This window comes from Mauremys mutica, chromosome 9 (assembly GCF_020497125.1).
Source record: "Mauremys mutica isolate MM-2020 ecotype Southern chromosome 9, ASM2049712v1, whole genome shotgun sequence".
Lineage (NCBI taxonomy): Eukaryota > Metazoa > Chordata > Testudines > Geoemydidae > Mauremys > Mauremys mutica.
Window position 1 is genome coordinate 60040283 of NC_059080.1, and position 241014 is coordinate 60281296.

A 241014-nucleotide genomic window follows, 5' to 3' on the forward strand; every position below is an offset into this window, starting at 1 on the left:
CTATTCTTCTACACCCTCTCCACCATTCTCAATGGTGCGAACCTTACGCTCCCCAAGTTTGCTTGTGTGCTCCTATTGTTTTTGCTCGCCGTGACTTACTGCGGGGGATTGCTCACAGCTGCTGCCATGGTACTGGATATATTCTTGGCCATTTTGTTTCCTTTGCGCTACGTTGCCATTTTGCCTTCTTCACGAACGAAAAAACTGATCGTGCTCATATGGCTCTCGTCTGGTGTTTTCCCAGGGATCATCTACTTGGTGCTGATGGTGACTCAAAAGCCCGCACCATGTCCCATGAACACATGCTCTGTGCCAATAATACTGGTCATGACTCTACATGGAGATGATGCTGTGAAGCTCTGTTATATGCTTTCAGTTGCTGCCCTCTTTCTCTGCTTGGCTTTAATACATGGTTGTTATATTATCCTGTATCTTAAAACACGACAATCAGGCATATGGGAAAGTGTTTTCTCTAGAGCTAGCGTGACATTCTTGATGCATCACACTATATTATTCTTTTACTTTTCTCCACTTCTGGCCCTTGTGGTGGAAACACTACTTTACATCAATGCTGTCATTGGACTACAGACAGGAATATGGATGTCTCTAACAATCTGCAATGTCCTCATGGTTCTGCCGAAAGCTTTGTTGCCTTATCTGTATGGGCTTCGATATAGGGAGATATCATCCTCTCTGAAACTCATTTTCAGAATGAAGCGCCTTAGGCTTGTGTCACCTATTGTATCACCATAAAGTGAGACAGAATGTACCTACAGTACAGTAAGCTCAAAGGGGCTGTGTTTGCCCTGTCGCAATAGGTAAGCATGTCACCAGCTACCTAGATCTTTATTTGCAGGTGTCAAAGGCATTGCTGTGGCTGGGGTAGGCCTACTGTCTCCTCACTACCAGAAGGTTGCACATCTTGACTCCTACGTCATACCATGGGACCATACTCAGTGCACTGCCTGTAGAACTAGAGCTTGCTCCATTGCTGGAAGTGGCGTTCTTTGGAGGAGACATTAAACTGAGGTCATTTCTGCCCATCTGTAGTGGGGGAGGGGTCAAAGTTAAAAATAAAGAGCCAATGACACAAAGACCAATGGCTAACCTTGGCTGCCTTGGCCAACATTGCCCCTCAATAAAGTGAGTGCCCAAGTGTGTGGCTGAGAGAACATTTACACTGCAACATAAGCCCATGCTTGAGCCCAGGGTCAAGCCTAACCCCCCTTGCATGTAAACTGCAATTGCTCTAACCCAGGGCTCAGGGGGTTCCGAGCTCGAGTCAAGCTGGGATCCAGGGTCTGAGCCCTATTGTTTTGCAGTGTAGACACAGCCCCACTAGACTCGGGTCCTCAGAATCACCCACATGTATCCCATATATCCATGGGACAACTTCCTTAGTTCTCTCTATACCATAAATCTGCACTGCACTCTATTGAAAATGGAAGTCACCCCTACTGGGCAAATGGCAGCAGCTCAGGTCAATGTTAACCCATTCTCTTCTGATCACCAATCTGCAAACACACTATCACAGGGAGCCTCCTGGTTTGCAATGGGTTTGGCGGGCTGTTCAAACTTCCTGCAACATGCAGGGCAGGCATAAAGTTTTCCCACAGTGCACCATGGTCCTAGAGCTAAAGCAGCCACATTTTGGGCAGTGGAGTGCAGGTGCTAGGGGTCTCTGGGATATGGCTGCTTTGACTCGGGTCTGCACACTGCGGCGTGGACACCAGAGCCCTAGGTTCGACCATGGGTTAGGAAAGTCTTAACATATGATTGAAATATGATGTAGACGCTCAAGCGTAGGGCTCCCTAATACAGGTCAGCTGACTCAAGTCCTGCTAAACATGGGCTTCCATTGCAGTGTAGACATACCCTGTGCTGTTGCTGTATGCATAATGACAATTGCATTCACCCCCAGAGGAGTTACTGCAAGACTGGCATCCTTTTGACTGGTTTTTAAAGCACATTAAAACACTTTGGGTATGATAAATGCTCTATTCAGTGGCATCCTGTGCTACTTCTCGTATGTCAATGCATTATCAGTCAAATGGATTAAGTCTGACAATGTAAAAAACAATGGTTTTTCATCAAATGTCAGTTAGAAGTGGAATAGTCCTGGATCAGCATCTAGCAGACAGTAATCAATGTGCAATGATGTTCTACGATAGCCAGTCTGTCTTTTCATTCTTTTCTCATCAGAAAAGTGCACAGGTGGCTAACTACTGGATAAAATAAATGGATGGTATTTCAGATCTTAAGGGAAGCCAGTTCCTCTTAAGCAGACGAGCACTGGAGGGCAGTGTGGGGAAGCTCTGTTTATCGGACTCTGGGAAAAGCTTCCAGTATTTCAAAAGATTATATTGGTTGAGCTTTTAAAACTGTATGCACACCACAATTTTTTGATTGGCTTTTAAAACACTGTGCCTTGATTACACTCTGTGTGTTACTTGTCTCTCTGTCAGTATACAGATTCTCCACTTTCTGTAGTTCTGTAGCCCTAATGCAGTGGCTCTCAAACTATTGTACTGGTGACCCTTTTCACATAGCAAGCCTCTGAGTGAGACCCCCCCACTTATAAATTAAAAACACTTGCTTATATATTTAACACCATTATCAATGCTGGAGGCAAAGCAGGGTTGGGGTGGAGGCTGACAGCTCATGACCCCCCATGTAATAACCTTGTGAGCCCCGGAGGGGTCCCGACCCCCAGTTTGAGAACCTCTGCCCTAATGCAAAGAGAGTGCAGAGTAGCAGCATTTTACAGCCAGAGATTCCAGCTGCTAGGAGCAGCAGCAGCAGCCCAAGCAGGGACCTCTGGACCTTCAGAGAACTTTCTATAGTTTTGACTGGATTTCCTCTGCCCTGTGCAGATTACCTATTTGCTCCAACCTTCTACCTTTCCCAGCCCCCTCCTTGACAGTCTCTTCACTTGAGACCTGTCCCTTCTACCCTGTCCTCCCATTCCCTTTTCTTTCCATTTAGTTGAGTCTCTTCTAAGTAAACTCACACCAAACAAACAATGTTTACCATCACATTGTTCATTCTACTTGTGCGTTTTAGCCCTTCCCTCACCTTGTGTCTGGCGTCTGTTTGATTGTAAGTTCTTCAGACAGGAGTCATCTACTACTCTGTGTTTGTAGGGTGCTTAGCACCATGCAGTCCCATTCTTAGTACCTAAGGGCTAACCACTGGAAAAAACATAACTAATAAAAATAATATGTACTTTGCACTCACTTGACGTGGCTGTAAAGGACTACACCAAGAGTGAGGCAGTGGAAAATCCGATCCAAAGTATTTTGAAGTGAATAAACTATATGATATAGTAGAGTTGCCGTTATTGGTGGCTGCATGCTTCTCTGGGTATCTTGTCCAAAACTGACCTTTAAAATCACAAGTACTGTTCCACTGCATATATCTGTTTTTATAAGTTCTTCAATAAAAAAGTGCCTATCAGATGCTCTCTGCTGTATGCTTTTATTTTTCCTTAGTTATAGATCTCATAGGCCAGAGGTAGGCAACGTATGGCACACGTGCCAAAGGCGGCATGCGAACTGATTTTCAGTGGCACTCACGCTGCCCAGGTCCTGGCCACCGGTCCGGGGGGCTCTGCATTTTAATTTAATTTTAAATGAAGCTTCTTAAACATTTAAAAAACCTAATTTACTTTATATACAACAATAGTTTAGTTACATATTATAGACTTAAAGAAAGAGACCTTCTAAAACGTTAAAATGTGTTACCGGCACGAGAAACATTAAATCAGAGTGAATAAATGAAGACTTGGCACACCACGTCTGAAAGGTTGCCGACCCCTGCCATAGACATTTATTGTACTAACCAAATTTGTAGAAAGACCGTCATTTAAATACGGAACCAAGTTATTCAATCATGTGAGCAGTAAGGGTGGAACAAATATTTCAGATCAGAATTTCCTGAACACTAAATAGTAACAGAATCCAGGAGAGTCCCTAGTAAGAGGGTGGTATGTACAGGTTTTACTATGTATCCATGGAAAAGTGTTTTTCTCTCTAGCTAGACATTGCTTTGCTCCAAGGTTGTCTGGCTTTTTATAGGGGATTTTTATAGTGGTCTATTAGTGTCCCATGGGAGAAATTTAACTTTTTCATTGGGTTCCCTTAGGTTTTGCTGTACATTATAGAGAGGCTTGCCAGGCTTTGATTCTTGTGATTCTGACGGATAACATCAGTGTTTATTTTTGAGCATTTTTAATGGGTTTCAATATTCAGAGTTGTGGGAAATTGGTGAGGGAGGATGTCAGACAATTATTTATTGACAGTAGACATTGAGATTCAAAAATTTAAAGCTTTATAGCAATTAAAACACAAATTGTCAACATCTCATGTCAAAATATACTAAGTTCTCAGGCAGCATTTTTCTTTCTTTGACTATCTGTAAATTGTGATTATCAAAGGAAATATTCTTTCACCTCTTCGTGTGTGTGTGTGTGTGTGTGTGTGTGTGTGTGTCAGGGGCGGCTCTAGGAATTGTGCCGCCCCAAGCAGGGCGGCACGCTGCAGGGGGCACTCTGGCGGTCGCCGGTCCCGCAGCTCTGGTGGACCTCCTGCAGACGTGCCTGCGGAGGGTCCGCTGGTCCCGCGGCTCTGGTGGACCTTCCACAGGCACGGCTGCGGATGCTCCACCGATGGGACCAGCGGACCCTCCACAGGCGTGCCTGCGGGAGGTCCACTGGAGCCGCCTGCCGCCCTCCCGCGGCACACCGCCCCAAGCGCGCGCTTGGCGTGCTGGGGTCTGGAGCTGGCCCTGGTGTGTTTACAGTGAAATCAACATTCATGGACATCTACCAGTAAAAATCTAATCCTTCCATGCCTAATGATAAATAAAGAACAGGCCTTTTAAATAAAAATCTCACCAACCAACCTCCCCCTCCCCCCCCCCGAAAAAAACCTTGGAAATAGGTTTTGCATGGTTGGTCCATGTTCCAGACTGGTATGGGCAGGATCAGTTTTACCGGGTTTTATTCCTGGCTTTGCCAGAGATGTAACATGTGATTCTGCACTGCCCTGCACCATGTGCAATCATTTGCACCAGTAGAAAGTGGGTGTAAAATGCTACCAAATCACTGTGAGCTGGTGTAAATGAGGTGGGAGAAAAGAATCAGGCCCTTCCTAGGCATGGAATTTTGGGCAAATAACTGCATTTCTCTGATCAATCTCCTGTCTGGAAAATGAGGAAATCTCTATCGACCATACAAATGCTGGGAGACCTCATTCATGCCATGATTGTAAAGAGCTTTGAGCTCTTCAGATTGAAAATATAAGCTTTGCCTTCTGAGATTCCCAAACAACCTACTCCTTCTGTGAGGAGCTAGGCTCTCCCCTGGTAAACAAGCCACACCAGGCTGGTGAGGCTGAGTGTGCCAGGGGCCTAGATTCCTGGAGGACCAGCTGGCAGAAGATGGCAGTGGTGATGGGGCCAAGTTAAGAGCAGATGAAGACCCTTCACACTAAGTATTGAACTCTGTTTCTTAGCTCCTTTGTTTTACTGTGCAAGTGTTGGTGGAGGTGACTTTGAAATGGGGCCACTTCTGATCCAATTGAAGTCAAAGGAGCTAGGACTGGGCCCAATTTATGTTAGCTGAAGAGTGCTTTATATGATTTTTTTTCTACCATGGAGATGGCTCTACCACTCAGTGTCCCTACTGTCATAAGATTATAAAAGGAAGCCAGTCATCCACCCGTTTCACACTAGTCAATTCAAATAATTTGTTATATCTGGATGCAATTCACATAACATTACTGTGCTTTTCAGTAATAAAGCCAAAGTTTCCAGGACACCTAAAACAATACATCTGAATATTTTTAATTGAGAGGTTTTTCTTCCTAAATTTATAATGCAGTTGACTATTGTCTATTGTGACAGGATCAGGCCAGATGGCTACTGGAGAGTGATAAAAGGCAAATATATTAGCCTCAGATTAAGCATGTCCCTTTTCCCTGGGTAAGGTAACAGGGGCAGTTCCAGAACAATCAGGAACTTGCTAGAACCAATTAAGGCAGGCAGGCTAATTAGGACATCTGGAGCCAATTAAGAAGCTGCTAGAATCCATTAAGACAGGCTAATCAGGGCACCTAGTTTTAAAAGGACCTCACAGCAGTCAGTGAGGGGCATGCAAGGAGCTAGGAGCAAGAGACATGCAAGAAGCTGAGGGTACGTCTACACTACGGGACTATTCCGAATTTGCATAAACCGGTTTTGTAAAACAGATTTTATAAAATCGAGTGCGCGCGGCCACACTAAACACATTAAATCGGTGGTGTGCGTCCATGGTCCGAGGCTAGAGTCGATTTCTGGAGCGTTGCACTGTGGGTAGCTATCCCGTAGCTATCCCATAGTTCCCGCAGCCTCCCCTGCCTCCCCCGCCCCTTGGCATTTCCGGGTTGAGATCCCAGTGCCTGATGGGGCAAAAATCATTGTCGCGTGTGGTTCTGGGTACAGCCTCACCCCTCCCTCCCTGAGCAGCAGACAACCGTTTCGCGCCTTTTTTTGCTTGGTGAACTGTGCAGACGCCATAGCACAGCAAGCATGGACCCTGCTCAGCTCCATACCGCAATCGTGAATGTTTTAAACACCTCGCGCACTCTCGTGCAGTCTATGGTGAACCAGGACCTTCAATCCGAGGCGAGGAGGAGGCGGATACGGCAGCGCGGCGATGACAGTGATGAGGACATGGACACAGAATTCTCTCAAACCACGGGCCCCTGCGCTTTGGAGATCCTGATGGTAATGGGGCAGATTCTATCCATTGAATGCCGATTTTGGGCCCGGGAAACAAGCACTGACTGGTGGGACCGCATTGTGTTGCAGGTGTGGGACGATTCCCAGTGGCTGCGAAACTTTCGCATGCATAAGGGCACTTTCATGGAACTTTGTGACTTGCTTGCCCCTGCCCTGAAACGCCATAATACCAAGATGAGAGCAGCCCTCACAGTAGAGAAGCGAGTGGCGATAGCCCTGTGGAAGCTTGCAACGCCAAACAGCTACCGGTCAGTCGGGAATCAATTTGGAATTGGAAAATCTACAGTGGGGGCTGCTGTGATGCAAGTAGCCAAAGCAATCACTAAGCTGCTGCTACGAAAGGTTGTGACTCTGGGAAATGTGCAGGCCATAGTGGATGGCTTTGCTGCACTGGGATTCCCTAACTGTGGGGGGGCGATAGATGGAACCCATATCCCTATCTTGGCACCGGAGCACCAGGGCACCCAGTACGTAAACCGCAAGGGGTACTTTTCAATGGTGCTGCAAGCACTGGTAGATCACAAGGGACGTTTCACAAACATCCACGTGGGATGGCCAGGGAGGGTTCATGACGCTCGCGTCTTCAGAAGCACTATTCTGTTTAAACGGCTGCAGCAAGGGAATTACTTCCCAGACCAGAAAATAACAGTTGGGGATGTTGAAATGCCTGTCGTTATCCTGGGGGACCCAGCCTACCCCTTGATGCCATGGCTCATGAAGCCATACACAGGCAGCCTGGACAGTGGTCAGGATCTGTTCAATTACAGGCTGAGCAAGTGCAGAATGGTGGTGGAATGTGCATTTGGCCGTTTAAAGGCGCGCTGGCGGACATTACTGACTCGCTCAGACCTCAGCCAAACCAATGTCCCCTATGTTATTACTGCTTGCTGTATTCTCCACAATCTCTGTGAGAGTAAGGGGGAGACCTTTATGGCAAATCACCTGGCCGCTGATTACGCGCAGCCAGACACCAGGGAGATTAGAAGAGCACACCAGGAAGCGGTGCGCATCAGAGAAGCTTTGAAAACGAGCTTCATCAATGGCCAGGGTACAGTGTGACTGCTGTGTTGGTTGATGAACACCCAACCCCCTTGATTGACTCAGTCCCTGTAAGCAACTCCCCCACCCCCTTCGAGTACAGCTTACTTATGCAAATAAAGTCACTCTCATTTAAAAAGCATGAATTCTTTATTGATTCATTATAAAAAGCGGGAGAGAAGTAAGGGTGTGGTTTGGGAGGAGGATAGGAGGGATGGAGAAGGCCATTAAAAAAAATTCACAGTAACGACATCCTTCTGGTTGGGCTGTCCACGGGGGTGGAGTGGGCGGGTGCACGGAGCCTCCCCCCACGCGTTCTTACACGTCTGGGTGAGGAGGATGTGGAACATGGTGAGGGTTGAGGGTGGTTATACAGAGGCTGCAGCGGCACTCTGTGATCCTGCTGCCGTTCCTGAAGCTCCACAAGACGCCGGAGCATGTCAGTTTGATCACGCAGCAGCCCCAGAGTTGCATCCCGCCACCGCTGATCTTCCTGCCGCCACCGCTGATTTTCCTGCCGGTCTTCCTGCCGCCACCTCTCATCTCGGTTGTCCCTCCTGTCCTCACGTTCATCCCTGTCCTCACGTTCACTGGCCTCTTTCCTGTAATTTGAAACCACGTCCTTCCACTCATTCAGATGAGCTCTTTCATTGCGTGTAACTTCCATAATATCCGAGAACATCTCATCTCGCGTCTTCTTTTTCCTCCGCCTTATCTGTGCTAGCCTTTGGGATGGAGGAGGGATGGTTGAAAAATTTGCAGCTGCATGAGGGAGATAAATATTTAGAAAGATACATTTTACAGAACAATGGTTATACTCTTTCACAGTGAACAGCAGTATTCACCTAGCACATGTGATTTCCCTACAAGGTCGCATTTTTCATCTTAATAGTGAGTGCCTGCAGCTCTGGAGTTACAGATCTCACAGACACAGGTCCAGGCATCAGAATTCAGCTTGCATGCAGCCATGGTAAGCCACTGTCTTTCGGCTTCTGTAGTGATTTACCCCTCCCCACCAACGCATGGCTAATACCACGCTAGCTCCCTGCTAATCAACAACCTTCCCACCCACCCCCCCCCCCACCCACTGCGTGTCTGGTACCTTGGGGAAGATCGCCGGTGACCAAACACAGAAAAGATCATCGGCATTTCACTCCTCCCCTCCCCCCGCTTCGCTACGTGCAGGAAAGTTTTTTTTTTAAGCTGATGCAGTCCACGAACCCAGTAGAAAAATGGCCACCCCCCTTACTTAAATTCCTGATTTTTAACCAGGTTATCCTGAACGATATCACTTTGCTGAGGATAACAGAACAAGATAAAGAACGGATGCTTCTTGAATGCCAGCAGTCACCGGGACCATACGCTGCTATGCTTTGCCACGCAATGATACCTGATTACTTGCTACATGCATGGTGTGGTAAAGTGTCCTACCATGGTGGGCGGAACAAGGCTGCCTTGCCCAGAAACCTTCTGCAAAGGCTTCTGGAGTACCTACAGGAGCGCTTCATCGAGATGTCCCTGGAGGATTTCCTCTCAATCCCCGGACATGTTAACAAACTTTTCTAAGTAACTATACTGTCTGTGAATGCATCCCAAGTCCTCAGGGCAAATCAATCATTAAAAAAGGCTTGCTTAAAAAACAATGTTTGCTATTTGCAAAGGTACACTCACCAGAGCTCCCTTCCATGGCGTCATTGTCTGGGATAGTGGCTTGTGAGGGCTGGGAGGACGGTAATTCCGTCAGGGTGATAAAAAGCTCCTGGCTGCTGGGGCTCACGGAGTGCTGTGTGCTCTCTGCTAGGTCTTCCTCCTCTTCTTCATCTTCATCTTCCCCGTCTGCATAATCCTCAGCCATGGCAGAGATTACAACCCCCACCTCGGAATCCACGATCAGGGGTGGGGTACTTGTGGCGCAGCCCCCTAAAATTGCATGCAGCTCAGCATAGAAGCGGCATGTTTTTCGACCTGCCCCGGACCTTCCGTTTGCTTCTTTGGTTTTCTGGTAGGCTTGTCTGAGCTCCTTAACTTTCACTCTGCACTGCACTGAGTCCCTGCTGTGGCGTTTATCCGTCATAGCCTTAGAAATTCTTTCAAATACTTTTTCATTTCGTCTTTTGGAACGCAGTTCTGTTAGCACTGAATCCTCTCCCCAGATAGCGATCAGATCCAGTACCTCCCGTGCAGTCCATGCTGGGGCTCTTTTACGATTCTCAGGAGACTGCATTGTTAACTGTGCTGATGAGCTGTGCGTGGTCACCTGTGCTGATGAGATCTCCACGCTGGGGAAGCAGGAAATGAATTTCAAAAGTTCGCGGGGCTTTTCCTGTCTACCTGGCCAGTGCATCCGAGTTCAGAATGCTGTCCAGAGCGGTCACTGGTGCACTGTGGGATACCGCCCGGAGGCCAATACCGTCAATCAGCAGCCACACTAACTCTAATCCGATATGGTAATACCAATACTAGCATTACTCCTCTCGTTACGGAGGAGTACAGAAACCAGTTTAAAGAGCCATTAAAATCGATATAAGGTGCCTCCTAGTGTGGACGGTTGTGGCGTTAAATCGGTTTTATGCTCCTAAAACCGATTTAAACGCCTAGTGTAGACCAGGCTTGAGAGTGAGTAGGCGTACTGCTGGAGGACTGAGAAGTACAAGTATTATCAGGAGGACTGGTGGTGAGGACAAAGAAGGTGTTGGAAGGGGGCCATGGGGAAGTAGCCCAGGGAGTTGTAGCTGTCGCGCAACTGTACCAGGAGGTACTCTAGACAGCTGCAATTAACAGGGGCCTGGGCTGGAACCAGGGTAGAGGACAGGCCCAGGTTCCCCCCCCAACTCCTTATTTGATATAAGAGGAGTTGATCTGGACTGTGGGTCCCACCAGAGGGGAAGGTCCCTGGCCTATCCCCTGACCCATTAGATGGGCCAGCAGAGACTGTGGGGGATTGTTCTCCTCCTTTCCCCCATGCTGGCCAGTGATGAGGTTAGCCAAGTGAACGGCAGGTTTGTGCCACTAACAAAAGGAGCCAAACTGAGGACTGCCACGAACCTCTGAGGTGAGAAAATCTGCCAAAAAGCGCAGAACCCACCAAGGCAGAGGAGGAACTTAGTCACGCTATATATAATGTGGAGATTCTAAATGAGGTCAGATTTGAATTCCTAGAGTTCATCTTGTGTCATCCATTACTTGAAAAATAATCCAATTAGTATTTAGAGAAGTATCTCAAATTTTAGATCAGTTTCAATGTCATGCAGTGTTAATAATAGCCTTATAGGTAAACAAGCATACAGTATTTTAAAAAAATACACTTGTTAAAATTTTGCTAATTGCTCCATTAAACTAATTAAACTCCTGCAGGTTTGATAATTTATATTAAATGTCTGTTCTTTGAATGGCTAACTCCATCTGTTGTCTAATTTCTGAAGGGAGGTTTAATATAACACACCCATCTGTATTAACATAGAAACAGATTACATACACTATCTAACTCCATAGTTGCTGCTCACAAAATAAAACTCTCTAGGTTTTTAAATTAGAAAGAAGTTAGATTTTTCAGCTAAGGTTACTACCTGTGTTCATCAGCGTAACATACAAATGGACAAATATTACTTTAAGGGCCTGCTTCTACTGAGATTGCAAGCTCCTTGGGGCATTTATACAGCTCCTGGCACAACAGGGTCCTGCTCCAGGACTAGCGTTTCTAGGTGCTGTGATACTACTACTACTACTAATAAAATCAAAACAAAAATCTCAATGACTTCAGTGGGAGCAGAACTGAGCCCTAAAATTGCACCACTGCTGAAAGAAGATGTGCATCTGAATGAAAGGGTTACTTACTGCATCACTTCAAAACATCCTTTCAAGGCAATAACAAAAATATGGTCCATTAGTGGGAAGGAGAAAAGTAAATAGCCAGCTCATCCTCTAATCCTTTGTAAAATAGTTTAGTTTCCCCGGCGACATTAAGAATCAAACTGCAGCACATGGAGGGTAAATCATTTTTAGTGGATCCATTTCAGTAAGCCTTGCATATGTGCATTCATAATGTTCTGTTGACACACACAGAGCTAAGCTAATAGCAAACTCATAAACCAAATCGTGGCAGGGGCTACATTAATACAGGGATGTTTCCCCATGGCAACCTGTCTGTCATTGTACCAGTGAAGAATTAAAGAATCATTAACTAAACAGGCTGCAGCTTGCTAAAAATAGGGTTTTGTGGGGTTTGTTTTGTTTTTGTCTGCTAAACAGAGTGAGAAATGGATTAGTGTCTTGGGATTTGTCTGGAAGCTTCTTTCTATACAACTGATTTATTCAACAATTAAATGTTGCTGTTGCTAGCAGAATGGCATAGTGTGAGCTACAGAGACACGTCACAGCTTCTGAACTGAGGGGTGCCATGGAAGGAGACCCATAAAGGAGCACAGACTGGTGTCTGTTGTTGCAGGTCTCAGCCTCATGTGATGACATGTAGTTGCATCATCTTGTGGTGAAGGGATGCAACACACTGAAGAGAATGGGAACATCTAATCTATCTTTTATAGCAGGACGATCAGTGCAGAGTATAAATGGCCCAGAGAGTGTATCTGAAAGGAACTCAAGTTCCTAAGCAGCAGATCAGCTGCCAGTCAAGCAACATGAGTGCGGGTGGGCGACTGGATGTGGCTGTACATCATTCCTAGCCTGGTTCTATAAACTCCAGCATTTAGCCTTGAGCAGGATGAGAGGATCTTTATTGAAGTCAAAAGAAATGAAAATGGGATCTGGGTAGGGTGAGGGCTACCTGGGAAAGTATAATGCCCAGTGTGGTTTCCTGCACTGTAGCAGATTTTATGAGCTTTACTATATGAACAGTTTTAATTTTTGGTCTCCCCCTTGGAGGGGAGGATGAGCCAAGGAGCAGCTGGGGAGCTCCCAGCTGGGGTCCATATCACTTGTCAGATGCTCATGCTGCTCCACCTACAGGAAGACTCCAGCTTATCCTGCCTCTTCCCACGTCAGGTCCCCCAGCCTAGTGAGTCTTCCCCTAACCAGCTAAGATGTTTGGAGGAGTTGAGCTACCCCTAGCCCAGACAGGATTGGCGGGAAGCTCTCTCTGCACTTAGCAGAGGACTGGGAGCAGTAATGGAAAAGTCACCCTTAGATGGGGACTTCCCACACATTGAACCACTTACTCCTATAAAAATACCCTTTGCCTAGGGGAAGGAGCAATAGGCTGGGGCCAGGAATCCTAATCACGCCTTGTTCAACAAGCAGCATTAAGAATCCTCTGTACTTCACAGCCTGTGTTATCGAGCAAGGCCTCATGCACCTGCCTTCAGAGTGAGGGAAGTATCATTCACAGTCTCTTGCTGCAGGGATAAGTGAGGACTACAGAAGTCCTGCAAGGTCACTTCTGGCATAGCTGGGAATGGAGCCCAGCTCCAATAGGGGAGACCCATGTCTTAGCCACAGCCTACACTAAGGTAAGGCCAAGTCCGTGCGCTTGGCTGTGGTGTCGCCAAGCTGGCTGAAGAACAGGCAGCCCCCCGGCCGATGGGCTCCTGGGCCATATGGGTGAGGGGGTTGAGAGGGTTTACCATATGCAGCTTGGTGCTGCTGCCTCTTCCCTGCAGAGAGCACCGTACCTGGCAGAGGAGATAGGAACAGTGGGAGGAAGGAGAGAAGAGGGAAGAGAGCTCCCATGGACGCTGGAGAAAGAAAGGGACCAGAGGAAGTAGGGATGAGGGGGAAGAGATTGGAATAGAAAAGGAGGAAGAAAGCATTAAGGGTGAAAATACTGGGGGAGTGTTGGGATTGCAGAAGGGGACTCTTTAGGGGAGGAGGGGGATTTTAGGAAGAAAATAAATATTGCTAACAGACTTTGAGGGGAAATACTGTAGTGAACTGGCCTGTGTGTGCTTGTGCGTGCTGCTGCCTTCCCTGGGGCCAGGTTGTGCTGCTCACACCAGAAGAGTCTGTGTCTCCTTTAGCTCCGGGGCTGAGGCCTGCCTCTTTGGAGCAAGAGGATCCCCTGCTGTGATTGCGAGGTTCCAAGCAAGCATTCAGCACAGTGACGTCTCTGCATCCTAGGCAGCTACAGGTTTGCCAGACAAACAGGGGCAGAAATAAACCAAAGGGCACCGTAGTGTGTAGGGGGGGAAGGGGGAGTAGACAGGGAGAGAAGACGTTTGAATCCGGAGGATGGTGGCTACTGGTGTAGTTGCTAATATAGTATTTCACAAAATGTTTGCTTTGTTCCGTGTTTTGTGTCTTTTGATTTAATTGTGATTTGGCTGTTTCCAGCAGGGGAAAAACAATCTGAAAATGTTCCCAGCCTTTGGCCAGGAGCCAACCCAGCCCTGACCCCTTCCATAGCTGTTTTTGTTTCTGAAGAACTGGCCAGTATGCTGTGACCCAGAGATTCTGGCCCACCTTCCGTGCTGCCTGTTGCCTTTTGTGTACATGATCTCTCAATCTCCTGGAAATCGCATCCAGATCCCTAGAATTGTTTTCCTTCTCAACAGATTGTTCTGTTCCTTTGCATTCCAGGAAATAAAAACCCAAAAGGAAGCAAAAGCCTGGTGTAACGCTGCCACCTACTGGGGAAAATGGAGATGGAAACAGCTCAGAGACATAATCCAAATGTACGGGGGTGGGGGACTACAGTGGAGGGAACGATCCACTTTGGAGCAGCCAGAATCCCAATGTTAACATGTTGCAAATATTTGCCCATTCATTTAGAAGTTAAAGTCATACCTATGAGTGCAATCGTAGGGGAAGCCAGGAGTTGAGGAGATGGTTCCTGTCCCCTAGCTTCCAGCCAGTTGGGAAGGGGAACAATGCCACTGTCCCTGCCAGCAGGGTCTGCCCCCTCTCAATGTCTCTCCAGCTAAGTCCCACTGCCTACCCCTTCTACTCCCCCTGCTCTGCGACCTGCAAGGAGAAAGGAAGCATTCACTCAGCCCGGCTGGTGCATTTCTTTCTCTTCCTGCTTAGGTGATGCTGTGAGCAAACAGCACTAGTGGCATTTGGGAGGCAGAGTGTGGGAAGACCAGGACATTTGCAAGGGGAAGAAACAGAGCACTCAGAACAAAGTTGGGGGTGATTTTGCAAGAGAGGACAACAGAATGGAAGGTAAACAAAGACAAGGGGGAATTGTTTTGCATTCAATGATATTAACATAACTTTTTATCTGGGTATATAATCTTGCTTCCTCCCCATGCAGTGCTCCATCCCTAAAACAGACTGTCCTTTGGGGCCTGCAACTCTTGATGCTGTGCAGTATATTTAAATAGAAAAAACAGGGATAATGCCCCCAAACGGAATTAAACACAGCCAGCCTGCCTGGCCAGTAACCTCTGGATCAAAAACAATAGCCCATGAAAAGCAACCAACCTCCCGTTGAATGCCATCAGCGTTCAGTGTCCTTGGAGAAATGATGGGCCTAGAAAGGTAAGCCCTGAAGTTTAATAAATCTAAACTCTGTTGAGGGGGTGAGTGAATTACCGATATAATCTTTCTGCCAGGTGGGGTGGGGCAGCGAGGGCCAGGTTCAATATCTAGGGGTTTCTCTTAACCTTACAAGATATTACTGTCTTGAGCCCCCAGCCAGAAATCTGGGAAAACTAAGCACCATCCCTGGGCACCTCAAACAGGCAATATTTCCCTACTCACCAGCAATGAGTCTGTGTATAAAAAAAAACTTTTATTAAAAGGAGAGGGAACACAGCATCAATTTGGGAAAACATCCTGACAATGATTCAAAAGTATGCAAACAATAAGTAAACACCTGCCCCACAGTAGCTTGGGCAGTGGTCTTTTGTCTCAGTTTCCCACTTTGCAGTGTGAAAGTCTGACGGACGAACATCCCCTTAACATGCCACTCCCCTTTCCCTTCACTGCACCACAATCCCAGTGGGTTGTCCGAGGTCAGCGAAGTCCCAGAATTCAGGAGTGCCATCATGGGGGTTCACCACCCACCCCTGAAAGCAGGAGGTGAGCAATGCCTCTGCCAATGCCCACCACTGTCACTGTCGTCTCTGCAGCTTCTGCCTTAGTGGTAATGCTATACTCTGGGGTTCTACCGCTGAGCCCAGTTCTTAGTGATTTCAGCTCTTAGTGAAGAGTGGAGAAACTCACTGCTGCTTCATCTGCTACATCCTCTGCATTGTCTTTTATCACAACACTCACTGCACCAAGTCTAAGGTTCAACCCCCTAGACCAGCTTATTAGTGACTTCAGCTCTAGCAATCACTGAACAGAAACAAGGATTTAGATTGAATCTGATCAACTCTGTCTTTAAACACTGGCAGGGGAGGATCAAATGGTACCTTGCACTCTTTAAACACAGTCCATACCACCAGGTAGAAATACCTGTCCTGTCCTGTGTCCTTCTACCTGATGGGATCATTGTTGTTACTGTTATCCTTGCAAGGTTTGTTTATTAGTTGTCATTCTGGGTGGTTTGTGGTCAGTTTTTTTATGTACTTTCTAATTTTGTAGGTGGGGTTTTTTTGTTTGTTTTTTAGCTAGAAGAGTAAACAAATCCAGAGGCAAAATACATTGTTGTGGCTTTTATTGGAAAATAGTTACAATGAACTTACAATGGAATCAAATTAGAATTTGTCCATATGTAGAGGTGAGAGAATTAGGATCTGTTCATTCTGTCTTTGGTATCTCAGCTGGGATTGTCAGCCAGGGATGTCAGCTGGATTGGATTTCTTGGGTGATGTGAAATGAAAGGATGATACTTTTTTTAAAATGACATCCTTTGGCTACATGTAACGTGCCATCTGTCGAAAAGAAGTGTAATTTAAGAGGAAGCCACATGAGTTTTGCTAGTGATGCAACTCTTCCATTCCATACACAACTTCTCCTTTTCTTTGGGTGATGCTGCAAGTCCAGTAGTCTGAAAATAATAGTAATAAATAATATAGCAACATCAGGCCAGGGGTGGGCTGAAATTTGGCATGACTATCCTACCTGCAGTAGGATAAGAGGCAGACACACACCTACCAATCATGTTTCCTTGTATGACTGTAGGTTCTGTAAATCAAGAGTAAACTCCAGATTATCCCATTATTTTTTGGGTGGGGAAGGAATTAAGATAATTTAAGGCATGTCCTGTACAGAGAAAATGAGAATTCCTCCTGATTTCAAGGAGGCCAAGCACATGTACAGCTATTTCCTGAAAGGACCCTAGTAGCAATGGTTCCACCCAACACTCTTACATTTAAAATTATCTTTTCAATGCAGTCTACTTGGCCATTGTCTCCTTAGGGGAACTGAGGTATTTGGATATCATCCGTGGTTCTCTTTTTCTCTCCCAGAGTCACACGGAAACCGCTCCAGGCACTATCCTGCGGATGTGTGTGTAGGACTTCCTGAGGGTGACGCTGCCATGATGGGATACCCCACGAGGTAGAACACACTCCTCTGTTAACCTCTGGATCTCGGGGTCCCAGCACAGCACCGTGGCGATGACTTCGTTCTTCTCATCCCGGCCCCCTGTGATGAACAACTTGTTGTTGCAAGGGGAAATCCCACAACTTGCTCTCTCATGAGTGAACTGAGTCACTAGGCACCACGTGTCTTGAAGTGGGCTGTACGAGTACAGTGCTTTCATTGCTCCGCCTGCAACAGGAACAGAAATTGGTTTGCTCCTGCCATTCATTCCTCTAGTTCAGGGGTAGGCAACCTATGGCACGCGTGCCGAAAGTGGCACGCATGCTTATTTTCAGTGGCACTCACACTGCCCAGGTCCTGGCCACCGGTCGGGGGGGCTCTGCATTTTAATTTATTTTTAAATTAAGCTTCCTAAACATTTTGAAACCTTATTTGCTTTATATACAACAATAGTTTAGTTATATATTATAGACTTACAGAAAGAGACTTTCTAAAAACATTGCAATGTATGATTGGCACGCAAAACCTTAAATCAGAGTGAATAAATGAAGACTCGGCACACCACTTCTGAAAGGTTGCCAATCCCTGCTCTAGTTCCTAGCCAAATAAGACATTTCAACAGGGTTTCATCACTGACACTTATCAGAACACTTTACCCCCAAGGTAAAGTCAAAACAAGACTGCTCTGAAAGACCTACAAAGGGCCACTTATTTTTCATATCTCTATCAATTTTAAGGGACCATTGCGATCATCCAGTCTGACCTGCATAACACAGGCCAGTGAGAGAATCTATCATGTCCCTAGGAAAGTTGTACTAATGGTTAATTACCCTCGCAATGTAAAATAAATAAATAAAATAAAATTGTCTTATTTCTAGTCAGAATTACTCTAACTTCAGCTTCCAACCACCTGGATCTTGTTACACCTTTTTCTGCTAAATTAACAAGCTGTGTACTATCAGAAATCTCTTCCTTCTTGTAGGTATTTGATAGACAATGATCAAGTCACCTCTTAACCTTCTCTGGAAGAAACTAAACAGATTGAGCTGCACTCGACTGTCAATGTAAGGCAGGTTTTCCAGACCTCTAATCATTCCTGTAGCTCTTTTCTGAACCCTTTCTCATTTTTCAACCTCTTTTTGAAAGGATTCTGACATCTAATCTCCACGTATCCAAGGCAGGCCCATGAGCCCTATTTCCTCTCAAGACAATGGTACCATTACATTTAAAAGGCACTGGTGTTCCTGCCTTGCTGTTTTCAGTAATGGTGCACTTTCTCCAGAACTGCTGTATTTAGAAGCGGTAGGCAGACCTGAAAAGCTTGGTTTTATTGTCCTGCAATGTCCTGAACCCTTCATGTAGGGAAAGGGGTGGGAGAGATATTTATAAACAGTTCTATTGTACGACAACATGATTTCAGTTGTGACAAAATAAGCCTAACAGACAATGTGCCTCCCAAACCCTCTGTGTTGGGCTGATGTCTGTCCCAAATGAAAACTGTACTGGGTTTCTGATTTAATTGGTGCTGTGGAAGGTTAGTTGGGGAGCGTTGTAAGTGGAAATATTCTGACTTGCTGCTTTTCTTATTTAGCCAATCTTCCACAAAAGCTAGGGAGGGCAGGGGGGTTGATCTGTCACGTGGTTTTTCACTTCAGAGCCTGTGGTACTTTGGGGACTTTCTGTGATGTAATTAGCATGCTATAACAGGTTGAACAATTGGTTTGTGGGCAAGATCCTACACTACTTGTTGGTGTTGAATTTTAACTCAGAGGCACAAGGAGACCTGTCTCTCTCTCACCCAGAGAGGGTGAATTGCATACCAGTCCATAGGGGCAGCCCAAGGCTCTATATTCACCTCTGAAATCCTACTTAAGGCTACAAAATAGGGCTGCAGTGATGCCGCAGGCCTTGTGCTAGGCCTCTGCATGGGGCGAATTTCACCCTGAATCAGTAGCACTCTGCCCTGCATACCCATGCTAGGAGAGGTAGCTGGAGTCTGCGCAGAAAAGCAATCACATTATTTTTTTTTAAATATCCCTCTTTCCTACCCTCCTGCTTCTCTGTGTTCCACTGATGGTTCCCCCATCCTCTACCGGCTTTGCTCCAAAGGGGGCATCTCTGCCATGAACTAGATGCAGCAGCACTTCCTCATCACATGCAGTGGCACTGTTGGCACAGGAGACTGGTCAGTGCTCTGCAGTAACCCCTCTTCCTATAGATATGCCTAGATGTCTGCATACTGAAGTCTTTGGCTGCTAGTGAAGTTGCAATATGAGTTTGCAGTGTTCCCACTGACATTTAAGGACCATATACAGTTTAGCTGATCCTCTTTCAACTTACATTGCAAATCTGCTAATTAACGTAATCAGCCCTGAATGTAATCTTGTGATGGGAGCTGGAGCACTGGGTCCTCCTGGCTCTGATCCCATTGAAGTCCATAGCAAAATTCACAACCCAACATGCACCTCCTGTGCAATACATTTCCCATAATGTCTGCATCTATATTGAACTGTAGACTAGAGTAGGCATGACAGTGTCTGAGTGTTCTGGGTTCCCATCCCTCACCTAGAATCTTTAAAGAAGAGCACAGGGTAATGATCGTTTCATTATGCTTCTCTGTAGGGTTCCGGGAATTAGTCAAAAATAAGCTGCACTCAGTCTAGAGAAGAAAGAACGTCACTGCTTTACCTACCCACAACATAGATGTGGTCACGGAAACTCACAGCATTGATGCATTTTGCTTCAACTGGCATGGGTGATTTCAAGCTCCAGTTGTTCGTAGCTGGGTCATAACATTGCGTTTTGTCCGTAGCCAGTTTTCCATTGGGTCCTCCTCCAATCACATAGAGCTTCTTCTTGTAGCTGGCTGCGGCAAAGGAGCTCACGTTGACCATGAGGGGAGCTGCCTGTGTCACCATTGAAAAAACAAATCATTAACAACCCACTGAATAGTCATTTGGATTTCATGTCACATAGACTGGTGATTTCTTTTCTTTTGAATGTAAATAGTCATGCATTGCTCTGTATTCTCTTGGAAGAGCCTGCCATTCATTGGTGTTCCTAGAAGAACATAAGAACATAAGAAAGGCCGTACCGGGTCAGACCAAAGGTCCATCTAGCCCAGTATCTGTCTACCGACAGTGGCGAATGCCAGGTGCCCCTGAGGGAGTGAACCTAAAAGGCAACGATCAAGTGATCTCTCTCCTGCCATCCATCTCCATCCTCTGACGAACAGAGGCTAGGGACACCATTCTTACCCATCCTGGCTAATAGCCATTTATGGACTTAGCCACCATGAATTTATCCAGTCCCCTTTTAAACATTGTTATAGTCCTAGCCTTCACAACCTCCTCAGGTAAGGAGTTCCACAAGTTGACTGTGCGCTGCGTGAAGAAGAACTTCCTTTTATTTGTTTTAAACCTGCTGCCTATTAATTTCATTTGGTGACCCCTAGTTCTTGTATTATGGGAATAAGTAAATAACTTTTCCTTATCCACTTTCTCAACATCACTCATGATTTTATATACCTCTATCATGTCCCCCCTTAGTCTCCTCTTTTCCAAACTGAAGAGTCCTAGCCTCTTTAATCTTTCCTCATATGGGACCCTCTCCAAACCCCTAATCATTTTAGTTGCTCTTTTCTGAACCTTTTCTAGTGCTAGAATATCTTTTTTGAGGTGAGGAGACCACATCTGTACACAGTATTCGAAATGTGGGCGTACCATGGATTTATATAATGGCAATAATATATTCTCAGTCTTATTCTCTATCCCCTTTTTAATGATTCCTAACATCCTGTTTGCTTTTTTGACCGCCTCTGCACACTGCGTGGACATCTTCAGAGAACTATCCACGATAACTCCAAGATCTTTTTCCTGACTCGTTGTAGCTAAATTAGCCCCCATCATGTTGTATGTATAGTTGGGGTTATTTTTTCCAATGTGCATTACTTTACATTTATCCACATTAAATTTCATTTGCCATTTTGTTGCCCAATCACTTAGTTTTGTGAGATCTTTTTGAAGTTCTTCACAATCTGCTTTGGTCTTAACTATCTTGAGTAGTTTAGTATCATCTGCAAACTTTGCCACCTCACTGCTTACCCCTTTCTCCAGATCATTTATGAATAAATTGAAGCTGCCATGCATTCCCCCTGAGAGGAACTCACACCACTGAGCTGCGTGTCTGTACTGCTGTTAGAGAGAAGACGGGCAACAGGGAGCTTGAAGTGCCGCTGGAGACCTGTAGTGCCGCCCTGTCAGTAAAAGTGCCGCCAGGAAAGTAAAAATTAAAAAGACGCCAAGAAATTGAAAAGGCGCCGCTTGTGCTCTGTGGGAGAGCAGCTGCTTCCCCGCTCCCCTCCTAGCTACGCTACTGGCTCCAACTAGGGCACTCCCTGGAAGCCTGACCTTTGGGCCACTAGCTCTGGCTGGGGTCCTGATTGGGTCTGAAACATTCCATTCCTTCCCAGTGTATTAAGAAGCTAACAACTTTAAAACAATATCACCATGGGGAGTGGAATTGCAGTGCCAAGACCAGGGCCGGCTCCAGGCACCAGCATAGCAAGCAGGTGCCTGGGGCAGCCAATGAAGAGAAGGGCGGCACATGTGGCCATTCGGCGGCAATTGGGCGGCGGAGCCGTCACTGCCTGTCGGAGCGAAGGACCTGCTGCCGCATTGCCGCTGTAGAAGAAAGGGCAGTAGAGCTGCTGCCGATCGTGAACGCAGCTTTTTTTTTTTTTTTTTTTTTTGCTGCTTGGGGTGGCAACAACACTAGAGCCGGCCCTGGCCAAGACCTTGTGTGTTAGCAGGAGTGGAGCGGGAGCAAACAGAATGGGAGGGGTGTCCTGATGAGCACATGCTTTGCCTAAAATCTAAGGCAAAAGAGAGAGGTCTGATTTTAGGCCCGTCAGCCTTGATGGTGTCCCTTTTGCAAAGGGTATACTTTGTTCAGATATGAAAAGTTAGGGTGCCAAAGTCAATAACGTGCAGCTTCAGCATTTGGGATTGCATTGCAGTGGTGCGTGGACATGCTGCCCCATTGTGGTGGGGAGGGAGCAGAGGAGCATGGCTAAGCAGCTGGAGATGCACTGATCTGGCACATCCCTACTGTAGCGGCTGGGCCCATCCTCAGTCCAATTTATTTCCTGGGATGTATCAGCATCCAGTTCCTGCTGTAGATACAGTCTCTGAAAGGGGAACCCCTGAGACAGGGCAATAGTGGACACATCACCTGTCCTCCCCCTGGGGAGTTGTGGCCCATGCTGACTTGGAGAGGTGCAGTTTGTAAAAGGAGCCCTATAGGTGCATCTCCAGTTACATAATGTACCATGTGCAATGGCAGGAGAATTTCCTCTGCTCGCCTGAATAGAAATACTGTAGCTGTCTGCGTGGATTATTGTGCTCTTGTTTTAAACTGACATCGCTAAACATTTTCCTTTTAAACCTGTTAGAAAATGAGTGAACTCCACAGGTACCCTAGCTAGAGGGACTATTCAGTTGGTGCAGTATGTGTAAGGTAATTGTTTTCAGAGGTTGAAACTGTTGCATCCTCCATCCATCTCCTCAGTGCAGTGTCATACTAGCCCCATGCACTGGGAATGGAAAGTGGGTGGCTGGAGAAGAGCTTAGCTGCATGGGGAAGCAGCAGGGGAACATACTTCCGGAGAGCAGAGCTCCTCATGTCAGACTGTGATGATGATGCAATGCAGGCATGGGCAGCACATGAACTGCCAGCTAGGGAAGGCTAGTCCCCAGCCCCACCTCTTCCATCCCCAGCCCTGCCAGAGCCCTGCCAGAGCCCAGCCTCCCTACCACGGCTGCCAGCCTCTGCCCCAGGCTAGCACCCTCCCAGCTCTGGAGCGCCAGGAGGGCAGGTGGCACGGCCCCGGCCCTCCTGGCTGCACAGCCCCAGCCTGAGCCGGGGCCACCGCATAGGGAGAGCTGCAGAGGAGGGTCTGGGGGCAAGTGTGAGTGGGGCCATGCCTGGCTGTTTGGGGAGGCACAGCCTCCCCCAGCCTATGATACTCACCGCCCATGGATGCAGGCTACTGTGGTACAAGGTAACTGCTTTGATTTCATCAAGCTTGAATTTGTCATGCTGAGTTCAGTTTAGCCTGTGGGCTTCAAGCCATTAGCCCAGCCTTACCCTCAGCTCTCTTTGACCTAGAGTGGAGCATCAGCAGTTTCAGGAGGCCAGCTATCACATGAAATAACCTGATTGCCTGTGTTTTCATTGCGCAAAAGAGCCAGGTTACACAACTGGCCAGTTCCCAATTTGTGTGGGAAGTGGTTGGGTGTGATTTACTGGGCCTGTCAATTCACCTCCTCAAATATAGTAATGGTATGAACAGCAAAACCTGAGCACGCACAGCTTTCCTTAAATAGAAAACATTTTTCTTTCATCCCTTAAGGAGTAGCATGAAAGAAGAAAAGTAGAACAAGTGACCATTTCTGAGGATAAATGGAATTGACATTTACAGCAGTTTCTTTTTCAAGGAAGTTTAACATCTGTTCTGGCCCTTTGAGATACAGGCCTAAAATACAACCCCACCCTACCAACTACCCACAATCAGGTGCAACCACTACTTTTAGGGCAGTGTACATTTACATAAGTGAAGTGGTCACTCTATCTAAGGGGACCTCTTGAAAGCTCTCATCCCGCAGATCCTCTACTTCAGTGTGGGCTTGGTCAGAGCCGCTTGGGCTGCACAACATGTTCTGTGTTGAAAGGCCCAGCACAAATTTGCTTTTCCTTTTGTCTTCTGAGTGCTTTGGCTTTACCCTGGGTTATAGATACCCTCATCTTTATCATCCTGGAAATTTTAGACCTGTCCCATTATCCATCTTTGCTTTCCTAAGTAGCCACAGATCTGACTCCCTTTCTAGTCAGCTGAACCCACTGGCCCTCCTTGTCTCTTTGGACTCTTACCACCATCTCAGTGTTTAACCAAACCTCCATGCTGTCCATCCTGTGTGGGTGCAAAAATGAGGGGCAGGGAGTATAGGAGCATGTAAGGAGCCTTCCGCCACCTTTGCATCTCTCTGCAAGGGTCAGGCACAAGCCCATAGATGAGCAAAGGCTCTGACCCTGACTCAAAAGAGGGCTTGGTGCCCACTCAGCAGATGTGGGCTGCTGTAGGGGATGCACATCCGGCATTCGTTGAAAGGGTGGCAGAGCTGCGGCTACAATGTGTGCTCCCTGTGGAGCCCAAAAGGAATTCTAAATGAGTCGGCCAGAATTCCTCTGGGTGGCTCCCGCTACAATGCAGTGTGCTCCTTTCCCCTCTCCAGCACAAGCCATGGCTTTAACACAATCAGGTCCTTTACATTTGTAAAGAGCTCTGAGATTCTCAGATGAAAGCAGCATGATAATGCAAAGCAGTAGTAATTTTCCACATAGTCAAATACTGAGGTCCCTAGCAAGTCATACATAAAAACAACTGAATACCTTGCAGCTTCTGGTCTCTATCTCAAACTTACACTGCATAGTGCAGCTGTAATGCACCTTCCTGCTATTGGTTTCCTGGGTCTGCATTTCACCACTGCCAGCAACTCCTCCTTGTTCCAATGTCTCCTTAGTTGACCCATATAATATTTATCCTCTGAGATTATTTCTAATCCCCAAGCCTGTTTTACACTTGTGTTGAAATGCATGAGATGCTGGTCTGCATGTACCTGTCTAGAGCTAACCAATTAGTAGTTTCCTTTACACCTGCTTGGTGTCTTCCACAGACTTAGAGCTAATTCTGCCATCTTGATGCCTTCTGAGCATTATTTTATTCTGGGAGTAATCCCATTGACTTCAAGGAAATGATTGTAGAATAAGAAACTGTTCAGCAGGAGTCAGGATGGCAGAACTGATTCTTCCTTTGATTCTCCTTCCCTTGAAGTCTGCATTTTCAACTTGAATGCACAACTAATAGATTGATGTGTGTGTATATACTAGAATTTAGCTCATTTATTTTGAGGTACAATAAATACCTAACAAAATTCCCTGATTTCAATTTGTTTCATTAGAGTTGCATGAAACAGAAGAGTTTGGCTGTATTTTACCTCTGACCAGCAGTTATGGAAAGGATCGTATGTTTCTACGCTGTTGATTCTCTGTACGCCATCAAAACCTCCAACCACGAACACTTTGCCACCTAGCACAGCCATTTTGTGCCTCCATCGCCCGATGTTTAAATATTCAATTTGGATCCATTTGTTGATGGAGGAATTGTATTTCCAGACATCATGTTGTGTTTCTTTCCCACCTGCAAGGTACACAGTACATGTAAATGACATAATTGGCAGGACCTGAATTTGCTCAGAACCTCTAGTATGTTCTATTTGTCATACGAGAAACAAAAACCATTTGTTCATGGCATTTCCTCTGGAATCACATCTCCAGCACAATAGTACTTGCTTTAGAGGAAGACAACTTGCATGCTTGAAGCTCATCTAGTTAAATTTGCATTGCTATACTTTGGAGAGGGCAGAGAAATTCCTGGGGGTTATTTTACAATCCATCTCTTTCCCAGACATGAATCACTATTCATGCTTCAGCTGTCCTACCACTTTTTGCATTTGTAACTTTAATATACAATCAGTGGCCTATTGCTTGTAATGATGTGCAGATGAATCTCAGGAATGAGACCTGTTGCTGATTGTAGAATGTTAGACATAGAGTTTAAAGCCAGAAGGGACCACCAGATTACCTAGTCTGGCCTCCTGTATATTGCAGGCCACCAAGACCCCCCAGCACCCACACACTAAATCCAACTCAAGTGAACCCACAGGAGACTAGACTATTATGTGCCACAGGCATAGAACAGGGACCAATATGCACCCTCAGTGGCAGGAAATTTATTACGTGAGCCATAGCCAGATAATCCTGGCAAGTGGCCCACACCAACACATTGCAGAGGAAGGCAAAAAACCCACAACGTCATTGCCAATCTGACCTGGAGGAAATTCCCTTCCCCACCCTAAATATGGCAATCAGTTAGACCCTGAGCATGTGAGCAAGAACCAGCCAGCCAAGCACCTGAGAGAGAGAATGGTTGGTACCAGCTCAGAAACCTGGCCCTCACCGTCCTATGTCCCATCTCCAGCCATGGCCATCACTGATGCTTCAGAGGAAGGAGATTGAGGGGGGGAAGCATAATAAATGGGAAGATGGTAGGGGGCCTTCCTGGCTACTTTCAAGGGGCCAGCTGAAACCTTGAAGCATGAGCTTTAGGAGCATAAGACATAAACCAGAAGCAAGCTCCCGCCCCAACCTCTGAAGCAACTCTGTCATACAATTGCATTCATAACTGTCTCCAGCTTTCTTAAAACTAATTAAGTTGTTTACCCCTACAACTCCCACTTGGAGGCTGCTCCAGAACCTCACCCCTGTGACGGTTAGAAAACTTCCTCTAATTTTTACCCGGAATTTGTTGATATCAAGTTTATGTCCATTTGCTCTTGTGCCAACACTTTCTTTTGGCTTAAATAACTCTTCACTTTCCCTGCTATTTACCCCCTTAACGTATTTATAGAGAACAATCATATCCCCTTGTTTTTGTTGAGAATTGGTGAATAAACAAACACGATATCAATTAAAAAATTAAGGCTGTGTATCACATAGTCCTTCAGCCACTTGAGAATCCCCCTGGGCCGGGAAGGTCCTGCTGGGGAAGGGTAAACCAGCTTTGCACTGGTGGAGCTGCTATTACATAGGGACGATCTAGCCAGCTGGTCCACTGACTTCCAAAGCACAAACACGGCACCTGATCCTGTACTCCTGTCCCATGAAACTCTCCCACTGAAGTCTGCCCGGGAGTTTTTTCAGAGTGAAAAATTCAGCATTGGGTCCATTGTTTCTTGAACGTGAATGGGGCCTGGCTGTGATCTCATTTCTCTTCATCTGACTCTGGGGCCGGCTATGCTGCAAAAAAAATAACTAACCTGCAGCAGCGAGCCCCAGAGCTCAGGCCAAGTAACTCGGACTTGCATTTCAGGACTACAGATAGGAGTGTAGACGTAGCCCAGGCTCTGAAACCTGGCAAGAGGGGAGGGTCTCAGAGCCCAGGCTTCAGCAGTATTAGGCATAGATTGATTTCAGTGAAATTGCTCCTTATTTACATCAGGAGATCAGAATCAGGCCCAACAGTTTAATCCCCAGAATAGGTTTGCAAATGAGTCTCACTCATTCAAAAACTTTGCAGCGTTTTTGTCAGTACGTTAGTTTCTGTGTCATTTTTATTCATAACCGGAATATGAACAGAACTAGTTGAGTGTGAAACCCACTGCACAGTCTGAGAAGCTTCACTGCATAACCTACAGTCCAGCTACGCAAATCACTTCACCAGTTACTATATTGCAAGGAGGATTCATATTCCATTACAGAATGGTCTGCACTCATTTGTATGCTGTACCACAGCCAGATCACTGCAAACTGATGGAGCTCATCTCTGGGCCAAATAACAGATTGAATAGGAGATAATTAGCATGCTAGTAAGATTCATTGGTAATGCCTTTGTGTCTATGAATTTTTCACATATATATGTTGTTTTATTTGCACTCAAACAGGTGAAGTGTATGAATGCAGAATGTCAGCATTCTTATCTGCAGTAACGTTTAGAGACAGCAGGTGTTCCAACCACATATTGTCGCAACCTTCCCATTTACATTACAGTGTGTTCTCTCCTGCATTAGACAATAGCCCTGACAGGAATCTGAACTAAACCATGCTTTTGAATTCTGTCTACATCATGGGGGAGGGTGAGATTTTTGAGAGAACTGGAGGTATTTAAACGCCTTGTCCTAAGCTTTATAGGAAGTTGAGCATTAATATTCTCTCTTCATTAAGAGCAGTAACTGCAGTAAATGAGGAGACTGAGACTTCCAACAGTACCCTGAGGGAAACCAGCAGGTAGAGGGATGAGGACGCAGAGATACTGAAGGAGTGGATAGCAAGGTAGAAAAGAACCACGTCATAGAGCCCAAGAGAAGGAAGAAAATAGAGAAGTAGAAAGTGATAAACAGTGTCAGAGACAGCAGGCTAATCAGGAAGAAAAAGCATAGATAAGTGCCCCCCTTTGATTTAGCTAGGAGAAAACAATTAATAACCTTGGCCAGTGCAGCTTTGTTGGAGTGGAAAGAGTGAAAAGCAGATTGGAGGGGACCAAGGAGGTGAAGAGATCAAGGAAGTGAGTAGATGAAGGGGAGGAGGGATGCTAGTTAGAGTGCCAGGCTGATCAAAGTAAGCAGTTCTTACAAAGCAGGGCATGTATAGGCATGTCTAGAGGCAGAGCAGCTAAAGGGGATAGAAAGAATGGGAGAAGCAGCCACAGACGACAGGATGCAGAAGGCCTGGGGCTAAGGAGACTGCGAGATTAAAGGCAGGCAGTAATGAGCTCTCGGAGTACGACAGGTGCATAGGATTGGGGGGGGGGTGTTTGTTAAACATTCCCAGTTGGAATGTTGGCTTTGATGCCCCCGCTAAGGACTACTGAACAAAGGGAGAAGCTCTGAAGAAATAAAAAGCAGAATGTAATGGTAGGATGAAAATTGAACTTCCTTTCCTTAAACTAATGGGGAGTGAAGGAGAATGAATCCTGGCCCCAGAACAAGGAGATTTAATAAAGACTAAGTTGGAGCGAGCTTGTTAAAATCCATGTAGTCCTAAACACAGACTGCAGTGGGAGATATTTTAGACCAGCTTCATCTTCTAGGCAGAATGTTCCCATTTGACTCCCCCACCTTCCCCGTCCCCCTGTTCTACTTCACTCATTTTTTAAGTAAAGGTTGTGTTTGGGAAAGGTGCCTGATTGAGAACTCTGCAGAATGATGTCTCCTACCCACAGCACCAGGACATTGGCTGGGCAAGCTTCCCTGAATAGCCCCACCCTTCATCCCACATTGGGAAAACCTGTAGCCTCCATTCACTCTGTAACCTCTCCGCTTGGACTGGCAACTAGGTCGTGGCAGTTGCGAAGGTGGCTTTGAACCAGTGGGCACCTTTCCTCTAGGAAACGGAATGAAATCACCAAATTCATTTCCAATAGGTCATCAAAACAGTTGTCAGCTGGTAATGAGTCACTACCAATCTGACCTGCCTTTGAACTTGTGAGTTTGAAATAAAAGGTTCTGTATTCCATTGCCAATCCCCTAAGCAAGCCAGCATCTTCCTTGTCTTCATATGGGTTTGTATGGAGCTGGTATTTATAGAAGTTAAATTTCTCTTCTGAATCCATTCAAACTGTGATCCACAATCGCACATTCACACTGCTGCCTTGTCCAAGGACTCTTGGGCTTCACGGTGGTAATGGCGATTAACTTTGCTTTCAGTAAATGGTTGTTTTTTATAGTCCCACCTTCTGCACTATTGAAGTGCTCCTGAAAATAGGATTTTCAATGCCAAGTAACACAATTACCATTACTGTTTGCAAATTATCGACTGTTGCTTATTCGTGCAGAACTCCTATTGAAAAAGCTTTGTGGTAGCTACAGAAAAGCTTTGTGGTAGCTACTGTTGATTGTATGCTGCATATGCAGCTGTAAGAGGCCTTTCTGTAACTATCATTCCTGACACTTTGGTGTGCCAACACTGGGCATGCACATCAATCCATGCAAATATAGTTGTGCATTTGTTTGAAAACTGAACCCATGTTAATATTCTAAGAGGCTCAGCACTGCTGCTACTCAACCCAGTGCTTCTCAGGAGTCTGTCCCTCAACCATGGCAAAGGCAATGGCTGAAATGCTCTAACACTAGCTGTTTCTGTCAATTTACAAAGCATAGTATATGTTCTACATCAGTGGTTCTCAACCAGGGGCACATGTACCCCTGGGGGTATGCAGTGGTCTTCCAGGGGCTACATCAACTCATCCAGATATTTGTCTAATTTTACAACAGGCTACATAAAAAGCACTAGCGAAGTCAGTACAAACTAAAATTTCATACAGACAATGACTTGTTAATACTGCTCTGTATACTATACACTAAAATGTAAGTACAATGTTTATATTCCAATTGATTTTTTTATACCAATATGGTAACAATGAGAAAGTCAGCAATTTTTCAGTAACAGTGTGGCTGTGACACTTTTGTATTTGTACATCTGATTTTGTAAGCAAGTAGTTTTTAAGTGAAGTGAAATTTGGGGTACACAAGACAAATCAGCCTCCTGAAAGGGGTACAGTCGTCTGGACATGTTGAGAGCTGCTGGTCTTCATAAAAGCTGTACCTATTTCCCCTGCCTTGTTTATGAGACTCCTGTGTTCTCTTCTCTTGCTCCTTACCTGATATGTAGACTTCATTTTTTAGCGTAATACATGCAAACTCCACCCATTTTTTATTCTCGCTCTCCGTTTCCTGTTCTGTGATTGGTAATTTGGCCACCTCCAAACGGCTCCGCCTCAAAGGATCCAGGCAAGTTACTTCGGCAACAAATTTTTCATCTTTTGTGCAACCACCTATGATCATAAACACTTCAGACTGGAACTCATGCATCCGGGGCTTGGTTCTTTCTGAAATAATCTAGACACAAGAAATATAGAATGAATACTCAGGATGTGTCTCGTGTGGTTAAAAACAGCATTATACCCTATTGTGTGAGTAGCTCCCTAATTTACCTCCCATTGGTTCAGTTCTTTGACCAAGTTTTGCCTATAGTACATTGGAAAGAATCTCCTCTCACACGATATTAATCAGCCCCAGGAGAACAGCTGTCTACCCATAGGTGCTGATTCCGAGGGTGCTCTGGAGCAACCATGGAAAAAAATAGTGGGTGCCCAGCACCCACCAGCCATAGCTGTTTGGCAACCCGCCTATCAGCTGTTCAGGGACTGGCAGGATTTGCGGGGAGAGGGCAGGAAGAGGCGGAGTGAGGGTGTAGACTTAGGGGAGGGGACAGAGTGGGGGCAGGAAGTGGTGGAGAGAAGGTGGGGCCTGGAGTGGGGGCAGGGCATCAGGGCAGAGCAGGGGTGGAGCACCCACCGGAAAAAATGAAAGTCAGTGCCTGTCTTAGGATGTTATATGGCCCCTATCACTGTGGTATTTGAGCACCTCCCAGTCTTTAATGTATCTATTCTCTCAACACTTCTGTGAGGTAGGGGTGTACTACTATCCTTAATTTACAGGTGGAGAACTGAGGCACAGAAAGACCAAATGACTTGCCCACGGTCACACAGGAAGTATGCTCCCAAGTCCTAGGCTAGAGCTCTGACCACTCAACCACTCTGCTTCTCTACAAATCTAAAATTCTGTGTTGCAGTCGCAGAGTGAGACTGGTTTTAGCAAACTGTTTCTATGTTGACAATAAAAGTGTCAAAGTCCTGTGCTGTTCCTAGGAGAATATTTACAAGGGGAATTAGTCACGATTCTAAGTGCAGAGGTGTTACTGATAAGCTGCGTCTCACTGAAGTGCAGGTGGCATGACATCCTTTGCTCCTAGTAGATACACCATTAGTCATATTGGAATGAATGCAGTGGAAATTTCAAGGAAAGCTTTTTATAGCATACAGGAATTTACCATTTATTTGAAATTTCTGCCCTGTCAAGCAGCATTAGCTGTTTTTCTTGGACTTTTAAAACTAACTTATGGTGTGTTTCTATTAACTGGCATAAATGATCTAAATTAAAAAGCAGGGTCATGCAGATGTAAAATTCCTTTCTGTGTTTGCTCAGTATAACTTACTAAACTGTCAGCAAGTCTCAGAGCTCTGCAGATGCCTCATAATCCCTATTTTAACCCCTCTGCCAGCTTCGCAGTCCTTTGTCTCAGCCATCAGCATTGGACACACATTCTGCCCCTTCAGCATCCAGGGAAATACCTGTTGTGTGATGGGTGGCACTCTCTTTGCACAACCCCACTGGCCCAACTGCACTGCCATCAACCGCTGGTTCAGACAACCAAGCACTGGGACTGAAGACTGAACCCAGATCTCTAGCAAGGCAGTACAAGGCACTGCCACTGGGTCACCTGCTGGCTGGCCTAAATTGCTAAGCACATTTGGAGTCAGGGCTTGCCTGTGTTTTGTGATGCCCTATGCAGGCTCCTCGCCAGGGAGCCTATCTAGCCCCTTCCCCTCCAATGACAGGGTTCCACCATTATGTATGCAGACCTCAGACATCCTGCTGCCCTCTCCTGGCACTCCTCAGGCTGTGGGGAAGCACAAGCACATGGTCTCTCATTCTCAGCTGTGAAATTTTGACATCTGATGACCCTCTTTTGTAGGCCAGGAACTAGGACTGAAGCATAACTTTCCATGTGGGAAAGGGATCAATTAGGGAATTCCATTTCCACCTTTGCCTGTTACACCTGGGCTGAGTTGGGCTGGAACAGGGTATGGGACTGCGGATTGCAGGTTAGGCACACGCGTATGTCACAGAGTCCTGTACTAATGAATAGGCTATACAGACTAATGTTCAGGATTCTGTCCCTGAGATCAAACCTGTGTTTTTCACAGCAAGTTTTTCCTTTCCTAAAAGGTTCCCTGGTAACTAATAAAGGCAGACACTGCACCTTCTCACACCCACACTGAAATTCTTGAATGCCTTTGTCTAGCTGGCCCTATGCATGGAACCAGGATCAGTTCAGAGCAAATTTGAATAGCGGCCCTGCACTTGAGCCTTTTTTGTACTATAAAGACAGCTAGCACTGCTTGAGCAGATGTGCTACACGCTCTGATCAGCAGAAGGGTATACAGCACACACATGTACAGCAGCAGGTTTTTTAAAAGTTACCAGAATCATTACTTGATTCATATGGCCCCCATCCCAAGTATACAGGCAGAGTACAGCACGCTATGAATGGGAATCACGTCACCCAACACTAAACAAAGCCATCTTTGAGGTGGAGCACATGAGTCAGACTACATCCATAACATCACACAACCGTTATTTAGGAGGGGATGTGAAGAATAACATACTCAAGAGGTGCTGTCTGGATGGAGGATATGAGTGAAGGCCTGAGCAGACGGTCATACACATCTCAAGAACACGGGATGCTTTAACAAACCCAGCTCATATGTATCTCCAGTCAGGCTGTTCCTCCTCTCTTATATTGTAATAGCTCCTACATTCTAAGGCCAGAGGGGAGCATTATTATCATCCAGTATGACCTGCTGCATAACCCAGACCAGATCATTTCACCCAGGAATTCCTGCATCAAAGCCATAACAATTTTATTGACAATTGAACCTTTGGGCTCAACAGTACAACTGCAAAGTGAGTATATTTTAGAAGGGAAAGTAGACATAGATAACTGTTTATGCAGGTATGGTACTGCTTACCCTAAGTGACCCACTGGAATGCTTAGCAGTATTTGATGTTATAGATGATTTTAAATAAGAAAGTAATGTCCAAAGTACTACCTTTGATTTGCCTTTTTACTAGGGAACACATCAAGGAATATTGATTAACCTTAGTTTGATATTAGACAGAATTGCGTGCGAGGGGTTCTCTCTCTCCTTTCAGAGATTCATGAACATTTTCTTAAATGCTTTTATGTTAAAATAAGCTGTCTGGAAACCTCTCAGATTTCACAGTTAAATCTCCAGGGTAACTGATCATGATTATCTTATTTTTCAGAAGTACTAATTTGTGAACCTATCTTGTAAATATCTTTTTTCACCTCCAAAATTCATGCTGAGTTCTGTGTCTGTCAATCTGAAATATTCCTTAATTAGAATTGGTTCAGCCCCCCCCCCCACCCCCTGTTTACTAAGTATTTTCATTTGTTACTTACCTCATTGCCTGACAGATGGTACATTCTTGCTTCTTGAAGCAGAGGGAAGACATCAGGACACTGTCTAATGAGTTGATCGGCTTCAACTGTCTCTACAAAATACCAAGGGTCCAGAAGGGGTAGTCGGACGTTCTCAAGAACGTAGGGTAGGAGAGGAAACCGTTCAGATTCTTTGTATCTAACCCAGTTCATAACAGTCTCAAAAACCTGTGCCTCGTCGGTGACATAGAGGTCATCGCTCTTTAGCGTGTTGTAGAGAACGTCAGCGGGGATCTCCAGAAATTCCTCACAGTGCAGCACTTGAGCGAAGTTCTGGATAATGTAGCTCTGAACTTGCTGCTTCAGCTTCTCCAGAGAATGAGTGTCGGCCAGCCTCAGAATCCCAACACAGTTTTCCGGATGGAGGGCTTCAGTGAGGAAACTGGCACAAGCATCCACCATCCGCAGAAACTACAGACACAAGGAGCATGTAAGGTACTGTACAGTTGTTATATATTTGTATTGTGGTAGCGTGGGGGAGCCCCAGTTAAGGGCCAGGCCCCACTTGTGATAGACATTGGACAAACACAAAACAAAGAGAGATTCTTGCCCTCAAAAGCTTGCAACCTGAGTATAAAACACTAGATAATATACAGTTACAGACAGACTGATGAGCACAAGGAAAGAATGAGACAATACAGTATGACAAGCAGTGATCTCAGGCAACGCACCAGCAGCCTAACCAATGCCCAGTTTTTTTGTAGGCATCATAACAAAAGAGACTTTTAAGGAGGATAATCAAAGGTAGCAAATATGGCCCTTGGTACCACAGAATTTGGGCACCTAATAGTCATGAGTGGAGTTTATTCCCACAACACTTTTGTGATGTAGGAAAGTATTTATCCATATTGTGGATGGGGAACTGAAGCACAGAGTACATTAAGTGATTTGCCCAAGGTCACACAGGGAGTCTGTGGCTCACCCAGGAATTAAACCTGAGTCTCATGAGTGCCAGTCCAGGGCCCTATCCATTAGATCATCCTTCCTGCCCTTATCATTGTTTATTTACTTGGTGAATATGCTTGGTGAGCGGCTAATGATTTAAATCAGGCGCAGACAACACAGCTTGGACCTATGAGATACAAAAATGGATGCTTTAGAGACTAGTGTTCTGAAGTACTGAGTGCGGACAACTCCAGTTAAAGCTGGTGGAAACTGCTGGTGCTCACCACCTCTGAAAATCCAGGCCCATGTGAGTTTGGAGGGAGATTTGAATGGACAGAAGGTGGTCAATTGGCTCACAGGGAGAGGGAGAGAATTCCAGGCATTGTTAGTGGCATAGGAGAAGGATATAAATAGGGCCTCTGAGTCATGGGGGGGAGAGAGATGGAACTCCTGTGAGAGTAACACATCCCCTGCTGATCCAGTTCTATCACTTTTGTGGTGGTTTGGTGATGAGGCCATCAAATTAAACATCTCTTGGGACTACAGACCATATCTAGGTGGAGGAAGCCATACAGTATTTGGACTTTATTTGACAGTGTTTCATGAGGCATTAAAAAAGTCTGCAGTGGGACAGATTCTGATCTCAGTTACGCCCATGGAGTACATAAAAACATAAGAATGGCCATACTGGGTCAGACCAAAGGTCCATCTAGCCCAGTATCCTGTCTTCTGACAGTGGCAAATGCCAGGTGCCCCAGAAGAATGAACAGAAAAGGTAATCATCAAGTGATCCATGTCCTGTCACCCATTCCCAGCTTCTGGCAAACAGGCGAGGGACACCATCCTGCCCATCCTGGCTAATACCCATTGATGGACCAATCCTCCATGAATGTATCTAGTTCTTTTTTGAACCCCTATTATAGTCTTGGCCTTTACAATATCCTCTGGCAAAGAGTTCCATAGGTTAACTGTGCGTTGTGTGAAGAAATACTTCCTTTTATTTGCTTTAAACCTGCTGCCTATTAATTTCATTTGGTAACCCCTAGTTCTTCTGTTATGAGGAGTAAATAACACTTCCTTATTTACCACCATTATTCAGAAACTGCTGTTTGTTTTACAGCAGTGCTTTCATATGGGCTTCCTCTCCTACCTGGCTTCAGCTCTGTTTTAACCATGCAAGAATCATTGTAATTTAAAGGGACACTGTCAAATTGAAGAGTTTTAAATTGATTAATTAAAAATAAATTCCTGTTTCCAAGAGAGCGCCCTTTAAATAATATGCCCTGATTTTTTTTTTTAATTTTAAAAAATGTGTCGGGGTTTCTCTGCTTCCTTGCTGATGTTCTGAAGGGACTTTTCAGGGAGGGAAAAATAGATGGGGCCAAAGAACAACACTAGCAGATGTTCCTCAGGTCCCCACCTTCCCCAGCACACTTGTGCCTGCCTGATTAACAGCAGCGCCACCATCACTGAGGGCATGTCTATACCTAAAACGCTACAGCGGCACAGCTGCAGCATTTCAGTGTAGAAACCACAGTGACGGGAGGGGATCTCCCATTGTTGTAGTGAATCCACCTCCCTGAGAGGTGGTAACTACTACGTTGACAGAAGAATTCTTCCATCAACCTAGCGCTGTCTACACCGGGGGTTAGGCTGCATCTCTCAGGGGTGTGGATTTTTCAGTGTACATTTTCAGTGTAGACCAGCTCTGAGTTCCTTCTAGGATCTTCACAGTCTTTGGGAGTGGAAACATTTGTCTTGCGCTGCCCCACCCCCAAACTCCTGTTGCTCCCTTTGCAGGAGGCTTGGGAAAGAAAAGCATGTCTCCTCAGCCTCCCCTCCCACCAAAAAATTGTAATTGCGTCCTGGCCCCATCCAAGAATAAAGAGGGCTCCCTGATCCACCCTGTCTCCATTGCTGTCCAGCCACAAGCAGAGGTCTGGGAAGTAAAGAAGGGGGTTCTCCCAGTCACCACCTTCCCTGACTCCTGTTGCTCCTCGCAGGGGTCCCAAGAAAAGGAGTCACCTTCCTGATCCTAAGCTCAGAAATGGTAGCAGCTCTGCTCCTTCTTACTGGTAAAACCTCCACTTGGGCTGTGTTTACACTAGACTTCTGTGAGAAATTCCCCACCATTCCTGCCACCAGTTCCTCTCTGCCAGTTGGAGAGTTAGTGCAGTTGAGTCTCCCAGGGCTGCAGGCATTTCAGTGGCTACCAACACCCTGCTTACATTAGTACTCCCACCATTGCTGCCTTTGCAGGGAAACTTTTGTCCAATAATCTTAGTCGTGGGGAGGTCTTGCTAGGTCCATGGAAGAGCAAGCTTGTGAGCTCCCCCAGCACTGTGCAAGGGAGCTCCCTTTTCAGGCCAGAGTGAGCATGATGTCATCTTGCTGGTGGATGAGACGGGAAGCAAGACTAAACATCAGCAAAACAGTGACCTTGACTTACAAAATAGGCTGTCAAATGCACAGAGTAGATGCCCTGAGGAAAACACTAACCTCTTAGTGTTGTCATTGCAACAGATTTAAAAAACATCAGACAGAAATACAATTTTCTTCTTGACATTGTCCCTTTAAATCAAAAGAATGATTCCAGAAATAAAGCATCAGAATTGCTATGATGGATGCATTTTGACTTTTGCTAATTACCATTACATTAGGGCCCCAATCCTGTAATCCCCATATCCACTGACTACAATGTGAGCAAGATTAGTCTCCGGGTGATTAGCTCAACAAATGGACAACCCTTTCTGAGCACAAGTGATTGCAAGTAACCCCTCATGCTTTGCTTTTTCTTGCATTGCTGATTTAAAAGGGGAGTAGCTCCCTGGTATTTAACATTTTTCTAGTAAGAATGAAGTGCAGAAAAGACAAATAAAAGGAGATGTTATGAATAATTAAAAGTAGTATCCTCATTTTTTTTTCTATTTAATGGCAATGATTGGCCATTTTAACTTTATTGTTCTCCATTGTAGGGAGCGTTGTATAACTGTAATTGAAGGAGAAAGAGAAGTGAAACACAGTAAACCCACAATTAAATGCAATTATATTTAGATTTATTTAAGTAATCAGGGTAGAATTTCTGGGCAGACCTGTATCCTGTTGACATATGTAGACTGTTTACTAAAGTTGAAAAATGACAGGCATTGGTCACAGATATCTGGTTCCTGTTTTGCATTTACATGTGGTCAAGAGATTAGAGAAACGCAACTGACTAATGAACAGGGCTACATTAAAAATCAAAATACTGTGGTTGTTGCTACAGCTTTTGTTCTAAAAATGTCAGCAGTCTGCTGTGCCACCACTCTAGAGCTCTGTAGCTTCAATGTTACCTTGTCTGTCCCAGTGCTATTGAATTTCTCCATTGGGCTATCACTGTCTATTAATACTAATACTTTCCTCTTATAGTAGTGCTTTCCTCCGAAGATCTCAAAGCACTTTGCAAATACTAATTAATCCTCACAGCCTCCCCCGCTTTCTGCCTCCCATAAGGCAGATAAGTATTATCCCCATTTTATAGATGGGAGAAAACGATGTACAAAGAGGATAAGTGACTTGCCCAAGATTACTCATCAAGTCACCCATACAGCTGGGAAAGAACCTAGAACTCCTGACTCCACAGCCTGTGGGCTAACCACTGAACTATGCTCAGTCTATTTATACGTAGCCTATTAAGTGTAACGTACATATGCTCACAAGTGCACAGAAGTGATGTCAATAGGATGGTCTATATTTTGGTCCTAAAAGGCTCATGAGTGGGTGGAGAGCACTGTTAAGTATACTGTGTGGTTGCATCCATTGACAGAAAGTTGCAGAAGTGTGTGGTGCATATGGGGAAAGCAAATCACACATACGGAATGGAGAAAACTATAAATCTTCAACAGGTCAAAATTATTTGAAGCAGGATTGCCCCCTCCCCATTGCTCCGAACCATGCCATCTGGATTTTGCACCTTCACTTAAGCCTTAATTTTAAAAAAAATCCCACAAAACATCGATTTCCACTTTCTTGGGGACACTGTAGTTCCCCAAGGCTGAGTGGACACCTAGGGTAGTGAGGATGAGGACCACCCTCAGCCACCTCTGCCCTCGGTGACAAGGTTGTTTTCTTTGCTTCTGCACAGCAGCAGCTTCTCTGGCAGCTCCCTGACCACCTCTTAGCTGTTCTGTTGGGAGCAGAAAGGACACCTGCTCTCAGCCCTTCTAACAGAGAGGTGTGATGCATGCTGGGTACAGTGAGGGTGGGAAGAGGCTGGCAGGGGCCCTAAGATCAGTGCTCAATGAGATTGGGTGACAAGGAGCTTTCTATCACAGCATAGAGGGGCAGCTGAGGCTCTGACAGCAACATGCAGATAAAACCACCAGCTGCTCATAGTCCTATAGGTTGCGGTGAGATAAGGGGTAGGGCCTGAGACAGACTTGGAGAGCGAAGAGGTTGTTGCGGGGGCTTGGACCACACCAAAAGAGAGACAAAAAAGTGGCATGTTGTGCAACACATTGTGTTAACCCTCATAAAGAACTGGAGTATTCTCCAGTAATGGTCCAGAACCCATCAGTGTGCAGTAGTGCTACAGCAGGTTTGCAGGATGTAGTAGAATTTCTTATAAAGGCCAGTGCCAGGACCGATACTATCAGTTAAACATTCTAGTTGGGAACTGAGGGTACTACAGTGTTATCCATTCTCAGGATTTTACCACGAGTCTCAGGATATTTGGTGTTTTACTTAAAGCCCCAGCGGATGTAGTCAGGTGACTACATCCAAACCTCGATTTTCAACTTTCATTAAAAAAAAAGTGTCTTGCCCTCGAGGTTTCAGAGTAAAGCCTGAAAACTGATCCTGACAGAGCAAAAAAAAAGAAGAAAAATAGCCCAGCATTTTAAAAAAAAAATGTTCTGATTTTGTAATGCTGGGGGTTTGCAATACTGGAATGCTGAAAACATTCATGGGCCATTCCACTCAGGCCATGGGGTTGGAGGGAAGAGAGAGAGGGACGAGAAGTAAAATTGCCTTTTATTAAAATTAAATTACTTTTTGCTGTGTGGAGGTATTTTCCTAACAAGCACACCTCTCCAGAGTACTGTAAATATCAGCTTCTATTATTCTAAAGTAATTGGTTAATCTCAGTGCACAGAGCTTTATATTTGTGAGATTCATAGATTTTAAGGACAGAAGGGACCATTATGATCATTCTAGACTGACCTGCTGAATAATGTAGCCCATTTATAGATCCGCCTGCATTATGATTAGAATGTAGTCCCACTAAGGGTATAATACCATGAGCTTTCAGGCAGCACATGTCTGAAGCTCTTTGGGACAGGGTCTGTCTTTTTGTTCTGTATTTGTACAGCGCCCAGCACAATAGGGTCCTGGTCTATAGCTGGGGCTCCTAGATGTGACCATGTTACAAATTAATATGAAGCTGAAGATCTCTAATGGGTATGACAAATTAAAGAAGCATGTAGCAATTTGATCATGTGTGCTGAATTGTATCCTCCTGGCAGCAATGACTGAAACAATGTGTTTCCATTAGTCCATGTGCTGAAGGTGCTTTTTCACTAACCTGAAAAAGGCTGGCGGCTTCTAAGACTTTCTGTACATTTTGCTTTGTGATCAGCACCTGGCTTGTATAAGTGTAGTCCAACAGCATCTGCATGGTTTTTGCATCAACTCCTTGAATTATGATTTTTTCTTCATACTTCTCTTTTAAATCATTGCAGAACATGGCCCTGAAACAAGAGCTGTACATTGGTTACCCAAGAAGGACTACGCATTCTGAAAAAATATAGCTACCAGGTTTGAACCTACCAGCATCAATATGCTCTATCAGTGCAGGACCCTTCTGATTGCTTTGTATTTACACAATTAATATTGTAGCAAAATTACAAAGAAAATTCTTTGTCAATTACTTCCATACCATTGTAGTGCTAGATTTTAAAATATATATTTTCATGGTTATTATACAATGGAGCCCAGTTCAGAGACTATCTGATGATAAAAGCATAGAGCTGCTAAAGGGTCACACTGTCTATTCTGTAAAATGTAAAACATACAGTCTGCAGAAATAGACTGAAGCTTTTTTTAAATAGACACTTGATTCAGGAGTAAACTTCTTAAAATAATGGCCTGCAGTGCATCAGAAGGTGAAATGAAATAGACAGAATAGATCTGTTAAATCATAATGGTAATAATGATGATAATACTTTATCTACATTTACCAAAACACTTCACAAACATCAAGGGCTAAATTGTGCCTGGTCCAGGAGGAGAGGACACAAGGAACTTCATCATTTTCCATCCCTGGGAGAGGGACAGGCATCGAGTTAAAGGGCTGGGGGATGGAGGTGGGCCCATGGAACTAAGGAGACAGGTTTATCATTGGGCCAGTGAACTGGCCTCTGCACTAGAGGTGAGGACTCAATGGGCAGCAGGTGTCAGGTGGGAGCCCCATTGATAGCTGCTGTAATCAGCCTCACTCTCCAGCACTAAACCCCAGTCTCATTCACAACCTCTGCCTCGCTCTAACTTCCCATCATATAGTTCCAAACACATATACTCTTACCTCTCAGGAGGCAAATCCCAATCATGGAGTTTGTTGTGGAGTTGAAAAGTCTGTGTGTTGGGATATAAGGGTATGTGGGTGGTAATGAATCTGAATTGTGGTTGGCTTGGTTGTTGTTATTGCCTTAAATGGCAGTTTCCTTAGGTCGTTGATGTTGTTTTTGAAGGGAAAGACACTTGCACAATCTTAATCCTAACAGAGTATTGTGTGAGGGATATAAACCACAGAATTACCTAAGAGCCATCTAGATGCACTTTGCTTCCTCATCGCTGTTTGATGATCATGCACATTTATCTTCCTTTAATTTTTTTATCCATCTTTTATTTTTGATCCTCTCTTCCAGCAGTTTTCTTCTGTAAGGTGAATTTACTACTGGTGAATAGTTTCTCACTCCCATGTAATTCTGGTTTATGGACTTTAAATACCTGCTGATCATCTTGATCTTGGTCTCTGAGTTCAGATATCACTTAGAGGCCATGTGCCAGATTCCAAAGAAGATGCAATCACAACAATAAGATTAGAAGTACCTAACTCTGCTTTCGACTAGAGCCAAAGGAAAACATGTGTGAGTCTCAAATGTAATTCTATCTGCTGTTAACCCTGAATGCCAAATCTTTCTAGATTAGTGAGGACTACATATGGTCAGGGCCGGCTCCAGGGGTTTTGCCACCCCAAGCAGCCAAAAAAAAAGCCGCGATTGCGATCTGCGGCAATTCAGTGGGAGGTCCTTCGCTCCCAGCGGGAGTGAGGGACACTCTGCCAAATTGCCCCCAAATACCTGAAAGTGCTGCCCTGCTCCAGAGTGGCTGTCCCAAGCACCTGCTTGATGAGCTGGTGCCTGGAGCTGGCCCTGCATATGGTGCAATGTTAGGAGGACAGTGTGTCATGAGAAGTGAATAATTGTCTTGAGGGCCAAAGTCTTCATGGCCTGAAAAGGTGTGTGTTTCCGGGGGCATAACAAACATAGATTAGCTATCGCTCTGTAAAACCCTAGTGGATGCAAGGCACTGTAGTTTTTACCTCAAAATACTTAGGTGAAGTGAGCCACAGGCAGGGCCTATGCTGTTGACCTCTCCTAGCTACACTGCAGTAAAAGCGACCTGCACCTTGTCTCCACTGGGATTTTACAGCAAGGTAGCCAACCCACGTTAGTTATCCTGCTGTGTATGGTAGGGAAGACACAGCCTTTGAGCAGAAGGCTTGGGCAGATATGATATTTTAAGGAATGGCCACATTCTCATTTTCACTGCACTGACATCACAGCTATTTAGCATTTTTCTGTTCACTGATTTCTACTATGCCAATCTTTCTCCCATTAAAGTAAATGGCAAAACAGCCATTAACAAGCACAGGAGCAGGAATTAGGCCCTCATTACATCTATATTTTTCACTCTGTCTTGCCATAGTGGGGTGCTGCACTCTGATGAGACTAAATCTGGGGTGCTGCAGGCAGGCAGGCATTTGAGAACAAAAGCAGCCGGCATACACTCCAGAGAGAGGAGTTCTGTACAAAAAGGTAAAGAATTAAAGGGCACATACTGCAAGTGTGGGTGGTGGAAATGCTTCTCATGTGAGTGAGAAACTGTCTGTTGTCCTAGGATGCAGCTGTTCTGTGCCCTCAGTCCTTTATCTCATAGATCTGTGACTGCGGTCTTGTGGTAAGTGGGCTCTGATGGTCAGGGGAGGCACAGCTCTGATCTCACGTACATCATCATTGTGAAACTGGAGTAACTCAGTGGAGTTACAGGGGCTTTCCACTCCCATAGGTGAGTTCAGGACCTTGCTTTTGGATTCTTGCCCCAGCTGTGACACTGTCTCACTGATCTTAGACAAGTTGCTGAACCTTTCTGTACCTGTCCTCTAATCTTTAAAATGGGGGTGGTAATACTTCCCTCATCTGCCTCATGAGGGAGGTGGGCAGGAGACTTGTTCACTGTGTGTGATGTGTGCTGAGACCCTGAGCTGAAAGGCACTGGGCAACACCACATCACTCCTCCCTGAAGGTTATGGGGAGAGTGGGGGAGGAAGGGATGTAACAAAAAGGAGTCCTGGCCTTTCCTATAGCACCCCTACTGTGGCCAGTCTCTTCCCACTTGACTGACAGATGGGAGATATATCCTCAGGCAACTCTGCCTCCCCAACACTTGCAGGGTCAATTGTACCCCCAGGGCAGTAACTTCCACTGGGCCTGGGTAGAGATGAGGAGAAGTTCAGGATCTGTAGATAGTTTGAGCTTCCTGTCTGCTTTGGAGGTTCCAGCTGCGGAGCTCCTGCTCCTCACCCCCTTCCATGCCATTGTCTTCAGGCTCTTCAGGATGGGTCAGGATGGTGCAGAACTCCCCTTTGCGGGATTGAAGGGCTAACATATACCTCAGGATTTGCCTCATAATTACGTGGGGGGATGATTGTAGGTATTTATACATCTGTGTGCATGCATAGATATTGCAGATGTACACATGCAGGAGAAGTGGAGCTTTCATTGGTTGAGCACATGGTTTAAAGTGTGAATGCCTGGATTCTAATCCCCACCATGACCCTGATTTTCTGTATCCTTGGAGAAGTCACTTAATCCAAAATTTTCAGAAGTGGCCACTAAGGAGGGATGCTTCTCTTTTCAGGTGCCCAACCCAGTGAGCCACCAGAGGCCTGACTTTCAGAGGTGCTGAGCCCCGCTCAGAAATAAATGGAGCTTTAGGACTAGGGACATGCCGTGACAGCAACAGTAAGGCATGCAGCAACTCACTTGCATGCCTGAGGCTGTCCAAAATGGCATCTTCCATGCGGCGTGACTTCACATGAATACGGCGCATGCTAGTTCATGTGATGCAGAGGATGCCATTTTGTTCTACAAAGTTGTGTCTTCTATGGGGGCCAGACAGAAGCATCCTGCAGGCCACCCGTGAGACAATGCACTCCTGGTTGGGAATGCAGGGCATACTTGGCAGACATGGATGGCACGCCACTGCTTCGGACTCAGATTTTCAAAAATGGGTGTCTAAAGTAAGGCTTCCAAGTCCAAATTTAGATACCCAGGAAATGGGAGCTGCAGTGTGCCCAGCAATTTTGAATATCAAGCCACTTAGGTGCCTAAATTTGGACTTACAAGTGTAAGATTAAGCACCCATGTTTGAAAACCTTGCCAAATTTTGGGCTTCCCCAACTACAGGGTGCTTCTGAAAATGCTGACCTTAACCTCTGTGGACCTGTTTCTTCACTGCCATGTGCAAATCAGGTGTAAAATGCTGCTCTTCTGATTTGGTGCCCTCTTTGCATCATTAACTTTGCGCAGCAGAAGTGAAGAATTAAGGCATGTTTCAGGATACAGGACTCCATAAGAAGCATTATGTTATGTCTGCTCTTCAATAATAACTGAGGAAGGACTAAAGGTTGATACCTCTGCCTGGCCTCTGCTCAACCCCTGTTTAAAGTGTGAATTTACTATTAATTATTTATATTATGTTAGCACCCAAAATGTGCTAGGCCCTGTACAGACCTAAAGACCCCAATTCAGCATGACAAATCAGTGAAATCCCAGCACAGGAATAATTCTTGAATCTATTTGCTCTCTGCAGACATGCAGCATCCAATGAACCCTTGTGAGATACATCAACAAGGTCTCATAGGCTTTTAGTTTCTTGGGGTATTTGTCATTGCTGTTAACATGACAGCACCCAGCCAGTATCCACCCTCTTTTTATTGAGTCATCTTTGTGACATGTCCCAAAGGGCTGAGGAGGCATCATAGACCCAAGGGGCATTTCATCCTCCCAAAGTCCTCTGCCAACAGCAGGTGACTGGCTGACAGCAATCAGCTGTGTGCTATGCTGACAGCCACTCGTGTTGCACTGGGGCTCACTCTGGCTGGAGGGACCTGTAATCCCCCGATAACACATAATACTTTTTTAACAGTTAACCATTTTCTCAGTTACATTATTTTAATTCATATTTTAATTGTTTGTTTCTCTTCCCTTTTCCATATGGCACTACTTTGAGAAACACTGGGGCACTGCTTTTAGCTGCATGAGTTTCACATGTAAATATTATTTTGTATTATCTTTAGTATCAGATGCCTAAAATAGCACTTCTCTTGTGATCTCTGTGAGTAAAATTTACTAACCTCCATGAAACTGGCACTTCCTACTCATATCACAAATGATCACAGATTTGTTTGCCTCCAGTTTCCATTGTAGTCAGTCAAGAGGCCATCTCAACAGTTTAAAAAAAAAAAAAAAAGTTCCCAGCCATGCAAATGTAAAGGTCTAAATGATGATGGAAAATGTGTGATAACCAATACTGTGTTTCTCCACAAGTCTCAATTTTGTTCCTTCCAGTGAGTAGCATAAAGTGGGCAGTTCTCTGTGGTTTTAAAAGAACTGAAGGTGGAGTCTTTGGGTCTTTTAAAAATTCTTCCACACAGGGGGTTCCCATCTCTCAACTGATTTTACAATAATCCTGGGAAAGACAGGAAATAGGATACGCATCCTCTTTCCTTCTCAGCAGGTTTACAGAATGTGTGCTCTACCTCATAGTAGTGGGGGGGGGGACAACTTCCAGAAATGAAGTCACACTAAAATAAAACTATCCCATGATTGCAGTGACTCTTCCTCTTTGCCTGATACACAGATGCATTCAATGAGGGGTAATCAACAACAATGCTCAGAATATTTGGCTAAGATTTTATTCTTCCATTGCTTCACCCGCCAACTGTTTTCCTTCCGTTTGTCTGTCTCAAGTAGACGTGACAAATGTTGATACATAAAAATCCAGTGTTTGACACTGTTGCTTTCCTAATTTAAACTATCAAAGGAGGTAAAGGAGTTAGGGGTCCAAAACCCACTGAAAGTCAGTAGGAGCTGGGCACCCAACGTTAGGCTCCTTAGAAATTCCCAGACTAAATGTACTGAGTGAAAAAGGCTTTTGTTTTTAAAACTGCCTTACCTGAAATAATTGCTTGCTGCAGCAAGGACCACACGGTGGCAAGAGAATTCCATCCTGTCCACACACAGGATGACGTCTGTGAGAGAGTTTTCCAGCCTGAGGTTCTCCAGGCCATTCTGAAGCACCATAGAGAGCCCAGTGTCATCAAACTTAACCTTGTCACCGCTTGAGACTTCCACAAGTTCCCCCATCTTCCTGGAGCACTCATTGTCCAAAGAGACCAGAGGTTCTTCAGAACTTTTCTCTACCATGTCCCCCATGTTTAAACAAGCACAGTGTCATTCCGTTGGGGCTTCTCTCTAAAAGAGTTCCTAAGCTTCAGATGAGTTACACTGCCGAAGTTAAGCGGATTTCCTGTCCAGGGCTCTCCGCTTATCTACAGCTGTCACACACACATAACAGGAAGCCTTGTACTTTCTCATCCTGTTAACACAAACAAAGGCTGGGGGGGGGTGTCTGTGAATTTCAGGCAGCATCAACATGCTTAGAAAAGACTTAAGATGCTTCTGAATGTGAGAAGATTACAGGTGACTGGGAAGACCTCTCTCCCATCCTGAAACTGGCCCTTTATTATTATTATCCAGATCTACTTATCCAAAATGAAAGGTGCAATTTATGGATACCAGGTCCCATCCACAGGCAGTGAGTGCTGCCAGTGTGAAACTTCTGTTGTCAGACATTAATTCTCACTTTTACAATTATACAGTTTATCATTTTAAATGCTAATACCTGAGCTGCCATTTATAACGTGTTTACTTTATACTCACATATTCAAAAATACCAACTGATGGGTACTGCTGCCCCTCGTTAGGTAATAGATGCTGCACATCAGCAATATTTCATTTTTAGTTTCTATGTGAAGAAGTATTTGAATAAACAAGAGCTATATGGGGCTAGATCCTCAGTCGATGTAAATTGGCATCGCTCTCTCAAAGTCAATGGACAGTGTCAAATAGCCCATATCTGATGATCTTTAAGGTAAATTGTGTCTTATCTCTTTTTTTTCCCTTCAGCTATCTGAAAATGGGGGCTGAGGGGGAGAACTGCAGTTGTAGGGGTAAGGAACTCTCTGAGAGAGAGCTATGGTAGATTATCTTAAATGGCTGCACTTAGGATGGATTTTTAAACTATATCTAGAGTGTCTAAAGCAGTAGTCCCCACACTTTGCAGGGTCGCGCCCCCTCTTGCCCCTGTCCACGCCCCCCCCAAACCAGGACTGGAAGCGGGGCTGCTGCTCCGGGGGGAGGGCATGGACAGGGGTAAGGAGGCTGAGGTTGGGGCCTCAGCTGGGAGTGGGTCTGGGCCTGGAAACAGAGCCGTGGCCCAGGCTGGAGCCGGGGCTAGGTGCGGGGCCAGGTACAGGGCCATGGCCTGACCAGTCGGGGGCTGTGGCTGGGGGCAGGCCGGGCACTGGGCTGGGAGCCAGGGCTGCAGCTGGGGGCAGAGCTGGGAGCGGAGTGGAGCTGTGTGGTGCTCCCTCCTCAACCCCTGGATAGGTGCTTTTTTTTAGCATTTTTATCAATCTAAATAAATCAATGGAACTGGGCTGACTGAAGAGCTGGCCATAAAACACAAGAAAATCTCAATAAAGGGTTACCCAGTGTTTTTTCACTTTGGAAATTCCTCACTTTATATTTTGCTGTTATGAAGCTGTGGGGGTGGTCCATGGAATAGCTGATTAGTTTCTTTGTGATACAACTTTTAAATTGTTATTCAGCTGTCCTCCTTCACTATAGACTCATACCCTTGGATAAGAGACACTTAACTCAAATCTCTGCATAATGATGATAAATCTACAAAAGGAAGTAAAGAAAAGAATTGGAACTTGAGACTTGTAGATTCTATTCCCGACCCTACCACTAACATGCCATTAGATCTTGAGCAAGTTAGTTAACCTGTCTGTGCCTCAGTTTCTCCATCTGTAACCTGGGTATAATACCTAGCTATTGAGGCTTAATATTTTGTAAAGTACTTGGAGAGCTCACACACACACATTGTTGTTTCATTGTGTTCCCTCATCTGCCTTACTGTACACACCTATTGTCTCCTGGCTTATACCCAGATTGCAAGCTCCTTGGGGCAGGGACCGTCTTTTGGTTCTGTGTTAGTACAGCAACTAGCACAAGGGGGTCTTGGTCCATGACTGGGGTTCACACTTGCTACGGTAATACCAATAACTGTATATATAGATACACACACAGAGTGTTGTTATTTCACAATAAATAGCACTATTGGTTTCAAACCATCATTCATTAAAGGACTGCCAAAGAACTGCCCCTCAACCCCTCCAAAAGGAAGTATTCACACTACACTATCTTCTAGGTACATAGACACCCAAAGTATTTTTTCCTTTTCAGATTCACACGGGAGATAATACAGTGGCAGCTTTACTGGGGGTCCATAGGTACAATTGCACCCACAGAAATCAGGCCCGGTTTAACCAATGTGCAGAGGGTGCACTTCTATGGGGCTCCCATCCCAGGCTTGGCCGAGCTGCCTCTCCATTATGACGGACGGCTGGCTGGGCCAAATTTGAGTAAGTGGTGTTTTGGCCCTGTGCACCAGACACAACACCTGGAGTGAGGAGCTAGGTCCAGCCCCACAGGACAGGAGGCATAGCTGTGGAGTGAATGCAGGGCAAGTTCAGTCTCCAGCACCTCTCCTTCCCCGGGGCCTCCCCTCCCGACTGGGCTGGGATTAGGGATGCTGTGTCACGGCGTAGGCTACTGCTGCATGTGGTTGGTTCCCCCTCGGCAAGGCAAGAAAGTGGAGACGTGCACCCACTGAATTGGGAGGCTAAATCCGCCCCTAGGACAATGCAGGAATGATAGATACTTGGATGCATTTTGAGCATGGAACTAGTTGAGCATTAAATCACTACATCCTAGAGTCCCAGTCTTAGTCAAGCTGTCAGGCAACTGATGGAGCAGATTAATACATTCAGTGTGTCTTCTTGCTTTAGCATATCAGGGACACCAGAGAAGCCCAGAAGTCCAGCCAAGAGGGAACAAGAACCAAATAAGTAAAGTTGGCTGAATTGTTTCATTTACAGTATTTTTTGATTGAAAAAAAGACTTTTTTCCAAAACTGAAAACTTTTCTGAAAAGCTTTGTTGTTGGGAGTTTTTTGTTTTTTGTTTTTTTTAACTTTTTAAATTCTTTTGTCAAAACCAAAATATTTTAGAATTTGAAATTTTGAATTTTGAAATTTCTAATTTTTGAAATTGTAGTGTTTTGTTTTTTCACCTTCCTCCTCCTTGTTTCCTTTTTTTTTTTTTCTGTCACTGAATGCAATAGGATGAATGCTGTCTAGGGGTTTTTCTACTTCCTTTTCTCTTTTGCCACAGTAGCTTTTCCAAAGTGGAGGCAGGTTTGAAAAGTTACCCCGTACCAGAGTTAGTTTCCTTTTTCCAGATGCTCTTTTGAAGAGTCATCATCATTTAATACATTCTCTGATTCAGTAAATACACCAGAAGTTCACTAATTTCCTCTATCAATAGGAGAGTCTCATTGAGAATTATTTTATTTTGAGCTACCAAGTAAAAGACAAACTCTCTTCCTCCCTCTGTAGTACCTGACAGCAACATGGGTGTGGCTTCCCCTCAGGAGAGGAGAGGATTATGGGGTGCACACCAGGAGCTGAACTGTATGTAACTCTGTGCCCCACAGGGCACAAGGGGTTTGGGGCAGGATAGGAGCAAGCTGAGGAAGAAAAGAGTCAGAAGACTCACTGCTACACAGATCCCCTCTGAGCTCTTCACTTGTCCTTCTATCCAAAGTCTGTGCTAAGGTCAAAGATAGAGTTGGTTGGGAAAGGGAAAACCTTCCCGTTTTGCCACTGAATACAATAAAGTGAGCGATATCCAGGATTTTTTGGTTGTTTTTTATTTCTTCCATTTTTCCTTCTCCTACTTAAGCTTTTCCAAAGTTGAGGAAGTGTCACAAACAGTAGCAAACTTAGAAAATGAAAAACCCAACCCTCTACATAATTCATTGTATTGGTGCCAGGAAGGGGGAGAATTAAAATGGGAAAGTTTTTTGAAATTTTTTGGAGAAAAAAATGAGTAGTTTTGAACCCTGCAAAATGGAAACTATTTCAAAAATGTTTGGATTTTTTCCCCCCACTTTTTTGTCCAGTTCTAAAGAGAAGTTCTGAAGATGCTTAGACATTAGAATCCCTAATGGGAAGAACTTTAAGAATGTCATTTCTCTTTGGAGGCCTTCATGAACAAGGAGATGAAGACTGGTAAGGGTAACACATTGAGAAACCTACTTTGTTTGTAAGACTTCTGCTATTAAAAATCTGCTTTTTAAACATTCTGAGCTTTTAATTGAAACTGAACTGCATTGCTTTGATTGCCTGACCTGCACTCTGTCCACCTATCCATCTCTGCCAGAGTTACCACTAAAATTCCAAACCTCTGAGCCTTTTTAAACAGACTCTAAAGAGATGTTTTGTTCTTTCCTCTCCAATGTGGAATAGATTCCCCCCAAAATTACTGCTCTGAGATGCAGGAAAGGCAATATTAGGCCTTAGACTTTCACAGGTTTAAGATCCAAGGACTAGGAACAGAGTGAAAGATTTTGAAAGCTAGCTGGAGGATTTAGCCACAAAATCTAATTGAAACTAATGGGAGCTGGGTGGCTAAATCCTGTCATTGGCTTTGAAAAATCTTAAATAGGAACTTTATAGCCATGGGGAACTGGAAAATCCTCCATTTCAATGGGATATGACACTTGTTTCTAGCCTTGATAAGCACACCTTGAATCTGTGACAATGTTATTTACAGAAATGGCATTTTAGAGCATTTTTAGGTTTCCAAAACACATTAGTTGTTTTTCTCTCTCCTGCCAACAAGGTCTGTAGAATTGGACCCCTGGTATTAAAGGAGCCTGACTTTAGAAATGGAGAGAAATGAACAATAGTGCTGAGACAGGGCTAGACTTTGGGTGGCCCTTGTGCAGGCTGCAAGGGTGGAGAGAAAAGATGCCAGAAATCTCCCTCCTCTTCTCCCCTATCTGCTGCATTCATTATCTGTCATTTCTGCATAATTCTACTCATTCTTTATTTGCTCCTTCATGATCTCAGAGCAGAAATGCAGCTGTTGGTGTTGCTACTTCTTGTAGCTATGAATTCCTCTCCTCTTAGGCCCCATCCGTGTCACTAATACGCAGTATTGCCAGCTCCACGTGTTCAAAAATCATGAGTCAGTCCCATAAAAATCATGTTTAAAAATCATGATATTTTAACCATAATAAATGTTAGATTCTTTTTATTTCCCTTTAGGATTCCCATTGTCATGCTTTTCGCTATACCATGAGGGCTAGAAACTTTATTTTCTTTTAAAATGAAAGCTGAGATTCTCATGTAAGCACCTGAGCCCAGGAGCTGGAGCTTTAAGAAAAAAAACAAACATTGCAAGACTTGTAGTTAAATTGCCAGGATGAGCAACAGTGAATACAACCTTTGGGTTAGGGTCCCATTAACACTACAAAATAAAACCATGCCATAGCTATGTCAGTGGAGAACAGTGATGTTACTAGCTCACCAACCATTATGGGTGACACAGGGAAGGCCCTAGCAGCTTCGTTGAATGTTGAATTGCACTAACTTTGATTGGTATCTCCATACCATTCTTATCTCTGTCTGTGCCATTGCCAACATGTGTGCTGTATCTTAACGGTTACAAATCTTATCTTTTCTACCAAGCAGCTCTCCTCTATTTCCTCATCACAGTAAGAGTCTGCCTTTATAGAAGTGCTTAATAGTGCCAGAATCCCTTGGTCCATGAGGAAAGACTCACACCAAATTAAGTGATTGGTTGTTCATGCTTTGTCATTACTTGCATGGGCACTAGTATCATCAGGCAGTAATACAGAGCTGAGGGGCAAATGCTGTATTTTCAGATGACTGTAGATTAACGAACAAAATAATCAAAGAACCATTTTTAAGATATCTGAAGCCATCCAGATACTTGGTTTTGCTTTGATCTCTTTAAAGCAGGCTGGTTATTAATGGTTTAACAGACCACCAGTAATTTTAATGAATGAGACCCTGTTATGTGATCCCAGACTACTACAGTGATATATTCCTTAATCCTGCCCATTCTTTCTGTGCTTACTTTCTAGTAATGGCTTCCAAAAAGAGCTGTCCTTTTTTGCCTTCATAACTTGCTCTGGCTGCAGTCCTTCTTTTCTCATGAATTAACTAATTGCCATTTAAATGAACCTGTTAATTTGGTGGAAACTGAGATGATCCAGTCAGTACTGGAGAACTGCTGAGTTCCTTGCCTGTGTTTTCGGTAGGTTTGACCCAACATTCACTAACTGAAAATAGGAAGTCTCCATTTTAACCAGGGGGAAACTGATGCGATTTTTGTAGGGGAATTGTTTTTTAAAATTACACCTGAAACCTGTGGACCTAGTTTTATACAAACTACTAGTAAATTGGCTTGTCTGAGTCATCTTGGTGTCCTTTCAGAGTTTACTCTTTCTAGCCTGGAGTCGCTGTCCATTTTATGACCCAATCCTTGAGCCTTATATTGAGATAGTATCTGCACCATTCCTCTGGTCATTGTCTGAAGTTGTCAGGCAATTGTGCTTTTGTTGGTGTGGGCCCTAACTCGCTCTGCCTCAAATTGCACTTCATTTTGGCCCCTCCTCCTCACTTTTGAAAAGGACACAATCTTTTTTAAAACATATAAATTAGCATTGCCAGCCCTACCTATATTCCCTTTCTTTCCCATCTGTTTGTTTATGCTTGTATTTTAAGAGGTTCTTATTGCACGGTGTTTTATTCAGTTGTATGGCACTCAGAGCACTTTGGGTGAGGAGAAATGCTGCTATAGAAATAAAATATATTGTTTTCACATTTAAAGAAGCAGAAGAGCATTATTAATTGCTTTACTTGTAGCACATAGCTCCCAGAAGCCACATTCAGAACCAGGACCATTGTGTTGAGTTCTGTACAGTCAAAGTCTTTTACTCAGTGTTTGAAGAGTTTACCATCTATGAGAAGATGCAACAAAGTGGATGGAAAGAACATGGGTATGCAGAGGTAGATCAGGGAAACAGTAATAAGAAACGTAGGCCAAATATATGATAGCAGATGTCCCTACCTACCAGCCTTCACCACAGAGTGGTCTGTCCCTTCTCCTGAGAGGAGGAGGTTCTTTTCTCTATTCCTTTGACTTGCTACAGATTCTTGAGGAGGAGACATAGATTCTCCCCTTCCCTGGGTCTTTTAGGGCACTGGGTCTTTAAAAGAGAAGGAGCAGCAGTGCAGTCCCCATCCCCTGTGATATGAGAGGCTAATTGTGTGGGCCTTCTACTTGCAAACAGGAAGAGAAATGAGACCCTTAAAGTGAGGGCTACTTTTTAAAAAAGAGTGCAGCCATGTTTTGTTTTAAACTAGTCCTCAACATAAAGTTGGCTCTTCAAACAATTTCTGCACTATGTGAGTCACAAACAGGCTCTCTCTTTAACATCAGGCTCCCTCCTGCTTTAATTTATTTAAATACATAAATAACAAGCTGTCCCGGACACTTGTAGGGTTGCCAGCTCTCCAGGATTGTCTTGAAGGGTCCAGGAATTAAAGATTAATCTTTAATTAAAGATTATGTTATGTGATGAAACCTCCAGGAATCCATCCAACCAAAACTGGCAACCCTAGATGCTGGTCTAGTGCCAGCTGCCATGGCATCTATTTGGATGTGAAAGCAGCTGTTTCTCTCCCAGTTGCTGGAGCATGGCCACTTATGTGTGAATAGTTCTTCCTCCAAATAAATGACATCTCTGATCTCTGTAAGTGGACAGGAAGAGTTCATAGGATCATAGAATATCAGGGTTGGAAGGGGACCTCAGGAGGTCATCTAGTCCAACTCCCTGCTCAGAGCAGGACCAATCCCCAACTAAATCATCCCAGCCAGGGCTTTGTCAAGCCTGACCTTAAAAACCTTGAGGCCACACTGAGGAAAAAAGAGGACTGTTGTCCTCAAGAATGATTTGATTTTGTATTCCTTGTGCACCTCAAACTTTCATTGAAGTCTGGTTCTGGCCCCAAGAGTGAAATGTCAGAAAGACAGCTCCAATAAGGAAAGTAAGTACAGCTTTGCCACCTGTTTAGTGACTGAGTTGACCACGCTCACCAGAACAAGGATTGCAGCTCTTCGGATGTAGGGTGACCATATTTCCCTATGCTGAATACAGGACACCTGGTAAAATTACTCATATTCATGTGAGTTCAACGGCAATCAATCTTCTGGTTCTATGTAATGCAAATGTTCAAATTAACATCAAGTTGGCTGAGCCCGTTAAAAATAAATACGACGTAGTTGGATTTTTTAAATTTTCCTTTTTATCTTTAAGGCTTTAGGTTTTACACAGGGAGGGGTAACACATACAACCCCCACCCCCACTCGGCGCTCTCCATCCTCCATGCCTGGCTGGGCCCCTGGGACAGACCCGCCTCTCCTGGTACCTGGCGCCACGTCTTCCTGAGACAACACGTTGAGGGGAGCATGCAGGGTCACATGGCCCCCTCTCCAGATTTCTGCCAGGGTTCACACCAGAATGTGGCCAGCAGCAGCCTTTCGTCAGTGTGCGGGAGGGGAGGGATGGGAGCTGCTTCCAGCAGCAGGGGAGGAGGAGGGGGAAGGGATGACCTGGCTCATGTCTTTGCAGAGCTCATCTCTTTCCCCACTTCCCCCCGTCCCCTGTGGCTGGAAGCAGCTTGTCCCTTCCTGCCCACACATGTCGAAAGGCAGCTAACGCCTCCAGGCTGCTGCTGACCACCGACATAACCCAGCCACCTCCTGTCCCCTGGCTACATCACGGGCAGGAAGGGGTGAAACCCTATGGATGCATTGTGCACCAGGGCCCAGGGAACCTGACTGCAGGGGCTTCAGCAAACTTGGCCAGAGATGTGACTCAGCTTCTCCTGCCCCACCCAAGATGTCCCGCCCCCCCCCACCGCCACTCCAGAGCTTAGCTGAGGGGCAGAGAGGCTGCCCTGTCCTGTGCCTGTGCTGTGCGGGGCTTTGGTACATGCAGGGCTCGGCTTCTTTTGGCCAGCGCCCCAGCCCACAGGGATGGTCCCGATTTTATCGGGACATCTGGTCACTCTATCTCTGCCCCACCATCAGCCTTCTACACCTACCCCCATCATCGGCCACTGGACACCCTCACTCATTGCTGATGGTAGGGTGGCTGGCAAGCAGGAGTCCAGCCAGAAGCAGTACCCACCAGTCCTGATGGCAGGGGGAGACAGAAAGTACGGGACAATTGGCCTGTTTTTAAGAAAAAGTCAGGACACCTGCAAGAGGGCTTAAATATGGGACTGTCCCTTTAAAAACGGGATGTCTGGTCACCCTATTCAGATGAATAAAAGACGGTATGTGTAAAAAGCTGTAAATGGAGGTGCTTGCAGTTTGTGATGAAATATATGAAGGTCTGACATTTCACGAGGGAGTGTGATGTAAATGAGGGGAAGGGATGCTGATACAACTGAACTCCAAACCACAGGAAATGCACCCGGTTTCAGATTTTATGGCAGAGCTGCAGATCAATCCTGTGCTGAGTTTTAAGTTTAATTACTGTTTGTAAACCTCAGCCAGTTCTGAGCAAACTTACGTGTGTGCCACTCTGTACCTCGTAGCAGCACCCTGGAACCCCCATATTCACCCCATCATATAATTATATTTCATACAAAGCATGGCATATAAGATATCATATGGAAGGTCATGATCTGCTGACACCCATTGTTCTGTCCAAATATCTATATCGTTAGTGTGTATGAAGTTATGAGATTTTGCTGTATGGTTGTTACTAAAATATGTTGTTAAGTTTGAGAATCTCCACTGCTAGGTGGTGATCCACTCCCAGGAGGATGCTAAGTGACCATTAATCAGCAGGGGAGTTGTAAACAAGGGATTTAAAATACTGTAATAGGGCTGCCCAAGCATAACACAATGGAGGATTGCTCAACCCTGTGACTTAGCAAAGCTGGGTGACCATATTTCCCTATGCTGAATATGGAACACCTTGTAAAATTGCTCGTATTCAACAGCAATTAATCAGAACTATGTAGTACCCCCCCGCAACATGCTATTAAAACTCCAGAGCCCAGCAGGGAAAGGTGGGGCCTCAGGGGTCCGGGGGGGGGTGGCCTCAGGCATAGATGTAGTATGACTTCTATTTTGCGGGGCCAGGGGCCAGCAGGGCTCAAGCCAGCTCCACATGGCAGATCTGCTGAGGCAGTGCCACCTTCACCCCCTGACTCACCTCAGGAGGCCACCCAGCCTGTCTTGGTTGTGGCAGGAGGGAGGCACAACCAAAAATTATAACTCAAAGGTGGTGGGGATTCAGCTCAAAAAGTTTGAAAACAGGTCAGGGTGCAGGGAGGGGGTAGCTGGGGGCTGTGTGCAGGCATGGGGATAGCTCAGGGTGAAGTGAGGGGGGAGCTAGGGGCTGTGTATGAGCAGGGGGTAGCTCAGGGTGAAGTGAGGGGGTAGTTGGGGGCTGTGTATGGGCAGGGAGTAGCTCAGGGTGAAGTGAGGGGGTAGCTAGGGGCTGTGTGGAGCAGTCCCTGTTCCCTGAGGGCTCTGCCAGCCCCACCCCTACAGCTCTGGCCGGCTGCGTGAGAAAAGGGGGCTGGGAGCTGAGGAGCAGCCAGCAGGAGAGGAGGGAACACCATGGCTGCCTGCTCCATGGCACCAGCCAGAGAAGCAGTTGCCCCACACTGCCCGGCTCCAGCTTCCTGCCTCCGAACTGGCCAGAGGGCAGAGAGAGAAGGAGGTGTGGGGAGTGGGGAGCTGCCCCCAGGATATGCCTTCACGTGCACTGCAGTTTGGGGTGGCAACATTCCCGGTGCCCCCCACCTCTGCCCATAGGCTCAGGGGGCTTCTGCGCCATGGAGAGCACCGGAAATCCAAGATTCAGCCCTGCAGCTCCTGCCTTCAGCCTCATGGAGGTTTCCAGGGCTCAGGCATTCAGCCCCGCAGTGGGCACTAGGAATCAGGGCTTCAGTCCCACCCCCCCAAGCTCTGGCTTCAACCCTGTGGTAGGTGCTGGGAATCGGGGCTTCAGTCCCCACCCCCGCCCCATGGTTCCGGCTTCAGTCCTGTGGCAGGTGCTGGGAATCAGGGCTTCAGCTCTGGAGCGGGTTTCAGGAATCAAGGCTTCAGCCCTGGAGCGGGCTCCATGAACTGGAGGCTTCAGCTTCCCTGCGGCTCTGGATACAGCCCTGTGGCAGGTGCCAGGGATTGGGGCTTCAGTCCCACATCTCCAGCTTCAGCCCCATGGTTAGTGCCAGCCACAAACAAGTCATAGCTGGGGTTGCACTGACTGACCACTGGCTGACCAGGAGGGGGAGCAGAAAATACGGGAGAGTTTGCCTGTTTTTTTTAAAAAGGCAGTACACCTGCAATAGGGCTTAAATACGGGACTATCCCATTAAAAACGGGATGGATGGTCACCCTAATCAAAGCCCACCAGGACATGTCTGGGCTAGTGTTTTCCAGGCACTGTGATAAACTCAGGACAGACAGTTGCAAGGGGGTGGGTAGGAGTCAGTCCCAGAGGGTTAAAAGGCCCTCCTCCTTATCAACTGAGAGACAACTACAGGTCAGTCAGGTTCAGCTGAGAAAGGGTTACCAAGGTAGCAAATTAGAATCAGCTGAGGGGGAGCTACCTGAAGGTAATTAGGACCAGGTGATTCCAACTTGGGGCTGCCTGAGACCTTTTTAAACCCCTTGCTGGGAGGAAGGAGGGGGAAAGCAGAGAGAGAGGGAAGGAGCCTGGCTGTCAGGAGTGTTGGAGCAGCAAGTCTCCCCAGGAGGAGCGGCAGTATGCTCTCCCACAAGGCAGGAAAAAAATTACTTTAAATAAGGCTGGTGGGAAGACAGGGAACAGACTTCCCCTGAGTCTTAAGGGGGACTGCAATTGCCCAAGCCTGTCTCCCCAGGGCTAAAAACAGCAGAGGCTGGGGAGACTGAGAAGGTACTTTGCCACAGCACATAGACTGAGGATATAAAATAGGGGACAGTCACATAAGGCTTTGGCCTTTTTACCCCACTCCCCATACCTACGCTGGAAGCAGCAAGAACACTGGGAAGACAAAGACAAACTGAGGAGGCTGGTACCAGGCTTAAAGGGGAAACCTGTGTATTAAGAACTATAACCTACCTGCAACATCCAGTGGGGTGAGAAAAACTGCTTGATCTAAATACTGCCTAGTGTAATAAGGTTTAAGATTTAGATTGTGCACTTACCTTTTATTTTCTTTGGTAACTATCTCTAACCTTTTGTGCCTACCACTTAAAATCTATCTTTCTGTAGTTAATAAATCTGTTTTATATTTTATCTAAAACCATGTGTTTTGCTTGAAGTGCAGGGAAATCTCAGCTAAGTTTATAAAAGCTAGTGTGCCTCCTTTCCACGTTGAGGGAGGGGCAGATGGGGTAATAAATTTACACTGGTCAGGTTTCTGAGCAGAGCAAAATGGTATATTCCAGGCGTGCAAGGCTTGTGGTTTGGGAGATTTGCTGGTGCCTTTCTCTGTGTGTTAGTGGCTCAGGGAGCATTTGTACAATCTAGCTAGGTGTGGGGCTTCACATGCAGTTGTGCTGAGTGATAACAGCACCTGGAGGGGTTTGCTGTTTGTCAGTAGCAAAGCATTGTGAGAGACAGCCCAGGCTGGAGAGTTAAAAGGGCACAGCAGTACCATAGTTCCAGGTTGAAGGTTTGACATTTCAAGAGGGAGTATGATGTAAATGAGGGGAAGGGATACTAATTTAAGCAGTCAGAATGAGCTCTACCCTGACATCTGGTGGTGAATTATGGCAAGTGTGGAAAAGAATTTCAGGGGCTGATCTTGTTTGCATAGGCACACTCACCCTGCCTAGCATGAGCCCACGGCAGCCCAAAATGGACACTTTGACAGCTGTGGGATCCCCAATTTCTCTGTTATTGGGGCAGGAGGAATAAAGTGGTGTTACCCTGATTATGTGAATGAGGGACTATGAAATTGTTTTATGACAGAGGGTCTCACCATCAACTAAGTAGCACTCACTAGACTAGGGACATGGGTTCCAAAACCCAGTGAATTGGGAGAGGCTGGGGGATAGATATCTGTGGACCTGACCCTGTGTGAGAGCCTGAAACACCAATTGAATCTTCTCTCTCCACTGTTGAATGTCAGAGCTAATTTTGATTCCCTTAAGTATCTAGTTATAGGCTATTGAGCTGAATTCACTTAGGGCTAATGGTGCACCAGCACTGGGGCTCCCCTACTGTGAGCTGAAATCACTAAGAGCTGAAATCACTAAAGAGCTAAAGTTACTAAGGGCTGAGATCACTGAGTGCTGTGCTAACTAGTGGGGGAGCCTGAAGCTATAGAGCGGAGCAGTTTGCGGGGACAGCTAGAGTGGATCACGGGATGGCTGGTGGAGCAGAGCAGCTGGCAGAGCTGAGCAGTTTGTGGGATGGTTGGAGTGGCCTGTGGAGCAAGCTGAGCAGTTTGCAGGGACGGCTGGAGCGGATCACGGGACAGCTGGTGGAGCAGAGCAGCTGGCAGAGCTGAGCAGTTTGCGGGGATGGCTGGAGGAGCAGAGTGGAGTGGCTGGTAGAGTGGAGCAGTTTGTGGTGAAGGCAGAAGCAGAACCCCATGGAGAGGCAGGGCAGTTGGCCCTGGACCACGTAAGGTGCCCCTTAATACCCTGGGGCCCCCTTTCCACCCAGGCTGGGGGGGTAAAACCCTGCAGATAGACTCTTGAACTCTGGGGCTGCACTGACCCGGGACAGAGACTTTTGGGTTGTGGGACTTTTGGGACTGTGGGTGATTCTTGGGTTGCTGGACTCGAGAACCCAAAGGAAAGGACACGGCCCAATTTCCTGGGGTGGGTTTTTGCTCATGGTTTGGTCTATGAACTCTAGTTGGGGTGTTTTCCCAATTTAATGCTGATGTCATTTATCTCATGTTGTTAAACATTTTCTGCTACACGGAGACTCTGTGCTTGCGAGAGGGGAAGTATTGCCTCTTTGAGGCGCCCAGGGTGTGTGTAAGATTTTCCCAGGTCACTGGGTGGGGGCTCGAGCTGGTTTTGCATTACGTTGTAGGGAGGGGACCCCTATGTACTGAACTCGGCCCTTGCTGCTATCAATTCGGCCTGGCAGAAGGGTTACACTAATAAAACTAAGTACTCCTGTTTTTTTTGCGGATACAGACTAACACGGCTGCTACTCTGAAACTAATAAAACTGAAACTTCAATTTGTGAATCTTTTCTACTGTGTGATAAACAGCTGTGTGAAGTGTTGGCAATGGAACCCCAAACCACAGGAAACAAACCCAGTTTCAGATTTCATGACAGACCTGCAGATCAATCCTGTACTGAGTTTTAAGTTTCATTACTGTTTGTAAACCTCAGGTAGTTCTGAGCAAACCTACCTGACAGATGAGTTCACATCAAAAGTGAAACTCAGAAGCTTTGCCTGTATGTTGCTTTGATTTGGGGGGTTCATTTGGCCCAGAGATGTGACCACAGGCTCAAATGGTGTCACAGAAATGCTGGATCTGTCGTTGCCTGCTGATAGAATTTCATTACTTTATAACAAAAGTTTCCAACTCAGACTCTTGTAATGATAACTTACAATATCATCATCATTAATTATATTTAATTGCTGTCCCCAGTAGGAGTGAAGTTAACTTGTGGTGCTAGCTAACGCATACATAATTCCAGCCTCATTCTCTGAGAAACAAGGAGACCAGCTCTCCAGATATTAACGTGCTTTGCCATCTTTTTTTTTAACTTGGACAATCAAATATTTGGCTATTTAATGCTTCCCTTTTTGATTTAATAGAGAGTGAAAACTGCAAGCTGTGTAACTGTGGTGACTGGCTGTTGAAAGCTGCAGCAGTGTGATTATTGGGGGAAGTACAGGAGCAAAGAGGGGAAGGGGTGCGTGTCCAGCCATGAAGCCTAAGATATTTAAAACAATAAACAGATAATTCTTGGTAGAACTGCTGTTTTTAATTAGTGTGTGTCTGATTCTCTACTTATGACTTATTTCATTTTATTTTTACCTGTAGAGCTATTTTATTAAGCACTACATTATGCATTAAAGACCTTCAACTTGACAGTGAACAGAAGGGTCCAGTGACAGGGTCTCCTAGGCACTATGAAAATACAAATAATCATAACAACTTAATACAATGAAAACAGATTATCATTCTTGGATAATTGTGGATTTGGGGTGTTTTGGTTATACAACTTCCAAAAAGAAACAAGTTCCAGAAAGTTTATAATAACCTATTGCAAAATAAGTGTGTTTGCTGAAGTGTCTCCTTTGTTTTTGTCCCCCTTTTGCAAGGAATCTATCACTCTGGGACTTGACCTTGGGTTACATTGTTGCTCCTCATGCGCTCATTACTGGAATATCATCATGCATCCATAGTATCTATGGCTCCTAATTTCCATTAAATCCTGAAATACCTTTGTGGGTTTGAGCCTATAACCCTAACTCTGACTCTTCACTAAGAAAACAGTGCAACAAAGGATGGAGTAAATGCAGTATTTCGCAACTTCCATATACCTAAAGTTTTTGACAAATGTAAGTACCATAATTAAACTTATATATATATATATATATATATATATATATATATATATATATAAATAAAATTAGGGCTGTCAAGTGATTAAAAAAATTAATTGCGACTAATCGCACTGTTAAAACAATAATAGAATACCATTTACTTGGATATTTTGGACGTTTTCTACATTTTCAAATATATTAATTTAAATTACAACACAGAATACAAAGTATACAGTGCTTACTTTATATTTTTATTACAATTATTTGCACTGTAAAAAACCAGAAGAAATAGTATTTTTCAATTCACCTCATACAAGTACTGTAGTGCAATCTCTTTATCGTGAAAGTTGAACTTACAAATGTAGAATTATGTACCAAAAAAACTGCATTCAAAAATAAAACAATCTAAAATTTTAGAGCCTGCAAGTCCACTCAGTCCTACCTTAGCCAATCGCTCAGACAAACGAGTTTGGTTACAATTTGCAGGAGATAATGCTGCCTGCTTGTTTACAATCTCACCTGAAAGTGAGAACAGGCATTCGCATGGCACTTTTGTAGCTGGCATTGCAAGGTATTTACGTGTCAGATATGCTAAACATTTGTAAGCCCCTTCATTCTTCGGCCATCATTCCAGATGACATGCTTCCATGCTGATGATGCTCGTTCAAAAAATAATGCGTTAATTACATTTGTGACTGAACTCCTTGGGGGAGAACTGTATGTCTCCTGTTCTGTTTTACCTGCATTCTGCCATATATTTCATGTCATAGCAGTCTCAGATGATGACCCAGTCAGCACGTTCATTTTAAGAACACTTTCACAGCAGATTTGACAAAATGCAAAGATGGTGCCAATGTGAGATTTCTAAAAATAGCTACAGCACGCAACCCAAGATTTAAGAATCAGAAGTGCCATTCAAAATCTAAGAGGGATGAGGTGTGGAGCATGCTTTCAGAAGTCTTAAAAGAGCAACTCTCCGATGTGGAAATTACAGAACCCGAACCACCAAAAAAGAAAATCAACCTTCTGCTGGTGGCATCTGACTCAGATGAGGAAAATGAACATGCGTTGGTCCGCTCTGCTTTGGATCGTTAACGAGCAGAACCCATCATCAGCATTGACGATTGTCTTGTGGAATGGTGGTTGAAGCATGAAGGGACATATGAATTTTTAGCGCATCTGGCACGTAAATATCTTGCAGCACTGGCTACAACAGTGCCATGTGAACGCCTGTTCTCACTTTCAGGTGACACTGTAAACAAGAAGTGGGCAGCATTATCTCCTGCAAATTGTAACCAAACTTGTTTGTCTGAGCGACTGACTGAAGTAGGACTGAGTGGACTTGTAGGCGCTAACGTTTTACATTTTTATTTTTGAATGCAGTTATTTTTTGTACATAATTCTACATTTGTAAGTTCAACTTTCATGATAAAGAGATTGTACTACAGTACTTGTAATACTATTTTTTAATTCAACTATCTTTTTCAGTGCAAATATTTGTACTAAAAATAAATATAAAGTGAGCACTGTACACTTTGTATTCTGTGTTGTAATTGAAATCACTATATTTGAAAATGTAGAGAACATCCAAAAATGTTTAATAAATTTCAATTGGTATTCTATTGTTTAACAGTGTGATTAATCACGATTAATTTTTTTGAGTTAATCATATGAGTTAACTGTGATTAATTGACAGCCCTAATTTTTATATTCTACGTGGGGGATACACTGTGGAAATTTAAATCTTACCAATTATCAAAATAATAGAAATATTTCTATCTTGATACATAATTCTGACTTATTGTTGATCATGGTTGGAAATATATTGTAATTCAGTAGTTAGTATCATTAAAGGACGTGTACTGATACAAAAAATAAAGGTAGAATTCCTGAAAGGTTGAAATATTTCTGGACATAGAAAATTATTTGAGAATTCCTTAACTTTATATTTCTCAGATTGTAAGGCATTATTTATATGCTCTAATTTAATTAGAGTAACCTAAATTGAGCATAAATGTAGGCTTTTATTCTATGGATCTTATAGATTCCAAGGCCAGAAGAGACCAAGATCATCTAGTCTGACCTCCTGCATAACACAAGCTATAGGATTTCATACAATATAGGAGAATGCCTTCTCACAAGTGCACGGCTTAATTCCTGTTCTGCCTCCCTCCCACCTTGGCTTCTCTGTGGACCTTCAGAAGTCCACAGGTTCTCAGCAGAACCTTAGTAGGTCAGTAGGAGCTATGGTCCTGATGGGGACTCCACTAAAGACTATACCAGATCTTGTGGATTTAAGAAGCCCGTAGGGAGGTAAACAGGAACACTAGAATGGCTGCAGAAGTCAAGGAAAGACTATGGAGTTTAGGAAGTCTGCAAGTACTCTGAACTTTTAAATTTAAGATCTCTCCAGGAGTACAGGAGTCACCAGGGCCAGCTGGCTATGTTGAGTGTTGCTGATGCTCTGAAGCGATCAGAGGTGTTTCTGACAAGGTGTGATTTGGAGGAGCTTCATTCCAGAAAGAATGATGACAGAAAAATCATGAGAGGCTTGAAAATGCTTGTAACTTCTGAGGGCTCATCACTTCTAATCTGTATCCCCCATAATTAAAAAATGCTATAAAAATGCTCCTAACTTAAAGTGATTTTTTTTAAAAAGTAATATCACCCTTTTTTTTCCCCATTGAAAAGTAAGAGTGAGCTTTTTTAAAAAAAGTCTTCTAGGGGACGTTCTGTTTCCATGATAGCTGTCTACAATGAGAGATTGAAAAGCCTGAGAATTTTATCTAGGCTGACAGATTCCCACCCTGTTTACCCTTCCTCATTGGAGAAGAGGCGGACACTATTAGATTTTTTTTATATTTTGTTTGTTCAAAAAAATGTTTGTAGAAATAACAAATATAACTACAGCCATCTAAAGAAAGAAAACACAACACAGCCATTTATTTGCCTTTTTATTGCTTCCTGTCTACAGTAATGAACTGTTCCTCATTTCACTTCCCCTATCCTTCTAAAACTACTAAAAACTCCTCTCACCTGTACACAAAAGTTAATATTCTATAGCTTAAACAGCCAAGGACTTCAATGAAACCTAGTGATAATATTTTATTTTCCATTGCCTTCTAAAGATTTAGCAACATAGTGATCAGATTTATAGTAGAAAAGTCATGCAGTGAACAATGTGTTAGCATAAAGTAGTGGTTTTTGTCAGAAATCCATACTGTCTCACTAATCTTATTTTTACACTTTTTCTGCCTAATGAGGCTGCTTTTGTATTGGACAGATCTGAGGAAGGAGCAGAATCAGACAGTAAAATACAAATTCTGTATATTAAAAGCAGCAAAGTGCATTGACTTAACTACAGCATTTGAGCCTGCAAAATTCCCACTTTTGTTAAATGTGTTTTTCTAGGATCAGTGTAGCTGCTATTTTCTTTCCTTTCTTCATATTACAAAGCTTTATTCATATTACAAAGCTTTATTCAAGAGTAGAGTCCAAAAATGACTAGGATCTGGCCCTGTATTTTGAAGGGAGCTGAGGGTAGCAGAGCATTATTTTCCTTGGAAATATTTTGAACCCAGAAATCATTCAGATCAAGGCCCCAATTCAGCAAAGCAGGTGCTTAAAAACCCATTACTTCAATGCATTTCTGTACCCTCAAACTGGGTCAGGTTGGGAATTTTGTTTGATTTGGCATTACCTATTTATTATGATTGTATAAGTCAACCAATTATGCTGTTGTGCAAAAGCAGGTAAGTATTGGTTTCAATAATTAACCAAAAAAAAATGCTAAAGGAGTATCATTAATGTGCTTTGATTTTTGTTGTCATGTCCAGATGTCTCAAGTTGGCCAGCCACAAAATCAGTGGTCCCTTCTGAAAATGTTGGCCTACATGCTTAGCACCTACTTCGATCTTTGAAAAATAATAATTAATGAAGTATTATAGAAATGAGTAATTATTAATCATTGACTTCAACTTCTTAGGCAATATACAAATACTTATTTTGAGAGAAATGCTATGGACAGCTTGAGAAATGCCAAACAAGCTTGGTAATGCAATAATAAAGGCCAACAGCAGCTAATAGCGACCCAACAAGATATTTACTGCAGGACAAGCAGTAATTTCTGACAGGTGTGGGTGGGTGTGTAAAGAGAGATGACATGAAAATCACCTTTATTCACATAAAATCACATTGAAAACTATTTTAAAATGTTATAAAATCACAATATACATAAAGAAAGATATGAATGAAATAAAACAAAACACATCTTAAGCAAACATTGAACACGGGTTACTAAAGCACTATCATCACTCAGCTTACTGACTCAGATGTCAAATCAACTGAAAAGTGTCCAGGTTATAAGTCAATTTATAAAAGGTGTAATGAATTCATAGCTGGGCCACCATCAGTGCGTGAAACAGCCTTAGCACATCGCACCCCCTCTACCTCAGTCACTCTGTTCTGGTGAGATTTCAGAACAACTAGTTTTGCCTGATCCAGCAGAAAGTTAGCCAGGCAGGAAACCAGCTGAATGCGAGCACTGTATCTTGCTCCCAGAACAGACAGACTGCTGAAAAGCTGCTGCAAAAAATCAACAAGAGGAATCAAATGTGGGCAATGAAGGAAAAAAATGAAACACTGTGTCTGAAACTGAACAGAAAGGGCACTGTGCAGACACTGAGGGGTGATATGGTTCACAAAACGATTGGTTGTTACAGTGCTGTGCAGGACCCTCCCCTGCAAGTCACCAGATAAAGGAGGTTTATTACAGCATCCTTCAAGCCAGGGCCATAGACTCACTCAGGGACAGAGCCATCCTCCAGGTTGAATCGAGGAGATCACAGATGATGGCATAATGCTGCACCTTGCACACACACCATAGAGCTGCTGCTTGGTCATGGCTACAAAAAGAACATTTACCAAACATAGGTGGCAGGTTATATACTTTTGTGGTGCTTGGGCACCAGGAATATTTAGGGCCCCCGCCCCCCGCACTGCATCCCTGCCTGAAAGAAAGCAGCGCATGCTTCTCCCGTGCGTGCCTGCTTGTGCTGCCGGTGTAGCACATTCCTATGCAGAGAGGCTCCTGGCAGAACTGCTGTCTGCTGTCCTAGGGTCCTAGCGCCCCCCATTCCCTAATGGCAGGGCAGGCTGCCCTTACCCTGCCCTTCCGCCCTAGCCCTGAGCCTCTCCAGTGCCCCAAACCCCTCAGCCCGAGCCAGAGCCCTCATCCCCTTGCACCCCAACCCTCTGCCCTAGCCCTGAGCCCCCTCCTGCATTACGAACCCCTCATCCTGAGCCCCAACCCTCAGCCCCCTGCACCCTAATCCTCTGCCCCAGCCCTGCACTCCCTATCCCCAAACTCCCACCCAGAGCCTGCACCCCCTCCCTCTGCACCCTTTCCCACCCCCAAACTCCCTCCTAGAGCCTGCACCCCTCACCCCTCCTATGCCCCCACCCCCAGCCCAGAGCCTGCAACCAAACTTCCTCCCAAAGCCTGCACCCCTCACCCCCTCCTGCACACCCAGCCCCTGCCCCAGGCTGGAGCCTGCACCCAGCACTCAAACTCCATTCCAAAGCCTGCACCCTGCACCCCTCCTGCACCCTAATCCCCAGCCCAGGACCTGCACCCCAGACCTCCTCCCCCCACCCAGAGCCTTAGGCAGGTGGAGGCGGAGTTGGGGGGGGGCGGGTTCTGGACACCACCAAAATTTCTACAAACTTGCCACCCATGCAAACACTTCCAGGTCAACAATCTGCCTGGCTGCACAAGGATCTCCTCTATGCAAGGGGAAACAATCAGAGAGTGGAACAGAGGATTCCCCACAAAAGGACAGTCCTTGCAAAAACTCCCTGCAAATACCAGAGCAGCCCACTGAAGGAGTGCTGCCTGGAATTCAGTGAGAACCCTATCCAAAAAACACACAGACTGGATTCTGGTCTGAAAAGCAAAAGCTGCTGCCAGTTTCCAGCATGACCCACATGAAACAATCAGGTGGGACAGCTTTGTCAAGCCACCTGGAGTAAAGGCAGAAAAAGCAGGCTCCTAGAGGAAAGAGCTTCAGAGGGGGAAAAATGGATTAAAAACAGCGTCTCTTCCAAGAGCCACAGGCTAAAAAAAGAATGGAGGCAAATCTAGACTCTGTACTTGACCAAATGCCAACAAAAGCAAATAAAGGTCAAAACCCATCCCTCCAGCACAGTGGAGGAGAGAGAGGGCAAGGGAATCAGAGTATAGAAGCCGCTGAACAGACTGCAGGTGAAAAGCCACCACCCTGCTGACTAGGTCAATGAGCCCCTGGCTACCCGCATCTAGTGGCAGGAACAGCAAAGCAGGGTGCAAGCAGTGGTAACCATTCTAAAAAAAGTGATTCATGTGCTTCTGAATCTGGTCCAGGAGACCTGGGGGAGGTCTCAAGGCTGTTAGCAACCAAAACACATCCCCAAAAAGAGAGTCCAGGAAGGAGCCAGTGCTATTTCTCCAGGTAGCTCTGCATCTTCTCCTCAGCCCCTTCCCATGTATTGTTCAGATCAAAACAAAATCCCCAACACCTTAATCCCAGAGGTGCCCCATTGTAATTGTTGGGGCAGCAGTTGGGGACTCCTTCCTAGCCAAGAGCCCCATAAAATCAAATTACTCTTACTCCAGGTAATTCAAGCAGAGGACACTTGTTCGTATATTTGTGAACAAGCACAAAGCACCTGCATGTCACCTTCAGACATGATGAAAACTGAGACATCGTCTACACAGGCCAACAGATACACCAGGAAATCATCAACATCCCTGGCACAGATCAAGCCAGTCAAACAACTTCTAAGAAGGTGCAGGAATGGCTCCAGACACCGGGCATATAACTTCCCAGACAGAGGGCACCTTTACATATGCCCCTGCAGACTGGGGAGCAGCAGCTAAGACCCCCATTAATCCTTAAGACACTAAAAAAGTTATGGTAAAATAAAAAATATGACATGAACACTAGCTTCTAACATTGTTAAAAAAATAACTATGGTTAACTCTATAAGGCCTGGTCTACACTAGGACTTTAATTCGAATTTAGCAGCGTTAATTCGAACTAACCGCTCAACCGTCCACACCAGGAAGCCATTTAATTCGAACTAGAGGGCTCTTTAGTTCGAATTTGGTACTCCACCTCGACAGGTGGAGTAGCGCTAAATTCGACATGGCTAGCTCGAATTAGGCTAGGTGTGGATGCTAATCGAACTTAGTAGCTCCGTGTGCTATCCCACAGTGCACCACTCTGTTGACGCTCTGGACAGCAGTCCGAGCTTGGATTCTCTGACCAGCCACACAGGAAATGACCCGGGAAAATTTGAATTCCTTTTCCTGTCTGGGCACTTTGAATCTGACGTCCTGGCTGGACATCGGGGCGAGCTCCGCAGCACCTGCAACGATGCAGAGCTCTCCAGCAGAGGAGTCCGGCCAATCCAAGAATAGAAAGAGGTCCCCAGTATGGACAGACCGGGAAGTCCTGGATCTGATTGCTGTGTGGGGCGAGGAGTCTGTGCTCTCGGAGCTGCGCTCCAGCAAGCGGAATGCAAAGACCTTCGAGAAGGTCTCCAAAGCCATGATAGAGAAAGGATACAGCCGGGATGCGATGCAGTGCCGCGTGAAAGTCAAGGACCTGAGACAAGGTTACCAAAAAGTCAGAGCGGCAAACGGACGCTCCGGAGCACAGCCCCAGACATGCCGCTTCTACGAGGCACTGCATACCATTCTCGGTGGGTCTGCCACCACTGCCCCACCAGTGACCGTGGACTCTGAGGATGGCATAGTGTACCTGGACAGTTCCTCGGCGATGTTCGCCGATGGGGAAGATGAGGAAGGGTTTGTGGAGGACGGCGCAGGCGACAGCGAACACAATACCGCTTGCCCTGACAGCCAGGATCTCTTCATCACCCTCACAGAGATCCCCTACCAACCCTCCCCGCCCGTTAACCCGGACTCAGAATCAGGGGAAGGATCAGGCGGTAAGTGCTATAAACATGGAAACTTTTATTTTTTAAAAAACGGGTATAGAAAAAATAGAAATACTATATACAAAATTTTACATGTCAAACTATATAAATAGTAGGTCCACACATATAGGGATTGAACAGTAATCCTCTTGGGACAGTTCAACAAAGCTCTCAGAGAGCAGCTCGAAAAGCCTCCGCAGGAGGTTCCTGGGGAGAGGTGCCTTATTCGGTGCTCCATGGAAGCACACTCTTCCGCGCCAGGAGATCCTAATGTAGAGAGGAATCATCGCCTCCACCAGCATTGCTGCATATGGTCCTGGTCTGTGCAGGGCTTCCAGTAGCATCCGCTCTCTCTGACTGCGAGAGAGTGCCTCAGGGTGATGTCGGTCTGGACAGGCTGCATCTAAGTCGGGCAATTAGTGTATTGTTACTATTGTTAACGGTTTACAATTAGGTTGCATAACAACGACCCTCGCTTAACAGCCACGTGCTGGAGGCCACAGAGAACAAGCAGACATTGATCTTTCCCGTGCACTGGCGGGAGGGGCTGGAAAAGGCTCAGCCTTTCTGCTTTCCAGATTGCCTTTAGCAGGAGAGCACAGCTATCCACTAACTGATAAGCATGATCTACTTTAAGGCTTACCAGGACTGTCTGCAAGACGGATTATGCTGTCTCTCCCCGCTTGTCCGCTCTCCTGTGCAATGGCGCCGCCAATGAGAGTGTATTCCGAAATCTCGAACTTTTCCTGAGATCTCGTGAGACTTGGTGCCCTGTATGGTCTTGTTCAGAGAAACTGACTAGACTGTGTTCACTGTTCGCAAACATGTATCTGTTCAAGGAAATCATTTAATGTTTCCCATCACACAGCTTCTGATCTTTCCCGGACTGCCCCGGCATCCCCCTCGCAGAGGCTGGCTCAGATTAGGCGGCGAAAGAAAAAGACTCGGGAAGAGATGTTCGCGGAACTGATGGCCTGCTCCAGAGGCGAGGCGGCAGAGCAGAGACAGTGGAGGGAGACCCTCTCTCAACAGCATCGCACACACATCGAACGGGAGGATAGGTGGCGGCAGGAAGACCATCAGGCGACTCAAACGCTGCTTGGGCTAATGAGGGAGCAAACGGACACGCTCCGGCGCCTTGTTGATGTTCTGCAGGACCGCAGGCAGGAGGAGAGAGCCCCCCTGCACTGTATCTGCAACCACCCTCCAACGCCAAGAAGTCCTGTCCCCCCCTCACCGAAAATTACAAGACGGAGGGGCGGTAGGGGCCGTGAGAACTGTCTCTGCACCACAGCTGAGCGCTAATGTTCCACACACCTCTGACGCTATAACTGTTTAGAAGCGCTTCCCTTACAGGATCACCCAGTCCCAAATCCAAGTTTCATCACCCCACTATGTAGTAGATTAATAAAAGCTGTTTGCTGTTGTTCACTCTTTCCGTCACGTCTTTCGTGTCAGAAGACTGTGTATGTAGGGGGGGGGCAGGGGATTTATAATTGCACGGGATAGCCTACATTAGCAGGGTACAGACTATCGGGGGCAGGATCAACTGCAGGGCACACACAGACTGCATTCAGTAGTCACCAGGGTCCCTCTGTGTGGTGTATGCTGCCCCGGGTCATTCTGTGATGTGTACGCTTGTCCACGGTCCTAGCGCCTGCCACCCCCTAATGTTAAGGCATGCTGCCCTTACCATGCACTTCCACCGTAGGCGTGATCCTCTCCGCTGCCCTGAGCCCCAACAAGAGCCCTCATCCACGGACAGATACTCACCCTTCCCCCACACCCCTCACCCCTTCCTACGCCCAAACCCACAGCCCAGAGCCTGCATCCAATTCCGTATGCAAAGACGGCACCACTCGCCCCTTCCTGCAAACCCACCCCTACATGCACAACCACTTGAAACCGTCCCCCACCCCAGAGACCTATGTAGGAGCAGGAGGATGTCCGTCCTGTATTGTACAAGCGGTCTGTACATCAGTGCACACCGTACCCAGCACAGTATGCGTCCATGTTTCAAACCCTGAACAGAAATGCAAAGTAAAGGAAAGATTTATTAAAAATAACTGTTCCATTTAATTTGTTTAAAAACGTGTTTTGGAAGTGGGGGAAACTTGGAGAACGGGGTATGTAACCGCAGATCTCACTCAACACATAGAGACACAGGCCCAGGATCAGCTTCTCTTAAAATCAAGTGTAGAGTCATAGGTTACCCTGCTCTCCGAGGAAACTTGCTTTCAAAGCCTCCCGGATACACAGCGCTTCCCGCTGGGATAGTTTTTCGGCACGGGTGTCTGGCTGAGCGTAAACAGCAGCCAGGCGATTTGCCTCAACCTCCCATCCGGCCAAAAAGGTCTCGCCCTTGCTCTCACAGACATTGTGGAGCACACAGCAAGCAGCAATAACTACGGGGATATTCTTTTCGCTGATGTCCGAGCGAGTCAGTAAGCTCCGCCACCTCCCCTTAAGACGTCCGAAAGCACACTCCACCACCATTCTGCACTTGCTCAGCCGGTAGTTGAAGAGTTCCTTCTCTCTGTCCAAGGCGCCTGTATAGGGCTTCATGAGCTAGGGCATTAGCGGGTAGGCTGGGTCCCCGAGGATCACTGTAGGCATCTGCACATCCCCAACCGTTATTTTGTGGTCCGGGAAGAAAGTTCCTGCCTGGAGTCGTCTAAACAGACCAGAGTTCCTGAACACACGCGCGTCATGAACCTTGCCCGCCCACCCAACGAAGATGTTGGTAAAACGTCCCCTATGGTCCACCAGTGCTTGCAGCACCATTGAAAAGTAGCCCTTTCGGTTAATGTACTCGCTGGCCTGGTGGGCTGGTGCCAGGATAGGGATGTGAGTCCCATCTATAGCCCCACCGCAGTTTGGGAATCCCATCGCGGCAAAGCCATGTATGATGTCCTGGACGTTTCCGAGAGTCACTACCTTTGAGAGCAGTTGCTCAACGATTGCGTGGGCTACTTGCATCACAGCAACCCCCACGGTAGATTTGCCCACGCCAAAGTGGTTCGCTACTGACCGGTAGCTGTCTGGCGTTGCAAGTTTCCAGAGGGCTATGGCCACTCGCTTCTGCACACTCAGGGCTGCTCGCATCCGTGTGTCCTGGCGCTTCAGGGCAGGGGCCAGCAAGTCACAGAGTTCAAGGAAAGTGCCCTTACGCATCCTGAAGTTTCGCAGCCACTGTGATTCATCCCAGACCTGCAGCACTATGCGGTCCCACCAGTCCGTGCTGGTTTCCCGGGCCCAGAATCGCCGTTCTACACCATGAACTTGACCCATTGCCACCATGATCTCCACGGCGCGGCGTACCCTGCTTTGTGAGAGGTCTGTGCCACTCTGTGACTTCCTGTCCTCACCGCGCTGCCGGAGCCTCCTCGCCCGATTTCTCAGCAGCTGACTGTGGAAGAGGTGGACGATAAGGTGCGAGGAGTTGACAACGGCCATAAGTGCAGCGATGATCGCAGCGGGCTCCATGCTCGCAGTGCTGTGGCGTATGCACTGTAACTGACAAGAGAAGGGCGCGAACAGATTTCCCGCCGGCGCTTTCAGGGAGAGAGGGCGGGAGTGACGGTTCAATAATAACAGTTACCCAAAACCACCCTCAGCACATTTTTTCCCCCAGCAGGCATTGGGGGCTCTACCCAGCATTCCAATGGGCAGCGGGGACTGCGGGAACTGTGGGATAGCTTCCCACAGTGCACCGCTTCCAAAGTTGACGCTGGCCCCGTGAATGTGGACTCAGAAATTCGAATTAGTGTATTTAGTATGGATACACAAATTCGACTTCATAAGGTCGAATCCAGAAATTCGAACTAAGTTGATTCGAAATAGTCTTGTAGTGTAGACAAGGCCTAAAAGACCTTCTCCTGGTCCTCTGAAACAAGCCCTACATCCAGATTAGAAAGTTTGCTAACAATAAAAACATCATTAATTAAGAACAAATTATCAAAAATACAGCTATTAGAAATAGGATATATTTGATCAGAGTGTACCAAAGAGTCCAGGTAGTCCTTCAGCCAATTGGCTACGGCCCTGTATATAGTCTTATTATCAGAGAGGAGAAGGGAAAATAGGTCTCCAATTCTGTAAATCATAGAGGTTCTCTTTTCTGTGCAACAGAGAAATCACTGCTCTGGGGCAACTGAAAGGGAGCTCTTTCTCCTGGATACATTCCAGCACCAGTGGAAAAAAGTCAGGACCAATAAGATGTCAGAAATGTTTGTAGAATTCAGATGGCAGCCCATCAATATCTGGGGCCTTGCCTATAGAGAGCTGTTGGACAGCAACAGAGAGCTCCTGTAGTGACAGTGGGGATCAAGGCACCACTGCATCTCACCAGTTAGATTGGTAACCCCTGATGCAGCTCTCCTGGTGCCAGCATGTCATAGGTTTCAGGCGAATAGAGAGTACTGTAAAAGGAAACAGTTGCTTTCTAGACCTCAGCAGGGTCAGTCATCAAATGACCATCTAGTAGCCAAAGACAAGAGATCTGCTGATGGTCCGTTGTCTTTTTTCTCCTGAAAAATAAACCTTCTGGGAACATGAGATTCCTATAGCTGGATAAAAAGGGCCCATCTCAGGGCCCCCTGTATCTTCTCTTCCAACAACTATCTCAGGGGTCTGTACATCTCATTTAGAGTTTGGTGAATCTGTACCAAGGTCGCCATCTACAAGGTTGCCATGAAGGTCCAAGATATCTCATTCCAGGGCACTCGTGGCCTGATGCAAGGACCATGTGGAAGCCTAGATATGCTGCTGTCAGAACAGTTGGATCTGGACCATCTCGACACCCCATTGCTATCTTAAGGATTCATATAGGGGCTTTTGCTGCCGCCAAGCTCCCAAACCATAGTGAATATCTGGGTGAAATTCAAGTCCTTTAATAATTTGCTGTTAAAGCACCATTGAGAAGCACAGGCAGGAAGAGGGAGAAATACACTGATCAGACAAGTGAGTGGGAGACACCGAGGACCAAACAAACTTATTCACACTGTCCTTCATGGTATAAAAGTGATCCAATCTAGCATCTGAGATGTGTTTGGAAGTAGCCTTCAGCCCAGAGTACTGCCTAGCAGTGAGGTGAGAGAACCTCCAAACATCTACTAGCCCAAAGGTCTGCAGAAGACAATACACTTCCCTGGCTGCCTGAGGGTATGGCTCATCATGGTTCCTATCTAAAACATAATCTACGGTGCAACTGAAATCACCTCCCAGGACAATAGTACTGGTTCACAGCCAAGCATGGAATGGGCAAGTGTCTGCAGAAAGGAGAGACAATCTCATCCCACAGTAGGGACATACACAGTAAAAAGATTAAAAACAACAATGCCAGTATGTCTCCCCAGCTAGAGGAATCGGCCCTGCACAAACTTCTTTACAGACAGGATCTACGCCCCTGCACCCCAGGAAAAGAGAACAGCTACCACAGCAGTGACATTAGAGTCATGGCTCAAGAAAATGTCCCCTTTCCATTCCTTCAACCAGTTTCCCTGATTATCAGGGTCTGAGAGGGTCTCTTGCAAAAGGACCAGATCAGCCCATTTTTGTCTGAGAAATTCAAAGAGTTGTGCCCTTTTATGGCCCCAGCAACCATTAATATTTAGATAGCCAAAGTTGAGCAGCACCATGGAAACTAGAAGGAGAGAGTCAAAGAGCAGAGAGAAACAATGGAAAGTGGAAGTATCTGGGGAAAAAATGAGCCATTGAGAGGCCAATATATCTTGAACAATCCCCACACACTTCCTCACCTTGATCAACAACTTTTTGAGAAGGAAACATTTCCTACGATCAACCGAGGTATCTTTCAAGACAAGGGCAGCTAAGTGAACAAAGCACTGTAAATCATAAGAACATAAGAATGGCCGTACTGGGTCAGAGCAGAGGTCCATCTAGCCCAGTATTCTGTCTTCTGACAGTGGTCAGTGCCAAGTGCCCCAGAGGGAATGAACAGAACAATAGTCTCTGTCTGTTCTTCTTATACTTCCCCCCACACACACACAAGTCTCTTTGTTTAAGAACACAAAAAGGGAATGATTGGTGGATAGCCCATTCCCTCATTATTTTGTCCACCAATTAAGCCTTGTTTCTGACACACCAGTTTTGGTTCACTGGTTTCTGGTTCCACATCTTCTGTTTGCATCAAGCATGGTTTTAACAGTCTTTGAACTGATCAGCAGGCCTTTCAGTTTAGACTTATTTAGTTTTCGTGTCTCCTTTTTGTACCTTTTCCCATCAACATTTACGATCGTAGGTTATTGTGACATTTCATGAACTTTTAAATACTTTTACAGTTGAGCTCATAATTAAAGTAAATTTGTAGGCCCAATTATTATAACACCTTGACTCATTACTGCTTTCTTCAACCTGCAGAGAAGTGAGCTGTTTGTAGGTCTAAATTTCCTTGTACTGCTGCCTCCTTCTCTGTGACTGGTTCACTAGCACTGGTAGCAGGTGAGGACATGGCAGATTGTGAAGAGCTGGGCATGCAGAGAAACTACTACCTAAATATGACCAGGAATTATACTATTTCCTCTTCTCCCCATCTCTACAGAGTAGGAGGGAGAGTCTAAGTGACATCTTGGCCCCTGTTTTCCTCATGCAGTGAACTAGCTATGCACTCAAGTGCCTTAGAAATCCAGCGGTATCAGAGCAGTGTTGTTCTCATACAGTCCTTGGAGCCAATCTTGCCAAAATTACAGCTTTTCCTGAAGTGAGCAAGTAGGAAAAATCCTGACATTTGTGTTAAACACAATTAAATGGTGCCTACTGACAACACTATGTATATTGGAGAACAGAGATTAATTGGGGGATATTGTAGCTGGAGTAGATGAAGTAAGGATCCTCTCTTTTTTCTTTTCTAACTATTTCCTATTTGGGGCCTATTTATAAGACCAGTGTTGCACAGACATTGTCATATTCATTAGTCAGTTGTGTACTTTCCTAATATATATTGGGTAGGCCCCAAAAATACATTAGTAGATTTTGGGGGACACAGAAGCACCAGATACAAAATGCAACAGCTGAAGATAAAACAGTGCTTTAATTTGAAAGATATGGTACTGTCAGATTGCAAAATTATACTCACTCAGGGTGAAGGTTCATTTTTTTGGTAAGAAGAGTAAAATATAAGTTATTGGTTTTTTTCATTATACTCTTCTTGATAAAGGGAGTTGAGTAGATTTTGGATTTAGGCCGCTAAAATTACATGATAATTTGTAAGGCTGCTATACTGTATATCAGTGGGTGTTGGAGAATATTTTTCACTGAGCCTCTCATTTTCTTCTTGCCTGTTCTGCTTCTAATTTCCTCTTCACTAGTTTTTTCTTCTTTCAACGAAATCAGTATTGAAACATTGACTATCGAACAAGATATCTAGTTTAAAAATTTCACATATGTATCATTTCCCAATATATAATGTCCTAAACAGTCAGTTGCCTTTTAACGGACAGAAAAAGCCAAATTACTGAAGCTCTCGGCTCCTCCAGATGTTAAAAATTGGAATAAATGAAAAAGGTCCCAAGGGCATAAATCAGAACTTTTGTGAGCACTGATGGTTGCACTCACAGAGATTGTGGGCTCATTTTTGGAAGTGGCCTTCTGAAAATATTACCTCAAGTTACAGCTAAGGACTTAAGGGGGGAGGGATAGCTCAGTGGTTTGAGCATTGGCCTGCTAAACCCAGGATTGTGAGTTCAATCCTTGCAGAGGCCAGTTAGGGATCTGGGGCAAAAATTGGTCCTGCCTAGTGAAGGCAGGGGGCTGGACTCAATGACCTTTCAAGGTCCCTTCCAGTTCTAGGAGATTGGTATAGCTCCAATTATTACCTTTCAATTTTCACTACAGTTAAGACTATTCAGTTCTGGTTCCATTCAGAAAATTCATGTGTAAATTATAGGTGCCAACAAATGCCTGGGTGTATCTATATTTTAGATTAGTGGTGCAATTATTTTGGGAAGTTGGTATTTTAAACCATTAGCAACTATCAAGGGCCAACTTCAACTCTGACCATGGACTAAAACGGGCAGGCAAACGACGTGACACGGATGTTCGCATCGCTGTGGTCTCTTTGAACTACATCTCCCAAGTACTTCTGCCGCTGTGCTCCCACTGGCTGGCGTGTCACTGACATCATGTGTTTTGGCTTTGGCAGGTCACATGTTTCTCAGGGTCTCCTTTGTTTTGAGTTGAGCTGGAGCTAGAGAGTCAGACCTAAAACAAAAAAGGCAGAGCAAGAGCACAAGCAGCTGCCCCAGGTCGCAGCACCAGCGAATCTGCGGGAGGCAGGACTGAGAGGTACCGGGTGCCTGTGCGTAGCTGTCAGGAATCGCAGCGGCCGGGGGGCTACAGGGGATGGGGCCAGGAGCGGTGTCACAGCACACCAGGCTGCCTGCTGCCAGCGGGGACGGGTGTAAAGCAGCCCGGGGCAGGGACCATCGTGCTCATCTTGTCTGACCTGCTGCCCACGGCAGGCCACAGAGCCCCACCCGCCCGCTGCTGTAACAGCCCCCTAGCCCCACAGCTCATGGCCGAGGGAGCGGGAGGCTGAGCCGGCCGTTCCCTGGGCGCCTAGTAACGTTCCCCGCCCGCCCCGCTTCTCCACAGGTCGGTGTCAAGTTCCCCTCCCGGAGCATCCGGTCTCCAGGTCTCCAGCCCGGCGGGGACGGGGCGCAGGCTGGGCTTGCTGAGAGGGCGCGGGGCTCGGCCGGGCCTGGCCCCAGGCGCGGGGCCTCAGAGAGCCGGGCTCCGTGCCGGGGGCCCCGTGTGCTGGATGTGTCGGTGGCGGCGGGACAGCGGCCGGTAACGGTGGGGGAGTTCGTTGAGGTTGAGCCAATCCCGGGGGGGAGGGGCGCTGTCCCCCCGTCACATTAACCCCTCCGGGGCCGCCGAGGGCAGTAACGTTCTTTCTTCCCCTCCCCTTGGTGTATGTGGACTGGGGCAAACCACAACGCAGGGAAAGGGTGGCGCTGCCCCCCCCCCTTGGTATTTAGTAATTTGGACCTTTCCTTCCTTGTTCTCCTCCTTTTAATAACAACGGTTTGTGTGGGGGGGCGGGGGGATTAAGGGTACTGACGATTGGATAAAAAGGGAGCAGGAGGCGGGACTTTGGTGCTGCCTCGGTCTGATTGGGCAGAACTATTCGGACGGGGAGATGGCTTGTCTCTAAGGCTGCACCGGGTGAAGGTGAGCTGGAGGGCGCGCGCGTGCGCACACGTGGCAGCCTATGATGCTGGTGGTGGCCTGAGGGAGCCCGTTGTAGTAACGCGCATGCGCACACCTTGCGGTGGCCGGTGGAGGTCGGGATGGTTATCCTCTCTGGCGCCAGTCTGAGGCGTGTCTCCCTCCCCCCCATCCATCCCCTTGGTTCGCCGCCGGAAGGGGACGGGCGGGCCAGGCTGTAGGGGGATGTCGTCCAGCCTCCACCCCCCGCCTAGCGTAGTTGTGTAATGCGGACCCCGGGAGGGACCGACCCGGCTCAGCGCGGTGCGGGCCATGGCGGGAAGGGCCAGGTGTGGAGGCCGCCTCAAGTATGGTGGCCGGGGCAGCTGTCCCTGCTGGGTCCCCCCCTGCGGCCCTGCAAGCGCCCCTGTGTTGTGATTCCAGGTAGCAGGCCGCCAGTTAACGAGCTCCTTGTAAATACTAAAAGCAGCAAAGAATCCTGTGGCACCTTATAGACTAACAGACGTTTTGCAGCATGAGCTTTCGTGGGTGAATACCCACTTCTTCGGATGCAAGCCCCAGGCCACTGCTTGCATCCGAAGAAGTGGGTATTCACCCACGAAAGCTCATGCTGCAAAACGTCTGTTAGTCTATAAGGCGCCACAGGATTCTTTGCTGCTTTTACAGAACCAGACGAACACGACTACCCCTCTGATACTTGTAAATACTAGAAACTCAGCAAACATGGCTTTTTGTTTGTTTGTTTGTACCTAGAACAACTGTTTGTGGAGGATCTAGGCTCCGTCTTCACTAGCAACGTTAAAGTTCTCCCCGCGCTATAAAAAACCACCTCCAGGAGGGGAATAGCTACCAGCGCTGTGCCGCGACTACACAAGCCACGTTAAAGATTGCTGGGTGAAGACGTTGCCAATGAAGATGTGCCCATAGTAAAGCCTTGACCCTCTTTTGCAGAACAGAATCTCCCCAGTATAGACAGATCCTGAATTGCATGTTAGTCTGAACTAGTTTTGAAATGCATTTGTTAGGTCTGAACTGCCATTTAAACCTTTTTAAAAACTTAAGCAACTGTGCCTATTTAAAAACGGGTTTTTTTTTAAATGTCTAGTATAGACAAGTCCAAAGTGGGATTAAATGAGTATTAAAGTGAGATATTTGGCAATGCTTCTCAAAGCAGTTAAGTGCTTTCTGTCTCACACTGATTGTCCTAAATAATTCCAAAGCACAGAGATTAGAAACAGAGAGGTCACTTAGTTGACAGTGACACCGCACCACAACTGTGTCTCTTTAGCATACATTGTTTCTATTGCAAATAATCTAGAGTCTGGTAAATCGTGCACTGGGAAGAGTGGTACCTAGGGTGACCAGACAGCAAGTGTGAAAAATTGGGATGGGGGTAATAGGAGCCTATGTAAGAAAAAGACCCCAAAATCGGGACTGTCCCTATAAAATCGGGACATCTGGTCACCCTACTGGTACCAGGCTTCTGTTTTTGTAGTACTATTCATACTGACAGTACATAGAGTAAACAAATTATGAGTACATTGCCTCAGCCTGGGAATATCGCCATAGGTGCCTCACAACTCACTTAGGCAAAACTCCCATTGACCTCAGTAAGCCTTTATGTTGCAACCTTTTGTAGCATTTTTTACTATTTCATTCTTGTGTGTGTATGGGGAGAGGGGGTGGGGAACAACAACTTTGAAACACTCTTGGATTATAACTGCTAATATGCAGTTAGCCCTCAGGGCACAAAGTATAAACAGAATCCTTCCTGGTGAAATAGCACACAAGTTTCAGGAAATACATTTATAACGTATGCAAAATCTGTATTTGAATAATGTTAGGGCTGTGATGCAATCAGACAAAAGCCAGTAACCCACGCTCTGCCATTTACTCAAGTGGCTGTAAACAGGAAAAAGTCAACAGTGTAAATTGAGGACAATATCAGCCTTCAATTTCCTGGCTTTTGTCCATTATTTTTACGGCCTTGATGGTACAATGCATCTTTTTTCTATTTCTTTGTTTCTATGGGATATTTTTAACAGAGAAATATGCAGGTGTATAAACGTAAGTATAAAACTAATCTTGCCATTGTTACATGCTCAAAACTCCCACTGATTTAAATGAAATGTGACATAAGGAAATCCCATTGAATTAAGGCATTAGGAGTGGTTTTAGTGTACTGCACATCAGTTCTTCAGTCACAGATTTCAAGAGCATGCAAGACCTGAATTTCTAGTGTAAAATAACAAGCAGAAAAAAACTCTTAAAAATCCCTAAAACTTTTTAGACCTTTCTTATGTCACACAGAAACAAAAAAAAGAAATATTTCCCCCCTTTTATACATCACTTTTTAAAAGTAGACTGAACAAAAGTTAGAGAATATACTCAAGGGAACAATCCTATTTTGGTCAGAAGGATGGACTAGATCAGTGGTCCCCAACCTTTTTGTGACCAATAGCACATTCATGTTTTCAGAAGAGCTTGGCGGGCGCCAACAATTTTACAAGGCTTATTTTGTATTTGTACATTAAATAATACAAAAAACCATATTTAATATTACATAATATATGAATCCAGAGAGAAGAGAGAAGCTGGAGAATAGCCGCGAGGACAGAAAACACTGGTGCTCACAGCCCTGGAATACTCTGTCCCCAGCAGGCGCTGGGCCCCAGATTCTCTTCTCTGCTGGGCACTAGGTGGGCCCCGCACCTGCCGGGAACCGAGAACTCCGGTGCCTGCAGCCCCAGAGTTCTCTGTCCCTGGCAGGCATGGGGCCGCAGCTTCTCTCCCCTGCTGGGCACTAGGTGGGCACACATAAATGCCCCGGCGGGCGCCATGGCGCCCACAGGCACCACATTGGGGACCACTAGACTAGATGAACAGTCTTTTCCGTATTTGATTTATGATGTCCAACAATGTGGAATAAAACACATCCACTGGATATGTTTGTTAAAATAATCATTAAAATAATTAGAATGAGAATTAAAATGCAGTTATTAGGCTTCAGCATAAACATGGGTATTTATTTATTTATTTGTATTACAGTAGAGCCCCACCCAAGGTCATTGCACTAGGACAGTGCTATACAAATGCATAGCTTTGTCTTGACTAGGATTAAAGGTGTGTTGTTAGAAAAGGTTAAATAACACCTAGTACTACACACATTCCAAAATTCCTATGGTGAAGCCAGACTATGGATTTGGATTTTGTTTGGTTTTACCATGTGTTAGTAACGTGATAAAAAAACACCTGTTTTCCTGGTAAAGACAAGGCTCCGGGCCAGGTTTATATTAGCAATTTTTGCCAACATATTAATGTTGGTAAGGGTGTGATCTTTTTCTTATGACATTTCTATGCTGGCAAAAGCCCTAGTGTAGATGCAGTTATACTGGCATAAAAGTGCTTTTGCCCATGTATCTTATTTTGCTCAGGAAACCAGTATAAGCTATTCTGACAAAAGCAATTTCTGCCAGGGCAAGCTGCATGTACACTAGATGGGTTTGCCAGTAGAGGTATACTGACGATAGTCTTTCATTAATTTGAGGTGTGGATTACACAAGTCACTAATCACAGGTTCTTTAGTCAGGTGGCTACTTGAAATTATTATGAGATTGGTGGGCCACACATAAAAACTTGAATTATCCAAATAAATCCAAGGATAATCGTTAGAGCTGTCAAGCGATTAAAAAAATAAATCACGATTAATTGCTCTGTTAATAGAATACCATTTATTTAAATATTTTTGGATATTTTCTACATTTTCAAATACTGATTTCAATTACAATGCAGAATACAAAGTGTACAGTGCTCACTTTATTTTTTAGTACAAATATTTGCATGGTAAAAATGATAATAGAAATAGTATTTTTCAATTCACCTCATACAAGTACTGTAATGCAATCTCTTTATCAGGAAAGTTGAACTTACAAATGTAGAATTATGTACCAAAAAAACCTGCACTCAAAAATAAAACAATGTAAAACTTACAGCCTACAAGTCCACTCAGTCTTACTTCTTGTTCAGTCGATTGCTACAGACAAGCACGTTTGTTTACATTTGCAAGAGATAATGCTGCCCGCTTCTTGTTTACAGTGTCACCTGAAAGTGAGAACAGTCGTTCGCATGGCACTGTTGTAGCCAGTGTCAAAAGATATTTACCGGCCAGATGTGGTAAAGATGTATATGTCCCTTCATGCTTCAGTCACCATTCCAGAATACATGCTTCCATGCTGATGAAGGGTTCTGTTCAATAACAGTCCAAAGCAGTGTGGACTGACGCATGTTCATTTTCATCATCTGAGTCAGATGCCACCAACAAAAGGTTGATTTTCTTTTTTGGTGGTTCGGGTTCTGTAATTTCCACATCGGAGTGTTGCTCTTTTAAGACTTCTGAAAGCAAGCTCCACACCTCATTCCTCTCAGATTTTGGAAGGCACTTCAGATTCTTAAATCTTGTGTCAAGTGCTGTAACTACCTTTAGAAATCTCACATTGGTACCTTCTTTGCATTTTGTCAAATCTGCTGTGAAAGTGTTCTTAAAACGAACATGTGCTGACTGGGTCATCATCCGAGACTGCTATGACATGAAATATATGACAGAATGCAGGTAAAATAGAACAGGAGACATACAGTTCTCCCCAAAGGAGTTCAGTCACAAACTTAATTAAAGTATTATTTATTTATCAAGCGTCATCGTCATGGAAGCATGTCCTCTGGAATGGTGGCCAAAGCATGAAGGCGCTTACAAATGTTTAGCATATCTGGCACGTAAATACCTAGCAATGCCGACTACCACAGTGCCATGTGAACACCTATTCTCATTTTCAGATGATGTAAAAAATATAAAGGGAGCACTGTACACTTTGTATTTTGTGTTGCAAATTGAAATCAAATATTTGAAAATGTAGAAAAACATCCAAAATACTTAATAATTTTCAATTGGTATTCTGTTGTTTAACAGTGTGATTAAAACTGTGATTAATCACGATTAATACAAAATTTTGAGTTAATTGTGTGAGTTAACTGCGATTAATCGACAGCCCTAATAAGCATTAATACACGGAAAACACATAAAGGATAAAGCAGTCCCTGCTGACTTACTCACAATATAATAGAGACAGGTGAAAATAGAAGAAAGAGTCAGACTGGTTTTTTTTTCCAGCATAGCTATATTGGCTAAGGGTTATGATTTTTTACACTCCTAGCCAGTATAATTATGCTGGCGTAAATTTGTAGTATAGATCAGGCCTACCCCATGGAGTTATTCAGGAACAGTTGTTCCTAAATCAGGCCATGTGTCGCATAGCCCTTAGACAGCATAGACTTTAACATGTGCTAATGTGATGAAATTGAAACTTATGGGGGAGCTATTTGAGATAGTCCCTGCCCCAAAGAGTTTGGATGGATGGGGAAATTCACATCTCTCCACTCTATTGGTTCAGGTTGTCTGCAGACTCAGGAAAAGAGAAGCACAGTGGTTTACATTCCAAAAGTTTTCTTCACAACTGTAAGGCTAAACATTTACAGTGTTTATTTTTTACAGAAAATGGTAGGGCCACCAGAAAAATGCCAGCTACAACAGTGATTGGTACTATATGAATACCAAAGATGAATAGATAAAAAGAAGTTGGAACAGCTTTTTTCCTTTTTCAGTTAACCTTTGGCTCAGCTTAATTAAAACTTTTTTTTTATTATGAAGTAGCTGGGTTTTTCAAGGGTTTAGGTCCCCTTGTGCAATACAGGAAATTAAGATGATGGTAGGGAGCAACTTTCTTGCCAATTTTAATTACAGAAGCACAAAAGGTATGTCACATCTGTCAAACTTTTCCTTTCATATAATTTTAAGTGTATCCAAATTATGGGTAAAAATGTGGTTTAAAAAAAATGAACTCACTACACAAATCTTATACACCAAAGCAGTGTTTTACAGTTGATATATAGTGCACTTCATAACACAGGATTATAAAAGTGACATGAAAGACTGCTGTACTGGAACAATGAAAATTTATGATCTTGGTTCTCCAGTGAGCTCTGCCTGGCTCAGGGGTTTGCCTACACATAGCTCATTGCAGGATCAGGGCCTAAATATTAAAGTGACCTCAAAGCTTGTCAATGGGAAAAATGGATTGTTCTTTCTGACTCAATAAATGAACATACCTTCTTTGTGCTGATTTAAGGGCCAGTCTCGCCAAACCTTCCGCATGCAAGTCTTCCTTACTCTCACAAGTAGTCCAGTTACCTGTGACTCTCCATGTAAATAAAGATTTACACAAGGTTTTGCCATTATTTTTCTTCTATGTATTATGTCATTTTAGAGATGTAGGGGTTCCTTAGAAACTTTACTCTTTGCAGGATTTTTCATTTCTCTCTCTTTAGCTTTAGTTAAATTTGTGGCAGAAAACCTGAAATTGAACTCTTAGGGTTTGTGTACACATGGAGATATTCAGGAATAGTGTGGTCACTCTTAAGCCATGTCTACACTACTGGCACTACAGTGATGGAAGGGCCTTTTTACTGTCACTGCAGGTAGTCCACCTCTCTGAGCAGCATAGCTAGGTCAGTGGACCTAGCTGCATGTACATCGGGGGTTAGGTCATCTTTAACTTCGGCACTCAGATGTGGGAATTTTTCACACCCCTGAATGATGTAGCTAGGGCAATCTAAGGGCATGGCTATACTTGCGAGTTAGAGTGCATTAAAGCAGCCCAGTGCACTCTAACTCATGACGCATCCACACTGGCAAGGCACGTCGAGCGCTCTGACTCCGCGGCTAGAGCGCCCCTGGTACTCCACCTCGGCGAGTGGAATAACATTTGATACGAAAGGCCATAGAAAGGACAGTACATATAAATTCTAGGAACTAATTCCTGTTCCCATTGCAGTTAGTGGAAATATAGCCTTTTAATTCAGCAGGACAAGGATTGCAATCTAATACGTTTAAAAGCAGTGAATTCTACTATTGGTTTGTTGTAATTTGCTTTTCTCCCTAATTTCTTTCCCCCTTTGGTATCATTTGTGTGATATACTTTGTTAGTAATAATAATATGATAAATAATAAACTAAAGCTTCATAAAAGTGCATGGTACTTTAAAGAAATGAAAGAAGACTGGTAGCTCTTGAGAGCATTCATTTAAATTATCATGCACTTTTATGAAGCTGTATTTTAGTATTAATTACATTATTATTTTACTAATTGATTGCTGACTTTTGTCCTCATCCCTGTACAAAGTATAGAAGACACACGTTCCCTTCCTCAAGGATCTTACAGTTTAGGTCAGAGGTTCTCAAACTGTGGCTTGGGACCCCAAAGTGGGTTGCTTCGGTCCCCATTCCTGGGGTTGTGTAGTAATTTTTGGTGTCAGAAGGGGGTTGCGGTGCAATGAAGTTTGAGAACTATTGGTTTAGGTATATGGGTTGAAAACACAATTACCCTTATTAAGCAATTAACAAGTATTATGAATTGCACTGTATGTTGCATGCTAAAATTTAAATTTGTCAGTTTAGTAAGAACCAAATCCTGCTTTCTTTACTTATGTGAATAAGATTGCTCATGGGAATAAGATGAACAGAATTTTGCCCTGTTATGTTATATACTAAGGCCATGATTCTGTTTACGTGCTAGTTTTACCTGGGTATAACTCCACCAGCTTCATTGAAGTTACTTCTGATTTACATCAGTTAGATCAAAATCAGGCCTTTAGGGTTATAGTTATATTCTCACAGTTGCACTTTCCTTTTTTACTGCTGATGTAAATCCCAATTCTGCCACACTTTCTCATGCTGAGTAGCCTGAATTTACTGTACAATTAGTATCAATATGAGTAAACATGGCAGGGTTAGGCCCTCAATATAAGAACATAAGAATAACCATACTGGATCAGACCAATGGTCTTTTTAGCCCAGTATCCTGTCATCTGACAGTGGCTGGTGCCAGATGCTTCAGAGGCAATGAACAGAACAGGGCAATTTAGCAAGTGATCCATCCCTGTCATCTAGTCCCAGCTTCTGGCAGTCAGAGATTTAAGGACACTCAAACTACAGAGTAGTATCCCTGACTATCTTGGCTAATAGCCATTGATCCTCCATGAATTTACCTAATTTTTTTTAACCTAGTTATCCTTTTAACGTTCACAACATTCCACAAGTTGACTGTGTGATGTGTGTAGAAGTACTTCCTTTTTGTTTGTTATAAACCTGCTGCCTAGTAATTTCATCAGGTGACCCCGATTCTTGTGTTATGTGAGGAAGTAAATAACATTTCCTTACTCACTTTCTGCACACTATTCATGATTTTATAGACTTGTATCATGTTCTCTCCCTTTAGTCATCTCCTTTCTCAGATGAACACTGTCTTTTTAATCTCTCCTCATCTGAAAGCAGTTCCGTTATCCCTAATCATTTTTGTTGCCCTTCTCTGTAATTTTTACAATTCTAATATATCTTTTTTGAGCTAGGGCAACCAGAACTGCATACAGTATTCCAGGTGTGGGCATACCATGGATTTATATAGTGGCATTATGGTATTTTCTATCTTATTATCTATCCATTTCCTAATGGTTCCTAATATTCTCTTAGCTTTTTTGACTGCTGCTGCCCTTTGAGCAGATTTTTTCGGAGAACTATCCACAGTGATTCCAAGATCTTTCTTGAGTGCTAGCAGCTATTTAGACCCCATAATTTTGTAAGTATAGTTGGGATTATGTTTTCCAATTCACAGTACTTTATCAATATTCAATTTCATCTGACATTTGGTTACCCATGTATGCAGTGTAGTTGTAGCCATGTCAGTGCCAGGATATTAGAAAGACAAGGTGAGAGAAGTAATATCTTTTATTGGATCAATTTCTGTTGGTGAGAGAGACAAGCTTTCAAGCCACACAGAGCTCTTCTTCAGGTCTGGGAAAGGTACTCCGAGTGTCCAAACTAAATGTAAGGTAGAAAAGATTGTTTAGCATAAGTAGTTAGCACATGCTGTAAGGGACCACAGTGACCTGTTAAAACTGCCATAGGACCAAAAGGGGGCTAGTGGGTTACAGATTGTTGTAATAAGCCCTAAATAAGGCTCCGTTTTAGTCACGGTTATTTTTTAGTAAAAGTCATGGACAGGTCACAGGCAGTAAGCAAAAATTCGTGGTCCGTGACTTGTCCATGACTTTTACTAAAAATACCCGTGACTAAAATGAGGAGAGGGGCTGCCTGAGGGTGTGGCAGGTGCTGAGGGAGGGTAACCTGTGTTCTGGGGGAGGGCAGTTGGCGGCACACAGCCTGGGACCCCCGCTGGTTCTGGAAGGGACGTTTGCGCACTGCCTCCACCCAGAGCGCTGGCTTTGCGGCTCCCATTGGCTGGGAACCGTGGCCATTAGGAGCTGTGGGGGCGGTGCCTGCAGGCAGAGGCAGTGTGCAGAGCTGCCTGGCCATGCCTCTGCCTACCACTTGAGTGAGGGGGATGTTGCCACTTCCAAGGAGCCCCCCAGGTAAGCCCCGCCCAGAGCCCACTTCATCCCGTCCCATATCCCTCCCTCCCACACCTAAACTCTGCTACTGCGGGGGGGGGGGCAGTGCCCCAGCAGCAGCTGCTGGTACAACTGGCACAGGGGCTGCCTGAACTGCCCCTGAGCCAGGTGCACCGGCCGCTGCAGAAGTCACGGAGGTCACGGAATCCCTGACTTCCGTGACAAACTTGCAGCCTTAGCCATAAATCCAGTGTCCAGTCATCCAGTTTTTTGAGATCCCTTTGTAACTCTTCGCAGTCAGCTTTGGATTTAACTATCTTGAATAATTTTGCATTGTCTGCAAACCTTGCCACCGCAATGTTTACCCCACTGTCCGGATCATTTATGAACAGGAGTGGCCAACCTGTGGCTTCGGAGCCACATGCAGCTCTTCAGAAGTTAATATGCGGCTCCTAGTATAGGCACCAACTCCAGGGCTGGAGCTACAGCTGCCAACTTTCCAATGTGCCAGGAGGTGCTCACTGCTCAACCCCTGGCTCTGCCACAGGCCCTGCCCCCACTCCACCCCTTCCTGCCCCCTCCCCTGAGCCTGCCACGCCTTCACTCCTGCACGCCATGAAACGGCTTATCGGGAAGTGTGGGGAGGGAGGGGGAGGTGCTGACTGGCAGGGTTGCCTGTGGGTGGGAGGCGCTGGGAGCGGGGTGGGGGGGCTGGTGGAGGGCTGCTGACATATTACTGTGGCTCTTTGGCAATGTACATTGATAAATTCTGGCTCCTTCTCAGGCTCAGGTTGGCCACCCCTTGATTTATGAATATGTTGAAAAGCACTGGTCCCAGTACAGATCATTGGGGGACCCCACTCTTTACCTCTCTCCACTGTGAAAACTGACCATTTATTGCAACCCTTTGTTACCTGTCTTTTAACCTATTACTAATACATGAGGAGCTTCCCTCTTATCCCTTAATTGCTTACTTTGCTTAAGAGCCTTCGGAGAGGGATCTTGTCAAAGGCTTTCTGAAAGTTCAGGTACACTATATCAACTGGATCATCCTTGTCTACATGTTTGTTGACCCCCCTCAAAGAATCCTCGTAGATTGGTGGGCCATGATTTCACTTTACAAAAATCATATTGACTCTTCCCCAACAAATCACTTTCATCTATGCATCTGATAATTCTGTTCTTTGTTATAGTTTCAACCAGTTTGCCTGGTACTGTAGTTAGGCTTATTGGACTGTAATTGCCAGGATTGCCTCTAGAACCTTTTTAAAAAATCAGTGTTACATTAGCTATCCGCAGTCAACTGGTACAGATGCTGATTTAAGCAATAGGTTACATACCACAGTTAGTAGTTCTGCAGTTTCATATTTGAGTTCCTTAGAAAGCAGTATAGCTGGTGTTTAATATTCTCATCTGGCCCAGGAGATGTCACTACTGGGTAAAACTGTTGCAAAATAAATTGGATAGAGTATAGAGATACAGATTAGAATATCAAGTGACACAATATTAAGTGGGTGCTTTAGCAGGCTTTATTGAAAATGTTACATCGAATGCAACAGTATTCTTTAGGCAATAAATTGACATGTAATCCATGTGTTAATCCAAATTAAGGATAATTTTTTGTAGGCTTCATATGACTTTATAAAAAGTGTTTTCTACCTTGTAAATAATTTCTAAATGTTTTCATTAAATTGTGTCTGAAATAGAATTGAGCCCTATGTAAAAAGCAACAGTATGATGTTTGATATATTTATAGTGTTCCTTTTTGAAATTGTCTGAGTGAGGAAACTGTACTACAGAATACAGTCAAGAATAGAGCCTTCTAAAGAGGCTTTATAAAAAGCCTGTTTAAAAAAAAGTATGGTTCATTTTGTTCTATGTTAAGAGATGGTGTTCTATGTTAAGAGACTTTGGTCCAGTAATATGCAGCTCTGAAGATGCTGGGCAGTCAGGAAATAAAATTAGTGTTAGAAACAGAATTTACTGTCTCTGTACATGGAGAATGAGAGGAAATGGACGTAATCTCTTAGAATCTTTTTTTAAAAAAGAATCTTTTGCACAAGTTTTAAAATAATTTGAGACACATCCTCCTTGAAGTTTAAAAATGAATCCATGCACTTAGAATTATGGAAGTTAGTGCAGGAGTTGCTTCCCAGGTTTTTTTTGTAGGGCTTTAATCCAGTTGGTTTTAAAAATCAGGAATCAAAAGATATACCAACTGAGCTATGCTTATGGGGATGATTATCATATATACCTTCACCAGGCTATGTCTAGGCAAATTAATTGTATTATATTCACAGGCAACCTTAATTCATTTCCTAACCTTTGACTGTTTGACTTTTCAATCTTAATAATGTTCTTTCAACATAGTTTGTGTATGAGTGAGAGAGCTGTATATATTGATGATGATATAATGCCTTCGACTATAGTCTTTGCTTTTAAATTTTAGATAGGAGTTAACTACTGTCAGAAAACAGAAATTCTCCTTTAACTCACTAGGTAGCCCCCACGTCTTACTTCCAGATGCAAAGACTTCTTATTCATTTCCTTGCATAATGGTTTTCTCACAAATATACATAATTTTTTATTTGATATTTATTCATGCGGTTGCCTTTTTTCTGTGGTATCTACATTATGCTTCAACATGAATTTTAAGTATTTTTTTCAAATGCATATTAGTAACTTGTATTAATTTTTAATTTCACCATAGCATATTGATTAATTGATTGTTTTGCTGATAAGGAGAAAGAGCTAAGACATTTGCTTTTGCTGATCAGGAATGGTCACTGGGATGAACAAAATAATTAAACTCCATAGATTGCATTAGGGTACTGATGTATAATGAAGACTGAGATGTGGTTTGTAGCCTCCCTCTACAATTGTTCTAGTTTAAAATTTTCAGTCTTCTTTAATATTACTTTTATTAGTGGTATTACAGGAGCACCTGGAGACCCTGAGATCAGACTTACATTGTGCTAGGGGCTGGGCAAACACATAGTAAGAAGCAGTTTAAAAATCTGTATAGCAAAATCCTGAGGTCTTTCCTTGAGCAAACTCCTGCTGATATCAGCCGAGAGATTTGCTTGAGTAAGGATTTTAGGATTTAGCCTTTTGACATTTTTAAGCTTGATATAAAGGTGATACTTCAATTAAACAAAGGCTAGGGTATTCATAATTATGGTTCTCACAGCAACCTTAATTCAGTCCTTTGTGTGTATGCATTACAGTAGGATATATTTCATTGCATTGCATGATGTCACATTCATTTGCCAAATAATAACTTTTGACCTTTACTAGAGTAGTGTAAGTTACACTGATTTTAGACTGATCAGGCTATTTGTTTTGTATTATGTAAGTTTCATAAATTTCATAATTCTTTCATTGCATTAACTGTCAGAATTGATTGGTTGGGTACTAAAATGTTTTAATTCTTCTAGCCATAGCACTGTAAAGAAGACACTCAGAAATCTTTTCTCAATGATTCTATAGTCAACGGATGTAACAATGGTACTAATACTGGGCCGCAGACTGAATAGAGAGGATAGCGGGGTCCGTGATTCCCCTGCAACCAAACGTAAAGTTTTTGAAATGGACCCAAAGTCCTTATCAGGTCATGAGTTTTTTGACTTCTCATCAGGATCATCCCATGCTGAAAGCATACTCCAGATCTTCAATGAGTTTAGAGACAGCCGCTTGTTCACAGATGTAATTATCTGTGTGGAAGGAAGAGAGTTTCCCTGTCATCGAGCTGTTCTCTCAGCCTGCAGTAGCTACTTCAGAGCTATGTTTTGCAATGATCACAGAGAAAGCAGAGAAATGTTGGTGGAGATCAATGGCATTTTTGCTGAAGCTATGGATTGCTTTTTACAGTACGTGTATACTGGCAAGGTGAAAATCACTACAGAGAATGTGCAATATATCTTTGAAACCTCAAGTCTCTTTCAAATTAGTGTTCTGCGTGATGCTTGTGCCAAGTTCCTGGAAGAGCAGCTGGATCCTTGTAACTGCCTGGGAATCCAGCGTTTTGCTGATACACACTCACTAAAGACACTCTTCACCAAATGCAGAAATTTTGCACTGCAGACATTTGAGGATGTTTCTCAGCATGAAGAATTTCTCGAGCTTGGGAAAGATGAGCTCATTGATTATATTTGTAGTGATGAGTTGGTGATCAGTAAAGAAGAGATGGTTTTTGAAGCAGTTATGCGCTGGGTTTACCGTGCTGTTGATCTGAGAAGGCCAGTGTTACAGGAACTTCTAACACATGTGAGACTCCCTTTATTACATCCTAACTATTTTGTACAGACAGTGGAAGTGGAACAGCTGATTCAGAATTCTCCAGAGTGTTATCAGCTGCTGCATGAAGCAAGAAGATACCACATACTTGGAAATGAAATGATGTCCCCAAGAACTAGACCACGCAGGTGAGAGGATTTTTTACTGATTTTCTGATATGCCCTAGAAGAACATTTTTTTACCTGTTTATCTAGTAGATATGAACTGTAACCAAGACTGCGTCATAGTGAAAAAAAATTTGCAAGTGTCTATTATTTTGTGTTACTGAGTTCTGCATTTTTACTGCCTTATCCACACACAAAAGCCTGGTCACCTCACATGCTTAACTTTAAGTAGGCCTTTGAGTAATCTTATTCACACATATATGTAACTTTACTGATATGAGTAGTCCCCTAGAATTCAATAGGAAGGACACTGATGTCAGTAAGTTACTCACAAGTGTAGATTTTGGCAGGATGAGATTCTCAGCCCTTTCCACTAGTTGCCCAATTAAGCCACTTGCAGCAGCTTTCATTCCAGCTCATTACAATGCAGCCATTAATCCACTACATTTCACAATTATTTAATTTTTACAGTGTAAAATAATAATGTATTGTACTCTTATTAAGGAGTTGGATGGCATTTTTCAGTTAGGGCAACAGCGACTGCTTTTGAAAATCCCACTGTTACACCACAAAACATTTTACAGGTTTAATAAAATACTTTACAGGAGTAGAAATACAGGTCTAGAATTGTATAACAGATTTAGAGATGAAATAACAAAACAAATGTATATATTTACAGAATTACATAGTAGCTACAGAAAATATTTTAGGTTTAAATATTGTAACCCGTTTTTTAAAATCCTAAAACATGACTTCTTATTATCCCATAATACAACTGGAAATTGCTACTGTAAGCTACAGTAGGAAATGCCAAGGGTGGTATTTTGGTAACTGTTGGTTATGGAGATTTCTTTTGGATTCTGCAATATACCTTCCTTCCCAGGTAATTGCTAAAAACATTACATTCTTGAAAGAATGGTAAAGAAGGAAAACTAAGATATTTAACCCTGGAAATTCTGCCAAACATAACATAGGTACTTGAGAAGATTAGTTGGCTAGCTGTAATGCTGCACTAGAGAATTAACTGAAAAAGGAGACACCCACCTCCACCCCTCTGCTTATGTTTAACAGAGACATTTTCTGAGCAGGGTTTTTGTTACTAAATTTAAGAAGAAACTAAACACTGAATCATGAATGCAATCTATTATTAAATTCAAGGGATAGTTCCTTGTCATTTGATTCTGTTGCAAAAATTGATAAAGTTTTGTAACAGTTACCAGATTCCTCCCTGCCTCCTCCATGCTTTCCCCTTTCATTTCTTCTAAAATGGGGGTTTGGTAGCTCCTTTACCCATTCCCTCCCTGTGTGCCATGTATTGCTGCCTCTTCTTTCTCCTGCTTTGCTTTTATGTAAGCTTTGTTAGTGAAGAAAAAGCATAGAACCGACTGAAAGTTCTGTATACCAAAATTAATGTTTCTACTGAAACTTTTCTTGGGAATTGTTCTTGGGATTGTGTGTGCATATGTATCAGTATGTTTCTATACTTAACTGGTTTCTGACTAGCTGTTCAAAAACAGTGGGATTCTGGTCTGAGTTCTTTTGAAGCAAGTAAAAATTGTCTGTCACTGCACGTTTAAAACTTGAGTTGACAGTTGTTGATCCTCCCTTCTTGTCCCTTATGACCCTATGCCAGGGGTGGTCAATTATTTTTTGTCAAGGCCCAAATTTCTTTGTGAAGGTATAGTCAAGGTCCAGACTTCAGGGAAGAAAAATAATAAAAATAACTACAATAATGATAATAATAAGTAAATAAAGATTTTGGATTCCATTCAAAAGCCTCTCATGGTCAGGATTTGGCCTGTGGTCTGCCTATTGACTGTTCCTGCCCTAAGCTTTCATTGTAGAACAAAGTGGGGATGTGGGAGCCAGATAACTGAATACAGTTGCACTGACATCTTGAGGTCGTCTCTCATATCTCCATTAAGCTTCACAGTGACATCTAGTGGTCATGTGGTTCTAGTGCACGGGTGGGCAAACTACAGCCCTCGGGCTGCTTCTGGCCCCTCAGACATTTTTATCCATCCCTCAAGCTCCCGCCAGGAGCTCACAAGTCCCTTGATGAGCACCATCTTCCAGCACGCAGAGCCACACTGCACAGGCGCAACTTCACTGTGCTGTTTCCGGGATTGGAACCCTGCCCCAGGTGGCAGAATGCCAAATTCCCTCCCAGTCTCCTACAGTCCCACCTGTCCCAGCTAGGGTGCCTTCGCCCATGGCGGTGCCTGGTATGGCCGCCTTGGTGCCGCTGCCGGCAGGGCCCCTAGGAATCCCCAGTACCACCCCTGTAGAGCCTCCCCCACGCACCACACCCCATGAGTCCCTTCTCCCCCATCTTGGTAACATCCCTTATAGAGCACCCCCTCCCATGCTACACCCCATAGAGTCCCCCTCCCCCACCAGGTATTCATGGCCCGCCATACAATTTCCATACCCAGATGCGACCCTCCGGCCAAAGAAGTTTGCCCATCCCTGTTCTAGTGGATGGACTCCTGTGTATTTAAAACAAAATATGAATTGCATGCCATAAGCTTTGAATATCTTTAGACTGGCTTACAGTTGTTGCTTATTTCAGTGCACAGACCCACTAGACCTGTCTAATGAAAATACATCAAGATGTACTTTTAATTGGTTATTATTATGTTTATCCATTTCAACCAGTTCTTCTCAACTATTTTTTTTTAAATGTAAGCATTCACTAATTTTTTCCTCTTAAGTGATTTACTTTTTATGTAACTACTGCACTGCTGGCTATTATTTTTTTATGCAGCATTCAAATATGGTGGATGCTTTTACAGACAAAATTATTGATTTTTTTTCAAAAGCGTTCAGAATTTCTGTCTGTGGAAATTTTAAATTTTTTTGGACAGATTTTCTTTGAACTGATTAAAGGACTTCTACCCAGGCAGCCATTTGTTGGTCTATATTGTTCCATTCAGTTTCCTCAAATAATGTCATGAGAGCTGTATAGTTTCCTGTCTGAAGTACATCAGAAATCTGATTTTTTATTTCTTTTGTGAAAGTACTGGATTTAATATTACTTTAGTAATGTGATTTTCCGTTTTTTTCTATTTTGGGGACAATGTAATGACAGAGAGATCTCATGGACCACCTTCCATGTCATCTCCATAGGCCACAGTTTGAGAACCACAGCTCTACTGACCTCAATTTGCATTTTATTTCAATAGTTAACTGTTGCTGTTAACAGCCTATGCCTACTTGTATTTTGTGCCTGCCTCTTTATTTTTTAACTTTATCTCTGTTATCTTTATTGACGGCACACTGTCCCAAGTGCAAAAAATTCTAAGGTCTGGTCTACACTAGAAAATTAGGTTGTCTTAACTGTGTAGCTCAGGAGTGGATTTGGGTGTGAAAAATTCCACTCCTATGTGTAGTGTGGTTAAGCTGACTTAACACCTAGTGTAGACAGTGTTAGGTCAATTAACAAATTTTTCTGTCGACCTAGGTACTGCCTCTTGGGGCTTGTCTGCACTTGAAATGCTACAGTGGCACAGCTGCAGCACTTCAGTGTTGAGACTGTATATGCCAACGGGAGGCATTGTCCTTTTGATGTAGGTAATCCACCTCTTTGAGAGGTGGTAGCTAGGTCGACAGAAGAATTCTTCCATCGACCTAGCCTAGGCTGCACTAGATAATTAAGACAGCTTAACTACGTTGCTTGGGAGTGTGAAAAATCTATACTCCTGAGCAGCACCATTATGCCAAACTAACCCCCAGTGTAGATAGTGCTAGGTTGATGGAAGAATTCTTCTATCAACCTAGGTCCTGCCTCTCAGGGAGATGGATTACCTATGCCAACGGGAGGGGTTCTTCCATCAGCATGATGCAGCAGCAAAGCTGCAGTGGTACAGCTGTGCCACTGTAGCATTTCAAGTGTACAAAAGTCCCGGGACTTAGGTTGGCTTAGCTGCACCACCCAGGGGTGTGGATTTTTCATACCCCTAAGTGACGTAGTTATGTTGATCTAAATTTCTAGTGTAGAGCACGCCTTAATCGCCACGTACGTGACCGTCCAGAGGTGTGGTTTGTTTATTTTTACATCCAGAACTGGATTTAAAATATTTTAGTAAATTAATTCTCTTTCAGAGAGAGCAAAACTATGCATCATCACTCTCAGGCAGTATTTTTGATCCACGGATATTGGCTCATTTATTTCTTAATTTAAAAAAGATTGGCAATCATGCATAAGGCTGCCAGTTTGTCACAGAAGTCACTGATTCCGTGACCTTCCATGACTTCTGCAGTGGTTGGTGCCCCTGCGCCAGTTGCACCGGCTGCTGCTGGGGCAGTCTCAGGCCACCACAGCCCCATCCCCCAGCAGCAACAGGAGTTTGGGTTTGGGAGGGGAGCAGGGGGTCGGGGCACGGGACAGGGTGAGGCGGGCGGGCTCTGGGAGGTGTGGAGCCAGGTAGGGAGCCTGCTGACCCTGCCAACACCCCCGCACATCAGCACCAGCGGGGGTCCTGGGCTGTGTGCCGTTGCCCATGCCCCCCCCAGCACCAGTGGGGTCCCGGGCCACACACCGCTGCTCATGCCCTCCCCAGCACCCACGAGGGTCCTGGGCCGCACGCTGCTGCCCGCACCCCCCCCCCACAGCATCTTCAGTGCCCCCAGACCGCCCCCTTCCCTCCTCAGGCACCCATGGCACCCCCAGGCCACTGCCCAAGGTTTAATCAGGGGTATATAGTAGAAGTCATGGACAGGTCACGGGCTGTGAATTTTTGTTTACTGCCCGTGACCTGTCCATGACTTTTACTAAAAATATCTGTGACTAAAATGTAGCCTTAATCATGCACAACAAGCTCCTCATTTGGCAGAAGGCCTTGATTATAGTCTTTAAAAATATCAATAGCCAAACCTTGTCCTTTGTAGGTATCTTTGGTACATACACTTGGGATTGCCTGTAGGGAAAAAGTAAGAGAGACAAATTACTTGCTGTTGAAAGAAAACAATTTATTTTTCTGAACAGTGCTTCCTCGACTCATAAGGTTCCTTCCCTCTCTCCCTTGAGAGATATCATTCCAAGATTAGTTCCTCAAAAAAAAAAAGATGAGATAACTAAACATTAAACATTAAATAGATAAAAAGCAGGACCTGACATCACTTCAAGGTTGGAGCAGCTGAAGGGAAGTTTTCTTTGGGTTTTTTGACTAGCTATGAGAGAGTAACTGAGAACATTTTATCAAATGACCTAAGTGTGTAAACATAGTTCTTAAGACAAGTATTTATATTGTGATATTTCCTAGCACAATCACATTTATCATTGACGTTACTTTTTCTAAAATATTTAGAGTAAAAAGGACGTACTTGTTTAACGAGAGAACAGTAATAATCAGCTAGTTTTTACTTGTGGTGTCCCACAATGTGAAAAAAGTATGGTTTTGAATAAAGGCCTACAGCACTTTTATCATTTATAAACAACGTTGATGACAGATCAGGCAGTTGTTATAGACACAAGGTAATGTGATTTTTTGCAGGATTGGGTCATAGTAAATAAGATACCTGCTCTTATGGAATTATTTGTAGTTAAAATAGTGTATACCAGTGGTTCTCAAACTAGGGCCGCCGCTTGTTCAGGGAAAGCCCCTGGCGGGCCAGGCTGGTTTGTTTACCTGCCGCGTCTGCAGGTTCGGCTGATCGCGGCTCCCACTGGCCACAGTTCGCCGCTCCAGGCCAATGGGGGCTGTGAGAAGGGTGATCAGCACATCCCTTGGCCCGCACTGCTTCCTGCAGCCCCCATTGGCCTGGAGCTGCGAACCGCGGCCAGTGGGAGCCGCGATCAGTCAAACCTGCGGACGGGGCAGGTAAACAAACCGGCCCGGCCCACCAGGGGCTTTCCCTGAACAAGCGGCGGCCCCAGTTTGAGAACCACTGGTGTACAGTGTATCGACATGCTCTTTGAAAGATAGAGTGCATTTGATATCTGGTTTGATATAGTTAGTTACACCAGTGCATTGATGTAATTACATGGGTGCACATTTCCCTAAACTAGAGAAGCTTAAATGGAGAGAGGTTTTTACAGGTGGCTCATGAGCAAAAGTGAATTTGAGGGAGGGACTAATGATTTGGTAGGCTCATATATAGTAGCTGGTTGGTCCTTTCTATACATTCATATATTGAATGAGATATTGTAGTGAGATATGTAGCTTATATTATAACTATAGAAGTATAATCTGAAGATACCAAGTTTTCTTCTGAATTTGAGTGGAAAGTGAGCAGGAATATGGAGAAGAGTTAATGTCTAAGTTTCTTTAACTCTGGTTTCCATATTTTCAAATGTTTGGATTTGATACTGGGTTTTATTTTGTTTTTTTGGATAAGTGTAACATTAACTTTGAATTTGCTGGCTTTGGTACTTGGTTTTATTATTTCAATCTTCTTTGAAGTTTTCCTCCATCACTGTACCCTCTTTCACGTTACTGATACATATTTGCAACCATATGTCTTGTCTAACAAAGTTTTTGTCTGATCCATAAGTCTTAAACTTTTTTTAAAAGAAATTTTCTGTAACACTTGGAAGATATTTAGTTCTAAAGTTGTGAAATATTAATGTGATGCAAACTGTCACAGGAGTCTTTGTGAGATTTGTAACTTTGCAGAAGACTGTTTTCAATATGATGGATTTTATCTGAAACTTCCAGAACTGCATATATAAATTTCTTACACACGGCTTCAGCTTTACCTCTGATATTTCTCCATTTTCAGTCAGAGGAAGAAAACAATCTTAAAGTTTAAGGGCTTTTTAAAATTTTGATTTTTTTCATGGAGCAGTCATGCAATAGAACTCCACCCTTTATTTTAAAAAAAGGTTACTTATTGGCCTGGTTACCTGGCACACAATGGGACAGCTGGAAATACAGTGAAACCCTTAACCATTTTGTAAGGAAATAATTATTGCTGTAGAAGTCAGAATAACATTAAATAATAGATTTTCAAATTTTAAAACTGTATGACCTTGTTTTTTCAAGCTGATATTGTTTGCTACATATGCTTTAATAAACATCTATTTTGTCTTTCTGTTTTCATTCTTTTAGATCAACTGGTTATTCTGAGGTGATAGTCATTGTCGGAGGCTGTGAACGAGTTGGGGGGTTTAATCTGCCATACACTGAATGCTACGATCCTGTGACAGGAGAATGGAAGTCACTGGCTAAGCTCCCAGAATTTACCAAGTCTGAATATGCAGTGTGTGCTTTACGGAATGATATTCTTGTTTCAGGTAAATAATTCCAGGAAGCTTAAGCATCGTGATGACAGAGGGAACATCCTTGGATAATTTACAGTTCTTTAGGAGATTGTTGCTCTTTGAACTTCCAGAAGCTGCTGGAATGAAAATTTCACGAATTTCACCCCCTCTAGCCTATGTGTTGCTTACTAAATCATCTCCCTCAGTATGTGTTGAGCATAAACCCTATGCCTATATTGGATAGCCACAAATATTTTTTCTTATTGTTTTGTTTTTAATCATTAATAATTACAGCCATGGCTGAAGTTTCATCAAGGAAGTCTGGGGATATAATATTGATATGAGTAGAGCTTAGAGCTAAATGACTGTATGAACTGACCCACAATCCAATATGTCCTCCTCCATACTGGTTAAGTATGCAGCTTTTAAATATTAGTCCTCAGGTTCTGCAGTGAAAACAGATCAAACCTTTTTTCAGCATAGAAATGTAGAGTAGAGGCAAATACCTCACCCTTCTTAAATCCTGACCTGGAGGTGCTGAGCACCTGCATCTCCCACTGAAGTCAGTGGCAGTTGTAGATGCTCAGCACCTCTCAAGTTTAGACCAAAAAAAAATAGTTGTTTGGGTCCATGTCTGTCATCTGGACCAATGGTAACAGACTCAGCTGGATACTAACTCCTGTCCTGGAACTATCTATCTCCCCCATTACATTTGTTTGTTACCTCAAAGGAGAGTGGATTTGATTTAAATCAATTTGATTTAAATCATGATTTAAATCAATTTGATTTAAATCATGATTTAAATCACTAGTCAGGAAGACTCGATTTAATGGATTTCTACATAAAAGTGCATTCTTGTTGGTTTTTATAACTTTAATACATATTCTTCACAACTCAGAGATAGATGTAGATTTCATTTTTAGAAGGTACACACGATACATTTTTAAGGTGATTTATTTTGAAAACTTTTCAGATTAGTTTTACAGCTATATCAGAAAATGATTGGTTATTTCATTTACCAAAGGTAATTGAAGCAGATATTTATGAAGTCACTGGGAGGTGAACGATCTCCAATTCAACAGGTTAATCATTAATATTTGGAGGATTTTCTTTCAATGCTTATTAGGAGGGGAATGTCCCCAGACAGACATTTAAATTGTTTCATTTAACTAAAACAACAATGTTTTGTATTCTGGATTTTTTTCTTCAACAGCAAACATCTAATATTTAACAAAACAAGCATATGAATTTTTGAATGTAGTTAAACATTCAAGTTTTTTAAGATCAGTTTTGTTTTTGTTAAAATTGTTTAACTAAAATAGTTAAATGAAATATTTTTTTAAAAAACATTGAAATCGACTATGTCAGCCAGGTCAGCAACTTAAAATATTGACTTCTGCAGCTAACTCAGTCATCTTCACCTTCATTTTCTTGTTTGTTCATTATCTGGAAAAGAAAAACAAGCTTTCCTGCTTTTTCAGGGCCCAAACGATTTATCAGTTTGGAATGAATTAGTCCAAAGGAAGAAAATATTCTTTGTACTCCAGCAGAAGAAGCTACTGCTGTTAAAAGTGAGATTATCACTTCAACAGTCTCTGAATCCAAGTGCTTTAGTGACTTCCACCAGTTCACTGGTGTGACTTTCTTTAAAAAATCATCAACAAACATATATTTCTTGAATGGTTCACTCTTAGCTCTGAAGTTTATTATAGTTGGCATTATGGCATTATGATTGCTGGATGTCTATGTCATAGCCAACTCCTCTTCTTCAGTTGTTAAGGTTTGACCGTGGTACTGAGTATTGAGAATATTCACAAGAAAATGAGCTGAAGATAGTGCTTGTCCCATTTGGTTTTTGAATGCTTGTAATTTAACTCTGTCATTGCATAGTTCTCTTTTTAAGATCTCACTCAGTTCCTTCCAAATTTCAACAGCGCCAGAAATGCTATTTCTCTGCATTTTGTTCAAGGCTACAGAAATAGGCTTCAGGGTACTCAGTATGTGTTCAACATTTCTCTTAAGCCCAATGTTGAGAACTTTGGCTGTGACAGTGACGTCTATTTTTTCATTATTTTGTTCACAAACTGTCATCAGATTAGGCCAGCTCTTGATACAGTGCTCAAAACAGTCCATTACTGAGTTCCATCACACGTCTTGTGGGAGAGTTAGCTTGGTTCCTCCCACTTTTTTCAGAGCAGCTGCTGCAAAGTGGTTGTTTCGGAAGTATTTTGCAATTTCAAATTAGCCCTTATTTCTGGAACACTGAAGTCTTTGGCTAGGAGATGCATCAAATGAGCACTGCAACCGTATGTTATTATCTTGGGACTCTCTTCAGTCTCATCTAAATTTCTTCTCATCTTGGATACATTTGCAGCATTGTCTGTGACCAAAGCTGTGTACTAGACATTTGAATTTTTTTTCAGTTTGTTATAGCTTTTACTGCTACTTCTTGTAAGTATTCTGCTGTGTGTGCATTTCCTGATGTATCAATTGTTTCTGAAAGGAAGACATTCCCTTCTTCTGTTGTCACACAAGCACATACAACAGGATCATTGTGGACATTGTTCCACCCATCAAGACTCAGGTTAACAATTTCACCCTCTAGACCTTTTGCACACTGTTTAATTTCTCTTTCATACACTTTATTCAGCAATTTGCTTGCGACATCTGCTCTGTTGGGTGGACTGTATCTTGGTCTTAATGACTGAGCCATGTTAATGAGGTGTGGGTTCTCAATCATACGGAAAGGAGAGTTTGTTGCATAAACAAACCAGGCAATTTTTTCATCAATTACCTCTTTTTGTAATCTGCTGGTTCTTATCACAAACTTATGTATGGTTGTTTCTGCATGATGGAGTTTTTTTTCTTCTTTTTGCTACAGGTGATACACTGTGGCTATGTGACATACATGATGTGACTGAAACACTATCAGTGGCAGATAACTCTGAAACTATAGAAAATGATGATGATCTTGAAGATGGATAGTCTTCAGAATCCTATATGTTGAGGATAGATTCTCCTAAACAAAATAAGTCAATGCAGTTATTTAATTATTATTACCATACTGCTCATTTAGTATTACTCATTGCATTCACTGACACTCAGTACTACTTTAAAGGTAAAATTATAAAAGGAAGATCTGCCTATTTCAGTTATTTATTTTTTTATCACAACTGCATCTAAAATGATAGCACTATAGAGTAACAACTATATTTTTTGCTCAAACATGAGAATTCAAGAATAGTCCAGAAAGAAGACAGGCAGTCCTTAAGAAATAAGTATGAAACAAAAAAGTATACCAACCTGAAGATCCTGCGTGTTCAGACATGTTGCTTTCATCATCTTCAACTCAGCTTCCTCCTGAGAAGGAACACTTCTCATGATGTTGTTTGATTCGGGCAACCAGGCCTTGCATTTCTTTGTTGCGCTGTTTGCATTTTGCACACATGCCTGTCTTACCCACAGGTAGAGGAACTTCATTAAAATATTCCCAAACTGGGTCTCTTTTACAGCCTGTTTCCATTATAGGTTTTCCCTTCTAATGAGAGAATGGTATGGTAGATCTCAAATCAGTGAAGGCTACACTCAGAAAGAACTCAAGACTTCTGGAATATGCTGCTCAAACAGTTTCACTTTTGTTTCTACTGCCTGTCCCTCCCTTTTCACATTTATCTCCAGACTTCTTCTTGTCCAGATCTATTCCGCACCCAACAACCTTCTATTCATCGAACTTTTTGAAACTTTTCACTTTTAGAGAAAGGTAAGGGATTGACTCTGTGTACACAAATTTGCAGAGGGACAATAGGGTTGAGGTCTGTTGTTTCTGACCTCTATATATTATTTATTTATTTTATTTTAAAACATTTTTGCTGTTAACAAGCATGTTATCTGTGGAGACACAAATCCACAGTTTGAGAACTGCAAAACTAAGCATCTCTCGTGGTATCTTCTAGACTGAGCATTGAGTCCCATTGGGTAGATAGAAAGATTATCCTAAATAATCTATACAGAAGCCCATGGAACCCCATAAAATTGGGTCCCTAATCCATGAACTATTGGAACTCATTTACAAAGTATTTCTTAAACATTACAGGACTATATTGTCTCATATTATAGAATTAGAATTTATAATCCCTGTTCCATGATGAGATATCTTTGAGCTATAATGTATCTTAATTAAAACTATCTTTCAATAGTTTTTTTTCCTCAAAAAGCATTTTATCAAAAAAAATCCGATTTAAATAAAAAAAATCAATTTTTTAAAAATCATTTATTTTTATCCACCCTGCCTCAAAATGACTATCTTCCCAAATGTAAAATATCTTTCTCATTTCAGTAGACAGACAGTGGAACCAAGAGGGGGACATATGCATGAACCATGTAGAGGAAAATAGCCAGTGTTATGTACATGCCTCATAGTATATAAATCTTAGAGATTTCCTTTCCAATGGCTCATCCATGCAGTGGTGCTCAAAGAAGTCTAAAGAGTGTGGAAAAAGTCATTGAAATATTTCCCAACATTAAAAAACCATTTGCTCAGCATATTATTCTGAAAGGTTTACACAATGGGATGTATTTCTCGTGTATTTTCATGTTTGAAAATATTAATTAATATTAGCAATTCTTAGAATCATAGAACTGGAAGGGACCTCAAGAGGTCACCTAGTCCAGTCCCCTGAACTCATGGCAGGACTAAATATTATCTAGACCATCTCTGACAGGTGTTTGTCTAACCTGCTCTTAAAAATCTACAGTGATGGAGATTCTACAACCTCCCTTGCTGCAACTTAAGCCCATTGCTTCTTGTCCTATCCTCAGAGGTTAAGAAGAGCAATTCTTCTCCCTCCTCCTTGTAACAACCTTTTATGTACTTGAAAACTGTTATCATGTCCCCTCTCAGTCTTCTCTTTTCCAGACTAAACAAACCCAATTTTTTCAGTCTTCCCTCATAGATCATGTTTCTAGACCTTTAATCATTTTTGTTCCTCTTCTCTGAACTTTCTCCAATTTGTCCACATCTTTCCTGAAATGTGTCTCCAAGAACTGGACACAATACTCCATTTGAGGTCTAATCAGCATGGAGTAGAGTGGAAGAATTACTTCTCATGTCTTGCTTACAGTACTCCTGCTAATACATCCGATAATGATGTTTGCTGAGTCTACCTCTCAGTCTACTTCTGAACAACTGCCTTGTTGAAATGTAATGTTTTATGAGACAACAGAATGAGATCCAATGTCAAAAATAGCTGATAATATCCTTCTCAATACTGACTTAACAATTAAGAGAAAAACATTACTTTTTAGTATTAATTATCTTTGAGAGATTTATTAGAATTCTTTCAGTCTACGTTATAATTAACAAAGGATCTGTTGTCTTAAAGTGTAGGAAAGTGGTTATTTAGATTAAAATGCAAGCCTTGCCTCTTTGATTCGACTTTTCTCCAGCAGTGACATCTTCTAAGGAACAACCAACAACTAGCAAATAGAAGGCAAGAGCAAACAAACATGCACATCAGAAACAGGAGGCTTTGAAAATTGTCATCTAGGAAACAGATCTCTCCAATTTTTGTATAGCATGAAGATACCACAGTGATAGGTGCCTTATCTGAGATAGATCATGGAAGATTGTACTTTGTAGAGGGTTGGGAGATGACTGGTGTAGATCATTATGGTACATGGTATTTTGGGGAAGCGGTTGGAAGAGATTATTGTTTTGGGAGCAGGGGCGGCTCTAGGCACCAGCAAAAGAAGCTGCTGCCTAGGGCGGCAAAATATAGGAGGCGGCAAAAGGCTGGGGCTGGGGCCCCAGCTCATCCTGCCGCTGCAAGCCGAGGAGCGGCCCGTCCCCTGCAGCCAGGCAGGGCCGCGCTACCGGCTCCGCTTGGGGGAGAGGGGGGGCCCCTTACCGGTAGCGCAGCCCCGCCTGGCTGCAGAAGACGGGCCGCTCCTCCTCCGCTTGTTCCCCTAAACAGCCCGGCAGCAGCTTGCCTGGGGGGGCGGGGCTGAGCCCCGCCCCGCTCAGAGCTGCGTGGTCAGGGGGCGGGGCTACAAGCTCCGGGCCGAGGGGAGGCAGCTGAGCTCAGCCTAGAGCATGCGGCCCCGCCCCCTCCCCACGCGGCTCTGAGCGGGGAAGAGCTCAGCCCCCTCCGGAGCCATGCGGCTGCCGCGCGGTGAGCCGGGGGTAAGCTGCCTGGGGTAAGCAGCCGGGGCGGGGGAGGGGGTGGCTAAGGGGCAGGGAGTCCCGGGGGCAGGGAGGGGGCACAGGTTCTGTGGGGGGGGGGCGGTCAGGGGCCAGGGAAGGGGGGTTGGATTGGGGGGATCTCAGGGAGGTGTTTGTCAGGCACCCCCGACCCCATTACCCCCCAGGCCCAGCCCTGACCCCCAGCTCCAAGCCCAGCCCCTAGGACCTGGGCACCCCCCCGGCCCCATCCCCCTCACAGCCCTGACCCCCAGCTCCAAGCCCAGCCCCTAGGACCTGGGCACCCCCACAGCCCCATCCCCCTCACAGCCCTGACCCCCAGCTCTGAGCCCAGCCCCTCTGATCCAGACACCCCCCTGACCCCATTCCCCCCACAGCCCTGACCCCCAGCTCTGAGCCCAGCCCCTCTGAGCTGGGCACCCCCCTGACCCCATTCCCCCCACAGCCCTGACCCCCAGCTCCGAGCCCAGCCCCTCTGATCCAGACAGCCCCATTCCCCCCACAGCCCTGACTCCCAGCTCCGAGCCCAGCCCCTCTGATCCGGACACCCCCCTGGCCCCATTCCCCCCACAGCCCTGACCCCCAGCTCTGAGCCCAGCCCCTCTGAGCTGGGCACCCCCGACCCCATCCCCCACTGCCCTGACCCCCAGCTCTGAGCCCAGCTGCTCCGAGGTGGGCACCCTCCGGCTCCATCCCCCCACCCCAGACCCCCCGCTCTGAGGCGAGCCCCTCTGAGCCAGACAACCTCCGACCCCATCTCCTCACAGTCCTGAGCCCAGCCCCTGTGAGCCGGGCACCCCCCAGAGCCCAGCTCCCCACCCAGCCCTGGGCAACAGCAGCACCACCTCCAGGCAGTGACAGCCCATTGGCACCAACCATCACCATCACCCAGCAACAGCCCATTTTGTAATTGCAAATGTATACAGACCAGTAAAGCATTTAATGTTTTTAAATAATGTATTTGGTGTATTTTCAAATTATTACAAATTAATTTTCACTAGTTATTTTTTACATTTCCAAATACATGTTACTATAGTATTGCAACTTTTTTTTATGGAAGGGGCCCCCAAAATTGCTTTGCCCTGAATCCTCTGGGCGGCCCTACCCAGTGTGTGTGAGGAGCCGGGGAGGGAGGGAAACGGGGTCCCCTGGAGCCGAGCCCGGGCTGCGATGGTGGCGAGGGGCTCCTGGAGTGTGTGAGGAGGTGAGCGGCCGACTGGGTTCGTCGGTGCTGAGCAGGTAGCCCCGCAGCCGGAGATCCTCGCCTTCCCTCCTGCCAGGGCTGGGACAGGGCACCGTGAGGCTGAAGAGCAGCAGGTCCAGGGGGCTCTCCAGGTCTTTGGCCGCCAGCATGTCGAGGGTGAGGGCGGTGAGCACGAACTGATCCACCTTGGCCACCAGCAGTGCTGCGAAGCCCAGGGAGGGGGCCGTGTTCTTTGTGCCACCCCGTAGCCGTGCCGCCACCTGGAAGTACTCCCGCTCCGTGCTGCCCAGCAGCTCCACCCGCATGGGGACAGAGTCGCAGCTGGGCCAGGGCTCGGCTGCAGTGTGCTGGTAGCGGATCCCACATTTGGGGGGGAGGCCAGTGCTGGGGCAACAGGGGGTGTGAGTGGGGGGTACTGGTGGGCGGGGGGGGCTCATGTCTGGGGGTGGGGGGGGGCAGCCAAAAAAATTTTTGCTTGGGGCGGCAAAAAACCTAGAGCCGGCCCTGTTTGGGAGACTACACTTCATAAGAGATGTACGTCCTCTACACAGTGACCAAGAACATCTGAAAACCTCTATCTACTTAAATTTATATAATCACAGATGAGTCTACATCAGATGTATAGGATGTGACATTTTCCGTGGTCGTCTGCAGAGGCATATGTCAGTATCCAGCATCTCTTATTTAATAACTTCCTTAGTCAAAGATACATTGGTTTTTTTCTGTCTTTTTTCATAATTTTAAAGGTGGAAGAATTAACAGCCGTGATGTGTGGATTTATAACTCTCAGCTTAACATTTGGATCAGAGTTGCTTCCCTAAACAAAGGCAGATGGCGTCATAAAATGGCTGTCCTTCTTGGTAAAGTAAGAGAAATAATTAATTACTTATTATAGCTAATACATTTCCCAAATATAAGCAAAACTTAAATGTAAAACTCTATTTAGAGTTAGACTGCATTCCCCATCAACTGGTATTGCTTTTAATAACCAATTAATTATGGGCTCAGTCAGGTTGGCAGTGTCCATAGAAGTTAAACTGATGTTTCCTAACTTTTGATTCTTCTTCGAGTGCTTGTTCATGTCAATTCCAATCAGGTGTGTGCACGCAGCATGCACAGTCATCGGAAAGTTTTCCCTTGGAAGCTCCCATTGGGTTGGCTGTGGAGCCCCCTGGAGTGACACCTTCATGGCGCTCAATATATGACCCTGCCGACCAGGCCCCTCCTCAGTTCCTTCTTACCACCAGTGACAGTCGTTGGAACTGCAGTCGCTTGCTTAGCAAGTGCTTCCCTTAGCGTTCTTTCATATAGTTAGCTTAGCCTAGTTTAGTTGTAGTTAGTCTTAGTTGTTAATGTATATATTGTATATAGTGAGGTTTGGGAGCAGGGTTTCACCAATCCCCAAACCTCCCCTTCCCCCTCACCCCCCATTGGGCTCCAGGGCATGCCGCGAGCCCAAGGCTTTAAACCCTGTGGAACCTGCAGCAAGCCTATGCCAGTGAGTGACTCCCACAACTCATGTCTGAAGTGTCTGGGGGAGGCACACCAGACAGAAAGGTGCAAGATCTGTAGGGCTTTCCACTCCAGAACTAAAAAGGATTTTCGATTGAGGCAGTTGCTTATGGAATCCGCCCTTCATCCCCAGTCTACTGTGGACCACCCCGGCATCGGTACATGACACAGTGCCCAGGAAGGACTCTAGTCTAAGAGACCTTCGGCACCAGCGCTCTCTGGCACTGCAGGATGCACAGACAACCTGGCACCGCTCGCATTCACCAGTGCCATACGGGCGGCATAGAAAAGCCAACAGAGGGCGTTCCCCGTGCAGAAAACAACGGGATCTGCAGGCACGATACCAGGGCGTCCCATGAAGGAGCTCTCGGCATCCAGGCAGCAAGAGTGGGTTCCGTCAACTTCAGTTCCCACAAGGGGACTGTTGAGTCTGGTGCACATTGACTCCCGGGATGGGCAGTGCCAGGTGGAGGAGTTGGAATTACCTTCCACCCCGGACATGTTTGAAGCCACCAGAGACTTAACAGCGATGATGATTCCTCAGCCCCTGGTGATCAGAGATAAGCCATCTAGAGGCAAACTGGCCATGATGCAGCGGTCTCCCTCTCCTGCCCGGCACTGACGAGAGAGCAGCAGTGAACCCCGGCTCCAAGAGAGAACCGGCACCAACTCTCTGCACCAGTCCCTTAGCACTGGACCCTTGACACCGGTTCCCAATGCCGGATTCTCAGTTTTGGTCCCCGGCCCGGGCATCTCGACACCGGTCCCCTGCATCATCAGCACAGGTCCCTGGCGCAGTACCATGCGGCACCACCATGGTCATCTCAGTCGAGATCCGTGTCTTCAAACTCAGATGGTGACTCATACTATTCCTGTCGCAGCAGGCATAGATCCGACAAGCAACGGAGGGAGGCACCAAAGGCATGGCAACCCCAGTGTCAGCCTCCGGCGCAATGGCCTTTTTGGACCCCCTGGGCTTAACATCAGGCCCGGGCTCCCGTTTGGTGGCCTTGGAGCACTGACCACCCCAGCCAAAGCTCAGCCTATGCCCCGTGGTTCCGAGGCGACCTTGGCACAAGCCCCACAGCCAGCGCAGGTCACAACCAAGGCAACTCTGAGGCACAACCCATTGCAAGGCCAGGCTACGGTCGCCACAAAGGCCCCAGAGGCTGAACAGGAGGAGATCAGGGAGTAAGAGAGTCAGGAGGATCCTGTACCACCTCTGATCTCTTCATCTTCAGATGAAGTGGTGGCGGGAGCTTCAACCTCGGACCCTTTCCCATTTGACCACAGGGCCTACCAGGACCTTCTACAAAGGACTGCCTGTAACATGGGTTACAGGCGGAGGAGGTGGTCAAACCCAAAGTCCCCAAGGTCAACCTCCTTGCACCAGAGGGACCATCCAGGGTAGCTCTGTCACTAATAAAAACTATCCAGAGCAATATTAAGACTCTGTGGCAAATCCCTGCCTCAATCCTGCCCACTGCCAGGGGGCTAGAGCGCAAGTACTCCGTTCCCTCCAAGGGATACGAATACCTGTTCTCTCACCTGCAACCATGCTCTCTCGTAGTATCGGTGGTGAATGAGAATGAGAGACGAGGCAGCAAGAATTGGCCCCTAAATCCAAGGAGTCAAAAAGGATGGACCTTTTTGGCAGGAAAATCTACAGAACTGGGGGCCTACTGCTGAGGATAGCTAACCAGCAAGCTATGCTCAGCAGGTACAACTTCAACTCGTGGGCCTCCATATTGAAGCATAAGGAGCTGGTTCTACCAGACTCCATAGCTGAGTTCTCGACTATCACTGCTGAAGGGAAGGCAGTGGTGCGAAGCTCTCTCCAGGCTTCACTGGACTCGGCAGGCTCAGCTGCCTGCATCCTTTCCTCAGGAGTAGCCATGAGGAGGAACTCATGGCTATAAGCAAACCTTCATCTGGCTCTAAAAAGGCCTTTTGAAGGGATGCCCGAGGACTGCACATCCACTATGACATTGGATCCTTCCCCCTCTTTTTATGACTCACCTATCCCACTTTTACTGTACATGGTCTCAAATAACATCAGACTGCTGGGTTCTTTGCACAGTAGAAGTGGGATATTCTCTCCAATTCTGCTCCTCCCCTCCCTCCCACCTCTCTTCCCCGTCTCTCTTCAGGGACCCTTTACATGAGCAACTCCTTATCTAGGAGGTGCAAGTGCTCGTTGCAACAGGGGCAGTGGAGGAGGTTCCTCAGGAGCTAAGGGGCAAGGGATTCTGTTCCCATTATTTCCTGATCCCCAAAGCCAAAGTATGTCTCAGACCCATCCTAGACCTGTGAGGACTCAACAAATTAATGATAAAGTTGAAGTTCCACATAGTCTCCGGGGGACTAGTACACTGTCCTCAACATGAAAGATGTGTATTTTCACATAGCCATTCGACCAGCACACAGACGATTTCTCTGGTTTGTGGTTGACCAAAAACATTATCAGTTTGCGGTCCTCCCCTTCGGCCTGTCAACAGCCCCCAAGTGTTCACCAAGTATATGTCCAACATAGCAGCCTTCCTTTGAAGGAGGCAGGTGCAGGTATACCCATACCTCGACAACTGGCTGTTCAGGGACCTCACCAGGGAGCACATGGAGTCTCAAGTCGAATTAGTCAGATATACTTTCAACAGAATGGGTCTCCTCCTCAATGTGAACAAGTCAACCTTGTCACTGACCCAAAGAGTAGAGTTCATCGGGGCGCTGCTGGACTCAGTACGGGCAAGAGTGTTTTTGTCAGAGAACTGATTCCAGGTCATGACAGACATTATTCAGGGCCTCAGGCAATTCCCGACCACCACAGCACAGAGATGCCTGAGTCTCCTCAGCTACATGGCAGCCTGCACTTACGTGGTTCTCCATGCCAAATTGAGGCTCAGGCCACTCCAGGCTTGTCTCACTTCGGCCTACCGCCCGGGACGCAACAGTCTGGATGTAGTGGTCATGGTGCCTGGGCAAGTACTCGAGTCCCTCCAGTGGTGGCTCAACCCCTGGGCAGTGTGCGAGGGAGTTCCATTCAACATCCCCCAGCCCTCCTTGGCCCCTGTAACAGATGCGTCAGCTCTGAGATGGGGTGCGCATTTGGGAGACCTACAAACACAGGGCCTATGGTCACAGGAGGAGCTTCCCCTTCTTATCAGCAACAAGAAGCTCAGGGCAGTATGGTTAGCATGCCAAACCTTGTGGGCCCAGCTACGAAGTCAGTGCATGGCAGTGATGATGGACAACACCACTGCCATGTTTTACATCAACTAGCAGGGTGGATCCTCTTCCTCCACCCTATGTCGAGAATCCCTCCAACTATGGGAGTTCTGCATAGTCCATTCCATTTACCTCAAGGCATCCTATCTCCCAGGAGTGGAGAACAAACTAGCAGACTACCTCAGCAGATCGTTCCGAAATCACGAGTAGTCCATCTGTCTGGATGTCATACACTCCATCTTCCAAGGGTAGGGGGTTTCCCTAGGTTGACCTGTTCACCACCAGGAACAACATGAGGTGTCCAATGTTCTGCGCCATCCAGCATCACTGTCCTGGCTCAATCACGGACACGTTTCTGCTTCCCTGGAGAGGCCACCTGTTGTAAGCCTTTCGCCCAATCCCTCTCATGCACAAGGTACTTCTCAAGGTCCACAGGGACAGAGCGGACGTAATTCTGGTAGCCCTAGCATGGCCCTGAAAACAATGGTACACCACACTCCTGGAACTGTGTGTGGACACTCCAGTCAAGTTACCACTGCATCCCGATCTGATCACTCAGGACCACGGTCGCCTTCACCACCTGGACTTCCAGTCCCTCCAACTCACAGCCTGGAAGCTTCATGGTTAAACCCCATGGAGCTTCTGTGTTCAGAACCAGTAAGGGAGGTCCTACGTGGCAGTAGGAAACCATCTACCATCTAGCTAAGTGGAAAAGGTTCACTTGCTGGTGTCCTCAGCAGCATACACCTCCACTACAGGCGTCTATACCACTCATTCTGGAGTACCTTCTGTACCTGAAACAACAAGGACTGGCAGCGTCATTCATCAAAGTACATCTCACTGCTATCTCAGCCTTCGATCCGGGAGCGTCTGGCCGATCGGTATTTGCTAACCCCATGGTAGGCCGTTTTCTCAAGTGTTTGGAATGCCTACATCCTCAGACCAGACAGCCTGTCCCAGTGTGGAACCTCAGTCTTGTCCTCTCCAAATTAATGGGGCCCCCTTTTGAGCCGATAACGACTTGCTCCCTTCTCTATCCATTGTGTAAGGTAGACTTCCTGGTGGCCATCACATCAGCTAGGTGAGTGTCAGAGCTAAAGGCTCTGACCTCCGATCCACCCTACATGATCTTCCACAAGGATAAGGTCCAACTCAGGCCTCACCCAGCCTTTCTTCCCAAGGTAGTGTCACTCTTTCATACTAGCCAAGACATTTTTCTACCTGTCTTCTATCCTAAGCCTCATGCTAGTAGTCAAGAGCAGAGGCTATACCCATTGGACGTTCGGCGAGCACTAGCATTCTACATCGAGCGCACTAAGCCGTTCAGGAAATCGAACCAGCTCTTTGTAGCGGGAGCAGACAGGATGAAAGGACTCCTGGTCTCATCTCAAAGAATATCTTCCTGGATCACATCTTACAGCCACACATGCTACAAGCTGGCCAAGGTCCCAGCCCTGGCACTTACGGCACATTCGACGAGGGCACAGGCCTCGTCAACAGTGTTCCTGGCCCAGGTCCAGATACAAGAAATTTGCAGGGAAGCAACGTGGTCCTTGGTGCATACGTTCACCACTCATTATGCTATTATCCTGCACACCAGAGATGATGCAGCATTCGGCAGAGCGGTGCTCCAATCAGTGTTCCCTTAACTCTGACCCCACCTCTGGGGTGGAGCTTGGGAGTCACCTGATTGGAATTGACATGAACAAGCACTCGAAGGAGAAAAAATGGCTACTTACCTTCTCGTAACTGTTGTTCTTCAAGATGTGTTGTTCATCTCCATTCCAATGCCCACCCTCCTACCCCTCTGTCGGAGTAGCCGGCAAGAAGGAACCAAGCAGGGGCTGGGTCGGCAGGATCATATACTGAGCGCCATGAAGGTGCCACTCCAGGGGAAAAGGGAAAACTTTCTGACGACTGAGCATGTGGCGCACATACACCTGATTGGAATGGACATGAACAACACATGGAGCACTGTTCTGGTACATTGTGGAAGATCTAAAAGGAGATAAATGTTATGGGTACAACCAAGCAGCCAATTACACCTCTTCATAAACACACAGGTTAAGCATGTGTCCAACAATGATTTGGTACATAAAATAAAACTGGGCCTTAGACATCTTTTATCTGCAAATCCTTCACTTATGCAGTCACTAACTCAAATTAATTGTGACTTTAGGAGAATATCTGGGCCTTTTTATTTAATAATCTGCATGTATATTGAACATTTAAATCAAAATATAAATCAGTAAAGAAACTCTTATTCTTGCTGCAGTTCCAAAGGCCTATTTTATTATTCTATACAAATACAATAAATGAGATCAGCAATCCCCACAGGTTTCATTCATGAGCGTGAGTGGCGATATATACACTCATCAGGGAACTGTAGTATGTAGCTTCTTAGAGATAATAGCACCTGCTTCAAGTTGGGATTGACCTGAGGTGAACAAATTGAGCAGAGACAGTATATCTGTCAATATGCTAATGGTAATATACTTGTCAGTCTCTTTTTCTTAAACTGTAACTTATGTGATAGGCAGTCAGGTAAGAAAATACGTGACCAAAAGGTAAATCAGAGTAAAGAATGTCATTTTAGACAGGAAAGAGAGAAGTAAAAAGTTGAGGAGAAAAGAGTGAAGTTAAATAGAGTTTATTTTTATTTCTGAATATAATTTGTAATATCAGTGAAGGTAATCATAGAGATTTCTTATAGAGCATGTTCAAGTAAGAAGGAAATCTAATGTCCATATTTGTAACATATATTCTGGTGTCCATTGATTCCAGTATCCCCACATACCAGTGTATGGCTGCTCTCTTGAGATTCTTTAGCTCAGAATCTTAAAAGGCAATATTCCTGTTCTTCTGCATAGAAGCTTTCTGGGGGGAAAACCTATGCATTCAAAAATATAGCAAATCAGAACTGAGGCACTGAAGCTTGAATGAGTTTAATCTTATACTTGCTTAATTAAAACTGGAGATAAAGATAAAGAAGATGCTATTTTCTCTTTGTTTTGTATAGGTGTATGTAGTTGGAGGGTATGATGGGCAAAGTCGACTCAGCAGTGTAGAATGTTACGATTCATTTTCCAATCGATGGACAGAGGTAGCTCCACTTAAAGAAGCAGTGAGTTCTCCAGCAATAACCAGCTGTGTAGGCAAATTGTTTGTGATTGGTGGAGGTCCTGATGACAACACGTGCTCTGACAAGGTTAGTTAACTATATTTATTTCCTTTCTGCGTATCTTAATAATACTGCTAAAAATGTAAATTATGCAGAGATATTTCAACTGAATTACAAATCTCCTGGCCCAGCCTACTGCCTGAATGCAAAGTATATATCTCACAGTAGAAAAAGCTAACTAAATAAAGCACAGTTATGCCATTAATAGTCTTTGTCGTAGTCACATCATCTTTCGCTTTGTGTATTAAGAGCCATACAAGTTCTTAATGAAACAGCATATTTAAGTAAAGAATATAATATACTATATAATGTATTATGTAAGTTGCTGCTGTTTAATATTCTTTGTTTTTAATGTTGCAGATGTACAGTAGGAACAAGGTGTATGTTTTTGACGTAGCAATATCTTGAGTTACTTTGGGTTTTTTGTGAGGCACTCCAAATAGATAGTTATCTTTAATCTCTTTGAATCAAAACTTCTGTTTGTACCTCAAATAATAAGTTTGATTTTTGTTCATTTGTGGTGTTAAACCTAAAATGTGTTTATTTGTTTTCAGGTTCAATCATATGATCCCGATACTAATTCTTGGTTGCTCCGTGCAACTATCCCCATTGCAAAGAGATGCATAACAGCTGTATCTCTAAACAATCTAATCTATGTCGCGGGAGGGCTCACCAAGGCAATTTACTGCTATGATCCAGTTGAGGATTATTGGATGCATGTACAGAATACATTCAGCAGACAGGTAATAAACACTAAAAATACTTGGAAACATCTAAAAATGTATTTTATTTTCCTTGTATTAATAATTTGATATGAAATGAGTTTGATATGAAACTCTGTTAAATTACATCTCTCAGATTCGCTAGTTTGAGCTTTTCATTTATTAAGGTTAAGATTTTGTCATGGGTATTTTTAGTAAAAGTCATGGACAGGTCGCAGGCAATAAACAAAAAGTCATGGAAGCCCACAACCTGTCCTTGACTTTCCAACACCGACCACAGCTCCAGCCCTGGCCATTGCTCTGGCCCCTGGTGGCTGACCCAGCCCTGGCCACTGCTCTAGTCCAGGTGGCTTTTCCATCCCCCCGGCAGCTACTCCAGCCCCAGCCATTGCCACCGCTTCAGCCCCTGGGGGCTGAACGAGCCCTGGCCACTGCTCTAGTCTGGGCAGCTGCTCCAGCCCTAGCTGCTACTCCAGCCCAGGCGATTGCTCCAGCCCAGGACCCAGTCCTGGCCTCTGTTCCACACCCAGCCACTGCTCCAGCCCCTGTGGCTGCTCCAGCCCAGAAGTCCACCCTGGCCGCTGCTCCAGCCCTGGCGCTGTGCCTGCAGCAGGGCCAAATAGCTGCTTCAGCCCTGCTGCTCTGGTGGGGGCTGAAGCCAGAGAAGTCATGGAGTTCTGTTAAAGTTACAGAATTCATGACCTCCATGACAAAATCATATCCTTACTCTTTATAGTCTAGACACTTAAAAACAAACCATGAAACATCTAAAAGTAACACTTCAGGTGAGCGCCAATATGTTAGAATGGGCAGTCTACTTATTGGAAACCACTACCCCAATTTAACACATCCAAACATGGATTTATACTAAATTCAGTTGGATCCTTTTGTTTAGTCAAAGTATTGTTGCCTTGAAATTGATTAGAACTACAAAATGTTGTAGGGAAATGTTTTAAACAGAGCATGAAACTGGTCTGTGTAGAACTAAAAGCGGCAGAGAGCAGTGTCACAGCAATGTGTGAATGAGCCTTCTGAACAGAATTTCTGTGTGTGCCCTTCCCCTTGGGATACTATTTGTATGTCATCCTATAGCAATAAATGTCACCATGTTTTTTGAAAATCTACTAATGAAACACTGTAAAATGGAGGGGGAAATGCCCTCAAAGAGATCTGCTTCTGCCCCTTTTCCCCACTTTCCATCTCTTCCTTTTACCATTTTCTGCTTAGTGTTTTCGCTTGGACTCCCTCTTTCTGTCTTGCCTTTAGGACAAAATAACTCCTAGCCTCCCTTTTTTCCTCTAGAACCCAGCATCTCCTTTCTTTGTCTCTTACTTACTCTGTCCCTGGCTTCCTTTCCTTTTTTCTAACCACTAATTGTTACCTACTTCTGTTCCCTTAACCTCTCTCCCTGTTCCCAGTCCACATTTGTTACATTTAGTCTTTCCACTTTTCTCTCTTCTTTCAATCCCTCCATTCTCCACCGTTTTCTTATGTTAGCTGCTTTTAATTGTACTATCCCCAGACACGGGATATCTCATGTACAGAGTCTGAATCAGCCATACTTAGCTGCTTCAACCCCTCGTAGCCTGATGCCTGAATAGCCCAAGTCTTCAGGATTATCATGCAGCTACTTCCCCGAGTTGACCAGAGGAGCAGTATCCTGCTTTCTCCAGTGGGCAGCACCAGAAGGAAATAATATAGCACCAAGCTATCTCCTTTTGGTAGTCAAAATGCTGTACTATCTCTCCAACCTTGAATAGGGTTTGGGTTTTGTAAGTAGTCATGTATTTGTTTGTGTATTTGATAAACAGGAAAATTGTGGCATGTCTGTGTGTAACGGCAAAATCTATATCCTTGGTGGAAGACGAGAAAATGGAGAAGCCACAGACACCATTCTTTGTTATGATCCTGCAACAGGCATCATCACGGGAGTAGCAGCCATGCCCAGGCCAGTATCGTATCATGGCTGTGTGACTATTCATAGATACAATGAAAAAGGCTTTAAACTGTAAAGAAAGGAAATCTTACGAAAGAATGCAGTGCCTTGGTACAGGACAGAATTTCAAAGATTCATAAAATGGGAAACTGACTTTTCCTTCAGTGTCATATGAAACTAAATATCCATGTGCCTTTTAAAACAAAATGTTTTCAGTTAATTAAAAGGTAAAAAAAAAAATATCTACAAACATATCCAGGACCCATTCAGCCATTTCTGGCATGATAGAAGTGAACTAATATTTACATAGTTTTCCCCTTTTTTGTGATCAGTAATTAAAATTTGGGATGTTGTGTAGGTAGGAATGTGCCTTCACAAATAGCTGTGCCTATATTTTAAGGACTGATGTCTGTATTATTTTTTCAGTTATTTCAGAGTCTGTTAATTGAAAATATTTAACCAAATCGACCTACAAAAAATGTGTTGGTTTAAAAGAGTGCATATCATTCTGATCAACAGGCATGATGCAGTGTTGTTGTAGCCATGCTGGTCCCAGGATATTAGAGAGACAGAGTGGGTGAGGGCAATATCTTTTATTGGGCCAACTTCTGTTGGTGAGAAAGACAAGCTTTTGAGATTATATAGAGCTGAAGAAGAGTAGTGTGTAAGTTCAAAAGCTTGTCTCTCTCACCAGAAGAAGTTGGTCCAATAGAAGATATTATCTCACTCACCTTGTCAGAATTATGTTCTTTTATCAGAAAATTTCTTGGCTTACCAAATAGACTTTTTCATGATCACCCACTACTATAGATTTTTTTAAATGCAATGCTTCATAGGAAATAAATATTAAAATCTTTGAGAAATAATGTTCCTCTGTAAATGGATAGGGAATAGAGTGGCATCATGGTTGTTCTCTGAGCTACTGCAAAAAGTTGCAGTAACTATTGTTTTCATAGTAACAGACCTTAGTGTTGCTAATAATTTATTATAAGTCGTACAAATACTGGACTACATGCATATGGAAAAATAATGACCCTTGCAGCATAGGCACACTTCTGTGAAGCAGTTTTGTATCCCAGTTCTGACCTCCTTGAGTTGTAGAGCTGAAGTCTGCTAGTTCCTGGTATCATTCTTTGCTAACTGCAAGGTACCTTTCATCATTCTACTGCATGAATAGACCCCTAGTCAAGGGGATATTCTAACTTCATGAATTCCACAGTGTAAACTCTGTGTTGATAGAAAGAGCTAGGGACTACAGGCCTAACTCTGCTGTTTTATAAATTGATCTTTGTGGTACCTCGTTATGCGAAGTTCCAGGATATCTGCCAACTCTGTTTCTACAGATTTCTTCAGACAATCACCTTTTCCAGTGCTATTGAGCTCCGATAAACCCTGTAGGGGGCACGTGTGGACCTGAAAATTTCCCCACATCACCAGAACACTACCCAGGGACCCGTCCATTTAACCATGTGACTGTGTGAGGAGTATATTTTAACTTGTTTAGTTTTGAAGGCTTAGAGACTTCCAAAGTATCCTCTGAAATTTTGGCCCATTGCTTTTCAATGAAACTGAAAATCTTGCTGAAGATATTCCTCCCATTCCTGCTTAGATCTCTATAACAGAACTATATGTTTGTATAGTTGGGGCACAAATTCATGAAACTGTACATAGAGCTTTGGAGTTTGCATGTGGAAGGGACGCTCGCTCCTTGCACCAATTTCCCACCAGAAGGCAGGAAGTTACACCATATCCTCTATCCCCATGAAGTCTCTCCTTACTTTAAGAACATAAGAATGGCCATACTGGGTCAGAACAAGGGTCCATCCAGCCCAGCATCCTGTCTGCTGACAGTGGCCAATGCCAGGTGCCCCAGAGGGAGTGAACCTAACAGGCAATGATCAAGTGATCTCTTTCCTGCCATCCATCTCCACCCTCTGACAAACAGAGACTAGGGACACCATTCCCTTTGAACTCCCTTTATGAGGAATTCTGAGGATAGCTGCCAGCCAGGAAAGCAGACAGTACTGGAGCAGATGAACACAAAGGGCCTCTTCAAGGACAACCCTAATCTCTAGCAGACCCAGGAGATTTATGGGTTCTGAACTCTTTGTTCAGTCTGTAGGGAATAGGAACAAACCAAATGTCCGGAACATAATCTGTTCTCCTTGGAATTTCTTCTCCATCTCCTTCCCACAAGTTTTCCCATGAAATAGGTATTCTGGCTCTTGGCGTGGAAATGACTCATTTAGAGAGTCATCATTTTCAGTACTGAGTTACTGGTGACATTATAAAGGAGCACTGAGCATTAACTGCGCATTGTGCCTTTTCATTTGTAACCTCAGGAATGTATGCAGATACTGAGGTAACTAGTGAATCAGTCCCTGAGTGTATACACCCAGGTGGACCTAAATTGGAAGAAATGGAGTAGTGTAAGAAAAGTGAATCAGATAAATTAATCGTTTTCTGGATTTCTTGGGTCCCTGTTCACCAAGCCAGACTTTGAAAATATAATTCCAGCACCCGTGAATAAGGTCCATTGACAGCAATGGTAGTTTCAAAGTAACTGTTTTGTAGTAACATGGTAAATAGTTTGTGCCATCTTTGTAAGTGAAAACATAATTATGGAAGGAACACCTGATTAGAAATAAGATATTAAGATAGATTTCCATTTCCCCCAACTTCCTTCCTTTTTGTATTAAGATACTGACTGTTGATTGTTATAGTAATCTGTTCTGAAATGTTTTTTATTTAGTAGATATATTATAATGTTATTTGTGTGGTGATTACTTTTTATTTGTGTTCATAAGACTCTGTAAATACAAACACATTGTTTTCCTTGTGTCTGAAGATTCAGTTTAGAATGTTGTCTTTTCTATGTTAACTGTTTACATGTATCTTATTACTGTTACATATTAATTTTGAAAGTAGCTGTTTACTATACTAGTAAATACAGACATTTAGATGTAGAAGAAACTTTTTTGCATGCAGCTTTTTAGACCCTGTACCAGTAATGGAAGAGTTAGTGTGTTGAGTATAGCTAAAATGGCAGAAGTAATTTATGCAGTAATTCCTTTTTAAGTGAACAGTCAATATTTAATATTTTTGACTCAGTACATATATAGTTGAAGTTATCACCCATTCTGTCAAAATAATAATTTTTAAAATGTAAAAGAAAACTACTTGTTATTGAAAATCTAACATGTTCTGGAGGGATCTATTATATATGGAGCCACTTTCTTGGGTCACTTGTTCTCCAAGACATTTCAGTTAGGGACAGATGGATTCAAAGATTCACCATCATGCAAACCCATTTGATTGGATCTTACGTGCCCTGATGGACACACAAAAAAATCTACTTGCATTCCTTGAGAGAAGATACAGAAGTACCTTTCAGTATAATCAAAAGATCTTCATGATGAAAAGTCACAACTTGTGCTAGCTCCCAGGGAATGAGATCTTCTCAAGGATATAATTTCAAAATAGCTATGTTTGGGAAGCAGGGCAAAATCTTTTCTAGCTATTCCACCCATTTAAAAACTCACTGTGAAGTGTTTATTTAATATTTAGCTAACAGAGAAAAGTAATTTCCTTAAATCTCATAGCTTTAAAAGAAGCTAGATTAAATGTTTTCCTTCTGAGTTTTGATGTTCATGAGCTTTGTCACTCCACTTTTCGGAATCTTGGCATTGACTGAAAAGAACATTGGTACTTAATTGCAACTTGATTTAATTTAAGTAGTGCATCCTAGGGAGGTCTACAACCTTTTGCTTTTAAACACAGCATGCATGACATCAGTTTTATAGTCATCAGCACGTTGTGTTTCCTAGAGTCTAGTAGTTACTCATTTTCTGGTCAGGTCGCTCATACCCCGTATGCCTTCAGAGTAGGCTGAACTTGTGGGACCTCTTCCATTTGTACCATTGGATAGTTCATCTTGCAGTGTGTGCATCCTATATGATCCAAGGATTAAGCACTGTGTTTTCTCTCCTAACAGTGGAAGTTCAACATATTACTGATTTTTCCTCATTCACTAATACAACAGCATTAAAAATTGTTTTGATATTCTTACTCCATGGTGCACAGATACCTTTAATTCAGGAGATGTTGATATGGACTCCTCCTATATTAATTCACCCAGAATTTTTATAGGATTTTCAACACTCTGTAAGCTTCAGGGAAAGGATGATGATGGAGGAAAAGGAAGTGTTCATCTTCACAGAGGAGAAGTTCAAAGAGGAAACTTTGGACATCTGTGCTTTAAAGCAGGAGACACTGGTGATTGTTAGCTATTCTCTAGAAGACAGACTGAGTTCACTGCCTTATCTTGTGTGATTAGTCAGGTTATCCTGCTTAAATTGATAAGGTGCCAGGACACAAGATGAGAAATAATCAATTTCTTACTATTTAAGACTCTTCTCCTCCTCCACAATGTGTTGATGGTGCACTGGACCTTCATTGTTCCCTACCATAAAGGGGAGATGATGGAGTTATAAACTAATTCTCATTCCAGTTCAGAAGAAAATTAATAGAAAGAATCTGAATAGATGGGTAGGAGAGGTAACAGATAAATTCCAGTGCATTCATTTGATAGTTGAGGTTGCTGTAACCAGGACTTTCTAGACACTCTTACTGTTCATGATCTCAGATATTGACTCATTTAACAAAACAACATCATGTTTGGCAACTTGTTGTCTTCAGCTTCAGAGAAAAAGATGCACATGTTGATATGCTTGTGGTCCTTTTAGTGATGAAGCTCAGGAGGGTTCAGTTTTCGTACTTGCTCAATTTGGACAATGTTTTCTTTACTGTTGGTAATAGGTAATAAGGTAATAACTGGAGATATACCAATCTCCTAGAACTGGAAGGGACCTTGAAAGGTCATCTAGTCCAGCCCCCTGCCTTCACTAGCAGGACCAATTTTTGCCCCAGATCCTTAAGTGGCCTCCTCAAGGATTGAACTTACAACCCTGGGTTTAGCAGGCCAATGCTTAAACCACTGAGCTATCCCTCCCTCCCCAATTGAATCACCAATTCAAGCAGATTATAAAACTTGCTAGACTTTTGGCCTGGTCTACACTGGGTTGTGGGGGTGGGGGTCGATGTAAGATACGCAACTTCAGCTACGAGAATAGCGTAGCTGAAGTTGACGTATCTTATTTCGACTTACCTCCCGTCCTCACAGTGTGAAATCGACGGCCATGGCTCATCTGTCGACTCCGCTTCCGCCTCTCGCCCTGGTGGAGTTCCGGAGTTGACGGGGAGCACCTTCGGGGATTGATTTATCGATTCTAGGCGAGACGCGATAAATCGATCCCTGATAGATCGATCGCTACCCGCTGATCCGGCAGGTAGTGTGGACATACCCTTTGTCACTCAGAAGCAAGGCAGATGTTTTCATTTGAACTTATTCTTTTGCACATGAGAAGGTACAAATTAAATTTGTTGGTGTGCCTGATTAAAAAGTCTCTGTCCTAAGTACTGAAAGAGAATCTGTTAGGCAAGGTATAATTTCAGGTAGAAGTTTGATATCTGGCATGGAGCCAAATAATTATATTCACATATCTTGCATACAAGTGTTTTGTTGTTGTTGTTTTTACATAGTCTAGCCTTCAGGTAGCCTCAGTAAAAATCCCCTGCAATCTTAGCTTTTTCTGAATGTCCAGATTCAATCAATACTATTGCAAAAATAGAAGCCAGCCTTCCACTGTCCCTCCAGGCCAGATCTGTCAGTCACGAGTTCTCAAGGCACTGACAACACATGGCAGCAGTTTTTCATAACTGATGTTATGTACAAGAGTCCAGGTAACTTAGAAGTGTGTATCCATAGATAACATTGCCTGAGAGTTTTATTTACAGGAAATTCTCCTCTTTATCATATCATAATGCTTCAGTCAATATTTTTAATTATTTGTGTGTATGTATTATGTGTGTGTGATTAGATTTTCTGATCATTTTATGATAGTGCTTATGATGATCTTTTACAAAAATGATAAATAGGTAAAGTCACTGTGTGCTGCATGTAGATTGCTGTACTTAAGTGATGGTGGCAGATATGTAATTGCAGCTTCTTTTGTACCACTGGTTCCAAAGAAAAGAATGTGTTTAAAGTTGCCAAAATATGTGTGCCTTGAACTCACTAATATTTCATCTACTTTCAGTATGAGCTTGTATTGTTCCTCCCGAATATTTTGTGAAGGTCAGTTTTACTGCCCAGAACAGTAATGTCTTTGTCAATGACAGTAATCTCTACATTCATTTATTTAAAGCACAATTAAATCAATTTATGCAGAATATGTAAATTTTGGGTTTTTTTAAAGTGATGGGGGATTTAATTGTTGGGGGGATGTAATAGGGTGCTTTTTCCATTCTCTATTTTCTGTTTCCAGAACTCCCACTGTGACAAAGGAGAGTAATGTTGCTGGTTTTAGCCAACTGTCCTTAATGTGTACAGTGCATTTTTTGTTAGTATCTTAGTTCAGGACTTGGCTGAAATTTCTGTCAGAAATATCTTGTTTAGGACAACACATTTCCCGCTCCGTCCCCTTCCCTCCCCCTCCCACCCCGAAGTATGTAATATGAAGCAACTGTATAATGCAACCTGGCAATAAGTGAGACTAAGAGACTTGAATACAATGTATTGGTATTCATTTCATATGAGTGAGCACATGACACAAGTGTCTATTCTCCTTTCAGTGCACACCCACATCATAACTTTGAGTCATATTAATAGGCGTTACCTCTCCAGCGAAAGAGAATACACCCACTAAACAACAGATATACTTTCCTCACCTGGGGTTATGTTTTGTGTTTTCCTTTTTGGAAGCAGTTCATTGATGTTGTTGGGTTTTGTGTGTGTGTGTGGGGTGGGGGGTGTTGGCCAGTTTCCTTATGTACAAAACATTAAAACATTTTGTTCCACCAAGAGCTAATGTCATTTTCAGGAACAAATTGGTACAGCACAAATCAGATCTGAACAAAAGTGAAGACCACTTAACATGTACCAGAATCAGCTGAATATTACCTTGCACAAAGCCAGTTTTAGAGATCTTCACTTTATGTTGGCTGTGGAAAAAGATGCCTTTTTGTAATGTAGCACAGAATTTCAATAACATGTTATGTACTTGTTATATTTAAATGTATTTCTTGCATAATTCTTTTTTAAAAAAATTAAGGTCAGTGTATCTAATAAACATTTGTCTTTTGAATATTGCTTTGTGTGTTGTGCTTAGCCCATGGAAGAATCCACTGGTGGAGGCTTGGTTGGGGAGGGAGGAAACTGCAGATCCCCCTTGCAGAGTTTTTCCCAGATTGTTTAGTTTGATGGTGAGTTCCCCGCACCTCTGAATCCTCCTCCTCTCTGGCAGGATGGCTTTCCCTGCAATGTACACGTGTGCGCACACACACTCTCTGTAAAAGGGAAAGAGCACAGAACACTTAATGCTGCACAGACCCCATCCCCTCAGAGTCCAAGGTGCAAATGCAGCTCACTCCCTGTGTCTATGTGAGTAAGAGGAGATCTGTAGCCAACCCCTTAACATCTTATTGCAAACTTCTTATAGGTTTGGTTCAGACTAAGATGTCTCCAGTGTGGGCATCCACAAATGGAAAATGTTGCCTTAAGAATGCTGATTTCAGGATCAAGGAGTAAGCAGATTATATTACTAAAATTGAACGAAGGTAGAAAAACTATGAAAAATAAAAACTAGATGTTTGTCTAAACACAATTTTTATAGATTACTGGACTTCATTGAGACCCAAGCAGCCATCATTACCTTCCCCTCCCTTATTTAATATATTTCAAGAGGTGGGTGTACAGTGCTTGTACTTCCAAAGATACTATTCCATCGCTGCTTGGGACCCGATACTCAGTATAGTCCAAGACATATCTAAAGCTAATAAAGTCAATTATTGCAGAATTGATAATAGACACCATTTATATTGCAATGGGAGTAATTTAAATGCTGGTGCTGCTCTTACCCAAGAGCAGATGTGTCATAAACAGACAATTAAGGGTTAATTCCTCTTTTACCTGTAAAGGGTTAAGAAGTTCACATAGCCTAGCTGACACCTGACCAGAGGAACCAATGTGCAGACAAGATGTTTTCAAAGAGAGATGAGGGAAATCAGTCTTTGGTCTGTTCAGAAAAGTTTGTGCCGGTGTGAAGGATCCAGGAATCAGCCATCTAACATTTTTTAAAAGTAGTATTTAGAGAAGGAATGTAGTAGATTATGTTTATTTTCTCTTGTGACTTTTTTGCATAGAGGGAGAATCAAATTGGATTTCTTTGTGTAACTAAGGTTTTGCCCAGAGGGACAGCCTCTGTGTTTTGAATCTGTTGTCTGTGAGAGTAGCTTGCATGCTAATCTCACAGAGGTATTCCTTTCACCCTTTTTCTTTAATTAAAAGTCTTCTTTTAAGAACCTGATTGATTTTTCCTTGTCTTAAGATCCAAGGGTTTTTTGGATCTGGGCTCACCAGGATTTGGTGGGAGGTGAATCAGTCTCAATTCTGCCAGGAAAAGTGGGATAAAGACTGGGGAAATATTTGGGGGGAAGACAGAGTTTCCAAATGACTCTCCCATAAACATTTGTTTAAACTATTTGGTGGTGGCAGCTACTAGATCTAAGCTGATAAATAAGCTTAGGGGTTATCTCATGCAGGTCCCCACATCTGTACCCTAAAGTTCAGAGTGGGGTTGACACCTTGACAAGATGAAGGGCCTGATTCAAACTTACATCAGAAAATTTAAGTATTCCCATTTGTTTCTGTGGAGCTGAATCAGGCCCGCTAGTGATGTGTGAGACTAAGTATTTTACCCATCAGGTATATAGCATTTTTAAATAAATGTTTTGTAATGGGAACCATCAAGTTTGCTGTGCCAGCAGTGTACTTGCCGCCTCAGTGTTTCACAATGGGGCCAGAGTGTTTCCAGCATCATTTGTGAGAACTAAATTAATCTTACCCAGACATTAAAAATGAATTAAAACTCTCAGAAAATGAGTGAGCTCCGCACTGACAGAAGTAATCTCACATGAAAGAGCAGACTGCTGTTTACAAAACAATGAAAATAAATACATTTGTAGGTATCTGGAAATTGTTCTTAGAACACATTAAATCTTGAAAACAGCAGGCTCACAGTATTAATCATTTCAATAGCTCCCCGTATTTTCCCCTCCTTTTCCTTTAAGCAGAGAATAGAAAGAAAATAACACCAAACTAAAACATATTCATAATGTTATTGAGGAAAAGGGTATAAACTAAAAAACTTGTCTTGGGAACATTTGTTCATTTGAGTTGTTCCATTGCCCTTGATTGACACTAATCACAGAAATGATTGTGGGATCAGGGCCTGAGGGGCAGAACCTGAAAACATTTTTTGCCTGACTATTGGTACTGAAGCCAAGTAGAGATGACAGGGTTTGCAGGATCTGGCCCTAAATATCATATAATACAACAGAATCTTTGCTGATCCCCATTGCAAATTAGAAAATAAGGGTCCAGTTCTCATACCTTTAATGCTGTTGGGTAACAGTTTACTCCGGAGTCAATGGGAGTATTTGTGGAGCAAGGTACTGTTTGACATGATTATTGGTATCTGAATCTGGCCCTAAGTGAAAAAGAAAGAAAGAAAGGACACCGCAAAATTAATCTTGCTGATTTATTTTGACAATTCAAGTTCTCATTTAGTATATTGTAAAATACTATAAACAGTAAACAGAGTGTAGTATATTTTATAAGGGAAAAAAATCTTTGTAATATGAGTTTGCTGCAACTCACTGCTAATAAGTCTTTGCAGACAAGCTAAGAGTGCTACTTTTTGTGCAAATTATCATGTGTGAAATAAGATTTTACTTTCATTTCCTGAGTTGTTTTTTGTCTTGCATCTTGATCTGTTTATACTTTATTTCCTGTTATGTACTTTTTTGTAATAATCATGTTTTTTAATAATCATGCACTTTCACTATTTACTGTTTAAAAAAAAAACATTTAAAATGTTGCTTTGAAATTATGTGATATGTAAAATACCTAAACCAAATATGCTTATTTATTATTTTTCCTTTCTTTTTCTGGTCTTGAAGGATATTTATTGTACTACATAACTACTAGTCTTTACCTTCCCTTCCCAAGTAATGGTGGACAATATGTATGCTAAGAAGGACTTAAAACAATGAAGTCTGAACACTATGCAAAATTAGTATCTTTTAATTTGGGATAATAGGTCCTGAATACCCTTTGTAATTATAAAGGAATCTTTTTATGTATGTTTTTTTTCTATTTTCCAAACACTGGTTAAAAAAGAAACACCAAACCCAATTCCAAAACAAAAATGGAAATTTAAATGCACTTAATTTGATATTTATATTGTGATGCTGGTAAACGAGGTGTCAGTTCTTGCCAAGGCTGTAGGTGTTAGCTGAGCACTGACAAATTCATAGCTGGAAACCAGACCAGCTCACCTCTGTTAATATTGTTCAAGATAGACGTTAGACTTGTAAAGATGTGTGTAGACTCTATAAAATGCTTGTAAGTTGCTACATGCATTAATCTTACTTGTAAAGTCTGTATCCCATGCTATAAGGTAATATGAACGTTTTGCTTTATAATTGTAAAAATGCCTCCTCTGAGCTTGTGAACCTAGGCAGGAAGAGTGGTCTCCCCATCCCATCCCAGCCATCAAGAAGGACTATCAAGACTAAATGGCAATTGTAGAACAAAAACTTTTGTTGATTGCCCCATCCACCCATGAAGTTATGGGCAGGCGCTCTCGTTCCATCCGTTTGAACGCTGGGGGAAGGGCATATAAAGATGCTCACAAGAAGAAATGGTTCTCTCTTTGCTGTTTGGACTCTCACAAGGGTTAGAGCTAAGAAACAAAAGAAGAGTTCTTGAGGATCAGCCTGGGTTAGCCCTAAAAGACATTCAGTGGACAGACTACTACATCTCTGTCACTTTTTGGAACATAAGACTGTGACTCATCTGTGCTTATATGTTGTTTGCTTTAACCTGTAAATAACTCTCTCATTTCTTTTTCCTAGTTAATAAACCGTTTACTATAGAATTAGCTACCAGCATTGTCTTTGGTGTGAGATCTAAGGTACAAATTGATCTGGGAAAGTGTCTGGTCTCTTGAGACTGGGAGAAACCTCAGTATTTTGTGATTTTTGTGTAAGTGACCATTTATCACTATGTCCAGCTTGCCTGGGTGGCAAGATAGTCTGCAGTGCCCAAGGGGACTGCCTTTGACTCCATGGTAAAACTGTTACAGTGATCCAGGAGTTAACATTTGTTACTGGGTTGGTGAAATCTAATTATAGAACACACCACCAGTGTGGAGTGTCTGCCCTGCTTTTTGACAGTCTGCTTTCAGGTTGGCACTCACAGTCTTGAACCACTCCAGACAGCGTGAGATATTATGAGGTGAATACCATTTTCTTAGTGCAGATATTTATTCTTAATGTTGGCAAGAGGCTACCAAATAACCAAAATGGGCCACTGATGCATGTTAAAATTTGTTCATACTTATCATTTGCATTGTGATTACACTGATGGGCCCTATCATGGATCAGGGCCCCGTAGTGCAGTATAAACACAGAACAAAGGATACATCCACACTACCCGCCGGATCAGCGGGTAACAATCGATCTATCAGGGATCGATTTATCACATCTCATCTAGACGCAATAAATCGATCCCCGAATGTGCTCCTGTCGACTCCAGAACTCCACCAGGGCAAGAGGCGGAAGCAGAGTTGATGGGGGAGCCGCGGCCGTTGATCCCGTGCCATGAGGACTGGAGGTAAGTCGAAATAAGATACGTCGACTTCAGCTACACTATTCCCGTAGCTGAAGTTGCATATCTTACATCAACACCCACCCCTCCCCTCCCCCAGTGTAGACCAGGTCAAAGAGACTATTCCTGCCCTAAAGAGACAATGAGTGGTTATAACAAATAGACAAGTACTACAAAATGAGACAATACTGGTCAACAATGAAAAACAGTCATCACAGCACAGTGGATGCCTAACCACTGTCCTGTTTTTATATGCATCATGTCAGAAGACAGTTTAAGGAGGGATTGGAAGGATAATGAAATAGCTTTGCAGATGTTTACAGGGAGCTCCTCCCATGGGTGAGGGACAGCATGGAAGAAAGCAGAAAGGTGTACAGTTTTTCTTTGGGAAGAACTCACAGTGCAGAAATACAAGCCTCATCTAACTTGATCAGCTCTGGAATAGATACATACATTTTCCAGAATGGTGAAAACCTTTGTGCTGCCTGGTGTCTCAACCAGCGCTCCCTCTTGACAAGAAAACATAAATTACTATCCTTATCTGAAATGTATCATCTGTCTCCCCTTCTTCCCAATAAATCAATTTCATATGATTCCAGTTTATGCTACTGATCCTTTTAGAGAAAACATATCCTATATTGTCAGTCCTAAACCCTTTTAACCAGCTTTGCAAAATGACTTCTCTTTGGCCTGGTCTGCACTATGGGGTTAGGTCGAATTTAGCCACGTTAGGATGATTTAAAAATGAATGCGTCCACAAAACCAACCCCGTTCCGTCGACCTAAAGGGCTCTTAAAATCAACTTCTGTACTCCTCCCCAGCGAGGGGAGTAGCGGTAAAATCGACTTTGCTGGGTCGAATTTGGGGTAGTGCGGACGCAAATCGACTGTATTAGCCTCTGGGAGCTATCCCAGAGTGCTCCATTGCGACAGCTCTGGACAGCACTTTGAACTCTTATGCACTAGCCAGTTACACAGGAAAAGCCCCAGGAACTTTTGAATTTAATTTCCTGTTTGGTCAATGTGGCGAACTCAGCAGCACAGGTGACTATGCAGTCCCACCAGAATCGTAGAGTGTAGAATGTTTCTACACTCCCTCTATCAACTCTGTCCCTGAGCTTATTGCAGATTAGAAGGCGAAAAAAATGCACTCACAATGACATGTTTTCCGAGCTCATGCAGTCGTCCCGCACTGATAGGGCACAGCTTAATGCATGGAGGCATTCAGGGCAGAGGCCAGGAAAGAATTAACTGAGCACAAAGAGCGGAGGCAGGACGCGATCCTGAGGCTAATGGGGGAGCAAACGGACATGATGAAGCGTCTGTTGGAGCTGCAGGAAAGCCAAGAGCACAGACCCCCGCTGCATCCACTGTATAACTGCCTACCCTCCTCCCCATGTTCCATAGCCTCCTCACCCAGACGCCCAAGAACGCGGTTGTGGGGTGGAGAGGTTCTGGACACCCAGCCACTGCACTCCAGAGGATGGCCCAAGCAACAGAAGGCTGTCATTCAAACAGTTTGATTTTCAGTGTGGCTACAATAAGCAATGTGGCCTTGTCCTTCCCTCCTCCCCCACCCCACCCGGGCTACCTTGTCCGGTGTGCATGTTTTCAAAACAATAATTACTTTATTTCGAAGGGGGGAGGGTGGTTGGCTTACAGGGAATTAAAATCAACAAAGGGGGCAGATTTGCTTCAAGGAGAAACACACACAACTGTCACACCAAAGCCTGGCCAGTCATGAAACAGGTTTTCAAAGCCTCTCTGATGCGCAAGCGTGCCTTGCTGTGCTCTTCTAATTGCCCTGGTGTCTGGCTGCTCAAAATCGGACACCAGGCGATTTGCCTCAACCTCCCACCCCGCCATAAATATCTCCGCCTTACTTTCACAGATATTATGGAGCACACAGCAAGCAGCAATAACAATGGGAATGTTGGTTGCGCTGAGGTCTGACCAACAGCGCCAGCTAGCTTTTAAACGTCCAAAGGCATGTTCTACCACCATTCTGCACTTGCTCAGCCTATAGTTGAACTGCTCCTTACTACTGTCCAGGATTCATGAATGGATTCCCCACGCTTGTCGCTGGGGAGCAGGAGAGCAGAGTTGCAGGGGAAGTGGTAGAAACGTACACCATGCCGTGGAGGTTGCTAGGAGCTGGGCAGGAAAGACTTTCCCAGAACCCCCAGCCAAGCTACATGTCCAACGAGGACAGTTAGCAGTCCTACTGCACCATCCGCTGCCAGCAGCACCCAGAAGGACCAGTACGGATCCCCTGAGCTTGTCGCTGGGGAGCAGAGTTGCAGCGGAAGCAGTGGATGACGATGGTTAGCAGTCCTACTGCACCGTCTGCTGCCCGCACCATCCAGGAAGACCAGTACGGATCCCCTGAGCTCATTGCTGGGGAACAGGAGAGCAGAGTTGCAGCGGAAGCAATAGATGACGATGGTTAGCAGTAGGGTGACCAGACAGCAAGTGTGAAAAATCGGGGTGGGGGTAGGGGGGTAATAGGAGCCTATATAAGAAAAAGACCCAAAAATCAGGACTGTCCCTATAAAATCGGGACATCTAGTCACCCTAGTTAACAGTCCTACAATTGTCACTGTACACCATTGATTCTAGTGTGAGCCCAACAATACAAAGCTGGATTAGACATGGGACAGGTCAAAATCAGATGTCTGGCTGGCAGCCCTGCATATAAGCCAAAGGTCCCTTTTCTGAGCAAAATATTTACTAGTTTCCAGTAAATGCCTTTCAGACAAACAACAAATCCCCCCGTCTCCTAATCCCTCCAGCCTGTTCCAGCAGCGTTCCTCTTGCTCTCCCCAAATGCCAGTATTGATCGCTTTTAGAGGGAAAAAAAATATATGCGTAATTTTTAAAGGAGCATTTCACTTGATCAGTGTGTCCCTTGGTTGTAGTAGGTCAGCCAGAGTGCACGAGGGCGAGTTAAAAAGGGATAAGCCAGGCTGCCGATGGCTCGTTGACACACACAGCAAGATGTTTACTCCCGACAGAGAAACTGTGATAGTTCCCTTCAAATCAGTCTCCTGTGTGGTGACAAGGGCGCTTTGCCTTCCAGGCGCTGTGCAGAGCCGCCTTACCCCTGGCAGGGCCCTTCCTAACTGGGTCCCAAACGCGACCCTGGCCACGGCCAGCCAGTGTCTGTCTGGGGGCTTGTCCTGACCCGTCCCGAAGCTCACCCAGGAGCAGCGGCCCCGCTGGAGAACGCCCGGCTGCGGCCCAGGCCCCAGCGGGTCAGGGCAGAGCCGGGGCCAGGCTCGATCTGCCCCGAGCCACAGGCGAGCTGGGGCTGGCAGCGGCTCAGCTACGCCCGGCCCCGGCGCCACGGCTCCCATTGGCGCCCCGCGGAGGCCGCCCCGCCCCTTCGCCGCCGTCCGCCTGCGCGGCTCCCGCCCCTCGCCGTGACGGGCGGCCGGAGCCGAGCCGAGCAGGTCGCTGGGCCGATGGCGGCGCTTGCTGCGGCGGCGGCTGCTGCACGGGGCGGCCGGGGGCCGCGCTGAGCGCTCGGGGCCGGCGGCCGGGCGGGGCGAGCAGCGGACCCCGGTAGGCGGCGAGGCTGCGGCGCGGGGCTGGGTAGCCCGGCGCGGGGACAATGCGGGGGCGGCCGCATGGCTCGGGGGCAGCAGGCGGGGCCTGCCCGGCGCCCTGCCCCCCATGCAGGCTCTGCAGGGGCAATAGCTCCCGGGCCGCTGCCCTGCACCAGGGGGCGCCCCGGCTCCCGCCCCCCCTCTTGCCCCGGGGCTGCGGCAGAGCTAGCGCCGCCCCCCCCCCCCCCGAGGCTGGGTCCCTGAACGGGCAGGGGGGTGCGGTACGTACAGCTGGGGGGATGTGCGAGCCCATAGCCAGAGACACAAAGGTGGCCCGTTTGCCTCCTCAACGGGAGACGTGAGTGGTGGGGGAGGGTCATACCCTGTTTGCGAATAGCCACGTTCTCCCCACATCCAGGGGTCCGGGTAACCTCGTGGGGCCCTCGCTCTTTCCACATAAAGATCACCTAAGATTTTTTTTTCTTTCTCATTTCAAATTCAGGTCTTGTCTACCCTGCAAACTGTAAAGGCACCTGGAAGACTAGTGGTTACACAAATCACAGTTGAAAGCTGAGGAATTGAAAGAAAATAACTTTTATTCTGACAGTTTAAAACGGCTTTTGTTAATGTCCGTTTAACTGCGGCAACAAAGAGGACAGCTGTTTGAGATTCAACACTCCACTCCTTGAAAAAGGGCAGAGAGTTTAAAATCCACATTGGACACCTCCCACACTCCCTAGCAAAGGCAGGGGAAACCAGACTTTACATTCCTGATATCTCAAAGGTAAAAAATAAAAGCACGTGCAAAATGTTTCTCAACTGTACCTGATTGTGAAAGGGCACTTATTTTAGACTTAGTTACAGCTAACACAAGCATACTTGCTGTCATATCATTTTTTACTGTAGATTATTGAATGAGAAATGCAGACTTTTATGTTAAAGCAAATCCTTACATAATTTCAGATTTCTAATGTCTTGTTTACATGGGAAACTTTTCTAGTTATACAAGTATAACTCACCTTGTGAACTTTCTTATTCTGGAATAAGAATGTCTTTTTGGGGCTTAGTTTAAACCCCATCCAAAGCAACATAAGTGAAACTGGAAAAAGGCATTCTAATTCTGGAATAAAAGTATCAAATTGGAGAGTTATACTTGTGTATCTGCGGTGGTTTAAATTCACACCCACCTCATACCTGTATAACTTTCCTAGCTTTTTCTTCTGGTGTTGCTCTTTTTTTTTTTTTATCTTTGTTGCTTATTTGGACCTCAGCAGATTCACAATTATGCTTTCCCAGTTTGTTGATACCAAAGAATGAATCAATTTGCATTGAACAAATTACTGTATAATAATTAGATGGTAAAGAAAGGGGATGACAACTAACATGCTGATGGGAATCCTAGCTTTACTAGAATTGGGTATTAATCAGTTAATCCAGACAAGTTTGGATGTTCACTAAACACTGACATTCCAGTGATAAGGGATTGGATGATTCAGAGGACTAGAAACAGGATTTGGTGCCTTCACTTTAGTTGGTAGCGAACATCCCTCACGAGTTTGTGGGAGAAAAGTTGGTCGTCTCAGATTACGTCTGAATAGGCAAATGTCCCTATTGTAAGTCCATGACAACTGGCTTCTTTGTTAGCAGTCTTGGTAGAGGGGCCAAGAAAAAAAAGGCATGGAAAGCGAGCTCCACTCTCACCTGTAAAGATGTTCCCTCCAGATGAGGGATGAGCTATCTCGCATTGCTGTAGCTGTTCAGTGGCAAGACAGATAACGTCCACTTTCTGGCCTGCCATCTCAGTATAAAATTTACTTTTAAAAGGTATTACTGCCTGTGTTTGTAAAGAGAAACAAATCTGGAGGTGGAGCTGCACTCTTGGTTTGTATATTAGTATGTAACAAAATTGGAACAGGAATGATGCAGAGTTTTGGGACCAGCTGAGCAGTTTGATAAATCACAACTAGGAGCAATAAGGGAAACAGCCATTCAAAACATAGCTTTTCCTCTCTTACTATTTGTAGGGCAGACTTCCCCTATTAAATCATGTGGCTTTAGAGGCCTTAAGTCAGTTTGAGTGTCAGTGTGGGTAATAACATATGGGATTCTCTTTTTCTCCTCTCAGCGAAGCAGTCAAACTACCATGTCTGGAATCAAGAGAGTGATTGAGGAGAAGGACCCGGACTATGAGGAGATTTCAGTCACACATCCAAATAAACGTCACAAAGCAGCAGAACAGTCAGGTAGGAACTGTCCGTCGTGGAATCTTATGGAAGTTAAAACTCTCCATATACTGTACCCTACGGAAAACTGCAGGCATTGAACTCTATTAGCTGAGCAGACAAACTAGCATTACATTAGAGTTACAGTGACTACAAATGATAAGGAAGCAAATAATGAATGCATAGAATCTGGGAGAATTCTTCTGTTGGCTTAGTGCTGTCTGTACTGGGGCTTATGCTACATCTCTGAGGGGCGTATATTTTTTGCACCACTGAGTGATGTAGCTAGACGGACCTAAGTTTTAGGTGTAGACCAGGCCTAAGTAAAGAAACAAGGCAGTGCTGACAGACAATGCATAAGCTCACAGGATGTAATTGGGTTGCAAACCATAGCTGGGAAGAGAAGGTTGTTGCCAATGTTTAGAGGTATGACTCTTGCAGAAGGGGAGACAAAGGATCATAATTTTGGGCAGGGGAAGCCAATGAAGTGAAACTTGGAGAAACGGTGTAGGGGAGAGAGACTTGGGAGAAAGAGGCAGACAGGGAAGGTAAAATTAATAGAGGAAAGCTGGATGGATGGAAGAATACAGTGGAGAGTAGAGAGGAAGCAACAGGATGAATGGGTTTTCATTTAGCACAATGGAAAATGCTCAGTTTGGGAACAATCCTATTGCCTGGCAGCTCTGGACAAGTTCAAGTGTTCTCTGGGCGAGAGAATGTCACAGGATGTGGAGTGGGCTGAGCGGCATCGGGCATAGCAGCTCTGAGCTGCTAGTGGGAGGGCAGAGGATCAGAGGGAATGAGTGGAAGTAGAGCAGAGGGAACAGAACTGTCTCTGGGATATGAGGAAGCTAAGGAGCTGGAGCAGAGATACAGAACTGAGCTGCCGGGGAGGGGAAGATGTTGACAGCTATATAAGTAATGCCTTGGAGGTGAAATTAGGGGAAAGTGCACTACTGGGCATGCTTGAGGCAGGGATTTAGTTTGAATGTACTTGTCAGGTCTACTTCATTAAACTGGTGCAAACCCCTGTGTGGACAGTCTCCTAAATCTAGTTAAACCTGGATTATATTGATTTTTAGCTTAATTTGGTAAGCAATCAGTGTCAGTTGAAGTCAGTTTAGGAATGTTTGTTTGCACTGGTTTAACTAAATTGGGTTTTAAATGGATTTACTTTAAACTAGTGCAGCTTTGATTGTAGACAAAGTTTGAATGTTCTGATCCGAAGTTTGGGTGAGTGGGCGGAGGAGAGATTGATCTGGACTTTCAGCTACAGTCAGTTAACTTGAACCCAGTTACTTTTCCTGGAAAGGTACTTTAATTTTCCAGCCAGGCAAGAGTGCCGTGTTCCATTTGTAACATATTGCAGAAACTGAGTTGTGGGCTGATGTAGCTGGAGTTAAGGGCACCCGTAAGGAGATCACAACAGCCCAATTTGTGGGCACCGTATTTCCTTGATGGACTCAATCACCATTGTGGCTGAAGTCTCTAACTTTCAGTTTCAAGGAGAGTAACTCTTAGTATTTGAGGTTTTGCAAAAATTAGATGATGCTGTGCTGGGACTTGCATTAATGAAAGACTACCCTGCCCTTTATATCCAAAGTTAAATTACTTTGACATGTGGGTGTCTTACTGTGATACCGAGCATCTGATGCCATACTAGCGATTAAGGTGTTTGAGTGGGTCTCTGGTTTCACAGTGAACTATAGTTCTAACTGATCATTGGGCAGTAGTGAGTAAAACTCCACCAGTTTCTTTTTGTGAACCATGTCCGTTAAATTGCAGTTCAATCACTTCCATTTGCAGAGCGGCAGGGATATTATCCACATTAGCAACAAAAGGATTTTGAAATAGTCGAACATCACCTGTGTGTGACATGAATTCAGAAAATCTGGCCTCAAAATTCTCACCCAGGAGGTCCAGTAATTTTACCATTTGGGCGCATGGAACCGGAACACTAATGTTTTCATCCCAACTAAGTTTTTCACAGAAAGGAAAGTGAGATAGTGTTCCTCTCTCTGAGTGTTGTCGCAAGAGTTTTCGTTTTGCTTGAAAGGCTTTCACATCTGAGTATAATGGGAAACAAGCCTTTTTTTTACCTTGCAGTTTCAAATTGAGATAATTCAAATGGCTTGTTAAATCTTTTAGAGTTACCAAATCCCACAACTACACTGGATCTGAGAGTTCAGATACATTTTTAGACTTTTCATTCATGAAAATACTGATTTCATTCCGCAAGGTGAAGAAAAGTTTGAGCACATTTCCACGATTAAGCCAATGTACCTCATTATAGTACATCACATCCTCATATTCTGAATCAGTTTTCTTCAGGAATGTTTGAAAAGAGCAGTGATTCAACCCGGGTGCTCTAATCGAGTTTACAATGGCCACCAAGTTTAGAAGTTTTCCACACAGAGCATCGTGGTGAATAATACAATGCAATGCCACTGTCCTTTCAGTCATTCAGTCCAACCTTGTGGCTTACCATGTTCTTATTGCTGTCCATTGTTATTGCGGCAAGTTGATTCCAAGACAGACCAAGTTCCCTAATAGTATGGGCAAATCTCCAAAACAAGTCTTCACCAGTAGTTTTCCCATGAAGTGTCTGGAGCGCCGCAAACTCCTCAGTGACTTGAAATACCTTGTCTATTCCACGAATGAAAATTAGCACCATCAATAATGTCATTGCTTTTATCCAAAGTCATTGAAAAAATCTCACAATTTTGGATTTTCTCACAGAGCTGTTCTTTTAATCTTCACCAATCTCTTCTATTCTTCAAGTAAAAATCTGGTGAGACAGACTTACCGCTTCAATCAGGTTCCTTTTGTCAGGACACATTTCCTCCATAACCACATTCATACAATTTTTTATGAACTCCCTATCAGAAAAAGATTTACTTTTAGTGCCCAGTATTTACACAGTATGGTAGCTTGCCTTCACTGCTTCTGCATTTTCTTCTTCTTGTATTCTTAGCATTTGCTGTAAACTTCCAATCTCTTTTTTTCAAAGACATGATCTTTGCAGTTCATTGTACATCATACTTTTCCCTGTGTTTTGTGTCATAGTGTCTCTTGATGTTATATTCCTTCCATTCGGCAACTCTTTATTTATAAATGAGACATAATAATTTGCCTTGATGAGGACAAAAAAGAATTGATGGGTCCACTTACCTTGAAAAACATGACAGTCAACGTTCACTTTCCCTTGTTTTTGTTGGAGGCATTTTCGCTCATCATCTGCATTTACCTGCCAATCAAAAGTATTGCATCTGTGGCAGACTACAGCTAATCTGTGCATGTCTGAAGGTGTCTTCCTGAATTTTTATAGCAAAAATCACTAAAGTGTAGTATGTGTTTAATTGGTCTGGTTAGTCTACAGCTGAGTTGTGAACGCAGAGTATTATTTACAGGCTTGTGCTCATATGAAACATGACACTTTTTTTTTTATTAAACCCATTCTTTATCGCATTTTTTGTTGCTTCCTTGTGTAAACTAAAATGATATATACATGACAAGAAATGCTAATAAATCAGCCGTTAATATATTATGTTGAAGCAGGCCATGGGCCTTATGAAATGTTCTGGTGGGCCAAAGGTTGGGCACCCCTGCTGTTTATCATAGTAGGATACAGCCTTTCCTTTCCCGTGTGTGTGTGTGTGTGTGTGTGTGTGTGTGTGTGTGAGAGTGATTCTGCCCTTCATCCTCTCTGTATTGTGTTTGCATATTGATGTCTGTTGTATTCTAATGGCTATGTTGCAGTGTGTGTGGCATTTTTTTCTCTTTTAATATTTACTTCTTTTCAGATCTAATAGTAAACAATATCTCATGACTCATTTCCCACCTCAGTGCTTACAAAAATAAAAAAAAAATCCTTGTAAAAACCAACTTATATACGTATTTTAAGAGAAATTATGTTCTGGTGCAGACCAGAAATAAAAACAAATTGGCACTCAGTGCTTGAGATCTCTTCCATTGTGTTGTGCTCAGTTACTGTAACCTATATTTTTCCTCCTTTAACATTTTCTTTTCACGTAGAACCTTTAGGATTGAACTATAAATCCTTGCCTCTGAAAACTTCTCTTTTATTTTAATGTGCTTTTTTGAACAGCTCGAGATGCTGCTGTACAGAAGATTGAGACAATTATTAAAGAGCAGTTTGCTGTTGAAATGAAGAATAAGGAACATGAGATTGAAGTCATAGATCAGGTATAAAGGTCTCTCTCTTGAAAGGAGAGAAGTTAGAGGATCAGGAAGTATTGAAAAGTGCTGCAATTGCAGTACTTTATAATACAGTTTCTCTTCTTTTTATAGCGCCTTCTTGAGGCAAGGAGGATGATGGATAAGCTTCGTGCCTGCATTGTGGCTAACTATTATGCTTCTGCTGGTCTCCTTAAAGTTGGAGAGGTAAAAACTTTTTTTTGGAACAACAAGACTGGAGAATATTTGCAAAGTTAGACTCCATAGTTTAGCCGCTGTGTAGCTTTCCTGTTTTGCTTTTGTGGTACAATCGTAAATGCTTGAAAGCTGAACTGCAAAACGAACGTGGTAACTGAATTGCACACAACTTGTGCTGACACACAACAGGCTGCAGGGGCATTCAGCACAGACAGATTTTAACTACGTCGTTAAATTATTTTATTCCAGAAACGCTGTTGCCTCCTCTCCCTGAAAAACCATCACCACCCTTGTTTTATTTTCTGAAATTTAGTGTCTCGTCTAGAGTGCTCATTAGTACACAGGACTTCGCAATAATTAATGAATTTATCTGTGCAGTACTCTTTTTAGAATAGGACAGTATTATCCCATTTTACAGATGAGAACTGAGGTAGAATAGGGATTAATGATTTATCCAAGGTCACACAGAGAATCTTGGAGACTTGGGAACAAAAACCCAGATCTCCTGCGTCCCAGTCAGTGCCTTAAATTCAAAACCATCCTTCCTTTCACACGCGGAGCCCGCTGTATTTATGGCTTCACAGAATAATACCTGCAGTGAACCAGGGAGTACCAAGGAGATATAATAGATGGGAGAAAATGAATTTAGAAACAGCTAGTTAAAACTTATTTCCATGCTATGTGCCCCTATGGTCTAGCAAGTTGGAGTGTCAGGATATGTGCCTAGGTTTAACTCAAGTTTTGTTTTTAACTTGCAGTTCACCTTTCAATTGCTAATATTTGGATCTGAGTTCTAATAAAGAATGGAACTGCTGTGTCAAACTTCAGGCATGTGGATGGAAACCAATGGGTTTGCCTTACCTGCCTAGAGAATACACAGATGCATGGTTCTACTCAGCAGGGGTTGCTTTTGTTACACTAGTATCCTATTAGCACTTTCAAGAGGCTTTTTAAAGTTTTATTTTTAAAATCTAACTTGCTTTTTGCCTCTTCAAACACATGTTGGTCAGCTGGTATGGTCAGAGAATTTGGTGGTGATGGGAAGAATGTTTTTTCTGGATTTCTGTGTAGACTATTCCGAATGACTGAGCTACTTCTGATCTTCAAGCGCTCCCTTTAGTACCACCGGAAGGCACATTAGCAAGGGATTTGTACTGCCCCCCTCCTGCTTTCTGTATCTGCTCTATCAGATAAATTGGGGGGAAAAACTCTATCTGTGAGTCTGACATGCTTCAGAAATATTACATTCACTTCAAAAGTTGCTCTTATTCTTAAGAAATCTTCACAAAAGTACAGCTATGGTCCCTGTTTTTTTCTACAGCTTTTGAGTTTGTGCTGGTTGCTGAAGTTTGGGTACATTTCTGATTGAATTTGAGTTTCATTCAACGGGTCTAACTTGCATGTTGGCTAAACCAAAGCTCCTTTAATTTTACAAGGCTGATAGATTTTTTGCCATCCATGCAATGTTTTTAAGTAAGGGTTAATACCAGTTTGGTTTTATCAGCAGCTACCATAGTTTCACTTTCATGTCTAGTAAAGTGTGTCAGTCTGTTGTAGTTTAATTCATTGTGTTCACTTTTTAAATACCTATAAACTTCCAGCAAGTTGTGTTTACAACATTATTGATCTGCTGTAATTTAAAAACAAAAACCAGTTTTTCTGACCATGTGAACTTACTGCAGTACAGATGGGTTTTGAAGTTTATAATTAAATATGGTTTCAGTTATTTACTTAACTTTTTTTCCTGAAAATTAGTATAATCTGTTTGCTTAGAGGAGAACAAACAAAACGGGTTTTTGGTTATTTGCTCTTTTGATGCACAGAGAAGACCCAAAAGTTTTTTCATGGAATATTTTATGGGTAACTGGAGAAATAGTAGGATTATTACATCGCAAATAACCATGGAAGTCAAAGCTCAGGATTCAGGAGGGTAAGAGATTGCCAGTCAGAGGCAATTTCTACACTAGCACTTTTGTCTATGTAACTTGTGTTGCTCAGGGATGTGAAAAAAACACCCTTCGGAGTGACATAAGTTACACCGACAGAAGCACCGGTGTGGACAGTCCTCTGTTGGCAGGAGTCATCTCTCCCACCGACGTAGCTACTGATGCTCTTTGGAGGTGGTTTAATTATGTCCACGGGAGAGATCTCTCCCATCGGCATACAGTGGCTACACGAACGCTCTTACAGCAGTACAGCTGCACTGGTATAGCTGTGTCGCTGTAAACTCACTAGTGTAAACATGGCCAGACTGTCTGTCTAAAAAGTTTGTTTTAATTAGTGAGTGTTTGAGGGAAGTGATTATTCCCCTCTATTCGGCCCTGGTGAGGCTACATCTGGAGTATTACATCCAGTTTTGGCCCTCCCCACTACAGAAGGGATGTGGACAAATTGGAGAGACTGTAGGGGAGGGCAATGAAAATGGCTTGGGGGCTGGGGCACATGACTTATGAGGAGAGGCTGAGGGAACTGGGCTTGTTTAGTCTGCAGAAGAGAAGAGTGAGGAGGCATTTGATAGCAGCCTTCAACTACCTGAAGGAGGGTTCCAAAGAGGATGGAGTTCGGCTGTTCTCAGTGGTGGCAGATTACAGAACAAGAAGCAATGGTCCCAAGTTGCAGTGGGGGAGATCTAGGTTGGATATTAGGAAACATTATTTCACTAGGAGGTGGTGAAGCCCTGGAATGGGTTACCTAGGGAGGTGGTGGAATCTCTGTCCTTAGAGGTTTTTAAGGCCCAGCTTGACAAAGCCCTGGATGGGATGATTTAGTTGGTGTTGGCCCTGCCTTGAGCAGGGGATTGGACTAGATGACCTCCTCAGGTCTCTTCCAAACCTAATATTCTATGATTCTATTTAACGCAATTGCCTAACAAACAATTGGGAGGAAAGAGCTTTATTAGCCATGGGATTTTTTGGAAACACTGAAGTGCTCCTCACTGCCCGTACGCACTGTTGATAATCCCATCCCCCAAAGATTCAAAACCCCCACCTCCTACCTCTTCAGTTCAGGGCTGAAAAAGTTATTACTCCAGTTCTCTCTCTCTTCCAAGGAGACCACCTTGATGAGGCAGATTTATATGCTAAAAGTTAAATGCAAGCAGAAAAAAAACTTCCTAGGCTGCCTTTATACATAAGAAAAAAAGCCAAAAGAGGGGCATTAACCCATTGTTGTCCTTTGCAGGTCACCTATAAAGGGACCCTGTTAAGGAAGGTAGGTCTAAGATGAGATCTAGTATGCCTGGTTTGGTTTGCAGGCATGAGCAAGCATGTGACTCGTGACCCTCTGATTACATTCTGTGAGCAGGCAGGGCACTGATGCATGCAGCTTGTCTCTTAGTCGTTTGCAGAATGTCAGTTGTAAGAAGAATAGGAGTCTAATGCATTTAAATACCCTGCCTGACCACAGGAATTGAGCAGCATACACGGTGTGACATTACCACCTGTGTTATGAGAAAGTACATGCCTGCAAGCCTAAAGAAGCCAGCCTTGGTTTCATGTCATCCTGCAAAGTAGTCTAGGAACGTTGCAGTGCTCAGTTCAGGGACCAGATTTTTTATTTATTTATTTATCTGTTTATTTATTTTTGACCAAGGCATCTGTAGTGTTGGAGAAGGTTATTTTGGCCCTCTTTCCTTGAGCAGTAGTCAGTGTTTCAATATCTGTGGTGCATGCTTTACCTGTGATTAAATATTGGTTCTTCGTTTCTGTATGCTGATACTCTGCTCTTATTTTCTGGCCTAGCCCCGGTTTTATTTGAGCTGGAAAAAATAACTGATCTGCCTGGACTTTATTATTGCAGGGAGCCAAGACATGCGACTCTATGGCTTTTAATCATCCTTCAATCAAGAAGTTCTTGGAATCGCCATCCAGATCCTCATCTCCTGCTAATCATGGATCAGAAACGCCATCTGCTAACCATTCAGAAAGTGACTCATTATCTCAGCACAATGACTTCCTCTTGGAGAAAGACAATGGCAGTCTGGACATGGAAGAGCGATTGGCAAACAACCTGGATCAGAGACCAAGCAGAAATACTGGACGGGTAATGTAAAACTGTGAAAAGAGGAGTGGGCAGAAAGATAGGAGGTGTGTGTGGTCCAGAAATTCCTTCCCAACTACTGGGGGGACCTGTGCCAGCGTCGGCAGGGGAGCAGGGTCAAGAGTATATTTTTCTCAACCCTGCTCTCTGGGAATATGTCTATATCGCAATAAAAACCCGTGGCTGGCTTGGGTCAGCTGACTCAGGTTGGCAGGCTGCAGGGCTATAAACTTGCAGTGTATATGCTGGGACTGGAGCCTGGGTCTCGGTGCCCAGGCTTCTTCCCAAATGTCTATATTGCAATTTTATAGCCCTGCAGCTTGAGTCCTCTGAGCCTGTGTCAGCTGATCTGAGCTCTGACACTCAGTACGGAAGATTTTTTTTATCATGGTGTAGACATACCCTGGGGGTCCTTCCATGTCCCACCAGCAACTTGTTCTGTTGCCTTTAGCTGATCGTGCAGACTCACTGAGGATAGGTTTTCACTGCAGAATTAACTCGAGTTAACACCTCTCAAGTTAATCTAGTTCCAGTGAGAGCAGCCTCATTGCGAAATAACACTTGAACTGCACAGAGTGATCAGATTGGCAGCTAATAAGTTAGACCAGTGGTTCTCAACCAGAGTACATGTGCCCCTGGGAGTACTCAAAGATCTTCCAGGGGGTACCCAACTCATCTAGATGGTGTTTCTCAAGTTGGGGGTTACAGCCTCCTCAGGGGTTGAGTCATGGGTTTAAGGGAGGTCACAAGTGCAGGGCTAGCATTAAGGGGTGGCAAGCAGGGTAATTGACCCACGGGGCCCCAGGGTTGCATGCCAGAGGGGGCTCCGTGAAGCTAAGTCACATGCTTCAGCCCCGCTGCCTGGGTTCAGGCTTCAGACAAGGCTCACAAGTGAAAAACAGGCTCAAGTATCACATTGAAATGTAAGTACAATATTCATATTCCAAATACATTTATTTTATAATTATATGGTAAAAACAGGAAAGTCAGCAATTTTTCAGTAATAATCTGCTGTGACGCTTTTGTATTTTTATGTCTGATTTTTATAAGCAAGTAGTTTTTAATTGAGGTATGCAAGACAAATCAGCCTCCTTGAAGGGGTACAGTAGTCTGGAAAGGTTGAGAACCACTGAGTTAGGCTACAGATCCAGTTAGCACATGTTCTCTAAGGCAGGGGGGTGCAAACTTTTTCTTTCTGATACCCCCCCCCCCCCCACACACACACACACACAACATGCTATAAAAACTCCAGAGCCCAGCGGGGAATGGGGAGCTCTGGGCCAGGGTGGGGAGGAGCTCAGGCATAGGTTCTAGTTTGACTCTTATTTTGGGTGGGTACAGGCCAGCGGGGATCGAGCCAGCTCCACATGGCAGGGTATGTGGAGAGAGCGCCACCTCCACCCCCGACTCACCTCAGCAGGCCACCTACCAGTCTTGGTTGGAGGTGGGGCTGCAACCAAAATTTATAACTCAAAGGTGGGGGGCTCAGCTCAAAAAGTTTGAACACTGCTCAGGGTGAAGGGAGAGGGGATAGCTAGGGGCTGTGTGCAGGCTCAGGGAGTAGGGAGAGGGGATAGCTAGGGGCTGTGTGCAGGCTCAGGGAGTAGGGAGGGGATAGCTAGGGGCTGTGTGCAGGCTCAGGGAGTAGGGAGAGGGGATAGCTAGGGGCTGTGTGCAGGCTCAGGGAGTAGGGAGGGGATAGCTAGGGGCTGTGTGCAGGCTCAGGGAGTAGGGAGGGGATAGCTAGGGGCTGTGTGCAGGCACAGGGAGTAGGGAGGGGATAGCTAGGGGCTGTGTGCAGGCTCAGGGAGTAGGGAGGGGATAGCTAGGGGCTGTGTGCAGGCTCAGGGAGTAGGGAGGGGATAGCTAGGGGCTGTGTGCAGGCTCAGGGAGTAGGGAGGGGATAGCTAGGGGCTGTGTGCAGGCTCAGGGGTAGCTCAGGGGGCACGGAGAGGAGTCAGCCAGTTTGATTTAAAAGCATCACCCAACTCGAGCTAGGAGGTTTGTTTGTGAACGGAACTCAAGTTAGTGGCAACACTTGAGTTAACTGTGCGGTGAAGACAAACCCAGAGAGGGAGGGGGAAGTTTGTGGCTCCCAGCAGTGTTGTATCCAAGTGAGCATTCAAGTTGTCTTGCCAGTCGGTGGCTTTCTGTTGGCACGTTGCTGGGACCCTCATTGTTTTGGTTGTGTCTGTCAGTGGTGCAGCTGCCTGGCTGCTAGTTGCTATGGGAATTGCATCACTTACAGCAATTCTGAAGACTTCATCTACTGTATCTGAGGTTTGGTCTGCTCAGCACCCCTTCAGATAATATGATACTGGCAGGGGGTCTTCATTGATTAAATCATCCTGAAGGTGTTAAAGCAAAACCCATCTCCTTCCCTCAGAAAGGGAGGGAAGGGGAAAAAAGCTCCCTTTCCTATAACAAGCACTAATTGTTCCCCTGTTTTCAGTGTGGTCAGTTGTCAGCTCACTTTCTTCAGAGGAATAGAAACAAACTAATTCCCTTGCTCCTGGGGGTTGCAAGTTAACAAATTAACTCTTCTCTGAACAGTAGCAAACAGTCCCTTCTCCGGAAAAACAGATGCCTCGTAAACAGCCCCAGTTAACAACCCTGCACAGGAGAAAGGGGAATCTTCTTGTCTGTACCCAGCTGCTCCTCTAGGAAATCATTAATTAACCTAACTTGCCATCCATTTCCTTTCTGGCTGCAGCCAGAATGCTGCCAGCAGGATGGGATCTGTTTCCCCCCACACACACACACTGTTCCCAGGAAAATGTTCAATTCTTTTATAAATTCCTGGACTTAAGCTTATGAAGAATCTATAGCATCTTTTCACCTGAGGATCTCGCAGCCCTTTTTCAAATAAGAACTAAGACTTACACCATGCCTGCGAAGCAGGCAGTACTTATTACTGCACCCATTTTACAGAAGGGAGTTCTCAGACTTGCTCAGTGCCTCACAATGAATTGGTTGCATAGCTGGCAAAGAAACTTAGGAGTCTTGATTCCTGGTATCCCCCTCTCCCACTCCACAGCCCTAACCATTACACAGCATTGCCTGAACCAAGGCATGATGGGTTAACAACATATAGACTAATAGAAATGATCCAGATCCACCAGAAGAGTCATGTAAAGAGTCTCTCCATTTCCAGCAGGAAAAAAATCAGAGCCATGTAGTTACTTTATAGCAGAATCTCATTAATCTATACCAGTGATGGGTTGACCCATTGAAGATAATTGAATTCTGCAGTTTGGCGTGTAGCAGTAACCAGTGATGGAGATAACAGATTCTGTATCGCACATGAAGTTGAATAATGCCCAGTGGAATGGAGTAGTATGCTGAGCATGCAGGGAGGCAGACCAGCACCACCAGTCAAGTAGCAGGGCCCCAGCCCTGTTTTGGAGAGTTACTGACTGCCAGAGAGTAGCCAGATGGTGACTGAGTGCCCCCCCCCCCCCCCCCACAATTAGGCTACAGTAAGCCCCTTACTTTCCATGACAGGATCTCACTGGTCTCTTCTCCAGTAAACTCAGCACAGAATCCATTTTTATTGCAGACATGTTGTTTGTCAGATTACTGAAGACCCTAACACAGCGATTCTCAACAGGGGAGCCCACGAGCCCTTTCAGGGGGGCTGTGGGACCTTGCAGCTAAAACCCAGAGTCTGATCCCCAGCACCTCCTGCAGGGCTGAAGCCAGGAGCAGCGGGGCTGGAACCTCAGTGCTCCCCACAGAGCAGAAGCTCTGAGACCATGGGCAGAGTTGGGAGGCACGGGGTTGTTCCCCCCCCCCCCCCAAAAACCAAAAACCAAAACCACTGCATGAGCATGGCAGTTCCAGGGCAGCTCCACACACATCCCCCATCCCCCCGCACCCCCCCCCACACCTCCACCTCCTTCTCTCTCTGCCCCCTGGCCAGGTGGAGGCAGGAAGCCAGAGCCGGGTAGTGCGGGACAGCTGGGTGCCATGGAGCAGGCAGCTGCGGCATTCCCTTGTCTCCTGTTACTGCTGGTGCAGGGGGTTGAAGCTCTTCCTCAGCTCCCAGCCCCCTTTGCTCACGCAGCCAGTAAGAGCCACAGGCGTGAAGGACCTGTGGTTGGCAGAGCCCTCAGGGAGCAGGGACCACAAGAGAGCCCTTCCGGCACATAACCCCTAGCTACGCAACCCCCCTTACACTCTGAGCTACCCCCCTGCCCGCACATAGTCCCTAGCTACCCCCTCCCTGCACCCTGAGCTACTCCCCTGCCCACACACAGTCCCTAGCTACCCCTCTCCCTGCACCCTGAACTGTTTTCAACTTTTTGAGCTGAGCCACCTCACCTTTGAGTTATAAATTTTGGTTGCGCTTCCCTCCCTCCCCCCCACCAAAAAAAAACCAACTGGTTAGTCACCTGAGGTGAGTCAAGGGGTGGAAGTGGCGCTATCTCCACATACCCTGCCATGCGGCACTTGCTCAATCCTTGCTGGCCTGTGCCCACCCAAAATAAGTCAGACTACACCTATGCCTGAGCTCTCCACCCTGGCCCAGAGCTCCAAGTCCTCCCTCCCTTGCTGGGCCCTGGAGTTTTTATAACATGTTGTGGGGGGCCTCAGAAAGAAAGGGGTTGAGAACCCCTGCCCTACCATATTCTCAGGGCAACATTTTTTAGCCAGTCAGAGTCCAGAAAAGTATCTCTAGTCTCTTTGCAAATGACCCTGAAGCACATACTGGTCCTGGACCTGATTACAATCTTACCTTCTCGTGTAGATTTGTCCTTCAGTTAGTAAAAGATTGATACGAGGTCACTTGGGTTGTTTATGGTTATACCTGATGATTGCTATATATTCACTGGCTTTATCTGGATGTTGGTGCTCTGTTGTTATTGACCATCATTCTAACTGGGGTGGGGCCAAATTCTTCCACCAGACATATATCTGGCACTTCCATTGAAGTAATTGTAGAGGCCCTGGGGGGCAGAATTTGGTTCTAGAGATCAGGGCTAAGATTTTAAAAATCAGCCCGTGATTTTTGGATGCCCAAGTTGAGACTCCTTGATTTTCAGACACCAGGTACTCAGCACTTTCTGAAAATTAAGTATCTCTTTAAGGTATCTTGAGGTGGCCATCCAAATTAATGAATTGCTATTGTAAAATATTGACCCAGACCAATTGTGTATGTCCGATAACTGGACCCTGGCTTTGCCATATATTTGCTGTATACATAAATTACTTGAAAATGGGCAGTTAGCAATTTGAGTGTGTCTGTTTTAGAAATTTTTTTTTTATTGGTCTCTCGTTTTAATTGTGTGGTTTCTTTTTTAAACATCAGCTTACTTTCTAGTACCAAAGAAGTGTGTGTTTGCGAAGTTGATTTTTGCTTTTTTTGCCCCTCAGGACACTTCTGGTGTTACAAGCTCTCATAAAACAGGCCAGCGAAAGGCCGGTCTGTTAAATGATGAGACTTCACGGCTCTATGTGAAGAAAACAATTGTGGTTGGCAACGTTTCCAAGTTAGTATCTAAGGTCTTACTAATTGTCTTAGTTGTTAGCCATTGAGTTGAATTGTGGATTAAAGTTAAGAAGCAGCTAAAATTGAGGCACACTCCAAATGATAGCTATACCATCACTCCTAGTCCAGTCCCTCCTTATTGGCTGTGGGGTGTGAGCAATAGCTGTTGTGGGACCCAGAGCTAGTGCTTGTCGTAATAACAGTTGTGGAGATTGATTCTGCACTTGCTTCAAAACTAAGGTTTTAGAAATTATTTTGATCCATTCAGTTCTTCCAGCCCCACCACCTGCAGCACTAGGCCCTGATCCTGCAATAGGATGTGCCTGAGAAGCCCCTGAGACCCCACAGGGCACCAGTTGCAGGATCAGAACCCTGCTTTGGTGAAGGGAGGAGTCAGTATTTGATGGGGTGTGGTTCAGTGAAGCCAGGATAGAGCTGAACTAAGACAGTAGCACTGAGCTACTACATGATTCCCATCATGGTAAGAGATGCAGGCTTAGTTAGTACCATAGTGCTGTATGGTAATTTTTTGAAATGTCATTGAATTAAGGTGAAGACAAATTAAGGAAATGTAATTTCATGGTTATTGTCATTTCTTTCAAAACTCTTACAAAGCCACTTAATTTTGTCAGTAAAGTTCTGGAAATGGGTGTGGTTAAGCATAGTGCAGGCATGCACTGTGCGAATACCCTTGCATCCTATTGCTAGTGCATCTCTGGTAAAAGCTAGTTAAAAAAATGAACACAGTCACAGAAATTTTGACAACTCAAAACTTCTTTTTAATTCCATTGTTTTCCAAAACAATTCCATTTTTCATTTTCCAGAACATTTTAAATATTTTTTTTCCAAAATCCGAAATTTTCAAAAATGGGATTCCTTTATTCTGGATTAGCAAATCCGCCCATGTTAATAAAATGACCAATCAAAAATTGACAGTATAAAAAGGATGAAACCAGCCCCAAAATGGGGGAAGGGAGAGAATATACCTCATTTAGCAGAATCACCAATAGTCTCTTTTTGTATTTAGAGTTTCTGGAGAATTTTTTTTTTAAAAATGGGAAATTTAAAAAAAGAAATTTAATGTTTTCTCAACGTTGAAGGCTGAGTTTTGATGAAAAAAATGTTTTCATTTTGGAAAACTTTGAACAGCTCTACTTCTGGCCAGCAGCCCCAGCTGCAGCACTACACATGTCAGGGGTTTTTTTTCCCAGAGTAGAAAGTATCAAATTAGTGGTGAATGTTGGATGTTGTTTTTCTTACCATTAAAGATGGGTTCTAAAAACACCCGTAAACAACGAGAAATCTGGGTCCAGATCTTGACTTTGTGAGTCAAGCCCTGTAGTTTATTATAAGTTAAGATTTATGTATATATTATGCTTGACTCTTACCAATCTGGTATTTGAAAAAGATTCTTCAAGGTGATTTACATCTCCAAAACTGTGTGAAGAGGATTTGATAGATAAATTTCTTTCACTAGTGAGGGGTTAAAATTAACCCCCCTAATTAGGAAACAAAGATTAGATGGTGGAAATTTACAAAGAGCTATTTCACACAAAGGGTAGCATGTATATATTGAGATACCAAGGAATGCAGTTAAAGCAAAGAGTATAAATGTACGTAAGAGCCATTCAGATTGTTTCTGGATGAGGGGGTTTGGAGGGTTTGATGAAATGTTGAACGATGCAGTTAAAATGCTCCAAATGTGCCCAGTAGTATAGGCATAAATTAGCCTTTTACTGTTCCTAAAACTTTTCCAAAAAGAGGGGAGCAAAATTTTTTGTGTATGTAAATATATTTGTTTATTTTTACTTTTTCTGCCAGGTATATTCCTCCTGACAAGAGAGAGGAGAACGATCAGTCAACCCATAAATGGATGGTGTATGTACGAGGCTCTCGGAGAGAACCCAGTATAAATCATTTTGTCAAGAAAGTCTGGTTCTTCCTTCATCCCAGTTACAAACCTAACGACCTGGTGGAAGTCAGGTAATCAAGAACTACTTGAGTCTTTGAGTTTGTCAAGATTGAAATACTGAAATTCTCAGAAAGATAGCACCTTCTTTTTATGGCTGCATTGTTGGTATTTTAGCTTAACTTCTGTCTTGGCTTAACTAGCTAATTCTCCATGTGTTTGTCAGCACTTGCTAGTTGTTATGCTGCAGTCTTGCAAAACACATACCAAGTTGTTTTAACAGATTAAAGAGAGCCTTTTCTATTGGAGAGAAACTTGAAATGCTGTATTTCATATTAGCAGCATGGATTTGTGTATCTGTTATTTTCATTACATCACTTTCATTGCAAGTTTGGCTGCATGCCAGACTAAACAGATGTTCTCGCCCACCCAGTCCAATGTGAAAAGTTCATTTTCTTTGCCAGCGTTTTTAGAATTCCCATTTGTTTAAAGATACTTGTGTGTTTCAGTAAAGAGCTTTTTTCTCAAATGCTTTTCTCCTGCTCTTTGGCTAACTCATAATCTTGAGTTTAACCTCATGCTTTGAGGAATGACTACAATAACAGCATGGCTGTGTTGACACTAGAGAAACACAGTGCCAAATGTAGCAGTGTCAACATTCCCTCCCCAAAAACATTGTTGAAAAATATTGCCCCACTGAGGTCAACAGAGTAAACTACAGGATTTCCCCCTACACACACAGTAGATTTCCACTCTTCTTTCTGCCACTAAGTTATGGGCATAACACATTCAGACTGATTAGGAAAGTAACTCCGATGTACGGTACATTTGCCTTAGTCCTTCTGCAGGACTTGTCTAAGCAAATTTTAAAACACTGGTGTGAAACCACTGTAGATGGGATTTTTATAGGATCTGTTCCTCTCCCTGTCCCTTCTCTCCATGTGTGGGGCTGTGTCTGCGCTACCGTGGTAAGTCGACCTACGCTATGCAACTCCAGTTACGTGAATAAGTCAATGTACTTAGGTAAAGTTACTATGGGGTCTACACCACGGGGGGTTGACGAGTGAAAATCTCCCATCAACTTACCTTCCTCTTCTCGTCTACCTTACTCTTTACTAGACCTGCTAAATTGCCCGCCAGTGTATTGATCTCAGAGCGTCAATCTCAGCTGTAGTGTAGACCTGCCCTTAGAAAGAACTATCTGACACCTATTTTCCCTTTTTTTTTTCCCCACACTCCCTCAGTGAGAGTGCTGTGAAAATGAGGTTTGGGCAAATAGCATGCACTGTTCATTCCCTGCATTCCTTCCCTACTAATAAATTAACAGCCCTCATTCCCATCATTGATTTGTGACCTGGAAATCTGCATACATGCCAGAATCCTTGAGACTGCATTGCTCCTGAGCAGTCAGGGTTGAAAGGGGGTGGGAGGGCAAGGCTGGCTATCTGTCCCAACCTCAGGGACTGATATAAATTAAATAAAATCCCAGTCTGATATAAATTCCTATAGTTTCTTCTTTTATAATAACCTCTCTAACATGCATCCCTTCAGCTGGGACATACCTGTTTCTTATAAAAGGACAAACCTGCACTGGCAAGAGTATGGGTCCAGAAGTATTCAGGGAAGGTGGTGTTCAAAATGTTGCTTTGGTCTTATCTACCAACACTATAATAATGTCTTTTATGACTAGATAGATTGTAGGAGGGAAAGAATGATAACTCTGCATTGGAAATTCAGCTTGTGACAGTGTCAAATGGTACTGATTTTCACTGGTACTGGCCATCTGGCATCATGCAGCTATTTATTAAGGAACTGACTCTACTACTTTCTCTTCTGACACTCACCGTTTTGGCATCATTTTCTTTTACCTTCCCCCATGCATAGTGAAGATGTCTCTGTGGCTGTCTGTGTAGACCGCATGTTCTCTCTCTGGTGGAGAGTGGGATTGAGGATAATTAGCAGCCAATCGGGAAAGCATTCTGTTTGAAGAGATGAATGTGGAAGTTGTAGTGCGGGTGTCTGTAATGTGAATTTCTGTTTGTTTCCAGAGAGCCTCCATTTCATTTAACCAGACGAGGCTGGGGAGAATTTCCAGTAAGGGTTCAGATTCACTTTAAGGACAGCCAGAACAAAAGGATCGATATCATACACAATCTGAAGGTACTTTAAACCTATGGAATGTGCTGTGTTTGTGGCCTTCCTCTATTGTGTTTGCATACCACTGACATCTGACTAGGGGGCATATGAGATGGAGATGGAAAATACAGCAAAGTAGTTGACATCAGCCGTATAGAGGTGACGTTCCATTGGGGGCTTCCAGTGTCTAAGAAGTTGGAATTGATTCTGCCCAGAGAAGAGAAGTGTTTAGCTGCTCTCCCCTGTGATTTTGGATTTTTATCATCTCATCAATTTTAACTTGCTAGGCTTTTAGTGGGGGCGTCTTCCTCTACATAAGGAGTGGTTGTTCTATTTAGTTCCTTCCCGTGGTCTTACCTGCAGCTACCAAGGATCTGCAGCCTGGCAATTTGACTTATCCTGTTCCTGAAGGGTGAAGAGGGAAAATCCAGAATCTTCATTTGTTTCTTATGGGCCTGACTCTTCCAAAGGCTCTCGAGTGCAGAGGATTAATGGGTGCACAGCACTTCTGAAAATGGCCATTACTTTTCTTTTCTTTTTAATTACTTGAGTTGAACCCCAGCAAAATTAAATTATTACCCTTCCTTTTTCACTATTTTTAGTTGTCCTCAGAACTTTGTCACTGCACTATTATTAGTTTGACTTGGGTCTTGTCTATGTTAAGGAAAGTCTCAGCAGTGTAATTACATCGATGCACACTCATGGTTTAGGCATATGGGCTGGTTGAAAACTTTCCATCCACACTGGTTTTTGATGGAAAATTTGTTTGTTTGTTTTTTGACTAAATGAAACTTTTCGCTGACATGTTGGAAAATTGAAATAATTCGATTTTGAATTGCCACTGCTGCACCACATGGGAGTTGTAGACGGGCTGCCCCATGTCCCCCTTCTCTGTGGGCGGGCCCCCCAGCTGCACTGCATCACGGTGGTGGATCCTGGCCACCTGACTGCCCGTATGCACCGCCTCCCCTTACCTTGAGGAGAGACCCTGGTGCATTCTGGAAGATGTCATCTGGCCAGTGAGCCTGGCCTATAGAAGGGAATAGGAGCCTGCAGCAACTGAGCTACAACTCCCTTGAGGCACCATGGTGGTATTTCAGAATTGAAATATTTCTGGCTTTATCCAAAATATTCTTGATTTGACTTTTCAACAAAATCTCATCACCTAGCTCTGGTAGACTTGCTACACTGCTGAAAAGTGCAATTTACGGTGGTGCAGCTTAATCTGGTAAATGATTGGCATCAGTGTAAACACTGCTTTGTGCCAGTAGATATGTTAAGAGTTTACACGCTAGTGCATATGTCACTAATGTAGACAGTGCCTTAGTCTGCTAGCATGAGTTCTTCTGAAGTTTGTATGGCTCAGGCAGTCTCTGCTACTGGGTTCTTCTGTTGGTGTCAGTTTTCATTGAAAATTCCTGTCTCTTACCTACTAATGGGACACTGGATAAGGTGACCTCAGTGGTTTACTTGGCCTGAGGATAAACTAGCTAAGCAGTAACAAAAATCCCATTTAATGATCCTGCTGCATATAATTGAGATTGTTTCATATTTATTTGGGTTTATGCAAAGAATAAAAAGGACACTTGTGTAAGGCTAGATTCACATGTACCTTAAATTAATTTTATGTAATTAATTTAAATTAATTAGGATTTATTCTAATTAATGCAGAATACCAGTCTCCCCTCCCCCTGCAGCGGCATGGTTTTTCTGCTCACTACAAAGTGCAAATGTTGCTACTTGCCAAAGAAAATGTGATCTCTAGCTTTGGTAAATTTGACATGTCACTGCTCTGCTACGGAATCACAGTTTATTTTAGTTAGGAACTTGCTGCAGTGTTACTATTTCATAAAAGATTAGTTGTAAACGTCAGCTAAAATATTAATATTTTTAACATGTTGTAATGTACTCACTCATCTAATTGTTTTCCACAGTTGGACAGAACCTATACTGGCTTGCAGACACTTGGTGCAGAAACGGTGAGTTACTGAGCTGCTTGCTGTTATAGAAAATCTTTCATGGACTATGTGTCCCGAACACTTTGCAAAGTAAGTAGTTTAGTACTGGAATTGTAGTGACTGTAGCCAAGTAAAATTGTACCATAGTTTTAACCTTTCATAATAAAAGCATGGAAACTCTTTTAAAATGGCTGCATAGGAAGTAAAAAAATTATTATGCTTGTAGTGAACCCACAAACTCTGTTCCACCTTTTATTTAGTTGTGACACTCCGAGCACCTTTTCCAAACCTGAAGAAAAGCTGTGTAGCTAAAAAGCTTGTCTCTTTCACCAACAGAAATTGGTCCAATAAAAGATATCAGCTCACCCGCCTTGTCTCTCTAATATCCTGAAACCAACACAGCTACAACAACCCTGCAAACTACCTTTTCTTGTAACCATAGTTTAGATTTGTATTACAACATGAAATGATAAAGCAATTCTGGAAAGTGACTTGGCTTGTTGCAGAGCTCATTCCCTTAAGTCATTGATGTTTCATCTTCGTTATTTTCAAGAGAAATGCATTCAGATATTTTTAAGAGAAGCAAACTTTCCACATATAAATAGTCTATGTGTATATTTGTTAGAAGATCAGTTGAATGAGCTTAACATAAAAACAACACACAGAAAATCTAGCCCACAAGTATAAAATTGAGTTACAGAAAGGAATGAATTTAGAGATAATAGTCAAAATAGAGAATAGTGAAGTCAGTGGCCAGCAAATGAACTATCCTCTTGATTCACAATGATTTTATGACTTGTTCACTTTAGCCATAGTTGGGTAAACTCCTTCCTGTTGTGCTTAGCTGACTGTTTTCTGCAGTATAGATGGCAGTGTAATCTAGTGGTTAGAGTTCAGCACTGTGGGATTAAAGACAAGATTCTGTTTTAGACTTGGGATAAGTCACTTAACCTCAATCATAGTCTATTATCCCTAATTTTGATTTTTCCCCTCTGTTTTACTAAGTCGAAAGATTTTCTGTGGGGTTGCATGATCTCAGCTTTTCACTCAGCGAAGTAGATTTTAATATGGGTTTTCTCAAAATAGTGAGGAACATTTTTGAAGAGTTAACAAATGCTGTAGTGTATGCTTCAAGGGATTTCCAAACCAAGTATACAAGGTTAGCCCTTAATCCTCCATTGAGATCTGATAAACACATACCCCTGCACCTATGTGGAATCCCACTGACTTCAATGCGACATCACACGAATTAGTTGTTCAGGATCCTGAGTTTGTGGGAACTTTGCCTGATGATGTTTACTGTTCAGAATTCTGTGCAGAGGTAGATATGTGCTATTTTGTTGTGGATATTTAATATCACAAATCATTGTATTTTTCTAGGTTTTGTTGTAGTCCTGATCCTGCAAGACATTTGCCCATGCAGCCTCCTTTGAAATCAATGGTAGTTCCATGTGCAGAGGGCTTGCAGGCTTTGATCATTTAAGGCATCGTAACTCATGATATTTGGGCTGCCAATTGCCAAGTGCATAACTTATCATAATCCTTTCACCTCTTTCTGGAAGGTAGTGGATGTTGAGCTACATCGGCATTCTCTTGGCGAGGGTTATCTCTTTTCCCAGTCTTCTGAATCTGACCTTTCTGATGTCCCCACGTCTTTACCATTACCACTAAGTATACCAGCGCCAGTGAAAGCTTCTTCACCAATTAAACAGTTACTTGAGTCCATTCCAGATGCTTCTGTGGAAAAAGGTAAAGAAAACTGGTACCTGTCTATTCTAATTTTGTTTAGAATATGTGGCTAGTACTGATGCTGGGGCTGTCACTTTTAATGGGTTTTTTGTTTACAAGTTACTACACACCCACTTCAAGCAATATTGAAATAGACCATAAATCATTTGACTGGCACCTGGCTGCCAAGTGTATTGAGGAAGCAACAGGCTTGTGACAGAAATTGAATTCAGAGAAGTATTATTTATTGAGTTCATTGAGTAGGCTGTTCTGCCAAACTCAGGAACAGAAAAAGCTTTATGCAGCACATACACTTGGAAAGGGCGACTTGGTGAATAGTGCTTTCAGTTATGATCTGTGCATTTCAGGTAATTTAGACAGGTGGTGATCTCAACCTGTTTAAATGTGTTTCAGGCATAAATGTACATTTATGAGTGCTGGGATTGTCTGGTATCTGCAATTGTGTTGGCTGCAGAAAAGGACTGCCTATGAAGGTGTTAGGGGAGTGGGAAGGCTGCATTATTTATATGTCCCCTGTTGTTTTAGTATGTGAGCATCTCTCATCTTTAATGACTTTTATCCTCACAACATCCCCAAAATAAATGATGTTATCCCCATTTTACATTTGCGGAGCTGGGGGGGCAGAGAGACTAAGTGACTTTACACAAAGTCCCCAAGGAAGTCAGTGGTGGAAGAGAGGAATTGAAATCAGGACTCCTGATTCCCTGGCAAGTGCCTAACCACTGGACCATCCTCTAGTGCAGTGGTTCCCAAACTTTATCATGCCTTGATCCCCTTTGGCTCTCACCTCTGTTAACACAACCCCCCAGTGGTTACAGAAAGGAGGGGGGTTGTTGGAGAACGACCTACCCTGCACTCACCCCCACAACAGCAGCTCCCATCCTGCAGGGCTGGGCCCAGCTGTCCACTCTCGGTGTTTCATCCTAGCCAAGTTAGGCACATACGCCTCTCCGTAGATGGAGACAGGGGGACTGATGTCCAAACCAAAGTGGCATTGCGACCCCATGTGGTAGGTCACAGTGCCAATCAAATGTTGCCCTCCGCCCCTCTGTCTCAGAATTTGATTGGTGTTGCAACCTAGCGCATGGTGATTCAATGCCACCAGGTTTGGGACATTTGCCCCTCTCCATCTATGGAGGGGCGGACGTGTCAAGCTTCAGTGGTGTTTTCTTTTTCTCCCCTCCCCCTCTCCCCCCAAATGTACCATCACCTCCCCTCGATCTGGGGGTCATAACCCACAGTTTGAGAAACACTGATCTAGGGCCTTCTATCTAGGGATTCTGAAACACTTCACAAACATTAATTTTGCCGCATTACACCCCTTTGAGTCAGGGAATTATTATCTTTGTTTTACAGAGGTTAAAAGAGTTGTCCAAGGAAATGTGTCAGAGCTGGGAATATAACTCAGATTTCCTAACTTCCAGTCTGAGCCATAGCCAGAAGATCCTCCCCCCTTTGAAGCAAATGCCTTCACTAGGCTTAAATAGAACAGTTTTTGCTGTACCCTCCACACTGTCTGTACCTTCTGTGTCAGTCATGATTCTGTTACTGTTGATAGGAGATTTCAAAGGAAGGACCTAGACTTTTGTTACTGCTTGAGCAGGAACATAATTCCCACTTTCAGGGGCTGTTCCTCTGGGATAGTCTTTTAAGTGTCCCAAGCACTTTCAAAAATAGCTGCTACCTTTTTTTTGAACAGTTGAGCAATCTTTACTTCTGTGTATCTTACAGAAACTTCCATAGTCCAAATAGCCTAAATTAAAACACTCTTCCTGAAACATGGTTTAGTCTTATTTAAACACCAATTTTTTGTACCATTAAAGCAGTTATTTTCTGTTATATAACAAAAGCTACCATGATCTTGCCCTATATTCAGACTCAGATTTATAAGGCCAGAAGGGACCATCATGATAATCTAGTCTGACCTTCCCGCCCATTGCAGGCCAGAGAACCTCACTCGCCCACTCCTGTAATAGGCTCATAATCTCTGGCTGAGTTACTGAAGTCCTCAAATCTTGATTTAAAGACTTCAAGTTACAGAGAATCCACCATTTATACTAGTTCAAACCAGCAAGTGACCCGTGCCCCATGCTGCAGAGAAAGGCAAAAGAACCACACAGTGTCTGCCAGTCTAATCTAGGGGGTGGGGGAATTCCTTCCTGACCCCAAATATGGTGATCAGTTAGACTCTGAGCATGTGGACAAGATCCACCAGCCAGATGCCTGGGAAAGAATTCTCTGCGATCTACCTTTTGTAAAATCATAGTGTATTTTATCCTAATTACCATTTACCTCTGTCCTTAACTACTTTCTTTCAAAATTTGTTCTAACACCATGTATACAATTGAGTTCAAACTAACAGGCCTGTAGTTTCCTGGATCACTTTTTTTCCCTTTCTTAAATATAGGTACTATATTTGCAATTCTCTAGCCGTAGGGCATGACTCCTGAATTTACGGGTTCATTGAAAATCGATACTATTGAGTTTGTAATTTCATGTGTTAGGTCCTTTAATATTTGTAGATGAAGATTATCCAAGCCCACTGATTTGGTCCCATTAAGGTGTTTTAGTTTGGCTTCCTCTCCGGGTGTGGTAATTTCTGCTTCTGTATCCTCGTTCCCATTAGCCATCCTGCCACTTCCCCCAAGCTCTTCATTACCCTGAGTAAAACTGAGGCAAAGTAGTTGTTTAGGTGTTGGGCTATCCCTCAATTATTTTTAATCTCCACCCATCCTGCGTGTTTAGCACTCCCACTTCTTCTTTCCTCATTTTCTTTTTATTTATATGGCTAAAGAACCTTTTATGTTGTATTTAATTTTATTTTCAAGATCCAACTCTGCTTGGCTTTTGGCAGTTCTCCCTTTTTCCGTACACTTTCTGACCTCCAAGGGTGTGTCTACACTGCAGTTAGGCACCCACAGCTGGCCTGTCCCAGCTGACTCGGGCTGTTTAATTGAGGGGCAGATGTTCGGGCTCAGGCTGCAATCAGAACTCTGGGACCCTCCCTGAGCCTGAACGTCTGAACGAGGGTCCTAGAGCTCAGGCTGCAGCCTGATCCCGAACGTCTGCACTGCAGTTAAACAGCGCCTGAGCCCTGCATGCCATAGTCAGCTGGCATGGGCCAGCTATGGGTTTTTAATTGCAGTGTAGAAATACCCCAAGAGAGAGCCTACAAGGAATGGATCAGCAAGGAAAGCTTTCTGCTTTTTCCTAATAACCTGTTTGAGATGCTTGTTCATCCAGTTTGGTCTGCAACCCTTCCCTATGAATTTTTTCCTCTTGCTTGGGATGCAGGCTCCAGATTGTTTCTGCAACTTTGGCCTTGTCTGTACTTACAGCTAGATCGTCAGCGTGTCGATTTAGTGGGTCTGGAGAAGTCAATGGCAGAGCGCTCTCCCGTCGATGCCTGTACTCCAGCTCCCGGGAAATCGGCAGGAGCATTTCCCATAAACACAGCTCAGTGTAGGCACCTCAGTAAGTCTACCTAAGTTACGTGGACTTCAGTTACAGTAATTTACGTAACTGAAGTAGTGTAACTTAGGTTGACTTACATCTGTACTGTAGACCAGCCCTTAGACTTAAAGTAATTCCAAGCTACCTCTACATTTAGCTCCTTGAGTTCTTCAGTCCAGTCCACTTCCCCTAACTAATTCCCTTAATTTTTTAGTTTGCCCTTTTGAAATCAAGGACATTAGTTGCAGACCATTTTTGTTTTTTCTTCCATTTAGTTTAAACTGGACTAGGCAGCTCCTGATCACTCGAACCAAACCTGTCCTATACAACCAGCTCTTCTATGAGGTCCTCGCTACCTGCCAATACTAAATCTAAAATGGCATCACCTCTTGGTGGTTCAGTGACTATTTGGTGAAGAAATCTGTCGTCTATCACATCCAGGAATATCTGAGTCCTACCATTATTAGTAGTGCTTGTCCTCCACTCTGTATCTGGGAAATTAAAGTCTCCCATGATACACAATTCCACTAGTATTTTACTTTGTTAAAAATATTAAAGAGGTCTCTATCCATATCCAGGTCGGATCTTGGGGGTCTATAGCAGACCCTGAGCACTATCCTGGTGGAGTCTCTGTTGCCTTTCTTCCCCACGCTGATTTTGAACAAGATTCAGTTTTACCCATTCCATCACTTCTAAATGCTTTACACTCTGCCCCGTCATTAATGTACAGTGTCTTTCCTGATCAGCATATACCTTTCAACATCTGAACTCCAGTCATGAATACTGTTTCATCATGTTTTTGTTATCCCTGTAATACCTAGTTTTGTTTCCTGCACCAGCAGTTTTAGTTCCTCCATTTTGTTACCCAGGCTCCTTGCATTGTTGTACAGACATCTTAGTTGTTCCTGTGTGGCTTCTCCCAGATTCTTTGCTTGCTTAGACATAGTCATTTGACTGCGAGTATTGCCTACCTGACTGTTACTGTCAGTGATATTGACATTGTATTTTCTTCTTATCCGTTCTCCTGCCCTCTGTTGTTCCTTTCTTCATTGCTGTATCCTCTTTTACTTGATTTTCCTCCCACTCGGGTTTTAGAATCAGACTTGGAGATTAGATGAGCATCTCCCAACCGTCTCCTCCAAATTCCTAGTTTTAAAGCTCTTTTAGTCAGTTGTGCCAGCCTCCATCCCAGAAGTCTGTCTCCCTCCCTACTCAGGTGGAGTCCATCCCATGAAGAAAGTCCTGTGTCCCTGAATGCCTCCCAGTGGTCAAACATCCCAAAGCCCTTCTTAATAGCACCATTGCCTGAGCCATCTGTTGATCATCATAATCTTGTCTCGCCTTCGCTGCCTTCCTTTAGGGACAGGTGGAATCCCACTGAAGATCACCTGAGCCTCCATTCTTTTAAGTGTCTTCCTTTAATTCTCATGTGTGCCCTTTGCAGTGTTCCAACAATTGAGATTTTAAAATCATTTGAATTGGGGGCAACAAACCATTCTGAGGCCATCTGAGCCCAGCAGTCTGGTCTTCAGATTGTATAGCAAAACAAAGGCCGACCCTGCTGCCATTTTACTTTTTCATGGTCTTGTGGGACAATTATTTTTATTAGCTGGGATGAAAAGAGGGAGAGACCCTTTGCTTTCCTGTTTAGCATCTATATTCTGATGCGCAGAAGCGTATAGTGAGAGGGAGCAATTTATGCCCCACAAAATGCTAGAATATGGAGCGTTGGCTTGGCTCTGGTGGCTGTAGCTCTGAGGCCTTATTTACCCTGACATCTCTGGTAAAATCTCCTGGTGCAGCTCTTTCAGTTGTGGGAGTGCTTGTGTTTATGTGGCACAGCCGTCCTTTCCACCCATGCTATCTGCTCCCGCAGTGTGCTGTGGCAGTGGTTCTAAGTTAGGGGGGTGGGGAAGGCGAAAGGGAGACGGTTCAAGGTTTCAGTGAGTGCTTTTGATGGTCTCACACCAAAAAAGGAAAATGCAGGCCTCTGAATTATCAGTACACTAGCATTTTTCAGACTTGAGCAAAGACACTAAGTACATCTGAATGGACAGCCCATAACACAAATTGAAAAGAGGAAACCTACTTTTCAGCCTCTGGGGCCTCTACACTGGCTTCTTGGTTAGTGGCCCATTATCCATGAGTATCTGAGCTCCTCAGTAAATAGCTTCTGCCACACCAGAGTAGACTATGGGCTAATACAAGAGGGCGGTAGTCAGCCCCTTCCCCTAGGTAATCACTCCTAAATATGCAGGGATAGGGATTTTCTTCAGGGGAAACTTCCCCCTCAGCTACATTGATCTATCTGTCTTATGGACACTCAAAACTTAATAGTTTTAGGTAAGTCAATGTGACTTATGAAAAATATGCCAAAAACGAATGCGCAGGGCTGCATATTGGGTAAAACAGTATATGGTTAGTCTGGGTCTTAATTTTTTGTTTGGGATGTATCCAGCAAAATAACACATGAAAATGCAAAAAATCATAACCGAAGCCCCACTTTCTTATGCTTTATATTTGTGGACATGTTTGTCATATCTTAATTTTTGTCTGTGTAGAGAAATGCAACAAGGAATTTGATGAGTCAGCCTGAGAAACATTTCTCTTTTCCATATTTTAATCAGGATTCCCTGTGAATGCTGAAACTGAAAGACATACCACTTTTTATTCCCTGCCATCTTCAATAGAACGGACTCCCACCAAATTGGCGACACAGAAAGTAACCTTTGGCTCTCATGGAAATTCAGCTTTTCAGCCAATTGCGGCTAGTTGCAAAATAGTACCTCAGGGTCAGATCCCGAGTCCCGCAGAATCTCCAGGAAAATCCTTCCAGCCCATCACCATGAGCTGCAAGATTGTATCAGGTACATTTAGTTTCAGTATCATACTTCATACTGAACAATGAGATTGAACTAGCTGGTCTTGTTTTGTGTCCTTTCCCGATTTTCATGCTAACATTACACATTAGGCAATAGGGAGATCCAGTGTAATGCACTAAACAAAATTCCCTCTTTTAAAAAATAACAAACCTATACAAAATGTTTAATTTGTGAATTCAAGATTAAAAGCAGGATGGGAACTAGTTTTAGTCTCTTTCTGGGCATAAATACTACCAGCAACCCACTTGAGATCACTCTTTAGTAAGACTGCTACTGCTGCTAATGGGCTCAGGCATGAAAATTGTTAGTTCAAAACATTAATATTGAAATGCATCTTGCATGTATGGGTATGTGCATGGGAAGAAGGGCTTCTTCTCTTTGCAAACTGCCAAACTACTGGGCTGGGTAAAGTGGGCACAGGTTTTTTCCTTTCATGTTATCAGGGAAATGACGGGGTTTAAACTTGTATATAAATTGTTATTCTCCTAGTAACAAAGTCCCCTCCTTAGAGTCAAACTGCTTCCTCCCTTCCCCCTTAACAGTAATTCCCTGTTTGTTTAGATAAGCATCTGATTGCAGTTGGCAAAATGATTTCCCTTTAGTAACTTCTCAGCCAGACACGGTCATGCTACATTTGCCTGTACTGTTAACTCTTTTTTCACCTCTAGTCCCTTGTCTGCCAAACATAATGTGCATTCTCTTCACTGATGCAATGCCTTATTGTTGCATCAAAAATCTTTAATGGCCAACCCTACTGGGTCACTTGGGAAACTGGGAGCCTTGCCTGTAAAGCCCCACATTCATCTGAAGTTCAGATACAGAATGAAGAGCCAGGGTACCAAGCTGTGTGCTACTGATGATCTCTTCCCAACTTGACTTCTCCTGTGCGTGGTTGTATTTTCTCTTCTGCCAATAGTCGTGCGTGCCATCTTATAGTAGTACCCAGGGCACCAGCAACTTACGTTTGAATGTGTGCCAAGTGCTCTTATCATCCTAACGTACTGTCGCACTGCTCTTCTTTTCCTTGTCGCATGAGTGAGAGACTGATGCTTTCCAGTGGGTGAGAGTCACAGAACCATCTTGCCTACCTTAAAACCCTTCAGCTTTTCTATATCAAGCTTTGCTGTTCCAGCTGTTCCCCTGTTTAAACATTTCTTAGGCTCTGCTAATTTTTTCATGCTAAGACCCCAAACTCTTTTGGATTGTGATAGTTGCTGTAAATCATCAGGGTCTTCCTGGATTGAGTGTTTCTGCTCCTTGTTAGCTGGCAGTCCTCCCTCCCTCTCTCCCAAGAGAGCAGATTATTAGAGGATTGCCTTCTCGCACACAGAGTCCCCTGCTCTGTTCCCTGATGCAGTGGCTGCCCTCTCTTTTCTGTCTACGTTCTCACTCTTCCGTCCTTTTGTCTCTGCTCTCCTTTTAACTCATCTGCTTTTTTGTTTTTTTGTCTTCCCCTTCCCTCACCCCCAGTTTAATCACTTTTCCATTTACCAAGAATCCACATGGTGGTACCATAATGGCTCTTAGGGGCTCTTGCGTTTGAGCCGAGTGTGGGATAAAATAGAGGCTTGGCCTAGTGGTTGACTGCCTGAGCCTACAGCCCTTTATTCATGAGCTGTTCCTGTGGTTGGCTGTAAAAGGGGGCACTGTAGGTGAAGGAAGACGAATGGCTTCAAGGAGCTGTTCAGCACTTCACCCTCATCTACAGGAGCATATTGACAGTGCGAGTGGGGAGGTCTGGGATCATTCAGCTTTACCTGTCCCTGCAGCCCTGGCACCCCGCTCAGGCTGGAAGTGCACCTTCAGCTAAATGTCCAAAGTACAAGTTATTTTTTTATTATTGCATTTTTATGCTCTTATGAAATTTGAGATGGAAGTGTTGGACTCTTTTCCTTAAGGTTCTCCAATATCAACCCCAAGCCCATCTCCGCTACCTCGTACCCCAACCTCCACTCCAGTGCACATGAAGTTGGGGTCTGCTAGTTCAGTCATTAATAACCCGTATGTTATTGTGGACAAGCCGGCACAGATGGTCGGAGCAGCAGCCACAAGCACAGGTGCGTAATTTGATCCGTAGAAGGTAGCAGGTTAGTTTTATACATTCAAGCCTGTCTTCACTTAGATCTGTGAAGATCTGAAAGCCTTTTACAAAGGAAGATCAGTATTATTGGTTTGTATAATTAATGTACAGAATGTGTCTTTTTAGCGTCAAAGGAATTTGCTTTCGGCCATGACAGAAAAAACAAGGCCAAATAGAAATCACATATTCCTTTCCCCAGGGAGTGTACGCATTTCAGAGATGAGGAGCAAGGAATGTGAGGCTGTGCTACACACTGATAAAAAGCAAGGACACTTAAAATGAAGCTGTGCCTTTTCCATGACCAAAGTGCTCCTCCACCCCTCAATCTTTAACTCAGAAGTGTGACCTGCCAGTACTAGAGATTACAGCATGCATTTCTCTGGCTGTATCGAAACAATAGGTCAATTGGATTAAGATGGTCTGGAGAGGAGATGAATCAACCTTTGTACTACTGTGAACCTTCATTCAGCTGCTTCTAGCTGGTTGGCCTTAGGCCCACCCCAGACTCATTTAACTAGATTCCCATGGTGCTTCAGAGGTGACGCTAGGGGAACCGGTGCAGTCTGTTGGTCTGGGGAGTACAGATTACAGGAGACAGGTGGAAGGCAATGGGAGCCAGCTGGAAACCCTTGCCTACATGTTGGAGGAAAAACAACTGCTTGTGAGTCCATTATTAGAGACAGGCCAGGAACTTCCTGTCTAAACACACACATACATAATTACAAATAGGTGTTTGTCGTAGCTTCTCAAAATGACACTTGGAGCTGACAAGTGTGTTCATCCTGGTTACAATGATCCATGTAGTATGTGCCTTTCACTAGACCTAGTTGAAAAAGGGGGAAGATCGTCATTAAAATGTGTCCCCTTTTTTGGTCAGAAAATCACATTTTTTCAATGAGCACCTCCCTACAACTCTGTGGGAGGAAAACTGAATGGTGGGAAACCACTGTGTGTTTGCAGTAGCTGAATTTCTTTTAATCTCTGTTTTTGAGCTCTCTTGTTGGGTAAATCCGATGCAATTTGATAGTGAGTGGAATTTTCAAAAGCACCTAAGTGGCTTAGGGGCACAAGTTCCATTGGAAGTCAGTGAGGACTTGTACATCAGAATCACATAGGTGGTTTTCAGATTCCCACCCAATATCTTAATTTTTTTTAAAAGAGGGTAAAACAAAGAGACACTACTAAGTCGGGTGAGGTCTGAAACAAAGGTTTTGTAGAAGCCAGCTTTCACAAAGCCTATCTTCAATAGAAATATCTGTATAGTTTTGTTTTTAATATAAATGCAAACAGTTTATAAATAAACACTGGAAGGGGATATTATATATGCAACCCACGTGTTGCAGAACTGTACTTTTGAATGAGAATCAGAAAGTGAAACTAATTCTGTTGAGTGTAGTACAAAATGTAAACTGTTCAAACGGGGAAGAAGCAGGTTTTAAAAATGTCTCTTTTAATATTCAAAAGTACTTGCAGAAGAAATGAGATTTTTAGCATTATGTTTAGCGAGGTCTTGTTCCTTTAAAGAATGGATATTTAGTTTGTGGTGTTTTTGACTATACGTTGTCTTCTATAACAGAAAACTAATGTAACTTGTCCCCATCCTGATCTCCACTGATCATGTCTTGCTTGTTTGATGAAAAGCTGTATTTATTTAACGGTACCAAAGACTGAACACTTATGCTGAAATCTCCCTTATCTTCCAGTAGAGAGACATGGTGGGTGAGGTAATATCTTTTGTTGGATCAGCTTCTGTTAGTGAGAGGGACGAGCCTTTGAGCTCCTGGGTAAGCTTGAAAGCTTGTCTCTCTTGCCAACAGAAGTTGGTCCAATAAAAGACATTACCCTCACCCACTCTCTCTCTAATATCCTGTGACCAGCATGGCTACAACAACACTGCATAAAACTTATCTTCCAATACCCAGGAAGCCCAACAAGCAAACTGACAAGTGTCTCTCAAGCCTCTCATGGAGCCGGCTCTCCAGTCTCAAAGATCCATGGAAGCAGCTTGGTAACATCTGCTGTCAAGGTAACATTCTTGTTAGGTTGTCTGTTTCCATAAAGAAATAGCTTCATATGGAGCAGGCTTTTTCAGCATCATAAATGCTGATTCCAGACAACTTCATGTTCTTATTAGTTCATTTGAACATTTCTTCTGTCTAGCCACCATAACACTGTTGTTTATACGGTATGGTGGTGTAATTTCATGCAGCTCTAATTAGAGTTGTGAGTACTTGTCTGAAAAGTGCCAGTCTTTTGTTAGCGTATAAGGAAATCCTTGGAGGGCACAGATATCGGTACTGTCAAAATACTTTTCAAAGAGCCTGTTCTATAAAATATTGATCTTTTTTGGCTTGGTTGGTGGTAATATCAGATTTAACAAGAGGTGCATATTTTTAAAATCTCAGTTCCAAATTTTCTGCACGACTGATACATTCATATCAGGCCAATAGCTGACATTCAGTGGCTTTTCAGCTACCTCCATCAAAAGAATGTTCATGTCAACAACAGGGAGGTAAAAAGAACACCAGTGAGCTAGCGACATTGGAAGCTTTATCTACAAAAAAAATATGTGCCCCAGACAAATGTGGAGTCACTGACTGTAAATTGAGAATGAGTAGTGTCTGTGCTTTGCAGCTGGAAAGCTCTAAAGGTATGGAGCTGGGTTAATTCAGACAAAATCTTTCCCATTTTCTTTACAGAGAAGGGTATTTTTGGCAGACTAGTGGCATCAGTGACACCCCCTTTTGAAAGTGTTTGGTGGAGCCTGGGGTGTGCTGGAGCCTTGTCAGCATTAGCCTGTTCAGCACATGCAAGAATAATTGATTTTAGGCTGCCTGGATAATTGCCATTCAGTCTACAGAGAAGAGCCTCTTATTTTTTTAATTGAGGTTCAGAACGTTCCTTTCCACAAGGTCTGTCTCTGAGAATCTGTAGTATAGGAATTTTGCCACATGTGTACATATGACAAGATATACTGAGTAAAATGAAGCATGTATTCCCATCTTGTATTTTTATCATAGTGAGAGATCCAATCCATAGGCTTGTCCTATAGTGATCTTGAGTATCACTTCTCTTAGGAAACAAGTTTTTACATATTTGAGGCAGCAAACGTGGAGCAGCTTTTTTTAATTGTGATTTTTTGCACCCCTTATTCTTTATTTAAAAAAAAAAGGGGGGGGTAAGCATGTTCACAATGACTGCCATTAACAAGGTTAAGGATTAACTCTTTATTTCACTGGTTTGGAGCAGTTACTTCTCTGTAGCGTCAAACAAATCAGAGCTGATCCAGCGATGCATACCACCCTTATTGAATGAATTTCATATTTTCAAGGTAACATCATTAAGAATCAGAGGTTAATTAGAAAAATAAGTGGAAGTCTGTTCCCTGTAAATCTCAGTGTCTCGTCGACTGGGTTGGGAACATGTAACTTTGTAAGGGTAGAAAAAAATTCTGTTGTATTAAAACAGTCGAACCTAACATTTCAAAGCATCGTCTGTTCAGCATTTTTGTTCATCTCTTCAATAGTCTCTGGCACAGTGACTGAAAATAAGAATTTACATTTATTAAGAGTATGGAACGAGTCCAAAAAAAAAAGAATTTGATTCATCTACCAACCTCCTCAGCTGGAATGAAAGAAACAAAATTTTGCAGGTCTAGATGTGTGGCATACATAATTTACATAATATAGGTAGAAAATATTGCTACTTCTGCAAGTCCACCAGTTCTACTATGAAGCTTGCATGACATCAGAATTTTTTACTTAGAGGGAAGAATAATGTATCTGAAACCAAACTTTTTGTTTGCAACTTTAAATCAGCAAATGGTTTTCCAGTGTTTATCTTTTAAAATGTGTTCTCAACTCTTAGATTGTGTGTGCCAGTTTTAGCCTAATTTAAATTTACAACATTTAAAGAATGGAAAAATCTAGGCTTATTATAAAAACACTTAGCATGCCTGTGACTGTAGCTGTCAGTCCATTTCTATCAGCTAATTGCCATACAATAATAAACATTGTTTTAGTTGCTGATGATATAACTTACAACAAAAAAGGATTTGGTGTTCGCAGGTGCTTATATTGTTTGGCAGAATTCCATTGTATTTATGTCAGTGGTGGGCAACCTGTGGCCCACGGGCCGCACGCGGCCTGTCAGGGTAATCCGCAGGCTGGCCGCGAGACAGTTTGTTTACATTGACAGTCTGCAGGCATGGCTGCCCACAGCTCCCAGTGGCCGAGGTAATATCTTTTACTGGAACAGCTGCTATTGGTGGAAGGGACAATCTTTGGAGCCTCACAGAGCTCTTCCTGAGGTCTGTAGAGGGTAACTACGCTAAATACAAGGTGGGACTGATTGTTAAGCATAAGGGGTTCACACATGCTGTAGGAGACCACTTAAAATGAAGTAGGTACTTAAGGGTTCACGGGCAATAGGGTGAGTTACAAATTGGTGTTGGAATGAGCCATAAAACCAGTATCTGTCATAAAACCTTAGCTACCTTGTGTCTGTCTCTCTCTCATATCCTGGGATCAATATGCCTACAACAAGTAATAAGTAACAAGATAAGTAATTCAAGGCACTCTGGGTTATCAGTAATGTGAATACAGGAAGTCATCACTTTGTTTTATATTGCATGTTCCACCTAATTATGTGCCATATGTATTCATCCATAGCAAGAGGATTCTCTGTTTGCAACCATGCCACCCCTTTGTCCAATTGGGAGTCATTCTAAGGCACAAAGCCCTAAATCTGTGACAGGTGGACTTGGAGCTTTTACAAAGGTATTTGATTTATGTTCTTGGCTTTGTACATGGATGCATGCTCTGATAGTATCTCTGCACACGGTTTCATCACAAAGCATGTAACTTTTCTAGTGCATATAACTGTACTGTTGGGAGTGAGTGTTCTTGGGGCCTGACTGCCAGTTCCCTTGTTATGTGAGTAGGGAAATGAAAACTTTTACAACTGTCAGCAGATTAGTCTTGATTCTGTTCTGTTGGCTCGATTGTTCCTCTGCCCTCTTTCCCTTGTCTGTCTCCATTCTTCCATCTCATTCATCCTTTTCCTTGATGAACCACTGCCATATTCTAGGAAATCTTAAGAGCTGTGCTTTTATCGCATAATACAGTGGAATCTTAGAGCTACAGACACCTTGGGGAATGGAGGTTGTTCATAACTATGAAATGTTCATAACTCTGAACAAAGTGTTACGGTTGTTCTTTCAAAAGCTTACAACTGAACATTGATTTAATACAGCTTTGAAACTTTACTATGCAGAAGAAAAATGCTGCTTTCCCTTTATTTATTTTTTTTAGTACTTTTACATTTAACCCAATACTCTCTTGTATTTGCTTTTGTTGTCTCTGTGGCTGCCGCCTGATTGCGTACTTTCCAGTTCCAGATGAGGTGTGGGGTTGACTGGTCAGTTCGTAACTCTGCTGTTCATAACTCTGAGTTTTTCTACTGTACATTAAAAATAAACTGTGGTAGTCTGAGACTCTAGGCTATTTTCCCGCCTACTAATACTTTACCATGATTTCTGAATGTCAAATATTGGCATTTAAGTGCATTTCCCTAAGGGTACGTCTATACTTACCGTCCGGGTCAGCGGCTAGCGTTTGACTTCTCGGAGTTCGATATATCGCGTCTAATCTAGATGCGATATATCGAACTCCGAACGCACTCCCGTCAACTCCAGAACTTCACCACTGCGAACGGCGGTGGCGGAGTCGACGGGGGAGCCGCGGACTTCGATCCCGCGGCGTCTGGGCGGGTGAGTACTTCGAACTAAGGTAGTTCGAGTTCAGCTACGCTATTTGCGTAGCTGAACTTGCGTACCTTAGTTCGACCCCCCCCCCCCCCCTTAGTGTAGACCAGGCCTAAGTGTCACTTGTCCAAATTTCTTTTTAACCAACTGTAGTATCACATGTCTTCTTGTGAGCCAGTACTCTCCCCACCCCTTGCAGGGGAATGAATAGGATGATCTAATAGGATTTCCATTTCTAATTACTGACCTTGGCATCCAAAATCAGGTGTTTATCCCAGAGTTCTGAGTGACTACCTTAATTCCTTTAAATTATGAGTTAATTTCAATGAGAGAGGAAGGGTGGTACAGTGTTTATGATGCTAGTTCAGGGCTCAGGAAACCCATGTGTAATGATGCCCTGCTGCACAAGACTTCCTGCACAATTTTGACCTAGTCACTCAGTCTCTGAGCCTCAATTCCCCAGATCGGGATAATAGCAGTTAGGGGATAAATACATTCAAGATGTTGAGACCCTCTGGTAATAGAGGTCGTAACTGAAATGAATAAGGCACACCCTTTACATAATGTAGCAGGATAGAAAAGGACTTACCAAAGGTTGGGGTTTTGTCTGGGGTACAGGCCATATTTGGGACAGGATCCTGGATGGGGAATTAAAAGCCCAGAGTACTGCTCAGCCCTGAGCAGACTAATGCACAGTTGCAGCTTCCAAGCAGAACAAACACATAGTTAATATTAATAATGACACTTTGCACTTGTGGCTTTCCCATCACTTTGCAAACACTAACTAAGCCTGGGAAGTTGGCAAGTATTCGCCCCATTTCTCAAAACAGGAAGTGAAGTCAGAATGGTTCAGAGGCTGTGCGGTGGGAGTTTTGGGCCCTCTGTGTCGCTCTCAGCCTGGAAGCTCCTACCTCTCTCTGAAGACCGATGCTTGCAGATGATGATTTCTTTTGGAGCACAAAGCAGTTTGTTTACTCCAGTTTTCCTTATGAAAAGGTGATAATAAAGCAGGAGCCTGGAGAGCTGCCCCAGCAACCACAGCTGCCGGTGACTGGAACAACCTCACAGGCCTCTGGGCAGCAGTATGTCACTGTGAAGGGGAGTCACATGATAGCTTTGTCACCTCAGAAGCAGATCATGAGCACAGGAGAGGGGACCACCCAATCAAAGGTATTGAATGTTTTGATGTCTTAAACTGCCTGGACTCAGTGTTGTTTCACTGATGCATCTCCACTCTGCTGCTAGCACAGAACTGGGGGGTAGCAGTCAGTGCTGCTTCTCTTAAAGCCATTGAGTTTGGGGGAGGTCATAGGAAACAAGCTACCTCTGTGCTGCTACCTTAGAATGCTGGAGGTACTATATGTAAGGGAGTGCTAGGCCGCAGGTTCAAGTCCAGCTCTAGGGGTAGTTCTTATTCTTTTATTTTTCATAGGTAATTTTACTTATGTGGGGAAGTTTAAGGGGGTGGAAACATTTGCATATTGTTGCCTGCAGGGAACAACCTCCTTCTTCCTATTTACTCCTCCGTTGCAAAGGTTTAAGAGAGAGAAACAGGAAAAACTAGCCCAGAATGGAAACTTTATTTTGCATCAATGGAATGAGAACTACAGTAGATTTCAGTGTGATGTGTCAGTGAGAGAGAAGCAAAGCAGCTGGGGCATGCTTGGAGCTTAGCAGCTCCATGTGTAATGGCTCAACAATCCAGACATCAAAAGGGTTAATTCCTGCCTTCTACCCACTCTAAGGTATATACAGTGCAATCTACCTGCCAAGCACATGGACTAGTGTATGCAAAATATGTTTACATATGTAAATATACATTAATATTTATAAATCAGTTAGTTGTTCTTTAAACTACCTTTTTGCCTAGTCTGGCAGGTGCACAAATGTGATACTTCCCTGGATGCGTTGTCTGTGTATAAAACTGAGGCTGTTTGTTAGTTCAACATTGGGGCCAAAGTTTCCAGAGTATTTTCATGAGTCAGTTGAATCTTAAGTTTCTCCAGAACCGTAGGTCAGCATGTTACCCCCCCTGCATCAGTGAGAGAGACTTGCTCGTGCCTAACTGTGTCAGTTCCTGGACGCTCAGTCACCTAGCTACCCCAACAAACTCATCAGAATCCTGCCAGCCCGCGTTTTACCTTGCAGATTAACACCCAGTGTATCCTAGGCCTGGAACGCCCCAGAAGCGTCCCCCTATGGTGTCTAGCCTCGTCACTGGACACACTCAGTAATTGCCAGGTATGCTGTCCCCAAAGAGACTGTGCGCACACAGCTGGAAGGTTACAACTTAGGATCGGGTCCTTTGTAATAATACAGCACTGTAATCTATTTATGGTGAAAACAGAGAAGTTGTTTAACAAAGAGCAGAGTGTCATAGATTCAAGTGAGCATTGAGCAAAAATAATGGAAACGGAAATGGTTACCAACAAAACAAAAGTATAACGCTTTCTAGAGATTAAAACTTTAGGCTACAATCCTTGTCTAATACAGTCTCTCACCAAAGCTTTTTGCAGAGCTTGCTGTCTTCCAGTCATCACCACGACCCAGACCTTTGTGAATACCTCTATGCCCTCAAAGGGGGTTTCTCAGCAAATGGATAACAGAGGTTCTTTTTCCTTCTTCTCATGGTTCAGTAAACCTTTGAAATGCATCATTTTGAAGTGCATCCCCAGATAAGACACGTTGCCCCCGTTGATTGCTCTCCTGTGTGCTGTCGCCCATGTTGAGTCCAAGTTCTCCTCTCCACCACCCTCCCATCAACCTGTTTTTTTTCCTGTTGATGCTACATGCGGCTTGGGCTTCCATTCTGTCAGTTTTACCGTACTTAGTTAGCTCTCTGTCAAATATAAATTATCTTCCCTCCTGGTTCTCCCTTTGCTTGGTTACAGACTTTAAGGCATAATATCAATAGGTATACATAACTCCTTCTATAGTGTTAATATAGGCATTTCACAATAATATCAATGACCAAGGTATCACTGGCTTTCATTTGATACCTCACAAAGCACTTTTTAGATAAATACTATGAAAGCAATGTGTTGGGTGTCGTGAATTTGTCCAGCCTGATAGGAGTTTACTGACATAATAGTGAACTCTTTGCCAGTAGGCATTGAGTGCCTCCTCGGGTCGCATGGCTCTCTGCACTTCACTAAGGCAAACTTCAGGTTCTTTCTGAATGAAGCAGTTTCCTGTGTTGGGGAATATCGAGGGTCCTTGGATAAGTGGGTCACACTCAAATCTTGAATAGTCATTCTGAAATCATGGTTGGTTTTACAGTCATTTTCTCACCGGTGGACTGAACAGGAATGGTTGTGAGTTTGATCAGTTTTTTTTAATAATCTCTGACTGTGTTGGTCTTAGTAACATTTGAATGTGTTTGAGTCCCCCTTACATTAAGTTTATTGTTTCAGAATGGCTAACCTGTTAGCTTGTTTAACCTTTGAAATGCCCTGAAATAGATACCAACTTCTTGGGTAGCCCACCACGTGGAATGTTTATTCTCTTCAGGTGCTGTTCCAGGGAAATCCTGCCTGAAGAGTGTCATCGGTTGCTTATTTATTACAGGTCGTTGGGGTTCCTGTCAGTTCTACTTTACAGTCAACAGTGAAACAAGCTGTGGCTATCAGTGGTGGTCAGATACTTGTGGCAAAATCCAGCTCTTCAGTAGCAAAAGCTGTTGGTCCAAAGCAGGTTGTAACCCAAGGAGTAGCAAAAGCCATTGTGAGTGGAGGTGGTGGAACAATTGTTGCCCAACCTGTGCAAACTTTAACGAAGGCTCAGATGACTTCAGCAGGGGTTCAGAAAAGTGGATCTCAAGGTTCAGGTAAAGTAGCTTTACAACTTGGATTACAAAATTCAGATTAGATTCATTTTGGAACTCTGTCATGCTCCAGCGTTACTCCAAACACAACTATATTTTAGAATGAGAGGGAACATCTAGTCAAAATAACATGCTAAGAGATCTGTAGTAAAAACTTATTAGAATTAGGCTAGTGTAGTAATAAATAACACTTTATATGCAAACTGTCTTCAACAGAAGAGATGCCTAGAGCTGGATAAAGTGCTGCAAGCACAGCATTCTCATTGTTATGCACAGTGTTCTTTGGTTAGCCACTATTTTGTTCTGACTTTATTTTAATTGCCCAGGTTTTATTATGAATCCTACTCTGAAAAACTGAATTTTTAACATGGTTTTCTGTTTTTTATTCCATTTCTAGTGATGGCTACGCTGCAGTTGCCAGCCACAAACCTGGCAAACTTGGCAAATTTACCACCTGGCACCAAACTGTACCTTACCACCAACAGCAAGAACCCTTCAGGAAAAGGAAAACTGCTTCTGATACCCCAAGGAGCCATACTGCGAGCCACAAACAATGCTAGTTAGTCTTGCAGGGAAATCTAATGAGTTAAATAATGTAATCATTTTGTAATTAATGTGTTAAGCATTTTGCCCTTTATTCTGGTACCTTGGCAGTTAGTAATAGGACAAGTTTCTTTGTTCACCCAAAAAAAAAAGTCAGCATGGTACTGTTCAGTGAGGGGACCCATGAGAGCTCTTTCATATAAGTCATCCCCTGATCCCCAGATTATTTTAAAGCAATAACTGCAAATAGTGATCAAGTAAGAAAATTCCAGCCAGTCAGTATGCTTTTTTAACCCTTCATTGGTAATCTGGGAAAGGGAGTATACAGCACATTCCTGAAACCTGCAGCTGACATTAAATTGAAAGCAGTTGTGAAAACTTGTGACAAATATTAGAAAGGGACTGAGAGAAACTGGAAACATGAGCAGAAAATCACAAAAAGAAGATCCCTCTTGGAAAAGGGCAGGATCTTCTGGCTGAGGGGGAAATAATCTAATACACAAATGTTCAAATAGGGGTTGATCCAAAGTCCAGTGAAGTTGATGGAAAGATTCCCATTCAATTGAGTGGGCTTTGGATCAGAGCCATAGTGAACAAGCTGGGATGCAGTAATGCAAAGAGTATTAGGTTGATGATTAAATAGATATTAGTTTGCAGTGTCTCGTGGCTGCTATAGAAAAGCCCAGTGCTCTGTTAGGCTGCTTATGCAAAGATGTTGCATAATGTATATGACTCTGGAACAGTTTTGCCTAGAATACTCCCCTCAGTTTTGAACACAAAATTAACAGAAAGAGAACAACTAGAGGGAATTGGCAACAGGCAACAGAAATGGCCAAGGAGCTCAAGGGGCCAAATTATACAGAAAGCTCAAAGGGATGACATAGGGGTATCTTAGCTATGCAATGTCTAAGAGAGCCTGTGTCGGGGAGGGGAGATCACCTTGACAAGTTTATGAAGGGTATTGACTAGAGCTGGTCAAAACTTTTTTAATGGAAAATAGGGGTTTTAACTAAATGAATTTTTTTTTGCAGAAAAGTGCCTGTTTTCCTTGATAGTTTTCAAATTTTCATTGGGAAACCAAAAAAAAAAAAATCAAAATTTTCCAAAGGAATGTTTGCCCATTTTCTGATCAGCTTTGCTATTGATACCATGAAGGCAGAGGAGGAGTTTGAGTGCAATACATGAGGCTATAACCAGAAACAGTGGGATGAAGTGTGTGTGTGTGTGTATATATGTGTGTGTGTGTGTATATATATATACACACATATATACACACACACACACACACTTCATCCCACTGTTTCTGGTGTGTATATATATATATATAAAGTAAGATAAATGTCAATGCTAAAATAGACCTTCCTAACTGAGGTGTTTTGGGCCGTGATGTATTGCTGGGAGCCCCATTGCTTGGGACTCTCAGAGCTAGGTTGGGCACAATCCTGCACTGGCAGGGAAATGGACAGTATAACCTCATAGGCCTTAAGTAAAGCAAATGTCTGATTCTTTGGAAAAACAGTAACCATTTTGCTCATTTCGTTGCTAGATAAGAGACTGAAAATAAGACTGAGTTCACGCTGCTCTCAGTGTAGGCTTAGTAAGAGTATCCAAATGCAGCCTTAGATTATCGCTCTTTGCAAAGTAATCATTGGTGAGTGCTCTGTAACGACTCTGAAATTATATTCAAACACTGGTGAAGTGTATCTGTTGTAAAAGCAAAATCAGTAGCATGCAGGGTCATTGGTAGGATTTCACATATTCATAATCTATAAGAGGCTTTTGAAAGAGCTATTAAATTGCTGGTTTGCATCTGCCTCTGACTGTAGAGACAGCAGAGCAATACAAAAAAGACCTCCGTGTGCCCACAAGCAGCCTCGATCCCTTTCAGTTTGTTCCCAGAGCGTGCTGAGGTGGAAGAGCACAATACCACCCCCAGAATCATGCTGTGCCCGCTGCACTGGAAAACTAGTGCATAGCTGCTGCTCACTTACGAAGCAGATGGCAGCCTGCATTGCACAAGGCCTTTAAAGTTATGTGCACACAGATACCTCAGCTGCTGCCTCTGTGTACCTGTTGAAGAGCTACCACAGAACCCACCCATCTAAGGACAGACGTGCATAAAAGAGGAATGGGGTGTCGTTGGAAAGAAGTGAATTTCTGTGTAGTTTCACTGTTGAAATGGTGTGGCTGCTCAGCCTCTGATGCCGAACTCTGCAGAGTCATTGTTTTGATCTTTGTTACAGGTCTCCAGTCAGGCTCTTCTACAAGTGCAGGAGGAGGTGGAGGAGGAGCAGCAGCGGCAGCAGCCACTGCCCAAAGCACAAGTAGTGGCTTATCCCAGCATCTCACCTACACGTCCTACATCCTCAAACAAACACCACAGGTCAGAGTTGTACAGCATTTTAATTGATCCAGGGAAAACCAGACCTTGTGCTAGCTTCTGTGGTTCTGTAATAGATGAGTTTCAAATTAAGGGAGAGCCAGACCCTTCTGGGTTGCACACCCACCTCTCTGCCCTGCTGGCCACTCACTCTCTTCTCATGTCTGCTGCAGCTGACGGTATGTTCTGTGCCACTCCCCCCCTGCGAGTTGTGTGGTGCAACTTGCTGCTCCCTGTGGGCTGCTGCATGATGCAGAGAACACTGTTGTTGTAGCACAAGGGAGTAGTAGGAGGAGAGAGAACATGCATCAGTGAATGACTGCAGGGTGCAAGCATATTCCCCAAAAATGGGAGAGGAGGGGTAGAGGCAACCTCCAAAACAGAGGTGGGGCAGGGAGTGTTGAGGGGGACACACCAGAAGAGCTAGAGGTTAGGGAGGCAGCCCCAAGGGGGAAGAGAGAGCATTAGGGGATAATAAAAGTTGTAGGCAGGGAGAGCACTAGAGGTGGGAAGATGGAGGAGGAAGGTATTGGGGAGAAAAAGCAAGGTTGAGTCATGGGAAGCAAAGCTGGTGGCGGGGGGAGGACAATGGAAAAAAGCTAACAGAGAATGGACAAACAAAACAGGTGAGAGGTGGCAATTATGGAATTGTGGTATGTGGGGAAGGACTATGGGGGCCACAGGCTAGTCTGTTAGAGTGGGGTCTCCAGCTGCTGTTGGGTCTAGAATGGCTTCAACTCTGCTCTAGATGTGGCCTTTGAGGAATTAATTAGGCTTCAGAGCTGAAGGGAAAACTCCCCCCCCCGCCCCCCCCCCCGCTCCTTTTCTCTCTGCCCAGCTGTCTGAACATTCTGACAAATTGTATTTGTCACAGTGAATAAACTGAAGTATGTGAGGCTTATTAAATTACAGTGGACGTGTCTGAGCAGATTGGAACCTGGCTTGTGACCTTTTCTTCTGGGATTCTCACTTCCGATGTGTCACATAATGTCTCTTTACAGTGAGATGAGAGCACTGCCTCTAGTAAGAACATCTACTGTAATTAACTGCAAAATGCGCTTTTTTTTTTTTAAATAATCTTGGTGGTAGGAAGAGCTTTGAGCCCTGTGTACTCTCTCTCTGCTGTGGAGAGCAAAGATTTCCTCTAAGACCCTTTGAGGTCAGGAAACAAGATATATGGGCTTTCATATTTCTGTTAATTCCAAATGACAGTAGCAAATCTGATTAGTGTGTGCAACCTGAAGGACAAGAAATCTTTGTTTTAAAATAAAATCTCAGATCACAGAGAGCAGTTACAAATGTCACTGTCATGTTACTGGTGCAGAATTCAATTTTTTTCAGACCATTTGATTTCCACTCAGAGAACCTAACCGAGGTAACTTTTATTTTTGACCAGGGCACATTTTTAGTTGGTCAGCCATCTCCTCAGCATTCTGGAAAGCAGTTGACACCAGCGTCAGTTGTTCAGGGCAGTGTAGGAGTCGGAGCATCTTCCGCTCAAGGACAGCAGGCATTAAAAGTAATAACTGGACAGAAGACTGCTTTATTTGCCCAGGTAACTTTCAAATACCATGTTGTTCAAACTATATGTATTGTCTTGTGATGGGGGGAAATAATGTAACCACTTTTACAAAAAGTTCAGCCCTCCTTTGGATTTAGTTAGGCAAGCAACAGGTTTTGTATTTATTTCATATTTTCACTGAAACAGATTGGTTATAAAAAAAAAAATCTAACTAGAAGAAAAAACTCCAACCTTAGGCTTAGCCTTTTAAAAAAAACAAACAAACAGAAACCATACTTGTACTGTGTGTGAAATATTAGGCCAGGTTTTCAGACAATGACCCCTGCATATGCATAGTGCAAATAATTGGACACAACATTGCACCTTGTTTTATTTGGATCCACAGGTTGAGTCTAGCAAATGTCCCATGTTCCTGCATTGTTGACCTGCTCAGAAACTTCTTAGTAACTTAAATTGCAGGTGCAAATAAATTCAGGTTCTCCGTGAAAAGTAGGTCCTTTTAAGGTCTCTCACGTCGGGGACCCAAAAATTGAGAGACCCACAATCACTGGGTCACTTCTGAAAAAGTAGACACTAGTGTAGAAAATGAGCAGCTTATAAACAATTGTCTCAAAGTTAAGCTTAGTGATCTTGCTTCAAAAACCTCTTCTTCCCTCAGAAATATTCTGATTTTTTGCTGCTCTGGTACAAAAAACAGATGTTTTTAAAATGACTTCATTGGAATGCTTTCCCTTAAACTGAACTCTTTCTTTCAAAGGCGGCTCCTGGTGGACAAACGTCACTGATGAAAATATCAGATGGTTCATTGAAATCGGTGCCAGCTTCCTCACAGCTCTCCAAACCCGGCACCACCGTGCTGAGAGTTTCGGGAGGGGTGATCACTGCGGCCACGACCCCAGCCATGTCCCTCCCTGCAAATGGAGTTTCACAGGTGAGAAGAAGCATTGCTAGTACATGGTCACAGGAACCTATAAGTCAAAGCAAAACGTCCAGGAGACGCATACATACAAGAAATGTGCACAGGAAAGGGGCGAGCGTGATGCTTGGCGACACTTCTGCTCTAATTATCGTTGTCTGTGTGCTTGCGTGAGTAGAGCATGAATTTGGCATGGAGTATGCTATGCATGTGGACTCCTCCTAGTTCAGTTGCTCATGACCTCTAATGGGAAGAGAAACAAACCTGGTGTTTTGTCAACGCGTGTGCACTGACGTACATGCCTAACCAACTTTGTGTTGGTACAAAGATGAAAAACTTTACATTCAGGTCTCTGCTGATGCAGGTGTCTATAACGATCTGTAATGTTTAGTTCCTAACCAATACACTCTTAAAGAAATGATTTTGCTGTTTTTTCCCATCGGTAACCTTTTTTATTCAACATTATTAGCTCTCTTGTGTTTTCTGACATCTGCTTGTGACCTTGCCCAATTTTATGCTTTACAGGAAACTCAACTAATTTCTATTGGATTTTTTGTCATTTGGGCATATTTTGTCATTTTCTCTGTGGACAGCAAAAGAGGAAGAAAACAGCACAAAGATGGACAGAAGTCATTGTAGCTAATCCAGCTTCTGTTAAAACTTGCACTGCCTCTCCTTTGAGTGTTCCAGTGCTAATCATTATCTCTTCTCTATCATGGGGTTTTCTATAATACCCATCATTGTAGTATCTGAGCACCACACTGGTAAATTAGAGCTGCATAGTGAGGTCCCCAGAAGACTGATATGAAGTGATTTGTTCTCTTCCTTTTGTAGGTTCTAGGGATATATAGGTTAAATGTATCTATTTTTGAAATATAGAATAAATCCAGTCATAATGGAAAGGGTTTGTCAAAAAGAAGGATCTTGCAGCATGCCCTGGAAAAGGTCAGACTTTGGGTTACTCTGCTTTCAAGTACACATACTGACTGTGGGTGAGAGGAGACAGGAAGTTGCAAAGTGCTTAAAGGTCTCTACAACAGGGCAACAAAGAAACAGAAGCTGTTACTTAAGTATTGGTCATTTGACATCCTTGACTCGCTGTGAGCTTTTTGGTTTCTATTCTGTTGTGAACAGATCTCCTTGAGGGTGGAAGCTTGCAAAGTCTATGGTCCTGTGAATCTGGCAGCATTTGAAGTTTGACCCTTCTGTTTGTCCCTAAGTAAAGTGATAACAATGCAGCCTGTCAAGAGAGGCATCCCATAGAGGCACAGTGAGCCTGAAATAAGGCATTTAAATTCCAAAAGTGTTGGCAAAGAGATGACCAAACGTTTTGGGGTTCCCTCTGGACTTTCTCAAGTATCTGTGGTCCACTGCCAGTTATATTCTAATTTATGTAATTTAAATACTGCTGGTAAAAATTTCAAAAACACTTAAGTCTTATTTTAAAAAATGAGTGAGGCATTTAGGAGCCTAGATCTCACTGAAAGTCTTTGGGATTTAAGTTTCTGACTGCCTGAGTCATTTTTGAAAATGAGACTTAGCCGTCTAAATCACTTAGGTGCTTCTGAAAATTGTACTCTACCTCTTTTTTTTATTCTTCTTTCAGTCCTGCTGAAATTATAGTACTTGTGCTAAGAAGGACACTTAAAGCTGTCCTCATAGAATCTCAGGGTTGGAAGGGACCTCAGGAGGTATCTAGTCCAACCCCCTGCTCAAAGCAGGACCAAACCCAACTAAATCATCCCAGCCAGGGCTTTGTCAAGCCTGACCTTAAAAACCTCTAAGGAAGGAGATTCCACTACCTCCCTAGGTAACCCATTCCAGTGCTTCACCACCCTACTAGTGAAAAAGTTTTTCCTAATGTCCAACCTAAACCTCCCCCTCTGCAACTTGAGACCATTACTCCTTGTTCTGTCATCTTCTACCACTGAGAACAGTTTAGATCCATCCTCTTTGGAACCCCCTTTCAGGTAGTTGAAAGCAGCTATCAAATCCCCCCTCATTCTTCTCTTCTGCAGACTAAACAATCCCAGTTCCCTCAGCCTCTCCTCATAAGTCGTGCTCCAGCCCCCTAATCATTTTTGTTGCCCTCCGCTGGACTCTCTCCAATTTATCCACATCCTTCTTGTAGTGTGGGGCCCAAAACTGGACACAGTACTCCAGATGAGGCCTCACCAGTGCTGAGTAGAGGGGAATGATCACATCCCTCGATCTGCTGGAAATGCCCCTACTTATACAACCCAAAATGCCATTAGCCTTCTTGGCAACAAGGGCACACTGTTGACTCATATTCAGCTTTTCGTCCACCGTAACCCCTAGATCCTTTTCTGCAGATATAATATAGTCCTAATATAGTCCTGTCAGGAAAATAAACTTTAACCCCTCTATTGACTCGTCCCTTACACTCCCATTCCCATTGTGTACTACGTGATATAGCTGAGCAGGTGGAACCCCAGTAACATCAAATCTGAAGCAAAAATTGGCAGTGATAACTCTGGCCGGGGAAAGAATAGGGAGATATTTGGCAAGCTTAGTGAAAGAGACATAATCAATTGGCAATCAAGTCACTTAACTTTTTTTTTTTTGAGTAGTAACTCCTCACCTGCCCTTGAGCCAAGTCCCCTGCCATTTTGTAGTTTAGTTTTCTGTGTGTGTGTGTGTGTGTGTGTGTTTTGAATCTCATTTTCCTATTTTTTTAAAAATATTTTTCTCTTCTGTCTTGCTGTGTGAAAGATCCACGCAAGCAAGGCAAACTAACTTCACAAAGGTGTGAAACTGGCCACATGCAAAGTGTTATCAAATGCACAAAGAAAAAGCTATGTTTTTCCTCTAATCTTTCAGTTATAATAATCTTAGGTGTCACTTTCCACCTTTGCTAGACTCACATTCACAACACCACCCACAGTTTGTCTCCAAAAGGAAGAAGAGCCAGAGACTCTATGAAGTCCGCTAAGGACAGTGCTGTTGCCCGTCTATTTTACTCTGAAGCTGCTCAGCTACTGTGGTGAATGGTGGCAGTACAAAACCCTAAGATCACAAAAGGAACAAATCACACTTCTGTCTGAATTTCTTTATCCACTACTAAGTTACCAGTGTCCCTTTTTAAATGAGTCACCTGACTGAACAATGTGCTGTTGCTAAGACGTGGATAAAGCATTAACAAAACCATTATTTGTCATTTGAGCCAGTGGAGGCAGCTATAAGATGTAACTGACAAAATGTTTTCCTTTTCTCTATTGATGGCTCTAGAGCAGTGGTTCTCAACCTTTCCAGATAACTGTAACGCTTTCAGGAGGCTGATTTGTCTTGTGTACTCCAAGTTTCACCTCACTTAAAAACTACTAGCTCGCAGACACAGAAATAAAATAACAAAAGTGTCACAGCCACACTATTACTGAAAAAAATAGCTGACTTTCTCATTTTTACCATATAATTATAAAATACATCATGACCCGCAGCTTGAGAAGCACTGGTATAGAGCAGTATACGGTCATTGTCTGCATGAAATTCTAGTTTGTACTGACTTCGCTAGTGCCTAGTGCAAATACCTAGATGAGTTGATGTACCCCTGGACGACCTCTGTGTACCTCCAGAGGTACGCATATCCCTGGTTGAGAACCACTGCTCTAGAGTTCTGAGTAGCTGTGAAATATTCAAGATTCTTGTAAACTTTTTTGCTGTGCTAACTCATCTCAACAAGGAAGTAAACCTCCTTTGTGAATAGGGTACTTGGTTCCTGAGAACGTTGTTTGTGAAGTCCCAATAGCAGCACAGTAGTTCTTATGTGTATGGTCTGTTTCATTCCTGCTCAGAACTCCAGGGCAGTTGCAGGGAAACTGACCTGAAATGCGTATATTTTGGAAATATTTTTAAGAGCTTTGCTTTGCATGACAGTTAGTTACCTAAAGACAGTAAGATTGTGGCTAGGTATATATGCAGTTGCTTTTATTTCTCTTAAATGCTCCTCTCTAGCAGCATGACAAATTATTTTAAATGCTCAGTAAAATAAAAAGGAATTTGACACTGCAACGTCTCTCTCTTTAATATAGCAAGTGGATGGTGCAGGTTCCAGTTCATCTTCCACTGTGGGTCCTGTGGCAAAGACATCAGGACAGCAACACCAAATTTGTATAAACCAGGGGCAGTCTGGTTCATCAGTAGCTAATAAAACTCCTACTTCTACTGTTGTAAGTGTTGCTTCCTTGATGACTTCACCAACCCCTGTTTCTGGCAAAGCTGCTGTATCAGGTAATAAACTTCCTTTCTGCCTTTTTGTTACTAAAATTTTGACTTGGACTATAACTCCTTCAGATACCTTGTACAGTAAACAGTAGAATTCAGAGCTCTTACCAGAAAATTAACTGTAGATTTAGCAATTTCCTCTGGTTTCTAAAACCTGTCTTAGTAAAACGACTTTTTGATTAACAGAAAGAAGGTTGCAGAAAGAACAATTTTGAAATTTGACTTCTTAGGTCATTTGCATGTTGAGTGTTTCTGGTTAGAGTAATGACTTTAGTTTTCCATTAGTGGTTAGTGAGGAATCTCTGTTTGGATGCCAAGTTTACTTTCATTTTACAAAGATGCATCCCATTTGTCCAAGTACATGGTTGTATCAAAGGGAAAACACTGACGAGATTTGAACACTGATACTGCAGACATAGGACAGTTTGTATCCAAACCATCAGTTCACTACCTACGGCTTATATTTCCTTGTTTTCGTAATTCAGTTAGTCCTAAATGCAAAACATTTCAGGAAACAATTTTTTTCTTATGCATCCCAGCACATTTAAGGTAGTTTCATTTTATTTTTTAAAAAAAATGTAAACTGACAGTTTTGTGCATTCTTAGTTGGGCTGCATTTGGATGGTAATTGGAGTTCAACACAAATCCTAATTAAAAAGAAAACTCTCATCTAGTAAATAAGGAAGGAGTCATTCACCATTTTCTAATGTTAAAAAATGTGTTCTAAGCTAGAGAATTGCTTAAATAAACATGTATAGATATAGTGTATTCTCCTGGTTAGCAGACAGAAATATCGACTTTTTAATGTAAAACCTATACTTAGTTACAAATCAACATGTTTTAATGATTATACCAACCAATGAGAATGGACTTCTCTTTAGGAAAATTCAAATGAAAAACAAGATTAAAATTAATTATTTAAATCAAGGTTTCCTGCTTGCTTACTTAAATCATGATTAAAATGATAATTTAAATCAGTCTCCCTTGTAAATATGCTATATGCTTCTATTAGCTTTGCTTCTCAAGGCAGTTAGTATTTATTGTTAAGAGGCTTGGGGAGACCCAGGTTCAGGTCCATTCACTACAAACTTCCTGTGTGACCCTGGGCAAGTCACATAGTCTCTCTGTGTCTTAGTTCCCCATCTGTATAATGGTGATAATAGCACAGCCCTGCCGCACAGGGATGTTTTGAGGAAGACTCTGATGTGCTCAGATCTAGTGTAATAGGAGCTATATTGGTAGAATCTAGTTTACTTCATTTACAGGTTACATTTATCAGATCCCTAAGGATAAGTTCAGGAAACATGTAAGTCAAGACTTTTTTGTCTTATTCTGACAAGAGTCCTTTGTTTTGAGTATCTGGCCGTGTTCTTTTAAAACTCTTTTTAAAACAGTCTCTGTTTAAGATTACTGTATTCTTTCTAAATCTTACCTCACAAATATCAAAGCCCTGTGCAATATAGTTATATAATGTGTCTGAGTGTGTTGGCAGCCATCCAACTCAACGAAAAACTTGTTTAACAATTCAGTGTGAGCATGGGCTTGCTAAGAGGATAGCAAAGCTTAGCTTATATCACCTTATTTCGTGCAGAAAGGGAGAGAAATAGTAGGGGATAGACTGAACTAAGCATTATCTAATGTGTCTCTTTCCCCCTTCTTTTAGGATTGTTAAAGATCCACTCAAACCAGTCTAGTAGTCCCCAGCAGGCTGTGCTGACAGTACCTAGCCAGATCAAACAGCTCAGCGTAAATACAGCACCTGGGGGTGTTCAGACTATACTGATGCCTGTGAACAAAGGTAAATGCAGCGGCATTAGATGGTGTTTGACATAGCAAAGAGCGCATCCATTCTTGCCATACAACAATACAAGGTTTATAAATACCCAAGAAGAAAGCATGTAGTGGGTTTCAGTTGTTCCCAAGCTTTCATGTTGCACATACAATATAACTTGCTATCCAGGGTTAATAAAACTATTCAGCTAAAAAAAAGGGTGACGCACTAACTGAGAAGAGTATTTAGAAGTATACAACAAATCTTTTTTTTTTTTCCTGTTGTCCTTCAGTGATACAGTCGCTGTCTACCAGCAAAGTGTCTGCTGCGACTGCTGTAACTTCAGCCAGTACGGTTGTACCCATCTCCTCCACAGCATCTGTCACTAAAGGTAAAAAAATGAATTTATCACTTGTCAGTAGCACTCTCAAAGAAACCGATTGTGCATGAATGAACATGGCTGCCATATGGAAGTGTTCTGACCACGTTAATAGATCCCATTGTGTTTGATTCTGTTTTCTACTGTGTCCATCAATTAAGTTGTTACAGGAATAGAATCTAGGGGTTGGAAAAGTGAACAAAGACGCTATGCCCTCAGCATAGTCCATGGGACAGACATGTACAGAAGAGCATAAAAAAACTTAAAGGAGGATACTTTGGAAGGTTCCCATAGTTAGTAAAACTTGCATGGTGCCAACCCACCACTGTGGAAACGTATGCAGTGCTACACTATTCATAGCAGTGTGTGTTAATCAAAGTATGAGCGCTGCCCTACGAATGGTAATTCAGTGGTGGGATCATTGGGCAGTGCTTTGCAGCAGCACTAAATGTCAATGGCTGTGCGATCCCAGGCCTTGCAATTGACAGAAAGCCAAGGGACACTTGCAAGCAGTTCAGTTGAAATTGGATCATCCTCCACAAAACCCACAAGCACCTGATGCTCCAGACATGAATATTTCTTACAAGAAGACAACTAAGTGTTTTTGGGTATGGAATGAAGCTATTTCAGTGGCTCTCCCTCCACTGGATAAATGATGAATTGCCAACAGGGCAGGGTTGGATTGTGCTGAAAGTGTAGAATACACACTCAAGGTGGGGTTGCATTGCCAGATGTGTGGGGAGAGCTCATCCACACACACACAGGTTGACTTTATTCCGTGTTCAGTTCCTGTCTTTGGAATGTGGATGTGGGTATTTCAGGCAGTTTTAATCATTCTTTCCCCCCTCCCTCCTGCTCCCAAATAGAGCCGGTCTGATCAAATGCATAACACTAGTTTTTTACTGCACTCTGCTGAGTTTTATCAGTTTGCCCAGCTGACTATCAACAACTCTGTCATTTTAAAAATTTGTTCTGTGTTTCTCTGAAGTTAAGATGGAGCCTGATTCAGCGGGACAGAACTGCAACTCTCTGGTCTCCCAAGATGGTCAAGCAGCAGTAAAAACAGAAGAGAGCTCAGAACTTGGAAATTACGTTATCAAGTAATTGTTCTTTCTTGTCTAAAGAACTATATAGTTTAGCTTTTGGGCAGGTCGTAGGACAGTACACAACAATATCGGAACACTGGCTGAGGAATCGAGTGATTAAAATCTGACAGACACTGATACATTCTGTAGCATACTATAATCTAGGTAGTCTGTTGGTTGACATTCATTTTCAGACCTCAGTTACATCCATATCTCCAGGATGTAGTATTAAAATACTGATTTTGTGAATGGGCTTGTACTCGGAACAGCTAAAAATGAAGTTGTTTAATGGTGCTTAATCATTTTGGGGATTTGCTAAACATTTGAATCTTATATCATCTATTCACTAATAATTCCCACTGCAGTTGCATGTTCTGATCAATGCCGGGCTATGGTCCTTGGAATACAGCTGAAAATAATTGGGGAAGGGATTTGATCCTCCCTCAACTTCTTTTTCTTTTGTAAACTCTGTGCATGTGTGTTACCTCTCTGTATGTTTGTCTGGTTGTGAATGTTATTACTCACATATCGCTGTAATTGTCAAGAGATCTTTCCACATTCTAACTTGGGAGTGGGCCTGAGGATGTGGTATCTGATTCCTTGTGTCTTAACAGCATTTACACTTCTGACGTGGAAGAATCTGAACACTTCTTTGTGATGCCATCACGAGTGCTTTTTGGAAGTTCTTCACCCAGAGCTTTACCAGCAAAATAACTTTCCATAGAAATCCCTGAATGTAGGAGATATCTCCTCTGCTCACAATCCTGTCAATAACTTAAATTTTCCTGTTACCATTTTTTTAAAATGTCATAGTACACTCTTACTCTGGTGGAGACTTCCATAGGGATGCCTATATATAAATCAATCAGAAGCCAATATGCTCTTTGAATTTCACCAGTTGGTCTTAAATAACTTCAAGGAAATACTAGGGAAAGGTTTTTGGGGTTTTTTTTGTTTTTAATTTTACTGGTTAAGTTTGTACCTCACATCCTGGTGTTGATCATCATGTGCCTGATGTCCCTTGTCTTTCCTTGTAATAAAGCAGTGTAGAAGAGGGATATGAGGACCAGCGGCATCGAGGAGTTTTATAAAGTATAAATCTTGCAATACTGTTAGCACATTCCTGCTGTGAGAACTTACAGAAATAGCATCTTGCTATCATACGTATTTGAAGCAATGGTGTCATACAGCTCCTGTACTGTTAGTAGACATTGCTTAGGCATTACTGCAAGGCCAGTTCCTGAGATTCCATCCCGGCAGGATGCAAACCAAAAAGACACAGTGACCTGTCTGAGTCCTGATCCTGGTGGGTGGAACTTTATGCCCACACTGAGACCCCATTTGTTGATTTCAGTGGGTCTTTTTTTTAAATTGATAAGGATGTTAGAATCCTGTAGATCTGATTTATCTCTTCTAAAAAGTAATTACTCTTCACTGTGATCTTTCTTTGCAGCATAGAACATTTGGAGAATGTCCAGCAACTTTTAACAGCGATAGTGAAGAAAGTTCCATTAATTGCTGAGAAAAGTAAGATCTGTATGAAAACAATCAGTTTGTTATTCTGATAGCACCAAAGATATGCATGGCACTCTGCAGCTGGGAAAATTACACAAAACAGAATGAAGTGAAACCCATGCCCCAGAAAGCTTCCTTTCGAGTTTTGTTGGTAGCAAAATACTTAGGAATCTAAATCAGCCAAATCCTGCCAACAAAATGCTGTTGGCAGTTACTGAGGGCTAGTCTAAACTACAGCTGTAAGTCGACCTAAGTTATGCTACTCCAGTTTCGTAAATTACGTGACTGAAGTAAACGTAACTTAGGTCAACTTACTGCGGTGTCAACACCGTGTTGTGTTGATGGGAGATGCGCTCTCGCTGACTTCCCTTACGCTTCTCGGGGAGTTGGAGTACAGGAGTCAACAGGAGAGCGCTCTGTCTTCAACTTAGTGGGTCTTCACCTGCCCCACTAAATCAACACCACTGCATCGATCGCAGCACTGCCGATCAAGCCGTAAGTATAGACAAGCCCTAACGTTCATTGTCTTGCGTGTATGAGAGAGAGAGGGTAGTTCACACTAGAATATTGGTACTTATCTAACCAATGATGGCAGCTTTTAGGCAACCATCAGTCCGTTTTCATCTGTCATTGATCAGGAAAAGATCCTTTTTAATTGCACACCCACACACCACCTATATATGTGGTTGGGAAACAAAATGCTACTGATGTTTCTCTAGTAACGAATATACTTCAGTGAGGAGAAGCTGCTGGAGACTGGTTTGGACAGACTGAATAAAATCAGTAACATGAGCAAAATGGAGGTAGTGGGTTGTGCTTTCAGTGCTTCTTATTTTAGGAGTCCTATATAACACTCACAGATCTGCTGATTGGGAGTTAATACCCTCCTAAATTTGCCAGTGAAAACTTCTTGAGATGTCCTTTGCTTTGTTTCTTTTTCTATTTAATGTTTATATTTCTAATTGTTAGCCACATAAGTGTTTTCAGAAGGAAATTACTGGTACTTTTGACAATAGCAAAGCACTACTGAACTTCTTCTGTCATGTTTTGTCTTTTGGGAATTTAAAACATGGTTGTTAGGCTGACACATGTGATACCTTGACAAAGAGAGAGAGTGATTGTACAAATAAGATCGTATGTGCTGTGCACAGGAAATGCACCCACTCTTTGTAAGAGAATAGAATTCTTTGTGCTGTGGGGACTGCACACAGAGAGACCATTTTTCCCATTCTCCCCACCAAGCACAATGTATCCAACAAAAACCTATTTGAAGTTTTCAGAAATTGCCAGCAGCAAAGATTTTATAGTTATTAAAATTTAACTCCAGTTTTTTTTTGGCTGTGTGCTCTTTAGGTGAAGATGTCAGTTCTTTCCGTGCCAGTTCAGTGGAACAGTACTACAGCTGGAATATTGGAAAACGAAGAGCAGCTGAGGTAATCCGCTCTTTACATGTTTGATGAGCACTGTGATTAAAACTGGGGAAACTTCTGCATGGTGAAACCTGGAGCCACTCCAAAGTTCTCAGCTATGACAAAAAGCACTCTGATATATTGGAAATGGAGGCATGTTTCACAGTAATATGCACTGGCTTCTTTCCATGTAGTACCCCAATTTACTGTTGCAGAATAAATTAAATTTAAATAACCTTAACGTTCCATTTTCAGTTGCTTCAACTTAAAATCTTTTTGGAATATTTTTAAATTGCTGGGCTGTACAGTGTTTGCATAGCCTCCTTCTTACACATTGTTTCCATATCATTGTGTGGCATAATATTGTCTCTAATTTCCCCCAATATATTTTCACTATATTCCCTATCCCCGCATTTGCCTTTCTATTATAATTGCTCTGTGTCGTGTTCACTCTTTTTGTGGAAGGACTGAGTGAGATCTGGCCTCAGGCAGAGCCATTATTGAACTAGATTCTTATTTCATTGTGGAGAAATATTTTTTTATAATTGTTTTGGAGCTATTTTTATGGTGTTGCAGTTGCATTTTCCTATTGTTTACATAATTTTTCTCCCTTGTTGCTATGTGAAGGACCTGCATAGGAAACGCTGAGGCTGACTAGATGCAGTTCGGTTCTGGTGCACAAAATTAAACAAGCTGCAAAACAGTAGAGATACATATTTCCCTCTAATAGCTTTCAGTTACTGTAATCATAGGTATTGCTTATAACAATAGAAGGCTGAAGTTCTGTGAAGTAGGGATCTTTCAGTTTGACACAGATGGTGGAAACAGAAGCAGAGTTTAAATTACCTGTCCAAGGCTGCAGAATGACTCAGAATCAGGCCCACCAATCCATGCTCATTCTTCCAGGTCATGCTGCTTTCTGAGGAAGTACCTGGTGTAGTCGCAGTCTCCATGTTCTTAGGACCCTGAATTACTGCACTTGGCCGTGTTCTGGTCTCCCAGAACTCAAACATAAAACACCTCAGCTAAACAAAGCTCTCACTTTGATTTCCCACAGTGGCAACGAGCAATGACTGTGAGAAAAATCCTACAAGAAATCATAGAGAAGCATCCCAGATTTCACAGCATCAGCCCCCTGAAAACCAAGCATGTGGTGCATTGGTGTCGATGCCACGGCTACACTCCGCCCGACCCTGAAGCCCTAAGGAATGAGGAAGATTCAATAGAAGATGTCCTGACTCAAATAGACAGCGAGCCAGGTGAGCATTTAAGGGAGGCCAGCTCCAGTGCCCCTTACCCCTAAAAGATGTTGCCTGTTAAACAACCCCCTCTCTCTCCCACTTTATTCTCCAGTACATTCTTGAAGCTATTTTCACTCTGTTGGAATTGCAGAAATTAGAGATCAGAAAGGCCTAATAGTACATCTGCCCCTTCCTCCTACCAACCAAATTGTTCCTTGCTGTTTGTTTTCAATGCTTTGTGCAGCCTAGTTGTTGACATTACAATAGCATGGAGAGGCCCCAACCAATGTCAGGATTCCATTGAACTAGACCCTGTACTAGCACAGGGTGAAAGACAGTCCCTACCCCCAAGGAGTTTACAGTCTAAGACAAAGTGGGGGAATGCTGGGGCTTCCATCGCTGCATTGTGGATAGTATTCCACAGCTGAACACATTTCACTGTCAGGAATCTTCTCCTTACAACTGAGCAAAATTTCCTTTTTCTGAATTTCATACCACTCTTTTCCGTGCTGCTCCTTTGTAACATTTTCAAATAATCCCTCCCCTAAAGCTGATTCCTCCCCATTCTGATCTTACGATTTTATTGATCTGTGAAAAGACTGATCCTGGGTTGCGCCCCTGAAAGTGCATTGTGCTGGATCGGGTATGCCTGGCTAAGTGCAGCTGAGACTCCTGACCTCATTCATGATCAGGCATGTTACAGAAGTGATGTGCTTGTGGAATAAAGGGAGTAGAGACTGAAGGGTCTTCAGATTGATCTTTGCTTTCCGATCACTTCCTGTTGGCCAGCATGATTCTGGGACAGTAGTCTGAGGACATTAGACCTTACTGGTTCTGCCTTCCAGAATGGAGCATGCTTTTCCAACATGGAGTGAATGAGACACAGTTACAGTGGGCCAGGGAAGAAGAAGCTGTCCAAAAATCAGTGAAACAATAGTCCGTTATTTGACATTAAGAGCAAGGACGCAACCAATGGTGGCAAGACAAATAGTGAAATTGAGTGTTAATAAATCTTTATACTCTTCTCTCTCAGCAGACTGCAAGCACCACATATCAGAGCCAGCTCTTTTGGTTTAAAGAAACTCCATGGAGGGTTTTAATTTGCCTAATTAGACTCTGTGTCTTTGAAAGGAGATTTGTTCAGAGCATGGGAGGCTGTTCTGCTGCTGGAAAATAAACCCAGGGTGAGAGTATGAAACTGGCCTAACTCAGGAGAGGCCTCGGGGAGAGGAATTGCTTACACCTACACAGAAATCAGTCTTCCACCTCTCTGCCACCAGGCTGTCCACAGTACCCTGTGTATCAGCTGTGCTTGTCTGGCAGGTCCAGCTGGGATCAGACACCATGGTTCTTCCCTTTGGGAGTCTGTGACTAGTGGTATACAGTGACCAGGACAGCCTTCTCAAAACCAGCGTATTGTTTATTTTAACAGTAGGACACAGCATTAGAGAGAGAGTGTTCAGAGTCCACATGTGTCTATCTTACCTCACAGCTTACCATCCCCTGATGGTAGCTTGGGCAGGCCTAACTTCTTCAGACACCCCCACAGAGCCTGTGTGTCAGTCTGATCCCCCGAAACAACTCCCCAGCAGCTACCTCTTCTCTTGAGAGCGAGTCCCTTTTAATCCAGCCACAGTTCCTTTGCACTTGTCAGCTCCCAGGCTTTGGTCGTACTTATCAAAACCAGTTTGGTAGGATCAGCAGGAGGTCGAGACACTCCTCAGAATAGGGGTAGTCAATTGGCGAACCGCGGGCCAAATCTGGACCGACAGATGCTTTTGAATGGACCGCAAAATCTTTTTATTTCCTTGCTCTTACTTTTATTATTATTGTGGTGTGAAAAATATTTCTGTAGAGTCTGGACCTTGACAATATCTTGACTAAGAAATTTGGATTTTGACAAAAAATATTTGACTATGCCTGCCTCGGAGACTGGCTCTGCCATTGTTCCTGTGACTGTCCTCAAGCCTTTGCGGCGTGGGGGGTGTATCTTGAGCAGTTCTTCTTCCCATCCTGCTTGTTTTTCCTTACTGCCTGCTGTTCAGCTAAATCAACATACTCGTACAGTAAACATCCCAATAACCAGGTCAGCATACAGTATTCGTAATTTACCGTCCCACAATTAAACTACCACTGCCCATCTTAGTCACGTAAATGCTTGCACTGTGACTCCTGTCTTCACTCATCAGTAAGGCTGCATGTCTGTCACAGAGGTCACAGATTCCGTGACTTTCCGTGACTTCTGCATCGGCCGCTGCAGCTGGCTCCAGAGCTGCCTGAGCAGATCAGGCAGCCCTGGGGCCAGCCGCTGCTGGGGCAGTTTGGGTATAGGAGAGGGCTCAGGGCTGGGGTAGGGGGTTGGGGTACAGGGTGGCATCTACGTTGGGGAGGAAGGGGCTCCCTGGAAATGGTCAGCATGTCCCTGCAGCTCCTAGGAGGAGGGGCCAGGGGGCTCTGCACACTGTCCCACCCAAAGGCACCACCCCCGCAGTTCCCATTGGCCAGGAACTGAAGCCAATGTGAGCTGCAGAGCCAGAGCTCGTGACAGGGGCAGTGCACGGAGCCCCCCAGCCTTCCATCTCCCTAGGAGCTGCTGGACACGCGGAGCTGGGTAGGGAGACTGCCAGCCTTGCCAACCCTCCCCCCCAGCACCAGTCCTGGGCCACCAACTCCAGCACCCGCGCTGTCCCTGCAGAGTACCCGCGGCCCCCCGGCCCAAGGTTTAGTTAGAGTATATCGTACAAGTCATGGATAGGTCATGGCTGTGAATTTTTGTTTACTGCTTGTGACCTGTCCATGACTTTTACTGAAAATACCTGTGACTAAAATGTAGCCTTATTCATCAGTAACGTTCATGGAGCTAATAAAAGAGCAAGGTTGTACTGTTCTGTTCCTCACTCTGAAGCAGGTCACAGTTGAGCCAGCTTTGGCAGCTACAACTTGATGTTTTGTAAAATTTGTGCTCATGGAGAGAGACGTGTTGTGCTTGAGCTGGAAAATAGGGTTTTTCTTACCACAATCCTATGATGGGGCTTTTTTGTGTCAGTTCCACATGTAGTTATGAATTGAGTTCAGTTTGGACATCTAATTGCTTTCAGAAAATGCGTATATTCCCCAGTTAACAAAATGACACGTTTGTGATACTTCTGAGGGTTTATTGGAAGTGTCAGGCTTTTAAGAGGTAGCAGGGCAGTGGGATTAAAGAATGGAATGAAGATATGGATTTTACCAAAGAGAGAGAGGCAGCTGTGAAACCGTGCATGACTTCCAATCTCTCCAGACAAAAATCAAAGCAGTAGTGAGCTGTGAGCAATGTTGAGTAGGGCTGGAAAGCATCTGATGAGTAGAAAAGGAAAGGTCAAAAATTTATGCAACCTTTTCAGTTACTAATGACTGGCTCTGAGGGGGAATAATACATGTAGGAAGGGGACTGGATAGTTCAGAGGAATGGTAATGAGAGGGTGCAAAAATGACTGTCCTCTTCGGCAGGGCTGTGGCTAGATTCTCATGCAGAGAAAATAGAGCTATGCGCATTTACACCAATTGAGAATCTGCCCCTCTGTTTACCTTTATTTAATTAGATCATTACATTCAGCAACATGATTAGTATTCAGAGCTGTGTGGCATTTCCATTTCTCAAAGTGGTGAGGGGAGTATCCGCTAGTTTACCAGACTTTTCTACAAAAGAACTGCTGGAAGACTTCTAGTAAATCCACATTAGTCTGGTAATATTTAAAGTGCAGCCTCTTTAAGTGGCATGATTAGCAGGAACTGGTGAGTGAAAACTCTTTATATTGTAAACTTGCACTTGATGTCATTAAAGAGAAAAATCTTGGGTAATATTTGTTCTTTCTTCAGCCTTGTGTTCTTAAGCGTTGAGTACCAACGTGTACCCTTTAATTACCTGAATTTCTCACTAGACCTTGGGCATGTATCCATTTTTAAGTGCTCTTCTCATCGTGTCTTAAGTAAGACTGAATGCTTCTCTTTTAGAATGCCCATCTTCTTACACCAGTGGTGAAGAACTCTGCCGAAAACTGGAGGAGCTGCAGCGGTTTCTGAAACAAGAACCAGAGAATGATGAGGAAGTGGATATCCTCAGCTTTACTGAGCAACTGAAAATAAACATTAAAAAGGAACAGGAAGAGAAACAAGAGGAGATGAAATTCTACTTGGCCTCCCTGCCTGCATCAGAATTTGTGAGGGACATGGCACAGAAGGTAGTGAAACATGATTCACAAAGCTAATGAACTGCTACTGAGCTAGTAATTACCTTATATTTATAATAGTGTATTTTGTCCAGATGGATCCTGTGGGGCTTAGTTGATGAAGAGCAAGCAATGTATTTCTTCATAGTAGCAGATTGGGGAGAAAGGGGAGATCCTCTGTGTAGCAGCGGGGGAGAAGAGAGAGCTTTTCTCCTTCCAGTCCCATCTGCCAGAGGGGGAAGAGGGTAAAACTTTTCCTTCTTGCCAGTATCTGAGCAGAACTCCATATGTGTACCACAAAAGGCGGGATGTTAGGGGCTGAAACAAAACTATTTAATACAGATTCAGTCTTCACAACCGAGGGGGCAGAACATGAAACTAGTCAAGTAAACATAGGTACAAATTTAACAAATGGCAGGGGGGCTTTTTCTCCCCAGAGTGCCCCCAAATCAAAATTGATTTAACTTTTTCTGTGTTTTAGATATGTCCCCACAGCCATTTGTATGATCAGGTTTCACTTGCACTGGATATTCTTTCAAATCTAAGTCCTGAAATTATATTGTATTAAAACTTTACAGTGCTTGTTTTTTCATTGTAACTGGTTATTCCTGAAGCATTGTTCACTGCCATGTCATCCATAACAAAGCATTATCTGTTGGTTATTTTATTTGATGTAGTAATCTGTCAGATTAAAAATTCATTCTCTCTCTCTCCTATTTTATAGATAGGGATTTCTTTTCAGCCTGTTGAGCTGCACAAGAACATTTATGCATCAGTAATAGAAGATATGGTTTTAAAGGTAAGCTATTATCCGACAGCGATTACATTTCTGTAATTGTATTAGACCCAGTAATACAGAATAATGATCAGTTCAGAAGACTTGCACAGAATCAGGTGTTGCATGTGTTTAAAACCTCCTAACTATGGTCTGGTGGGCTGGAAACAGTACTATAATCTAGAAACACCTAAACTCTAATCCTCTATTCTGACACTGAATCACTCTGTAACATTGAACATGTCACTTTGAGTTTCCCAATCTGGAAGAAGAAGAAAAAGAGAGAGGGAGAGATACCTACCTGCCTGCCCTATAGAGATGTTGAGGATTAATTAGTGTGTGAAAAGAGCTAAATATTTTTTTCCCCAAGTATTGTTGTCCCCTTTTTGGCTGCGGTGTTAGGCCATCTGAATGTTAGGCTGCTGGATACCTGAAATGAGTGGTAGCTCTTCATACAAGAGTGTGATACCAGTATCTGTCATTTGCAACTTCGGATAAAGCAAAGAATATACTATTGATCACCAATGCCCTTTAACAACTTGAAACTGGGGAGTCCTAGTGGTATTATATTTAGGACTCATACAAATCACTTGTAGCAGGGCTTTGCTGGTCTTAGGACAACAGAATCTTTTTCAGGTTGTTGGTAACGTTTATAGTCTATTGGCTGATCAGTTTTATAAAAGCTAACTGATTCTGGAGTTTAAAAAAAATAAAAAACAAACTTTTGACTGAGCTGCTGCTTATTAATGAAATTGAAGTCAGATAAAAATAAAATCCATTGCTTAGGGGATGACATGTGAAAAGACTAACACTGCCTTTGTCTTAGGCCACTGAACAACTTGTGAATGATGTCCTAAGACAAGCACTGGCTGTTGGGTACCAGACCGCTCCTCACAACAGGTACAGTGACCGACCTCCCTTTATCATTTATGTTTTTTACACAAATGTTTTACCTGCTTTAAGAACTTGTTAAAACGTCACAAGGTTCAAACTGTGTGAGCAATGAACCCTCGGTGTCTAGAATCACAGAAGTGTAGGACTGGAAGGGATCTTGAGAAGTCAAGTCCAGCCCCCTGTGCTGAGGCAGGACCAGGTGAGCCTAGACCACCATCCCTGACAGGTGTTTGTCCAACCTGTTCTGAATGATTTCCAATTATGGGGATTCCACAACCTCCCTTGGAAGCCTATTCCAGAGCTTAACTACCCTTACGGTTAGGAAGTTGTTCCTAATAACTAACTTAAATTTCCTTGCTGCAGATTAAGCCCATTACTTCTTGTCCTACCTTCAGTGGACATGAAGAACATTTGATCACTATCCTCTGTATAACAGCCCTTAACATATTTTAAGGCTACCAGGTCCCTCCTCAGTCTTCTTTGTGCAAGACTAAACATGACCAGTTTTTTTTTGTTTTTGTTTTTAATTTTCTCAGAGGTCAGATTTTCTAAACCTTTTATCATTTTTGTTGCTCTCCTCTAGACTCTTTCCAATTAGTCCGCATCTTTCCTGAAGTGTGGTACCCAGAATTGGACATATTCCAGCTGAGGCCTCTCCAGTGCTAAATAGAGCAGGACAGTTGCCTCCCATGTCTTGTATATTACACTCCTGTTAACATACCCCAGAATGATATTCGCTTTTTTTTGCAACTGCATCGCACTGTTGACTCGTATTCAATTTGTGATCTACTATAACTTCGAGATCCTTTTCAGCAGTGCTGGTGTCTCACCAGTTATTCCCCATTTCATAGTTGTGCATTTGGTATTTTCCATCCTAGGTGTAGTACTTTGTACTTGCCTTTATTGAATTTCATCTAGTTGATTTCAGACCAATTCTCCAATTTGTCCAGGTGGTTTTGAATTCTAATCCCATCCTCCAAAGTTCTTGCAACCCCTCCCAGCTTATATAAGCGTATTCTCCACTTCATTATCCAATCATTAATGAAAATATTAAATAGTGCCAGACCCATACAGATCCCTGAGGGACCTCACTAGATACGCCATCCCAATTTGACAGTGAACCATTGATAACTAGTCGTTGAGTACAGTCTTCCAACCAGTCGTGCACCCGCTTTACAGTCATTTCATCTTGACCACGTTTCCCCAGTTTGCTTATGAGAATGTCCTGTCAGACTGTGACAAAGGCCATACTAAAATCAAGATACATTACATCTACCACTTCCCCTATTCACTAGGCCAGTAATCATGTCAAAGAAGGAAATTAGGTTGGTTTGGTATGACTTGCTCTGACAAATCCATGCTGCCTATTCCTTAAAACTCTGTTATAGTATTTTCCCACGTATTGAAGGTAGGCTGACTGGTCTAAAATACCCCAGATCATCTTAGTACCTATATTTAAAAAAGGGTGCGATATTTGCCCTTCTCCAGTCCTTTGGGACCTCACCCATCCTCCGTGAGTTCTCAGAGATCATTGCTAACTCTTCCGAGATTGCTTCAGCGCGTTCCTTAAGTACCCTGGATGAATTTCTTCAGGCTCTGCCGACTTGACTACATCTAACTTATCTAAATATTCTTTAACCTTTATTCTTTCCCTATTTTGACTTGTGTTCCTTCTCCTGTGTTGTTAATATTAATTGTGTTGAGTAACAAGTCACCATTAACCTTTTTAGGCATTAAATACCTCCTCCTTCTTGATGTCATCAATTATTAGCTCTCCTTCCCTGCTACGTAGAGGACCTACGCTTTCCTTTGTCTTATAGCATGCACACTTTTGGTCTTTGCAGGATGTCTATTACCTTTGTTAATAAAATAAAATTATAAATAGTTTATTACTAGAAGAATTACTGAACAAAAATCTTCACTCCGTTGCTGGCTTGTGTAAGGGGTTCCACTTCCGTTGAAGGCTGTCTTCCTTTAAAGATGACCAGTACATATGATGATGTAAAGTTATTAGTCACCTGAAAACTAACTTTAAAGTGATCAGCTTAGACTGTAAGTGCTGGCCCAGTATTTTCACCGGAAGCACTTCAGTTTTACAATGGTTTGCATTCCATTCTCATGGTTCCCGGGCTGGCAGGGGCGCAAGTTTTCTGTAGAAGCAGCAAATTCATCCTCAGTCAGTCGGGGAGGGAGAATGAGCAAAGTGCTGCTTTCCTCCCTTGAGCCAAGTGAGGGGCAGCAGCGACTGACTCCTAAGTCCTCTCTAGTTCCCATTTGGAAGGATTGCTGCAACACAAGGACTTACAGATGAAAGTTAAGTGGGAGGCGGCTGCCTTCAGGGTTCTGGGATAGATGTGGAATATTCTCCACCATGATCAAAACGAGTTGACCTACAAATGCTCTGCCAGTGGCCTGACAAGACCCCAGTAGCCTACTTAGTAGCATAGGAATCAAGTAGTTCTTACAGTAACTCCTGATCCAAACACTATTCTCCTTTTGTTTAGAGACTTCTTCACCCTATCTTCATGGTGTTCTAGCAGAACTTGAAATTGAAAAACAAGACCTTAGTGTTTAATATGTGCAAGCAAATGGCTTAATTAAAATACTGCCTGTTCCACAAAACTGATACTTCAGAACTTCCCTTTAATTTTCATATGCTTATGCCGAAGGAGTATTCCTCCAAATTTTCTGATAGCATCCATTTTGTGCTAGGGCATTTTAATACCTTGTCTCTGTAACTGTAACACTATTATCATTTTTTGGCTTTTCCCCCCATTAGTCAATTTATTGACCTGGCACTTCAGAGAGAGTTGGCTTTTTGCATACTGTAATAGTTTCTTTGATTTGTTCTCTGCAGGATTCCAAGAGAGATCACAGTGATGAATATTCACCAAGCCATCTGTAATATTCCCTTTCTTGATTTCCTCACAAACAAACATATGAGGATATTAAATGAGGAACAGTGAAATAACCTGAAGATGCTGTAGTAACAATGGATTGAAGAGTGAAGTATTTAATGACAATTCCACTGACTCTGTAGGACGCTATTATATACATTTTATAATGTTGGGCTACTAGATCATTACCTCCAATTAAAGATGCACCTTAATGCAACAAAATGATGCTCTGTTCCAAATCAAGTTGTTAGATTGCAGTGTTGTTTACTCAGTAAGTGATGAGCGAACTTTGTCAGTTTGCATTCAGTTGCTAGCTGAAAAAGACTTGGCAGCAAAATAGGCCTCCTCCAGCTGATGACTGGATAGCTTGCTGAGGTGATGTATTTTTAAGATGGAAATCCACAGCTCCCTTTGAGGCAATCCACAGACCAGTACAGGTTTTGCTGTGAGCTGGGGGGCCATTGGAGACCATTTTCCCAAAGTATCGCGAATACATGCAAAGCAATAGGCAGCTTTGGGAGTTGGTTTGTTTGGAGGCTGATGTTTGTGGTGAGCGACTTGTGCAGATATAGTTGAACGCCATGAACATGGCTCCAGTTACACAGCAGGACCAACCATGCAGTTAACTGTATGGTAACAAATATTTCCTTCCTTTAGGAGGGACTGAGTGAGCACCTCAGACATCCCGGTGATGGTAGGTTGGGGGCATGGCCAAGATGAATGAATAACGTCAAATTTAAAGAGACTAACTGAGCATGTGACCTATGTGAGGGGAAAAGTAAAGTGACTTGGATGCATGGCTCATTTCATGGAGGATTGTGTCACGATTTCTGGGCGTTAATTGGCAAGATCCTTTGCTTCTCTAGCAAATATTGATCTTGGCTGCTGGAAGAATTCCGATTACTGAGCTGGAGAGCAAGCCACTTGCTCTGTAATACTTGTTTAAATCTTTGGAGAACATTAGTCCATGATCAGCACAGATTGTGAGGAACTGACTGCAACAAAGCTTTGGTTTAAACTCTGTATAGCAGAAAGGTGCCCAGCAGGATTGGGGAAAACACAGGTACTTTGGACATGGCAGCATCTGATACCATGGCTGTGGGTAGAACCTTTACTTCCGGTCCCACCACTCACCTGCTTTAGGTATTGCCATGTTCTCCTCCTTGTGAATGCCACATCTGAAGGGCACACTGCAGCCTTGCGAATGCTTATTGACGTAAGAAGGTCTAACCAGCAATATAAAAATCTTCCTGGTATGTAAAAATGCTGTCAATGTTGAAGGGCCCAAAATTTGACTATTACTTTACCAGGCTTTCAAAGTCCTTGTCTTTTTGAGGCAGTACCACATAATAGGTTGAATGAGGGCCTGAGAGCCGGGGACTCCTGAGTTCTGGTCCCATCTGGGTCACTCATTTGCTGCTTGGCCTGGAGGAAGTTGTGTCACTGCTCAGTGCCCCAGTTTCCCCATATGGAAAATTGGGAATAAGGATACCTATCTCATAGGGATGTTCTGAGGCCTAATTAATATTTGTGCTGCAATTTCAAAATGTAAAGCATTTTAGAAGTGCTAAATAAGCTTCTTTTGTTGGGGAATAGGGTGTATTTCAAAACTAATACTTGAGTGCTTTCTTCACTAGAAAATTAATAAACTTGATACTAGGAGCTCTGCAGTTAAACACAACTATGTGCATGCTCCAGGGAGAGTGATTCAGCTGAAAAAAGGTGGTTTCAGGCTTTCAAGGAGCAGGTACAAACCAGAATAAAATTAAATTAGTTTTTAAACTATAGACCCTTGACACTGTCCTCCTCAGGCCAGAATCAGCCATTGGTGCACACCGCAAAGAGGACCTTCATCTGCAGATAGTCCCATTGAAATCAACAGGACTGGAGTACAGTACTACTCAGTTTGCCCTTAACATTGAAAATGGGACTGATGAGAGGGAATTTGAGTTGGGCTCTGAGATGAAGAGCTTTGATGGCATTGCCGTGGATGTTTTAAACACTCGGGCCCAGCTGTGGAATTCTTACTTGTGCTGGTGAGCACCCAGCAAGGGCAGTTGCCTGAGAGAGCACTCGCTGGCTTGAGGAGCAGCTGCACAATCTGGCCCTTGCTCTACAATAGTCTGAAGTACTCTTGCTGTGGGGACTCTTGCTAGAGCACAGGGGCTGGGCCAGTGCTGAGAATGGAGAGGAATCAGTTTAATTTAGGAATATCAGGCCCTATCTTAGCTTCCCTGTTGGGGGCTGGCAGCCTCTTATCCTTGATGTTTGATTTGCAGACTGTAGGGAAGTCAAGCCTCTACACCTTTTAGATACACTTATACACAATTTGTAAGTTAGACTCTGTAGTCCCATCCCAGGCTGCATAAAACCTTCTTCCCTATGTGGCAGTTAGTTGCCCTTTGGGGCAGCCAGTGCACTGGTATTCTGGAGCGACACATGCACTTCCGTCCCTTAGTACTAAATGATTCATTGGGTGCCTGGTTTTCAAAAGTGCTGAGCACCCAGCAGCTCCTATGGATGTAGGAGCCCATCTTTGGGCACCTGCCATTCAAAATCTTGCCCCAACTGCTTGAGCCGCATGATTTTCAGCATTTGAGTTCTAAAAAGTCCCCTAAACCAAGGCATCTGTTCTGTAGTAGTTTGAAGGAGCTACAATGATTGAGTCTCTTGATTCATTTCTAAGCAAGCCAGGTTAATATAGTTACCCCAGGAGAATAATCCAACGTGAAATTTGCTAAGAACAAGCTATCCATTGAAATCCAAAGCAGTTTCAATAATATTTGTTTAGTCGTCCAAATGCAGGACATTTTTGCAAACAGGTTTTTGAATTTTCAAGAGTGGTGAGAGACATTTCTTCATGAGAACATAATCTGTTCCATCTGAATTGAAGGGAAGAAAGTTATGTCACACAACAAGGGGGAGGCTGTAAAAATTGGTAAACCAAGTTAAGTGTGAAAGAAATTGGAATATTTCAGAATATTCCCCTATATGCTCTGTGGCTTTTTAAAAAGTCTTAATGTCAGTCAAAGATCTCCTTACAACCATTGTCCATATTTGAAATGTTGAGTGTTAAATCCTCCACATTCTGTATTATAATGTAAAATTGTGTAATATACATAAGTTTACAATAAATTCTTTTATTAGTTGTGATGACATTGTCTGACTTTCACCTGTCACCCAAATACAGTTTTTCTAAACTGTCATTCTGCAGCATACCCCATTGCACTGCATGTCTTGTTTTGTGCCTGAAGCAAAGCAGGAATTTTATCTTTTGTTGGCTCTGCAGAAAACCTGAAAATTCTTAAACTTGGCCAAAGCAAAAGGTAGTTTTTGCCTTTGAGGTTTTTTTATGGTTTATTATGAAGGTTTCATTCTTTTGAAAGACGGAGCCAGGAACTGAGCAAAAAAAGTGTAAGTTGCCCATGCAAACAGCAGCAGACTTATTTGCCCTTAGAAATGAGTGAAAATTGACTGAGAAGGGAAGAAATCAAACTGGCTTTGAGCAGGTTATTTATGAATTTTCTTGACAGGAATGGTAAAAATTGTCAATCATTATGTAGCTTAGAAGATGAGAGCCTTGTACTGTCTTTCAGAATACTGAAGTCCTGATTCTCATTTACAGTAGAGTCTTTAGTGTGAATGAGAATCAGGCCCTGGAAGACTAACCAACAAATGGACAAAATTGTCAGGTTACCAGTCTCTCTGTTATTAACACACTAGGAATATTTTCGCTAAAGCCTTCCCACATGCTGATTGACATATTTGTAAACATATTTACAGGAAATAAACCCTCAGTTGTAGAAGATGGAAAATGCATTCATGCAAAACACTTGCCACATGTTTGTATTGATCACGTTTTTCTGATTTTCTATTATTACCATCCATCCCTTCCAGCAAGGAAGGTCTTTCCCAAATACCAGCCATCAGGCTGCAGTTGTATGTGATATTCACAGCACTGTGAATATCCCAGGTGGCAAGGGCCTGACATCGCAATGGAATCATTACGCTGACTTCTAATTGATGCTTTACCCCAACCCCTTAAAGTGACTGTGGTGCTTGCAAAGGGTGCTAGGTTGCTAGCCCTTGAGAAATAAGTCCTTTGTTTTGGTACAGAACAGGTACAGCAAGGCACCAGCAGTGTACATATTCCAGTGTGCCTCCTTCCTGATGTGGAAGGATCACCTCCAAACGTGGGCAATTCAGTTCCTCTGGACATTCAGTCCTTGCCATCTGTGCTACGAAAGCAAACAAGGCTCCTCTTAGACAGATATTTGTACTAAAACCATGAACTGGACTGATCCCATGAATGTACCTGACAATGGTGCCCTATATGGAGAAAATATGAACTGTAATATGCCCCATATCCTGTTGCCAGTCAAATGAGAAATTCTCATACAATACACAGGGAAAGTAATTTAGCGATAAGAAAACCTTTTTACATCAAAGATCATTAAAATGTTACTCAACTTTTTAGGTGATCAGATCAAATTACCAGAAGTCAATCAAACAACTGAACATGCAAGAAAGTCTATTCAGACATGCAGAAGTGCAAATGTTTCTGGCTTCCTGACTAGAACAGTGGAGACAGTGTTGCAAAATGGAAATACACCTCTCAACCTCCAGACAGGTTGGGTGACAAGCCAGCAGAATGTGGAACACCTGTGCTTCATTGCACATCATGCTATAGGGCATGGATTATAATAGGTCATAACTATAAAATCTGTTTTTAAGGGATATTATTGTGTGACTCAAATAAACCACTCTTGCAATATGATTCACAGAGAGAAAAGACCATCACGGGTTTTATAGTTAAAGACTTTATAATCTGGATATTGTGGCATAATGTATAACACCAGCACAGCTGCCCCCTTTTGTCCTCTCCCCTGCATCCCTCCTCTTACAAACAGCACTCTTTATCCTCTCCTGCTCCCACCTTGTCCCCCATGCCACTCTCTCCTTGCTCCTGCCCTTTTGTCCGCCCCCTCTCAAAGAGCCTATGTCTCTTCTCCTGGCTTTCCCCCTCCTTGGTGGGCTTTCCCTCAGGTTGGAAGGACACCCCATGGAGTCCCCCACTAGCTCTGCTGTTGATTATGCTTCAGGCTGTGAGCAGGTGGCAACTCACAGCAGCTCGTTCTACAGGCATCAGTATGCATGGCAATTCTAAGCACCATGAGGTGCGCTGCTCTGGGGGGGTCATCTCCCTCCACACTCACCCTCAGCCAGCACCTGCTGCCCGCGAGAACATGGAACCTCAAATGGCTTCAAAGCAAAATGTACCATTCAGTGGGGTAGGGCTCAGGTGTAAAGCCCAAGAGCAATTAGCAACTGAGCACCTGGAAGAACCTTGCTGAGACAAGTAGGGGAATGGAGGCAAACAATACAGAAGCAGCCCCTCCCCCTACTAGTTCACCCTATGAAAGTTTTCCCTCTTATAGGAACTTTTTCCCAGCATGCCGTTCTGCGGCTGGCCCTTTAAATTGGGCAGAGACAAGCTGCTCTAGCCTTAAAGCAGCCATTTTGCAAGGGACTACTGCTGGCTGCATTTCCCCTTCTTCTCTAGCTGGGAAGTGCCTGCTAAGCTTTCCTGTGCTTTCCCTAAAGACGTGGGGCCCTCTTATACAGGGCACCTCTGTGGGCAGTTGCAGCAAGACTGTATGTTGGTGACCTTCTGCATGCTCCTGGGGTCAATGGAAAGGCTTGGCCTTTCAAAGGTGCATTGTGAGCCTCACCCAGCAGAATATCCAAGAGCTTGTTCCAGTGTGGGTGTGTCCTATGTAAGAGTTTGGTGGTGTTGGCTGCCATTATAAAGCAATGACCACTGTAAAATTCCCATGTGGTAGTGTGCTCTCAGGATGCAGGTGGGACCACAGGGTCTGTGAGATAAAACTAAGCAGCTTTTTTCTTACTGGGAATGTGATACTCTGTAGTTAGTGTGGACAAGGTGCTGGCGGGAGTGTGCGTGTGTAGATAGAGGGCTAGATGTACTATTATTTATATTCTCACAGTGCCTAAGAGCCATAGGCCAGGACCCCAAATGGAACAAAAAGGCAGCCCTAAAGAGTCAAGTCTAAGTGACAACAGCTGGATACAGACAGACCGACCAGGTAGTAGAAGGAAAGAAGACAATATGGCCTAGCTAGACCAGACAGACACTGGGTCGGGGAAGAGTCGAACACACAAGTAGAGGGAACAATGTGGTGGTGGCGGCAAACTTTTAGTTTTGTGATTTTATTTATTTGCAGCGGGGGGAGGGGTGTTACTTAGTAGGGGATCTGCTAAAGGGGAAGGTAAGGGGGAGAGAGCGAGGGAGGAAGAACAGCTGTGGAGTGAAGCTGAGGTAAAAAGGCAGGGAGGAAGGAGTGTTGAGCAATCAGCAAAAGACAGAGAACAGTGTAGCATGGCCAGAGATCCTGGCTCCCACTGCTTCTATTCCTGCCAGTGAGAGTTTCTGGCTGGCTCCTCTCTGCACTTCTTCCCCAAAAGCACATGGTGGGGGGCACTGCCTGGATCCTAGTGCCCTCAGTGGGGGGGCGGGGATGGTTTCCTTGCCTGATTCTGGGTTCAGAGAGGTACTGGCAGAGGGGTGGCCCTGGCTGGGCCCCCTTCTACCCTCTCCCTATCAGCAGGAGTCTCTGGCTGTCAAAGCTATAGCTGAGGCTGCAAACCAATCTCAGGGATAATCCTGCAGTTCACATGTTGTTTTCTGAAAAGCTCACCAGTAGATTTGAGGAAAATCCCATAAGCTGCCACGAATTCTGCAGCTCAATGTTTTTCCTTTTTGAAAATAATTGTTACCCACCACACCTAGTACACAAATGCTGCAGCCTTGAAACGTGTACATAGTTCTGCCAGCGGCCTTGGGTCTGCATCTGAGCTTGAGAAACAATTGGTTGGCTGTTGATTGTTATGAATGATTGAAAATCAGCTGGGAATGTACAGGGAAGAATTGCATTGATCCTGAGATGCTATGCTAGGATTCACTGCTTGTGCGTGTGCTCTCTCATTTGTGGAGGTGGTAGGGTTGTCAATTTTGGTGAGATGGATTCCTGGAGGTTTCATCACATGACATAATCTTTAATTAAAGATTAGTCTTTAATTCCTGGTGACTTCAGGCTAATCCTGGAGGGTTGGCAACCCTAGGGAGTGGAGGGGTGGAACATTTGTTAGTGTCTGTTTTAAGCATGTACACATCTTAGTGACATTGAGCCCTCCTGTAGAAATAGCCCTAGGAGAAGACATAAGAGAAAAAAAGCCATGAGGATCTAGTCATGGACTTTCCCACACATCGTTCCATTGGGAGAGGGGAGGGGAGGCTGTTCAGGGTTCTTCTCCTAGTGGCATGAGCCAACACACACCTCAGCCCCAAACTCTGCAGGTCCTGAGTACTTCCCTGACCCAGGGATTCTGGTGCCTCTTCTCTGCTTGAATTCTCCCCTCCCCCTCCAGATCTCCTGCAGCTGTGCAGAGAGAATCAATATGGACCTTAAGATGGCTGACGTGAATTTGGTGCCTCATAGCAAGTTGGTGGGACTTTCACCTCTCTCTCTTTTTTTTTTTCAAAGAAACTTGATACATAAGATGTAAAGGTTGCATAGTTAAAATAAGTCAAGAAATGCAGAAGTGATGTTTCCTACTGCATGTGGACTTGGCCTTGCTGTACATATGCGGTATTTTTAGAGCTGTGTTAAATATCTGCAATAAACTAGTATCCATGGCCAAGGTAGGCAGATTAACAGACATCAGGGGATCTTAACTTCTGCATCTTCTGACTTTGAACTCTGCAGCTGCAACATTTGCATTAACAAAGCTAATTTTCAAGGTAATCAAAACTGGCAAAAAAAATTAAACTTATTACTATTCCCATAGTGTTTGAACTGCCGAGTATTCCAGTGCTCATTCACCAGTAAATATTGTGAGGTATAAAATATCTAAAGCAACTGAATTACATGGGAACATGTTATCTGAATATAATTGAACTTGAGTGTGAACTAACCAAGGTGTTTTTTTAAAAAAAAAACACACATTTACAATCATCTGATCAATTTTTAGCTCAATGCAGTTACAGAAAGGGCAGAGAATTAAGTCTGAATATTGCTTACTAGAAATTATAACTTTTGTCCTTAGTGCTAGTTCAGTGAGGTTGCTCTTGGGTGACTTGTAAAGTGGTGATTTTGTTCCCACTGCCCATGTAAGTTGTGATGGCTTTTTTTTTCTTTTCCCCTTGAGGATTTCTGAGGGGTTCTGATGATGTGGCGCAGGGTTTTTTTTAATCTTTTCTAGTCTGATAAACTGCAGCATCCAAAGACAATGATAACATCGACTGAGTGATTCCACTTCTCTCAACCAGTCTAATACTCAGTGGTGTTGTTCTAGGCAGGCAGCTCAGTTCTATTATTTTCGACTTCTCGCTTTGTTTTGAGTGATTTAGGAGACAGCCTAGTGTGACTGCCTTCTGGACCAGTGTGTGTCTAAGTACACAGCTACACAAAAATAGTTACAGATCTTTTTGTTGAAGGTCAATGTGCAATGCTATGTTTTACATCAAAATTAAGATTAGAAAAAGAGCCAGTAGCCAAAATACATTTTATTAAGTTAACTTTCAGTCCATTTGATAAAATACAAGCTTCATGAATTACCAGTTTGTTTACAACTGTTTTGTAGAAATATAATAAATTAAGAAAAGAAACTGAGTAGGCAGTATGTGTTGAGTTTTTTTGCTAATAGTAAAATCCAAGAGTGAAATTAACTGAACTGTTGAAACTGAACTGTTTAAAAACTTTATAAACAGATTAATCAAGCAGACTATACATTTTTTTTCCTTAGAAACATTTAACATGCAAAACATTTAGTGCAGTTTGGAATATTTCAATCAGTTTCCAGAAAAAAAATGATTTCCTCCCACAAAAAAAAAACCTAACAAATATATATATATATATAAAATATTGATTTTTTTCTGCAGGTACTGATGTTAAATACTGCAAATTCATCGAACAATAAGTCCCAACATAAAATCTGAAGAGTTCAAGAAATTTCATCCCCCCATCCCAAAGAAACACACATTAATGGGCATATTATCTTTACTCATGGTTGAGTCTCAGTGGCTCAATCGTACCAGTTTTAATGAAAGCGGCTCCCTTAAATCCCTATATAATGCAATGTACCTTCTAGATAAATTTCAAATATAGTCCACCAGCCCCCAGTTCAAGAATCGCTCTTACGGAGATGATCAGCAATGTGAGTGTGTTTGTATAGCCTAAAGGATCATTAAACCAGCCTTTGACTTGAGCTGGGAAAAGATTAAGAGAAAAATGTCTAACTTCCCATTTTATCAAAGTTATTCATTCATCTGTAATGAGAGTAACTGATTACTGTTCAAGTTTGAGGGTAACATTTCCTTTCATTCTAACAGACAAATTTCTAACACACAAACTATAACTTTTTTGTGTGACATTTTCAGAAGAAAATTAGGAAAAATGTTAAATTAGAAATAGATTTATTATATTGCATAAACCCTTTAGATAAAAACTCTAAGTTTATCACAATCTAGATAAACGAGCACTAGGAAATGGTTTATTAAAACAGAATGAGTAAAAGTTAAATCCACATCAGTTATCTTTTTAAAAAGGTAATCTTTAGAATAATTAAATTTAAAATGGTGCATCTTTAAAAATGAAGGTATGAATTACATTCTACTTTTTTTTTAAAATAGAGTATCCATGTAACATTCATCTCTGGTTATTTTTAGCACTAGCATTACCAATATACAGGCAATAATTCAAGAGTTCAAGGCAATATATTTTTCATCTTGCATAAGCAAATAGTTAACATTTAATAAAAGTCTAAGCATATCCTTTTATTAAAGAATCTTCAGATTCCATTATGCAAAATCTATGTACGCTATATATATACACCTTAAGCATGACCATTAAAAATTACATCCATAAACATTTTAGTTTCTGGTCCATACAATCCACAGTAGTTATCTGAGCTGACCTAATGAGTTTGCTGTCAGCCAAGAGCCAAGTTGAGGCGTTGTTTTGTCAGGACTTTCTTGATTCTCTCTCATGCTATTGTTGTTTGTTCTTCAGAAATTCAAACTCCACCTAAGGTGGCTTTCCAACTTTGAAATATTCAGCTTCAGCCATGAAGCCCCAGTGACTTTTTGTCTGATTTGTTTAAAGAGTATTATCATGCCAAAAGACTTCTAAAACACCAGTGAAATCAATGCCAGCCACGAATGCTACACTGTTTGGTGTAGTATTCCAGTGTATTAGTGAGATGCTTGCTTGTGTACTTCAAACTTTAAAAAAAAAAAAAAGTTCAAAAGTCAGCTTGGGTCATTCACCAGCTCTTTCACTGACCTACTGTAGACAGGTCTGTTAGATAGCACTGGCTTTAGTTTTAGTTATTTCCATTTGAGATTCCCCCCACCTCCCACAAATGCAGCTAAGTGTAGGGGCAGTATCTGCAATACTGTCTTTGCTGCCCAAAGTCAATCTCCTAATGTGATACCAGCTGGCATAGTAATGAGCCTGGTTCTACAAAAACTAGGTCATCCCTTGCAGTCTGTTTTGCCAGTTCCAAATCAAGTGCTTCGCGCTTTGTGTATTCACAGATATTATGTATATATCATTACTCACTGTAGCTGCTTTTGATATTGTCTCTTTGATCTTAACACCCTGTATGAAAGTTGCATAGCAGGACATTTTTACTAACAACCCACATTTAAGCTGCCTGGACGTAAACCGGATCCAAGTTCACACATTGAGGATACGAGAAGGAGCCTGGAAAACTGCAGAAGGGTTGGGGGAAAACTTGGTCTTCGCTTCAGGAATCTAAAGGGGAAAATAATATGCATTAGCACCACTTCTGGGTACAGTAATCATGGGGGTTCTTGGCCCACATGTCTCTGGTCTCCTCTGTACAGTAAAATAAAACATGTCGGAGGACTGTGTCATACAACAGGCCCCTGGCACAGGTTGATCTGGAACTGTAGATGAGACTGAACCATTTCTATAGCACAGTTCCAGGGCACTGTAAAAAATTCATTCAATCAGAGCCACACTGCAAGACCAGAACAGTTTGGATGTGCTGCTTCATTGTAACTAGGTCCTTCAACACAGTTAAAGGTTAAGGTGCAGGTAGGACTGGAGGCACTGTCTGCAATAGCAAGACAAGCATGTTTGAGCGATTCTTGCTGGCAGGTTGCTAATGGATTCCCAGCTGATGTGCACAGAGAGAACTGCTGACCCTTTCACAAATCCTTGCTAACATTTGTTTCACACAAACATAAAGGCAAATACACCACTGGACTAGTGATTGATTAAAGTAAGAGACTGGAGGAGAGATCTTCATGGTGCAAAGTCTGAACTGCTTGGAGAACACAAACAAGAAACCTCTTTAAAAATGTCTGAGCTCAGTGCTTTATGGAATAGCAACTGTACTGTATGTATTGCAACCTGGGCACACAGGAAGAAAAGTTAACTATACTGAATATTCTGTATGCTCTTCAAGTAGGGACTGTGAGAGAGATGGCAGAGATGACTCCAGAGCAAAATGCCTATTGACTTCAATGTAGCCAGGATTTCACCCTAAGTGTAGCACTGCGGTGAACAGATGGTACCTACTGACGCAGAGTAGCTGAAGAGCCTGTCTCTTAGCATAATAAGAGAGTAACTGAATTTAAATGGAATTGTCTTTACTTGTGTCTCCTGGGTTCAGACGATAGCTGCCCTCAAGCATAACTATGTAAGTTTTGTTTACTCAAGTTTTAATTGCTCTAACAGAACTGTTGGAGGAGTGAGGAAGAGGAGCAGGGCCATAAGAACAGGACATGGAAAAAAGGAAATTAGCTATTGATCTGGTTTTTTTCACATTCTTCTGGGGATGAGTCTTAAATGCTGGTGGACAGAATAATATCACAAACAAAGTCACTGTGGAGATCAACAGCTGGAAAACCCTAGCTAAATCCTACGTACAGGTTATTGTAAAACAAACTGTGGAACTCATTGCTAGGAGATATTGTGAAGGTCAAAAGTATAACTGGGTTCAAAATGGAGCTAGACAAGTTCATGGAGGATAGGGCCATCAATGATTTAGTTGGGTTTGGTCCTGTTTTGAGCAGGGGATTGGACTAGATGACCTCCTGAGGTCTCTTCCAACCCTAATCTTCTATGATTCTACAACTGTTAGCCAAGATGGTCAGGGATGCAACCCCATTCTCTGGGTGTCCTTAAACCTCTCACTGCCAGAAGCTGAGACTGGATGAATCACTCGATAATTACCCTGTTCTGTTAATTCTTTCTGAAGCATCTGGCACAAGCCACTAGACTAGATGTACCCATTGGTTTGACCCCGTATGGCTGTTCTTATGTTACCGAATCACACACGTGTAACCCAGCTGGGGCTTGGGCAAAAGGAAAAGCCTGAATGGTTTTTAAAGGTCGTCTATGGCCGAGTAAACACGAGTGACTTCAAAATGTATCTTCACTCTGTCTAGCTGTCTAGCTGTTTCCAAGCAGCATCTTCATGCCAACCTATTGCTTTCCTCACAGTAATGCTGTTTGCTTTGCTGGGTATGATAGAAAAGCCTCTGTACTCTGCTGTTCTGGGAGACAGGGCCATTACTGGCTCAGTCTGGAGAGCGTCAATATTCTGTGCCTTTGGTGGTTTCTCTCTATGCATATGTGTTTCAGATTTTATCTTTGCCTCAGATCAATAACGGAAGTTATTGATGCTGACTTCCCCTCTACCTGGGGGTGCTCACCCCCCCCCCGGTCTCAGGCCCTGCCCCCACTCCTCCCCTTCATCTAAGCCCCCACCCCATCCCGCCTTTTCCCATCCCCACTCCACCCTTGACCCTGTTCCTGCTCCACCCTCGACCTCATCCCCGCTCTGCCCCTTCCCCCAAGGCCCCACTCCCACCCTGCCTCCACCTCTTTCCGCCCCCTTTCCCGAATGCGCCCCAGCCCCACTCCTCCCCCTCCCTCCCAGTGCCTCCTGCATGCTATGGAACAGCTGATTGCAGAAGGCAGGAGGTGCTGGGGAGGGGGGAGAGGGAGCTGATCAGCGTGGCCGCCGGTGGGCGAGAGGCACTGGGGGACAGGGGAGTTGGCTGCCGGTGGGTACTAAGCAGCTGCTAATTTTTTTTCATGGTGCTCTAGCCCTGGAGTACCCACGCAGTTGGCACCTATGACTGGAGTAAGTGCTGTTTTGAGTCTGTAACTGGTCTCTTCCACGACATCCATAAGTCATGTGGAAGCACTGGAAGTTCTTTTTTGTTTCACTGCAACATTTTGGTCAGCTCTGTGCTTTGTTTGAGTATTATAACCTATGCTTGCAGGCAGGGAGATTCTAACTGGTCTTTTCCCCACCTACAGTCCTGCTGTCTCTGTCCATCTCTTTCCTCTTCTTTCACCAGGCTCAGAATTCTCCAGTTCAGCAACTTATGCCCCTTTATCTTTGCATTCCATAAGAATGTCAACTCTTGTAATAATGTCTCGTGGGGATCACACAAGCTGTGGCCGAAGTTTAACATTCAAACACACCATGAGTTTGAACTCTGGATTATGAAAGACTCAAACCAGGCAAACGACTCTGATATTCCTTTGGAGAGTTCTTTGTGGATTCCACATCCACTTGTTTTCTCTCTTCTTTAATCTCTTTGAGTCCTACTGCTGATACCACATCCCAGACATTGCTTCTCCCTTCCAAAAAAAGATTGGCTGTATTGAGACACTTTGTACTTTGCTGAGAACAGGATTGACGCTAACACAACTTTATTTGACATTTTAGGCTGAGATATTTTCAAGCCTGCTCAACTTCCCATTAAATGTTTTGGGAGTTAGTAAATTGTTTCAGCTTCAATCCGGTTCTCAGCAAAGCACCAGGTGGTCTAATTCAGCAAGAACTAGGATATGGAATCAGCTAATTAGTGGGAACTGGAAGTCCAAATCCTCCAGGTGGCTTTGAAAATCTTCACCTTCGTATTGGGCGCTGTTCTCTTCTCCTCTCTTGCTAAGCTCTTGCTAGGGAAAATCAACAGTCTGTGGCACTCAGCTGTAATGCTTTCTTCTCTTTTCCACTCAATCATTGATAGCACAGCCCCTTGTGATGACAGTGCTTCCTGTGGTACCATTTGCCTGCTATTCCGACAGATTCTGTAGTCCGGGCTCCTTGTACTCCCATGTCCAATTTGACCTAAATTCTGCTGAAATGCCTGTTCATTCTGCAGCACCCCAGTGCAACAGACTGGAGATTCAGTGGCAGCTTCAAGTAAGTTTTTAAAGGGCTGGAGGCTGCTCTTGAATTAAATATGAAAATGAATAATGCAAGCAGTACTGTGTCCCTTGTGTGGATTTGATATTCAATTCAATTTTATCCTGTTCCTACATTTGTCATTTTCAATGTCCTACAGAATTTTGTACTGCAAACATATAACTGCACTGCAGGGGTTGTCTGAAGCAAGCTGGACGTTTAGGCGGCTGGGGAAGGGGAAGGGAAAGGCAGTTTGCGATTACAAGATAAGCACATTAGCTGTATGTTCCTGTTAAAATAATCTGCAGTGAAATGGTTAAGTGTTGACATTTAAATTGTCCCCATTTGATTTCTAAGTTAACATCCCCTGGAGATGAATGGGACTGTCACCACCAGGGAGACCCCACAGCAGTTATTTAATTGGGTTCACAGCTGGAAGGCTCTCTTTGCAATGATTAGGGCTAGGAACATATGTATTTATTTACTTTTAATCAAAGCTGGAGAGCAATTCTGTGGCCAGGGCTGGATTCTGCAATGTTGCACCAGCCATTTCTTCACCTAGCTTCCCAAATAACCCTTCCTCAAATGGCGGAAAGGGAGAGAGAGCCATGCGGAGATCTGCTGGGTCCACTTTGTGTTTAAGATGATCAGATGCCACCATGGCAGTGGACTCAGCAGAAGAGCAGACATAGATATAAGCCCTGCAGCACTACTTGTTGGCACCCCTACCACCTCTGCCAGGTTTAGATTTCTCTACATGCTGTCGCTGTACAGCCAGTGTCTCAAGTTTATGGCCAATGCTGGTTGTATTTGAATGCGACAGCAATGGATGAAATATGGATCTGGGCCTTCTCCAGAAATAAAACACATAGCAGATTTTTGAAGTTTGAAATTTCTTTTTCCAAGCTCCTTGGCTTTTAATTCTAGTTCTAGTTGTTGGAGCTTCTCTCAGCTCAAGGCTTGGTGGAGGGAGGACTTTTGGTGAACAGGAAAAAAGTAACTTCATCTTCTCCCATCCATGAGATGGGAGTGATTCCAGCCTTACAATGTATCATTTTAATGAGTCTGCATCACTGGTCCTTCCCATTTTGCCACACCACAGAAACCAGAGGAAACCTTCCCATACCCCTCAGAGCAAACGGGAGAGAGCGAAGTTGACTAAGTGGGTTTGCCTTGCAGCAGTGTTGAGGCTGTCTTGCCTGTTAAACCATGTCCACCTACAGTTCAAGGTCGATGGTGCAGCTTGTGGCCAGCTTTGCCGCTACAGCATTGCAGAAGGCTGCAGAGTAGGGTATTGCTCACATGTAAGCCGTTCTCAGTTGGTGGGATGCTGTTTTCCTTGCACATTTAAGGAGAGACTTAGGAAAAGTCCTGAACAGAGAAACTGTTTGCTTGTAGGTTTTTCAGCATCCCTTGGAATTGCTTTGTCGGCAAGGAAGCTTAAGCTTGTTATATAGCATAGTACAGTGTCTTATAAACAGGATGAAAAAGCCCAGGGAATCTAACATTTCTATGATCCCAGCTTCTCTGCATATTCACTCCCTGCTTAGAACAGGTATCTTGATATTGCTGTCAAGTATCAGAGAGGTAGCCGTGTTAGTCTGGTTCTGTAAAAGCAGCAAAGAATCCTGTGGCACCTTATAGACTAACAGACGTTTTGCAGCATGAGCTTTCGTGGGTGAATGCCCACTTCGTCGGATGCACTTCCGCATCCGACGAAGTGGGCATTCACCCACGAAAGCTCATGCTGCAAAACGTCTGTTAGTCTATAAGGTGCCACAGGATTCTTTGCTGCTTTTACAGAACCAGACTAACACGGCTACCTCTCTGATACTTGACACCATGCAAGGCACTGCATTTAGCCGTATGGAGTGGAAATCCATCAACCTCATGAAGAAACTTGCACAAATACAGACGGATATCATCTCTCTTGCATCCGACGAAGTGGGCATTCACCCATGAAAGCTCATGCTGCAAAACGTCTGTTAGTCTATAAGGTGCCACAGGATTCTTTGCTTGATATTGCTGGAGACTGAAGTCTCTATCTCTGTCGAAAGATGCTCAGCTCTATTTATTTATTTATTTATTTATTTATTTATTTAGTGGTGGCCCCAGTGTCCACAGTCACTCTCATACATACCTACAAACATACACACAATGCAGTGTTAATGTTAGGGTTGAGATTTTAAATGCACAAATCAGGAGGTTCAGAGTTAGATGTGCTTCACAGCAACCCCTAACATTAACAGATAAAGCAATTCACATCATCGTTAGCATAATTTGACTACACTGCACATGTACAGATGATATTAAATTGATTGTATACAGTAACATAATACTATGGACCAAGAAGATGTCTGAGTCGAGATTACTGTGGGAACCATAATTTTGAACTTCCTGACTCCTATGTAATTTAAAATCTTGTCCTTAGCATTGAATTAAAAGTTATGAAGACCTTCTGCCGGGTCTCTCTGAAAACAAGAGGTGACTAGGGTAACCAGATGTCCCGATTTTATAGGGACAGTCCCGATTTTGGGTCTTTTTCTTATCGAGGCACCTATTACCCCCCGACCCCTGTCCAGATTTTTCACATTTGCTGTCTGGTCACCGTAGAGGTGACTGATGTGCAATGAGGGAAGAGCATTTGCTCAAGTCATGGCTTGGTTTCTAACCACAACGCATTGGTAATATGTAAGGGGGATGGAATTTTCTTTGGGGTCTCTTCAAAAGGCCTCCAGAGTTTGTAAAAAAAGTATAATTACCTTAAAATCTGCCCTGTAGCTAGTCTCTTGCACAAAATGATCTTCTGGAATAATGAAGCCTTGCTTTGTCTTTATGGGCTTTGATGGTTTGGCTCCAGTCCATGGACGATACTCCTCCCTGAAACGAGTTGGTAAAAACAGAAGGACCCAGAATACAGAATGAATGCAGTGTACAGACAGCAGGCACCTCTGCTCAGTGTGAGAGCAAATAAATACAAAAGGCAAGTTTGGGAACTGCTTGCTTATAATTAGGGTGACTAGATGTCTCAAAATTAGGGGTTTTATCTTATATAAGACTCCCCTCTGTCCTGATTTTTCACACTTGCTATCTGGTCACCCTACTTACAATTTCCAACACAGTTAAATCAAACCAAATCTGCTAAGTCCATTTGTACTCCAACACCTAATAAAAGTAGACTCGTCTCGAGCCAGCTCTGCATGCTGTATTCCTTAGAAAGCTGGTGCTCAATGAAGGGTATAGAACAGCCCCTAGATGGACTAGCTCTGACTGTACTGGTTTCATCCTGCACCTACTTGCTGGGGCTTTCATGCTCCCTTTTAGAGCTGTTTGCTGATTTCCTCCTGGACAAAAAGTTGCTTTTCATGCCTTGACATCTTGATTCTAGATCTCAGACCCATGGCGTTTCACTTGCTTTCAGTGAATGATTTTCTTAATGTTTCTTTATCTGGTTTTACCCCTCTTGGCTGCCATCAGTCACATCTGCCAGTGTGCACTGTTCTACCTATTCATGTGTCAGAGCTGCACCTCCTCTTTCCCCATTATGGACTATCTGATGCTTCAGCTGATATTTTCATGTGGCTGAGAGGTTGGAAAGCTCGGCTCATTAAGACTGAAGGAGAGGAAGGAAGAGATTGTGTGAGCCTGGGGTACAGCTGTGTTTGGTAAGATGGGTGCAGAGGCTTCCCTACCTTGCTTGCAGTGATCAACCGTGTTCAAAAGTGGCTATCAGTGTCTGGCTTATCCAGTAACTTGGCCCTCCACCGTGGGCCTCTGCACCTTTGTCACAGGGTTAACTAGTGCTCTCAGTTAAGCCATTCTGGAGGCTGCAGAAGTAGCCAAATGTGTCTGCTTGTTGGGGATAGGATTAAGGGAGTCTGCTGTGTGTCCCCTGCTGTAATAATGGGAGATCACTGGCCTGTCCCAATTGTGCGTCTAACTGTGGAAAGGCAGCTAAAGGCTTATAGGTGATTGGAACACTACATAACATTGAACAGTGATGGGAAACACAGACTGAATTAGCCCAAACCAAAAGGGCCACTGATATAACTCATGGACTGTGCTGAGACTGTGCCTGGTAAACAAAGGAGTGGGAAACTGGAAATCAACGGACCAAAAATTGATGGGTAATAAATTAAGCCTGATTGGTGAATAAAATAATGTGAGGCTGGACTATTCTGCTCATCACCCCTTGCCTTGTGTGTCCTGCTCAATACATTGCCAAAGTTTGGCATGGATTTTCTAGTGGTTTTTGCCATAATATTAAGCAGGCCAAAATGTCTGTACTCAAAACCCTGAGCCATGCAGACCTATTTAAAGTTGTACAATGACATGGTCATGGACTCCCTGGGCCCATTTATTCTATCAAAATCAATACAACAGTCATAAGCAAAAACTACGCTAACTGCTACTGCGGCAAAGGTTTGGAGAATAGATTGTGTTTTAGCAGGGAGCCTAGGTTTGATCACAACCAGCCAACTCTTTTTTTTCAACATGACTGCCCTTTTGATAGTAGTTGGGAAGTGCTGTTTACAATACTGATAGTTAAAACACGTTGCTAAAGCTTTGTCTAGATTAGGATTTAAAGGTGTGTTTTTAGAATGTGTAGATTATCTTGCTCAGCTAAGCATGTGATTAAAATATACACTGCCTGGTCTACACTAGACTTTTAAATCTAGACACAGCCTTAAAACACTGCATGTTTTCCTAGTCGCAGCATGCTATAAAGCCCTAGGCTCCAAGGTACTTCAGTGCTGTGCTATCCTACATTTCATTGCCTGGCAGTTATCAGATGAGGTAACTCTGCAATGAGTTCTTAAGTCTGTTCAGGACCAGTGGTGGGTCTTGTTCAATAGAGGATCCTGAGGTACACAACTCCCTCCCAGGGAAGGGATACCTAGGTCCAGGGCCGGCTCCAGGGGTTTTGCCGCCCCAAGCAGCCAAAAAAAAAAAAAGGCCACGGACACGATCGCGATCTGCAGCAATTCAGCAGGAGGTCCTTCACTCCGACTGGGAGTGAGGGACCCTCCACCGAATTGCCGCTGAATAGCTGGACCTGCTGCCCCTCTCCGGAGTGGCTGCCCCAAGCACCTGCTTGCTAAGCTGGTGCCTGGAGCCGGCCCTGCCTAGGTCTGTGGAATCTCTGTTTCCAAGCCCATGCTTGTGTCCACACTGTCTTGTAAACTTAGGCTTCCAATTGCTGGACCCATGTCTCACAGCCATGCTAATGCATCCAGGCTGCACTACACAGACCTTTTGACTTGGGTCAGGCTTGAGCTGCATACAGACTCAAGCTCTGACCAACCCCCCTAGTAAGGTCCTAGGACCCGGGTCCTGAGTGCATGCTGACCTGAGTCACACTGATTTGTGTGTGGATGGAACTGGGGCTTGGGCTCAAACCTGAGTCAGAGCCCGAGTTTAGTGTGCACTGCATATGTCATCTATTTCAACTGGTCTGGTCTTGATGACTAGATTTTGGGCTTTTGCCTTGTTTTAGCACCTATTACCCACTCCACCCCTTTTCCACAGCCCTAGCACCAGTTACCTAACAGGACTGCCCTGGTGGCAGATATTTCGATGATACCTGGCTGTGTGATTGGGCTGGCCTGTTCTCCTGTTAGGGTATGTCTACACTACCCGCTGGATCAGCGGGCAGCGATCGATCCAGCGGAGGTCAATTTATCACGTGAAGTCTAGACATGATAAATTGATCCCCGAGTGCTCTCCCGTCGACTCCTGTACTCCTGATGTGGGAGCGGCAGCAGTCGACTCACCGTGAAGACACCACAGTAAGTCGATCTAAGTACTTCGACTTCAGCTATGTTATTCACGTAGCTGAAGTTGCATAACTTAAATCAATTCCCTCCCCACCCCCCCACAGTGTAGACCAGGCCTTAGACAGTTGCTGGTCTGTATTTGGTGCTTTGTTACCTCTGGAGAGGTCCCCTATAGAAGGCTTAAATATGTATTGTAAACAAAAGCTATTAGCCAAGAACAGCCAAAACAAATCAGAACTTTCCCTAGGGAATCTCAAACAGTTGTGAATGGCTAGCGGAATTCAAGCTCTGTACAGCTTTGCAGCCAGAGGGGAGAACATAGGACATACTGGGCAAAGTACCAACGGGCTCTTACTTAACCATTAATTATGTCACAATAGTTCCCAAGTACTTGAACCTGTTGTCTCACATAAGGCTGACTTGCCTTAAGGATACAGATTGCATTGATTCTTAACCTATCTGGCCTAATGATGGCCCTATGCCATTACACCATAGAAGAGAAAAGAGGCTCAGTGTATTCCCAGCTTTGAATAAGTATCTGAGACTCCTCTTTCCAGGATCGAGTTTGTCTCATTACTTTATAATAAATCATCTGCTGATTTGGCATCTCTGAAGAAGTATGGCTTTGCATCATGGTATCCTCAGTTTGGCTGGAAACCAAATAACGTGCCGCTCAGTCTGTACACCTGAGCCAATGTCCGAGGAGCAAAAAATGTGATGGTGTCTGGGCAACATTCTGTTTTCATCCATCAAATCAGAAAGGTGAGCAAAAATAGAATAACTATCCCATGCCTGGCACTTTTCTATTGCTCAGACACTTACCGGACTCCAGAGGGGTTTTCCTCTGTAATTAGAACCAGGATTTTCAGACTATGTCCTTTGCTCACATTGATGGGAAAGGTCTTCATGAGACCTGGGTGAATCTCTCTTACAGGTCCCACTGGCTTTAAGATGGCCCAGTCCCAAACAGTGGTTGATCCAAAAATTCCCTCCCTCCTTCCCTCCCTGGCTGCCTTTTAAAGTAAATTCTGTCTGACTTTCAGCTTCCAGGACACACATTTGTTACTAGTTGTGCAGCCTAGCAGTAAACATGATGAGAAACAAACGTTTGTGTGCTAGCAATTACTGTCCTGTCAGTCAATGCAGGTTAAAACACAACTAAACATTCACTCTGATTAGAAGAACTGAGAGACTAAGTACAAATATTGTTTCTATCTTTTCTCAGTTTATGTACTTTGTGCAATTGATAAAGCTATGTGTGGGGTTGTTTTTCCTGTGGTTGTACTTATGGGTTTTCCCTAGAGGAACAGGAAAAAGAAATACAGTTTTAAAAACAGGCAAATGTGGATGTAAAAAGACACCAATTAGCAGGGTGCTTTGGGTGAGCAGGTGTTGTACCTTTGTAATTTATTTTTTGCATTAGGTTAGATTTCAAGATGTCAGTGTCCTGTTTGAAACCAAGCTGAGTGCAATGCTTTAACAGCCCACCTACTGACAGGCCCAGCTGCATGAAACGCATGTGATCAGTCTGTTCCAGTGACTGGAAATGTTCCACTGCAGTATATAAAAGAACAAGGCAAGTGCTAGGAAAGCACCATGTCTAGAAAATAAAATAATAGTTTTGCCTGATGCAGAGCCGGCTCCAGGCACCAGCGAAGGAAGCAGGTGCCTGGCGTGGCCAATAGAAAGGGGTGGCACCTCCGTCCGTTACTGGGGCGGCACGTCCCAGTCTGCGGTGGCAATTCGGTAGCAGGTCCTTCGGTCCATCTCTTCTTCTTCGGCGGCAACTCAATCGCTCCACTTCTAGTCCTCAGCTGCACTTCGGCAGCAGGTCAATCGCTCTGCTTTCGGTGGCAGCTCAATCAGCTTTTTCTTTTTTCTTTTTTCTTTTTCTTTTTTTTTTTTTGCCGCTTGGGGCGGCAAAAAAGCTGGAGCCGGCCCTGGCCTGATGATGATTGTGGAACAAATAGCAGGAGAATTGCTGAGGAGTTTTCATTTACTCCTGCTCTTTAAATCTGAATCTTTTCCTTCAGTGCTAAGAAAATAAAAGTTAATTCACACTGCTTGCCTGTCTGTTCTTCCCCATCCATGTCTCTCCACTATGCAGCCACCTGTTATACCAGCCAGCTAAACAGGAAATAGAAGCTTGTGTAGTGACAATGATAAACTGGTTCCCCTGTACTGCAAAATAATTGGTTTCACTGTACCGCAAAAGAGTAGCTCATGTCTAGGCTTGGAAAGATTAGATTTTATTGGTAAAAATGTCATTACATGTAGATTTCACTGTATACACACAAACCAATGAAAAAATATTTCCATAGATGATGATAAAAATTTACAGAACGGCAAAGTGAAAAAATGCTGCTTGAGAACTTTTTAGCATTTCATTTGAGGGTATTTGCCTTGTATATTTTGATATGTGATGTTGACAATTTATATTTTAATGGTTATAAAGCTTTAACTTTTAGACTCAACATCTACTCTTATTAAATATTTATCTGACACCCACATGATTTGCCACAACTGTGAACATTTAAATCAGATAAAACTCAGAAAAAAATTCTTAAAACCCATGATGTCACAAAATTGTTAAATCAATAAAAATAAAAAATGCTTAAAAAGCCCCATGGATATTATCCATCAAAACTATAAAAAATAAAAATCAAATTCTGCCAAGCCTATTCTTGTCTCATTGGTACATCTAATTATCTGAGCTCTCATGCGGTAGAACTAACTGATCTAGCATGAATGATTGCAAAGCCAGACCAGGGTTTCCTTAAGCAAAGTTCGATTGACACACTCAAGAGAGCAGAAATCTATTGGCTAAGCCACTGCAATGTGACAGTTGACATACACTCTCTGCAGCCTCTAGTCTGTTACGGGTTTTTTCTTTTTCTAAGTTAAACTGGAAACACTGACATCCTGGTAGGTGATCTCTTGTGATCCGTAGGGATATTATTAATAGTCATGTAGTGCCTGGGACCCAACTCAGATCCAGGCCCTATTGTGCTAGGCTCTGCACCATCACAGACTAGTAGATGGTCCCTGCCCCAAGAGTTTATAATTGAAATAGACACACCACACAAAGGGTAGGGGAATGGGTATAACATACAGTGCATGCTCAGCTCCCAGGAACCAGGCTGCCTCCTCGCTAGCTAGGATTAGAGCTGGTTGGAAAAAAGGGAGGACATTTTGCAAACACTTTTTGAAGCATCCTTCCTTTTCCTTTTTTAAATACATTTGAAAATTGTTGACCTGCTTTAGTTAGGCCATTAAATGGTTACTTGGCCATGTGCTTTTGAAAGGAGGTAGTGAGAGCAGTCCCTGTATTGTGTGTGCTCTCCAAGTTCGGCTGATTCTGTGTTGTTACTTCACTCTTTTGTGTTTAACCCAACAGCATACACTCAGAATCCCTGACAGTGGGCCATGGCAAACAAGCCATTCACAAATACCAAAATAATGGTTGCACTATCTAATTTTGCTGGGTGCAGCATTCTGCACAAAGTGCAGCTCATCACCTATAGACGCTGAAGTGTATTTTCTAATAAAGTGTCAACCTTTCTGGGGCTACTACCAGCCAGACCTGCAAAGTAAACACTGGTGACAGCAATAATGGGGGAGGCAGGAAGCAGTGTCAGAGACAGTAACTTAAGCACAGATCCTCCTTTAGGTGCCCAACTTCCATTGATTTCAATGGGAATTAGGCATCTAAATACCTCTGAGGATCTGGGCCTTAGAATCACAGCGGCTTTAACATCAGTAGTTTTACTCTCTCTTGTTTTGGAGTAAGGATGAGGTATTCAGAGCTCTATAAATGGAAATGACCCAAAACCATATTTGTAGGCATTGCTAAAAACTTGCGTTTAGGGATAGAAAACTGGCTCTTGAGTTGATGGAAGGATTTAAATAATTGAATTCTCCTGTAAAATGTAACACAGCCTCCCTGCCATTCCTTGACAGCTGAATTGCTATCAGGAAGTGGAATTAAGGGTTGTTCCACAAAGGAGTTTCAGGAGACCAGTCTGGTGTTTTTCCAAATGGTTATCCAACAGGAGTTCTGGACAGACTGTAGCTATCACAATTATCCCTCTCTTCATCCTTTAATTTGGTTAGCACACATTGTGGGAAGGGAATCTGCAAGACTCATCTAGTACTGTCATGATGTGTTAGGACACGAGTTCTTAAACTGGGGGTCAGGCCCCCTCAGGGGGTCACAAGGTTATTACATGGGGGGGTCATGAGCTGTCAACCTCCACCCGAAATCCCGCTTTGCCTCCAGCATTTATAATGGTGTTAAATATATTTAAAAAGTGTTTTTAATTTATAAGAGGGGGTCACAGTCAGAGGCTTGCTATGTGAAAGGGGTCACCAGTACAAAAGTTTGAGAGCCACTGTGTTAGGACATGAGTTGCCTGTGGAGGGAAGCCCTGAATGCACTTTGAAGGGGTGAAAGGCCCTCTATGGACTAAGGCCTACATCCAGGGAGGAAACCTCAAATAGGATCCTTCTGTTCTGAGGCAGACGGACCTCACTCTAGTGATTAAAAGGGCAATAAGATGGGCTAGCGGAGAGGGATCTAGCATACATAATGTACATAGAAACTGTTGTCGTTACATAAGGCTTGGTGTGAATTCCAATTGTAAGCCTGATTAGAAATGTTTCAATGAACTGGTTAGTGCGTACCACTGCCACCTACTGGATAGAACAACCACAGCTTGAGTCATAGGACTCTATGGTGCTAACACCTAGTAGACCTGCTATAGCCCGTGTGAGAGGGGTGGTTGCTTTTGGAAAAAGGGATTTGCGTTTTCCCCCTATTACTGTCATGAAGTTCTGAAGGGGGTGGGAGATGGGGTGATATATAGCACAATGATGAGTGAAATCATCTCTGCATTGGTATTTCAATATTTGGCTTAGATTAGGCCCTCTTACTTATCTGGTCCAAACCCTTCCATAGCCAGTAGAACAGTATATGCTGTCAGATTGGCCCTATGTGTAGGCAAGATTAGCCATTAATGCTGCTAGGAAGCAGGCTGTATGTAGCCCACAAAGAAGTGGTATTATTAGTAGCTAGTTTCACTGTGTCCTGGGCAGTTTTGGAAGTCAGCTGTCACCAAGGCTAAGCTGTCACCTTTCTCACCTGGCAAATCCCTTTTCACTTAACCTAGCCTGCTAGCACAAGGAGTAGCAGGACTCAGCCAGGGCATAATTTGAACAGGAATTTGGAGCTGTGTCATGCTGGAAATTCAGTGCTGTGTGTTGGACTCAGAATGATTTGAGAACCAAGTAAGGAAGAGATGACCATTATGAAGTCAAATGAAAGCTCAATAACCCCCACATTTAGGGATTTCCCAGGATGAGAACCTGCCAACTTCTATACCTGCTGTATAGCTTATGATCTCTTCTTGTCTTTGTGAGCAGTGTATTTAGTGGCCACGCAACAGAATTTTTAACACTAGCTGACACAGCAAAGTCACCCTGGGAAGTGGCTGCGTACCAGTGCACTTTTAGTAAACAGTCTGCAAGATTTCACCATATGCTTTTGAAATAATAAACAGGCTTTAGCTGTGACATACATAGGAAGGGTCTACCATTTGCACAAAATGTAGGGCATCATGGAATTTCTTTATCAGGTATAATAATCCACTGAAATATTATGTTAGATATTCATAATTACACATCTGCTTTTAGACACAGTGCCTCTACTGTATGTCCTGCCTGAAGGTTTACAAACTGATGCTGTGAAAACTATATGTAAAGACTATTTTTGTTTTCACTCTTTTTGGGAGCAGAGCATTTTTTATATTACTGCTGGTTTAAAAAAAATACAAAACTTGAAATATTTTATGCATGGATTCTATTATTGTGATGTTGGGGTTGTCTTTTTTTTAACTTTGCTTTTCTGTAGCATCTGAAGCATAGATTTGACACATTACATTCCTATCACACCATTCACAGTTTACATTTGTTTTCAGTAGTATGCCAGGTACACTGTTCTTGTTTCACTGGTTACTTGGCATGAATAATTTACCGGTGTCATTCACAAATGTCTCATTAAAATTAGCATTGCTCAACTAAGGAATAAAGAGAAAAGATCACACCAGATGGGAGAATGTGACACTCAAATAGTTGCAATATGTCTGTTCTCTTCTGGATAGGATCTTACACTGCCTCATTAATGTAATATCTGAGCGCCTTCCAGCAGAGCACTAAGTGACATGATTAGAATCTGTCACCTGTGGTTCATTCTCTCTCAACTTCTCCACAGAGGAAGAATTGTATAGGGGGTTGTTTTGGTAGGGTTTGTTTTTTAAATGTACACGCTGGTCTTTGTTTATATTACCAACAGCAGGTTGAAGTGCACCTTGCACTTGGAATGGAAGATGGCGAGGTCTGTGATGGTCCTTCATGTCTGGTGGGGGGAGTTAATTCCACAGTCTCAGACTGGTCCCCGAGAGAGCTCCGTCTTCTGCTTAGATAAGCTTTGCCTTATGGTATAAATAGGAAATTCCAGGATGCCTGAGCAGCACAGCTGTGACCATGGTCTTCACTCTGGAGTTTAGGTGATCTTTGTAATATGCTGGCTTCAGGCCATTGAGCATCTTGAAGATAAGGACCAAGATCTTCCGCTCTGTGGGGAGTCAGTGTAGAGAGCAGAGGATGAGATTGATTTGCTGGCAGTAGCCTGTGTTGCTTAGGAGACGTGCTGCAACATTCTGTACTAGTTGGCATTTCCTAAAGGCTGACGGTTTCACGTCCAGGTACACTGCATTGCTACAGTACAGACAGGAGGTGGACAAAGGCATGTATAACTGAGGTCAGGTTGCTGTCTGTCAGGATTGGACGCAGTCTCCTAGCCCATTGGTGATGATAGAAAGTATTACTCCTTGATGCTGCTGAAATCCAGGAGCACTCCTAAACTATAGACTTGCTAACATGCTCTCCTATCAAGGCTAATTCAAATACCTGTAAAATTCAAAGAGACTTGCCAAAATCTCTATTAATTACACACACAAAAAACCTATGTTAAAAGAACATTGTTAAGATTGCAAAGTTGAACACTCAAAAGTTTGAGTGGGATTGTATGACAAAGTTGCTTGTGATGGTGGGGCACGGCCCAGAAGCCTAGGGCTCACTTCTGGTTTATGTCTTATGTTCCTAAAGCTCATGCTTCAGGGTTTTAACTGGCCGCCTGCAGGGGTCTAGGGTGACCAGACAGCAAGTGTGAAAAATCGGTACAGGTGGTGGGGGGTAATAAGAGCCTATATAAGAAAAAGCCCCAAATATCAGAACTGTCCCTATAAAATCGGGACATGTGGTCATCCTACCGGGGTCAGAACGGGATGTCCCTCCCACCACACACTGTATACCCAGGAAGTGGTTTTTAAATCTTCTTCCTCTGAAGCATCAGGCTAGACATGGGACATTGGGTGGAGTGGGCCAATACTCTGAAGTGGCACCAAGCATTCTCTCTCTCAGGTGCTTGATTGGCTGGTTCTTGTTCACATAGACAGGATCTAACTGAGCGTCCTATGTGGGGTTGACCAGGAATATTTCCCTAGGTCAGATTGGCAGTGACCTTAGGGTTTTTTTGCCTTCTTCTGCAGCATGGAGTGCCGGTCATTTGCCAGGATTATCTGGCTATAGCTCACTTAATCACTTCCCTGCTTTTGTCGTTGGGGAGGGTCAGGCACTGATATACCTCGGTCCCTCATGTTCTCTCCCTGGGACACATAATAGTCTAGTCTCCTGTGAGCTGTAACACGGGTCTAATTTTGGCTGTTGGGTTTAATGTGCAGCTGCTGGGTGGTGTGGGTTGCCTGTGATATACAGGAGATCGGGGTAGTCAACAGGCAGACCAGGGGCCAAATTTGGCCCGTCAGGTGCTTTTGAATTGATCCTGAAATCTTTTTATTTACTCATTATTATTGTTTTTTATTATTTTCTCTGGAGTCTGGACCTTGACTGTACCCTGACCAAGAAATATGGACCTTGACAAAAAATAATTGACTATGCCTGGACTAGACTTACATAAATCCCAGGACCCTGCCTCATTCAGTGCATAGGATGGATGGTGCTCACTTAATGAACAGCTATTCAGTATTTTGGTTTTGGCTCATTGTTCAATGTGTGGCCCCAGACCTTATTTATTGCACACTATTCAAACCCTGCTCTGATGACTCAAGTATTAATTCCCTTGTGGACTTTTCTATGGCACTCATCACTATCGTAACATCACAAATATTAATTAAATTATTTTCATAACACCCCTGTGAGGTGAGGGGGGATTATTCACATTTTACAGATGGTGAACTGAGGCAAAGAGAGATTAAAAGTGTCCACTAATTTTGAGTGCCCAATCTGTGACATCTAGGATGGGATTTTTTAGAGTATTATATAGCCCTTTGTATGTTCAAAGCAGAGCTCCCAGTTATTTCAGTTGCATCTCTTGCGTGCTCAGAACTTCCACAAATCAGTCCCCAGGGTCTCAAGAAAATGAGGAACACACAATTAGTGACCACTTATGAAATTTTTGGTTTAAGTGACTTGCCCAACGTCACATAGGAATTCTGTGGCAGAAGCAGGGAAAGAATCCAGTTCTCCAGCGCATCATCATTCAACTGCCTTAACCATGAGACCCTCTTTTCTCTTCCTGAAATCCCCTGCCTCACTCAGTGTATATCTTCCAACTGCTGCAACAAATGAGGTAGGGGTCCTACAGACAACTGTCCACTTCACTACACAACCCTGATGCATCCGCAAAACAGGTCCTTCCAGCAGGGCCACCCGGGGGGGGGGGGGACACAAGTGAGGCAATTTGCCCCGGGCTCCGCAGGGGCCCCCACGAGAATGGCCGAGGCTCCCTCCCCGACCCCAGTCGGACCCGACCCCGCCTCCACCCCTCTCCTGGAGCCTCAGCGCATCCAGGAGCATCCCTGGACAGCGCTGCAGCGTGGCTCCGGTGGGCCCCTGAGCTCCGCCCTGCTCAGAGCCGCGTGGTGAGGGGGGTGGGGCTGCGAGCTCCAGGCTGAGCACAGCTCCCTCCGCTCGGCCCGGAGCTCGCAGCCCCGCCCCCTCACCTCATGGCTCTGAGTGGGGAGGGGCTCAGGCCCTGCTGGAGCCATGCTGTGGCTGTCAAGCGAAGCTCCTGGATGCGCTGAGGCTTTGGGTGAGGGGGGAGCTGGGGGTAAGGGACTGGGGCCGAGAGGGGTTGGCTAAGGGGCAGGAAGTCCCAGGGACAGTCAGGGCACAGGGAGGGGCAGAGGTTGAGGGGGTGGTCAGGGAATCGGGGGGTTGGATCGTGGACATTCCGGGGGTCCGGACTCAGCGGGGGGTATATAGGGGACAGGGCTAGGGTCCCGGGGTGGTGGGTGGTGGTTGGGGGTGGGGTCTCTGGGGGATGGTGAGGGGACAAGGAGCAGGATGGGTCAGGGATTCTGAGGGGGGCAATCGGGGGGGCAGGAAGTGGGTGGGGGTTGGATAGGGGGCAGGGCCAGGCTGTTTGGGAGGCACAGCCTTCCCTACCCTAAAGCTCATTCAGCAGTTTGAGGCTTGCAGAAGAGCCAAGCTGTTAGCTTTTCCATTAGGGCTACTGTCCCTTTCACTTCTCAAATGCCAAATTATAGTCTATATTTAATTTCAGTGCCGTAGGGAGATTCATGTCAGGGGAGGGTAGCTTCATTTAAAATTAGGCACTGGGGGGAGGGAATCACATGAGAAGAGCAATATCCTTCCCAACCCTACCAAGGAAGACCCCCCCCGTCCCCTGCATTCCCTGAGGCTTCAAAGGGGTTAATTCAGTGGTTCTCAAACTTTTATACTGGTGACCCTTTTCCCATAGCAAACCTCTGAGTGCGACACCCCCCCTTATAAATTAAAAACACTTTTTATATATTTAACACTATTATAAATGCTGGAAGCAAAGCGGGGTTTGAGGTGGAGGCTGATAGCTCCCGACCCCCCACTAATAACCTTGTGACCCCCTGAGAGGTCCTGACCCCCAGTTTGAGAACCCCTGGGTTAATTTAAGTTTAGCACCCTGTGTCCATTCACATGCATGTGCTATATTGAGCATTTCAGTTTTCACAACATAGGCTCATCCCAGATTCTGGAACAAACTCAAATGCTCAGTTCGTGGAGTATGTACATAAGCTATACTAAAGACAAACCCACAGTAACTGTCTCCAGTTTGTGAGGGACCCCATGAAGCCAATCTCTAGGAAACAGATAAATGCATGGAGGTTAAGTCCATAATGGCTATTAGCCAGGATGGGTAAGGAAAGGTGTCCCTAGCCTCTGTTTGTCAGAGGGTGGAGATGGATGGCAGGAGAGAGATCATTTGATCATTACCTGTTAGGTTTACTCCCTGTGGGGCACTTGGCATTGGCCATTGTCGGTAGATAGGATACTGGGCTGGATGGACCTTTGGTTTGACCCAGTATGGCTGTTCTTATGTTCTAACCACGAGAATATAGTATTGTATAGTATTGCAATTTTTTTTATGGAAGGGGCCCCTGAAATTGCTTAGCCCCAGGCCCCCTGAATCCTCTGGGCGGCCCTGCCTTCCAGTGCACTGAAAGAGGTAGGGATCCTGTGGAAAAAACATGTGACAATGTAATTAGAGTCAACTGTATCAGAAAGCATATGCACAAGGGGGGTGGGGGGTCAAAGTAAGGTTTCCTGGACTACCTTAATTCTGGCATTTCCTAACTTTCGAGTGTTTGTCTTTGCAGCCTTAGTAATGTTCTTTTAACACAGGGGTTTGTGTGTGTAATTTGCTAGGTTTTTAAAAAGGCAAACTGAAAAACAGAAATTCCATCATGTGGCAACATATTGATGACATTCAGTTCATCAGCAGGCTTGGAACCTTCATATCAACCGCACATATCTCTGCCTCTGGGGCTAATAGAATAACTGATAGCAACAGTAGATTATCTTCTACGTGGACCAGCATTAGCGGGGGGAAGATACTTTGCCAGGGGGTTTCACGGATGTTGGCTTGGGTTCCTTTCCCAAGCAACGCCTGGGGATGGGAATGTGCTCCAGTTGGCACAGATTCTTCTGCCCATTCCCCCCACGCTTCACCCCATCTCCTCCAATCTATCCCACTCCTGTCTCTACCCCACCACTGGCTCCTTGTCCCAGTCCCATTCTCCTCACCTAGTCAGTCCCAGTCTCCTTGCCCAGTAACTTGTAGTCTCGACCCTCCAGATTCCCCATCCTAGTCACTCTCAATCTCCCCCCATCTCCTGCTCCGAATCTTGTAGCCTAGCCATTCCCAGGTCCTTGCAGCCCAACCCCCATCTCATCCCCAGTCTCTTTGCCAACCCAGTCCCAGGTCCTTCCTCTGCTCCCTGATCTGTCTCTTTTTCTCTCGCTGGCTTCCAATCACCTGTCCACACCCACATTCCCCATCTCCATGCATTCCTGAGGCTCTCAACCAATCTCAGTGTCCACATTTCTCTCAGCACCTTGTCCCAGTTTCTTTGCCCACATAAGGGCAAAGATCGGGGAGGGATAGCTCAGTTGTCTGAGCACTGGCCTGCTAAACCCAGGGTTGTGAGTTCAATCCTTGAGAGGTCCATTTAGTGATCTGGGACAAAAATCTCTCTGGGTCCTGCTTTGAGCAGGGGGTTGGACTAGACGATCTCCTGAGGTCCCGTCCAACCCTGATATTCTAAGAAAAGAAAAAAACAAATACTTTCAGATCTCCTGTCCCTTCTGCCCCACTGGTTCTCAGTCTTCTTGCCCTGCCAGTCCCAATCTTCTGCTCCCACATCTAATCCACTCACCCAGACAGTTGGTCTCAGCCACCTGACTCCCAGTTCCAGCCTCCACCCCCCATGCTCCTTGTTCCAATCTACTCCCCCAGTCCACCTTACAACTACCTAGGTCTAGCTTTTGTCCCCTCTGCATTTAACTCAGATGGCTTCCTCCTCCACACTGCTAGGATGTCAGCCAGGGGTTACTAACAGCATGTGGGATCAGGGTCCCTGCTCTCAGTTCCAATGCCTAGCCCCACCCCAGCCTGGAGCAAATAGGAGCAGCTATTGCAGTGAAAGTTTGGCTTCGCCCCTCCAGCCCTAGGCTGGAGCATGCTCAGTCAGTGTATGGGGATAGTCTGTGTGCAGTCTGATCACACCTACGAGCTATGAGAGGCTGGAGCATGCTCAGTGAGGAGGGAATCTCCAGAGATTTCAGTCGCTAAACTCTAGCAATTCTCTATTAAGCATGTGTGAACTTCAGTTTTTCAAAGGCTTATAATTGGGCCAAATGTGGACAGATTTTCACAGGGTTGGCAAAAAGCCCATCCCTGACCAAAAAAAAAGACCATCTCCCGGCCTAATTTCAAGTCTCTGTTCCAAAGCATTGGGGACATTAGCACTTTCCAAAGAAAAGGTTGCCAGAATGTTTGTAAGATTGAAAAAACAATGTATTTACCCCTAGCCTCATTCTCAGAAATGGCTGAACCAGTTTGGCTAACATGTTCCAAAAAATAAAATAAAAATAAAATAAAAATCAACCAGAGGCAGAAACCCAGCATGGAAAATTTCATCCCAAATGGTTAAACTCTGGGAACCATAACCAAGATATAAGCAACTGAAAACAGTGTCTGATAATGGGAGGTATCAGGCAACCTTAATAATAGGTGGTAGTAGCAAACCCATCTTAAACGCTGCCCTCTTCTGGATAGAATGTCAGTCCAGCTCCAGTAAGAAATATCCTGGTGCCCCCTAGTGGTTGTAGCATAGAGCTGAAATCTTCAAAGAAATCTAACCCTAAGGAAGGGAGGTTGGCTAGAGTAAAAGGAGGAGTGATATAGGAGGTGGGAAGGAGAGGTGAAGGGAAAGAAGGAGAAGGGAAAGAAGGAAAAGGAATAGCAGAGAAAGACAATAGTGGGAGGAAGAGAAAAGTGGATGGCAATAAAGGAAGGATGGTCCAGTGGTTGGGGGCACTAGTCTAACACTCAGGAGACCTGAGTTTAAGTCCCTGTGTAGCCACAGCCATCCTTTGTGACCTAGATCATGTCACTTAACCTCACTGTGTCTCAGTTCCCATCTGTAAAATGGGGATAATAGCACTTCCCTATCTATTTCATATAGGTTCTTATACTGCACTCAGAGCACCTTCACAGGGGTATTGTGAGGCACTCAGACACTATGATAACTGGGGCCATGTAAGTATGCTATCTAGAAGTGGTTGGGAAGGGTTACCTTTATCACAACAGCCTCATCCCATGGCTTACCATTACCAGGTAGTTTCCTTGAATTCACTGTTGGATGTTGGGTCAGCAGGTGGATTTAGCTGCTGGGGAGCTACATTACCTTTCTCAGTGGATTGTATGAAAGGACTATGTGGGTGGATGACCCCTGCTGTTTGGTTTCTGTAATGGTTCTTTTATCCCCACCCCCATCCCCCATGGCTAATCCATGATTTTGTGTGTAGAATGGGGAATGGATCTGTTCCTCCTAACAGCATGCAATAGAATCCAGTTCTCCAACCTTTCCACGCTGCAGACCACTTTGTAACAGAGAGATCCTCTTGTGGCCATCTGCCCTTGCTGTGATCTGAAATCCTGTGCACCTAGACTGCTGGGAAGGTTTTCCAGATCACAGTCTGAGAACCCTTGCAACAGAGCACCTGAAAGCTTGCATCTTTGAAGCCCTCACTTTGGTGCTATTAGTATTACAGCCCCATCCAGCAGAGGACTTAAGCAAGTAAAGCTAACTTTAAACATTGATTATAATGGGACTATTCATATGCTTATGTTTATTGCTGGATCAGGCTAAAATTCCTCCCCCCCCCCAGCTATGTTAATGCTGCTTCTCAGGTATCTGTCTTGGTCACACAGTGTGTGTGTTTTTCCACTTAAAAGAAAATGTTCTATTTAACATGAAACAGCCCCCACAGTTCACCTTGTTTACACCATACTGCAGGAGCAGTATTCAAATGCAGGGGAATAGCATAGTCAGTAAAACAATATGCTATCCCTGTGCATCCATAGTTACAGAGAAAAGCCCTTCCTCTTCATTCTATTCCATCCCATTTGCTGAAGAGCTTGTCACGTTGCTCTGTTCTGTGTGACAGTGCAGCGACAGAATACTCTAAATCGGTGGTTCCCAACATGGTGCCCGTGGGCACCATGGCGCCCGCCAGGGCATTTATGTGCACCTGCCTAGTGCCCAGCAGGGGAGAGAAGCCGCGGCACCACGCCTGCTGGGGACAGAGAACTCCGGGGCTGCAGGCTGCGGGTGCCAGTGTTCTTTGTCCTCCCGGCTTCTCTCCGCACTGCCCAAAACTGGTGCCAAAAAAACCCAAAACCCAAAAACAAAACAAAACAAACCACTCCGACTCTGCAGAATGGACGGAATTCCACCCCACAGCATGTGCTGCCCCAGGCACGTGCTTGCTCCACTGGTGCCTGGAGCTGGCCCTGTATGTAATTGTTGGCGCCTGGTGCACACAAAACAAACCATAGAATATTTCATGTTTATTGTCATGTATTTGAAAAAAGTATGAAAACTAATCTACAGTGAAAATTCCACAAGTCCCATTGAAATGTGAAGCCGAAGTTTCAGAATCTTCAAAAATAACTAAAATTTCAAAATTTACAATAATCAACCAACCAGAGAACGCAGGGCACACTGAGTACAGGGAATAAAACAAGCTGAATCTGAACTCTTCTACAGTATCTATTCAAATCAACTTTTCTTTCCTTGGGAGGGCTTCTCTCTCAATACTGAGCAGGCCCAGCCAGCTGCCTTCAGCTTCTGAGAGCTGACAGTCACTCCCAATGGCAATATGGTTGCAGGTTACTGACTTTGTCTTGTTCACTTTACAGCAGCCATCTGTGCTCGCCTTGTGAAGTCTGTTTCAGTTTGACCCGGTTTGGTACAGAGTTGTGCTAGAGCATCTATGATGGGGATGATTCAAAACAGTCTTCACTGTGGGTTGCGGGGAAGAGGAGAAAGAAGAGACCTATGGAAAGGGACCCTATTCTCTGAGTCAGGGAGAAGTGGGATTATTCCTGTCTGAGATCCCCAGCCCCTGAAGGAGAGAGAAGAACTTTGCTCAGAGACCCCCATCTTCAAAGCCGAGGAGGAGAGAGAGGCCCTGGCCAGGAACCCATCCTTCAAATATGAGACAAGAGAAAAACCCCACCCTGAGCCTAGGAAGAAAGTCCTCTTCTCCCCATTCCCCTGGGCAAGCCCCTCCCTGTGAGGTGTCAGTGGATCTCCTTTGATCCCTCCCAGGCCAGGCCTGTACTCTCCCCTGACTCTTTCCCTCATTTCCCCTTTTCTATGGGTGCCCTAGTGATCCTCAGTTCCCCCTCACTCCCATTGTCTATGTTTGGGCAGGAAATACTCACCTTTCCTGAACGCTTTGGGGGAAGATAAGGTCCAGTGCCATCTAATCCCCAAGGTCAGTCTCCATCAGGTGACCAGGTCACCGAGCTGCTTCCCCATTCAGCAGAAACAAGGAATGTGTTCTGACTCAGCCCACTGTCACTACAGCAGAGCCGTTCATACTTCACTATGGAAACACTACTGTCATCGGCTTCCTGTAGCCTAGAGATAACCTCACTCACTGGGATGAGCTGCTAGGCAGGCTTTCTTGAGCGGAGCCTACAAAACGCAGCCAAGTAAAAGCAGCCAACAGGAGGCTGGATCCACTATAGCAGGATGGAGGAACAGGTGAGGGGTGCTGCCTTAAAAATTAACCCTATAAACTAGGATGGAGCAAACCTGACTTTAGCATCCTCCCTAAAAGAAGAAAATGTAGGAGACCACCTGGCTATCTTGGAGGTCAGGAGTGGGGAATGAGGCTTGCCAGCCATGCCCTGAAGACAATAGCGGGGAAGGAGTTAAAAGGCCACCAAGCTGCCCTCAACCGACTATAAAAAGTATGTGGTGCAGGAGGCTGGAGAGTCATGGTGGTGAAAATAACCTAGTATCAGGGGCTGGGCAGTATGGCAGAGGGGTTCCTCTGTTCCAGAGGTAGCCAAACTGTGCAAGCCACATGCAGCTTTTTTACAGTTAAAGTGCAGCTTGCAAGCCCTTCCCCTGCCGTCCCCCACCCATTCTCCACCTACCAGACTGGGAGGGGGCTGCTGAGGACCTCTGCCTTGCAGTGGGGTGGTGGGGTAGGGGCTGCTGTCCAGTGCAGAGGGGGATCTCGGGTTTTCAGCGCTGTGGGGTGCACCTGCTGGGGCTCAAGGCTTCAACAGGAGTGGGGCTGAAGTCCCTAACCCCGGCTCCTGGCAGATGTGCCCTGGCTCTCAGACTTCTGAAGATTGTCATATGTGGCTCAGAGTGCCTGCACGTTTGACCACCCCTGCTCTATTCCATGCAGACTCTCCTGACTGGGAGAAAAGGGGAGTATTTCAAAGCTTGAAGGAGATTTCACTATTTGTCTATGAATTGGACATGCTTCGCCCCTGGTTTTACAACCAATCACTGACAAAAAGCACTGCCCCAGTCAGAGTCTAACAGTCAGACTAGACCACTAGTCATTAACCCATCCAAGCTAATGAAGCCCAATCCTGTTAGCGTTAAAAACCAGACATTCATGAACTAGTAAACTTTCTGCTGTCAAGCAACCATTCATTCTCTCTCCTACTGTCATTTACTGTGAATCCTATAATGTATCTTCGAAAGCACATAGCTATCTTTAATATGAGCTGAATGTCTTATACCTAGTAACTTTAATATGTAATCAATTGTTGTGCAGATGACAATTGGAGACTATAGGGAAAATTATTGTAGCAGGATAGAGGCTGAGGAAAACTAATAAGAGGATATATAAATTTGCTGTAGGACTATATTGGGAAACAAATGTGCTGGCTAATATATGGGTAGGTCGGTTTATTCCATTTGATCTCTAGTGGATAACCCTAGAACTGCTTAAACATTTCACAGCTCTTCATACTGATGCAACTACTACAGTAAGAGGCTGTGGCTTTGGGGCAGTGTGCTTTATCACTGCAGCTGTCATGAAGTTCCTAGACATGGATTTCTTATAATATTGCTGTTTTGGTTTGCAGGCTGGTCTATCCCCCTTGCTCCCTGACTACCTACTGAGTCTTAAAATGTACACGCTTTTCTGCATTTGGAGGATGTTATTTGAGGGCCCTGCACAAGAATGAAGCTGTCAGATGGAAGGATGGTGTGAAAGGTACAAATGCACTGACAACTGGAAACAGTGCAAAATCTGTGATTGTAATGAGTGCTTACTATGCCCTTGGTTTTGGGATCACATAGAATAACCAGAAAGATATTTTAAAAAACAGAAATTGAAGATGGATGAGTTTCTAATTGGTCAACCTTGCCTATGTCATTTTATAGTGTTTGCTGGTATAAGGCACTTTTTGTTCTGTTTCAAATTGCCTTTGTCTATTAACAATTGTCATTTTGCAGGGCCTTTTTCTAGATTATGTGCTAGGCTTTTTGCTGTTTTTAATAAGCAAGAAAAGATGCATGATTAAGGTCAACTGCTGCACAGTTGTTTTTAAAGACAAATTTTTAATATCCACATCTATATTGTGACAGCTCTCCAGGGTATGGAGTGATACGGTAACCAATATAAATGCACAAGCTGGACTATAATCACTCCAAGGGATTCAAATATTTTTGTCTTAAAAGCATTTCATGGCATATTTATCTAATCAGTTGTAACAGAAAGCGATATGTCTGGTGGGTAAATAACACAGTGAAAAATGTATAAATACCTGTTACCCAGTTATAATAAGATTAATTGCTCTATCAATATACCTAAAAGGCATGTTTAAAAACTGCCATACGTTGTGATTATTCGAGGCTATGAAACAGTTCCTCAGCGCCATTCTAGTGAACTTGGTACATTATTTAATAACCTACATTATTTTTAAAGGTTCATATACCCCAGGGATAGACAGGGAGGGAGAACTCCAGAGTAGAACAGAACTCAGAAGTAGCCAGTTTCATCTCTTGTTTCCAGTCAATAAATGTTTATAATAATTCAGGAAAGACAAAAGGAAAATAAAACAAAATAAAACAATCATTTAAAATCATGTAAATATAGGTGGTTTGGGACATCATTTTAAATAATTGTGAACTTTCCTGGCTTAACTATTAACAGTTTAAATATCACTTTGTGTGACCTTTTAAACATATGCCAATTACATTCATGTTTCACAAATGTTTTGGGGATACAGCATGTGGCCCCCAAATTCACAGTAAATGCAGAGCCCCAGGAGTTAAACAATTCCAACATTTATTGATGTCATAATCCTAACGTAGTTCAGTGTAACCATTTTGTTGATGGTACCTATGGGTCCTGGTTATGCTCACTGTGGTATTGTATTGTACAGTACAACACTTACGGTATTGCAATTGTAGCTGGCATTATGAGTTCTGCGTCTGTTTATACTACTGCTTTTCTTACTCCTGTTATTCTTTGGCAAAAGCCAAAATCAAATACACACAGTGACTTGACTTGCAGTTCTGGATGATCTTACTACACATACTGTACTGCCTGAGGACAGTGCACATTAGCACTGCAAAATAAATAAATACAGGGCTGGCCGGAGTGCTCGAACAATTTTTATAGTGGGGGGAGCTGAGAGCCATTAAACCAAACTGTAAACCCTGTATATGATGGGAACCACTTCAAGCCAGGGAGTGGTGCTGCACCCCCAGCACCCTGTTCCAGCAGGATGGGGCTGGCAAAGCCTGGAAGAAGAGGAGAGGGGAGGTTACTAAAAAAACCCTGAGATTTTTCAGGGCCACATTTCCAAGAGCAACTAGAGATTCCGGGTGGCGGATTTGAGCCACCTTGTAATGATCATCAGCCCTTTCTGAACAGCAGCTCTTAGGGGTTTCAAGCCAGGCACCCCAAATCCCCCGCCCCCCCCATGTTTCCCTGACAGCGGTTCTGCAGCCCCCTTGCGGGGTGGGGGGAGCCCGGGGCACTGGCCCCGCCCCACCTTACCTGTAGGAGGTGGTGGTGGCAGCGCCGGGCGGGGAGGCGCTCAGCCTGCTGCCGGCCCCCGGCCGCTGCTCGCTGCCCCCGGCGGGCAGGACGTACACGGACCTGGCCGGGGCGGGGGGCCCGTCTCGCCTCTGCAGGGGCCAGGCGCGGAAGTCCTGCCGGTACTGGGTCTCGGCGGCGAAGGGCTGGGGGCCGGGGGGCGCCGCCGGGCCCCGCTTGTGGCTCCCCCCCTTCCAGGACCGCTTGATGGGCAGGTTGGCCTGCGAGGGCGGGGGCCCGGCCGGCAGCTGCCCGCCGCCTGCCCGGGAGCCCCCGTCCGCCGCCGCGCCCCGCGCCGGGCTCGCCCCCTCCTCGGGCTCCTCGAGGTCGGAGTAGCTGCGGATGGTGAGCGGCACCGCCAGGTCGGACTTGTCCAGCTGGCTCCAGAAGCGGGCGAGGCAGCACACGCGGCTGATGCAGGGCCAGGCCATGGGGCGGGCTGGGCGGCGGGCAGCGCTCGCCCGCTGCGGCGCGCTCCCAGCCGGCCCCGGCGGGTAGTGTCAGCCCCGGCGAGCCCCGCTCCCAGCCCCGGCTCGGGCTGACAGCCCGCACACGTGATCCCGGCCTGCCGCGGCAGCTCTGCAGCCCCCGCACCGAGTCCCAGCCCGCCGGGGGCAGGGGAAAGCACCCTGCCCTGCTGCATCCTCCGTCTCCGCCGTGAGTGCCCGCCTGCCCGCCCCTTGCAGCGCCTCTCCGAGTCACCACCACCACCACCCCCCGCAAAAAGACCCCCTCGAGCTTTAACCCCGATTTTAATCAATAGGAGCCCCCCCTGCCTCCCTCCCCCCGAACATTCAATCGGCACCAACATGCAAA

The 241014-nt window shown here is 43.9% G+C and overlaps 4 protein-coding genes and 1 long non-coding RNA gene across 11 annotated transcripts; 2 read left to right on the forward strand and 3 right to left on the reverse strand.

The window, feature by feature from the left end:
* Positions 1-16095: 16095 nt before the first annotated feature.
* Positions 16096-46629, reverse strand: KLHL6 (kelch like family member 6). 2 transcript variants are annotated; one of them, XM_045029376.1, is made up of 7 exons: positions 46345-46629; positions 40409-40574; positions 33925-34374; positions 30476-30713; positions 25257-25459; positions 19895-20108; positions 16096-17430 (listed from the first exon to the last, which is right to left on the reverse strand). In XM_045029376.1, exons 1-7 carry the CDS (start codon positions 46602-46604, stop codon positions 17129-17131), a joined length of 1833 nt encoding a protein of 610 aa, XP_044885311.1. In that variant the 5' UTR covers positions 46605-46629; the 3' UTR covers positions 16096-17128. The 2 variants fall into 2 exon arrangements, with proteins under 2 accessions (XP_044885311.1, XP_044885312.1); XM_045029377.1 differs by having other exon boundaries at positions 17274-17430; positions 19926-20108.
* Positions 46630-78098: 31469 nt separating this feature from the next.
* Positions 78099-125349, forward strand: KLHL24 (kelch like family member 24). Of its 2 annotated transcripts, XM_045031497.1 has the most exons (8): positions 78099-78219; positions 79858-80094; positions 91997-92983; positions 100012-100196; positions 108313-108431; positions 115320-115508; positions 116036-116224; positions 118015-125349. In XM_045031497.1, the coding sequence occupies exons 3-8, from the start codon at positions 92064-92066 to the stop codon at positions 118213-118215; spliced, it is 1803 nt and encodes a 600-aa protein (XP_044887432.1). In that variant the 5' UTR covers positions 78099-78219; positions 79858-80094; positions 91997-92063; the 3' UTR covers positions 118216-125349. The 2 variants fall into 2 exon arrangements, with proteins under 2 accessions (XP_044887432.1, XP_044887431.1); XM_045031496.1 differs by lacking the exon at positions 79858-80094 and having other exon boundaries at positions 78110-78219.
* Positions 124760-133254, reverse strand: LOC123378040. 3 transcript variants are annotated; one of them, XR_006582434.1, is made up of 3 exons: positions 133130-133254; positions 127651-127747; positions 124760-125546 (listed from the first exon to the last, which is right to left on the reverse strand). It is a non-coding gene; the product is annotated as an uncharacterized LOC123378040 (long non-coding RNA). The 3 variants fall into 3 exon arrangements; XR_006582432.1 differs by having other exon boundaries at positions 133031-133248; XR_006582433.1 differs by lacking the exon at positions 133130-133254 and adding an exon at positions 131085-131141.
* Positions 133255-133357: 103 nt separating this feature from the next.
* Positions 133358-204307, forward strand: YEATS2 (YEATS domain containing 2). Of its 3 annotated transcripts, none has more exons than XM_045031493.1 (32): positions 133358-133493; positions 133980-134261; positions 135603-135720; positions 139808-139905; positions 140011-140103; positions 143893-144135; positions 149509-149624; positions 151445-151606; positions 153581-153692; positions 155603-155647; positions 157189-157375; positions 163456-163695; positions 165609-165767; positions 167713-167816; positions 170461-170568; positions 172551-172724; positions 175122-175380; positions 175775-175936; positions 178164-178303; positions 179697-179855; positions 180580-180753; positions 184788-184986; positions 186644-186778; positions 187044-187142; positions 188119-188230; positions 189669-189742; positions 191084-191163; positions 192197-192398; positions 196374-196600; positions 197313-197387; positions 198190-198263; positions 201115-204307. In XM_045031493.1, the coding sequence occupies exons 3-32, from the start codon at positions 135621-135623 to the stop codon at positions 201221-201223; spliced, it is 4221 nt and encodes a 1406-aa protein (XP_044887428.1). In that variant the 5' UTR covers positions 133358-133493; positions 133980-134261; positions 135603-135620; the 3' UTR covers positions 201224-204307. The 3 variants fall into 3 exon arrangements, with proteins under 3 accessions (XP_044887428.1, XP_044887429.1, XP_044887430.1); XM_045031494.1 differs by having other exon boundaries at positions 163519-163695; XM_045031495.1 differs by lacking the exon at positions 163456-163695.
* A 5515-nt stretch (positions 204308-209822) lies between these two features.
* Positions 209823-240689, reverse strand: MAP6D1 (MAP6 domain containing 1). Its single transcript, XM_045029505.1, has 3 exons — positions 240160-240689; positions 218176-218293; positions 209823-211992 (listed from the first exon to the last, which is right to left on the reverse strand). Exons 1-3 carry the CDS (start codon positions 240627-240629, stop codon positions 211915-211917), a joined length of 666 nt encoding a protein of 221 aa, XP_044885440.1. The 5' UTR covers positions 240630-240689; the 3' UTR covers positions 209823-211914.
* Positions 240690-241014: the final 325 nt, after the last annotated feature.

Bases quoted from the DNA above. Each gene is read 5' to 3' on its own strand.
- KLHL6 (XM_045029376.1), bottom strand. From the start codon at position 46,604: ATGGGGGACATGGTAGAGAAAAGTTCTGAAGAACCTCTGGTCTCTTTG. The intron at 30,714-33,924 runs GTAAGTAACAAA...TCTTGTGTCTAG, and splicing joins ACCATCTGTCAGGCAATGAG to ATTATTTCAGAAAGAACCAA. The intron at 20,109-25,256 runs GTAAAATACAGC...ATGGTGACACAG, and splicing joins TCCATAACTGCTGGTCAGAG to GCAGCTCCCCTCATGGTCAA.
- KLHL24 (XM_045031497.1), top strand. From the start codon at position 92,064: ATGGTACTAATACTGGGCCGCAGACTGAATAGAGAGGATAGCGGGGTC. The intron at 108,432-115,319 runs GTAAGAGAAATA...TGTTTTGTATAG, and splicing joins TGGCTGTCCTTCTTGGTAAA to GTGTATGTAGTTGGAGGGTA. The intron at 115,509-116,035 runs GTTAGTTAACTA...ATTTGTTTTCAG, and splicing joins ACAACACGTGCTCTGACAAG to GTTCAATCATATGATCCCGA.
- YEATS2 (XM_045031493.1), top strand. From the start codon at position 135,621: ATGTCTGGAATCAAGAGAGTGATTGAGGAGAAGGACCCGGACTATGAG. The intron at 144,136-149,508 runs GTAATGTAAAAC...TTTGCCCCTCAG, and splicing joins CAAGCAGAAATACTGGACGG to GACACTTCTGGTGTTACAAG. The intron at 178,304-179,696 runs GTCAGAGTTGTA...ATTTTTGACCAG, and splicing joins TCCTCAAACAAACACCACAG to GGCACATTTTTAGTTGGTCA.
- MAP6D1 (XM_045029505.1), bottom strand. From the start codon at position 240,629: ATGGCCTGGCCCTGCATCAGCCGCGTGTGCTGCCTCGCCCGCTTCTGG. The intron at 218,294-240,159 runs GTAAGGTGGGGC...AACTCGTTTCAG, and splicing joins GCCACCACCACCTCCTACAG to GGAGGAGTATCGTCCATGGA. The intron at 211,993-218,175 runs GTAATTATACTT...TTTCCCCTTTAG, and splicing joins GCTACAGGGCAGATTTTAAG to ATTCCTGAAGCGAAGACCAA.